This window comes from Nipponia nippon, unplaced genomic scaffold (genome assembly GCF_047370975.1).
Source record: "Nipponia nippon isolate SJK-2023a ecotype South Korea unplaced genomic scaffold, ASM4737097v1 scaffold_1, whole genome shotgun sequence".
Taxonomy (NCBI): domain Eukaryota; kingdom Metazoa; phylum Chordata; class Aves; order Pelecaniformes; family Threskiornithidae; genus Nipponia; species Nipponia nippon.
The window spans coordinates 39,049,600-39,337,957 of NW_028262290.1; the positions used below are offsets into that span (position 1 = coordinate 39,049,600).

The window sequence follows — 288,358 nt, forward strand, 5'->3', positions numbered from 1 at the left end:
AACTTTATTAAAGAGCCATCCTTATGGCAATTTTAGGTTTCATGTGTGTAGGAGGAATATTGGATCACCGTCATCTTTAACATTTTTAGCTTGGGATTTTTCTTGGTGTGTTAGTAGAAGGGCTGTGTTCCCAGCCTACTTTTGTGTCAGTGCCACAAACTAAATGCGATTTCTTAAGGGACAAGGACTTGCCAAATGCTGTCCTCATAGTGGGAGAGGCTATGTGAGTAGCTGGAACATCAGACTAACCGTGACTTGCAATGACATGTTTCTTTTTTGACTTCTGAGAGGAGAGAGGCTGTGTTGGGTTTGAGAAAACTGTAGTAGCAAGACTTGGCAGGAGTAAGGTGTTCTCTTGGGTGCATATACTGTGTGTATGGTGGCTCACCCCCGCCAGTAATGTATAAGAAGTGTCATTTTTTCCTCTGATATGAAGCAAGCATGAATTCGGCAATCTTAGCACATTTGCTTTTTAAAACTTTCTTTTTGGACAGCCCCACTTTATTAAGCTAGCTTATTTATACCAAACAGGGAGTTCTGAGGTTGACTAGGGATGGCCCTAAGATCGCCACTGCTATTATAAAGCTAAAAATCTAAAAAGATAATAAATCCTTTTTGTGTGCCAAGTAGAGCTGATTAGATTTACATATCAAATGTATTTAGATCTTTTTTTCTTCTGAGCACTTCTGAACTAAGCCTGTTCTTCGGGGCTTTTGTTAAATTATGCCACTTAGGAGCTAAAGATAGTTCCTGGGACATGGTAAAGTGTGACCAGTTATTGAGCTTTAATATAAAGTCCTATGTACTTTTTCTCAATGACAGCGTTGCTTTTTCCTCATCCCCTTACACTGTTAACCTGGTGCTTATTCCTTCCTTGTGCTTTTGCCCTTGTCCTTATGCAAGTACAACTTGTTGTGGTAGTATTTGCTGAACTGTAGGAAGAAAATGCTTGGGTTTCACAAGAGCCCTGCAAGTTATGAGTGGGTCCTCAAACAGGAAATTCTCATTGCAACTCCAGAGCTGAGAGAGCAGTGGGAGAGAGGGAGTGCACAGCTGCGAGTAGCGATGGGGAAAGTGGAAATGCCCTCACCCTGCCACTGCCAGGAAGGGAATAATATCTAGCACTGTGCTGGAGCGCACCTGGGATTGTTGGGGTGGGAATCAGGCTGCGAGGCTGGTGGTGATGGTCCTCCTCCCATGCTGCACTGGTTGTGGACTGGACCTTTTCCACAGCCCCTCCACTGTACCACTGCTGAAGCTCTTGGTCACAGAATTTATCCCATTCTTGAATTTAACACACATGCTTTTTGCAGAAAAGAAGGATAAGTGGTGGGGAGTGTTATAGGAGCACCTCTGTTTACACTCAGGGAGCCTTGTCTGAGCCTTGAGTTAAGTGAGGACACTTTGCATGGGCAAACACCAGTTTGTACCTCGCACACACACACAGACGTGTGCGTGCTTATATGCGCATAGCAGTTGTGATCAATTCGAGCAACTATTCACAATGCAATCAATGGTTACAAAACCGCAGCTGCAAACTGGAAACTGAGTTTTATGTTACTATGGGTATAATGGTTTGCCTAGAAGAGTAGGTCAAGTTTTCCAAAATAATTATTGACGTAGGATGCTCAGAGGATGACTCTTTCATTGTGAACCTGATTTTCTGAAGTGGTATGCTTCTGAAAATGAGACTCTTCAAAGCCATCTTAAGCCTCGACTACTGAAAATGTGGAGCCATCTTTCCATATCCTACTATTTGTTGTCTTAGTGGTAAAAAAAGAGAAATATGTGAAAGAATATGAGAGCAGCACTACATTGTGAAGACACATAAAATGGAATTGTTTATTAAGGAGCATTTATTAATACTACTTTAAATTATTAGGCTGATTTGAGAAGTCACTTACCTTTAAGAATGTACTTAAGTGTATGTTTAAGTGCTTTCCCAAACAGAGATATTTTTTCTAAACTGATTCAGTAACAAAGGAACTGCAGTAGAACTAAAGGTAAACACCAAGGACATCTTCAGACTTCAGTAAGTTAAATATAGTGGAAGCACTTTTAGTTAGGTGGAAGGAACAATAGAGAAAAACATAGAATGAAGTATTTTGGAAGATTTTTTTTTTTCTCTTCTTTTATAAATCCGGTATTTTAAAGGTTCTCTAGACCCCTTTGTTTTAGTAGATGTGTTATAATTCTATGTGTGTGTATATATATACACACACATATATGTACATATATGTGCATATGATGTCCAAATGTCCACACTATGTGCATATGATGTCCACACTATGTGCATAAGATGTCCAATTGCAACACATGGGAATAAATAAGCATGTAGCCTGCAGACATGATGCTGTAGCCTGAAGAGGTGGGAGCTGACAGGAATATTTGGCTATATAATAGTGCTTCCCAACAGCGTGCTTGACCAGGTTCTCTGGGTCTCCCCTTTCTGAACCACTTTCAGCCACACTAATAACAAAAAAGGGAAAAATCACAGGCTACCCAATTTATCCCAGTGCTAAAGTGGACTGTGTAGTGATAAGCATTGAATACAAATTTAATTTACATAGACTGCAGCTAAATTGGGAGAGTTCTTCACACTGAATATCCAGATTTTCTCATTATGCACATCCCAGTCCCCAGAGCCCTCCTTAGAAGTTCGTTAGCAGCTCTGATCCCTACAGAGCTCTTAAGGTCCATCTCTGCCCATACAGAATTTAGAAAACCTGTGGCTTTGGATAATTGGCCATACATTAGACTGTCCTGGTTAAGCAGTCCTTACTGTCCCTACTTTGCTGTAAACAGTTGCATCATATAAGTAGTAGAGAGCAACAGAATCACACGAATTAGATCCTGAAAATGTAATGTTTGTAATGTTGCTTCTCTGCCCTACCAGTGCTTGACCTGCAGAAATACTTGGTCCGGTTTCTTCTTAATCACTTCCAATGAGAGCTTCAATAATAACCAGTACTGCAGTGGTCACAGCTTTCTTACACCGTGAAATGAGAAACTTTGCTGGAACTTAAAGAAGCTGTACCAGTGCTTCCCAAACCCCAGCACTGGGGACACAACCTGCTGAAGGGCTGAGCGACATATATGTACATATGCTTATCCTCTCCTGCCAAGGCAGGCAGATCTCAAGAGCTTTAGGTAGGTAGTCACTGAAGCCTAGACTGAGTACCAGTACTGAAATGTGGGCTTACCAGCAAGTTACTGTCCCTGGAGTTCTCCACAGTGAGAACCAGCCATTAGATGGAAGATTATAAATATTGTTGAATGTAGATGCCAGTTGTCTGGCAATTGCTGTGTCTGAGGCTGCTGGCATGGTTCTGCTGTCTTCTCAAGCCCTCCCAGGAGCTGTCTGGAGGAAGGGTTGTCAAGCTTATTGCATTATATTTGGAAGAAAAAAAGAAAAGTGTGGAAATAAACTTCTTAAAACTACTTTTTCTTGTTTCAGTAGCTGGGCACCCCTGAGATGCTATATTGAAATAATAAATTAGGATCCTGTCCACAAAGCTGTGATCTCTTTAGAGATGCAGATTTTTCCCATAAGCGATGATGTTTTCCAAGCACCTTTTAAATAATTCATAGTCAGAAGCCAGAATATAGAAGACTTCTAAGTAAAGAGTGTCAAGTCACTTTTCCTTATTCATCTTGGTCATATTCTTAAGTTCTTCCTGTGCATTTTTCAGCGTTTTATTTTTCTGAAGCTGCTTGTTTGAGAGAGCTCAGACAATTTTAGGCCCTGTGAAGAATACCTATTGCATTAGATTTTTCTCTCACTGTTAGGCAAACTGAAGAAATAGGAAATTCAATTCTGCTAAGTCAGCTCTCCACAACCTCTCCAGCTCTCCTTAGCTTTTTTCTCCAGAACCTTCAGAAAACACGATCCATTAGTATGATGTGTGCTAATCCTTCCCTACCATTGCAATCACTGTCTAAATGCGTCAGCTCTCAGTAGGGATAGGAGGGCATGGCAAATCTGTGTGCAACTCAGGCATTTCGGCTCCAGTCCCTCTCACCTAGGGGCAGAAGGTTGATTTCATTCAACTTTACTCCTGACGCTGAACACTGTTGATGGTAAAAACCCCACCTTGTCGTTCTCAGCCAGAAGAGCAGTGGTTGCTAGTAGGACAGTTTCTAAAATTAAGGAAAATGTAGGAATCATGTGCTGTAGGATGCAAACTCTGAAACATAACAGGGAAATGCAGAATTTCAGATGGGGAACATATACAATACTGTTGTGCATTATATTGTTTTGTGTTACATTAATTAATGTGTGTATATATAACAATAATTTAATGTTTCTGTACAATTCTAGCAAACTCAAAGCCAACTTTCTAGTGCTCATTCTGTAGGGATTTTTCAGAAGAATTTTGAAAGATCAGCCATCTTTCTCTTTCATTGATAAGGCTGTTCTGATTTATCTCTGACATTTGTAATTGCTTCACAGGAGTCGTTATTGCCTTTTCCTGCCTGGATTCAGCTACTGCTCTCCTTCTTTATTGGTCTTTCTAAATTCCAGGTCTGGACATACATAAGCAGAAGGAAGGATTTGTCTTCCTGCTCCTTAGCAGCCTCTTGTATCCCCTCCTTCAGGGCAGGCTTAGGGCTGAAATTGTAGTCCCAGTGCTCAACCTTTATCCCTGCTCACGATCTCCTCTGCCCTTCATCCTACTTCGTGTGGCTCAAGGAAGAAATATGCTGCGGTCAGGAATCCAACAGACACAGCTTCCTCCGACATGCTCGGTAGATGTTGCAGTTTTCAGCAGAAAAAGGTTCTTCGAAGGCATTCCTTATTCCCTTGAGACCTGTCTGTGGTTCTTGCTTGCTGGACGGAATTGTTCTTACTTTCTGAGAGGATGAGTGCTTGAATAAATTGAACAGAAACATGTGCGTGTGGAGACATAAAAATCTGGTGATTTTTGTGTTTGCCCACAAAATATTAATCTTTGCTGGTAAGAAACTTGCTTGCACAAATGTCTTAAGCTGAACATAAAAGGATGAGCATACGCAACTGAAGAAAATGCGTTATAAATAAAAAAAAAATTGTATGTAATTTTCACAGTTCTGTTGCTCTTTGAACTCTCTGACTCCTTTCTGTGCTTCTCCATATTGCGGTATAAACTCCTGAAATTGCAGAATTATTTCTCTTCACTTAATTTTGTACAGAATCTCAGTCCCCATTTCTACTCAGGACCAGTTGCAATCTTCCTAATAAATACTCAGCATCCGTATTCCCCTAATATTCCAGGCACTTTTGCAGTTTCCATGCAGGTGAGCTTGCATAGTCTTTCATCTTTTCTCCTTCACATCCACACATGAGCCATAGAATAGCCTTCATCTTTCAGGCTCATGTGTTATATCTGGAAAGGCAGCGGTGTTTGTAGTTTAAGATGGTAAAAAGTCAGGCATTTTCAGTTCTAACCTCTTGTTTTCCTGTATTTAGGATTTCCTCAAACTTTTACATCCTTAGGTGACTTTTCTCCAATGCTTGCTTTGTCTCCAAAATTGAGGGAAAATAAAAACATTTTTATTATGTGAAGTTTATGTATTGCTGAAGCTTGTAACATGATGTAATATGCCTTTATGGACTGCTAATTGTTTGAAAATGGTTTAATGTTAATATAGTTGATACCTAGGGTGTATTTATTTATCCATATTTTTGAATCTATATGTCTGTGTGCAAATCACTGTGTGGACAAAAACCAATACATCTGAGCTCCGATGTGCATTTAATCATAAACATCCAGGAACTGCGGTTCTTTTTGATTGCCTGCAGTTAGTAGAACATAAACCTTGCTAAATGTTCTTCTGTCAGTCCACAAAATCTATAAACAAATTATCTTTGCATTTTCCTTATCTCTTTGTTTAAAATCAGTAAAATTAATAAGGAGAAAAGCTTTTGAATCCCTTGATTTAGAGAACTTATTTCCAGCGATGTTAACAAAGCCGTAACGTACTCTGACTTTCTGTTCCTGTAAGCTTACAATATTATTGACATAGTGAAGTCTACCTTATTATGCAAGTTTTGCATAATGACTGAAGGAACACTTCAAAGAAGAACAGAGGGTTATTTTATAGCAGTACATTTAGGATTTTTTAATATTTTTTTTTTAAGAAAAAATGCTGATTTCCTGAAACCAAACGGTGAGACAGTACATTTTGATAAATTACCCAACTGAAAAATACCTTGAGTGAATGGATTAAAACACCTTATTGTGAACATTTTTGTTTATTTGAAAATATTTCTCTTTCCTTCCCTTTCTCTGTTTCTCCCTGTTTCTCTTTGATTCTCCCTGTTTCTCTCTCTTCCTCTTTTTCTCTTGTTCTTGCTCTTTTGCTCTTGTTCTTTCTCTTCCTCTCTTTCTCTCAGTCACTTTTCCAAAACAACCTTTTATTTTACAATTATCATAGATTTAGAGCTCTTAAATTAATGTGAAATATTTTGCTCGATCCAGGCTGAGATCTGTTCTACTTTTTTCTTCCATTTTTTGAGATTTCAGCATGTTAGAAAAAAAAGATCAGAATAACCTTCCTAGTAAATGAATTCAGTTACTCACCCTTAAAATCAGTCCCCCCCCCACCTCCACCAGCTTATGTGGTTTCTGAATTTACTTCCCTTTATGCTTAGATTAGTTGTTTGTTTTTTTTTTTTTTTTCCAAGATAACATTAGTGCTAGCATCCTGTAGTACAATCACTTCTTTGCCTAGCCCAGTGTCATTTCTTCTTGGGTATTTGCCCAGAGCCATCACACCTCCCCTCTGACTTCACTTTGCTGAGCTGACAAATCAAGTTCTTGCAATCGCCTCATGGACCGGAGGTTCTTCATCCTCTTTGCTGTCTTGGCAGCCCTTTGTCTGGCCATGACTGATCAAACTGTGCCTAATATTCCCTGCACCTAGGGTTATAGCATAAAATAATCTCCTCTAATAACATCCCACTGGTCTTTTTTTTTCAGGTGTATATCACACACCTGGCATACAGATATTATGCAACCAAATGATAGGCCAAGTCTTTTTCCTCCCACTGCCTGCAGCCATTTGTAGTCCTAACTTATAACGTGAAACAGTTTCATTAATTCCAGAGTGTGATCTTCCATGTTCTCACATGACATTTAATTCTGTTTCTATTATTCCCAATCCTTAAAGTCGTTCTATTCTTTCTTACCTAATATTCCAAAAGTCCTACTTCTTTCATAAGTCACGAAAAGTGTTTCTGGGCCATCTCTGCTATTATTACGCATTTCTTCTCTTAATGCAGAATTAATGCTCTGTTTTGTGCGTATGTAGTATTAGGAAGCCCCTGGATGCATTTAATTGACTGCACTAAGCATATGGTGTTAACACTGGCCTTGGTCATACCCGTTACTTGTGAGAGTAGTTTGACATGTATGAACCTTCAGCTCCAGCAGATTCAACAGTCCCAAAGTGTCTGCCCTATCCTGGCAGTCAGGAGGGCTCTGAGCACACGGGGGCTCTTACCCCCGTACGGAGCTGCGGGGCCTGAGCACAGCTGGGGACTGCAGTATGTGCTGCAGCGCCATCTTAAATCAAGACTTCATGTAGGGAAGGATGGAATTCCTTTCCAAACATGTATTGCATCCTACGTACTTCAAATCTTCATCCTGTTTGTTTAAACCTTGCTTTTGGTCTTAAGAGTGCAACATCTTGCTAAAAAGTCAAGCTTACTAAAAGCAAGCTTGTGAACACAGAAGCACAGAAGATCTGTCTGAACAGGTACATACGTTGTTTCGACCATGATAAAATTAACACTTCTTCCTTCTTACCTGACAGGTTAAAAAGTCAGGATTTCTAAGTGTTCCTTAAACACTTGTGACCTGAAATCTATACTTGTTTTAATCAGTTTGACTAAGGCAGGGAATCCGACATTTTAATTGCTTGAAACTGAGCAAAAGAAATGCAAAGAAGCAAACCCCTCTCATTTTTCTGTTTTCTTTTGGGGTTTTGGCACTCTTCAAGGAAATGATTTATTCTGATTGGCCTTTAGAGTCCTGTACAGAAGAGAGATGAGGAACTACAAATCTTTAAAATAGGTCAACATCTCACTAATTATTGCTTTAATTAGTGACAGCCACATGATTATTTTTTTATTTTGTTCAACTTAATAGGAGTCAGAGATATCCCAATTTTGTTAATTTGAAAGAAGCTGTGCCCTTGATTTTTAATGGATTTCATCCAGTCTGTCAGATTACCTGGAAGTTTACACGGTAAAAATTTTAAATGCTGTACCTTTAGTTTTCCTGTCACATCTGCTCTTTTAATTTTATCCACAGGTATTAGTAGAACGAACATATATGGTCTAAAGAAAGATCAAGTAGCAAAAGATTCTTAATTAGGTTTGAAAAACAACAGTGTGAAGGTAAGAGCTTTCTACAGTGACCTGTATGCTCACTGAAAAATGTTCTCTCAGTTGATCGCCTCGTACCCTGAAAGTATAACAGTAAATCAAATCATAAATCATTAAATAGTCCAAAAATACTTTAAATACCTCTAATAGATCTAGTTAGTGAGATCTGAATGGTGTATGGGGGAAGTTTTAGGTTCAGAAAAGACCGAATGGTTCATTGATGCAGGTTATACAAAATGACATATCACAGTGGTGTGTCATAACCCTCTGAAATAGGGAAGACCTACATATGTTAGGTTTTTCCATGTTCCAAGCACTGTAAAGATGTCTTCAAAGAATTCTGTCATTCTCTGCTAGAATTGCTAAGAAATTAATGCTATTGCCTTGTTTACTATCTCTTCACCAGCTGCATTCATTAAGATCAGTTTAAATGTACACTAGTTAGTTGCTGTGAACAGAGTATTTCATCTTGTATTTTCTTGTACACAACACTTCCAAAAAATTGTTCATGACAGAGTTAACAACATTAAAATAGATATGAAGTCATTTTCTATGAGTATTAAGTGTGTATTTAAGTTAATATTATTTAACATGCAACCTGTACTTTCATTGCCTAATAAACAGAATTACTTTAATACAGCAAATTATAAACCAACCTTAGCATGAACAGTACATGAGGTTAATTTGGTCGTTTCCTGGTGCTAATCAAATTCTCCTTAAGTTACATTTTCAAATATTTTATAATAACAGTGTATTTCAAATTTTCTGTTTCTTCCCTGTTTTCTGATTGTGGGACCTCTCTAGTCAGATTTTTTTTAAGACTACTTCAGACACACAAATATTTAATATTAAGAAGTGTTGTACTTTTAATACCCACCACACTATTAAAGCAGTTTCTGATAAAGAGAGAATTAATTCATGTTAGACTGCAAATTATTGTCTCTATTACCTCACTCCTTAGTTATTGCGGTAATTTATCAGTATCAGCGGAGCTAAGTAATGCAAAAGAAATACAAGGAAGTTTGTGTAGAATGTGAAAATGAATCTCATGCCATACCTTGCTGGCTGGCTCATCCACTCTCCCACACTGTGGCAGCTGCAGTCATGCACCAGGCCTTGAAGCGCTGGACGCGGTGCTTCTCCTCTGTGTCTCTCAGTGGAGGCATCGGGGAAGATCCTGCTGCTGGGGCAGGCTCTGCAGGGTGGAGGCAGTGGGAGAGTGCTCAGTCCGCTGGAGGGCTTGCTTTGCTTCTTGCCTGACTTACCTGTGCTCTACACCTTTCTTAGTCACCGCCTTCAATACAGGAGACCAGGTGAAACAAAATGAAACGATGCTATTTAATCAGCCTGATTCATAAGCTAAATTAAAGGCTTAAGTGTAACTTTTTGAAGAGGACTGGCCTGTCTCTGTAACTGGGCAATACCTTGATTTTGCCTCTTGCTATAGTGGGAGCGTTTTTCCCTGAGTGAAACTGAAGTCCCAGACTGCCGCAACAGCTGTAGTAAGCAGGTAGTAGCCCATTTCCCTTCATATTTTCATATTGCAGCTGATATTCTACAGCGCTGAATTTACACGAGAGGCATAGCCTCGATTTCCATTGGGCAGGCACGAAAAGATAACTCTCCCCGCTCTACACTGCACAACATTTAGAATGACGTGCATTTAGCGTTTTGAAGCTGTTTTTGATTCGGAACATCGCTTCTAAATTGTTCATACCTGGAGCTCCTCGAGCTCCTCCGCGGAGGCGCGGAGGGAGCGCGGCGCTGCGCGGCCGCCAGGGGGCGCCGCGGTGGCGGCGGCGGTGGCCGGGCGCGGGCGGAGCGTCCCGCCGCGCCCCCGCAGCCCGCCCGGCCCCGCCGGGGGCAGGCCCCGCTCCCGCAGCCCCGGCCGGGCGCCGCTTCAGGGAGAGAAAGGAAAAAATAATTAGGAGAAAAGATGCGTGTGTGTGTGTGGTTTGTGTGTCTTAACGCTTCTAACTGCAGAGGGGGCTGGCAGGCAGCGCTCCCCCTCTCCTCCCCGTGGGAAGCCATGATTGAGTTAGTCTAGGAAATCAGGCTACCCCGAGGAAAAATTGCTGAGAGCAGGGTTTTCGTTCCGTTTTCAGAGCAGGAAGGAAAGTGATGAATATTAAATGCAGGTTACTTTCAGATGCCACCACCAGAACCTCAATACTCCTACGGCAGCAATATGACATCAGAAGGGGAAATCCACGGCTCTGGATGGCATGGTCCATCACCTGGGTCTTCAGACCCTGCTTACATCCATTTTTAATGTGCTACATCATCATCGCCACCGTTATTACTGCTACTGCAGTTTAGAAGGCTGCAAGGTTCCTCGTCTCTGGAAGCTTTCCAAAAGAAAGCTCCATCTATTCCAAAGAAAGTTCCATTTCTTTCCAAGCGTTAAGAAATATTTTAAAGGCTACATTGAGAGATTGGCAGTGGCAGGTTCACTTACATATTTATGTTCCTTTTGCTATGGAATAATATAATGTTTATAGCGAATCTTTAGCATCGATTTCCCAGAAGAAAAAAAGAAGTGAGTTGTGGCGGACATAATGCCTCAATGCAAGGGTGCTCAACTCATGTTTGTAATCCTGCAAACAGTTTAACTGAGTGCTTCAGGTCGTCAGGACACACTGCATTTAAAAGCCCTGCCCGCTTTCTACCTGTGTAAGGATCAATCTCGGCTGCAGCTCATCCTGGCTCACACATGAGCAGGCAAAGATGGACTTTTCTCTGTTTTCTGCATGGCTCCCCTGAGATCCTGCGAAGCTCTGGGTCTTACAAAGGAAATATAAGCAAGAAGCAATGATGAATAGAAGTTATGACAATCTGAGGCTGCACAGATAAACACACAAGATGTGCATATCTGCGTGTGGGTAGACGTATATATGTGTACAGGTATCTCAAAGCATGAAATGAAAACAGCTATGAGACATGGCAGGAGCAGGCAATGCATTGGGAGGCTCGATCCCAACTCACTGAGCTGGAGGGAAAGGACAGAGCGGCCCATGCGCTTCATCTGTCCGCTGGACCACACAAGGATGATTACAAGGGGATGAAGAAGCGAGAGGCTAGGGAAAGGGCAGGAATTGTCCCCTTTAACCCCTTGAAGAGAAGGGCGACCAGTCTGATCTGCAATCCAGTCTCTGGCAAAAAAAACCCACTGCCATCAGTGCTGTCTGCTGAGTGCAAGAGGAAAGAGCGCAAAGCCGTCCGACCACTGGGCAGATAGTATTATTATCATTATTGTCCTTGTGGTTATTACTGTTGCTTAGTTGTTTTGCCTTATTTAGTGCTTGAGAGCATCCCCTGCCCTTGCTGGCTGTGGCCGCTGTTTGATAGACGACAGAGCAGAATTAGGCCGCGGCAGATGGCCGCAGACGGAGCCTGGACGGGAGCGGGACAGAGCCCCTGCAGCACCTGCTTCAAACCCGGCGGTTTCAGACGGGGAGCGGGGGCGGACTTGCCGGGGGGGATGCGCTGGGGGACCCGCCCGGGGACGCCGTCGGGGCAGCGGCTGCGCACCGCGCACAGGTGGAGACGCAGGCCCAGCCGCTTTCCTGCCGTCTCCGCACCCCTGCCCTGCCCGCCGCTTATTTCCCCTGCGCTTCAACCCCCTTGGGCTGCTGGGCTTTTCTTCCGCCGGGGAAGCTCCCACCGCGCCGGCCACCCGGTGCCGCGGGCCGTGCCTGCCGGGACGGGGCCGGGCGGTCCCGGCGGGCCGCGGCGGGAGCTCAGTGTCGCCGGCAGCACCAGGGACAGCGCCGGCCCCGGCCCCCGCCCGGCCCCGCCGCTCCTTTGTTCCGCCGCCGGCGAGGCCCCGCGGAACAAAGGCTTCCGCCGCCGCCGGCGCGGAGGTCCCGGCCTCTCCCGCCCCCGCACCCTCCGCTCACCCCGCCGCCGTGGCCCCGCCGCCGCCTCCGCCGGAGCCGCGTCTCCGGTGCCCCGGCCGCGCATGCACCTGCCCTGCCGCCGCTGCCCCCCCGCGCCTAAGCTGCCCCGCACACCCCGCTCCGCCGCCGCCCCCGCTCCGCGCTCGTCAGCCGCCGCCTTGCGCCTGGCCCCGCCGCCCGGCCCCGCGCACAAAGCCCGCACGCCGCTCCGCTGCCTCCCCGCCGCTCCGCTGCCCTCCGGCACCGCGCTGCGCCGCTCTCCCCCCGCCGTGCCCGCACGCTGCCCCCCCCGCCCCGCGCAACCTCCGCACGCTCCTCTTCTTCGCGCATCCACTCTGTCCCTCCGCGCCTTGCTCTGCCGTAGTGGCCCCCTCCGTCCCCCCAATATCCCCCCCCCCTGTGCACCGGCGCTGCACATGGCTCTGCCGTCCCCTGCGCACCGCTCCGCTGCCCCGGGGCCCGCATTCCTCGGCTTCCAGAGGAGCCCCGCAAGAGGAGGAGTCATTACCGAGCGGGCACTCCTAGCTACCGGCTGGGCGATGCGCAAAGAACAATCCTCGCGATGATCATATTAGAAAATGTATTTATTTCCCATTAATCGACTTTACATGGTTTAGCCCAGGAAAGCGAGAGGTCGAGTCACCACTACCTTGACAAACCACCACGGCCACCGCACCGCTCCAGCACTCCCCCACGGCCCCGTTACCTGCTGCTGACAGCTGCCCCGGCGGGCGCCCATCCCGTGGCAGCGGCATCTCCTCTCCGCCGGGCTGAGCCGTGCAGTCCGCCGGTCCGGTTCAGTCTCGGTTTCCGTAGGTGAGTACAGGCTGTCGAGCTGTTTACTGTTTTGTCTCTCCTTTTTTTTTTTTTTTTATTTTTAACTTATTGCTATTGTTTTATTAGCGTTATTATTATGTTATGTTCTAGCGAGATCTTTCATGCTGCCTTGAGGACCCGCTCTTGGCATTCACCGCGTGCCTTAATTGTATGACATTAAATCAAGGTCCGCTGTGAACACGGAGAGTCAGAGCCTTGGAGCGCTCTCTCTCTCTCTCTCTCTGGAAGCAGAATAGCAACTGATCCCCGAAAAAAAAAAAAAGGTAATTTCCCTCCGCCCTAGTCCCATGCCGGCCTGGGCTGCATGTAATTCATGCTCGAGTTCTCTTACTAGCCCGTCTGTTGTTTGCAATGCCCAGGAAGCTGTTAAATATGTATTTAATGGATTAAAAAAAATAATAGAAATTAAGCGTGTGCCTATTACACGCTTCCAGGCCACTGCTTTAATTTCGCCAGCGTCTTCGCGTCATTTTAAAGGCAGGAGTTGGCTCTCCGCGACTCGACGTCTGTGATTTGGCATCCCTGGCTGGGAGGGACCGTGTCTTTCCGGCTGCCTCCGTCCGTCTGGTCCTGCGGCTCCGCTGGAGCGCGGGCGGGGGGAGCCCGCACCCCCAGAGCATCTCCGCTCCTCTCGGCCACGGGGAAGGGGGAGAGGGGGTCTTTCGGCGGTGAAAAATGAAAGGGCAGGACGTGTCATCTTTCTTTGTAAAGCGGAAAAAAATTTAACTCACTCGCACCTGCCCCTTTCCCGGGAGGGTCTGGGCAGCCCATCTGGCCTGCCTACACTGAACTGGGCGAGTGAGGAAATGAGGGGTGAAGTCATTATAGTAATAAGAAAAAAAAAATAAAAATCAGCCTAAGGTTTTTTTATTACTGTTACGCTTATTGCCGTCTGTCACCGCTCAGGACGGGGACCATTCCTCGTCGGTGCCGATGGCACGCCGGGGAGGAAGGGGGCGGCCGGGCACCGTGCATCGCCCTGCGGGCTCGACCCCGGCCGGACCCCAGGAACGGGGCGGGCTGACCTCGACTGCTGCCTCGGCGCCAGGGCCCGGGAGAGAGAGAGGAGGCGAAGCGGGATGCGCTGCGGCTGCCGGCGGCGGCGGCCGGGCTCCGGCGGCGAGCTGGGCTTCCCGGGGACTTTCCCGTAGCTTGCCGGGGCATCCGGGGGCAAGCTGGGCAGGAGGGTCCGGCCCCCCTCGGCACCGCAGCTGCGGCGTGCGGCCGCCTGGAAAACAGACAAAGCGAGAGCGTTAGAAAGGCAGGCGGGGAGGGAAGGAAAGGCAGGCGGGGAGGGAAGGGCGCCGGGAGCCCGCACGCCGCGCGGTTGCCAATGACAAAAGGGAGAGAGGGGGGAGTCAGCGCAGGGGAAGGGCGGGGAGGGAAGGGGAAGGGGAGGAAGGGAAGAGAAGGAAGGGAAGGAAGGGAATGGGGGCCACACGGACTGACGCGGAGCTGGGGCCGGCCAGACCCGAGCCTCTGGGGCTGCTCGCTCCGCGGCCGAGGAGGGACAAGGCGGAACGCCCATCAACCGCAGCGCCGGGGCGAGCGGGCACCTGGGTCTCTGCAGCGCAGTGGGAACCGGCCAGCCGCGGGGAACCGCAGAGAGCAACCTCTTTGCCCGCCGCTGCAAAAATCCCCAGAAAGCAAACACAGGGAAAAGCTTAAAATAAAAGAAGAAAAGAAAAAAAAAAAAAGAATAAAATGGAAGAGGAAGGGAACAGCAGTTCCCCCTTCTTTCTCGGCTTGAGGAGCGCATGAGAGCAAAGAGCGAAATCCATGGGGAGAAATCCAAGCATCCAAATAAAAATAAGAATTATGAACCCACTCCAAATATTAAAAGAATCGTAATAAAAAAGAAAATGGTCAAACCTGCCGAGGGCTGGCGGCTTCTCCGCCAGCCGGAGCCGCAGACCGCAGGAGAGGAGGAGAGCCCCGCTAGCTGCTTTCGGGGGGTAGGAAGCGGTCCGGTCTCTCCCCCTCGCTTGCTGCTCCAGAATTAGGGATTAATGCCTCTCCAGCCAAACAAATAAGGCATCTGCCTTCAGTACAAGAGGATTACACGGGGCTGCTGACGTCACCAGCCAGGCAGATGTTGGCTCCCAAAGTCCTGATCATCTCCCGTGTCCTTGAAACCCGGCACAATCCCAGCCCCGCGCCGCCCGGCCGGGTCCCTGCAAGGTCGAGGGGGACCTGCTCAGAGGGGACCCCGCCGAACCGCTCTCTCCCAAAACGTCCTCTCGCATCGTAGGGAGAGAAAGGTGTGAAAAGCCGAGCCCGGCAGAAAGTTCAACCCTCCCCCTTCCCTCCGGGTGCTCTCCCTCCCCCCCCCCCCGCCTTCCTCCCACCTCCCCAACCTCAATGTCACATGAATCTGTACAGTCATAGCGAGGAAGAGGAGCCTGGTCTCCGGCTCACCCAGAGGCCACCCTCCCCGCACGCCAGCCGACCCCCCCTCACTGCGGCACCGCCGCGCCCCCCGGCCCCGCACCGCCCCAGCCTCCGGCCCGTCCCACCCCGGAGCCCGGCACCGGGCCAGGCGAGCAGCGGAGCCGGGCCGGGCCGAGCCGAGCCCCCCCGCGGGCTTTGTTCCCGCTGTGCCCGTCCCGGCGGGGCAGCGGCGGGCACCGGGCTGGCCGTGCGGGGACGGCCCGCTCCCGCCGCCCCGGAGCTACGCCGTGCCTCTGCGGCAGGCAGGCCCCTTCGGGCGGGCAGCAAGCCGCGCCGGGCCCAGCCCAGCTCGGGCAGGCGGAGGGCGCGGAGGTCGCTCAAGGCCTTCTCTCGCCTTGAGGGGGTCGGCGGGAGGCACAGAAGTAGGGTTTTTTTCTTGGCTAAAAGACTTCGAGGTAGGGTTTGTGCAATCCTTAGGTGGAGGCAGAGCGGCTTGTCATTCTCGGAGCTCAGCCCTGAGTTTGCTGATAGCTGTTCGGGAGCTGCGGGGTGGGTTGGAAGTGCTGCAAAGTGCATCTGAAAGGGGAGCCCAATTAGAAGCGTGATCAAAATAAAAAAAGAAATTTGCCTGAGAGCCATGTCTGTTGCCTTTGCTGTGGCATAAAGTCCATGACTCATCATCGCTAGTCCCTTTGCATCAAACAATGGTTTCAATCATTTCGGTACCGCAGAAAGGCAAACTAAATGATGTGACATAACGGAGCGGGATGAAGAAGAAGTGATCGCCAGTACCTAGGCTCCTGTTGGGCTGATGTTGTTGTTGTTCAAAGGAGCTGTTTCATGGATCTGTTCCATATTATCCTTGTCTGTCAAACTGGCATTTAATTTTTCCAATTGTGGAACTTGGTCACTGATAAAATCAATTTAATTTACACCACTGTCATTCAGCCGATCCGAGCAGTAGATTTATTTTTGGCTCGGAGTTGAAGGGAAAAAAGCAATCGTATGCAGAATGGAAAGATCCTTTTACTTCTTTTGCGGGCAGTAAGAAGAGAAATCACTAGCATGGCATTTTAATAGAGTTTGCCCTCATGCAGGAGAATTATAAATGTGATTTCTCAAGTCTTTTGTGTGGAAACTTGAGCAGCCACAGGAAAGGGAAAACAAGAAAGTCAGACCAGCTCAGTCCCCCACCGTTTTGTGGGAGCAGGCAGCCCGATTCACCCCCTTTTTTCCCCCGGGGCGAGCACCCGCCCGGCTCCGGCCGCCGGCCCGGCCCCTGTCCATGGTGCTGACCCGCCGGCGGCAGCGCGGCGCTGCTCTCCGCGGCCGGGCAGGAGGCATTGCGCGCCCCTCCGCGCCCCTCCGCGCCCCTCCGCGCCCCTCCGCGCCCGCGCTACCAGCCGCCGCCGAGGGGCCCGGCAACCTGCGGGTTGTCCCAGGGCTTTTCTAAACCCGCCTGCGCTTTATTGCCATTAGTAATAGTAATATTTTTTTAAATTCAGCACCTTGGAAGGAGGTGCGGGGCGGCGGGGGGGGGGGGGGGAGGAATTCACCTTTCTTGGGTTTTATTTGATAGCTCGCCTCTTTCAAAGTGCTTTTAATCACTGACGGCTGGGCAAGCCCACATTATAATGAAAAGTGGTTAATATCGGACAACGGTCTTAAGCCTCGGACTCTCATTTGCTTCCTTAAACGGATTAACGTGGAAATTCGGACGCGGTTTTCGGTAAGTGGTACCTACCTACCGGCTGACCTGAAAAGAACTGACAACATTGCAAACTATTTTTTTCATTGCATGTTACAGCGGGAATAACTTGCACACGATGGTTAAATATGCTCTAAAATCTCACATTACGTATATACGACCTCTTTCCGAGCCTAGTTGTTTCTTGCGAAGTGGCTACATGCACACGCACATACATACACCCTCTCACACACTTACACGTATGTATACATAAAGTTTAAATAATTCCGTGGAAAAGTCAGACCATCGCTCAACGGTTCATGCGTCTTTTCTCAGATGATTCCCGCCCCCCCGCAGCTGGCTAACGTTGCTCCTTCTTAGCATTTTAAAGCAAGGACAGGTCTCAGATTATTATTTTTTCGGTCCTCACTCATAACCTGCTCCCCTGAGTTGAATAACGCGGGCTAAGGGCAGCTGAAATAGCCGCTCCGATGCAAGAGGCTCTGAATGCAGCAGCTTTAGAAATTGTGCACTAGCCCTGCAAGGAGAAATGTGTGGACTCTCTCAAATGTGAGGTGCTACCGGCTGGGGAAAAGGCAGAGCTGCAGCCATTCACACTTCGCGGGCTGAGAGACTTCTTTCAAAAGAGCCCTGAAGTATTTAGGATTTGGGGAAAAAACCTTGTACCGGAAGAAAATGGCCTAAACACAATAGGACTCGCCATTTTCTCCTTCCAAAGCACAAAGCAGCTCCGCGGCTTCAGCACCACACAAAGAAAGCCCGGACCCTCTGAATTCTCTTACATTTTCCCCCACGATTTCAAAAGCCTTCCCCTCCAACCGATCCGCTTTCCCAGGAGCGCTCACACAGAAATAAAGAAAGAAAGGAGGAAGGGGAGGGGGAGAAAAGCGACTAGGCTAGGCGAGAGGGAGACAGTTTTGATCTTAGTTTATTTAAATCAAATCCTGCCAGGGAAAAGTACCACTATCACATGTACACATGTACACTGGGGGGGGGGGGGGGGAATCCCAAAAAAATCAAACCAGCTGGAAAGATGTTTTGACCACCGCATTCCTTCAAGCTGGGCGGACTCACGTTGCACCAAAGAGACTCGAGCAGGACCACGCTGCCTGAGGATGTGCATCTACACACACAGGCGCACACACCCCCGCAGCAGAAAAATGCGTTTTCAGCCCAGCTAAGCCCACGAATTGATGTCGAAAACAGCCCCCTGCCCCGCGGCCGGCCGGCACCTGGCATTCCTCCGCGCCCGCGGGAGCCCCGCGCCCCCGGCCGCTGCCCTGCCTCCGCGCCGCGCCGCGCTCAGCCCAGCCCAGCCCTGCCCGCCCGCCCGCCCTCCCCCGCTGGCTTTATTTTCTTATCTAAGTAACTCGGCAGAAGACTGATAAGGAGGGGATGATACTAAAAAAAAAAAAAAAAAAAAAAAAAAGAGAAAGGGAACAACAAAGAACCAAACCCGAACAACCCAAACCTAAACCACAACAGCCTCTCTCTATCGCTCTGAAATGCAGCAAGAGATTTTGTACTTACAGCCAGCGCTAAAGTGAGTAATCCTCATCCCAGCGTGGTTGGATTTTGTTGTTGGCTTTTTTTTTTCCTCTTTTGTTTTTTTGTCTGTTTGTTTTTAAGTACTTGTTTGTTCCCATCGTCCATGGCTCGGAGTGGATGAAAGCAAAAACGGCCGGTTAGCAGGAATAAAAATAGAAGTGATTTCATTGTGCAAATGCAGCAAAGAGACAAGATGCTGTGTTTCTCCTAATACTTTCTGCTTGGGAACCAGCAGCTCTCAGCTCAGGGAAGCAGGACTCTGTGTGAGTCTCCCCCTCCTCTCTCTCCCTCTCTCTCAAACACACACACGAACACGAACACGCACACACACACATACACACTTACTTTTCTTCGTCGTCGTCGTCGTCGTCGTCGTCTTCTTCTTCTTTTTTTTTTTTTTTTTTTTTTCAAAAGAGGGCAGGTCGTTCCCTGAATCCCAATGAGTTAAGTCAGTCACTTTCCTTCGCATGCATCACAGCCTCCTTAGAGCTGCAGGCACAAAAGAGCATTTAGCTGCTTCCAATTTGTGTAGCAGGCCTGTCCTTAATTTGTTTTTTGGGGGTTGTTTTGTTTTTGTTTTTTTTTTAAAGTATAATTAAATCATGTATTTCACTCAATATAAAAATACCATGTCCCAACCTTGACGATTGAGCCACTAATTGTAACCTTTTAAATAAATTCCTGAACTTGTACACATACTTAGCTGGTCTGCAGGGGCTTCACGAGAAATTGATGCACAGTATTTCTCAGCTGTGCAGACCTGCACCCTGCTTCCTGCAAAGGTCAGAGCTGTACAATCCACAATTACTTTCCAATGAAGTCTTATATCAACAAAATCTCCTTGAAAGGATTACAGGCCTTTCAAAATAAAGCTTTAATCGTAAATATACATGGTGGCATATTCCATTTCAATCAAATATGAGGGTTTGTTTAAAAAAGTGACTGCGCACATATACATGTATTTTCATGCGGGGTTACTTTTGCAGGCGGACAGAGAAAGGCGTAAGCATGGTTGTACTCACTCCACATTTCAGTGGCTATTTTTTGTCGATTCTTTCTTCTAGCCAATACAGGAACGTCTATGCGTATGTGTGTATATACATACATATACATACGTATATACAAATTTTATTTTTGTACATATATATGTATAAATATATACATATTCGTGTATGACAGAGTGTGGCTAGCCTGGCCATGTCAAAGGCTGAAACCCGCAGGGCTGGCAGAAAGCTGTCATGAGGCAAATGAAGTGCCAAAACAAGCCAGCGGTGGCCCTTGCTGATGTGGAGCTGAAGCGGGGAGAAAGGCAGGTCCACGCCGGGGCCAGTGGGCACCGCCAGGCCCAGGGCCCCCTTCGCAGCCCAGCTCGGTGGCCCGGAGGCCCAGGGCCATGGGGGACCCTAGGGGGCTGTGGGTGAGGGGGGCCGGGCCACCCTGACATCTCAGTCACCTCGGGAGTTCTTGGCACTTTCTTAGCATCCTTGTCATCTCCTAATTCCAGCTGCACTTGCTCAAATGGGTGGTAATCCGACTCTAGAGGAGATTAAGGAACCAGAGATAGCTGCATTTAGGATTACCGAAAGGAAATGAAGGAATCTAATCCACTCCCACCCCTTATGTTACTGGGCTTCAATAAGACCTTATACCACCTTTTAGGATTTTAAACAAATGAAATCGCTTGGAGAAGGGGACAGAAAGAGACCGAGGGCTAAAGAGTGTGTTTACCCATTAAATGAACTGAATAGCAGAGGATAAGGTGAATTGCAAAAGCGGCCACGGCCGAACTGCTTTCTCCTGCATCCCAATAACCACCGCATTTGAAGGGGCCCAAGGCTCGCAGCCTCCTCAGAGCTCTCCTCAGGACCGGGGCAGGTTCAGGAAGGCCACGCTGGAGACCCACGTATGAACTGCAAAATCAATCTAGTGCTGATCTCAGCTGCAATATGCCTCCCCTCCGACAAATCCCCCCTCACAATATAATGTGGACCTGTAAGTATGCTGTTTCCAGTCAATAAGAATTATCAGTAAACCTTAGAACGTCCTTAGCTTCAGAGGGTTGTTTCTGCTCTATTCTGATTGCATAAAGCCAAGAAGAAAATAACTAGCGCTTACTACAGTGATAAAAATAAAGTCCTCTTGTTTTTTCCTAGTTTCACTCTAAACCAAGGAAACAGCATATCCTTTTGCTTCCAAAGATACAAGCAGTCCACAGAAAGAGGACAGAGCTAACCTAGTCCTAAGACCAGTTCCTCCTTCTTTGGAAAGACTGTAACATGAGTAACATGGAATTAAAACAAACAAACAAACAAACAAACAAAACAAAACCAGCAAACCAAAAAGCTGTGAAACATAAAGGTGTTTTCTTTTTGTCATTTCAAATATAACCTTCCCTTTTCCCAGATGATGTTCGTATTTGAAGTGCTAGACTGCCTGCAACAAGCCTCTCTAAGTAATATTTAATAAGAATATGCTTAATTGTATTGAGCTTCTTCATATACTGATTATCCTTGGTGCATTATCGGGGTAGTTTAAAATGCTCTTCGGCTGCAAGAAAAGAGCCTTAATATGGGGAAAAAAATGGCTAGTCATCCTTGAGTAAGATTTTGTTTTGTAGAGTGCTTGTCATGGTCCTTTGCAAGCCTGGAAGCAACGTGAATCAAACGCCTCGGAAGACCTGCGTCGACAGAGGCTCCATATATAGCAGGCGCTAATTATTAAAGCTCATTCCCTGATTTAGGACTCTCTTTTCCTTAGCAAGCCTATCATCCTGACACAACGCAGCTCAGGATGTTTGTTCAAAGCTTATGAAAATGTAACCCAACTCATTGCTAGAAGTTGTTGCTAATTAGTTGATAATAAACTTCTCCGGCCAGGACACAAAAGTCTTTCAGAAGTGCAAGGTGTTCTTTGTGATGCCCTCACAAGGCGAATTAGCATATCAATTCGGCAGGGGAACAATACATCAGGGCTTTTGCCTTCCCCCCCTCCTCTCCTTCCCTTTCTCCCTCCTTTCTCCCCTTCCTAACGTTTTAAGTGGATGTGGTGGGCATGAAAGTGAAAGGCTGGGGTCCCAAGCGCCGCGCCGCCCCGGCCCGGGGATGCGGCAGGCTCCGGGCTGAGCCCGCCGCGCTCATTGCACTTGTGGCCGCGTCCCGCTTTGGAAACAAGCCCCCGGGCGTGGGGGGCTGGCGGACCACCGGGCAGCCCACCCCTCCACACCGCTGGCTGTACGACCCCTCCTCTGTGGCGCTGACAAATGGAGATAGCTGGGGGTTTGCGAGCCCCCGCCCTGCCTCCCCCTCCCCTCGCCACCGATGAAAGGGTTTCAGCCTGAAAGCCTTTGCAAATGATGTTTTACAACGCCTCCCGCCCCCGCCGAGGTAATTCTGCTACCCAATATCCTTAATAAAGACTGTTGTTCCCCCTTCAGTTGTTAAAGGTTTCTCTGACAGACTGGTCTTTTCTCCCTCACCTCCAAAGGGTGGATTTCTAGACCTCCCTTCGCAGGTGTAAACACCGAGAGAAAGCAATGGTCTGATAAAAATGTTCAGTCAGTTATAAATTCAAATAACCGAGGGCAAAGAAATCCCATTCTTAGCAATTTAACAGGAATTTGTCCTATTGATTGCAGCCTCCTCCTGCTCTTTTTTTTTTTTTTTTTTTTACGCCTAGTAAATTCACAACAAGACACAAAACCCGCAAACACAAGGCACAACCCAAACCTCCCAGCCACTTGGTGACATGTGTAAGTGGATGCCATAGAGGAATGGAAATCCGTGTATAACAGGCCGAAGAAAGCAATTAAACAAAACTCTGCAATCCTGAGGCCTCTGATCCATCTAGCCGTGTTCCTACCCAAAGGCCTGACAGCTGCAAGAGTTATTTATCCACATGGTTAGAGTGCAAATAAATGCCTAGGTTAGAATGAGAAATGTGGTTTGGGCCCTACAGGTAAATCAGAGCAAGTCTATGGAGTGGCATTTGCCCTCCTTGGTGGCTGCGGGTGAACTCTTTGTTTGGAGCGTGGGGAAGGGGCCAGCCTGTGAGGAGATAAAAGCTAGGCTTGCCTAAGCAGGGCAGAAATAAACCAAGAGATTTCAATCTTCTACTTTTTTTTTTTTTGGAAAGGAGCATCACTCTCCACTTGGCTCCCACTCAAAAAAAGAGGATGCTTGAATACAGTTATTTTTAGGAACTGCAGCGATATGTAGTGTGCATTAAAGCATAGTGATATGCTAAGAAATAAAAGAAAAGAAACCTCATTTTTCCCCTTAAATTGCTCGGGAAGCAGTTCCCCAGGAAAAATGTGTTGTGTAATTAAAAAAAAAAAAGAAGAGAAAGTATTTATTAAGAGAAAATGTTTGTTTTCTTAGGTTTATATAGAAAGTCTTGAGCGACGAGAATAAAAGCCCAAATCCTAGGAGTTTTCATGAAATTCAGTTAAGGGAAAAAAAACAAAACTTTAAGGATGGTTGTTTCCCCAAATGCAAAACATCAGGGAGGAATCTGAAAAGAGCTTTACTTTCTGTGCAAAATCTCCATTGTTGCTTGGCAAACAATGGGAGCTCTGGGCGACTGGAAGGCTGTGAGAATGAATAGGGAATCCGCAGGATGTGTGCGGGTCAGTGCTTGGGGTCTCTGTCCTAAAGCCCCTTTCTCAGCTTGCCACAATAAAGTAGCACAAGGTTTAGTCTTTCCTGGGTCACCGGCCATCTTCTATTATTCAACACTTCACAACAAAAAACACTTATTAATCAGCGCTGACCAGAGGCCCCTTTTGAAACAAGAGAAGGGGAGAAAGAGAGGGGGGAGAGAGAGAGAAAAGAAGATTGCGAAACCCTGAACAGACCCTCCCAATACAAGAGCAACCATAGGCACTTTCTCAACTGGCCAAAGAGATTTTTTTTTTTTTTTTCTTTTTGCCACAACAAAGTTTCCAATCAGGTCAGAGAGGACTGGACTTTCCCCCTACCCCCACCCCTGTTCTCCCTCTCACTCTCTTTCCTTCTTGCTCTGAAGATGCTGGAGACTTTGTTTTGCAAGTAAGGATGGCTTTAGGTCAAATTGCCAAGGTCTGATCTTAGAGGTGTATCCTTGCTATATTGGAAGATAAGGCTGTTTCTCATCTGGGCCTCAACTCTGGAGATGGCATAGGAGAGAAGAGGTTTGCTTGTGGGGCGCTGCTCTTGTGCTTTAAGAGCTGATGGATGAGGTGTCAGGGCAGTAGTTGTGTGAGGACTTGGTTCAAAATGGTATGAGAGAGAGTCAAATGTGCCATTTATTGACTCTGCTGAGGGCAATCGTGGGCTTGTTGTTGATCCTGATTTTCTAGCACTAGATATTGCAAAGGGCTAAACGGTGAGCTTTGGAGTGAAAAGGAACTGATAGATTTAAGAGAAAAACTTTGTATTCCTCTGTGCGAACAAGGATTCAAAGGCAGCGGTGAAAAGGAATCTTAAAGGACCTAATAAGTGATAATTTAATTTGCAGAGGGGGCGGGGGGATTTTTTTTCTTTGTTGCCTTCTGATAATTTTTTAGGATGTTTAATTATTCTTAAGTCAGTTGGTGTTTCTATGTAAGGAAATATGCATAGATTGTCACACAGCCCACGTTATTATGTTCATGTCTCTTACCCCCATTAAAATGATCTGAATAACTTTGTACAGAGAAGTTTAGTTTGTTGGCTAAAAGCACTTTTCAAGTGGAGAACACAACTGAAAAATTGAGGTAGTTCAGACTTTGTTAACAGTACAGATACAGATGTACCTAAGAGAACAAAGCAATTTGTACTATTTTTTTATTTAATAAATGCATAGAGACAGCAAATACTGAATCCCCTGTGGATTACCTGAGAAAATGAAATTATTCTCTCAAGAAAAAAATTAGTCAACAAGAAAGGTAAAAACTTATCTTATTTTTTTGCTGACTAAATCATGTACGTGTGTGTGTTGTGGAGGGGTGGGTTTTTTTGTTTGTCTGAAGTCGATGTGCACATTTTAGCTAGGGTATATCACTAAATAGTATGAACCTAAGGAAAAGCTGTTCCTTAAGCCCTCTGAATATCGTACTTTGTAGCATGTAAGCTGCGACTAGTGCACGATAGATCTCCTCACTAAAGAGTTTTGTTAGTGGAAACCAGAATAAAGTGTTATTTGGGGGGTAACCTCTGTGGTGCTTTACCACAGTTTGCATTGCAAACACCAGGCTGCAGTTCACATTTTGTTTGCAGGAGATGTATTTTACTTAAGTGCTTATAGTAGAGTATTCTCCCTTTCCCCCTCAAATATTGTGTTACTCAGATTTTGCAGAGCTTGACGTTCCAGCAATGGAGTAATCAAGTGTTACCTAAATTATTTAAAGCCTGGGATTAAAGGCCTTAGCGCTGAGTTCTGACAAGCTTTCATATGTAGCCTGGGAAAAGTTTTGTATCCTTTCCTGTGTGTGTACACTTTGAAAATAATTTGGAAAAGTACAGTGAATTATTCTCAAAATGTATGCACAGAGAGAATGAATAATTCTTTTACAAGTTGCTCTCCAAAGGAACGAGTGACTATTAAAAATACAGCAGCAATGTATACACAATAATATTGTGGCACCTGCAATGTTATTTTTAACAGATCTATTCCTTTCACCGGAGCTTGTTTAAAGAGGCTCTTTTATTTTAGGACTTTGGTTTGGTCTGCAACACAGAGAATGCATTAATTCAACAAATATGACCATTTCAAATGTTAAGTTCCTTTATGTTTCGAGGCCTTCATTTCTTGCTCCTCAGGATGTTCAGTGGCTTCATGCTTCTGTGTACTGAAAATTAATGATGATAACATATGATTACCTTAAAATGTTTGACATAATACATAGAAATGCATTTTCAACCAGCTACATTTTATTTCCACCTGTACGTGGGTTTGGTGAGCAATGTGTATATTTATTTATTTGCATTCTTCTTCTTCATAGCTTTGTTTTGTGAATGGACGGATTGTTGGTATTAAACAATTATGGATAATTTATTTCTTCTTTTAGATAACGTACCATTTCTGCTATACTGTAATGTAAAAACAGTTGCATAGATCTGTTGTATTCTGAGCTTTCATCGCATCACTATAATATACTTTGGACGATATGCTTTAACACTAATGTCGTTCACAGAAATGAGGATTTTTCTAGTTTGTCAAAAAAGAAATAGCAATGGCAGTTACATTTTTGCAAAGGGTTCATCATTAGTAGGTTGTTCTGTGCCATCAGAAGACATATATTAGAAATGTTATTATATAATGTCAGCTTCTCTTTCCATTCTTACTAATGGCTGATTGTGTGAATAAGTCCCATTTAAATCAGTGGGACTATTCAAAGGCTGAGATACTACTCTACATGACAATGGGAACGACAAAATTTGGCCCACAGAGTTGAATGGGACTATTGGAATAACGAGAGAGCGCTCGGAGTGAGGAAGGATACTCAAATCTATCTTTAGTATAATGCACCATCCTTACATAGTGCTTTAAAAACACTGACATTTCTGCACATACGAGTTTGTAGCTTCAGCCAAGAGAGGCAAACACAAGCCACTGGGGATAAGCAAGGCATGTGAAGCTGGCAAGGACGGAAAGTGGAGAGTATCGATCGCAGGCAGAAGTGCGGGTTAAGGTGGTGAAGACCAGAAGGGAGAGGACACCAGCACTTTGTCCACGGAATACGTGTGCCAGGCTGAAGGGCCAGTATAGAGCTGGAGATGGCTTTGAGAGATAAAAGAAGCTTGAGGTAGCTACTGTAAAGTACTCAGTAAACAGCAGATGTTCTTCCTGTATGTTTACACAACATTGCGGTTTTAAAATAGTTTCATATTTATTTACATTGATATTTTAAGGTAGAAAGATTTTTAAAATATTGCCTTGTCTGTACAGTACATCCTGGGTTAAAAAAGACTTATTTCACAGTAACTGTTCTAGATATCTACGGGAATTTGGATGCTATTCCCACAATTTATCTCCGATCCAGTAAAGACTGTTTTACTCCTATGTGAGTTGTATCCACTCTACTTGCTCAAGGTTTTCCAGCCAACTTATTTCAGTGAAGGCTTGGTAACAATTTGATATATGTAGACCAAGGTTTTATAAAACAAGTTCCTGAAAATCTATGAAGGAAAAGCCAAATTTTAGCCTGGTACACATGTGCAAATCTGGCTGACATACCCCTGAAGAGCTACACCTTTTACATTTGTTTTCACATATGTATCACTATAGACTGATGAAAAAAAGATCTTGCATATACATATGTTGATTTTTGGGTCTGCAACTTGGATGTGTATAAACATCTGTGTGTTTATTTTAGTAAGTCTGATCCTTGATACTGAATACAAATTCATTCAGTAGAAAGTGTGCTATATATAAATATAGGGAAAAAGGACGCGTGGGTTTACCTCCTAAGGGACTTACTTATTTGTCCATTCCAGAAATTGTAGTGTTACTATGACTGAAGGTGTTTTTCGCAAAGACAGGTATAGAATAATCAGTTAAAACTGTGGCAGAGGTATATCACACTTTTTTTTGCGTGCAAATGCACTTTCAATTAAGTAAAAGTACAGAATATGCAGAGCTGTGTGGGATACAACAAAACCCGATGAACACAGGCTCAATGCACCTTCACTCTTACTCACACCTCAAGTTTTCCCACCTATTCTGTACAGCAACATTGGACCTTCATGGAGATTTTGTCCCGTGTTTTAATAAAGGCATTTATCTCAAAGGCCTGCGACATGTGGTTCCATTTAAGAGCAGGCTGAAGCCAGCCTACCTGCTGGAAGGTCTCACCTCCTTGTAGACCAGGAGTTTGGGACCTGCAATCTCAGCAGCTGATGAGCTGAAGGCCTGCTGGGAGGAAAGGCAGGGAATAAAGGGCTGAATCTGTTGGTCAGTTTGAAAGCTGTTTTTATAACTCTTTTTTTTTTTTTTAAGGTGGAATCTGAGTGGTGAAGTGTTCACCAAAAATTAGTATTATGTATCTAAAGAATTCAAAACTGATGAGTCATTCTTTCCAAGGCTTTGATTATTTTTTTAATAATACATTTAGGGTTTGTTTGCCTGTTTTTGAGCCTGGAGCCATAGTGCTTTCAGACTTTTCATCTGCAAAGGCTGGAAATTTACTTTAAAAACAAGATTTGAGCTTCCCTTGCAGATATCTTGATTGCAGCAGCTGGGGCTTTATGAAACACTGGCTCATGGAAGTGGGAGAGCTGGCAGCATTAAGAAGCTAAGGAAAGGGCCTGGAATTATTATGAAGTCTTATAGCTCAGAGAGATCAAATAACTATTCAAAAGGCTTTAAAAAGCCTCTGTAATTCTGTGTGTGTGTGTGGGTTGTTTGTGTAGGGGGGTGAGTTTGTTCACAGATCCTCACTAAAGGACTGTGGAAATGTGGGGAAAGGATGCCGGTGAGAATAAAGTTTGTGGCTGATGTGTTGGGAGCGAGGCTGTGTATCGATGGATGAGCATCACAGAGGAATGCAGGGATGGAGGTAGTAACTCCTTGCAGAGGCAGGAGCAGGGGGTTGGGAGGGAAGCTGCTGCTCATGCACCTGATGACTGGTTGCTTAAACACATCAAAATTGATAATCTATGCAGCCAAATTCAGCTTGCTGCAGGCAAGAACTGCTCCAGCTTGGCTGCAAAAGCTTGAACTCCATGCAAGGTTGAAATTGCTCACCTATGTCTTTCATGACAAAAATGTTTTTTTAATGATAGGTGTCATGGTTTGGGGAAAAAAAGTACCGGTAGATGGCGTGCAAAAATATTCATCACTGTTCATAGGTTTTATTGGACAAATGCAAGTTCTTGTTATTGCAACTGGCTTCGGGTACGAAGACATGTAAGTAGTGAGTTTAATGAGGAGGTTCCTGGTAAACAGGGAGGATGTGAATGTAAGGGAAAAAAAAAGAAAGATTAATTTAATCTATTCTTCATCTGTTTTCACAAACAGCTTTTCAACTGCTGCTGCTTCTTTTTTAACCCAGTCAAAGCATGCACACTTCAGCAAGGGTCATTTCCTCCCCTGGGCTTCACACTATGGTCTCCTCTTTTGTAATGCTGCCCAAAATACACGGCTAGACTTTAACCTGGGGAGGAAAACAGAGAAAGAGAGGAGCTTGTTTCTTTGCATTTTATTCAAATTTACAAATAAAAATAATCTGCAGGAAAGATCAAGCATTGAATACCTCATGTGAAAATATCAATGCTTTTGAAAGTTATGGGTTCATGAAATAGGGTCTGCTTGGCATTCTTAATTTTAGTCAGTGTTACTATTATTCCATGTTGATCTGTTTAGTCTTGTGTAATCTTCCTGCAGAACAGGGAATAGTCACTCTAAAGTAGTTGTTTGGGTTTTTTTGGTGTATATAAAATATCAGCAAGAATTAATTTCATCTATGATGGTGGGTTTTGATAGCTGCCAGTTGATACTACCCACCTGCAGAGGTAAAAGTAGTATTATGTGAATTTACTGCCAGTATCTCTTACTCCAATATAAAAAGGTGCTGAAACTGTTTCTAATTATAGATGATCATGGTCATGGTTGTGTGTACATGAAAATATTGTGTCTGATATGGTGTGGTGCTTGTAGGCTTTCTAGCTCTAACACAAACTGCTGCTCATGGAGGTTCAGGGTAGAAAATATGAAAATCTAGATCATTATTAGGTTCTAACCCAGTGTTTTGCAGAAGTGGAAGCGGGAGTCTGTATACACTGGAGTTCTTCACTTCCAGGAGAGCAAGACAGACAGAATTTTCTCATTCTGTAGGAGCTTTGCAGTTATAACAGATTTGTCAATTAACAAAGATATTTTGGAAAGTTTTGCTAATATTTATAACTCATGGTTTCTCTGTGTCGGTTCTGCTTGTTATTTTCATAGCTATCTTTATAAGTGGAAGGACATAAAAACAGGCCTTCTAAATATAAAATGAAATATCCTGTGATGGCTTTTTTTTCCTATTAGGTTTATATATTCTATGTCTTGCTTGTCTTTCTACAGTGTTCTGTCTTAATTAGAGCTCATTTGCAGCAGTCTGCATAAGTTGCCTGTTTCTCATGACAGTACTACCATTTAAACCAAAACCAATAAAACCTTTTCATCATGCCATTCCTTCTTGATTTCTTGCTTTTATGTGTGTGGTGGCGATTCTTAGATGAGATTACAGTTTGAAGATGAAGCATACACGTAATTCACTTAATTAATTTATATTGTATTTCAGTACATTTAAATGGTCACATCTATTTTATTTTCTTGACAACTGAGTATTCTATGTCTACTGGTGAAGTAAGGTGTCAGTGTACTATGATGAAATGGAAATGGGAGATGCTGAATTCTGCTCTGTTGTATACTTTCCCCCATTTAAAACAAAGCATGTAAGTATTCATACTAGATGAAAGGGTAAATGACAAGATTTTAATTTTTTATTACTCACTTGCCCTTTTGGCAGTGGAATTTAGTAGGAGCACATGATCTGAGGTTTCGAGTGTTGAGCTTCAGTCTGGTGCTTCTCCCTTAATCTGTAGTTTTTATTGGGATTTTTTAAAAAATTTTTAAATATTTCTGAAAGGTAAATGCTCTTTTTTGTCAAAATGTGAACTTTTTGTGGGACACAAAAGCTGATTTTAATGACTTCAGTTTATTTGAATCAAGATGTAATGTTTTTTACTGGGACACAATTCTGTGAATTGATGGGTCCCATCACTCACAGGAATGAATAAACTGTCTTTTAGGAATTAGTGCTTTGTACGATAAACATTATACTGGTTTTATGCTTATCAGGGGTCAGTATTTATAATATGCACTAAGAATTATTTTTTGTGTTTCCATTGAGAGAGACAATGTGATCTATTGCATGTCCACTAATGGCTTTACCGGGTGCCTTAAGACACTTATTTGGGAAACACCAGGTAACAGTGATGATGGTATGTATACAGGAAGATAAGCAGTGCTGTTGAAAAACATCTAATTTAATGAAATCTAGTTAACAGGAATTTGAAATTAACTGCTTTTTATTAATATCCAGCCTAGTCAACACCCCCCGAATTGTATGGACTCTTGTCCATAAAAAAAGAGACCCTCCCATCTCTTCCCTTTTAAAGGCAGCCAGTCACCTCTTTGTGCCAAATAATAGTTACCCAAAAGTTTTTTGATCTCTGAGTAAATAACTCTACGTATATACTTTACTGCATAGCAGATTTCTGTAAGTAGGCCTGGGATCACTGCTCAGGACAGTGAGTCTTAATTCCCAGAGACCAATTCAGAGGAGCCGCCAAGCCAACAACAGCAGAAGATGTAAGGTTAAAAAATTAATACTCTGTTGTGATTTAAAATAGTTTGTGAGCATAATGATATAAGTTCCTTTGTCTTTGCAAGGACACAGCTTTATTTTATCAACCCCAGAGACTTACTCTTCTCTAAAAATACTAGTTTCAGAGTTCATGTCTCTATTGTGCTTCTTCCATCCCTTGGGTTGATAACCTGACTTTGGACAAGAGGATCAAAGTGAGAGGGTGGATGGGCATTTTTTAACAATTTCCATGAATGGTTGGGATGAGTTTTAAATTTTGCTTTCAGATTAGTCAGGCTCAAAACCAGTTCTTTGTCCAAGGTCCAAACCATCACTGTTACATTTAAAAGTTACGACTATGAAAATCTCTAAAAGTTTAAGTAAAATGTGGGCTTTTGCCTGTGTTCTTGCTATAAATTCCTGATATTACTCCTACTGAAAAGTAGGGTCTCCATTCTTCAATATCCCTCTCTGGGCTAACATCCTTGACTATATCCTGTATCCAATTCATTTTTTTTCTCTGTTCTTGTCTTACTGCATGGAATATCACTCTCTGTCACATTTATGTTACCTGTATAAATTATTTCTTTCAAATTATCCTCTGTCCTCCCACGCATTCTCTTCTATAATTTTCTAGAATCTTACAAATACAAAGGTTAATTAACTAATAGTCAGATCCTGGTTTGACATGGGTAAGTGAGTGTTCGCTCTGCTTTAGCCTAATGGAGAATGTGGAAGAGAGGTTAGAAGACCTGGCTGGCAGGAGAGGAATTTGGTTCAGATGTTTGGTTCTGAGGTTCGTTTTTTTCCCCTCCTTGACCCATGTATGTCGTCTGACAACGGAAAAGCTTGGTAGAAAGAGGGGTTGCATGGTCTAACCCTCTCTACAGTTTGAAGAAATAAAGCATGCTATGAGCCACGATTTTCCCAAACTTTAACATCCAGGGTACCATGGGGTGACAGGCAAGGTCGTGTCACAGGGCAGGAGCAGGACCCTCTGTGTGAGCTGTCACAGAGGAGCATGGCTACCTGAAGGGTTTAATCTTTGACCTCAACTGTGGTATGAGCTGTAGCTTTTCGCCAATTCTGAGACCTGACAGGAGGGCTGAAAGGGGCTCGATGACGGGAAGCCCTAGCCCAGCTACAACATGTTGCTGTCGCCATGTGCATGAGGTCTGCACAAGCATCCTACCAGCAGTGGTGGGCAGGGCAACTGTCTTTCACATTGTTTTGAAGGTTTGGGGGCTCTTGCTAAAATGACTTGCAGTTGTGTGCTGACTGTTGAAAGCTGGAGAGCTGGCTTTCATCTCAATGTTACTGTCTGCACTTGCCCTGCTAGGGGACATTTAGCTGGAATTAGCATTGGTCAGCCTGGTGTTCGCTCCTATGATGCACAAAGGGAAGGGGCTACAGTCATGGTGTATAAGAGCTATATCCAGTAGAGGTGTTATATCTAGCCTAAGCTGTAGATTTGCCAGAATAAGGCTTTGCTTCTGGTTTGAGATGATGTATTCTTTAACAAGTTCAATAAATAACACTAGAAACAAGCTTGAAAACCTTACTTCAAGTGATAATAGTTACCTAGTCATTTAGTCAAAGATACATTACGTGCTGTGTAAATGGCCTGTGATCAAAAATACAGCCCTTTTGTCCCAAACCTCCAGTTTTCTTGTAATTTTTTGTTTTTTTTTTTGTTATTCAGACATATTATTTAAATCAGCTGGGTAAATTGTATCTGTTCTGCATGAAAGAAGTGGACAAGTTACAGGCCAGTGAAGAAGGAACCTGCTTGATAGTTTTGCTTTTGCAGTCATGCTGTTAGGAGTAATCATAAGTAATGATCTATAGATAGACCATTATATAGATAGATGTTTAAATACAAGCAAAAAAAAGGAAAATGTTTACTTATGTAAGACCCTACATTTCCTGAAGATGATCACATCAGTTAAAGGCATAGGTCTGGCCTAACTAGAGTGGGAGATTTCTAAACCTGATTCCGCCTTAGTTAAAAACCCTTTGCTATTGCATTAATACGTCCATTCACCACCTCTCAGAAGCAGGCTGCAAATGTGTACAGGATGTTAATATTTTTATGAGAGGAAACCATTGTAGACCACAAACTCTGTGAGGTAGGTTTCTTCTCTAATTATCTTTTCCCTGAGGTACCCATTATACTTCATGGTGGAATAAATTGTATTAATAATTTTATTCATTTAAATGGGAAATGGTTTCTCAAAAGGAGAAACTAAAAGAGACAAGATCAGAAAAGGAAATGAAGGCTCCACCTTGATACTAACAAGGTTGATTTTTGAATGTCCTGCAGTTATGTATCCCCATATGATACCTTGGGTAAATGCACTTGCTTCATTTCATACAAGAAGTCATACTGACTTTAAATGGGAGCTAATCATGTGAATAGTCCCTACAGTATTTTTAAACACCTAGTTTATTTTAAGGAAAGCTTTGGTTATAATTTGCGTTCCACTATTAAGATCTATATACCAAGTACTATTTTGTTGCATGGTCTAGGTGAGTGCTAATTACTGCATTCTGCAGTAGTAGTATTTTGAATTTCATTGTAGTCATACTAAATCAAAAAGAGGACACTGATAATCCAGCTATAGTAACTTGGTATGATTTAAGATAGTTAATATGACAATGTAAAAAGAGTCGAGGCTCCATTGTGTCCAGTGTAGGTAACAGAATGAAACCAAGCAGGGGAAACTCTCCCACCTCAAGGACTGCCTAGTGTTAAATGTGGGTAAAAGTTGAGGTTTCAAGTGACAAACACTGAATTGATAAATACAGTGTTGTTGACTAATTGAGATTAATCCCAGCTTCTGAGCAAAAGGACTGTATTCACTGTGATCAGCTGATACATCCCCAATGAGCATCGTGTGTGGGACAGTGGTGCCAGATGGTTATTGTAATGGCCTTTCATGTAGCTGGTTGTTGCTCTACGAGGCTATTACTGACTGACCAAATTAAATCTCCCTGCACCTGTATTGCTATGGAAATGGTGGTGGTTGGCAGGTGTGGCCACCTGGGGTTTTGTAGGGATGGTTAAACACAGGGTCTAAGGTTGAAGAAGGGAATTTACGATCTTCTGTCAGATCCTGGGAAGTACCATGGGAAGGCAAGCAGTGTTTGAAGGTGGAGAGAAATGAGATACTGAATGAAAGGCGCTTGTGGAAATGGCCACAGTATGAGATTGCAGGTTTTGAGCACAGGTCCAGGGCAGTTGCACTAGCCTAAAATCTGCCAAGTAATGCATGAATGAAAATCTCTTAGGAAGCAGCATCCCCTGCTTCTCCCCATCAAGGCCAGAAAATGTGAACTGAGCTCAACATGACTGCAAACAGCTTCTGCAGGAGAGGAGGTGCCAGAGACAAAACAGCATTCATTGCAGGTCCCCTCTGCTGTGCAGACTGACACAGTATGAAAGCCAGCTATATTCCTGAATTTGTGCCTGGGTGCTTCATGGTGTAAACTTGCATTAAAAATCGTACTCTTTCATGCAGAAGGCATCATTATGATCATGCTTTGGAATGTCACATGACACAGTGCAGAATCTAACCCTAAATTCCTGTATCCATCCTACAGGATGGATCCCATCTTTCAGACAGTGAGAGCTTCAGGAAGAGTTGAGTATCCATATGTGGACATATATGGAGTTGATTAGCCATATAAGTCCGTATATGGACTGTGTAGGTTAAATTATCTCTGTCACGTCACTAGATAATCTCAGTAGAGTGAGCCTCCTTCTGTGCAGTAGGTTTGTTCCCTTTCAGACATGGATACCACAGCCCAAGGTGGGTTCCAGTAATGGTCTGGTTAACAGCGTGCACCAGAAGCCTCATATTAATGCTTTGTCTGCTGCTACTGCTGTTCCCCCTCCTTATAGACCCAGGGATCCTTTCAGTCACTGTGTCACACTGAGAGCTCAAATTGAGCTGCACCAGGAGGTCCCCTTATGGCAGTAGGGAGATTTTTAAAGCATGGCTTGAGAGTAAATGGTGCAACATTGTCGCCTTTTCTGAGAATCCTCTAAAGCAATAGTTCTGAGACATGTAATTTTTTTCCCCTTTTAAGTGGGATTTAACACAGTCTTGAAGATGAAAATTCAGTTGCCAATGTAATTTTTTGATTTGTTATTTTATTTTTTATTTTTAAGCTGTTATCCAGCTCTTTCACTTATCCTAGACTCTTAAACTGTGGTCCATGACTTCCTGAGTGCACAAGTTCTCCATGTGTGTATTCACTCAAAGGTATTGCAGACCTTCTGACAAATGCAGTGAATTCAGGGGACAACATGCAAAATTTGGGTCCAGCTTCAGTGCAAAAGCATAACAACTTGATTGCGTGTGTCCTGAAAACACAAGTGATAGGCTCAGACCCACTGTCTGGTGAGCTGGGGCAGGGCTTTGAAACAAAGGCTTGAGCTTGGCTCTGTTTTGCATCTAATACTGAAATCCCAGCTGAGCATTTGGGTCCAGCAGGTGAGGATAGATTTAGTCTGGAGTTGAGGATGCTCACCTCAGAATTGAGCCTCTGTCACACTGAATGTTTAGTTATTTATGCCAAGTCGAAAAACATCACTGAGGAATAGGTCTTTCTCTGACTCCTTGCAAAATTTTGATAGCATCATGGTTAGGGCACTGTGCTGGTAGGTAGGAGAGGAAAGTGTGTATGTGAGTTTCCTGTCTCACAGGGGATGCCTGTACCACTGGAATTAAAAAGAGGTTATCATTCTTGTAGCTCTCTTCCTGAAATTTCTCAGTTCCTCAAATTTGTCCCCTAACTAAAATAATTTGGGGAGTTTTACCAAATCCAGCATAGATGAAACAACACTTTTGACCTATGGATTGTGCACTGAACAAAATTCCCCCAGCTCTGCACATAAATAATTGGCATATCCTACTCCATGGAGAACTAATCTACGGCAGCAGAGTAACATTACAGCATAAGCTGCTATTGCTGGAAGGAGTGGGAAAAGGATGGTATGATAAAGAGATTGCTCAGAGGCTGAAGCTCTTGGACTTTCAGCTATTAGACTGATCTCTTTTCACAGTGGAATATGGCAGAGGTTTTGATTTCTGAGAGGTCCATGGTCTACCTCAGAGATGGGGCCCAATATGTCTTTGAGATCTAGATGTTCTGGATGTATTATTTACATAGTTCATGGATATAAAAATGGATGTAAGCAAACATTTCTTTCTCTTCCATTCCCTGTAAAGCACATTGATGGAAAGAATTTGCATTATTATCTAGGTACATCCTTCCATGAAAAACAAGCTGTGTTGCAGGGAGAAAGACTCCTCAGAGTGGTTCACCCCTAAGTTCTTTTCAACTCCTCTGGTTTTGCATCATTTCAGTTGCAGAAAACTAAACCACCCACAGTTTCTTTATATCATTTAAAAAAAATACATCCTCTAATACTTTGACGTACCTAGAGGATGAGACTTGGATTTCTTTCACACCTTACGTCTGGACTGGGTCTGTGAAAATTTTACCACTCTCTCCTTAGACTGAAGTCAATAATAACCATCCTGAACAGAGGATTATGCTTACATTATTAAAAATGTATATGATATTACAGTAATATCAGGTACATCTTTCTCTGTGATTGCCCAATTTGACCTGAGGATGGTAATAAAACCTGGTTATCTTCTAGAAACTTATTTTCTAGCACTCAAAATAAAATAAAAAAGATTACTAGCTTTATAATAAAATGGTTACTTTATTCCTGACCATTGTTCACTTTTCCAGAATGTAACCTTCCCTCGGAAATGTACTTAAATGATTTTAAGGGCATAGAATAGACTGTTTCAGTTGGAAGGAAGCTGGAATGATCATCTAGTCCAACTGCCTGACCAATTCAGGGCTGACCAAAAGTTAAAGCATGTTGTTAAGTGCATTGTCCAAATGCCTCTTAAACACTGACAGGCTTGGGGTATTGACCATCTCTCTAGGGAGCCTATTCCAGTGTTTGACCACCTTCTTGGTAAAGAAAAGCTTCCTAACGTTCAGTCTAAACCTCCTCTGGTCCAGCTTTGAACAATACCCATGTGTCCTACCACTGGATACCAGGGAGATGACATCAACACCTCCCTCTCCACTTCCCCTCCTCAGGAAGCTGTAGAGAGCAATGAGGTCGCCCATCAGCCTCCTTTTCTCCAAACTAGACCAGCCCAAAATCCTTAGCAGTTCCTCATAGGACATGCCTTCAAGCCCTTTCATCTCTGGACACATTCAAGGACCTTCACATCCTTCTTAAATTGTGGGGTCCAGAACAACACACATTGGCAGTGACTTTTTTTTTTCATAGTGGTGGTTTTTAAAAGTTGGGTGATATCTAACCACAAGTGTATATGGAACTGCACAAAGAAATGAGACAAATCTGATTTAAAATCATTGATTTAAAAATAGTGTCCTTCTGTTTTCGAGGATTATTATTTTTCAGTTGGCAGAGGTAAGGTGAGAAAAAAGAGGATTGTAGCTATACAAAGCGTGGGGCTGAGAGGCAGGAGAGCTGGAGAGGGGACCATAGAGGCTAGCCACCATGAGAAAAGGGAGGGTGTACCCTGCTATGGGGTAAGTGGAAAGAGAGAGAGACTTGGGGTGTAAAGAAAAGAAGATTAAAAAGACTAGGAAAGTGAATGAAATAGGATAAATATTTAGAGATGTAAAAATAAAAAAATATTTTAAAGATTAGGAAACTAGCATTTAAAGAGTAAATTAAGTGAGGAGGTGTGTATACTTTGATACTAAGGTGGCTACAAGCAGTAGGCAGCGGTTCATTAGCTTTGCAGGGGCCAAGACAGGTTCACCTTGCCTCATTCTTGTTGATTTGATTTCCATGGAGGCTCAGTGCTTAATTAGTCTTTTTTTTAATACATGCCCAATGAAGTAAAAAAAACCACCCAAATTTTTGTCCCTGAGCTTCAGTCCCCTGTTCTTAGAGAGGAAAATGTATTCTGTTAAGCCTAGGAAACTCATGAAAGTGCCTTCATTAGAGTATGTATCTGATCCCCCTTGAAATTAGTGAAGTTTGGGTGTCTGACTTCCTTTGAGATCCTCATCCCAAGTAACTTGCTCAAGGTCACACAAGAAGTATGGTGGGGAGGTGAGATTTAAATTCAGTGCCTCTGGCTATTGCTTTTGTCTCCAAGACCTTTTCCTCTCTGGGACATAGTAAAGTCTAGAGGCTGTTAACCTAAGGGCTGCCTAGTTCAGGAAGCAAGAAGAAGCCGGGAAGCAGTGTACCCAGTTGACCTAGAAGGGTTATATAAATACTTATCAGATTTAAGCTAAGGAATGTTGGTGTTTCCAGCTCTTTTCCTCTTTCTTACCCCTGTCTTTTAGGCTTTGGCTGAAATAAGACATCCCAAGCTTAATATTTTACTCTCTGGTCAGGGCAGGTTGAGAAAAGCCTTGGTGTATCTGTCTGTGCCAAGACAGAGCAACATTGGAGGAGTGTGTTCAATGAAGGGGCATAGTGCAGCTTTCTGTTTCTTTTCTCCTCCTTTTCCTTTGTACTTGAGGCTATGACCCTGGAGCACACTAGTATAGAAAACTATTCTGAGGGAAAAGATGGGCATTGAAGAAAAGATGCATTAAGATATTGCAAAGGCATAAAAGATGATGGTAAGAGACTGTCATCCTGGAAAAAAATAAAAGGTTTATCTTATGAAAGTTTATACCATGCAGTGTTTCAGTGTATCATCTGGCAAGTGGTCTCCCAGTAAAATGTAAACCAGAAATTGTCCTTGGCTCATGGTGGGGTATGCTAAGAGATCCTGAGGGTCCTTGCTCCAAGACAGGGGCTACTGGAGAAGATAGTCTGAAAGTTCAGATGACAGGTAGTTAATGCTAAGTGGACAGCCATCCATCACTAAGGACTCTTGGTACCAAACTTTATCATGTCCCTTTGAAAATCATCTCTATTTTTCTGAAAAGCTGACAGCCATGTTAGCGAGTTCCTATTTGGAAAGGACATTCCTGAAGACTTTTTTTGTAACTTCAGAGAACGTCCTGTCTCTCATTATCTTTTGGTTAGTTGGTTTTGAAAGCACTGAATGCCGTCGCTTTTAAAAACAAACAAACAAGTAAAACTGGCAATTCCTTGTTGTTTTTTCCCTTAAATACATAAAATGCTTTGTTTTGTTTTGTTTCTTAATAGCTGCCTACAGCAATTCACTAGATTAAGTTGAATTCCTTTTCAAAGAAAATAATATGCAACCATTGTAAATTTGTGTATTGGTTATGGTTCCCAGTGATGACTAAACTCTTGTGTGGAATTTACTTTGTTCCTGCTGCATGAGGGATCGTGTCTCAGTGTGAAAGATATCCAGAGTGAGGAAGGATTTATTTTTCTTTCGGAGGGCAAATGAAGGTGGAGCGAGATGAGGATTAAAAACGAGTTTTGCTTTCTGACGCTGTGGCTAATTTTCAATTTTACTGTTGTAGGTTTACACAAGTCAGATGCCTCATCCAGGAGTTAGCATGTCTTTCTCGTAATTTATCTATTGTCTTGGGTTAAAATTAAAGTATGATTCAGCTGGAAATGTGACCTAAGCCATACTGCCCGAGCTTAACTAAACGGAGTAAGCAGAGTTCAAGTTACTCTTGGGAACCTGTCTCCACTGGGTATAAAGAGATTGAAACCTTACCTCAGTAATGTGGCTTAACCTAAATCTAGACTGACTAGTGGCTGCATGTTTTGAGGTGACCTGTGGCTGGTTTCCTGACCATACAAAAAAGAAACCTGCCCAGGTATGCTCTGGTTCCTCTCTGATGCTCTTTGGGCTTCTTTCTGGTGGGGCTCAGTGTGTGACGGGGAGGCAGGGGTTAGGTTTGATTCAGGGAGAAGACTTCTCTGTGGGTTCAGGCTGGTGTCACCAGCAGACTGGCCAAGCTGTGAGCCCTCCTCCCACACAACCATGCACAACATCCCACGTGACCACTCTCAGCATCCATGTGATCACACACAATGTCCCATGTGCTCACAGGGGGCTCTTCCAGGACTGGCTCTGTCTCTGCTTGCCCCAGTGCAAGAGCACAAAGGGGCTTCACTGCGACTAAAGAGAGTGCCCACATCTCACACACGCAATCCTGGCCACGTCCACCCCCTGCAGAGGATGGAGGATGGAGTGTGGAGGTTGGAGGACGCTGTACCGGTTGTGAGAGCTGGCAGGGGAGGAGAGGAGCCATGGGTCTGCTCATGAGGGGCTACGTGTCAGAGCAGCAGAATTACTTGCATCCTACTAACCTGAGATTTTTTTTTTTTATATTAAAGGAAGAGTTTCACTTTGTAAAATGAAGGTCTCTGTTTAATGTGACCAGGAGCAAATTTATCTTGTTAGCACTTATTTACAACTGACAATTCTCAATTAGCATTTGAGCCTAGATTCCCATTTCTATAAATCCCTAATTAGAGTATAAATTACTAATGAAAGAGCTAAATCTCAGGGCCAAAGTCTTACTTCATTAACACACTAATGTAAATCTGAAGTGTTTCTGTTCATCTGCGCAGAGTTACTTCACAATAACACTGGTGTAAGCGATATGGGAATGAATCCTCGAGGCTTTTGTAGTGGGCAGCATGAAGTGATATTGTTCTGTCTAATTTTCAAATTTCATTGCTGTTAGGGAAAATGTCTCAAATGTTTCTGTAGTGTTGTGCTCAAACCCATTTGTCTGATTTGTCCAACTTCAGACTATTGGATTCCTTCAAATGTCTTTTTTCTTCTTGCCCCTGCTGCTTGGTGAATAAAGGCTGTGTCAAACTCTAGAATATTCGTTGCCTTTTGGTGTAATCAGTAAGGATTTTATATTTATTTTAACTAACATTTAGTTTCTAAATGGCATGGCTCATAGGAAATAGGTAACACTTTAAATTTCAGAAATGGTAGAACTGAAGTAATTTATGATCAATTTTAAATATCTCATTGTCTTTGATTGTCTTTTGCTAATCTGTGACAGTATTAATAGGCTGCTGTAGTAAAGACCTAATAGTAAACTGACTATATCCTTGGTTTGAACACTTGTAAGAGTGCTAATACTTGGTCAGCTGAGGGTTATCTTACCTACTGTAACCACTAGAAATAGACCCTTCTTTGAAGAGTTTTTTAGGAAAGACTTTTAGAAAAGGTCTTTTAGGAAATCACCTAGGTAGTAATGTGCATCCTGTCAGTGTCAGTGATGCTGTCTTTGACGTAAATGCCAAAAAATTCAATAGGCTTACCTGGTATCACAATCTCAAAAATACATTAAAGGCACTGGCCCGGTCCCACTGGATACCGCTCGGTGTCTATTCATCACTTGCTGCATTATAGTGTCTGGCAAGGGCCTTTCTCATCCTGCACTATCCATAAAGTTGATGAGGGTCTAGAGTGAGTTAAAAACTACATGATCCAGTTTCTTGTTCGATTCACCATGTTCGATGTTCAGATTTTATAAGGGTGAATCTTACAGATAAGAGTTGTACTTGAAGGCCAAATATTAATAAAACGTGGATTATAATTTCCTATGTTAGGTTTGCAAACTCTTCCTCTTAATGAGCTGCTTTAGTTAAGCCTGTTCAAAGAGTTTCTTGAAAAGTGTATGCGGTAATTAATTAGAAATCCTAACCAGTACTATATCAATGACTAATTATAAAGCTAAAATTGTTATATTTATGAAGAAAGAAAGCTAGTATCACCATGTTGAGTGAATAACAATTTGACTATTTCTCTCAAGTTGGGAAAGTTCAAACACATTTAGTAAAGGAGAAAAGGCTACTAAATATTGAAATATTGGCACAATTACAGTAAAAATTATTCTACAGCTTGTTTTTCATGGTTTATAATATATGACTAAGTGAGTTTCTAGTATTCTTAGAGCATTAGCATTCAATCTTGTAGAATATTGTATGCTGTATATTACACATGATTGTACTGGCTTACAGGCAATAGAAACAAGCGGGAAAAATATAAACTGCAAATAGATGCTTGGACTATGCTGAAATTAACTTGGAGGAAGAACACACTCTTCTAGAACCTTACTTCTTTCTAGGAAAAATGAAAAGAAGAAAAAACTTGCTGCATGTCAGCAGAAGATGCACATGTTTAGTATACAACGTTAAGCTTTAGTATAGCAATCACAAGCTGGTTTTCTTATTCTCACAAAATACTGAGCAAGTAAAGGCTAGTAGGGGAAGTTATCCTTAGCAGCAGGTTGTCTCTCTTGTAGAAGGTCAGATCTGAGATACTTAAGATGAGATTGGTCTTGTAGTTTATAGCTGCTGAAACCATTTCTGTAGCCAGTTAGATAAGTTAGGACTGTTTGCGTAAGGGCTGTCCGTGAAGTTATGAAGTGATGCATCAGCTTTCCCTCTGAACAGCACAAAATATTTATTTCAAACCTCTCCATGCCTGAAGATAAAACATAGATTTGGTGTCACATAGTTGGCAAAGGCAGTTTCTGAATTAGACATTCTGAATCCTACGTGGCATGCTTTATAAATGGCTGTTTTTAGTCTAAAAACATAGTTGTCATCTTGCTAATATACCAATATGTAAACAGCAAAATGATGATGTGCAAAAATGGAAGAATGAATATAAAACATTTTGTAACAGCTTACTTCATTTCTTGTAAATACTTCTTGTTTGGTGACATACTAAAATAAACAATTGTAAGTAGAACTGTAACAATTTTTGTGAGCACAGTGATATCTGAATAGAAATGAGGACTGGAAGAGACTCTTAAGTCTAATGTTTGCCAAGAATTTGTCTTTTAGGGGTGTGTGTGTGGGTTTAGTTGGTTTTTTGTGTTCGGTTTTGTTTTTTTTTTCGTGTGCTATATACTCTGTTCAACCCATGATTGTTCAGACAGATGCGAAAATGAAATAAAATTGTTACACGATGCCTGAAACCTGTTTTAATTGATTAAATATAATCAAGTTTTCAAAAGAAAAAAGAATAAATGTAATTCTGACCTTTTCTAGTTAAGAAACAAAACCAATGTGAAAAATACAGAATGAAATAAAAGCAATTTTTCAAAAAACATTCAGAAGAAATATTCAGTCAATAAAACTATCTTTCTTTGTGTATACTATATTTAGGTTTTACAGGAGGCATTTTTAGAGTTAACAGTTTTGTATATACCATAAGTAAATAGCTGAGGAAGGTCTTCTGTCAGATACTATGGTGATGGGCTTTAGTTTAAATCCTTAAGACAGATAGATAGAAGTAGATTAACTGGCCTTAGTTATGTCATGTTCCCTGTCTGAGTGGAAACACGTTTCCATGTTGAGCTAGAGTGTCCTAGCACCCTAGAAGTTGTAATGTATTTACTGCTTTTTGATGCATCTTGTTTAACATTTGCTTAACATATTTATTCAAATGAAGCCGAGCATTTGTTTATCCCTTATCAAATGAAGTGGGACAGCTCTAGGACAAGAGCAAATAGACAGTATCAACAGAAGCACCTTAAGACTTCTTTTTTTTTGTGATAAGATAATACTTAGCAAAGAAAATATCAACATTAGAAGACATGCTTATGAAATCATTTGTTAGCCAAACTTCGGGTAACTTTTGCTCCATCTCTTAAAATGTAATAATCTTTAAAGGCTGAAAGAAAGCAAAAATGCAACAAACAACCTTAAACCCAAATCAAACTCCTCCCTCCCACCCCCAACCTGAAGCAAACCAACTAACCCGACTCTGGGAGCATCTAACCCAATCAAATAAATAAATAAACTTAAGGATAAGGCTTAAGGCTTCTAGATGGACTATGATTAGAGTTTAATTCAAGCACTTAAAAGATCAAGCCCAAAATAATCTATCTTGACCGGCAATTGTTTGGATTACCTTGAATAAAGAATTGTGCGTAGTGTAGCTTCTAACTTTAACATGATGGCGACACACGCATGCTCCATCCGTCGCCCATTCTCATTTTCTCTCTCCTGTTCTTTTTCATATTGATTTCTATTCTACCCTGCGCTCATCACTGTGATTTGTATAGACAAAAAGTGTACCAAATCAGTAACATTCTTAATTACAGCTGATATTTGGTTCTGGCCTCACTCTTTAGGCATCTTCTGTCCCTTTTTGTTAGCTGCTTTAAGGATTAAGTGCCCAGACTTCCCCTTAGATCTATCTAGCACAGTCCCACAACATCAGTAGGTCAGACAGGTGTGTCATGGGGATCGCTGTGGAAGGAAAATGCAGAATGCCTCTCTAGTGACCCTTGGGGAAATATCTGTCCATGTAGCCACAATAACTTCCCATGCAATCTTTGCTTAGGAGTGTTTACCACAAAATCTATGCTTAAGTGTCCCGAACATGTGAGATGTGATTTTAAATATAAGAGAGAGAGTACCCCCTCAGAAATTACCTGCTAACCCTATAGCAGTGAGTAGTCTCGCATAAACACACTAATCTCCAGAGAGCATGAGAGGAAAAGATGTCTTAAAAATTATGGTGATTTAATTTTATTTTGCCCTAGAATGACATTCTCCTGAGTATTTGTGAAAATGAAGATGAATATGCAGGGCTACATTTGGTTGATTTCGCGCCAGATGGCCAGTTGCAGAGGCTGAACTAAGCTGAACTGATTGATTCGTTTTTGCCATATTGCATGCTGGCGTTTACCAGAGTTCACATCATTCAAATACTAACATTTTTGGTGCCTTCTCTTTTTACTTATTTTTTTATTTTTCTCAGTTTCTTGGGATGACCTCTGCTTTCATAATGGATTCTCCCTCCTCTCTTTTCTGCCTCAGTCTTTAAAGGAATCAGTCTTTTCCCTACCAAAGGGTTGGTTTTTTTTTTTTTTTGTCTTAAAAAAAAAAATTAATATACTGCTCACAGAGATAGGGAAAGGAGAAAATGCAGAGGACAAACGTGAGTTATGGTATTTTTTTCCTCCAGAGATTTAACTTTGTCTTCCACTAATATATTACACGTGAACAGAAAATACAGCATCTTGTATTAAAATAGAATTCTTAAAATTCTGTGGTTTCAATCTACCTATTATTTTTAGAATCACAGAGCAAGTCATTTAAATTCCCAATGTTCTAACTTTCATGGAAATGTTCCATTAAAAGCTAACTGAGATGGTATCAATAGTTACACAGAAATTACTCCAGAAACTCATGGAAATTAATAGAAAAAAAAAATCTTTCCATTTGTTTTGAGCCATTTTATAGATAGTTATAATAAACAATACCTAGGGAGTAGGATACTGTGTGTGAATGTGCACATATGCATCCTATAATTAAGAATAAGTATATTTTAAGGGAAGTTTTAAGAGACCTAATGAATGTGGGTTTTCTTGTTAAGTTCTGTGGGTTTTGGAGAGATTTTAGTAAAACCTTATGAGAGTGCCTTTCTATGAAAGTGGCAGTATACATATTTTGATTAATTTCTATACATATGCAAAGCTTGTTGTAATATAAAAGAAAGTAAGATCTTCTCAAATGAATTTTAAATTTTGCTGTAAAAAGCAATAGTTTGATCATTTTGTAGAAGGAAAAAATATCTGAGTATATACTAGGAGATAAATATAAGCAGAGTAGTCCTTTGGCAAAAGAACATCCATGTTTGTGAGAAGAGCCTTTCTTTTCACTCGGTAACCAGCCATAAGTCTAAGTGTAACATCAGGAGCCACCTCTTTGTTAGGCCAAGTCATTTGCAAAGCACAATTCCTCACTGATTTCATACCTGAGATAGAGGGCTTTGGAGTGTCGGAGGAGAGGGAAAAAAGTGGTGAGATTTATCCCTTATGGACAGCACTACCCATTGATTAACAGGAGAAATTTGGATCAAAATGTTGGTCAGAAAAACAGCAAAAGATGGCAAAGCCCTACCTTGACAGATGCCAGTAGGGATTTTACTGTGGACCTGAAAGGTACCAGGATTTTGCAGAGAGGAGTTTGGGGCATGCTCGTTATGCAGGATTGGACCTACAGATAGAGCCATCAGCTTAATCTCTAGTATGTTGCAAAGTCTGCCTGCTGCTTTGTAGGGTAAATCCTTCGCTGGCCAGCACAGCTGACCTGTGTGATTGACACATGCTCGTGTGGCGCTGGGAATCCTTCAGATTACTTCAAAACAGGTATTTATTCTTTCTGGGTGCCATAGGCCAGGTGATTTCTTCAAGAGCTACACCTAGGGAGGGCAGGGCTATCCTCATGTCTCCAGCTCAACTTTGTTTGCAGCTCAGGCAGATACTCCCCACCAAAATTTGCTTCCTTCGCCTAGTGAAACCACACAGGTTCCTTCTATGTGCTGGGTGATGCGGCGGCAGGAGCACTGCTTGTCCTGGGTTGCACACCTCTGCTCTGAAATGCTGCCTCTTTGTGGCCCCAGAGCTCAGGCACAGGCATGCCCTGCTGTATGTACCCACTGAGGGGGTGACAAATGCGGAGGGGTTTTTGAAGTGTAGAAACCATAGAATCACAGAATGCTTTGGGATGGAAGAGACCTTTAAAGGTCATTTAGTCCATCCCCCTAAATGTACATATGCACATATATAAATGCACAAATGCACATATAAAACAATGAAAATGTTGATAGAAAGTTATTTTTAAAGTATCTAGAGCACTGTGGATTTACTCTTCAGACCCAAAATATTCTCTGAACTTTTTCATGTAGTTATTTTACCAGCTGGCAGAGTGAAAAAGGTATAACACTGAAGCAGCCAGTCCTGAAGTTTACTGTCTCCCTCACCCAAGCACCTCCTGACACTTGTGCTCAAAAATGCATGGTGGGATTGATATAAATCTCAACTTTCCTCAACAATTCTTTGCACATCTTTGTCACCTATAACAGTTCTGTGAGTCAAACAGAGCAGTCAGAAACCCAGCCTATAGGATTGAGAAGGATTAAAAAGGGTGAACCTACAGTACTTTATTGAGCTAGGTCCTCACATTAACCTGATCTGATCCTTTAATTACTATGAATAGAATAGGGCTTACAGTCCTACTTAATAACACCCCATGCTTTTTATTCTATAAAGAGCTTTCCTATTCATGTGGCCTCTTCTTTTCAGATTTACAGATTTGTAGCAAGAAGGAATGCATGTTTTTTTTCTGGCACTCCAGGGGAGAAAACTACCTAATGTGTATGTGTGGGATACTGGAAAGCATAACCACAACCTTTCTGTTTTGAAAAAAAGTTATTTGAAAATCAATCCTCATTCAAGTTATTTATAATTTGACAAGAAAAGGAGAAAATAGAAAAGGCAACCAAAACATAAGATCTTAATTTTATAAAGGTAGTAGAAAGAGTTTAACATAGTTTCTATGCTAATTGGAACTATAATCAAATAAGATGCATACTTTTCCCCCTTCCTGTGCACATTTTCCTCCTCCCCATAGGCTCAGAGAACCAGCACGTTACTGTAATCTAGTCAGACTGATATATACACATATGATCGTATATATGGGTGATATATGATACTATAATTAATAACTGGTATTTTCTCTGAATTCAGGAAAGCAGCTGCAGCCCACTGATAAGGTACTTTATGAGAATAAAATCAAAGCTGAGTATTAATGATTATAATTTGTTGTGATTGAGAATGGTGAAACAATCATTTTATTTCTTGAACTGAACTGAAATATGAGTGGGCCCCTGAGTTAAAAATGAAAAGGGGATACAGGTTGTGATTAAGAGCCTAAGACATTGTGCTAAGAGTGGTAGAAAAAGTAGGAACTGTCTCCCTAATTTTTACATGAACATATTGTCCCTAGTGTCTTGTGTGGATCCACCCAGAGGCCAGGTTGAAGGAGCAATCCAAATCTGTTTTTGAGTTAAAGATGGAATGAGTGGCAGCAAAGAAGTAGAGGGTTCAGGGATTTTTAGGGGGGAAGGAAGGGGAAACAGAGAAGGAGAAGGAAGAATCTGACCAAAAAATCGGTGGAGGCGGTGGGAAGAACCCAACCAAAATCAGCTCTTTCTCTTCCATTCATGACTTCCAGTATGATTTGTCTGAGCACACAATCCTTTGACTATTGTAATTATAAAAAGATTATAGTTGCATACTGAATTTGGAAGAGAAAGAGAGTATGCTGTAGATACTTTACCATTTGGAAGTTTTTCTGCTTATTAAGGAGCAACACATTTCAGCATTATTTTAAGGCTAAAACTTGATTAACATGCAGCAATGAAACTGGTCTAATTTTATTTTACTATAATTGCTGTAAATAACACTGTTAGTGAAATAAACACTGAAAGAATATGGTATTTTACAGCAAAGATGTACTTAAAATATTTTATCGTAATTCCTTAGCTTTCACAAGACAGGTATTGTTAGGAGCCAGTCTGATTAGTCTATCAAAGACACATCGCTGCATCCTTCTCCCCCACCCTCCACCCCCTTATTAAAGAATAATCTTTACTATGCTTTTAAGGAATAAGGATTTAAATTGAAGCAAACCGTGAAACTGCCAAAGCATGCTTATTATTGACAGGTTATATGAAAATGGTTGCTTAAAATTCCACCCCACAGACAGACAGACAGACAGACGTATATAATCCTTACTTTAGCGCTATAGTCTTTCTCTCTCTTGCTACTGTATATGGCTGTAATCTCAAAAGACCATTTATTAAATGTGAAATATTGTATGTTCCTGCAGCCTTCTTCCTTGATTGTGTTCCTAGGGCCTTGTTGGGCAATTGATTACTCTGTGCACAATCCCGCTGCTTTAGGTATTAATGGCAAAACCCCCATTGTCTTCAGGATTTAGGCCCTTTATGATTTTTTTAAAGTTCATTATATTTTACAAGCAACTGAGTTTAAAATCTGTGATTGGAAAGACTTACCCCTCACATCTTCCTGTGAAATGTTTTACCTTTAGAATGAAAAAGCATTTGGAAACTGTAGGATGGTTTTGATCTGTGGGATTAAAAGGAATCAGTACTGAAAATGGATTCACATCATTTTCTTTTTGGGTACCCAATACTTGGGGGGAGGGGGAGGAGAGAAAAAATAACAGCTGATTTAATGTAAGTGGGCTGAATTCCCTCTCCTGGTGGGTCTTTCAAACCTCCAGTTTCTGTTCTTGCCATCGCTCTGTGAATATCCCCCTCCCCTTTTTGTTAAAAGGCATTTCCTATGAAAGCCTACAAAAGCAGCTTTCAATCTGATTAAGCTTCTGCCGTAAAAATGTACAAAAATAGGGATACATTTGGGTCAGTGTCACCCCTCTATTCAGCTGCCTTAATTTGCCTAGGCTACTTATTAAGGCCACCACACATGAACACGGAAGGCTCTTGCTGTCATTAGGGGCTACCCAAAATTTCATTTATGAAATTCCAAGGGGCAACAATGACCATAACCCCAGACCAAATTGTTGAAAAGGCCTGAGCAGCTTGGCGCAGCTGTGGGCTCACCACTGGCAGGTACCAGTTTTCCAGCCTTACCTGGAGTGAGCTGTTGCTTGATGGAGGTGGAGGGAATGGCTGCCTCCTGAGATCCCCATCACTGCTGATGTCTATCTCTGGGTGCTCCCCCCTGTGCAGAGGGGCAGCATCTCACCCTCCCAGCGGTGAAGCACTGCTCTGTGGGTCCACTTCCATGCCCCACCTTACTCTACCTACCTGTAAAATGGGTACAGAATAATCTGTTTCTGATGGGTTTTGTGAAGGAGGTTCAGTACCTGAAAAACTTCTCTGGTGTTGACTTTTCTCAACATCAGCACTCGTATCTCTCACTCACTCATTTATAGAAACACGTATAATATTTGTCTCCAGCAGATTAGTATCTGTGTGAGATATTTGTGCAGCAATTTACAAAGGTGTTGTGATAACACATGTAAGCGTTTTAACAGGGTAGCGCTGAAAAATAAGCTTGAACTGGAACTGCCATTTGTTTCTGCCCTCGCAAGAGGTTTGTAACCTTTCTTAATAATTTTTTTCTGTAGTACACAGCAATGTTGAAATGTAATCTTTATTACTAAATGAATGAATGACTGGTGTTGCTTAGGGCACAGACTAAAAACTGTTTTCACGTGAAGCCCAAGTATTGTTGCTGTTGCAGTTGTCCTGTTGTTTTATTAGCTCTGAACAATGTTGGACTATTCTCGAAATCTAATAATCTCCGTAAAGTGTCTTCCCTCGGTAGCATCTTTGATAATGGAGAGTAGATTCTAAAAATACAATAAAAGCATAAAAGAGAACATTATCATAACTGCGTTCAAAAACTGGAAAAAAATGAACAAGTAAAAAAGAGGCAGACTGCATAGAAAGGAAAAAGAAGTAAAGATACTAAATGTTAGTTTTTAATCACTTTGTGTGTGTATCTATGATTTAATCTGCTAACAGCCATGTTAAGTACAGCATAGGATTTGGTGGATATTTCAGCGCCAGCTGCACCCTCTTCTTTTCTGAGGAGAAAGAAAGAAAAATAACAAAAAATGTGATATGTTTTACGCAAGTTATTAGTTGAATTATAAAAAAACATATTTTCTTTTTTTGTAATGGCCATCAATTGCCATCAAACATGTTTAAATGGAAAATGGTTGTTTTAAATATTATAACTGTTCTATGTAGTCCTTTTATTAACTAGGCATCTTATGGTCTCTGAAGAACAGAAATGGCCCTCGAGACAAAAGCATCTTTCCAGTGTGTGTGTGTGCGCGCGCATGCATGCATGCATGCATGTCTGCCTATACATCTATAGATATGCATGTGCACAAGGCAAAGAGCTTCACAGGTTTATAACTGAAGAACAAACTCCTGTGGTTTTCATTTGATTTTTAAAAGCAGAAAATATGAATTCTGCCCTGAGAATGTCAGAATGTTACAGGTCTTTTGCTATGTAAGTGGAAGATATATTTTTTTAATTATAATCTTTTATACCAGTGACTTTTACATGAAGCAACATTCAGATGTTTTATGTTTCACATTTATTTAAACAATCATTGTCTCTCTCAAAATATTTTCCCTGAAACCTTATGTACAGGTAATAAAAACCTTGTATGGGAGCAGGTTCATCTGATAATAGCAATACAAAGTTGTCTGATTATGCCAGAATGATATTGGAGAAAGGAGATTTTATTAACTGACTTAGAATGAAATCCATAACATCTATGAGTTTTCTCCCTTCCAAATGGACCAAAAGCTTCATTAGAGAACAGAAACCTTTTTTTAAGGGATACATACTAGAATATAAAATACATTTAAATTGAAGCCTAGGGAACAAATGATAACTATTAAATTTCTTTGCCAGAAAGATATTCTTTAATTTTACCTTCCCCCCCTCCATGTTAGCATCTTGATGCAGCATTTACATGCTAACACTTCAGGCAATTCACTCCCCTGTTTTAAGTAGTTTGAGAGGTAACCTCAGTTCACAGAGCATCCTAAGAGCCAGGTTCAGTGCTACTGGATGCCATACTTATAAGGTATCTTTTTTTCTTGTGTCTTTGTATAGGTCAGTAGTACCTAGGTTCTGCCATCCACATTAGGCTTTTGAAACACTACTCTTCTCAGTGCTTTTGATGTGCATTTCACCTCAGGAAAATACTTGTTCCAGAAGGGATTTTGCCTAGCATGTTTCTGTGCAGGAACAAAAAAATAAACATTGATAGATATGTTCCTGTAAAAACAAGGTTTTTCATCCCTGTGTTTGCAAAGGCAGTTGCTCACTAGCTCCGGCAGTAACTTTTCTCCCTCTTTGACTATCCGCAGACTGACATCGCAGCAGGAGCTCTTGGTAGAGAGTTGTGTGTAGTCCTCTCCTTGCCTAATGGTTGCTTTTTCTAGGAGCATTTTGCCTCAGATTGGACCCTTCTTTGGTTTTGTAAGGCAGACATTAGCAGAAAGAAGGCGCACGCTGGGAATATCCTTCAGCCTTTCTTCCTTTGGCTCTGGCACATGCCTCTTGCCACCTCCCAGAAGGGAATCCAGCTTCCCACTTAGGACCTTTACAGGACTTCCCTGTGCCCAATCTGATGAGGAATCCCGGGTATTCAGGAAGGCTTTTCTCAGGGCCGCTTCACTCCGAGCTATTTGCCATTGTGCACAGCATATTTTCCAAACAATGTTGCTTGTGGTTCTCATGTTAGAAAAGTATTTTTTTTCCCATATATTTTTAGCATAGGTACTTAATTAAATTTTTATTTCAAAAGATATTATTTGAAAAGGTGAGAATAAATGATTATGTTCTATATATGAAAGCGTATTCTGCTTGATAACAAACCCCAAAAACCTTATTACTGCTACAGAAGTTTTAATACAAGCATTTTGGTCAAAGCATTCAAACACCTAACATTCTGCACTTCATTAAACAACAGACTTGTCCCATAAAATAAGATATATAAGCCCAACATTTTAAAAAAAATTAAGTCAATAAATTAGGGGAATCCATATTTAAAAACAAATAAACAAAAGCAAACACCAAAACTTTGGTTTCAGTCTGTGGTGAATAAGGCCACTGTGGGAAGAATGTGTTGATAGATGTATTGGAAATGGTTGTGTGTTGCTAGAACAGAAAACTTTGAAAAATGCTTTATTTTCAACTTTACAGTCATTTAAATGAGATATAGCTATCTTGTAATTGACAAAAAATGAGACTGGAAGAAGAATTTTGCAAAACTGATATTTTAAATTTGAGACTTCTTTTCTTGGCAGATATGCTATTCATTTCACATGATTTCTGCTTGAATTCTGCTTAAATACTGAATTCTCAACAAATTCAACAGAACACTGGATTTTGCAGATGACATGCAATAAAATATGAATTCTGAAAGCCTGCTGCAAAGGTAATTTATTTTAGAGAATTGGATTATTTTGATAAAAATAAACCATTTTCAGCAGGAAAATAGTTGATTGTTGCTCAAAAAAAATGTATTTGCTTTAACAAAACTTATTTTCTGTTACACGATGTAATTCCTTCAATTTTGAGGTTTTTCTATGTTGCCTTGCAAATATTTTGCTCACTTCCAACTGTTAGATTTAGTACAGCCATACAGAGTTGCAGTCTTATACATTTCCCTTGCAGTCATTTCCAGGACCTTATTCTATAGCTTCTGAATATACTTTCAGCAATAAATTAAATTTCCCACCTGAGTAAGGCCTTCCAAAATGGTCCTTGTTAAAAAAATAACCTGAGAGTACGGTAAGGGAATTCATAAACTACACGGTCCGCCTAAATTTGTTTAGATACCATTGAGTCCCCACTATAAATGGAAACAGCAGAGGCCACGCTTGCTTTACCAGACAAACCTTTTTTGACACTCAGGAGCTAAGTTTGTCTTTACTGCTGCAGAGCTGCGCTATTTGAAGACAGGACTGTGGTTATCGAAGGGTTAAAGCCAGTTTTGAATTTGAGTTAATCCATATGCTAATCTATTTTAAATATCCCTGCATAACTACCAGTGTATTTTTAGCAGCGCAGTTTGTTGTTCCAGTTGCCAGCTATTTTTGATGACACAACAAAATAGGGCAGAATATAGTTATAAGGTTTATTTTGGCCTCTAACTTTAAAAAGAGCAAAACCCCACCCTTTTCCGAGGATATTTTTGATTTGAATTGTCTATACCTGTCCTCTGCAATCAGCCAATTATTGTAAGCAGTGTGATGGGCCTGAGGTATTAGCGCTCAGAACATTCCTGGTGTCCCTCGGGTTAGGGATTGTTTTGCAATGATCACCTGTCCTGATTTGAAGATTGCACGACAAGACACTATTAAAGTAAGGGCAAGGAATTCAATTTCTCGATGTCATTTTGCCTGGCCTGGTTTTGAAAATAGGTCACTGTATGCTATCTGGATTTGTATATTATAACAGCACCTGCTAGCATTTTTGTAGTGAAGGGTCTAGCCATATTTTCATTATAAACCCCTATTTTCAGGGGTTTATAGACTGTAACTTGACCATAGCAAGAAGCTTCTATCTAAATGGTGGCATGCAAGGTCTCTTTAAGGAGCATGCTTTTTACCCTGCAAATCTCAACAGATACGTGTTCAGCCATTTCTGCAGGAGTGAAAAATGAAAACATATTTTCAGCTGCAATTTGGTATTGATAGTAGATTCCTTAAGAAAAAGATACTGTGCTATGTTTATCTTTTAATTAAAATGATATCTAAAAAAGAGCTGGATTTCTCATGAAAGTCTTAATAAGAACCTGAGTAAGTATAGGTTATAAACATTGGTGACTGGGCATGTATATTTTAATTATGCAAATCCACCGTAATAAATGACCTTATGTAATAGAAGGATTTAACAGGGTCAAAACCTGGTTGTTTGAAAAGGTTGGTAAATAAATCATATGGATCTGAACGTCAAGTTTATGTTTATATACTCATTTACACTGCTTTTTCCCATAACATGGAATTGTTTCTGAGGGAGTCAGCTTCACTCTGTGGCCTAATATTTTAAATCGTGAATAGATTCTCGCTTACACAACTGAATCACCACAGCTGTGCAAATGTGTGTATTTAACACTGATTAAATGCTTCCACTTATACATTAAAAAATCCAAACCAAAGTCCCTTACTACCACTAACTGTAGGTTTTTGCAGAATAGCTGTGGAGGTGCATTTCATCACCTGCCATACACTTGCTAATGTGTCGTACTTTTTGTTTTTAATACGATCAGGAGCAGTCAGGCAGCAACAGAGCAAAATGAAACTTCTTCTAAAACAAAGATAATAAAATATATTCAAGTAACATTAAAGGATTGTCTGAAAACTGCCAATGTAAGGAAATTCAGGGTTAATGCTGCGTTACTTCATTTCGAAGTCAACCCCATTGCGCCTGTTTATTGCAGGGGTCTTCAAACAGAGTGATCGCACAACGATGTGTCGATGGAAGCTGCTGCAGCGCCAGGTGGGCTGAGCCCAGTGCGAAAATTTCAGATGGCTGAATATAAAATTTCCAAATATTTTTTGGAGGGGAGGGGTGCCAGGGAGAGGAAGAGGAGGAGGATGGTCCTGGCCAGCATCGCTGGCTGTGGCTGTGCTGTGGGGTTCAAGGCAGCACAAAAGAGAAAGGCGGATAAAACTCCAGTGCCCGGGACTGTGCGTCATTTTGGCTAGACATTAAGATTCCTAGAGGTATTATTTTTACCTGCTCCTCGAAATACCCACCGGTAAACCAAAATCCCCCATCCCCTGCAAAGCCAACAGTTTGCTACTTAAATGGGTTTAGACTTAATTTTAATGGAAGTGAAACATAGTCGATGGAGGCAAATTAAAACCATATAATTTTGTAATCTTAGTTTAGCTATAATTGCGGCAATAAAACAGTGGAAAGAATAATTGTGGAACATATGTTTGTGAGTGACATTATCTAGGTGACTTCCCTTTTACGGCAATGCGCTGCTGTCCTATTTGTCTCCCCCTCCCTATGCATTGGAATGACAAACCTGCGAGCCCGGAGTTAATGCTGATTGCGGCAGCTGCTTACACACCGAGTCTCCATGGCAACCGGGGACGTTGCCACGCAACCGTATTCTTTTAGGGACAGGGAAAATGCCCAAAGGCTTACTAAAAATACATGGAAAGGGGGGGGGTGCGGAAAAAAATTTTAAATTTTCTTACTACTGTTAATGGGTATAAGGGACCGCGCCACTGCTTGAAAGCAGAGGTCGCGCAAATAAAAACCCAGGCCTGACCTTTCAAAAATTGCTTGCCGTTGCTTGAAATCTCAAGCTTTATTGACAAAGATGACTTTTGATCGATTGTAAAATTGGTAGCTAACACGCCGCAGCCCTCGCAGACTGCAAGATGCAGAGCTGGCCCATTGCTATTCCAGAGGGGTTGAAGGTCAGCCGAGAGCCATCAATGCCGTATTGATCAGCGGAGCTGAAAAATGCCCATGTTTACAGCTCCTCGCACCGTGGGGCTGCGGCCCCAGCCTCCAGCGGGCTCCGCCACCCCGGCACACGCCGCGGCGCAAGCCGTCCTCCCAGCAAAAGTGACATCACTTCACTCAGCTCAGCTGTTTCTGCGGTTTTCTATAAATAGCTAGATAAAAAATTGAAGGCTGCTTTTGGAGAATTTAGCCAGCCAATCTTCTGATCGTCAGCAGATGAGACAAGCTGTCTTTTTTTTTTTTTCTTACACTACTAATATTGCGCTGCAAATTCTTCCTCCAAGTATTTGGAGCTTGACCCCGAATAACAAAAAATTGTGAATTGTATACATGGCTGTATTCAGGATTGTCCTGGGATGGATATTTAATTCATCATTCATCACTTCTCTAGCTGTTGAAATGTGATCAGATAGGAGTGAGGGATGGAGGGAGGAGAAAGGGTCGGCGTTGCCATACGAGACGTGCAGGCCTGGCGTTATGCTGATGCGGCATATTTGCTGAGCTCAGTATCACCCCTATCTGCAGAAAGAAACCCCCACGTGCCAGGTTCCTGGGTGCCCCCCTAAATTAAATACACCATGCACCGGAGTCAGAGTTACACTAGGGCTCTTGTTGGTTGTAATAGCGGAGACAAAGTATTTGAAGGAAGCAATTAGAAAAGCAAACAAAAGCGCTGTTAATGAGCACACTTCCTATTTTTCCTTGATTCCGATTTTGCCTCTCTATTTCTTAATTAACTGTCTAAGATAGTTGATTAAAGAAAAACATCATCTGCCTGGTCTGTAAATAGCCTCTTGCTCGATAGTATGTGTTTCTGGAAACAGGAGCCCTAAAAATCTACAAAACACAAAGTATTGAAACCATCCAGATAAAAATGTGCATTCTGCAAGTTTTATGAAGTTTTGGAGACCATGGCAGTTCTTTTGGAAAAAGGAGAGGAAAATAAACTTGTAAACATAAGAAATAACAACAGGTCCAGGTGGAGAAAAGCATGTTGTCTGCAGACTCCATCCTCAGGTAACCAGCCATGGCAAATTCCTGTTGCTTACCGTGCCTTTGCCGTCCCTGGGTTGCATTCCCAGTGGGAAAAGAGTGGGTGTCAGGGAAGGGGAGAGCCTCACATAGCCCATGAGCCTCACTCAGCTCATCAGCACTCCCCTTCCAAGCACAAGCCTGCACTCAGTATCACACCGGATCAAGCCGCAACAGTCCCCATCTTTGTTGATTTGAACGGGGAGTTGAAACTGCTTGGCAACAGAAAAGACGAAAGTACTTGTTTTTCAGAAAAGTTAATGGCACTAGAAATAGAAACCAGACAGTTCCTTGAAGGCGGGGAAGAGGGGACCAGCAGGTTTTCTTTCCCGACTGCAGTACTGATTGCGGTGCAGTGGGTATTGCAAAGTGAAATGCTGTGGCCTGCGTAGTATGAGGGACTAGTGCAGAGGACTGTAATAAGTCATGCTGGCCTCAAAATATGCATCTTTCCCTTAGCAATAGAACTGTGAATGAATTGCAAAATGTATGCAAAATTATCAATATATAGGATTTGAAAGTACCTTTGTTGTCCACAGCAGCTGATATGTAAATGATCCTGAATGTAAAATTCAGAGTCTGGTCTGGGGATGGACATCAGTGAGGGTTGTATTCTTAGATATCTTTTGAATGTCTGGGTGCACGTGATCCAAAACCAAGCTGCAGCTGTTTATTGAAATATTTCTGCTATGGTTAATATTTGGTCTTTTTGAATGGTTAATACTGATGCTCTGACTTGGGAGGGGAGAGAGAGGAAGGAAAATGGCAGAATGAGATAAATCCAATCTATCTTCTCTGCAGAGTGGGCCAAGTAGTATTTGGCCCAGGTTGAGTGGAATGAAAAAAAATAGGCTAGAAGAGACAAAATAAATGAAACTTTATAACCTGCTGAATTTCATTTGTTGCAGAGAAAACTAGCAGGTGAAAGATGGACTTTAATTTTGCCCAGAAACTTGTTAAAAATTTATCCCACTTCCAGAAGAATTACTGAAGAAGTATTACCATAGGAAAAAAAACCCCCAACAACAGCGTTAAAATTATTTATTGGAATTGTATTTAAAAAACTGAATTCCATTTTAAAATTAATTTATTAATTTTTGCATTATAACCCTTATAACTTGCTGAATTTTTCAGTAATATATTTGTTTTTCAATAATGTTCATCTTCTTCTGTTGTCATTAAATTCCATAACACATTTTAAAAATATTGCTGTTTTTCAAATATGTATCTTCCACTGTGAAATAAAGCACAGATAATTGGGATTTTTGGTGCTGAATCAAGTTAGTGGTCTTCCTATTAAAAAAATCACCCATTTGGTAAAGGCAGAATAGACAGGGCTGAAAATAAATAAGACCTTCCTACATTCCTAAGCCCAGCATCATCTTGTCTTATTAGTCAATACAGCTGGTATGTATTGAATACTGAAAAGCCGGACAACTGTTTTTATTATCTTTGCCTGATCTCAAGCCAAACCCCTTCTGGGGACAGCAGTCTTGACTCTGCATTCTGTGACCTTTTCAAAATCTCATATTGAAAATATGAGTGGATTAGCCAAATTTGTGAATCACAGGCCTGCTCACTAAGTCAACAAGAGCTCGCTTACTAATTTCAATGGAAGCAGGAGCAAACCTGAAGTTGGATTGTGCTCCAGCAAAACTCCATTTGACTTCAGGTCAGGATGAAATTCATTCCCATCATCTTTATCGTTGTTTTATGTCTTTTTACTAACAGAAGGACAAGGAACTTTACTTTTTCTGAATCCTTTCCCCAAAAAAGGAAAGGTGAGTCTATCACTTTTATCTCTGAGTATGCAAACATCACCTGTGTAGGACCGACTCTCAGTCCACTGCTGAAAGGAGGAAAAAATTGCTTATAGTCGTGGGTGAACACTGGTTGAGTGTTTGTTGGTATGATCAAACCTAGCATTTGTCTAGAGAAGAGAGGGGGAGTGCCCCAGGGAACAGTTCCTCAGACTACCCTGAACTCATGGCAAGACCCTTGGAAATACTGCTGGGCTCCGTGTTTTCTCTGTCCTTTCCTGGCAGGGAAGGAAAGGCAGTAGCCCTATAAAGAAAACGTCTGAGAAAGTGTGTCCTAAAACAGTGTATGACAACATTTGGAAGGACAAGGGGATTCCCTCTGTTGTCTGTAATCTTCTCCTTGACTTTATTCTTTAAAGTATTTATTTATTTTTACTCAGTGTGGTTTTCTCTTGCCACTCCAGTAACCAGACTTTGAGGATTTCTTCAACATTAGAGGCTGGCTGGATAGGAACAGGGTGTGCCTGTGTGCGCACAGACACACACCGGGACATCAGCAAACACGATCCTTCACAAGGCTGTTTACTAGTGGAACTATAGACAGAGCAGCCACATTACTATTAAGTGTCTGTTTAGTATCTTACAACTAAAAACAATAGCCTGTCTAAGGCTGAAGTTTTTTTTTTTTTTTTGAATGAGATGTAACCTTTCATAAAAACTCATTCTGTATCATTTTGTGTGTTTGTGTCAAAATATCTCAGGGCACAAAGCCCAGCAGAAAGCCAACTTAAAAAAAAGAAAAATCTTTGTAAGTGCTTTCATGACAGTGAACCATTAAATCTCCTGAGTAATGTAGGGAAGAGCTGGATCATGCATAGATTGCTCTTTACCCAGGATGCACCGTTGCCTGCAAGATTCTGAATAAAGAGACACACCTGCTAGCTAGCTGATAACACTCTGGGGTCATTTCATTGAAGAAACTGTCAGCCAGGAGGTATTTAAATAAAGCCACAGATTAATTCATGACCTGCACTACTGAGACTAAAAAAAGGTGTTAAAGCAGAAAGAGAATGCAGATAAATGCACATTCCTTTGTATTGCAACAAAACTTCTCCATGTAAATCAACTGAATGGGAGAGAATGGGGAAAGAATGTGTTTCTCCGTACGGTAGCGAGGAAGTGAGATGGCTCAGCTGCACATCTGGCTACTGGCCAAAGCAGTCGTGTGCCATGCTTGTTTGCCTACTAGTGCTGCTTAGATTGGCAAATGCCCATGCAGTTTGAAGAGGGCAGGCGCATGACTGGATGGCTGCCAGTAAGTGTGCGGGACTGATGCCACTGCTGGACGCCATAGCCTGGTAGGAATGAGGAATACAAAGGCATTCAATAATCTGAATGTCCCTTTGCTTCAAGAGAGTGGTGCCAGGCAGCATTTAATGAGAGATTGCTTTGTTACAAAGTCCTCGACATCAAGTGGGCTGGTGAGCTCATTAACCTGACTGCAGCAAATAAAAAAGGCACACTCAGAAGACTCCCATGATAGCATACTCAATAGCGTAAGAGTCCTTTTGCTTCCTTTATGGTGATCCATTAGCAAGCAGCAGTGTAAACACCATAAAGCAAGCCAGTTTTCTGATTGTTCAACTAAAGTCTGTTCTCCTTTGGGGATTATGCCACCAGTTGATGCAGAGACACCCCCCCGTCCTCGTTATCTATTACATAATGACCTTCTATGCAACGAAGGATTTTCCCATATTTCTTAGGAGCGCAACTGCAGCTAAGGAAACTACTGACAATTCACATCTCTGAAAGACGAAAGGCAATGATGTAGGGCACGTCAGAAAACAAATAAACCACAAAGTGATGCCAAGGGGAATGGAAAATATGATTATGCTTATGTTTATACAACTTCAGTTAGAACTTATGAAAATGGTGCATATCTTTTCTGTGTCGCCTTTGTTCCTGTTAACACAGGGCTCTGTATCCGTAGGAGAGGCAGCCCACCTTGCTTACCTAACTTGGTTCTCTGCATTTCCCATGAATGCTGTTTGCCCTCAGGAAAATGCATTATAAAGTAGTACTTCCAGAACAAGTGCCTACTGTGTCTCCATTCGAAACACAGCCCTTTGCTGATTTACTAATCAAAGGAATAAGAGGGAAGAAGCAAATCCCCAAAGAATTTCCTCTTTCAAAACAAAGGGGGAAACTCCTTGTTGTAGTTATTCCATTTAATCCACTGGAGCTACACTAGTGAAAACGTGTTTTTCAACACCTAAAAAGGTCATATTAAAATACCTGTGTTTAATCCCCAGGAACTGCAAAGGAGTATTGCTTCCCCATAAGCACCCAGCAAAGACGACTAGAAAAATAGCTAAACAAAGTCAATGATTTTTTATTTTTTGGCAGGTAGGTGATCAGCATGGATCCAGTGCACACTGGTAGTAATGATTTTTGGTTACTCAATTGCTCGGTCAAGGTCGTATTACTCATGTGTCTATCTGGCACAAAATAAAATTAAAAATCCCATTAGGCACTAATTAATACCCTTTTCAGAAGAATTACATACTAGTTACAGAGTTAAAATGTATTCTGTTCTCAGTAATAAGATTGTTTTTAATTCTTTAACAAATTGCAGAATTCTTTAATGATTTTCAAGGTGTTGCCACCAATCAGATCCCGTTATAGGATCAATTTAAAGTCCCCAAGCGGTAGTTACAGAACCACTGTTAGTATGTGAAATTGTGGAAAAAATACCAAAGGAAATAATTACGCTACCTCTTCCTACCTTTATCTACTGTATGACAAAATAGTTAGTCTGAATTGTGTTTTGTCTGCAATGCTTAGGCAGTACTTCACATTTGTAATTAAAAGATGTTTTGGTTTCTGTTTTCATATGTTGGTTCCCACCCTTTCAGTTGGCAAAATGCAGTTTAACTGGGACAAAAAATCTACAGTGAGTTGCTGCAGTAGATCAGGTGCAGCTTCTTCCAACCCCTTCAGAAACTGTGAAAAGGAAGCAAAGGAAATGATCTTATATGCTTTTTGGAGATTTTGTGCTCTAAACATTCAGAAGTGGATGAAGATGGCACGCTGGACTGAGTCCAGTGAAGACCACCAAGATGGCCAATGGGCTGGAGCACATTATGTATGAGGAGACACTGAGGGAACTGGGTTTGTTTAGTCTTAAGATAAAAAGGCTTTGGAAGGATCTTACTGCTGTCTACAACTGCCTCATGGGAGAGCGCAGAGAAGATGTAGCCAGCTTCTCTCTAAAGGTGCGCAGTGATAGCGCAGGAGGCGGCAGACACAGGCTGGAACATGGGGCAGTCCTGTTAGATATGAGGGTGGTTTTTGCATCTTTTTCACCATGTGGGTGGTTATAAATTTCAGCAGGTTGTCCAGGAAGGTGGAATTGCTATCCTTGGAGACATTAAAAGCTCAGCTAGAAAAGATCATGAGCAACTAGATCTGATTGAACCTGCTTCAAGCATAGGGTCCAGTTGGATGTCCTTCAGAGCTCTTTTTCAGCCTAAATTATTCCCTGGTTCTGTGGCTGGTCTGACGGGGAGATTGGTCAGGCACAAACTGAGATTCCAGTGAAGGACTGGCTGTTGTGCAGGACTGACCAGGAACAAAGAAAGATGGCACCACGGGGTTATCTGCAATACAGGTCCACAGAACCATAGCTCTGGGAGTATGCCGTGTTTGCACTATTTCACAGTGCGGTTCTCTCTCTGGCAGCAAGTCCTTCACACTCATAAAAAGATCACTAAATGCAGGCACCAATAGCACCTTGTCACTACAGTACCAAGCATGTGAATTTTTTATTTGAATCATGCAACGCCTGATCCAAAGGCAGTCCTTGAACTGCAAACTCCTGGTGAGAGGACATTGCCAGTGATTTAACCTGACAGTGTGCTAAGATGAAAATCACTAGATCTGTGAGCACTCATAATCAGGCCTTAAGCACAATGCTGGAAAAGAACAAAAGGAGTGGAAATGTAAGAGACTCAGGGCCACCACAGTAACTTTGAACTGAACACTGTAGCAGAACGTAGCGCTTTTTCCTTTTTATGCACAACTTGGGCTGATGTTGAGAACAGTAAGGAAAAGAGTATGGTGAAGTTGGACCGCCTGCTGACAGACTAGGAGAAGACAACAGGGAAGAAGCCAACCTATCTCAAGGAGCAGAGGGTTGCTCTGGGAACTGCTGCGTGGCACTTGATCTGCAACAAAGTTTGAAAGCTGGGGGAAGCAAGCAAGATAAGCTTTAAGAAAACCAAAACGGAATCATTACATTAAATACTACCAGTGCAACCTTTAGCCCAGCAATAGAAAACAAACAAAGTAACAGGCATTATCACTTTCCGCGAGCAGGATAAGGGCAGGTATTAAGCACAGCTAGATTAGACGCAAGATTACATGTTTTTCTCTCTGTTCTCTTGCTGCTGTTACATGAATCTCTCTCCTTCAAGCTTGAACAAGATTATGTTGCAAAGCACCCTATGCAGTTCCTCTGAAAAGTAACATGGATGTTTGACTATGCCAAGATAACAACTGCAATCATAACGGTAAAAGTCTGATTCACACATGCATTTGGGAAACTGCTTCACAGAGTCGAGGGGAAAATCCTCATTGCTGCAGTGTATACTGCTTTTAGTTCCTTTGGCTGACTTTCCTTCTGTCAAGGCACATTCAATTATTTTGACCTTGCTGAGATAGGACTAAAGATGACTGCCTGTTTGGTTTAAGGCTGGACAAAACATTTTGAGGGAAGGGAGGGAAGGATAAACAGAAAGGTTCAAGAGTCTTTCTAGTAATGTAGGGCTTGTTTTTCAAATGTTTGATGGACCAGCACTAGTGAATGTGCAACGAACTCTTTAACCCTTCCCACAAAACTTTGATTCTTTTTTCTACGCTTTGTTTACTTTGCTAACTAGCATGATCTCACAGACAGCAGTAAGACCATTGCCATCTAGGAGCATCCCACAGCATCACTTGTGATGGACCAATGGACACTGACTTTTAAGCCTTTCATTCTTCAAAAAATATTTTTAAAGGTGGCATATGACTTGGTAGAGCTTTATGATGAGATGTTCCTAGGATATCAGCTCAACTCTCAGTTCTGCTGTTGTCCAAAGAATTGCCAGACTTTGTAACCAGTGTCTACAAAGCAATTTATAATTCTCTTCATGAGAAGTGGAACTTTCCTCCACGTAAACCCTGCTGTGATGCCAGGCTGACTGCTGGGAAGAGGCAGTACAAGTTCATGGGAGATTTTCAGCTATCTTAGATTACTGGACCATATAATGTCAGCATTGAGCAGTGCAGAGGACCTATCTAAAGCTAATGGACAAGGTTCAAAAAGGGTCAGGGTATAATATCTTCATGTGCTGCCTAGACACTGTAATACGTGTGTCTCCTGCAGCTTCATCCTCAAGACTTAAGGCATCCTTGTGAATTCTGTTTGTGTGCTAGTTCCACTCTGGGAATTTAATAACAATTGCTGGCTGTTTGGTTATAAAACAATGTAGGAATAGCAGCACTCCTCTACTTTACAGTGCTGCCTATTTTGAGGTTTCTACTTGTAGCAGCAATACATGCGGAATGGTATAAGGAGTTGAGAAAGGTCATTCTCAAAGGCACCCTGAGCTCAGACTATTACAGTGAGCACAGATAGCCTCTGCCCACATTAACAGGGGGGTTTTGGAGAGGGTTTTCAGAATTCCAGGAGAGTGCTACTACAAATACAACGTGCGTTTTGTATGTGAACAGACCAACATTATTCTGATGATAGATATTTCCTCTGGCCCAGATGCACTGAATCATTGAAAGGACAGAGAGTCAGCCAGCTGTTTCAGAAGAAACTTGTCCTTGCCACAGTTGGGTTTTTTTCTTTTTTTTTTTTGTTCTTTTTGTGAGTAGAAAAAAGTGGCAGCCTTGATTTTCCTGGCCTTAAAGTGCTGGAGAAGCTAGTGTGATAGTTTATCATGTTAAGACAGATCATGATTTTTCATTTCTGTGGCTCTTCTAGCCCTCCTGATGTTTTAGCTGTTTATTCCCTTTGACCCCAAATATACAGACGCACTTCATGCTCCCAAAACTTCCAGACAGAACCTGAAGACCCTTGCACTCCAAATATCAGCAAGCTCTCCCTGTTTAACCATTTGGATTTTCCAAGTGTGATATCCTAGAGCCTCCTTCAACACGAGGGTCAATGCATATGCATCATGGAGGAAAGACGGAGTACACCATGCCTGCAAGAGCTTTTCACAGTTACTCAAGACCTTCAGTGGCAGGGGCTCTTGAAGTACAATAGATGGGTAGGATAGAGTGAGAGGCAGAATAGTGGCTATAGTAATTCTTTTTTTTGAGTAGTCAGTGATATTTTTATAATTCTATGATTATTTAAAAGATCACATGAGCTGAGAAGTTATTTAATGTATACATGACCTGTCTTGATAGTTAATTTCCAAACACATTTCACAAATTTTAACTGAATTTTTTCTTTATCTTATATAAATTTGCTTAAGATAATTAAGTTTTGGGTAGTGTAGAACAATATTCTGATAGAAGAGAATTTTTTTTTCCTCTTACATTTTGCATCTAGTAAGGTGAGCATTAGACATTTTTCTTCTGCACAGGATAAAATTCTTTCTGCAGCAGTGGCTGGTGGGGGAGACTGAACACAACATTTGCTCAATTCTAAGTAGGCACTATAGGATAGCCTTTTAAAACAGACCAAATAGGTGATGCTTATCTTTTTCTTTAACTATTATGCCATATCTTTAAAAAGGAGGGAGAGGAGGTAGGTCTCATAGTTTCCAATCACAGGAGAAGCCTAATTTTGACCTTCCTAATGCCATTTATGGAAGGAAAAGATTAAAACTCTTTGTGACCTAGGATAATTTCCTCCCAGGTCTACATGTTAGGAGTCACGAAGGTCACTAATTTCTGGCAGCACAAAGCACACGGCACATGTGAGTGTGACCCCAACATCTATGTTTTTCTGTCTTCTGTGCCTGTAGAACAGAAAGAAAAAGCAAATCTTTACTGATATGACTTCAATTTTTGTCTTTCTCTAGCTTCAGCTGGCAAAGAGAAGTGGACCTGGTGTGACTGCAGCTTCTCTCACAGCCTCCGAGGGCAGGGGGGACACTGACTACATTGACATGAGAAGGTACAGTGAGACACTGGGGCCCAGCTACCTTGGAAAACCAGGGTGGCTTTTCATATCCAAAGAAGCTAAGGTTAGTCTGTTTGCCTTACACTAGTTTGGGGTTTTTTTTTGTGACTGTGTCAAGAATCACACAATGTTCTACAGTATTTTGAATCTTGTGTGATCGCACTGATTGACAGCTGGAGACGCTGGTTCATCTCATGTCTTCAGCTGTATGTATTGACTGGAGTTGTTCCTCCATGCTGTGAAAACACATTACTGAAAATTTCTGGAAGCACTGACTTTCATCCTCAGATAGGTCGTTCTTGGCCTGTTTGAATTTTTGTCATCTGCAAGGACAAGACAAACTGCCAATATGCTCTTTGAAGTAGTAAAACTTCTTCATAGCCTTATAAGTCTGTTCAAGGTAGCCTAGAAAGTGACAATATTCACATAATTATTCTCCCAAATCTGGAGATAGTGGTCAAGGCAGGCAGAGAAGTGAATTTCTGCCTGGAAAATGTTTGCCCCCCTTTCCTAATGTCCTCAGATGACAGCAAGCCACGTATTGATGAAACAATCAGAGTGAACACCAATAACAACAGGGCACTGCATTAAAGAATTCCTATCAAATTCTGCGCCCACATCTGTCTAAATACCAGGAATGAGCTTATTGTGCCCCTCCTCCTAAATCAAAGATTGTTGTGATAAAGTTAATTTGAATCTGAATTTTGTTTTTCATCACTTGGACAAACCTTCCTTTGCCTGCAGCGGTGTATTGTTTGAATTGAGAACCGAATGCAGATAGCAAGGTTTGGTCCTCTGCTGTTAATGCAGCAGTTAAAAAAGCATAGGTTTCCCAAAAGCTGGCATGAAATACGTATGAGGTAGTATTAAAAATAGGCAGAAATGTAACTCACTATGAAATTAGCAAAAGAAGAAAATATCTGTAAATAAAAATGTACAGTGCTTAGCACTGCTAAGCAAAGTGGGGAGGTTGAAGAAGCCGCATGTATGTGTGAGTCAGGAGAAGCAGCTGTGCCCTGCAGCCGGGCTGCAGCCCCCTCTTCCCTTACATCCCACCATGCCGTGCCATCACCTGTGCCTGCCACAAGCACAGCTCCTACTTTGGCAAAGTGGGAAAATAGATTTTACTGTCCCCAAACTACTCTGCTCGCCAATTGCCACCCGATTTTGAGGCTCCTGGTTGCCTGGGAAACATAACTGGGTGTTGCTGTGGAAACTCGGCTTCGCAGACCACCGGGTTTCCCCACTGCCCAGCGAGGAGATGGGGGCCCTCCACATCTGTCTGTGCTAGCAGGTGACAGGAGATGGCTTTGCCACCGGCACTATCAATAAAGTTGCAAAACAATGTTAATAGCTTTTACTTTCACTTACTTAAGCCTCCTCTGCTGTTGACTTTTGGAGGGAGAAAAAATGAGGATAATCCATTTAGGTAATAGATTAGAGGAACGAGTTGGAGTAGGAGGCGGCATTTGTTTATTTATTTGCTTCAGAAAAGTTTCTAAGACTTTTTGTGCACAAATTACTTGGAAAAAATGAACTCGAAAGCCTCACAAAATGTACAATTTCACATTGCATTAATGTAAGCTTTCTGAAGTTAGTATAGCCATTCTTTTGCTATTAATGTTCCTGTGTACTCAGTTGGCTTAAACTGTTCATCTCATAACGAACATATGCTGTCAGTAAAAGCAATAGCTGTTGCAGCATGCATTAACCCCTTGTTTCCAAGACTCATGCCAAGTAGAAATGGCATCGACTGTGTCTAATCCTGGTTCCATATTTTGGGGCAAAAGGGGTTAAGAGATATCTGAAACAGAATGCTGTAAATTCCTTGATGGTCTCTGCTGACTTTGGAAACAGAGGGAGAATACTGTGGTGGCTAATTTTTCTTTCTCTTTTAAGTAACAAATTGAAAAAGAACTATTACATCTCACATTGACATCAAGGAAATAACAATAATAATACTTTGCACTTATACGGCAGTTTTATCCCAAGTTTTCAAAGGATTTTTCAAACATTAATGGTGTACCATTTTATTCTCTGTTGGCAAGGAGGGCACATGGTAGTGTGAGAGTTGAGGAGACATAAGGCAATTTATAGGGTGGCGGGACACTAATGTAGATTTTAGGAGGCGAGGCAACCTACTGACAACAGCTCTGTGGATAAATCATATTTAAGATAAAATAGTCTGTTGAATCTATCACTGCCACGGTTTGCTGCAGTAGAAAGGGATGAAATCTCTGTAGTCCATTGATTCTACTGCAGATGCTACAGCGAAGGAAACTAACTTTAGGCTGGTTTAGTGGTATCTCTTCATCTATTTACTTTAGCAGATGCTGGTGTTGTTTTTTTTGTTCTTCCGCAGTACTTAAAAACACATGTATTTAAAAAATCTGTAGTAGTTCTGGTATGTGTACCTATCAATAATAGAGTAAAAATGCAGAATAACATGAATAATTGCCCTGGTTTTTTTTACATTTTTAAGGCTTCCAAAATATTCTGTGCTCGAGCTTACTCAAAGAGAGAAATTTTGGCAAGTCAGGGAAAATCTGTCTCTCTCTTCCCCTCCCTTTTTTTTTTAATTGGAAAAAGTACTTTTTTCTCGCTGCAATAAATTGTCACAAATCTGATATTCAAGTGAGGAAAGGAAAAAAAGGTTGATCTTTGCTACTGGAAAGGTGACATATAAGTAGCTCCTGTTTTAAAATGCACCCGTGTCCAATTTATAAATATCCAGTGCTCTGGAGGCATCTCCTAAGTGACTTTATGGAGGCAGGGAATACTATGTTAGCCGAGGCTCACAGGAAACCCTGCCTTATCTGTAACTAATATAAATCAGAGAAGCTCTGATGAAATCTATGGAGCTACATCAATTTACACAGGCTGAAAATCGTGCTCAACTCTTCCCAGACAAACAAAGGCATGCAATTCCCCATTTGCCTCCACAAAGGCAGATGCTCTACCTCCTTACCTGCTCCATTTGCTTTAATGAGGTGTTCACAGCAAAGCGTAAATGGTACCATTTAGATGTCAACATTAAGCATGGCGCTGTTTTAAGAGTAGCACTTAAGGAAATTAAATGCGTAATCTGAGCTAATGTGAGTGGTGTATGACTGTTGTTAAATAAAGTTAAAATGGACAAAGTAAAATTCTCTCAAGTGCCTCAAACGAAGGTGTGTTGTAAGTTGTGTAAGTTATGGCATAATCTTGGTATGCTGGAAATCTATCCATTCAGATTTTTAACAAGAAAACAGACGATTAAGAAGACTATGTCTGTGCCACGGTGTTAGCTGTTACAACATTAGTATTTGATACGCAACATGCTAAAGGTATAAAAATACTGTATGTTACGGAAATGCAACTTTTAGGGAGGGATTGTGGATGTACTGTGTGTGCAAGGAGACAGGGAGGTTCTCTGTTTCATGCCTGTTTCATTCCCTCTGTCCCCACACATTACAAATCTAAGTAGCAGAGACATGATTTGGTAGATTTACCCCAGTGATGTATGCAGCGTTGTTGACTGCACTGGAATTATTCTAGATTTACTTCTGTGTGAAAGCAGAATCGGGACTAGTTAATTTAGCTTAGCATGCTGATATGAAATGCAAAGTGAAAATGTCATCATTTGTGTCTCTTCTTGTACCGAAAAACCGCTGGAGGCCTTGTAGGGATGGAAATGTTAGTAGTAACAACATAGCATTGCATATATATATATATATATATATAGTATTTTCAATATATTGGTTTTAAAACTGTTTTTAGGAACTGATAAGGCATACCTCTGGCTACTGGCTAATCATGTTTATGAGGTCCAACTTCTGATTTTTTGTGTGTATGTATATTAACCTGAGGATAAAGTAAGAGCCTTTGCTAGACTCAACAAAGCCCTGTATTCATGGGGAAAGCATTATCACAGATAAAAAAAAGTATCTGATTTAAAATCATTTTCAGACCTTTCTACTACCCTTAGGTTAAAAAAAAAAAAGAAAAAGCAATGAATAAATTAGTAGCCACATCTTCGTTCCAACAACCTAATTTCAATAGTATCGTAATAAAAGGACAAAGGTCATAGATTAAAGTATTGTAATGGAAATGCAAAATATATATCTGCTCATAGGTATAAGACTGTATTTTTAAAGGTATTACAACTTGTAATGATTATAATTTGAGCCTAGTGCCACTAATAAGAAAATAGTTCTTTTTCATTCTTATTCAAGAACCAGTATTTACAAGTGTGCATGTATATAAGTATAAATAAAGAGTTAACAACTGCACTGAGAATACCTGCATGGAGTTCTGGGTCAGCCATAGTACTGTTTGCCTTATCAAGGCTCTTATCAAGACACCTGTTACCATTTAATTTTTTTTCTCTTTTTCTTAGTAGTGGCCAAGTAATAGACTCAGGATGTGGCTAGAATAGGAAAATAGGAATATTATTTTCCTGGTTTCTGCCAATATGTTAAAATGCATCAAATTTATTATTCATAAAATGTCAAAAGTATCCACAATGCTTTGACTAAAATCACAGAGAATAATGCATCTCAGTCCTACCAAAGTATGGCATCCAGAGTCCTCCATCCTAAATAAACAATCCTGTTATACATGGTGAGACACCCCAAAGTGGCTTCTGCATCAATAAGTGCAGAAACTTAATCTTTCCCTCCACAGAGAGCAGCTGGAATAATTCCCTGTAACTTGAATATGAGCAGTTCTCTTCCTTATGCCTGCTGTCCCTCAAAGTCAGAGGCAAAAATGCATGGAGGAGGCTGTCATGAACACCAGACATATTAAACTTCTGTCTCCAGTATTTTACATGTGGTTATTTAAAGGGAGATAATAGTGACTTCCCACAGTATCCTACATCTCTCGCTCCCCCCACCCCATCAAAATTGTTTCACGCATGGTTGAGAATCCATGCAAAAAACCCTGACCTTCCCTCTACCTGATGTGATAGTACATAACGTGGAAAAAAATTTCATTTAACTTCTATCATTTCCTAACAAAATACTTAACAAGCAGTTCGTGGTGCCAAGGCAATGCTGTAGGACTCTCCCTCACCAGAGCAGACCAGCGATAAAGAAACACCTGAAGGACGCCAGAACTTTGCGTTCGGGGGATCTGTTCTGTATTGCGACAGATCCAGGTGACATGAGAACATGCTTTGGTGGGAGGACTTTTCTCGTCTTCACCTGGGAACACAAATGCTTGCAGTCCTGCTCTATTGACTGTCAGCTATCTTGCTGCCAGTTGGAGGACAGTGGAGAGAAGAGCAGTCTTGGCCCTTCCAGGTTGTTTTCATGCATAGGAGTAGAGGCCTGACTCCTGCGGTGTTGTGATGTCTTGTGGACACTCCTGGTTCTCTGCCCTGAATCTCCCTCATTGAGGTAAAGAGTTTGAAAGCAGAGATATATAAACTATGGTGTTTGGGTACCATTAGTGGCACACAGGCTGCTTCAAAGCCGTACATCTGTACTGCCTGTAGAGACAACTGGTCCTCCTGAGCACACGCAGGACATGGGAGCTGCCGCTGATGGTGGCTCCCAAAGTAGCTCAGCTTAGGCACGGCTGATCTGGTGCATAGTGGAGATGCACAACATCCGCAGGTCTTCGTCCACCTTTGTTCTTGTGCTCTCAAGTCTCCTCTGCCACTAACAGGACTGATCCCTTACTCCGAAGTGTTGCCTTTGCAAAGCAGCTCCTCATTTCTCCTGATTTGTTCGGAGAGGGAAAGTGGGCAGATCCGCTCCAGCTTCCCATTCCTGGAGGCCAAGGTGGAGGAATGGCAGTGAGCAAGGAGCAGGAAGGTGAGAGGGAGAAAGGGGCTGTTTCTCTTCCTGGCTACAAGACTGTTTTGCCTGTGTGGAACTGCCTTGCTGCTGACAAGAAAGGAGCCCTGACTTAGAGATTAAAGGTGGAAACCATAAATCAGGCTTATACAACCTTTTCCTGGGAACAAGCTGTTTCGGAGTAAGAGGCTGTTGTAAATGGATGTGTGTCGATGGCAGGGTGCGATGCCCAGACGAAGCACACGCTGCACCGATGTTCAGGCGATGTTCGTTTTAGCCTGTGTCTTTACTGGCCTCTCGTGAGCCAATCAAGCTACTTTATGAGCCACAGCTCCTCTGCCCTCCTAAATGTACCTTGGGATAAATACATTTTGAAGATTACAGAAAGTCACAAATTTGTGTGGTAGCAGCTGGATCTGTCTTTCTTGTCTTCATGCATTTCATGATTTTCAAAGCTAAGCAGATTTGAGCCTCATTAATGTTTGAATGCATAAAAAAATGGATATTGCTCATAGTACAAGTTGCAGCCAGCTATTTTCTACAATATATCAGTATGTATATCTTTGTAATCTTTAGAGAACAGTGTTTTGTATAGTGATATTTAATTTGAAAATATATAAAACTCTTCATACTCCCTCACACAGAGGGACTGGTCCTTCAAACAAAAAAATTAAAGAGATGTTTCCAAAGAGCTGCCATTTATTCTGCGTTTATGTAAGGGAAAGGGAGTTGTTTTGGGGTTTTTGTTCACAAATGTGGTTCACACTGCATGAGTTCAAACTCCTTCAGAGCAAGAGGAACGCATTGTGTTCATTTACCATTTCTTCCCACAAAGGGACCTCAGGTCAGAGGATTTCTCATGCCAGTGCAGAAGACAAAATTCTGAGTGTATGCACGTGTGTGTGTGGGCATGTTTTAAAGGAAAGGTGGATTTTTCCATAGTAACTGCTGTAGTAAACCAGTGCTGTGCTCTGTGCCCTGCTTGGCCTCATCCTTCCGTGCAATCACAGATTTCAGAGATGGAAAACAACTTGCACATCATTTTTGGTGTGTTTCTCTCCTGATGTCGTTCTGTTTTTTGCCCTGTACTGCTCACGTTTTCCAATTTGTTTTTAAATAGCTTGTGGATATGGCTTCTCCTTCTTCCCTTGGGATACTATTCCACAATCTAATGGTTCTCAAAATTAGAATTTTTCCTCCATCCCAGGTGTAAGACTTTGTTTATAAAGCGCTGAATTCACACAGTAATGTGCATGGTGCAGATGTTTCACATGGGGACATTTATGTGAAGTGCTTCCATTGAAAAATGGGGATAAAACCAAAAAAACCTTATTAAGTGAATTTACAATATGTGATGTGTAAACATGCTTTTATTTTGCAATTTCACTACAAAATTAGCGACACATACAACTGTAATACTGTATTGCTGCATAAAAATTAATTACCAAGAATCATATTTTTCCAAAGCTTAGGATCACAGCAAATTAATTAAAATTCTTCATACAAAAGAAGGAATTTCATAATAAGGTTTTACAAAATATATGTATAGTACATTTCAACCTTTTAAAATTTGTGACTGTAACGTGGGCTTTTTTTCTTTTTCTGCATTTTTAATAAGGCAGCAATTGAGATCTATCAAGTCCATAGCATATATCACTGTTTTTATTCAAGAATTCTTGTGAAAATAAAGCACTTCCTTTATTCACAAAAATCATAATTGCAACATACATAAAACCTGTCAAAGCTCCAATTTCCAATATTCTAATGAATATCAAAAGAGTCCAGCATTTCTGACTTTGACAAATTGCAAATGAGGTTTTATTCATTAAGAGGGCTGCTAATGTTTATTTAAATGCAATTTACTGTTGCATTATTGATTAGCTACTGCAAAATTATCTTACAAGGAGCATGTGTAGCAAGAAGATTTCAGGTTGAGAAAGGATTTATCTAGGGAAGGCCTGTAGGCTTGATTTAGGCCCCAGGACATGAGAGTTTTAATTTATCTGGAAAGAAAGGCCTGGTGGAAGGTTTGCTTTGTTTGCATTTAGACAGCAGATGAAAGGGGTTTTGATGTTGAGCTGGGAGAAAATGGCTGCCACTCTTGTTATTCACAGAGAGAACTGGGCAAAAGAAAAAATCTATTATAGGGGGCAAGATAAAAAAGTCTCCCCCCCAATCATTTTCAGCATCAGGCTATATGTGGCTTGTTATTCTCCGAAGGAGAAATAATAAAGAAAATGTTGCTTGTTATCTAAAATCTCTTTTAAAAAATCCATATTGCATTTATTACTGAGACCTCACTTCTTCTTTCAGTGCCATAAAACTCAAGCGAGGTTGCTGTATCTGACCTGAAAGTATGAATTAATTCTGGGCCTATATATTTTAAAGAACCTGAATGTATAATGTTTTCAGTGTTTCCCACCATAAACAGACACATTCTGGCAATGTCTCATGGAACTAATTGCTAGCAGCTCAAAGTGCTGCAGAGTGATACAGAGCCTCTTTGGCTTCTACCTTAAGGAGGGAGGCATCTGCAGTACTTGTTTTAGCACCGTTTTTGTCGACAAGAATCAATTAGTCATGTAAACCACAAGTGTGAATCTTATCCTTCCTGAGGAGTACTGCTGCAAGATTAAATAGGACTCATGTAAATGCATAGCAGTGATAGAGATTTAAGAAATTAAGGGTAGTCACCCCATTGATCTAATGAACAGAAGTCTGTGAGCATAAACAATGCCACTGGATCAGGTGGAATCCAGTGAGTGGGTGGCTTCTAGTCCTGATATAAATTATTTTAAATTTCCAACTTGGAGAAAATGTGTTCAACAGAGCAACGTGCTGCTTCAAAAGGCATAGTTCAAGTACACAGTATCAGGACCTGAATGTCCTTTTCTGGACTCATTACAACCTGACAGGGCTTTTCATTTCAAATGACAATCAGGAAAACTTGGAAAGCTCTCAGCCAATTGCAAGGAGGAAGAATGATCCTACTGAAATTAAATCTGAAACTCAAATATTACACCAAGACCTTTCAACTTGCTCATTATTCCATTAAACCAACTGTAAAGGCACCATTCTTCATCTGAAATGAGTTTAGAAAAACTTTCATTGTGTGACTTCGTCCACAAATGAGGGTGACAGGAGCAGAATGATATTTTCCTTCGGGGTTTATACCTTTAGTGACTCTGATGATGATGACTAAGTATCAGTTCTGACAAGCTGAAGGTTAATTACTTACTCTGTGTTTCAGGTCTGTCAGGGTGGAATATCAGCATCGATTTATTTACCAAAAGTCAGAAGTATTTGGTATTTACTTTGGGCATAGAGAACAGTTGTTCTAAAGACCCGTTTTCTGTCTTCTGCTGGCCCGCAAATGCTTCTCGGTTTCCCATTTTGCCTCATTTAAATTTCCCTCCTTTCCTCAACGTTCAAGGGGTCTCTTGGTATTTTTCCTCTTTACCTTTGGTTCTTAGCAAACACTAAAATACTTCACATCACATCAGTGAAGATCATGAGCAATTAGAAGGTTGAGATAGAAAGCAAAGTAGATGGTGAAATTTTTAGATGGATGAATGCATGCATGGTGGTCCATTAGAAAATACAGAAAAACTTAAATCACATCGTTAATGAAAAAGACTTCTTAAAAAATAAGTTAGGTGACAAAAGTCGTTCCCCGTGAATATGACATATTTGGATTAACTTCAAACGGTGAGGAAAACTGATTAGGTGGTGCTGCTGCTGCAAAAAGGAAAGTCTGAAATGCTGCAAGTGAAGCATTGCTTAGTAAACTAGGTCTGGCCTTCTCGGGCTTTTCTAATTTCCAATTATGTTGCAAATTACAATGAAAATGGAAAGAAAAAGTTATGGGAAAAGGTGTCTACTTACATCACGTACCTTTACAAACCTCTGGAGCCTTCCTTAGCAGCAGTGCTCACATCTTCTTTCTGATCCTGTCTTTCATGTGTCCCCAGATCCCTCTGTCTCCTCTCTTTTGCCAACACTTATGTTCCCTCTCACTCTTTTGTGGTTCTTCTTTTTACTCTTCTCAGAGATCCTCTCCCTCCCTCATACCTGTATGTAGTTTGGCTTTATTTGGCTGCAGTTAATTAAACCTGGATTTCACCTGGGTCCCACTGCAGACGTCGCAATACCACTTCCATCGTATGACTAGAGCCGCTTAAATATGGATGCAGTGTCCCATTTTTTTCTTGCAGTCTCTAGTATCCCGTTCTTGTTTGCTTACTCAGATTATATATTGAGCTGCTCTTTTGTTTCCAGAAAAAAATGTTTTTGCATGCATAAATCCTCTTCTTTGCTGTGTAGAAGCCTACAGCTACAGTTGAAGTCAAGTTATGCTGAGATCTGTGATCAAAACATGCATACTTCAGTAGAAACATCATTCATTGGGAATTTACTGTGATGTTGGCTGTGACAAACATTTAGGGACTTTTTTGTTTTCTGTATGTCTGACTTTATTTTAGAATCCAAATTTCCAGTTAGTTACTTTTATATTTAATCATTAATAATAATACTGAAAAATGGCTTTTATCCAACTACCAGGTCATAAAATTTTATTCTTTTCTTTGATATTCTCAGTACCCCCAACCTTTAACAGGAATATTCTTCTACTGCTTTAAAAGGTTGACGATTATCCCAGTATCTACTCAAGTCCAGGGCTTGAAAAAAAATTTTGTTTCTTAACTTTTTTCCCCAGCATCTTTGTTCCAAAGACAAAGGAGAACTTCTCTAATGTCATCTTCTGAGTCAAAAAGAGTGTCAAACAAAACAACATTCTGTATAAAATCAAGAAGAAACTTGACATCTATATAAGACCTTGGGGAAAAATGCTACTTGTATATGTTGAGTCTCAGTGCTTTGTTCTACTTTGAGTAATTTACCTTGAGGATTTGACATAATAGGCATATAAAAAACTTCGTAGAAGGAATATAAACAGAAGGACTCTACAATACAAGGGTACAGAAATGTAGGAAAAACAGTTGTACTGGTGGAGCATTGGTCCTGTGCATAAAGGACAGCTTAGAGTAAGATCAGATAAATAAGCCAACTACTATCACCATCTAATGCAGAATATCTATGCTAGGCCTACAGAGGAAAAGTATATCATTAAGACTATATTATTAAGTGCCTGTTCTGGATTTACTCTTAGGTGTGAAGGGGAACAGAGAGGCTCTGAGGGTAGAGACATGAGCTCTGGTACTGTTTATTTTCAAGAAGAGGGATTATATAGAAACGATGAAGTTCATTAAAAAGAAAATTAAGAGGCAGTCAAACAGTAAAACACTGCTAAAGTGCTTTTGAAGGCAACAGAGATAGTTTAAAGATACTATCATGGATTCAGCAAATATATGCTAACTATCACAACAGACTCTGGAAACACAAGCTCCTTTCCCCCTCAGACTGGTGTTTTTTAAGCAGTAGGAAATTAACAATGAGGTGAATGACATTATTAAATGTAAGAATTCTGATTTCCAAACTGAAGTTCTCTTCAAGTAAGGAAAATAGAAAAAAAAAAAAAGAAAAAAAAGAGAAAAGCTTTGGCAAGTAGGTGTTAAACACAATAAGGCAAGCCAAAAAGGGTTCTGAAGAGCAGGTTGTTAAAGACGTAAGAACTAAAAATGAATTATCTTCAAACACATCAGAGGCAGGACTTGTGAGATAGTCTGTAGGGCCAATAGATGATGGATATAGTAAAGGAAAGCTCAAAGGAAATAAAGCCATGTAGAGAAGCAAAATGAATTCTGTGCTGCTTTGTTCACAAGGAAGGGGGGAGGGAGGAAAGGTATGCCAAAAACTTTGTTTACGGGAGAAATAGCCTATCATGCTCTAATGGCCAGATAATCATACATGAAAGTCCAAAGGTAGGCATCTACCTCTGTAATGAGGCACCTGAACAAATGGTTTGCTTTTTTTATTTTTTTTTTTTATTGGTGCATCTCATAGTAAAGACAAAAACACTGTAGATGTGGGAACAAAGACAGAGAAATTCATAATATACAGGTACAAAGACTGGATGAAATACTCATGCGATCTAAGAAAAGAATAGTTTTTCCTGCTATTAACAATATCAGTACTGTTAGACTAGGAACAATGACTACATCAACAAATCCTGGCTGGCCTGGCAAAATCCAGTGTGCCAGACTCTCCCATGATCCACACCATAGGTATTCTTCCATAACACTGCCATTATTGAGAAGGTTTTATTATTCTGAGGCAAGAGAAAGTAAATTTCATTGTACAATCTGATTTCTCAGTTTCATTTTCCACTTTTTGCCTGAAAAATGCAAATCTCTATCACAATAACAAATTAGCCCCTGAAGACGCTAGGTTGACCTGAAAGCTTTCTCATTTGATACTTCTGCCGTCATTTTGGAAACAGTCTTAAAAGAAAACAACATTTGAAGCTATGGCTGTTTATTAATAGAATCTAGAGACTGCAGAGCCTGTATATTTTCAAGTTTTATAAAAAGCCTTTCTATAAAGCCATTCACACAACCAGTTATTTGGGCTGAAAAGCACTCTACATGAAAACACTGGCTTTAATGTCAAGGCCAGGAATAGCAAAGCTTTGCTAGGTTCTCTGTTTCAAATTCTGGTGTAAATTTGGTGACTTCATTGAAATTATACTGGGAATCACTCCAGGCTCTCCTAAGAACCAGGTACTCTATAAATTTAATGTTATAGCAAACCAAATTCTGTATCAGAGAGAGCATCATTTCAGCAAGCTCATCTCTTTTTTATGGAGTCTTCTTTTTGCATATGTGTAGCTCCTGTAAGATTTGTCTGAGCCTGCCAGTAAAAATAGTGGGTTTTTTGTTTGTTTGCTTTTTTTTTTTTAAATTTTATTTAGAAATTAAGAAACAAACACAATTCTGATAGCTTGTTGCAACAGTGGCTGGGAAGTGAGAGATGTGCTTTAGTGTGCTGTCAGGTAGACAGGTACAGCCACGTGCAAGTTAACAAATGCAGGGAAGCTCACTGGCTTTTCAAGACTTTTTAAATACCTATCTGAAAGATGCTGAGGGAAAAATAAAGGAACTGTAAATTGTAGCTGTAAAACTATTTCATTGGTGATTGTTTTGTAGTCTTCCGTTTTTTCTTTTCGATGTCAAGGTGTTAATTTTACATGTCCCGGGTATCTTCTAAAGAAACATGGGGATTCCTGCCAAAGAGCTGAATGGCTGGTATTTTGCCAGAAAGACCTCTGCCTGCCCCCAGGATTGACACTCTGTCCCTCCTGTCTTTGCAGAACTAATTACTTGGAGGAATTAAATTACAGTAACAAATCGTCACCTCATCGTGATTGGAATCTATTTGAAGTAGGCCTTTTTGTGACTCATTGTATTTTATAATTCCTTTTAAAATGGCCTATTGAGGAGATCTCAGTAAGATTCATGCTGGTGGGACAAAGTCTGTGGCATGCTGCCATTTTATTTTAAATGGCTCTGAAGAATGGTTGCTCTACTTTGAAAACAGACTCTAAAAACAGCCCAGAAGGAGGATGATGGCTCAGTTTTTATTGATTCCGTCTTGTCATCATGCTCAAGTGTAAAGATGACTTTCCTACTTGCAAGCCTTACAGACCCCCCCAAGCATCTGAAAGTCAACCTGGCTTCTCTCTTCTCTCTGGCAGAGACTGTTAAAAAGCCTGGCCTGATTTTGCCTCTACAGCTCCGCTGACTGAGTGCATCTCTGATAGAAGGGTAGGATTGCAAGGTAACTGCTCCCATGACCCTACCTTTTTGTCTATCTCTTTGCCTCTAGGAGATTCAAAGACATTTTTTCATAGATGGAACAAAGTTCTCAGGTATTATTATTAAAAATCACAAACAGTGATTCCATTGGAAAATGCCTATTGATCAAACCCAAAACTTCTCAGAGCAGTATGACAGTTTTAATTCTACCTTCCATCACAGAAAGTTTTCCAGGTTCAAGATGAAACAGGGTCAGAACAAGGAAAAGAATCTGACTCTACAGTTCACTGTTAATGACATTTGTGTTAGATAAGCAAAGGGAATTGAATGTTGTCTCAGAACACTGCACTGCCTACAGCTCTATATGAAAAAGGAGGAATTACAGATCTAAACCTCCCACTTTTTAGCCTGACACAGTGTTAGCATCTCCAGTGTTAAATGATTCTATCTGCATCAAGGACCTGTTATTTTGGTAGCGATTCATCTATGATCAAAAAAGATAGATATCAAATCAAGGGCTATCTCATCCTTGGCAAAATAAAGATTTCACCTTCCACATGCAAGGATGAAAGAGAGAAAATACAAAGCTTTATTGCATGAGGTAATCCAAAGCTCATCTGCCTCTGAGATATTGGTCTTACAGCTTGCTATATGGTTATGTATTGTTACAAAAGTCTGGACTAAATTTGTTCACTTTACCCACTTCAGCAAGCACCTGTCAGACAGGGTCCCTTAATAAAAGGACCATATTCTCCTACTGTGACTCCCCACATATTGGCATTTGCTCCCTAAATCATTCCACTGGAAACACTACTTCTGGAGAGATAATTCCAGGTTAACAAAGGTGGCCCTAACAGAGACATTACATACAACATTAGAGTGCAGTAATATAGTTCCTCAAAGACCTTACTACAGATTTAGGGCTTACCAAGTTGAGGGAGTGTGATAGATACAGTGCGGTCTTGCTTTAGTAGTCAACAGAGAAATTTCCTAGGAAAACTGGAGGAGCTCCAATTATGAAGAAAAAGTTTGGAAACTGGGCAATTCAAATAATTGGTCACAGCCTTGAACTGTAGTCAGATTCCTGGTTGAAATCTTCATCCTAATATTAACACTACATGTCCTTTCATAAATTGTCTACCTTCCATGTGACTTAGTTCAGGCTCCACCCAAAACCCACAGCAGCCCGGTGGTCTGGGTTTCTCCTGAATCTCTCATCGGATGCTATAGCCTTAATATATATAACTTTTCAAAACTGAGATAAGCCTGAGTTGTCTCTGAAATGCTTTCAGGTGGTAGGTTTTAGAGGCGCTAATGAAAAACATAATCATTGTTTCTAATCATGGACTGATATTAATGTTTATTCTCAGTTCATTTTAATACCTTTGTGCGACAGAAGAGTGGGGAACAGCTCATAAACACTCTTTATAGCAGGACCTAAGTTTGGAATTGTGAAGAGAGAGAAATAACAAAGCAAAATGTGTGGCTGAAGTTAGGAACACAAGCAGGAAATAGCACATTGACATAAAATTAGGAAATCTATGAGCTCAACAGCTGAAGAAAACAGCCCACTAGATGAGAAGAGAGGACCTGGAAAGCTGGAAAGGAGCTGGAAGATAAGAGTAGGTAGGACATTTGGCATAAAAGAACAATGACATTTTTCAATTTCTGAAGCAATTAATTTCCAGGGAATCAAAATGCAAAAGTGTAGATTTGTTATGTGGAAACAGCATTCTAGTTCAGGAAAACTAAAGAAAGAAACCCACTGCCATGGCTTCCACATCGCATGGGAGGCTAAGGATGAAGGAAACACATCAGGATTGCTTGAGGTGGCATCTGGCAGAACAGGAGCTGCCATACTGTGCTGGATTCATGTTCCCCACAGCCCAGGTGGCCTGGCAGGGAGCTGCAGTGGCCAAGGCCATGGCACCACTGCAAGAACCGTTTGCAAGCAGTGCCCAAAGAATTGTTACTTCTGCTTCTGTGGAGGTCAGGTCTCTCAGCTGCCAGTCTGTCTCCCTTACTTTAAAATCTAAGCACCTCAGGGGAGAGGCCTCCCCCCAGGTTATAAATGTACCCTGTCCTGAATTTCATGCATAGGCATAAATATACGTGCACTGTCTTACCCAAAGCTAAACTGCGACTGACTTCTACTGAACATGATAAAAACCACTTTTGGGAATAAATTGAAATAGATTGAGTAAAGCAGTAGAGATAGCTTTATCAGAAGAATAGATTTCAGTGACCTCTTTGGTTTTTTCCATCTGCCACTAGTAATAAAAAGCAGAGGTATAATGAACATTGCTTTCTGCAACAAAAGTGTTAATTACTCCTCCTCTCCCACAGAGTTAGCAAAATATCATTGATGACTGGCTTGCAAATTCTATAAAATATACTTTCATCCAATTTTACTATCAAAAAGAATCAAATCATTATATGGTTTAAATTATATATGTCTTTCAGATCACTCTGTTTTTTCCTCCTAGGTACAGATGGATTGTTCTTAACTTAGCATGGCTGAAAACAACAATGAATAATAAGGTAGTTTCATCATGCCATTTTGTATAGAGATAAGAGAAATTGGCTTATTGCTAACAGATATTTTTGTAGTTAAGTACAAAAAACTGTCATCTAGAGTACCCGATGACAAACTGGAAACTTCAATCTACAAAAAAATTATTAAATAATAATTAATACATAACTAGGAGATACATCTTGGAATTATAGTCAGGCAGTTATAAAGGAGACATTGCTTTTTAATTATTAGTTTCGTTGAACTACATGTATTAAGAGCACTACTTTAAATTAAAAATAGTAAAAAGGGGTCCTTAGCAGGAAGAAGAAAAACAAACATCAATTTTGTAACTCTGCTTTTCCACTTGGAAGAGAAGACCAGCGAAAACCATGAATGGAATGATATACATTATACTGCAAAATAGCATTCAATCCTACATCAATTTTTTCAGAGTTTCTTGTTTTGTAAAACACAACTGACTAGATGTAACTGCAATGTAAGAGATGTGTAGAAAAGCTTAGAGAAGATTTTGAAGTGGTTGCAAAGCAAAGGGAACGGATAATGCTTTCATACTAGATTAACAAATCTATTGTTTATTACCTCAATGATATGGCATGCTGTGAGGTGCCTATGCTCATGCAGTAATGATTAGCTAGTTGGCTAACTTCCAGCCAGTAGGGCTATTAACACTATATTGTGAAGCCTCAATGTAAGGTTGATTTTCTTGTGCCATATATTGCATGCAGAAAACTTGTATTAATCAATATAAATTATTCTCCAAACAATAAGACACAGTGGGGGCAAGCAGGAAAGGCTGGAAATGAGGTCCTAGTCCAAAAAAAGCAAAAGAATAAAGAAGGTCATGTGTTCTGTCTCTAATTAATGTTGAAGGAAAGTCTCTGAGAGGCAGAAGTCTAGTGGCTAAAACAGAAGACTGACAAACCAATGGCCTGCGCTTTGTTAAGAAGCAGGATTGGGATGTAACATGAGGCAAATCAAGTTTTTCTCATTGTGCTTCAAGTTTTACCTGCAAAATTAGGATGACACCTCCCTCCTATTAAAGAACCATTAATATATTAGAAGCGATCCGCAGGATTGAGAAAGCTTTATATTGGACACTAGGCAAATTGCAGAATTCAAGGTATGATATTGAAATAATATGAACATGTATAGATGAAGCCCAGAATATAGCTATCTTACTGACATTGTGGTTACCTTAGTTGGTTTTTATTTCCTTTATTTTTGAAGTAATAGCTTCAGGCATGTACTTCCTGAATTGCTCACCATGCCATAAATCTCAGTACTAAGTAGTGTCAATGCAGTATCTGGCACTATTAACTAGATTAGGAATTGAATAAGAGCATGTAGAGTTCAAATGGATAATTAGTGCTTATAGCCCACCAACCTTTGGACCAACAAAAAATCATTCTTCTTGTTTGAACCCATGCTGCTTCTTCTGCTGTGGTTGCATATTGGAAATCAGAAAGAAGGAAGACCAGTCAGCTTGATGGGTCAAGTCAGAAGAACTGTGCATAGCTACTGACTTCATGTTCACCTTTATGGACTATCAGGTATCCATTTCTGGCCTCAGCCAGCATGTCTGTAAGCTGGATGCGATATATATACCTCACAGGTGTGTTGTGGGTCGGATGTCTTTAGAGTGTTGGGTTAATGAAAAGTGCTATGCAAAACATTGCCTTGAATAGACACAGAACCACTGACCAAAGAGGTACTGGCATCAGCCAGATTTCTATATGGTTGGAAGACTCCTCAATACTTTTTGCTTTTGGTTTGGTTTTGTTTATATACAGCCATGAACTCTAAACTACTTCTGTGGGCTCTTAGCACTGAGCAGGTAAATTGAGATCACAGTGCTGACTGGTGGTGCCACTTGGGTTGGATTACGTGTTAGGGCCAGTTGTGGAAACCATTTCCACACATGCTTAGCACTAAGCATATGAATGAAATGATTGACGTCTATGTGACTACATAAATATTTTTAAATACTTAAGTAAAGCATGTGCTAACCCACAGGCTTAAGCTTTGATTTCATTAAGGAGTTTGCACACACTGCAGCCTTAAACAGAACAACAATTCTACCCTTGTTGGACAAAATATTTCAGTACGTGCTTAATTTTAAGCTGGACACATAGACCCACTGTGATCCATGGGACCACTCATGCACTTGTGCCTGAAGCTAAGCATATGCTTAATGAACTGCTAAAGTTGGGCCTCACAATAAACAGGGCTGCTGGTATCCTGAAGGTCCATCTGCTTCCCTGGTATCTAAACCTTGATGGAAGTGGTTTAAACTGATGTGTTTTACTTTTCAGTTGGAGTGGACTGAGGGCATACAACATGGCCAGTTATAGCCAGCATTACCATCTGTCTGGGTTTTCCTAGATGTACTCTTTTTTTCTATCTACCATTTTGGTCTGGATAGAAGATGTTTAATTTTTGTAAATCCTAGGCAGAAATATGGCAGCCGTAGGGTCAGCAGCTCAGTTAAGAAGTCACAACTTGGTGTCAACAAGTTGTAAGTTTGTATCTACAGTTGCTCTTAAAAAACTATTTTAAAATAGTTTTAAATTATATAAAAGACACATGAAGGTGTCTTTTCAGAACGGCAACCTCTTTCATTCTGTACAGCCTTAACTGAATCACAGTAAACTTTTTCTGGACCATGTTGTTTACAAGGTGTTGCAATACTTGTGTTTTGCTTCCAGTTTCCAATATTAAGGATATGAATGCTATGAAATACCTATATTTAAGCAAAAAAAAAAACTTAGAGATTTTTTTTTTCTGAAAATATGGAGGAACACCAGCAGTCAGAAAGCAGTCCTTGAAAATATAATTAGCTCTGCTGAGCAAATAACAAAGGCTTTGTTACTCTGCCACACAGCACATCTAGTAAGTGTTTACACATCCCTAAAGATGAATTACTAGTGAAGCGAATAACTTTGAAAATACAGAGATTATTATAGTTTTCTTCCATACACTATTCACATCATGTAGATAACATGAGGCTGGTGTATGAGGATAGATGTAAGTGAAATAGTTACCATGAATATACATTTAATTTGTCATATGCATATAATATATGGAATGAAATATCAGATACAAAATGAAAAAAAATAGAGAGGAAAATAATCAAAAGAAATATAATTGATGGAATGAACAGAGAAGAAAAGTGGATTTACAACTAGAAAAATGTAGAGAACAGAGATTTGAGAAAAGAAAATGGAATGATTAAAAACTAGCCATAAAACAGTTATTAGAAATACATAAGACGAAGTCAAAGCTTAGCATAAGGAATAAGTAGTCACAATTTCTAAAATGTGACAGATAATAAGAGAAAAAATTCAGAGAAAACCCAAAGGAAATTAAAAATAGAGATATGGTAAGAATCTGAATGAAAGTTTAAAAATTTGTACGTTAGCAAATACTTAGCTATTACCAATTATTTAAAATTGTTATCAATTTAAAGGATTATCAACAGAAGTTTTGAATTTTGAGGGAATATTCTGACTTGTTTGATACTATAATAATGAAGGGCATATACTTAAGGTGATTATGTCTCTAATTAAATGGGATTATTCCTGAGTTAAACTTCAGTTCCTCTTGGTTAGCCCTGTGATATCCTACTTGCCTTATTCTACTCGTAAGATGATAAAAAAGGAAAGGTCAATAAAAATAAAATGGAAACATGTGGAACTAGTGAAGACTGCAAAAAAATGTCAATGTCTAGATATTGAAAACAGCCAACTAACGGAAGAATTTACCATGGGAGCTAGCAGATTCTCCATAATTTGAAATGTTGCAACTGAATGGATGTCTTTCTGAAATGCATCATTTATTCACAAATTATGTGTCTGATGAAGAAATTGTTAAGACTTTTTTCTCTGTGGGAAGATTGGCAACCACAACTATTGTGAAGTGAAATATTCTGTTGCTGCTCTTTCAGAATAGCTGATTGCATTGACACGCTGTTGCAGTGATATCGTTTGTGTGTCAGGATAGAGTGACTATGTAGGCGAGAGCTCCTGTAAAATAGCTAAATCCCCAATGCCTATGCCTGTCTGTTTCTATTGCTAGGCAAAACCTAGCTAGGACATCCCACATTTCATGTGGCAGCGAATGGCATCAGTGGTGCCTATCTCCAATAGCATGAGGAGAAACACCTCAGTTATCTCCAACTGTATATTTTTAATCATTTTTATCTACTTGGAAATTGTTCAGATACCAAGAGAGGAACAGAAAGCTTTTCTTGCCTCTGAAATGCCTAATTTGCAGATTGCTGAAAGTGAAAGTGGGAACGTATTACTGCGTGTTCTGTTCTTAATGCCTTTCCCATGTGTTTGTTACTGGACACTAGCAAACCTTTTATCTGAACTAACACAGTAACTCTTACACCCTTTGCTCTTGTTTACCATGGTTTAGCTACCCCCAGCACAGATAGTGTTACTAGTGCTTACTTCCTGCCTGATAGCCTGTAGATCAGTTTTGTTTCAGACACTTATTACATCTAACATCCAGCTCCTCCATGCTTCAGATACCCTGAATAACACCTGGAAGTTCATTGCCTCCCTGCAAATATTGGTAAAAATGAATTTAAAATGGCAATGAGGTCCTGTTATCCTTCTATGTCTGTACTCCCCTCTCAAGAACTTCTGGACATGACAACTAAAGGCCTACCCTGTGTATTAAAATCTCTCCACATATCAAAATCTTTTAATTTATACAGGTGGTTTTACTAATGACCTAATTATAGTTTGTTGTCAGCTTCTGATGTATTGGTTTATTTGATTTTCCTGCCATGTTAAGAATACTGCCCCATCTAAAATGTTAGATATTCTTGACCTTAGTTATAAAAGTAAAATTAAACACATAAACCAAAGCTTTTTTCCACCATCTTTCCCTAAATATCACAGCAAAATTGAACCCTCTATGAAATGGAAACCATAGAACTCTCTTCTGCCATGTGTCTTCTCTTGAAGATGGACAGGCTCTAATCTCTACAGCAGGACAGTTTCTCCACTTGCTTTTCTAAGTGAAGAAGGTCATGGAACCATCTACCCATGTTTATGATGGTATGTAAGATAATGTCTTAAATAACTTCATTTTACACCATTAGATCCTTCATAGAACAAGCACATTTTGAACAAGTGCAGAAAAATCAATGACAGAGAGGAAAAGACATATCCATATGGTGTCTCCTGAAATATGACTGATTCAATCACAACTCAGAAGGGTTGCTTTAGTTATATTTTGTTGAATATTTTATTTATAAAGTAGGTCTTTTGACTTTAGTTTATCTAGAGACAATGCCTGCAAATGAGGTGCCTATGAGCTAGTGGCCCTTTTGCACTAGTGAGCCCGGGACTTAGGAATGTCTTATTCCCTTACTCTCTTCCTGCTCTCCTCGTCCCTGTTTGGTTTTTATATAGAAATATTTATGTTCCTTCATCACCAGGTGCTACCATGTGATCTCTGCTTTCTATTATGAGGCTGTTAGGTGAGTCTCAAGGTTTGTTTCTATTTTGGTAGAAAACCTGACTCTAGCTCTTTGATGGGTCCCAAGCCTTGGCCCTTTCAGTGGTGGAAGGCTCTCTGTTGGCACCAGAGCCAGAACACTTACTATTGATCTAAAAACATTTGGGATCAGGTCAGAGGTACCAGAACACAGAGCAAAGAAGAAAAAAATCCAAGAAAAGAACCCTGAGGTCCATGGATCATCCAAAGTGAATGCAGGAAGAAATAGAGAAAAAGAAATCAGCTGCTACCGTGAATCAAGTGACCAGAAGTCGGATGGGAGGTTGTGAATAATAGTTTGGAAATTACTGTTTATGAGAAAACTTTATGGAATTGCAAGGGAAGACATGGATCAGATGCATATTTTAATCTATTTTTTTCTGTAGTAAAGTGTTGGTCCTATTTATAGCTCATAATAATCAATGTACTCTTGGTGGAAGAGAATCAGGTCAGGGAATACTTAAGCAAACTGAACATATATAAGTCCACGGGTCCTGACGGGATGTACCCACAAATACTGAGGGAGCTGGCTGATGTTATTGCAAGGCTGCTCTTGATTATCTTCCAATGATCATGGTGACTGGGAGACATGCCCGAGAATTGGAGGAAAGCAAATGTCACTCTTATCTTCAAGAAGGGCAAGAGGGAGGACCCAGGGAACTATAGGCCCGTCAGCCTCATCTCAATCCCTGGGGAGGTGACAGAAAAAATCCTGGAAACCATCTCCAGGCAGATGAAGCACAAGGAAATCATCATGAGTAGTCAGCATTGATTCACCAAGATGAAGTCATGCTTGACCAACCTGATAGGCTTCTACAGTGAAATGACTGGTTTGGTAGATGAGGGGAGAACAGTAGATATTGTCTACCTGGACTTCAATAAGGCCCTTGACAATGTCTCCCATAAGATCCTCATAGAGAAGCTGTTGATGTATGGGCTGGGGGAGCAGACAGTGAGGTGGACTGAAAACTGTCTAAATGACTGGGCTCATCACTGGGTGGTGATGAATGGTGCAAAGTCTAATTGGATGCCAGTGATTAGTGGCATACCCCAGGGACCAGTACTGGGTCCAGTCCCATTTAGCACCTTCATTAATGGTCTGGATGATGGGGCAGAGTGCACCCTCAGCAAGTTTGCTGATGACACAAAACTGGCTGATATGCCAGAGGGTCATGCTGCCATCCAGAGGGACCTCGACAGGCTGGAGAAATGGGCTGACAGGAACCTCATGCAGTTCAACACGAAGTGCAAAGTCCTGCAGCTGGGGACGAACAACCCCAGGCACCAGTACATGCTGGGGATCACCCAGCTGGAAAGCATCTTGGGAGAAAAGGCCCTGGGGGTCCTGGTGGACACCAAGTTGAACATGAGCCATCAATGTGTCTTTGTGGCAAAGGCTAATGGTATCCTGGGCTGCATTATAAGTGTTGCCACCATGTCAACGGAGGTGATTCTTCTGTCATATAATCTTCCTGTGAGTTAGCATTAAAACAACAATAACAACAGAGAAACATTTTGTTGCTGACTCAGCTTTGAGGAATTTGTTTTGGTTTTGCATGTGACAATGAGAGTAGTTAAATGTGGCAGCATTATACAAAAGCTTAATTATGGGCCCCACATATCAGCAGTTTCTCTTAATTTTATAGTTTTGTTTTGTGTTGAATTCCAGCTCTGTGTAACACATATTTCTGGGTTGTTCAGTTAACAGGTCTAGATCCTTTTCAGACTACTCCCTGCCTCCTCACACACTGCAGTTGAACCCCTTCGTCCTGCAGAAGCATCCCGCCTTTAGAGGTGGTGGTGATACCTGCAGGCCTCCCCAGGTAAGGGGGGGTACATACCCCCTACGCTAGATGCTAACTCTCCCTACGCCCCACAAGCGGCTGGCCCTACTGCTATGAGCTATCTCACCTGGTAACACTGGATTATCACCCTGTAATTCCTCCCACTTTGCTGTTTACTCCCTCCAAACATTACACTCACAGATGGTGAGCATCTCTCCTTCCCCTTTCCAATCATCATTTGGCCATGCCACAGCACGCATAGTTAGTTCTTTTTAATCTTTCCCCATAATTAAATGAAAAGCCAATTTAAAAGGAGCCATAATAAAGTCTCTTCTCCTGAAATTAAATATAAAAATAGTTGCTTCTTTTTATGTATTGTAAGCGATTAATAGAGAACAGGGCCATTTCAGTAAGGGCTTCAACAAATGTGCCTTCATGCAGCGGTGCTGTTGCTGCTGGGGAGGAAGAGATCTGTTCTGCCTGCTGACGCTGGGTTTTCTCTTTCATGGCCATTTTTCGTACCTGCAAAACAGTTTGTGGACTCTTTAAGCAGAGAAGTGGGGGGAGGAGGGAGAGAGGGTTGATAGGTCTACATTAGCTCATTAAAAACTAAAAAAACCATTTCTATTTTACATAATTTAACATGGCAAACTATTAAAAAAAAATAAGGTGAAAACTGCAACCCCTAGGCATGTGTTTAAAACATCCTCATTTAGATGCTAATTTTGATTCCTAGTGTATGGCTGGTTTAAAAAAAGCCATTAACAAAGGGGCAGATTACTTAAAAGGCATTATTAGGCAAATATGTATGAGTTTTCTGATACCAAGTGGCCCTTTTATGACTGAATACAGCTGCTAAGTAGAGTGACATGGAGATATTTGTTTTAAAAGGAAAGAAAAAACCACCAGATTTAAAAAAAAATACAAAACAAAAAACAATAATTATATAGAGTGTAAATCACACAGGTGAAAAAATGTTTTAAAAGGCAAGTAATATTTTCTCCTTTAAATATTTAGAAAATGTGTGGCTCTGCAGGTGATGCATATTATCAGCTGAATTCTAGGATGTACCTAACATTTAGGTAAAAGTGAAAGAAATGTTAAAATGTTGCTATTTAATTTTAATCATATATCCTGTTTTGTGTGTTAGTAAAATAGCATTGACAGAAAAGTGAAATGAGGAAAATAACAGGCAACACAAGAGGAAAGTGCATTCTTTCCAGCTGAGACTGAACTCATGACTGGCAAAAATAAGGTTATAATGATATTAAAATGAAAACTGTTCAGACAGAAAAGATATAAGTAAATGTACTGTGCTGTATAAATTAAATGAGTAATAGAGGATGGGCAGATGGTTGCTTAACTACATCACAGTAAAAGAACAGTGAATAGGTCTTCACTGAGAGCTCTCTTTCTGAACCTGAATAAAATTTTCCTTAACAGGGGAAAGGCTAAGGGAATTTCTAACCCTGAGAAGAAGAAATGAATTTGAAAAGCAGATCTAATTTTGACTCTGTCTTGGTTGTCAGGGTATTTGAATAATTTTTGTGTTCTCTGTAAATTATCCAGTTAAGAATAAGGTGCCTAAGCCAGAAACAGCTGATCATTCAGATCATTGCAGCCCCCAGCAGCCACAGAAAAGGTATTTCTGCTCTGGAGAGTCTGTGGTGTTCTTCACAAGCCCTTCTCTTGAGAACCATGGGGCAGTTTGGATTTGTTAGCATTAACATGTTTAGACCATATAATGAAACATGTATTAGAAATGAGAGCAGCTCTTTCCCTCCCTCCCTCCCTCCCTCAGATCTTCCCTTTTACATGCAACACTAAAACTTGTCAAAGCAGGTTCTCCTTACACCACAGTTCAGGGAGTTACACTAGTGTAAATCTCGGAGTAACTGTGGAGAGAACTCAGCTCACCAGCACATCTTGTTAGCTGAAGCAGGAGGGAGAGAAAATGAATCATTTGTTATGAAAATGGGATATTACATGAATATATAAGAAGAATCAGATACCTGTGTTTATGTGTTAGTTGAGCTTTTGTATTTCCCTTCATTAATAAAAAGGTTAGGAAAAAAATATAAGGATTTAGCGAATAATGTTGCAGTTCTTTAAAATACTCCGAGGCAATCAGTATCAGTAGAGTTACATACATTATCACATTTAAGTTGCTTTATTATTGCCTGGGAGCCTGAATAAACAGGTAAATGAAGAGTGACCATGGAAGTCTTATCTGAAGTTAGTCCCAAAATACCCGTTTGACTCAAAACAATTATTTTATGAAGTGTTGTATTTGGTATTTTTAAAGCTTAGCACCATTGAGTATCTCTGAATTATTACATATGCTTACTTCTCCCTTCATTTCATTATTTTCGGATGAAGCAAAATAAATTGAGATTTCAAGAAAAGCAAAAGTATACTGGCTTAAAACAAGGATAATTCATGATTATCCATCCCAATAATGCTGCTTTGTGTACTTGCCAAACAAAATTGAAAAGTGAGTTAACAGCAAATGTAAAGCTTTTTCCTAGCACAGCTGTAATGTGGAAGTGGAAATGATTTGGCAATATCCCACACAGCTGAATCCTGGCATGAGGTGGAGTTGAGATAAAGATGGAAAAACTTACACTACTGTTTTTAGTATAGGTGTGTATTAGTTTTCTGTTGCAAGTCAATTAACTGTCAGGTAGCTAGAGGTTGCATAGCTGTATGTAAAGGATATTGTGGCTATATTGTAGGTGAATGTGATTTATTCCAGGAGAAGTTTATAGAAGAAACGTCTATTCGAACTTTCAAATGTGCTAATTATTTCAAGTTAATCAATTATAATGCAGAGGAATCCCTATGAAACAGGAGATGTTCTGCTTCAGGTACTTCTTAAACCTGAAAGAGCAATTTGAAGTGTACTGCTATGGAAGTAGAAAGACAGTGGGTTTGTCTACCAAAAGGAGTGAATGAGTAGCCTATATGCACTACTCCTAGGCAAATGCAGGATGTGAGACTTGAAAAGAGAAAGATGGTGAATGAATGTAACCTGTGGAATACAGAACAAAACTGAAAATCACAGTTTAGTGAAGAAGAACCAGTGGAAGTGTGCAACAGGAATAAGCAGGATGAACAGAACGAAGCTAGGTGTATGAAAAGAACAGAGATTTAACTTTAAATGGAGGAAAATCTGACTTTGCTTTGCATCATAATGTCTAGAGAGAAATGAGTAAGGGGCTGTAACTCTCCCCTGTATTTCTGTGAAGTTATTTCTGAACCTCCCACTGTATGGGAATGGGTAATCAGTGTTTCAGACAATCAGACAATCACAATGTTGAGTGCAGAGGAAGGAGGAGGGTTTGATACTGCAATTAAAAGAAGGAAGGCCATTTAGTAATAAAATATTGCATGCAAATTTCTTTCAGTCTTTGGGACAGACTAAAAAAAAATTAGATAAGTTTATGTTTGGTGGGAATCTATAAAGAAGAACATGCTGAATCTATGGCTGCTACAGATGGGCAGCTTGTTTGGCCTCTACATTTTGCATGAGAGCTAGAGAAAAACATCAAGCATCAAATAAAAAATGCTAAGTATATGCTGTTTTAAGAATACTGTAAAGGACTTATAGTAGTATGTGCTTGCCATCCCAGCCATCCAAAAGATTTACCATTGCTCATAATATTAGTTAAAATGGCAGTGTTCTCTTTCTTTTTGTGTTTTTCTAACTCTCTATTTACATATGCAGGTATCTTCTCTGTTTCAGGGCAACGGGAAGGTTCAGGAATCAGACAAAAGTCAAGCTTCTTTTTTGTAGATCCTTCTCCTTTCCTAACAAGTGATTTGGATGTTGTTGTTGTGACTATATGGCCTGCAGCATGTGATTTAGAAGGTGACATGGGTATTTGGAGGGGTTTGCTCTTTTGTTTCTTTTTTCTTTGGAGGTTTTTGTTTTGCGGTGTTTTTTAGGTAGATATTATTCAGCGATAGATATTATTCAGCTAGGGTCTCTTGTATTTCCTGGTTGGTGTGACATGATCAAAAAAGCCCAGTTCTCTAGAGCATGGACAAAAAAAAGTATATTTTCTATGCTTGAGGTTTGAGCGACGAGGGTAAAAGAAGCAACAACTTGACTGAGACACTACCAAATAAAGATGAATTAAACAAGAGGAGTGAAAATTGAATTTTATCAAAGCTGCCATTTCTGGCAAGTGTTTACTGCACCAGTTTACAATGCAATATTTAATAATTCTGCTTCCTTTCAGACTGCAGTTTTTATTTCACCTCTCAAATAAGGGGCAAGTCCTGGACAGGAGGTCATTAATTTTCCCCTTCAGTCACCACCTCCTTAGAGCCACTAGAGTTAATAGGGCTGCATATTAATCAGGGCCTTCAGTCCTCTTTGTAGGAGAAAGGCAGGAAGGAGGGGGTCTCTGAATTCACGCCATTAACTTTAGGTGACAAATAAAGGCTGTTCTTCCTGCTGGGCTGTCACTTAGGATGCCTGGTTACAGCTGCACAGCTGATATGTTGTATTTTTATGTGGTGGTAAAGATGAAGAAGGGTTAAGGCAGGATGCACTGTGCACAGTGTAGAGCTGAACACAAGGAATACATTCCTCGCCAGGAGCCAGTCTGAAAATGTCATTTATCCACATTGTGCAATAAACTGCTCTCATGCGGGCATCTCAGAAGCATAACCAGGAGCACCTCTGTGCTTGAAACAAAGGATGCTTTTCAAGTGTGGATAATTTAGATTTCCAGATCCCTATAGCAGTCATAGAGATTCACTTCCTGTCCTCCAAAGGTGAAAGTATCCTTTAAAACTAAAGGATAAAACTAAACTGTGCCACAGAGGGCTGGGACAGGACTGTGATGGTCCTTGGGGATGTTCCTGTTGTCAACGTTTCCCCTGCCATGATGCACCAGTCTTACGGGGCTGCGTGGAGTGAGCAGCAGTGCAGCAATAGTTCGTCCTTGTTTTTGTCCTTTTGAGTTTGACTGACTAACCCACTGTCCTGATAAGGGCACATGTGCAAGCAGAAACGACAGGTGAAAGGCAAGGTTTGGGAAATTGTGCCTGTAGGCAGCTGACTGCTACCTCCTCACACTTTCCTTGCTTCAGGGATACAAATATTAAACTAGCTATTGAAGTGGTGGCTTTGATTTCTCATGTCAAAGGGTCTCACATTTTTTCTAGAAGTGGAGAGAATGAAAGCAATTGCACATAGCTGAGCTAGGGAATATGTAGTTTCCTCCACCATTACTTAAAGAAGGCAGAGAGTATCGACCAAAAATAAGGCTGCTGGTGTAGATAGTCACAACACAGTCAGCCTGATTGAAAAAAAAAATTATATTTTTCATTTTAAACACATGAATAATGCCACCCACTTCAGTCCCAACTGTAGTCAGTGGTGCTACTTGTGCTAAGGTTAGGTAAAACTTAACTGGGGCTACTCTTACAGGAGATATGAACCCTTAATTAGGAAAAAGAAGAGAGAGAAAAATTCACAGTGTCCTTACTTAAGTGCAAGACAAAATCCTTTTACATTACTAATTTATTTACATTTAATTATTTTTCCTCAATAGTTGCCTGAAGGGGAAGTTAAAATCCTCTCACTTTGGAAACTGAAAGCCACGTTGCTAATATGTTAATAAAACTATGATTAACACTGCTGCTAACAATAACATAATCATAAGAGTATTTCCCTATTTTCTCTTTTGCAAATTCCCAGAATTTTATAAGGTTTTAATTTTTTAATGAAGATATAATTTTCAAACCATTTTTATGCAGAGTTAGGTACCTCTGATTTTTCTTTCTGCTCCCTAAAATGGAAGAGAAAAGAATGTCAGTTTTCAGAGATGTAGTGGGATAAAAAGACCCGATCTTCATCTTCTTTAATAGCTTTTCATGATTGGCTGGCATGTTTTGACTGAACTGGAATGTGGTAACTTTTCTTCGTGCTGTGAAATCTCATTAAATGGGTTTCACTGTGATTGTTACATAGAATAAGTCTTTATTTTCCTAATGATTTATTTTCCTGTGATACATTTTACATAGAAAAAGAATATTTCATATCAACAGAGGTTGAGGTTGTATTGCTTGAAAAATCCTGTATTGTTCTTGGATCCTCCTGAGGATTTATCTATGTGCATTTTCATCCACATGCATTTGATTTGTTCTAGTATAACTAGGTAAGCCTATAGCTCTAAAACATTGGTGATTCCTAATTCCAAGCTCCCCAAGGTAACTTGAAATCCAGTTGACTTAAAGGATGAAACAAAAGCTATTTATTTAAGTACAATGAAACTGCTTTAATTTGTGTGTTAGTTTACACTTTGTATTAGAGACCATTTAAAATATATTTAACTGGAGTGTTCTTTCAATAAAGTTCACACTTCTTGTAATTGCAGGAATCAGTCTTTTATTCCACATAAAAATTGATCCCCATGTGTTTTTATCTCTGCTCTTCGTTTCTCTCCTAGGAATTTTCAAAAAAATTTTTTTTAGGAAGACAATGACATGAGGTTCATACTGGCATTGTCTCTTTCTCATCCTTGGGTGATAAATTCAGGCAAGCAGAGGATGCTAACCTGTTAATAATACCTCCTGTTATTGCTACAAAGATAAGCTGGTAGATGAAAAGGAGAAAATATTGATAATTCTCCAGGGTTTGCAAATGGTGAGAGTGGAGCCAAAACTGAGACTGCCACTTGTCATGCTGACTGTTTCCATATGCTCTCCCATTTCTCTGCCTTTAGCTAGTTGTTGTCTCCTGGCTTACTCTGCAAGACTTTTGGGACAGAGATATTTTTACTGTTAAAATGGGAAGGGTCTGTTTCTGTGAGTGGGAGCCTAGGCACCGCTTCAGTTCAAATGTATAACAATAATGAATGGAGCATAAAGCTTTGACTAGGTTTTTTAGCTTCAAAACAACAGACAATGTGAATATTAGTCATTATAATTCAATAATTTTGATATTTAGGCAGTTTCAAAATCTGATTTTATTGAATAGTTTTAGTTTTGCTCAGATATATGCTCCCAATTAAAGAGAAGGTCTCCTGCTGTTGGTAAAGCTTTGAAGCTTTTTTATAGTTAGTTAGATCTGTTAATTCTTTTTGAAGTGATTTCACATGATTAAGGCTGTGAGTGGCCATAATACATCAGGACAACAGCTAATTCTGTTGTGCATTAGAAAAGAGGGTAAGCGTCTTTGATTTATCAATATTTTGGGTTTTGGTTGGTTTTTGGGTTGTTTTTAATTTCCTATCTCCTTTTGTTGGGAGTCCATGATGAGCAGAAAGTCAGTACTTTGAGCTGCGTGAGAGTGATTAACCAGCAGTATTATTTGAATTGCTTCATATTTAGTTCCAGATGGGTTTAGCATGGATTTCAGAGCTTGGAAAGCCTGGGGTTCAAATGAACCCTTTTCCCATGGTCTCCCATAACTCCCTGGCCTCAACTCTGTCACTGAATTCCCTTTCCACTGCTTGCCTAATGTTTTAATTTTGCTGAGACAGCCTGATATGTTAACTGGACCTGATGGCAAGATGCAGCCTGGCCTAACAGGCATAAGACCATCAGGACCAGTTGTTGAGTATCTGTAGGTAAAGATTAGCTGAATTTGTAGAAACAGAAGTGAGCAATGACTGTGATCCTAATGGGAACTATATCTGGGTAGTCAGATTTGTAGTTCTGAGACATGATACAAATGTGATTTAAATAAGCCTAATTACCACCCACAATTGATGCAAAGGGGGTGGAAATGGACATGCGTGAGAAGTTAGAAATGGACATGTGTGAGAAGTTTGCAATGGAAAAGTACTTCAGCAGTGAGGATGTGAAGAAGCCCAAGTCTCTTCCTGAGACATGTGAATCCCCTAAGGCCAATATTTCCTTGAAACTTGCTTTCTGTGGCTGGCTGACATGCCATGGAGTGAGCATTTTTCCAACGCAAAAGCCAGAGTCGCTTTTTGATAGATCAAGGGAGGAACCTATGGTGAGATATGGAAGTGAGCAAGGATTAGAAAGGAAATCTGGAAAACTTTAAGTGTTTTTTGGCTCAGTGAAAGGAAAAAATTGGAACATTGTGTAGTGAAACCACAGCAAAGAAGGAAATGGCAGCAAACTGCTTCTAAGCTCCTGCCCCATTTTATGCAAATAAGATCTCACTTTGATTCCTTGTTCATGTTTATGGACAAAAATGAGGAAAAATGACCTGACTGCAGTGAAAAAAATCCCAATGCTTAGGAACAGGACATTCTTCCAAACACTGGAATGCTATTTCCCATGACAGCACGGGAAGGTGGCAGGAGGGTAAAGAGGGGGGCGCGAGGCAGGGCCAGGGCAGCAGTGCAATTGCTCCTCTGGGTATGGGTACAAGGCAGTACAAATGACATGGCTACAGCCCCCTTAGTCCCCTCTTTCCTGTGAATCTACACCCAAAAAGGTTAATAACTTATTGTCTTTGGTTTATAATGGTGAGAAAAAGAGAGTAAGAGGATGAGGGAAAGGAGTTTTAGTAGCTGATCAGTGTCTGGTTTTCAATCCCACCATTCAATGATGAGTGCTTCACTGGGGAGCCACAGGGAAAAAGCCAGAGGGAAACAGCAAAAGAGGAGAGGAAGAGAAATCAGAAAGGAAGAGAAATCAGGGAGGAGGAGAATAGCAAGCGGGAGCAAGTCAGTGAGGAGTGGTCAGAGTGGCTATCCTGATGTCTGCCCCAGCAGCGATGGGTTCGGGACAAAAATAACAGCTGCAACAAGAGCACAGTATTCTGTTACGGCTCAACTCTGTTATAGAGAAGATTTCAAGAACAGCCTTTCAGCTATGGCTGTATGAATGCCTAAAAAAATAATTGAACCATACACATCCACAGAATATAAAAATCCCAGTCCAACAAAACACTTGCCCATATGTTTAGTTCTAATGACATAAGCATTCCCAGCTGCTGTGACTAATGATATTCTAGGTTCATCAATAATATTTGTGCATAAATGCATCATTTTTTGTGTTGAACATTTTTATGACTTAAAAATATATTTCAAAGGACTTTCCTAATACAATTTTTTTTAATCAGGTAAACTAAAGCATTTCTTTTTATTTTGGAACAAAGTGTTCAATATTTTTTCCAGTTCTTTCCCAGTTCTTTCTCCTTTCGCACCCAATTTATCCTATAGCGGTTTGGTGATGCTGGTATAGATTCATAAAACACTTTCAACTTCAGTAACTTTTTCTGAAAAGACTTTAACATTTTTTTAAAAATGAGTTTAAGTTCCCAATAAATGTTTAAGAATTGGATTTAAGGCAAAAGAGAGCATTTAATGGTGCGGAATAAAGGCAACAAAGGCAGATCAACAGGGATGTGGCAGCTTATCTCCTGTGGTTGCTAATAAAATGTGTCTTCTGCCCTGTACCATTACACAGACAGCATATGGAACAAATAATTCACAGGTATCTTATTTTAAAATGTTCTGGAGAGTTCTAAAATGCTTTTCAGTTCCTTCTTTTGCATTCCTATGGCTTGTAAGGTCAGTATTTCTTAATTCAGTGTTAGAAGTCCATCTTTAGAGGCCTAGGAGGGAATGAAAAACTGCAGCTGAGACATTTTAAAGACCTTTAGAAACACTTATTTTATAAACATCAAATGTTTCAGTTTTAATGTCCAGGATCATGGATAATAACCTTGGACTAGAAATGGAGTGCCTTGTAACAACAGAAAATGTAGGTCTCTCATTTTTAGCCTCAAGGAGTCTCATGGTTCATGAGATAACATACCCTTAAACCCTTCATAGACTTAAAGTTATTTGTGCTGAGCTTTGGGACAGTGTGATTCCTGTAATGAAACTCTGTGTTTGGAAAAGGGTACCATTTTTAACGGTGCATGTTCAAATCTCCTTAAAGGTTTGGATGGGACAGAGATGGATTAGTGGGCAGAGTGAAGGAGAGGCATGATTAATGCAGCTGCATTAAAAGATGCATGATAAATGCAATTTATCACATGGCTATCGCCATCACATATGTGCTATATAATTTAATATTAAATAATAGTAGGAGGTTTGTTACCAAATGGTAGGAGCGTGGGTGAGGGAGAGGGTGATTGAGGGGTTAGAGTTAGGAGTGATGTATTCATTGATAAGAGCGTAAAGGATTATAATTGTAAAGGGGCTACTGGGTAATGCAGAGTAATCAAATATTGCTTCTTGTATTAAAGTGATTTATTGCTCTTTCCTGAAATTAAAGCTGCTCAAGGCATTTTATGCTTAGGAACCAATTTTTGGAAAGGACTTATCCAGTTTTAAGGAGGAAAAACATGCAGGGATGAATAACTCCACTCTACATAATTGTTAATACTCCTGTTACGTCCCAAAATTTCATATGGGAGAGTAATAAAATAACAAGAGAATTATATTATAGTCCCTGAGCCTTTCCTCTACTTAAGTAATAAAATACTGGGACATGGATTTGTGGGATGTTACTGAAAATAAGTAGTATCTTTAAAGCTATCTTTTTTGACCAGCCATTTGCCTGTCTGACATGAGAGGGCTTGTATTTAATTCTCTCTTATGCAACTAGATGCAATTGTTTTGCCTTGTTAGAAGAATTGTTCAGACTCTGTTTCAGTGTTCTTCTGTTCACATTGTTAGGCTTTCAAGTGAAAGTCAAGGCATATATTCTTGTTTTGATTAAGAGGTGAATGCTTTATTTAATTCAGAGTGCAGCCTGGTACCATTGTGGTGGGATCTTAAAAGAGCAACAGATAATAATCTTTGGTAGCTTTATAAAAGAACGATAAAGATGCCCTATTTCACCTTCCTTTTTATTGGGAAAACTTTCTTTTGCAGTGCAAACACCTAGGAGGGGGAATACCTGGGCTTCCTGGGCAAGGTCCAGTGGTTATCATCCTCCCTTTAGAGCAGGGCATGGAGTCACCAGCTCTCAACCCACTGGTCCTGGAAAGCATCTCACAGGGAGGTGTCTGCCAGTCACCCTCCCTGTCACAGCCTGGAAGAGCAGTTTCTGTGACAGTCAGGAGGCAGGAGAGGAGTGTGGTAGCACAGAGCAGAGCAGAGCTGAAAGGGGCATGGGTTTGCTGAAAGGGAAATGCTGTCCACGGGCAGCTGCTGCAGTGTCTGATGGGAGGAGTCCAGTGCAGGATGAAGAGAGGTTGGTACAGTTTCATGGCAGGGTGTTTCCTCCGTCATGTGGTTTCTGTGTGGAAAACCTTGATAGAAATATGACACAAGCTGGGGCATGTCTTGGAACTAAAGGCAAAGAGCTACAGACTCCACTCTGCAGCTTTTCATAATATGGTTCCCTTCTCTCTTACGGTTAATCTCCTTTGCCCACCGGAAAGCAGACACTAGATGCTACATCAGATGTATCCCTCTGATGTTTCAGCACTTCCAGACAATATTTTACTCTGAGGTTTTTGCTGCTTTCTGAAGCATGTGCACACCATTAGGATGAGATTTTTCTTTTGAATGCACAAGGAAACACTTGGTTGATGCAAGGAGTGAAAGTTGCTTTGCTCTTCACTATTAACAGTATTTTTGCAATGATCTGATATCTCAAGAAAGGAGATTTCCACTGGATGCTTTTGACATCTGGACAGGGATCCACAGGATATTTTGGAATCTGGGCCCTCAAAACTCCAAACAATGTGGGAACTGCAGCCAACCTGGCAATGCTCCCTGGTAACAGGGAGAGCGATAACAACCAAACACTGCAGAAAAAGGTGGACTGTACCTGAACCTGTGCCTAGGCCCTGCTTGGTTAACTGATGTAGCCATACCTGAGAGTCTTGGATATGCTCCTTGGGCTGGATCTGTACTAAGAATAGTAAATGATGAGAAAATTTTAACCACATAGGTTCCTATAGATGTGGCTTTGTGAGGAATGGAAGTAACTCCAAAAATCCCTTTGCAACACATTTTACAAGGTTTAAAGTGATGAGGAAAAGCCCTGGTAACCTTTTTCTATCAGATCTGATGTTAAACTTCTCAAAGTTCTGCACCTTCTTTCATTTCCAGGGCTTTTATTCAGGATTTGGGTGCATGCCAACAGTTAGTTCTGTAAGGAGAAGAAATCTCATCAGTCCTACAAAGTACTGTCATGATCTTCTAGGGAGCCATCCTTATGCTCCCCTTTCTCTAAGCTGCTCTCCTAGCCTTGAGGCAAGATCTACTCCCATCTGTCCTTCCTGATGCATGTATCTACTTCTTCAACCATGCCTTGGAATTGCTCCTTTCGCCTTCTGTAAGAAAATCCATGTTTACAAAGTGTTTATGGTCCTATGGAGACAGCTTGCAATTTTTGTTTGGCGTTTTCATTTCTATTTTTATTGTTCAGAAATATTTATAGAATACTCCTGTGTGGTATGGCCAAGTTTGTTTTTACATGAACCTGAGCTTTATTACAATCTGATTTTTTAAATTATATATGTAGCATTGCCATTGTACCAACCGCAACACTCAAGTGGTATTTGATAAACATAAGCAAGTACAGGCACAAACAGTGCTTATGTGATGAACCATAACAGGTAGGTCTTAAAGACACTATATCAGCATCCAGCATTGTGCTATTATCTTAGGAATGAATGTTTCAATACACAAGTCATCCTTTCTGTAGGTTACAGGCAAGTGAGACTCCCCAAGAGTGATGAGGCAATGTTGCTCTGTAGGACAGATAATGTTTGTGCTTAAACAGTGTTTAGAAATATATATTCAGTGCTTAGAAATAAGCTCATTCTAACATCAGTACCTGAAATTATGGTTGCATACAGGGAATGTCTTCCATCTATTTAAATGCCTTTGAGGAGGTTTACCACCATTCCATATGACAGTGCAGGAAAAAAAAAATTGCTACTTAATTTCAGGAAATGTTTAAAAAAGCAATCAGAAATAATCAAAAATCACCATCTCTTTTTGTAATGCAGTTTGATATAAAAGTTAGAAATAGTAGCTAATTTCATGGAGCATTTCAGGAAGTTATAGCTCAGTTGATAGTCTTGGGTGGAAATAAGTATCAAACATTAATTTAGCAATAACAGTCCTTTAGAAAGAAAGAAAATTAAATAATTGTTATTTAATGGCATACTGAAACATTAGAATCGTCTTATTCACTGTTTACCTGGAAGAATTCTCCATTTCAGCTCTTGCCACAAATAAATGTGAACAAGTTACCATTTCTCCTGTTTAGAGAGAAGGAAATACATTTAGCAAATAAAGTATCTGTCTTTATTTGGACCAAACATGAGACAACAGAATTTGGAAGGCTTGAGAATGAAATTAAAACAAATCATTTAAATAGCTTAATTGACTGAAAGTGTGAATAACAGATTGTAAGTATTTTCATAAATTCAGCAAATACGCCATAAGTGGAATTTATCATTCAGTGGATGGAGGGAGGTTTCCAAAATCCTACAGAATTTGTTATTTTCATTCCTGCTCTGCAAAAAAAAAACCAAAAACAAAAAAACCAAACCAAACCAAACCAAACCAAAACAAAAAAGAATTAAGTACATATATGTCCTGTGTTCTCAAGTCTTTGGGGGACAAAATATTTGTATGGTTATGTGCTTTCCCAGAATGGAGCCTTTGAAGGTCCATCTATGTATCCAAGCATGTCTTATGTGTCTGCAACTGCTATCATCCGTGTCAAACACAGCTAGGACCAAACTCTACACGTCTGTCTTCTATCAGTGACCCTCTCAAGTTTGCCTTGTATATTCAGAAAGAGTGGGATTTGGCCCCTGGTCAAAATGCTGATTTGGCAATAACAACCCAAACCAATTTCCAGTGCAAAGTGCCTTTATACTTCCGTTGGAGGCAGGGCCAAGCACTACATTTTCACCTCTGACTGCTGGTTGTGAAGTCATGCATAATGTCACTAGAGGTTTTAGCTCAGATTCAAAGGTTAAATGGAAGGTCTATCCTTGCTTAAACCACAAAAGAAAATTGTTAGTCCTTGCTGAGTACTTAAGAAAGAATGGCTTGTCATAAACACTCAAATCTCTTTAGCCACAAAATTCCTAGGATTGCTGTGAAAGGCTGTGATGCAATGAAATAGTGGTGACAAATCACTGGTAAATAAAGCAACCACTTTTACAGCGCTTTATCATAGCTTCCGCCAACTTTATGTGTTTGAATCATTAAATATCTTCCATATTTCTTCAAACTCTCTTGTACTGTACTTTTCCCCTTAGCCTTCCTAACCGTACTCTTGGCTATAGATTTTATTTTATGCTTATGAAATATCTCTCTGCTATTTTTCTTCTGATCATGAAAAACAGTAGTATTTTTTGAAATTATATTACCCAGATGCCTTTTTCAGGATTTTTGTAAAAAGCTGTCTATCAAGAACTTTTAGTTCTTTAATGTCTCCATAGATTTTATATAGATATTACTGTATGATCTTTCCCATGAAATGAAGGTATGTTCTTTACCAGACAGAGGTCTAATGTCAATTAAAAAAAAATTTCCCTAAAGAGCTTTTTAAAAAAATACCGTTCATGCAGAAATAATGCAGCAGAAAAAAAATTAATTGGCAATGCAAATGAGAATGAATTACAAATTGCAAAAATCTGTTAAGTTGCAGAAAGATGTGGATACAATATTAACAAGACAATGAAAACTGCCGATTGTTTTGTGATAGTACTGTTTGTGTTTATATGCGTGAGGCAGAGGGAAAGCGATCCCTATACTTAAGTGAAAATAGTAGCCAAATCAATCATGTTATTTTTTTTAAAGCATGGAAATCACAGCTTCAGATGTCACAAACGCTAACATGATATGCCATTCCAGCACTTGTAGCCCTAGAAAGATATACTTTTTACACTTACTAATCTGAATCTTGATATATTGGCACATCATTACCTAATTTTTTTTATCAGAGTGTTGCACTAAAGTTAAATTTAACATCTCGTTTATTGGAAATTAGCTTGTAAAATCTGGCATTTTCATGTTTTTAAGGAAGCATGGAAACTCACATTTCTTAGCTTCTGTACTGTTTTAGCAGTTCACATTTTCATTTAAAAGTTCAAATTGGAAGGAATTTAAATGTTATGCCTAGGTAGCATCAATAAAAATACTTCTTGAAGCCATGGTCATACAAACACCAAATCTATGAACAAGAGAGATGACAGTAAGAGGAAACATATTTAATATATTCTAAGTTACTCTTTTTTCCCTCCAACCCCAAGTAAAAGTTTACTTTTGAAGTGCACTCTCTACTTTGGCTTAAAGGGTGCTTGCCAGATACTAGCTGTGATTTCAGAAAATGCTCATTAATATTAATTAACAAAATGTAAAGGAAAAGCTTTTTGGGACAAATGCTGCCCTTGGAAGAAAGAAGTTATTAAATCAACAATTACAGCAGATTTCTGCACACTGCAAGGACATTGACACGCCTACTAAATTATGCCTTGCTATTTTTTTATAAATTTATTTTGTTTGGATGTCAAACTTTGTATGACATGTGTATGGATTTCACATACTTTTTTCTTTACATGGCCCCTTTCCTACAAGATGAAGTTGAGATATTTGTTTTCTGAAAGCAAGGTGCCCTAGATTAGTACGTGAAGACAGAATGGGTCCCTGCTCTTCCCTGGAGACTGGGAGCACTGTTATCTAAAACATTTTGGTGTTTGGGTCTTTACCCTAGAGGTCCAAAGGGAGATATGAGAAGTTCTGCAGTGAGTTATCCTGAGAACTGTTTTCCAAGAATACTAAACCCCAGAAAGGGCAGTTGAAAGAACACCAGTCAAGGTCCCAATGTATATCTGCGACCAGTCCTTATGAAGAAGACCAAGGGGTCTGCACAGTATCAGAAGAGCAGTTTTTGACAGCTTTGTTTTGACAGCATCTCAGCCCTTCTCTCAGAATTAACATTGCTGAGCTTTTTTCACTGAGGTGGGCTGCTGGCAAACCCCGTATCACAAATAACCCTGCTTCCACTGACTCTGGAGCCTCCAGTGTTTGTCACAGAGGCTACTGGGTAGTACTATAGCAAAGAGATGTGAATGTTTCACCTACATTTTAATCACTGCTTCAATCAGCAGTTAAAGGCCCTGTCTTTCATTGCAGCTGTCTTGTAGCTCAAATGCTGAAGACTCTCTTCCAGATGCTCCAGTGGCTGCCAGCTACAGGCAAACACTGGCTATTACCAGGTGATGCTTTCAGATTTTCCCTTGCATGCAAGGAGAGATGGAAGCGATACCTGTCTTGACAGACTAGGACTCTGACTACACAGAACGTATGGATTCTGACTGATTTTATGATTTCTGTATTACTCTGTCATATATTTTCTAGCAAAGCCTGCTAACATACCGCCTAGCCTGGCCTAGCAAACACTGGTAACATACCTCCTAATCTTGCCTAGAAGCAGCTGCATGTCAATATAAGACAGGGCTGCAATTTTGGATGAAATGAAGGGCTGGTGCCTGGGAGAACTTGTTTATTTCTTCCAGCTGTGACATTTGGTCTATCGGTGTTATTATAAACTACATAAGCCTTGCTTACATGTGTACGTGGACCACTGTTGCTACAGCAATGCTTTGTCTAAAAGATCCTTAACAGTAAGTGACTCAGAGTGGCCAAGAAAAAAGAAACTACTTCTTTGTTGTTATTAACAAAAGTTAGGTTAAAACAACAGAAAATCCTTGACAGAAAAGAAATGACAAAGACAAATGAATTGGTCTCTGTTGGTGAAAACAGACAAGCTGCCAGGACAGGGGAAGCTTTTGGGTCCTCTCCTGGCTGAGGCTCAGGGAGAGAAGCAGACCTGGCCAGAGCCCAGCCCCGGCTGGAAGGAGAGTGCTGCAGGAAGAAACAACTGGGATTGATGAAACAGCTGGACAAACTCAGCAGGTTTTCACTGTGGGAACAGGAGGGGTTTCTGCAGAGAGTTTTCTATTGCTTGGTACACTCTACCCAAAAGGCAGCACAGGGACACTGCCTGGTTGTGAGCAGGGAGAGTTTAGCTGGACATATATAAGCTGTGTTGTAATATTTGCTCTCAGGCCCAGAACACAGACCTTGGCCTCTTTCATTTATTAGTAGCTTTTAAGTCTCAGTGTGACCCAACCATTAGTACCTTGAAGCCCAGCTTTCGATTTTTTGTTTTATTTCTAGAAAAGATGTCCCAGAACATAACCCATACAGTATTATTACTGAGATTCATCCAATCTGAAACAGCTCTGAACCTTTAATTCTCCCATTCTGAAACCAAGCCATGGTATAAGATTGCTGCTTTTAGTAACATATATATATATTATATATCTAAAACCCAGAAACTCCTGAATTCCTTCTGTTATTTCTTTTCACAGAATGCACTGAGAAGTAGAATCCTTTGCTTGTTAGGTTTATCATCTGGAACTGCCCCCAAATATTTACTGGAAAGCTGTAGTATCCAAGGACCTTGAAGAATTTAACTTTGACTTGGCTGGAATACATAAAGCTGTATTTATAGTTCAAAAATGTGTAAAGATGACTTGTGCATGATGAATATTATGCAGGAAAAGATGTCTGGGAACTTCCAAGTCAGAGGTGTGAGGCATATCTGTACTTGAAAGGGGGTCATCTACAGCACAGCAAAGTTGTTGAGATGAAATTTCATTTGGAAGTGTGCAACTTCTTTTATTTGTTCTCTTGTGCATGGCATGCTGTTTTGAAAAGTCAAATATATATATAAAAACCAAAACGAAACAAAAGTGCTAATTTCATACTGCAAGGGGAACCCAGTGAGAGCTTTCAGAACGCATAGTTTCACCCTAGGCATCTCCACACAGCTGCAAGCTCCATGGTAATTCTCCCTCAAAGCCTGGCTTTCAGGGGGTTTGGCTTTTGCACACCCCAACAATTTCTAATCTTGTCTCAGGGAGGAGAGAATCTATACCAGAAGAATCTTTTTCTCTGTTTCTGGGTCCTCAGCTCAGGAGAAAGCAGGAACTCAGGGATTCACAGATCACCAGGATTTTGTACTCAGTCTGTCTTGCTCATGGTTTTACAGATCCTATTTTCTGTATGGAAATTTGATTAAAAAGGTAATCCCTTCTGAACATAAGTCAGTAATAGAGCAATAAATGGCTGTTTGTTTACGGGCAGCCATGCTCAGTGGAATACAGAACAAGGAGGGGAGCTAGGAGGAATCCCTCCCATGCTTAAGTGATTCCATATTCCTGATATATTGTGGATAATGCAGGTGGGAGAGAAGTTGTGGACCTCAAGGGACTTATTTATTATTCAGAATTTAGTGTAATTCCCTTTAGCATCAGTGGAGCCTGTCTTTGCAGAGGAAAGAGTTCACTTCATTTGTAATTAAAAAGTCTGGTTTATTACTAAAATACAAAGGTGGACTGAAAAATAACAAATGTTCCCCAATTATAAGGGGAATACATCTAGATATGTACAATGCATTGTTTGAAGGCTTGCCTGTGCCTTGAATAAAGACTTGCTCCTATACATGTGAATATTGTATGTGTTGAAGATGCAAGAAAACCTAGAGGATCCTGTCAGGATCCTGTTATGATCCTGTTATGCTGACAGAAGGGATGTCCCCATCACATACTCATTCATTCTTCCCTTCATCCCTTCACTTGTTTCTAACAATGGCTGTTTCTGACAATTTTGTTAGCTGTTGGACTTCCAGGCAGACAGAGCTCTGGGATGAATGTTCTATTAGTCTTTTATTTTCCAGTCATTGAGGTAGATAACTGACAGGGTAAAAACATTTCCCAGGAGTTTATTTTTCCAACTTTCTTTCTTAATTCCTTCAGCCAATGCTGTAAGTGTGCCAGCTACAAACCTGATAGGCTGGAGAGGAACCTATTGTATGAGGAAACTGTATTTGCAAGTCTTAAGTGGTGCTTGACATCATGGTAAGAACAGTTTATCTTTGACTTCTGCTATGAGAAATGGTCCTTGTTATATGAGTGACTATACAAACAGGCTAACATGTTTTTGTCAAGCTGCAGAAAGGTGCTATTTTTTTCTTTTCTAGATTGCTGTCTGCTTTTAAATTATCCATTTAATGAAAGACTGTTAGCAACAAACCTTGACAGTGTATTAAGCATTCACAACCATCTAGATATACAGTTTAAATGAAGTGACTACGTCACTCACAAAAAGCCCCTTAGTTTAGAAAAGCAGGTTTTCACTAGCTTTCATAAAACACGGTGCTGTTAATAAAATGCCTTCAGTCTGCAATGTAGTTGTTTAGGCAGAAGAGTAACATAGAGACAGTTCTTTAGACTTATTTTCTAGATGGATGGATGATTTCTCTTTAAAAGACAGCATTGAAATGGTCACCATGTAAGAAAAAAAAGAAGTAGCAAAACACAGCCCCCCTTTCTGAAGGATTATGTGCCCAGGTCAAAATATAAACAATGCAAAAGTGCAAGGGTTTTGTTATGCATGAGGCCTATTGGCCATTTCAGAGCAGTCCTCTGTGTCACCGAAGCGAGTTGATGACAGATGGTGAGACTGTCCTTGCAAATTTTTCACCTTAACGTGACAGGCTGTATGGAAATGTCCTGTGATCACTGGGGATTCTCCAAATGTCCCTTGGTAATCAACACAAATGGGAATAATTTTTAATTTGGAGCCTGAAGCAGTTTTAAAGATTTGTCTTTATACATAAAGTCTTTATGCTATTTTGCAAGAACTATAAACGATGGATGAATACAATGGGTTTCACATTGCATTTATAATAATCAACCTGTAGTTGTTTAGTGAAGAAAGACAGTTTATAAGATAATTCCACAATGGAAGTAAAACTCCTAAAAACATCAAGAAAAGAAAACAATTAATCAAAAAGGAAACCTGGAACACTTTGTAATCTATATTCAGGAAATATATTCTGGCCCCCCTTGGCACCTCAACAAATTTTAATCAAGCATTTTTATATTCTGTTAGCTGTATTCAAAAGATAGAATTCTTCAATTTTGCATTACTTTTCAAAAGGAAAATATCATCTGTGAATCCAGGGCCAAACGCTGTTCTGCTTAACTTATGCCTGAAAACATCAGTAGGAACACTTGACGTACAAGATTCAGTCCTTTACAAACATTACTGCTGCTTAGGGCTAGAGCCACCATACAACAGAGAATGAGGCAGCTCAGCCTCCACCAAGGGAGGAAAAAAAACAGGCAACCTCTCCACCCACAGGCAAAAACCCTAGATCTCCACCCAGACCCTATTTTGTGTGATATCAGCCTTGTTCTTCCTCTGCTCTCAGCCTGTGTCCTTACAAAAACAACATTTTGGAGAAGTGCAAGTGTTCGGTGGGAGATGTGGTGGGACCCTGGGGAGGGCTGAGTACCACCATCTCACTGGGAACTCAGGTGGGGAAAAAGAGCATCTAGTGTCTGTGGTAAACTGGGCCAAAAAGGATGAAAGTTTGGGCTATGGGAAGGGCTGGGCTGAGGGGAGCGTTGCTGGGTACCATCATCTCCAGCCCGAGAGTATGCTTTGCCTACAGCAGTAGTAGGTATCACAGGCTCTGACGGCACAAGGCCTTTCTGTTTTGGTTGTTGGAATACGCATTGAGACACTATGCTGATAAAGATCAGAGTAGAGGGATATGATATTTTATGCTCTGCTTTGACCTCAGGTTTGGACCCTAACTTAGTAACTTTCAGGGGCTGATGCTGTGTGTGCTTTTATTTTTCCTTGTGGCTGCTTCAGGTAGCCACTAGTTATGTTTGAAGAAAGGCCTTGAAGACTTTTTTGCACAAAGCTTCTATTTTTAAGTGGAAAGTGTAATGATTGTATTGTGTGATTCCAGCTTAAATTTTAGGCTCTGCACAATACTCCAAGCTCAGGTTTTCATTTTGTTTTACTTTGTACTTAAGCTATCCTAATTATTGATTGAAAAGTGGTCTAAGAAAAGACTAGAGATCATGAACTGAGAGGTTTTGGTGCTCTGTTGATGACCAAACTGAACCAATCTCATATATTCAAGTCATTCTTCCTGATTTTCGCAGGCGCAGTATATTCAGACTTTGAATTGAATGAGAGTTTTCAGTTCTCAGTGACTTTGTCAACTGGGCCATTTCAGTTTTGGGTACCCAACTCATTTATGTGCTACCTGGTTTTGACAGTTTTAGCGTCTAAAACGGATTTAGGCATTTGTCTAACTCTCTAAAGCCATATACCTATGTATAGATAAATATAGATTTCTAGTCTACAGACGCAGATGGTTTAGATTCAGTACAAAATCAATCTGGGAATTTCAGGACTTGTATTTTATCAGGCTTTATATACAGAATTGATATCTGTTCGGAAATATGGTATATGAAGGAATGTTGCTTATTTGATTATTTATTTATTTTGGGGAGGGAAAAAAGTTAGTTTTGAAATTTTTTCCAGCCTAGATTTTAATGAGAAAAAGTTTGCTGTCATTTTTTCATTGTCAGCATCAGGTACTGTAATTTGCTCATGTAATACATTGTGGCCCAAAGGTATATTGCCAACCAACAGAGTGATTTCATAACAAAGGAATCAATAGCTCATTATTTTTGGACTCAGAATAGTTTGCATGTTGCTTTAGAGATTTCATGACATTTAGGAGATTATTTGCAAATTAAAACAATCTTTGGATCAATCCATTAAATTGTCAGTTAATCTTCTTAAATTACACTCTGTTTTAAGCTCTGTGTAAAAAGAATATTAATTTTCTTTTTTTTTTTTTTTTCCCCAAAACACGGGGTAGAAGTTTGAACTGGTTATCTAATTGGATGATGATGTTAGCTTCTGAGCAGTTGTTCTATTACGTCTCTCTATAAAGTACCAACAGCAAAACAGTGGTAGGTATTAAAACTCATCTTCTATATTTATTGGTCTGACAATTTAAACACATGGTGCTGCAAGTGTAGCCCCTTTGAATCATATTGCTGTAACTTCTGTTACACAAGAACTGGGCTTGAATTAGCTTCCTCCTCCAAGTTCTTTTTCAGGAGGTACACAATGCAGAAAAACAAGTTAGTAAGTCACTGAGAGAAGGAATGTGACTTTTGAGTTAAAATATACAAAAGTAACTTTTTAAACTTTTTGTATTTAGCTATTTCTGAACTATTAAATATGAGCCTATGCAAAGGCCACCTTGTCCAGCCCATCCTTCCTCCTCCCATTGAGCTCTGTGGGCTGCCTTGCTTGAAAGCTGGGGATCCAAATTTATGATGGGCCTCCACTTAAGTAGTGACTAAAGCTCCTTAGTGCACAAGGAGATTGCTGTGCTTGTGCCAGCCTCCCCTGAAGCCACTTTTCCATGGTAAGGCCACCTGTTTTCCCTGGCATACACCTGCAGCTATGCTCCAGGATGCTCATCTCCTGGGCAGACTTGTCTCCTTAGGGAGCAGAATAGCAGCTGCAGAGCTGCCTCTGCTTTTCTGGTTGCTGTATTGCCCCTTGTCAGCCAAGGAGTTGTTCTGCATCCTTGGTCCTCTCCTTCACTGCCCCCCTTCCCTTACTTCCTTCTCCAAGTCCCTGCTCTGACAGCCTTTGCTGTAGCAACCCCCGTGATGCCCAGGAACCTTCCCAGCCCTCCTGGCAGCACAGTTCCTGACTTCAGCCCTCTGCCCTTGCACGGAAGGGAGCAGGGAGATTTTCTCCTGATGAGGTTACTTCGTTTATTAGTCTGAAGATTTTGTGGCAACATATAAACCAGGGGAATACAGACAGCCACATCTGCTCATATTTCTGTTGTTCTAGCATCTTTGGGCAATAACTGGGGAAATACACTAAAGAACAAGCGCTGGAAGGATTTTTAGCCCAGATTTCCCTCTTGTTTTAGACATCCATCACTATGAGTTTCACTGGCCTGAATTTCCATGGAAAGCAAACTTAGAACTAGTAAGTGAACTTTTTTTCTTGCAGAAACCACTTTTTGCAGAAACCAGTTTCAGAGCGTGCATATGGCCATGTTTCTGCTGCGGGGGTTTCTGCCTGATTGAGCTGGAAAACAGACAGAGCACCCTTGGTTAGACTAACTGCAGCTAACCAGCATCACCTGACTAGAAACTACAGAATGCTTTTAGCCTATACAGGATTGATCCATTGAGTAAAAAATAATGGCCTGAGCGTGCCAATGAGTAATGACAAATAACAAATACATCAGAAAATATCCCAATAACACATGCATACTTTGAACAGAATAAAAAGCTACATTTGCCTGTTGTGTTTACTAGACTCTTTTGCCTTGGCTCCACATTCTTTGCCATTTATTTATGTACCTGTTTTACTAGGAGCGGTCATTTAATCCTGTGACGCCAGAGACAAAATCGTGGCTATGTGGATGTCCACGGCAAAACTTTGGCAATTTGATTTCATCTTTCTTGACCAACATGCTCAGTTTGATCCCTCAGAAAGTTTTTCATGCACTTCAGTTTTGACACTTGCTGAATTTTCTGTCAATATGATAAAGCTTGTTTCCTTCAAGTACTGAAACTGCTCAAATGCACTGTTATGTCCTAGATAACTTCTGACCACCTATGTTAGAAATGCAAATTAGATTTAGTTCACAAGAATGCTCAGGTCCCACAAAGGCTCTATAAATACAGTCTTCTCCCTCTAGATACTGCCCTAACACAAATAATTATGACATATAATAACAGAAGCAAGACTTCTGGACAAAAGCTAACATTTTGTCCTCCAAAGTCTGGGTCACTTGAAAAGACGTTATTGTGCTACTCTTTGAATGTACCTTATTGAGTCAGTGTACTGGAGTCTGTGTTTATTCTGTGTTTATCCCACTAAACTTCCAGTATTTAAAACTGTCACATTCTTTTAAGAAGACTTTTTGTTTGAAATAATTTCTAATGTATTCAGGGTTGAAAACATCTTTAAATGGGTTTGTGATAAGCACACAAGGGAATACAAATATATGAGTTCTGCTGTTAATGTTATTATTTGTAGTGTGGCAGCACTGGTGATTCACTCATGTGCTAGGAGGTGTATAAACACAGAAATGAGGCATCCCAAAGAATTTGTAACTCTCTCATTCCTCCCTTGCTTATCCTAGTATGACTTGCTGGAATGACAGTTTGCTAGATGGAATCAATATAGAATCATAGAATCATAGAATTGTTTAGGTTGGAAAAGACCCTTAAAATCATCGAGTCCAACCGTTAACCTAGCACTGCCAAGTCCACCACTAAACCATGTCCTCAAGCACTGCCAAGTCCACCACTAAACCATGTCCTCAAGCACCACGTCTACCCGTCTTTTAAATACCTCCAGGGATGGAGACTCAACCACTTCCCTGGGCAGCCTCTTCCAATGCCTGACTACCCTTTCCGTGAAGAAGTTTTTCGTAATATCCAACCTAAACTTCCCCTGGCACAGCTTGAGGCCGTTTCCTCTTGTCCTATCGCTTGTTACTAGGGAGAAGAGATTGACCCCCACCTTGCTACAACCTCCTTTCAGGTAGTTGTACAGAGCAATAAAGTCTCCCCTCAGCCTCTTCTTCTCCAGACTAAACAACCCCAGCTCCCTCAGCCTCTCCTCGTAAGACTTCTTCTCTAGACCCTTCACCAACTTTGTTGCCCTTCTTTGGACATGCTCCAGCACCTCGATGTCCTTCTTGTAGTGAGGGACCCAAAACTGAGCACAGTACTCGAGGTGCGGCCTCACCAGTGCCGAGTACAGGGGAACTATCACCTCCCTGGTCCTGCTGGCCACACTATTCCTGATACAAGCCAGGATGCCATTGGCCTGCTTGGCCACCTGAGCACACTGCTGCTCATCTTCAGATGGCTGTCAACCAACACTCCCAGGTCCTTTTCAGCCAGACAGCTCTCCAGCCACTCCTCCCCAAGCCTGTAGCATTGCATGGGGTTGTTGTGACCCAAGTGCAGGACCCGGCACTTAGCCTTGTTGAATTTCATACAGTTGGCCCCGGCCCAACGATCCAGCCTGTCCAGATCCCTCTGTAGGGCCTTCCTACCCTCCAGCAGATCAACACTTCCACCCAAGTTGGTGTCATCTGCAAACTTACTGAGGGTGCACTCAATCCCCTCATCCAGATCATCAATGAAGATATTGAACAGGACTGGCCCCAACACTGAGCCCTGGGGAACACCACTCGTGACCGGCCGCCAACTGGATTTGACTCCATTCACCACCACTCTCTGGGCTCGGCTGTCCAGCCAGTTTTTAACCCAGCGCAGAGTGCACTTATCCAAGCCATGAGCAGCCAGCTTCTCCAGGAGAATGCTGTGGGAGACAGTGTCAAAGGCCTTACTAAAGTCCAAGTAGACAACATTCACAGCCTTCCCCTCATCCACTAAGCGGGTCACCTTGTCATATCCGAAACATTGCTTTTCCTAAATTGAAGGCCTGCAGCTTTTCTGGAGGTATTAGATGTCTTAATTTCTCTATTTTAACTATGAATATATTAATTTTTAAGGGGGGGCTCTCAAAATTAGATGCTTAAAGCATGAGACTTGACTGTCTTGATTATTAATACAGAGGGACTAATCGTCTGACCTGTCCTGTGCTCGTGACCTCCGTGCAGCTGCTCCTTTATGTGACAGCCACGAATTTGTCTGACACCAACTGGACATCTTAAGAGCTAAAAGCAGAAGCCCTTCAGCCTGGGCTGAAGTTTGGGAGCAAAGCTTTTAGGAGGCTTCACTCTTTTACGGCCTGGGGTCAACACAACAGTTGTAAGATGTTAACTAGAGGGTTACTCTGTGCCTACCCAGATAATTTTTTCCTTGTGGCTACTCTCTGCTTCCACTGTGCTGCTCTGGAGGTGAAGAAAGAAAGGGAGCCAGCCTGAGAGCAGCTCTAACAGCATGCCTGTGTCACCATCTCTGCCGACTTAAGACATAGAAAAGCCTGATTTTTAACTCAAAGGTGATGTCATTTTCACCCTTGCATGCAGGCAGAATGGCAATGCAGGAAAGAGAAGGAGGTTCTTTGTCATAGAATCACAGAATGATTTGGGTTGGAAGGGACCTCTAAAAATCATTTAGTTCATCCTCCCTGCCATGGGCAGGGGCATCTTTCACTACATCACTTTGCTCAAAACTCCATCCAACCTGACCTTGAACATGACCAATGATGGAGTATCCATAACTTCTCTGGGCAACCTATTCCAGTGTCTCACCACCCTCATAATAAAAATTTCTTCCTTATGTCCAGTCTAAATCTACCCTCTTTCAGTTTAAAACTGTTGCCCCTTGTTCTGTCACAACAGGCCTTGGTAAAAAGTCTCTCTCCATCTTTCTTATAAGACCCCTTTATATATTAAAAGGCCACAGTAACGTCTCCCCGAAGCCTTCTTTTCTCCAGACTGAACAACCCCACCTCTATCAGCCTTTCTTCATAGGAGAGGTGTTCCACTCCTCTGATCATTTTTGTGGCCCTCCTCTGGACCTGCTCTAACAGGTCCATGTCTTTCTTATGCTGAGGACCCCAGAGCTTGGATGCAGTACTCCAGGTGGGGTCTCACCAGAGCAGAGTAGAAGGGCTGAATCACCTCCCTCAACCTGCTGGCCACGCTTCTTTTTATGTAGCTCAGGATTCGGTTGGCTTTCTGGGCTGCAAATGCACATTGCCAGCTCATGTCCAGTTTTTAATCCACCAGGATCCCCAGGTCCTTCTTCACAGGGCTGGCTCTCAATCAATTCACCCCTTAGTCTGTACTGGTACTGGGGATTGCCCCGGCCTAGGTGCAGGACCTTGCACTTGGCCGTGTTGAACTTCATGAGTTTTATACCAGGAAAACTCAGCCGTCAGTGAGCTGTGCTTGCTCTGCAATGTAGCTGAAGAGTTGAGTTCATTGTAGCTTGCCAGGATTTCCCCTATTCCTTCTTTCCACTTAGTATTTCTTACTGTCTTTCAAAGCTCAGGTGATCTGAGTGTCAGAGTGACAGTGTAAGCAAATTTGTGCCTGATGCTCAAAGGATGTAACCAGAAAAGTGGTGCATGTATCTCCTCCCGCAGGGAGAACGGAAGAAGAGGCTGCCCAGGCTGAACTCTCACTGCAACACTCGCAACCAGCAACTTGTATTTGTTTTTTAAATTGAAATGAAGGATGCTTATTCCTAGAACTTCTTTTAGCAGAGAAAATAGCAGAACAATGTAATTTGGGGGAGAGAGAGGTGGGAAGAGTGACAGGATGCCTACCTTGACAGTTGACCTTGGTGCTTTGATTGTCCTCTGATGAAAGCCTTTCCTTTTCTCCTGCTGCTCCTTTGCTGCTTGCTGCTGACACATCCATGTAATATGATGTGGGATGCCACAGTTGTGTCCTGAAAGAAGGGTAGGCTTCCAAAAGCTAATTGCTTTGAATGCAGTGTTGTGCAGGTATTCCTAGGGTATTTCTGGTTCTGGAGCTAGTGTAGTTAATACTACCTCTGTGTATCACAGTTTGGATATGCCCTGAATTATCAGCTTAGCACTTGTCAGAGGAAAGATTGTTGGTTGCTTTTCTTCTGCTGCAATTTCCTAGGGACAGGAGGGAAGGACTGAGGCAGTGGTGCAATCTATTGCTGTCTCCTCTTCTTGCTTATTCCTGCATAGGGCAGAACTGGTGAGTTGTGAACAAAATTTCTGATCAGTACGTACCATTCTCATAAGGCTGTCTGCAAGTACCATTTTTCACAACCTCTGTTTTCCCCAGTACCAAAATATTTCTGCTGAAATATTAAAATTATGGGAAGAAATCGTCCTCTGTTAAAAAAAAAAAAAAAAGGAAAAAAAAAATGAAAAAGCACAGAGGTCAAACAGTTCCAATGTAAACTCCCCCCTTCTCTCTTCACCCGCTGGATGTTTATGATAAATTGAGTGCATCTTATCTGTGACTTGCTTACATTATGAGGTTGGTCTTTGTTATCACATTGCTGCTCTGTCTAGAAGGAGAGAGGGCGAGCTTACGTTTTAGATCTTTTGTAATTACAGGAAAATATGCAACTAAGTCATGTTCTTCTCACAGGAGAAGCTTTTCCATTTGATCCTTCTCACTATTTTAAGAACAAAGTGTTTGAGAAATGTCTGTTTTTTATTTTATTTTTTATTGCTCTGATGCTTGAATAATGCACATTGTGCAACTGTGTTGGATGCATGATTGACGCCATCCCTACCTGCCTAGAAGGATGATGATAAAAAGTATCTTGGGGAGTATTTTCTCCAAATGATGCATACATGGAATTCCCATTAATGTTAATGTGAGTTGTGCAGATCCACCCAGTGAGGGAAGACAAGGCCAAAGATGTTAGTTATATTAGGGCTTATATCTTTCATAGGAGGCAGACTTCTAAGTGGCAGGCAGGTTTCTTTGAATTTAACAGAAAGCCATGCTAAAAAAATGCCATTTCTGTATGATATACAGATATATTGCCATTAAACTTTATGCCCAAATCTTACAGCTGTAGCTGATCTTACTAAAGAAATAGGCTTCTATTAAATATCTTGCACTAACTTGTTTCCATAATTCCAGCATGATGGCTGGAACTCAACAAAGGATTTTAATAAATTGGCATAAGCTGAAAATGAGGAAAGATGAAATTCAAAACATACCCCAAAATGATTCTTTCTGAAGGAAGAAATGAGGATGAATTGAACACCCAAGGCACTATTGAAAAGGCCCTGAATCTACATTCCTTCCCTATTTTCTTTTGCCAGCAAGAATCTAGTGTGAACATGTGTGCAGCTTGGCACGTCGGCTGAGGTCCAATGTTTGCACTTACAACATCTGGCACAAATTCTCTACAAGTGAAGAGACAGGTTTTGTCATTCTGTCACCTATTGTCCATGAGCTTCATTACCAATAGTGTGGTTGTTTGCATTGATCAGATAAAGCAAAACACACAGATTTTGAGCAATTCTGGAGAATTTCACAGTTTACAACATTAAAATGGGCATACCATTTTAGAGTCGTTATTGTTTTTCCTGAGGTGGTGTTGAACTCTTGGTCAGCATTCAGTCAAGAATGGATGAAAGTCTTGACAGGTTTTAGGAGCTATTTTTGAAAGCCTTCCATGCCTAAATGTTTATTATTAAGATATTTGATTATATTTAGAAACCTTAAAAGAATGCTTTGATTTTCATATCTGACACTCAGCTGTCCTTCAAGTTAGAAGAGCCAAAACTGGCTATTAAAATAGTCTTTTAAAATTGTTCTGGTAAAGAGGACAGAAACACTAGGGCCTCGAACATCTTTCTTACAAAAGAGCACATTATGGGAAATCCTTCCACAACCATAGCAGGTTAGATCAATGCTAAGGAAAAATGTCTGCCAATTGAGAAATATTTTGTCATAAACACTCTTATAAGCGGTGCATGTTGGATTCTGCTCTTCAAAGCTGTTGGAGAATTAAGATTTATTAATACAGAGCTCCAGGCCCTAAACTGGATATAATTGTGCTTTTGCAGACCTTGCTGCGAGGGCTGAAGGAGTTCACTGAGGCTGAGAGGACTGCAGTTATGCCTGCCCCAGCAGACAGAGCAGAGCCAGGGCGGGGGCTTGAGTGACAGACCATGAGTATCCATAGTGTTTGGTTATTAGCACTTGTCGTTGGCACAATTCAAGCTCGTGCCAAATAACATTTTCTGAGACAAAGCTTTGGCATGTTTTGGAGAATGACACAAGATAGGGGCTGCTCTCAGTAGGCAGGTTGGATTAGACCACATTGTTTTGGGGAGGAAGAAAGAGAGTTTAGCCAGATTGCCATGAGCCATTATGACATTTGCCTTTAGGGTTCCCTAGTCTGTTTTATTTATCAGGATAGACATCACCTGTAAAGTCTCATATGTTTGTAGCAGTGGGACGCCTGTTAGTAACTAAGACAAAAATATCCTGATTCCTTTGAAGCTTTTACATGGATTGACCCAAATCACTCATATTTTCAAGGACTTTGTTAAAAAAATCCAACATATGAATTAAATCAATCTATCTGATATGTCGTCTCTCAAGTGTTCAACTGATAGTCTGTCGGCTAATCTTGGTTGCTCTCTTTCCCAGGGCACCTTGGAGACGCACAGGATCTTGCTCCAGGCTAAATTAATTATTCTAGTGACGATGGCAGCTGTATGATCCCAGCTACCTTCTTTTCTGGCTACATGATAGCAGTAGGGCTCCAAGAAAAAGGGCCACATGCTCCATGTATTAATCTAGTAGTGGGGACCCACTCCTGACTGTACTTGTGCTTGAGTCCACCCTTGAACATACACAGTATGGTGCATGGGATGTCCATGCATAAGTTCCAGAAAGCACTGGGCTTACTGCACGTATGGTCTACCTACATTATGTCTGCTAATATTTGCAGAGAAGGAAGTGGCCCATTCGGCCAGAAAGCTGTGTGCCACTGCTGTACAACATGTCCTTGACTACTGTCCAAGTGTGCTTTTATTCCTTTTGAGCTCATTAACTCAAGAGCAAATATTTGACTCTAGGGTGTCTGGGTCTATCGGTCTTTCCTGTGTGACCTGTTGTTTGGACCAGAGAGATAAAGATTTGACCCTGGAAGAGTTCACGCACAGAAGTTCCTAATTTAATACATGTGTAAGCACCTAATTCCAAATCGACGCTCAGCTATTGCCTAACCCTGTTGGTGCCGTGGGAGCCTTGGCACAAGACTTCAGCTGGAGAATTCCTAGTGGCCTTCATTTCTGCTGCTTGGCATGATCCCGTTCAAGCAGGGTGCCTGAAAATGCCAAACTGCTCAGTGTTTAAACCATAGCAAGATTCACAAACCACGGGTGTGTTTTTCTGATCTTCTTGGCAAGTCCTGATATAATAAAATATTTCAGGATGTCTTTACTAGCTTGGGCCACAAACAAAATCCAATGACCCATCTCAAATGCTCAACAGCCCAGTGCATGGAGCACTCATGCATAATACAGAGGCTCATTTTCTTCTCCTGCTTGCTTTGGAGCGCAGATTTGAAGCCACATCTTACCCTCCCAACAGAAAATCTTCTACCAGATCAAGAATTCACCAGCTATCACACAATAGCATGCTCTAAGATGAATCCCTCATCCCCTCTCGGTGAAGCTAATCCACTTATATAAAATACTTAAAATATTCATAGTAAATATTCAGACTCTATAGCTTAATGACTACGGCTGTTGTCTGGAAGACTGGGTTTCTAATCACTGCCCTAATGAATAAACATCTGAGATTTATGGATAGTGGACAATGCCAAAGAGAAAGTACTCCTTTCAGAGTAGGGTGCATTATCTGTCATTATTTAGCCAAGAAATTATTACAGCTTCCTTCAGCTCCACAGGGGCAAATTTTGACTGGAGAGACCCCCGTCTCTGGGAGGAAATTATACTTGCAGTGCAGAGATACCATAGCGATAACATTCTATACAAAAATAAAAAAGAACCTAAGACAAATTCTTTAACCTGGTCTCAGTATTGTTGTAGCCTACAGGAAAGATCTTCAACTGAAATCGCAAAGTTAGACTGACAGTGGTGCTTTTGGATGATTGCTCCTATTCATCAGACTTCCAGTCCTTAGTGAAATCAGGATGAAGAGGGTTACATTGTTTTTTCTATAGTGTAGGCTTAGAAAAAAAAATAATGTTGTCCTATTCATTTATTATCAAATTTGAACAGTTTGCTTTTGAAATGCTAAGTTACCCCAGCTGAACTCTCCTTTTTAGGCAGTAACTACTTCAGATTGCCTTCCATGGGACTCTAAAATCAATACAGAGAATGAAAGATAGACGGGAAAATGTGCATTAATCCATTAATTTAATCTTCATCTTCAAGTCATTATGCTAAAAAAAAAAATCAAGATTCTGATAAATTGGACTTTTTTCTTTTCTCCTACGACCCACTTAGAAATCCAGAAGTCATAAAGTTTTGCCTTGTCGCAAGCTATAAGTTATGGTGGCACAGCAATATTTTTTACTGTCCAGATAAAAAAGGAAATTACTAACTCCATCCTTGCCTGGTGATGCAGTTAGCTGCCTGAGGTCTCAGTGGTTTCACTTCATTTAACACGAGGAAGTATAAAACTGACATATAAAAATTCCCTTGAGCGATCATTCATAATTGTAAAAAAAAAACTTTTTGTAAGGTTTTCTGATCTATCCACACATTGATTTTTATGCGAAGAGCATCTTTTTTTTTTTTTTTTTTACAAACAAAAGGTTCTTTCACATTTGTTACATAGCTTACCATTTTGGTTTTCCTTTGGTTTTATTTTGATACTGTATTTAAATTTATCCTCTATACCCATTCTTTGTAGTCTCCGAGATGACAAATGTTGAGATTTTGAGAATATTCTGGCTTCTCCAGGTATTGCTGGAGTTGTTAACTTTGGTAATGAGGCTTTCTTGATTTTTTTTCAATAAAATCATCTAGACATTTTATCCAAGTTACCAGTGCTGTTATTTTATGAATCCAGTCTCCCAAATTCAGTGAAGGAGAAGATCTTAGGGCTCTTCAGAAGGAATTGTTGTAAATAGACCACATAGATTGCCAGTCTGTAATTATGGAGCTTACAAGCCTCACGCTTTGAATATTTAATTTCTCCAGGTAAGCTATATTTACAGGAATTGTTGATCATACTATGGTGGTTGGAGTTTACATGTGGAAGGCATTTGGAGTGATTGTAAATATATTAAGACAAATGTGCAAATACTAATGATTTGTATGAAGCACTGAAGTCAATATCAGTATTTTCCATGTAGTCCTGAATGTGTCAAATTTGAATGACATCAGTGCCGGGAAGGAGAACGAGGATGTTCTTGTTAAAAAGAAAATGGATGGTTTTGAAAGATACCACTAAAGGTTTGCAGAGCTCAAACTCTTTTTTCTTCTAACTAGGTACCAGGTAATTTATACTGTGGCTACTGATCATTTTAGTCAAGGTAAAACAGTGATGAGAATGACCAAATACCAAGGAACAGTTGAAACGAACAAATGTGCTTACACGTGCATTAGATGGGGAAGTCAGTAAGGGAAGATTTGGGTTTCAAGATTTTGTGACAAGGCTATAAATAAAGGCAAGTTCTAAATAGAGCTCATTTAAAAAAAAAAAAAAAGAGAACGATAACTGTTGTTTGTTTATAATGAGGAATTAAATTAGGCTGACCAATTCATAATGTTCTCAGAGAAACTGTATATGCACTTTTAAACTTTATATTATTGCAGCAATGTGAAATCATCAAAATCTCAGCTTTTAAGTAGGAAAAAAAAATTTTCCCTTCATGGTTGTATAGAAGAAGCTGGAAAATGGGATCCCAGAAGGCTTAAGATAGAAAAGTGAGTCATGAGACATAAAAAAGTTAAAAATATAATTCTATTGATTTTTATAGTAACCTCTTAGCTCTTTGATGTCTGCCTGAAAATCTATGAACAGTTGTCACAGGCAGACCTTGCTGATGGCATCCAGTGCCTCTGAGCTCCTAAGTTTGGCGGGAAGAGCCTCTGAATTCAATATCACTGTAGCAGGTTAGTTCATCTCATCCCTTTCTCTCTGTATCTGTGGCTTCCATGGAAGAAAAATTCATCTGCACAGGACCTGAGTGAATGAACATAGCATATGCCACTGTTATCATTTAGGATATGACAGACTGTACATCTTTTTAATTTTCTAGAAGTCAAATGCTGGTTACTCGGGCAGTCAGTGAGAGACAAAGGAACCTGCCAAAGACAGTTCAACCCACCTGCACTAGACACCTGACCTACACTGGGATGAATTACCCTTGAGAATTGGCCACCTTTCCTCACTGGCTGTTACTGGAACAGGAAAGCTGTATCTCTTAGGCGCTTCATGTCAGGTGAGAGCCCTAATTACAGGCCATTAAGATTTATCTACCAGTAATCACAGTAGAAGGAAATTCCTCATGTGACTTCTGTGAAGCTAAATGCACAATGTCATCACTTGACCGCCTAATTCCAAGTCCCTGTGCCAGCATATGGGGCACAATGAGTATCAAAGGAAAGTTTTGATCCACAAAGACAAAATGGTACCTTTTTCCCTATTCAGAAACAAATGATTATTTTCACTTGAAATCTTCCAGTAAATCCTACATTGTCAGGCTGAAGTAAATACTGACTAGGAAGCTGCCAGCCCACAGGGTGAAAGTAGACCACATTATAAGCAAATGAAAGCAAAGCTTTGCAAAGAGAGGTGCCAGGCAGTCTTGGGGTGGAATGCCTGTCAGCTCCACCTGCAGATAACAAATACAAAAAGCACACAAAAGACCTACTAACATTGATTATCTGTTTCAGGTGTTTGAGTGGGTGGCTTGCAAATGCGTGATAGAACCATAACTTATATAAAAATCTCTACATACATTGTTGCAAGCATGATATGATATCCAGAGATCGTATTTAATGAAGTACCATATATTTTCTCAGGAGGCTCTTTTGTCTCAGGAGACAAAATACTCAGGGTCTTACAGATGGTTCCCATTCAGAGGAGCAATTGATAATTGAGTGCATTTGGTTATCAAGGACAATCAAAGCTATGTTTTCCTGAATTGGCAAGCACCAAACAGAAAGAGAACAGCTCTTTGCTCATAGCTTCAAGCCCCATTCACACTGGGCTTGCTGTTTCCTTGAGATTTATTTCAAGTGTTGGTTCTAGCTGTAACCTTGGCATTTCCAATGCCATCGTGAGAATGCTGGGGGTGTGTAACAGCTTGTGCCCCCTGCTGCTATTTCTTTAGCAGTAATCAGACCTCTATATTATGGATATGGGAAATATCTTTTGTGCCTGTAAATCCTTAGCACTTGCATTGGCCACAGAGGTGGGAACTGGGTTGGTTCCACACCTATTGGAACTTGCACTCACATAAATGTTTTCAGGTCTAGGATTTCACTGTCTTTATACACATAAGTTCGCATACTTCACATGTGCTTAAATTATAATATTTGAGACAATACCCCTCCAAACTTCTTCCATGTGTCTATATGCTTTCCCCACGCTAAAGATTAAGATTTTACTCCTGTTGTATAAAATGAAAAAGTTTTCACTAAATAAACTGTATCTTTAAAATCAGATTAAAGATAAAATGATCAGTGGTGGAACATAGTTGCCAGATTCTTCCTGTCAGCTACAGATTATGTGGCATAGCCTGGCGGGCAATGGGCCCTAGGAGTCTGGGTCCTGCCTGTTTCATTAAGCAGCATGAAGCTGGCTGTCAGCTATTAGCATGCAGAATATTAGCAGCACCATACCTGTCAAAGAGGAAAAAAGGGCCTCCATACAGCTATATCACTGTAATCCATTCATCAGTTTATTGAACTGAAGCTTGATAGGATGTTTCTCAAATGCATGTGATACCCCATGCTGTTAAGAGTTTTGTATTTTGATCTCAGATTATGCTGAAAGATTTGTGCTAGCTCCCTTTTGGTTATGTATCTGAAGTTGTTCAAAGGCAAAAGTTATTTCTTCCAAAGCTGAGAGTAATTTACACTCACCATGTTGCCCCAGAGACACCTGTTTCATGATTTGGGGTGTTGGAGGTGGATAGAAATTCATCCTTCTGTTTTGCTGAGTGTGCCACCAGAGGTAACCCCTTCACTCCTGTGTTTCTCCTGCTGTTGGCTTTCAAATCTGGGCCTTGGCCACTTTGTGTCTGGCTACAGTGCAGTGAAATCTGGCTACAGTGAAGCTGAGGAATGAGGCCAAAATGTGGATTAGGGAGGTTCCACTTGATGACAGGCTGCTGTAAATGCTTTACAGAGGTGAGATGGTTTTATGATAAGAAAAGTTTGCATCTGAGAATTAAATGAAATGTGCAAGAGTGAAGATATACTTTGGTATCTTTCTGAAAGCTTTGGTGTCATTCAGCTACCAATCCCCTCTCTCCAGCCCCCCTCCCTCTCTGTCCTTCATAAACTGTTGGCTGAAGATCCTAGAGCTCTCGAGAGGTCTTGGCAGAGGTTAAAGCTGCTTGAATGCCTGGTCAGATTTCCGTGTGGAAATCTGGAAGGTTGGCAAGGGGCAGTTTTGTGGATATTCTCTTTGTTCACTCCATTTAATGACCCAGAACACAGTAGCACCATAAATGCACAGAGGTCATGCAAAAGTGTCTTTATATAGCCTCAGACTTAAAATTTCTCATCTTCTACATCCATGGTTCACATCTGTGGTTCTCACCCTCTGTGTCTGAGTGCTCAAACAGTGCTCTGTCCCCTTTAAGAGACAGCAAATGTAATTATCAACCTTCTTGAACCACAGTACATAGCTGACAGCTCTCTTGCGGCCTTCATGGAGTTCATCAGAAAACATGAAATTTACTCAGGAATCCTAAAATTTGGGTCTTACATATTCTGCTAAATGATATATGCGTGGTTTTAGTGGTTGGCTTTTCATGCTTTGTTCAAAAATGCTTCAGTGTCCTTTCCCATACTGACTTAAAAGTATGTAAGATTGCCTTACTAGCAAACCAGCAAAAACTATTGCTAAAAACCAGACAGCTATCATGGAGGAGATCCTTATGTATCATGCTAGTAGAATATAGACTCAGCATTTCCTTCAGGTTCTTGAAATTGGAATGTTTACTCGTAATTGGTGGAGCTATCAGCCCTTGGTAGGATTTTGGTTGGTCTAAAAGGCTGAGCCTTATTTTATACTATAAATTGCAAGTTTGCTAGGATACAAATCTTAGCTTTTGTGTTATTAATCTACATTCTATAAACTCTATTTGCTATGTCAACATATTTTTCTACCTTAACTTTTATTTTTCTCATGTAGTTTTATTCCAAATAATTTGGAGAAGTGTATATTTAATGATATACAGAATCTATATATGTATGGTTCTATAGTCAGGGAGTTGGATTTGCTAAACGTTTCTTAAAATCTGTCATTTTTTCTTAGTAAGGTCTGGGAATTCTGTCACTTTTCTTCCCAGCAAGCATAGAGCTTGAGCAAGAAACTGTCTGAAAACCTGATATACAAGTGGGTGAAACTTGAGTCCCTCCAAAAAGTGGCCTCCAAAAATTTCCCCAAGATGTCTGGCAGGAACACTGTAATGAAAATCATCAGATTTAGCATTTGTAACATCTTACCTTTGTGGGATACCAAGGAGAGCCACTGAAACAGAATTTTTCCAAAGTAAAGTGTGCATCCACTGAAAGGCTTTTTAGAAGAAAATTTCCTTTCGTCTCTATTTTGAAACTCATTATTTTCCAGGATATGATGTTTCCTGACAAGTAGCTGAGATGCTGTGATAATATGACAACAGCAGTCCAATGTTCTGGCAAACTAGCAAAAGCAATGATGCAAAGATGTCGAAAATTAAGCCCAATTGTAAAGCAAATTTCCACATTTTTGTTCTACAATATAGACACAAAGTTTTATCAAAAGGAAGAAGGCCCATGTTGTTAAGATATAGACTAAAGAGACCAGAGTTCTCCCACAAACCAAATTATGTGTTAAAAAACTAATCTACTAACCTTTAAAAAACTATATGGTAAGCTATTTGGAGGAACAGTACTTGTTTCACTCGTACTTGGGTGTACACATCAGGTAATCAGGAAGAACAAAACTAAATACTGGAGTTTGAACTGTCTGCAAGGTGATCGCGTGGAGGACAACAAGTCAGCCGCTAGAGCCATTTGTCATCAGTCTACCTCATGTGAGATTTTGATGTTGAAACCCCCAGAACTGCAATTCTTGGTGTGAGTTCTGGCCTGAATGGAGTCAGAACCAGTCTTTGTTAAACTATAAATTTACACATTTGGAGAAGCTGTTTAGTTCTGTGAATATAAACACTTATGAAAGGGACTGTGTGGTGGGTCTGACCATTTATAATACGAGGAACTGGCAGACCTCAGCATGTTGTGCAGCTAAATATAGGGGGACATCCACCTCATTTCTAGATTCAGAAATCACATTCAGGTTCAGCTAGACAGGAAAATGCTTAGATTTGCCCATATGTAGTATAAATATTTCTGTGTAACTTTATGTACCTTGGCCTTCATCAGCATTTCTATCTATGTACATGCCTCACCTAAAGATTTTTGTTTCAAAGCAAGCCACAGCAAATCACTGCAAGGGTATCTCTATGACAATTGCAAACAAAGTCCACAAATTAACAATCTTTTTAAGAAGAAAAGTAACCTGAACATGAGTTTCTCTGCAGAGGGATTTTTTATTACTCTTAATGTCCAAAGGCAGTAGTTCACATTATGAACTAATGGCCTGTGAAATGTCATTTAAAAATAAAAGATGTGTTTGAGTCAGAGGAATAACAACATCTTTGATTGTCCTATGTTTTTTCCCCAATGTTTTGAAAGTCATTTAATTTTTTCTTCTATTTTTTTAGAAAGATACTTGATCTCAGGATAAAAAAGGACAGACTTAATTACAGCCCATAGCTTTTTTGTCTCAATTTGCACAATTTTGACAACAGTGCTTTAAATGCAGGGACACTAGCACAGCTTAATTGAAATTCTGATGATGTTTTTTGCACTAATTGATACCCATGTTGGCAGACTGAGCTCAGCGACCCAGGAATGAATGGACAGGAAGAATGAGACTATCAGCTTAGCCTTGCAGGTGGTCTTTCCTGATCAAGATTAAAGAACATTGGCAGGGCACCGCAGGAGAGCCAGCACCGTTGATACCTTATGCTATTCTCATTTCGTATTTAAGCATGGGATTTCAGTGTTCAGGCTGAGATTTTCAGTCTGACTCCATTTGCAGTAGTAATAATAATAATACCTAAAAAAGACTGAGAAATGACTTGATTACATTGTGTAAGGGGATTGGCAAGGAGAAAATAATCAGGTACAAAAGAGGCCTTTAATCTGGCAGAAAAAAGGATAGGTGAGAACTAACGATTTGGTTTGGGTTTAGCATGAATTCAGATTAGTATGAGATACAGATTAATAATAGGGCAGAAGTAGGGTGTTAATAAACTCTGGAACAAACTTCCAAGGGTATGTTAGATTCTGCGTCCTTCAAAGTCCTCAGATAGCTGTCTAACACAGGGTCTTGGGCTCAGTACAAATAAAACTGGCAGGTTATACCGTGGCCTACAATATACAGGAGATCAGACTAGTCAGTTCTGTCCCTTAAAGGCTATTAATCCTGTTAATACTTACTTCTTACATAGTGTTTTCATCAAAGAATTTAAGAAAGCAGATCAGTAGAGTATTCCCATTGTACAGATATGGGGACTGTATCTCAGGGAGATTAAATCACTTGTCATAAGACTTTTAAGAAGCCAATGGCAGAAAGAGTAATACATAGCCCATTTGTCAAATTCTGCCTTATCAACTGGACACAGTGATCTGTGGAAAAAAACCTCACAGATACAGTTAATTTCATTTCAAATTTAAAAACAAAGGAAGGGAATAATATTTGGCAACTGAAAATAAAAAATAACAGAACATTAGATTAGACTGGCATAATGATCTCTTCTCCCAGTGCCTCTGGGATGCACATAGGACTCTCTTAAGGGTACGTTAGTAAGTGAAGAAATATATCCCAAACCTTTTTTCAGTAACTTCAGAAGCCTCCCTATAGGAAGCCATTTTTGAAGGCAACCTTATCCCATTTGGCAAATGTTTGTATGAGGAACTTCTATTTATTTTTTAAATTAAAGAGCATAACAATAAGTGGCCTAGGGTTAGGGTGGCAACTGCAGCAGTTTACCTTGATAGGAAGAGGCTTTGTTGGAACTGCAGGGCTGAAAAAGCTGACAGGGCACTTAATCTGGCTTCGTGATAATTGAAAATGAGATGGCCTATTGGCCTGGGATGTGCATTTGGTTTTTACGGAGCTGCACCAAATCAGATGTTAAGGTGGAACCTATAAATGGCTTTTGTACATCTGTGCCAGACTATTTCTTGCTGCTTTTCATTTCATAAGGTAGAGCAAGTACTAGTATAAGCCCCGTCCTGAAACCTGGCAAATTTCTATTGATGGCAGACTATACAAGAACGTGTGTAAACAGAGGGGGACAAGATAATAAAAAAATATATAAGCATTTTGAAATGTTGCAACATTGTTGTTTATATTGAGTTAAATATCTCTATTGCACAGTGTAGACAACTGCCAAGATTTTGTGCTTGACAGGCTGTGCCAACATTTAAATTCAGATGCTCCAAAATCCTGGGAGGAGAAGGGAAAAAAAAGACATTTTAAATGAATAGATAGTACAGCCCGTCCTCCATAACATAGTGAAATGTTCTCTGGTAACTAAATGTGATCAGCTAGCAGTTCTGAATGCACTATCACATTCATCACTGATGTTTATTAATATTATATTTCTAGGGCAATAAATCCAGGTTATTGTTAAAATGATATTGTTCACATGAGCTAAGGTTCATTGACCTAGAATTTGGTTTAAGAATAAGCTTTTTTCCTAAGACTGAGTGTCTTGCGCACACGCAGGCTGATGTACATTTTCACAAAGGTGCATTGGTATAAATTTGAATTTAAATCTCTCTACTGTACCTGCTGATCATAGATAGCTGCACTCTTTTTAAACACAATTAAATCCCATTGTTATCAATTGTCTGCAGCTTGAAGAGCTCACAGTAAGGCACAGCACTTTCAGAGCTGAGCAGATACTACTTATGCTTAGTTCGCTTTTTCTGGTAGGTTGGGAGTGGTCACAGTGCAGGGTTTGGTTTGCTCCTGGGTCTGCACATGTCAGCAGAAGGGTGAGCTTGAGACACCATTAGAAGTGTCACTGGCAGGAGAAGAGGAAACTGGAAGCAGATTTTGACCAGCTGGAGTCCTTCCCATAGGATCTAAGGGAGGCAGAGTGAAATGAGGGCTTGTAGTTCTCCTACAGCCTTGTTTGAAGAGCCAGTTCATTCGTCTGAAGGTCTGGTCAGCTGGGCATTTGCCCATGATATAAAGCAGGGGATCAGAGAAAGAAGGAAGTTCTAGAGGAATATAGTCAGGATTTCAGAAGTTTCTTGAGTGTTCATATTCCGTAGTTTGTATGCTGCAGTTAAGCTTATCACGTAGGACAATAGCAATGTGATTAAGTCACGTGAATATTTGATTACAATTAGAATGGATTCATTCTGCTTTTCATGTTTAAAAAATGTTGCTGCCTTTCTTTCTTGTGCTGGGTGGGTGTTGTTTTCATTTAAATTTAGAAGGTGCAAGAACATGCAAATGCAGCAGCACAATCGTATCATCATTTTGATTCAAAAGTCAATGGCTCTCTGAGAACCATGCAGTAGCTCACACATCAACATGATGGCGAACAGGAATATAAAGCATGCTGGTGGGATATTACACATTCTGAGCCTGATTCTCCTCTTATTCACGCTGTTAAAACACGGGAGTAACAGCACTGAAATCAACACTTATACTGGTGCATGTGAAGGAAGAGTGAGGCTTTCTATGTGTCAAATTCTTTGATCATCTCAGTCTGGAGAGGAGAGCTTTTCCAAATGATTTGGAAGCTACATTCACCTAAAATGTTCAGCTGAGCCAGTGCTTTAAAAATGATATTTTCTTGTGTTCTTTGAAGCACTTAGTCAGCTAAATCATTTGAAATATATTATTACAGAGGCAGTCAGTGTCACTGCCAGAGCCCACGTTCCTTTAGAACATCCATTACCAACCTTGTTTTGAGTATTTTTCCTAGTAACTCAACCATTTTAATTTGCTTTGGACTGAGGCACAGCAAGTTTGCAACCTTTGTAAATTCCCACTAAAAATGCATGAAAGTCTGTTTAGCTGTGTTTGTTTGTTTCTTTCTTAAATTTAAAAAAATCAGATCAAATTTTTTTGATCTTCTAGCTGAATATGTATGTAATGACATGCAAAATGTCTTTCTTATTTTGAATGTTGAGACAGAGGCTAAAATAACTAACGCTATAATCCTACAATGAAAAAAAAAATCATTCCTTAAGTAAATACATATTTTCATCTACTATTTCCCCTGCCTAGAAATCTCACAACAACATTTTATCTACAGGTCAGCCCCAATATCCTATTCTCAGTTTTGACTTTCAAAACAAACAGCTAAAAATTGGTTTGTACCTTAACTCTGCATATGAAATCTTTTCTATAGTCTTCTGAAGACACAGTGGAATTCAACCATTCCCTTTTTACAGATGGTGAAATTGAGAGGGGATAATTTTGTAAATTTTATGAGATCTGGACATGAAAGTCTTCTTGTTCCACAGAAGAGAAAACACATCCCCTAATGATTATGACAAGAACGAAAGAAGGCCCATAGTTTGCATGAAGGATGGAAGACTTTTTCATATATCAATTTTTCATTGGGGCTTTCTTGAGAAAGTTAGTTTTCTTAAGAGGCATAACTTATTGCACTAGGTGCACAGAGGCATCAAGAAAAAAGGTATTTATGATACCAATGAAGAAAACTAGTTGCTTCTTACATTTTAAGTAAAAAGATTCAGGTACATCTTGTAGTAAGTTAGGCATTTTCTTTGTGTTTTCTGATTTATTTTATGATCTTTTTTCAAAAACAAAAAAAAAGTCTATAGAAAGCCCCTGAATATGGAAGAGACTGATAACCTTCTCTCCACTTGGTAGTCTTGTATTTTGGGTCATTGTTTTTTCTGTGTGCATTTTTTTTTTGAATCGTGCTTTTGACATGTTTGTGATGTCTGTTGTTTACATGCTAAAAATGGTCCTGGTGTTGCAGCCCCCTTTTCTAGTTCACCAGCAAACTTCCTCTCAGACTTGCATGGTAACACCTAGAATTACTCACTCGTGAGCAATGCCGCCCAGGCTGGCGGGCAGAAGAATATTGATCTGAGGAAATCCACATATTCTTGGCTGGTGTTATATTGCATAGTAAATAGGTTTGTTAAGGACTCTTTTCAACAGCTGTAGCCTCGTCTGGGGTCATGGTGATACCTCCTGCCCTGGCCCCCAAGTACTAGAGGGAGAGCCAAAGCCAAACCAGTGCTAGAGGTACCCCCTTGCCTTGAGTGCTGTTCAGTATAGATGCTGGAGTACTTAACTGTGGCATGGTCTTTCTTGGCATGCATATTATGATTGTTTGCTATTTTATATTAGGTATACTTCATATTATGAAAAGTGTTTCAGTTTGCTAAACTTTTGCTAGATGTTAAGTACGTGGGATGAAATTTTCCCTAATGGGGATTTGCTTCAGCAGCATTCTTTCCTTTTATTCTCTCTTTCTCTTGAAATTCCTTTCAAAAAAGTTCTGGTTATTTTCAGTAAGCAGGTTTGAAAAGCAGCAGAAATACTCTTTTAACCCTATACAAGAAAACAAAGGAAATTTCTGGTACTTTTCTCTCAAAAGAGAGAAAAGAGCTCAAGCATCTCTCTGCTTTGGAGCAAGGCATTTAGCAGAAAGGAGCTCTCTGTTCTCTGTTTTGTGGCTGCGCCTCTTGCCAGCGTTGTGTTTGGCCAATTCATGTGCCTTTTGAAAACTGCAGTTTGCACACTCACACGTCGTCAGTAGAGAAAGCTTAGATTTCACCAGCAATGTGGCTACCGAGGAGTCTGAGGCTCTCGTGGGGTTTGCTCCCAGTTATAGCTGTGGCCACAGTGTACTGGACTGGGAGCTCAAATGGTTTGTCCCCATGCATTCTCAGGGAGCCCTTGGTGTGCACAGGCAGCCTGGAGAAGGAAGCTGGGACTGGAACGTAGTCATTTTGGATAAGGGCTCCGGAATGGAGAGTGGGACTGGTGTCTTCAGAGAGAGATGAGCAAAGCACCAGACCGAGCACTTCCACCTGCACCAGTAGCAGAGCTGGAGCTGCCGGGACTGGCCAGGCAAATGCATAAGGGTGAGGTGAAGAAGGCATCCTGGCTTTGGATGGAAAGATCTGTAATCTTAATAAAATGTTATTTTAATGAAGTTTTTTTTACAGGGAATATTGGAAGCATTGATAAAAATTCTTGGCCTTTGTGCTCTTGACAAACAGCGCAGATGAAATCATGCCAAGTGCCAGTACTCTGCTCTTGGTCAGAGGCTTCATCACACTGAATGTCTTGTAAGAGACCTCAAAGCATTATCCTGCGCATATCTATGGAAGCAAAACAGCACTCATGAAAGAACCATAATGTGGCCTGTAAAGTCTCATGCAAAATATATCTATCTTCAGAATTGTTTGTTTGACTAATACTCCTGAAACTAATGGTTTGGTTTGGTTTGGTTTGGTTTGGTTTGGTTTGGTTTGGTTTTTAAATATTTATTTTATTTTGCATTGCTGCATATCAGCAGCAGTATTTAGTTATTTGTCTCCTCTGACTCACTTTAGGATCACCTTATAAGATAAAAAATAAATGCGTGCTACTTTTTACCATGTCAGAATTTGGATACCTTCATTACAATTGCTAATACACTATTGTACTGTCTGACTGTTAATAAAATTTTGGTTAATGTTTGAAGCAAAACCTTTGCAGAAATTTGTTGCTGAAATTTTAGATTCAGGTATCAGGGAATTAAGCCATAGGACCAAATCCTTATTTTAAAAAGTATCATCCCAACAAAAGCCACACAACTGGATTTTTTTTTTCTCCAAAGAGTTTCAGATTTATCCTGAAGTGATTTCAGAGAATGCAGCTTGTCTTGTTTGGAAACTAAGATATTTAGAAAAGATTGTTACCATTCCATTATTGATATTTCAGGTACATAAGATACTGAGATTCATTCAATAGCTAAAGAACACTAGAATCAGTCCTTCTAGTGTTCTGCTTCTTTCTACTTTAATTTCTTTGAAATTGTTGTCTGATTAGCTGCTAAATAAATAAATAAGTATTAAGTATTAGATGTTGGGAGCCAAACTCTTGCTACTTAGAACAGTGTGAACCCAGTGTACTCTACCCCAGGGGGATTACTCTAGGTACAGACTGATTTAAGTCAGAAAAAGTAAAATGGTAGTCGTGTATGAATATTTTATTTGTGAGTTGTGTGTCTGTGTTCAACATTTGTGTATATGTATATATATATATAAATATATAGCAGCACTTTTCAGTAAAATAGTGATTTATCTTTTACTAACTAATGCTATGAGTCCAAAGTATTTCTTTGATTGTGACCTTTAATACCATTTTTTTCAATTTGCTGTTTTGCAGCTGACTTTAACATATTTCCAATAGAGCTCTTTAATATAGCCCATTATAATTTTCCAACCTCATCATAATCTATTTTTCTAACAGGGTCACCTTTAACACATGATGAGATGAATGTATTTTATTAACATCTATTCTTTTTATAAGGATGTGTGATTGAAAGCTGCAATTTTTTTTTTAATCCATAAGATTTTAAAAAAGAATCATATACAAATTTGAAAAATTCAAAAATGGGTTATTCTTGGATAAAAGTATATTCTCTTCTGCCAGTCGTCTTCTGACTTGAATAATATTTTGTAATCTTCTACTGACAACTGACTCTAAAAGATGTCTAATCTGTCCTTAGACATGGCATATAGCTGCAGTTTGGTATAATATCTGTTTCTGCTGTAAAAGACATTTAAAATACTTTCTACATAATTTAAATGTACTGTGTAGTTTCTTCATTTTCAGGAGGAAAAAAAAAAAGGCAATTCAGAGTTCCACTGCTGGGGGCTGTCTGTTAATCTTCTTCCATTGTTTTATTTACACAGATTTATGAAATCCCAACAGACTTATATTTGTTTGTGTGTAGTGCTGCTACTTTGATATGAGGAGAAAGTAGTGGCTCTGCCCCTCATACACAAATTCATTAAAATGTTTATTCAATTTCAGGCTCATTTGTTTAATCTTTTAGACAACAATAGGAATATAGAAAGCTGATCAACAGGACTTTTGTTTTGACCAAACTCTAAAAATATAGATTTTTTTTTTTTTATCTGGAAGAAGGTTTATTTCTGATCTGCTCTGACAGAAGGGTGATAGGTTTCTATCTCTTAGTCTAATTAATACCTTTAATCTTTTTTAATGGTTAAACAGTCTCCCTTTGGTTGCAAGGCAGAGAAGAGATAAAGGCACATAAGGCTGGAGGTTAATCCCTGTATTTTATTCCTTAATTTCAGCTATAGGGATTCCCTTTCCATCATTTCTGTTTACTTTTAAGCACTCTTCAGATGCTGGCAGAAAGAGACAACAAAAAGTTTGATTAGGGCTATCACTCAAGATTAGCCAGACATTAAACTTTTTGCAATTTAATAAGAAATAATTGTTAGCTGAACAAATGGGCTAATCTGGTTCTACATCCATTTTTTATTATAATGTCTGAGAAGGAAACCAAAAATAATACTTTTATGTGGACGGTTTTGTTCAGCTAGTGCTTTCTGCCTTTCATTATTCCAGAACAGATTGTATGTGAAACGCAGTAACACAAACAGTTACAGATAAAAAATATTGGGTGGCTGGATTAGGAAAATACTGTATGCATTTTCGTTGATTTCTACCAGTGTCTTAGGTCACTTCTTTGTGGACAAATTCTAATGCCAATGTTATGTTAACTTAAGTATGAAATTAAAAAGGCACAGAACATTAATGGCATTTCATTTATATGCTCTCACCTTAGAAGTGTGAGGTGAGACTTTCACTTAAGTAAATTCTGAGGTGGTTTAAAGGACATTCTGAGAAAAAAAAAACTCATGTAGGTGGGAATTTTTACCACCAATAGTGGTGTGGGTCAGGTTTTTGCCTTGTTGCTTCTGAAAAAAAAAAAAAAAAATAGCCAGCCAAGCTATTCTGTCTTGATAGACTACAAAAGTGTGTCAGAGATGGATACATTGTACTTTAAAGGTTGTAAGTACTACCACAGAAAGAGTTTGGTGATAAAAATCACCTTTTCTTGACTTTTCCATTTAGAATTTTAATGTGTTTAAGTGAACTGTAGATGTGGGAGTATTCTGCAAATAAGATTAGAAGCTCTGATGTAACCCTTCCAAAGAGATTATAAGATTTAGGATTTGGGCTCAGACATGTACATGTCCTCAAAAGAGACTTGAAAAAAATTAGATTTGTTGTTTTTATTTTCCTTTCTATACAAAGAAATACTGTCTTCTTCATTAAGTGATGTTTGCATGCTAGAGAAACTTGAATAAATGCCTTTCCATTTGCCATTGAACTGATATGGACTGTATTCTGAAGAGAAATTCTTTAAGTAAAAACACAAATCCAAAGACCATGACCTAGAGATATAAAAGTTAGACAAGAGAAGATAGTACCTGTAGTTTTTATATGACTTTTTTTTTACTTTGGAAAGTGACAACAGCTTTATAAAGAGTCATCCTTCTTTGTGTGCAACACACTTGTTCGGTGCCAGCTTACAACAAAAGTAGTAAGTGCCGATATTGCCATGGTCTCTGCAATATTAGTTTTCTGCACTGCAGGGTGCAGCCTAGCTCAAACATGCTCTTGCCTGCTGGGGCCCATGTGCTCCCTGTACACCCAGCAGCCGTACGTCGCGCAGCCACGGGGCTTGCAGCAGACGAGCTTCCTCCTGCTCACCTTCTCCCCTTCTCCCCCCAGCAAAGAGCCCTTTCGGGTGATACGATAATTTCTGGTGGTGATACTTTGGGAGGCTGACATGATGTTGCTCCCATCTAGGTAGCAGCCATGCAGAATGCTCAGCAGATTAACAGAGGTGGCTGGAAAAGAGGGAATTTTGGGTTCTCCGTGTGAATTGCTAAGTGCTGCATAGATGAAACAGGCAAACATATATAGTAGTGTTGTTGTTGGTACACAGGCAAAACAAGGTTTGAAAAGACAGGTGGTGTCTTTCGGATGACATTTTGGAAAAGAATATGCAAGTTCTGAGGCACACAAGTCCTTCTTCATGTTACATTTATAAAATATCTCTGAATGGTTTATATTATGGAGATTAATGAACTAAACACTGGATATAAAGGTTAGGATTTTAGCTGAATGTCCCATAATGTTTGAGGTACGTCTATAAGGGGTTTAAAAAGTTGTTATACTTTGGACCCTTCAGCTGCTTAAAATTTAAGTACACACATAATTGCTTTCCTGAAATGGATGCAAAGTGTTCAAATCTGGCATGAACAAACCCTCAATTGTCAATTATTCTTGTTCATATGATTCACCATGACTTAAAAAATTGGAAGAATTATAATTGGTGGTGCCAAAAATTTTGCACTTCTTTGTTTGTTTGTTGATAGGATTACTGCTAGATGGAGGAAAATAGTTGAGTGACTGAAAATGTTCAGATTTTTTCCTCTGTTTCATACTATTGATTTTCAGCTCTGCTCTAAATTATTCAAGCCTAATGGCAGTCAAGCCAATGGATCGTATTTTAAAATATAACTAGGAGAATGGGTTTTCATTCCCCTCCTCTCCAATTTTTGGAAGAAGAGGTAGCATTTTAGCAGAAAAGAGCAACAGGTCTAAACAGCCCAAGGATCTGCAGTGTTAAGGGAGACTGTGTAGCTCTGGGTTAGCCCAGATTTGTGGACCGAGGAATTCCTGAGTTCCTGATTTAAAACAAACCACATAGCAGCTGTGCTAATGTCACAAATGCTGGGAGCTCTGGGACTACTGAGTCTGAGAGGATCCTGGCCTGAAAGGGACCTCAGGGGCCAGGTTTTCCCAACAGGCACCTCCATGGGCTGCAGAAATCAGGAGGACGAGGTTTGGAGCCATGTTTGGGTCTCGGGTAGCTTTGTCAATGTTGCCTGCTGAAGTGTGAATCTTCACAAGGTCTGAAATGCCATTAAAATGAAATGGGTTTGGGGGGTTTTCTAATGTGCTCTTTGTAAAATTCCAAGATGCAGTTTGTGATGAAAAAGGTGAAAAAAGCCTGAGTTGAGAAACTCATTAATTTGTAAGGCATTATTGTATTTTCCCCTGTGCTCTATCCACTTCCATTTGTTGTCGTGTCTTATACCTCAGCAATACAATCTCTACAGCAGGGAATGTTGGAATGAGGCACCTACTATAAGAAACACCTAATTTATTATTAGGGCAGCTATGTATTATAGTAATACAAATAATTAGCATTAAGTGGCCTTTAATGAGGGATTTAAAAGAGAAGAGCTTATTGCCTTTATAGACTAGTTCATTAGACATGAATGTATGTTAAAAAGTCCATTTTAATTTAGTGCTTCATAAATAAGAGTGTCTTGTCATAGAGGAAAGAGGCAATGACTCTTTTCTTATACTGGCCTCACCTCATTATCAGGAAGATATTGGCAAATACAGAAAGCAGAAGAAGAGTCATGCAATGATTTCTAACCCAACCATATCCTCAGAATTGCCTTCCCAGATATTTTTTTAAGAATGGTTTGTTGATATTTCAAATACGTACCTGGTCTCTGCTTCTCTAGGCGGAATCATGCTTAGGAGTTCTTACTTGATTTCTGCAATCGACCCTTGCAGGAAAGATTTCTCATTTTTACCTCCACAATCTTAATAGAAATAAATTAAAAATTGAAAAGGGGATGGAGAAATAGTCTCAGTTATGGTGACATGCTGGAAGACCTAAAAATGTATAATTTAACTGCAAGATGATACTGGTCTACAATATTCAGAGGGTCAGCCCTTCACAAGAAATTATTTAGTGCACTAGAATTAGGTGTAATGGCCTAAAAGATAGCGTGAATATATGTAAAACTTCCTGACTGGTAAGTCTATTAGTCTTTGGAATAGTCACAAGAGAAGTGGTAGAAGCCAATGACTTGATAATTAAATATTACACTGGAAAATTTTTTATAGGAAATGATTCTACCTCGGTTTGGGAATAAACCAGGTTACCTAATAAGACTTCTGAATCTGTGGAATACCCAGTCACAAGATAATTTTCTTTTACTATAAAGGAAATATCTTTTCTCCAGGCAGCTTTGGAACAATTGCTGGCTCTCGTTTTGTGATACTCTTGGGATCAAAGGCATCTCATGTATTACCACAACATTAACATTAGTATTTGTTAGTCTTTGTAAGTTAACTGTCAATTGTACAAAAAGACCTAATAAATATCACCTACATCACTTTATTAGGGCAGTGAATTCACAGCCAATTCTGATCTAAATTTGTAAGCTAAAAATCAAATGTTAATTAGATATGAGGAAAAGACCACTATAGAATATTTTTTGTTGATTGAAACAAACATGAAGTATCTCGATGAAAGGAAGGCAGCTAGAGCAAAATTTCCATTCATAAACATACATCCACTATTTTGCTATCTTCTTTATCTACAGGGTATTTTAAAAATGAATTAGATACTGAAGCAATTAAGCCATAATGCAGTATTTTCTGAACTACTCGTTGAGTAATCCCAGTCTTAAACAGATAATTGTCAATAACACAATAAACATTTATAGCCTGTGTATGCCCCTTATGAGAAATGCTTTCCTGTTGCTATGTTGGCTTTCCAGGGAAAGTGCGCCTTGCCCAAATCCTATTGTATAAATTGTCCTTTACTACAGATGCTTTATGCATAAAAATAAACACCGGAATTTTATCCAGAAGGGCCTTTTGAGTTCTGGAGAAGCACCATTTTTATATTTTACTCATATAAACTAATTTCTGTTTTCCTCATAGCTCAGATTCTGCTTAAAAGCTAGAAACGTTGTGATCCTGCTTCATTTTTGGAAGTATTTATTCTGAAAAATAACATACTGTAAGATAGCTCTGAGTGACACTGTTGTGCTCCCCCTGAGTCAAATTCTCTCAGATAAATCTGGTTGTCAATTTTGTTATTGTGAAAGACTCAAGTTTTTGACTGCATCTACTTGTTTATTATGGAATGTGAAAAACAATGCACAGGGATGAAGTTTTATTAAAGGAACAATTTAAAGTAGACACAGTTAGAAAAATGTAGAAGTACATGCTTTTTTAGGAATATGACCTCAGGGATTTTCTGGCTTTTCTTTCAGCTTATAACACGAACAATATCTTAGAAAAGAAAAGACCTTTTCTCAAAGTCACCAGGCCATACCATCATTTTTCACCATTGTTTTCATTTCGGCTTCCTTTCTGAAGAAAACTTCTTTCATTATAGTATCCACCAGTGTTTGTAAGGAAGGTCACAAGGCCAGCTGTAGTTACAAACCATAACAGAGACAGAAGCAGCTATGTTTGGTGCATACCAGAAGTTTTGTCATCCGTCTGTTCTTCCACCTCCCATCCAAACCATTTCTCCAATATACATGTTGTTCAAAATGTCTCACGCAAAAAGAGATGCTCTTTCTCAAAAAGCTAGTCCCTTACATCTTCAGAGTGCCACCATAATCTCTTAAATACCAAATATGTATTTATCCAATGTTCTGTACACAAAAAGTCCCCCAGTATATAAATTCTGAATGAAAGTAGAGATCTTACAGCTATAAACAACTAATTCGTAATATTAAACAGATTTTCTGCCCCTAAATTCTGTCTTATTCACCTTATCCCACATACACCCTACCCAGAGCACTGCCACTGCCATGAAGGCCAAGGCGCTGAAGGTTTGACTGCTCATGAAGGTCAGGAAAATACCTTGTCTTAGTTCACAGACATCTAGAAACTGTCAGTATGAGCATTTCAGATCTGAACAGACATGTCAGCAAAACAGGCAGAATGGTCTTCTCTTACACAATCATAGCCTGAACAGCTCTGGGCATCACAGGCCCCTTGTTACATGGTGCAGAGACATGGACAGAGCAGTTCAACCCAGGATGGAGGTGTAATGTTTCTGAGCGGCTGTCAGAGCACTGCTGAGAGGGGACTGCAATAATCCATGTGCGAGACGCTAAAGCACGGCCATGTACAGTAAAGTCCACACTGAAAGGAAAAAAAATGGCCATTATAATTGTCTAAATATAATTCACACAGTGAAGCTTATCAGAAGGCATTTGTGTCTCAGTGATGAGACTACCTTTGCCAAATGTATATATTTACTTTGTAAATTAACCAGACAATGTGTAATTTATTTCTTTTCCTACTTATTCATTAAGCCATAGTGTTGAACTGAATTATATTTGTTATAAAGCTTGTTCAGTAATTTATTTCCAAATGTAAGGAATGCATCTCTGTTTCATACTTTAAATGGATTAAGCCTGTTACTACAACTATCTGTTGTAAAAGTCCTAATTTAAAATGGAACTAAATGTGCTGTAACTTTAAAAGTTTTGCTACCTTAAAAAAAAAAAAGTGTTTCTCTAAAACTGATAAGCTCCTTTACCCAGAACTTTTGTGAATATACAAAACTGGAGAAAGATGAAGGCTCTGGCTTTATTTACATGTCATGATAGTAGAAAGACAAACTCTAAATCACCATCAGTCCAGCCACAAAGTGGCTCATTAGCTTTACCAGGGAACCAGACATCTTCTCATGTTGGACAGAAATCACATCAGAAGGGACCGGCTTCTCTCCTGTACTGGAGAGGATCGGAGGCAGAGGTTTTCCCTAACAGCTGACAGCTCTACAGCTGTGGCTGTGCCTGTCAAACATCTGTCTGGAACACCCTCTTATGGTTGGGTGAATGTGCCAGCTTCAGCAGGTGGTGGGCCTCCAGAGGCACCTCAAAATAAAAGGACAGACACTGTGATACGTTCTCTGTCTCAGCAAGCACGTGCTGCCCCACCAGAGCAAGAGCAGCTGCCCGCTGCTTCAGCTACGGGAGATCCTTCTTGTGTAACTATACTTAATATAGGTAGAGCCCATTTCCCAAATGTGTTGTTGGTGAAGTAGCCATGGTGAATGTGAGGCACTATTATTTTCTTGGTAAAAATTGGATAAAGAAGGTGGCGAATATCTGAGCTTTGTTTGTAAGGTGGAAACTGGAACTAGGAGGGACTGGGACAGGGCAAACTCCAGCCACCTCTGCTGGGGCCACACATGCATTCAGAGGAAACGCACTCCTGCGTCTCTTCTTGGGTCAAGCCACAAGGTGACCTCTGTGTTTTTGGACTATGTTCTTGGGAAAAGAAAAAAACCTAACCCATTAATAACAGCAATACATTTCCATGAAAACATCAGGATTTTCAGGTTGTGCTGTCTTCAGTATTTGACTGAGAATCATTAGAGATGTTGCTTAATTTCATCAACAATACCACTGATCACTATCAGTATCACTGATGACTATCAGTATGTTTCCACTTCTAGCTAATAATTTCCAGTTCTGGAACAAGCCATTTTTTAAAAGTCTAGCATTGTTCAGGAACTACTTTGCAAAAATGAAGCACTTCAAGAGCTCACAATTTTTCACTTTCCCCAGGAGTGTTAAAAAAGGCCTTCTCTTCCTGTGAGAAAGTATTTCTGTTTCAGAAACTTCAACCTAGTTTTTAATTCCCAGCATTGTTATTGAATTGCTGTATGGCCTTGAGCAAGTTAATGAACGTTTTCTGTGTCTTTGTTTATCTATTTAGTAGAGTGCTTACACAGCACAGTGCACACGTACTAACACTTCAGAAAAAAGCCAGCCCAGCCAGTGCCATACATCTGTTCAAGTGACGACTTTTAGGGAGGAGCAGCAGAGCTGCTGCTTATCATCCTTCTGCTTGAAGAGACAGAGGGTGAGATGTGCTTTCTTTTTCTCCTCAATCAGTATAATACACTCCTCAGGAATGTATTTTGGAAGAAAAGGGAGAGAAACAGAGGAAAACTGAGAGGTGGGCCCCCTCTCATTGGACACAATTCCACTTAATGCCTCTTCTTGGCAGAATTGTCCTACCTCTGGGCAGATGACCGCTTTCTGGAGCCATCGTCGAATGCCTATGACTATACTCCAAAACCGTTATTGAGTGCAGATCAAGGGGCATCCTTGGTAAGCCAAGAGAGGAGATTGGACTAGCAGATATCAAAGCTAGGCAGGAAGGTGGGAGACAGTTGTAAGAAAACGCAGCTTTGGAGGTAATTCTGAGCAAAGGGAGAGGAAGCAATGTCACTTACTCCTTGAAGAAGCAACTGCAGGAGATGGAAGTACAGGCAAACACAGCCACAGATACTGCCTAAGTCATGTCTTTGGGGGCTGGGGAGAATAAAAGGAGGAAAGCAGTGACTTTGGGAAAGATGCCTGTGTTGGACCCGGCTCCACCCTGGAAACACAGGGTGCTCATAGCAGCTGGCTGCTTACAACAGCATTGGCAACCTGAATGCCAGCCTTGCTGTGGTCTGAGTCCTCACCGAATCACAGCACAGTCCATAATCAGTTTTGACTTGCAAGAAGTAAAAGAAGAAATCTCAATGAGATCTGCAGATCAAACAAGACATATAATTAACTTCGACCCTGCTTATTCACACTGAACATCTCTACTGTCTCTTCTCTCCCCATTAGGCCAAATTGTAATATTTGCCACTGTAAGGCTTGAGGCGGTATAGTGCAGTGTTTAGTTTGTACTGTGGAAAAATGTCTGACCATATGTTATTACTACACTCTCTTTCCAGTGTCCTTTGGATGGACAGTACAGGGAAAATAACAGTGGTTTGGTTTACAAAGTCCCAGATGAATGAACTTTAACAGTATTAATGTCAGTCTTCCTAATATCTGTGAGGGAAAACACAGCATTGTACATTTTTTACTATTCCCTCTCTGTTCATAGGATAGGTTGTTGTGTCGTTTTCTCTTTTAAATGGCCTGTAGTACCAGTTCCTAATACTGGAACGATCCACTCTACGTGGTGGTTACTCATATGCATATCAAGAAGCAAGTGCTAACTGGGACAGGCCCACAGTGAGCACCACTGCCTCAGTAGCAAGGCTGGGAAGGGGAGGCTCAGAGGAAAAGCTTAGGGGTGATTTCTGACACAAAAGAATGTGTAACCAAAGTTTATCTTTTATTTCAAAATTTAAATTAAATATGAAGATGCAGTAGCATCTGCTGTACTGCCTGGTTCTACATGTTGAGGAGCCTTTGATGAAAACAGCATCCACGCTTTGATGAAACTATAAACAAAAATCGGCTGACTTCTTTTAGACAGGAATGTTATACCGATTAGGAATTAATTAAAAAAAAAATTTTATTCTGATATATCATGGGAAAATGAATTCCATTTCTGGCCACAGAATAGTTTGCATGTTTTAAATAATTAGGTATGTATTTTGCTTAGTTTAAAATTTTTAATTTTGTTTAAAGACACGGTTCTTCAAGGCTGAAAATAAAATGCTGCTTTTAATTTCTAATATTTTTTTTTGAATTGCATTAGTGAAAAATGTGTTTGAAACATACAGCCAACTTTGACATAAGAATACAGGTGTGGATAAAACCTCTGGATAGTTATCCTGCACTTTTACCTCCTTTTTCTTAGTAGCCCTATGATAAGAATAAAGCCAGTTTTGAAAATACAAGTGTGACATAACTGCATTTGAGATACAAAGTAACCATGTCTAATGATATGAAGTAATAACTTTATCTTTAAGCTGTAACTTAACATATTTCTCTTTATATACTATTTATTTTAGCACTAGCTGTTTCCAGAATGTATTAAATATTTAATATGACAATGCCCACATGATATTTATATGTAAAAGATTTAGATCTACTAATCCAAGTCCACATAAAGCTGTTATCCAGAGCTGCAGCTTTCTAATTTATGTACATACATGCACACCTATATGTACAAACAGGCAACTGTTTTTTATATGGAGAGATAGCTCTCAGATGTGTAAACCAGTAAAATATTCCACGCTATTGTTACAAAATTTAATAGTCAACTACTCTAAAGAATAAAAGCTCTCTAATGCAAAAAGTCATACTTTTATTAGAACAGAACTAAGTCTGCTAAAATGAAATAGTTGGGCTGTGAGAAATTAATCTAAGCAGTGGGATAAAAATTGGAGGTATTTACTCTTTTTTTTACTTCTCCAGCCTTCAGTCAGGTACATTATCACCAAAGACAAGGATTAATAAAACCAGGAAAACCTCACAAAGATTGCTCATAAAGAAGACTTGCAAGAGGATAGCTGTCTCAATCTTGCTTTTTTTAGGACATCTTTGCTAATAGTTTTAGAGGCATTTTGCTAAGGGGAGTTAAAACTGCTGTGGACCTTCCAACAGGGACCGCACCTTTGGAGATACAGATTTATATTTAGAATGTCAAGGGCCTTCAAAATGTGCCCAATTAATCATAGCCTGCAGGGCCCAACCTCCATGGTACATTTTTTGCCGCACTTTGTGCCCCCAGTCCTTCTGCCCCACCAGCCCAGGAGAAGGCATCTTCAGGAAAGGACAGCCTGTAGGGAGAAGAGCCAAGGGACAACATGTGTCTGGAGCCCAGGGCTTCTTGCTAGTTTAAACCAGGAACGGGTTGGGAAAATGGTGAGTAGAGACACCATTGTGCTCTATTAAAGCTCCTCATGTTCACTAGTGATGTATTTAAACTGCAAGAGTACTTTCCAGTTTGTGAGTCCAAATCCTGCATCCAAATACATGTTAGAGAAAGATGAATGGGTCATCTTGCTGTCTTCCCCCAAATCCTGGTTTCCAACACAGACACAAGGACCAGAAAGAAGCCATGTTTCTGAGTATGCTCCTGAATATGGACCAGGACCAGTGAATGGATCATACCTGGGAGCTGTGCAGAGGGACACATCTACCTTAGGAAGATGTATCCAAACCTACTCTTGGAATATCCAAGAGGATCAATCTACTATTATGACCCAGGGCTTATGCAACAGTTTCTAGCAAAGCTGGCTTTAGGAATAGGCAAGTGGGCAGCAAAATGTCTCTGCTGCCAGACTCCTAGACAGACAGGTTCACCTTTACTCCTGTTCCTGTTATGGAGGAAAGTATCTAAATACATGGAACAGTGGCTGCTGCACATGAGGGAAATCCACTTCTGCCCCTTGATCCTCCTCCCTTCTTTTCTGGTGGCCATTCATTATAGCAGGAGGAAAATTCAGTTTCGTTTTGCTTACAGTAGTGGAGCATGCTGCAAATATGTCCTGTTAGTGCCGGTAGGGCACATCCAGCAAGGCTTTCGTGCCCTGATAATTGATCTGCCTTATCAGTATTTACATAAAACTTTGGTTTAGTTCTGTTTCATTTGTATTAGTTGAAAAGGCAAAAGGAGGTTATAGAAAGGAAGAGAAAAGCCATTAAAAAAAGTGCAATTTAAGGGAGGGATGGGTGAGAGATGTGAAAACTGAGGGTCATGTTAAGAATATTGCTCAGTCTAAGGTAGAATTGGTTGGTGTTTAAGTTCTCATTAATGACTTCTCATAGTAATGTCTCAGCCTCAGACAACAGGGAGAGCACTGAACTGGTTCATTTTGGGGAAAGCTCCTTCTCCCTCTGCACTTCAGTTTCTTAACTGGTAAAATGAGGGGACATATTCTCAAGGCACTCTCTAAAATGTGCTGGTGCAAGGAATAAGCAAGTTATTAGTACTGGAAAGTTGGCTAAAGGTTTCCCGTTGTTCATCATTGCTCATCAATCTCTCATCCCTCTTTCATGAAGTAGCAATCATCATTCTCACATGACAGCAGTCAGCCTCTTTTGCTGTTTATCTTTCCATCTGCATGCATTTAAAAAGTAGTAAATACTGAAATTAAATACAGTGTATTAAAATAGCTGATGCATGTTGCATACGTAATGGAGGCTCAGCTGCAGCACCTAGCAAAAGAGGAAAGGTGATGAGACGGGCAGTATTGGCATCATTTGAACTTGAGGAGGGTGCTCTGATACTACAGCAATGGCCACTGTGTAAGCAGGCTGGTTGTGACCAGGCAAAAGGTATGAAGGAGCACTCACTGGAAGTGAATGTACATGCTGAGTACAATAAATCACTTTGTTCTATTGTGGACAGAAACGTATACTGCTAAAAGTCTAGCGCTATACAAACATTTAACAGCTTAACACTTGTTAATGTATATTATATACATGTAATAAATGTATGAGACCAGGATTAGTTCTTAGTGAAATGACAGGAAATTCCACTGAAATCATGAGGCTGCCAGGAGGTGAAGGTGGGATTTGTCCTGGAGATTAAACTCATATGTATATTTTTATATGTTATTATTGTTCTCTTTTTTATGTGTCTGCTTCAGCAAGGAAAAGTAGAAGAGAGGTAGAAGGAAAAAAGGTCAAAACTTTCCTAAACACTACAAGCTATTCCAAATCAACTAACCATGCAGTGGTCCTCAGGGACTATCGAGAGTTTAGTCCCCTAGCAGACTAGCTAAAAATGTGTGTGTGTGTGTGTGTGTGCAAGTGTACATGTGTATAGAAATGCTTCTCTTAAGAACGTAAGATCATTGTGGATTGTCTTTTACTGTATTTTCCACCAAGCTACTAGGTCAATGCTTTCCAATACAAGTGACAAAATATCCTTTGCACTACTTCTTCCATCAAGAACAGACTCCTGTCCTTACATAAGTGGTGCTGATCAATATCCATGTTTGTGTTTGTGTTTAATTTACAAGGAATTCAATGTTAACCTCTCTTGTTTAAGACACATAGAATAACCCACCACTTCAATACTTAATCTGACTTACTCCTTAATGTGCTGAAAGGTTCAGTTCCAGAAAGTTGCTTTAACAACTATATTAGCAGTTAAAATATCAGAAATAAAAATAGAAATCCATTCAGTTTCTTTTGAGAGGGAAGGTAGCAAAGGTGTGTGTCACACAGCATGACAACAAGACTGAGTTCAGAGTTGGGTTAATTTATTCGTTTTATATTTGTCTCATGCAAAAGGTATTTAAATATAATGCATCAGATGACAGTTATTTTTTTGTTGAAGTCGAAGGACCAGAGCAAAAGAAATCCAGGTTCTTCTTTGTATAGTTAGCACAAGGTATTTAGTACCGATCTCCGAAAAAGGTATTTTTTCAGGTGCCTAAGCCCATAATTTAGTGCACATCTACAAAACTGCTTCTCAAAACCGACCTTTGTTTTTGCCAGTAAGTCTGTGCCAAGCAATCTCCATGTTGCCACAGAGAATGAACTACTTAGAGCACTTGGCCCTAAGGTCTGAGTCAGTTTTCTCAGATTTACTTTTACTGTGCTGGATTGTGTTTGAGAGGTATGAAGGTCAAATAGAGTCTGTATCAAAGGTGCAGAAAGCCAGAAATTTTGTAGCTGTGTCCATGTTCCCCACCCCAAAAGACCGTCACTGGGAAAGTACTTCAGGAACATGACAGACCCATGTGCAAGACCTTTCTCTCAAAGAAGAGGGATCCCAAGTCCACATTTTCTTCTGTTGAAATTTGCTCTAACTTGCTGGGTCTTGATGCTTCACTGTAAGCCTTTTTCTCTCTAGCTTTTCGGCAATGGAAAAACTGGGATAAAATACCTTCAGAAGAGCATGCACTGCTACTGACCCTCTGCAGAGAAGAAGAATTACCTATCTGGGAAGAGGTAGGTGCCCAAGCTTCTCTTTGTATGATGTCTTCTAGTTCTTGCGATCCCAAGTGACTTCTCACTGAACTGGTTTCCCCAAGATGTTTAACCTTCCCTCTGCTCTAAACGGGAGCAGAAGTTCCTACTTTGGGGCTGAAGACTTCAGGGGATCACTGAATGTTTTGAGAATCTAAGCATTTTTTTTTGCTGAGGATTTTGGTGTCTCAGGCTGTTTCAAAAGGCTGTGAGGCCCTAAATCACACAGACAATTTTAAGAATGTTACCTAGAATCACTACAACTGGCTTTGGTTTAGAAACACATCTGAGATAAGTGACTGTATGCATTTGAATAGCCCTATTGAATTCAACAGGACTGTTGACATGCATCAGGTTAATTTGTATGTGCTTGCTGACCCAGACCTAAGCAAAGATATTCTACCAAGATTTTCTCTTCTCCTTAAAGCAATGGCTGTGCTACAGAATAGCATTCAGACATTTCCATTTTGCTTTTATAGAAGTCCATTGCTGCTTTGTTGTTTCTCAGTTGACAAAGCTTCCTCTGCTATTGTCATCAGTTGGCATGTTTTTTACTAACTTATTTTTCCCTTGATGTTTATAATTCATTGATATTATATAAATATGAGAGGTAATAAGATTGAAAAACCAACTAGAATTAAATTGCTGTGTTGTTCTGGGATATTATCATGGTTGTTGACTCAGCAAAAGGCTGGATTCCTCAGTGCCATTCTAGAATTTGTGTTAGGAGAGCATTTATGGCTATATATAAGTGTTTTTCTGGAACCATATGAAATATGAAAACACACTAAGAAATACATAAATAAAACTAGAAAAATATGTGAAATAAGGACTAATCTGTAGATCCTCATCTTGCCATAGTGCACCATCTTGCTGAGATTATTATGATTTCATACTAGAAATGAGAAGAAACAGCTATTTCTCGTAGCAGAGTACATTTTTTTGATACATGGAACACAAGTTGTAAAATAGTTTGCACTAATGGGATCCAGTCGTATTCTTTGTTTGTCCCAGTAATTAGGAAGAGATGTAGTATCTAGCTCTGTTTAAACCTATTTCTCCTAAAGAATGACTGAATTGGTTGCTCTGTCTTTACACTGCAGCATTATTTTGTTTTATGCTTTAGGGATGGGCACATAGGGTGGCACAGTCCAAGGGCAGAGCTGGCCTCTGGTGACACTACAGATATGAAACTGAGTATCCTCAGCTCGCACAGTAGAGTATTTCTAATGTTTATATTTCTGAATGGGTTTATTGAAAACATAAATAAAAGGAAGGTGAGTCTCACCTTCAATTTCTTCAGGATGGATAGGGCAGAGTGCAAACATGTTTAATTTTATGAAGTGAAACAGGAAGCCAGGGGTTTGTGTCTGTTTATTTCAGGTTACTGGTTAATTTCTAAAAGCAGTTTTCATAAGTTGCAATGAAAGAAAAAAATTATTATAATTACCACTGGGGGAATTATTTTTGTTTCCCATTATAGAAGATTGGTTAGAAATGTTATGACTGAAAACATAGAGACTATTTCAGGATAGGCTTCAATTTCCACATCTTAGGGAATTTTGATTTAGAAAGCTCATATTCATAAAGTGTCCTGAGGTGGAAGGGACCCATGAGGATCATGGTACACATTTATTTCCTGTCTGCTGAGGGTGGAATGTGGCTGGGTGTCTTGTGTGTGACAAATGTTTTGGGAAGAGATACACTCAAAGACTATTTCTGAACAAGGTGAGATTTTAGACCATGCTTGTCATGCAAGGGGGGTCCCTGTCCTCACAGCTCAGCTTCTGTGAAAGTTTTGTTGCTGGTAAGCATGAGCCTCTTGCAGCAATTAGCTGTTGTTGGAGAAGGTGCCCGTCATGAGAGATGATGGTCACAGGAAGAGGGCTCTGAGTAGCAGGGCAGAAACCTCAGTCCTAACTCTACATGGCAAAGAGCACGGTTAGTTCATTGGGTTGACACGTACATAAAGTTCTAGATGGAGCTTTTTCATACTAAAGAGTTTGATTCATAGATGTAATGAGGTACAATAATCAAAACTAGAATTTAAAACACTAAAGCAAAACTTGTTTGGACACTCACAAGTGGATGTTGTCTTCTAGTTCTTGCGATTTCTGTCTCGGTTCTGCAAACATCCTGCAGCAAAATCTGAAAGATCCCAGGCTGCCAACTAACTTAATGGGAAGACAGGTATCTTTCATTAAGGAAAGGTTATAAAGGAAGCAAGTTATTAAAATAAATGTCTCACTTCTTTCCATTGCCTCTTATTCATGCCAAAGTTCAGGTTTAGCCTATTGTTCAGGTAGAATATGGATGATGCTCTGAGGTGGCCAGAGATGTCTGCATTACGAGAGGTCCCTCTGAGCAGCCCTGACAGCTTAGTCCTGGCTTCCTCTCTGAATGGTTGTTGAAGAATATGACTGAGAGGACTGAGTCTTATGGGACTGTATAAGTGAAGACTTTGGCAAAGAAGACTGTATGCAAACATAATATATTCATCTTCTACATTTGTCCCGTTACGAAGTTCATCTCAGAGCAGAGAAAATGGATGTTTGTGGAGAAGCAGACAATTGTGGCCTTGCATGGCAACTGGTGCTGCAGGGAGATGTAGCTTGGGCATGGATACAGAGCTCTTGCCTTAGGAGCCGAAAAAGCCAACCTGAAAAAGCACCATGCTGAAACCTACCAAAGGCACTGAGGGCTGAGGCAGCTGACAGAGAGATCTGATGAATAAGATGTGGTGCAGCTAAATGCATTAGCAGACCATGAGGTACTTGAACACCCTGACAATGAAGGCTGCCTAAGCACTCCAGCTAAATAGATAGACACAATCTGATAGTTTGCGGGGTCTCGTGGAAATTATTTCACAGCCTGTCTATGAAATTCAGGAATGTAGGATTTTGTTGCAAATCAGGTCTGGTTTAATTTAATGAACTGATATTAACAAGCTTCACGTTCCACATCTTTCACTGTCTCTCAGCTGTGTAATATTCATTAAAAAGAATATATGCAAATTTTAGCAACATAAACAGAATGTAAAATAAGGAATAAAGAAAGCTTTCTGGTTTTCCTTCAGGATGAGTTGTCTGTTTTCTATATCCTATCCTCTAGTTTGTCCTTTAAAATGCTGCCACTGCATCGATTAGAAAGAAAAGGCCACAACTTCACCACTCCAACACTTCCACTCCTGGGAAGAATTTTCCTAGTGTTATCCCATAAACCAGACTTTGGTGAGTGGATCAAATCTCTCCTCCACTGGGATCAGAAGGAGCTCTGCCTGAAGGGCAAGGCTGCCCTCTCTGTCTGAAGCCAAATCTTTTCTCATACATCAAGAACTCTTCATGGTAAAATAGAGGAGCAGATGCCATCCCCTTTCACTGCTTCTCCAGGCAAAGTGTAAACCTCAGTGCACTCAGCAGTAAATTCCTTTAAACATTTGTGTGAGCTGAAATTGCTTCATCCGTTGACCTTTGCTCAACGTGCAACACTTCATCCAACCACAGTTGCACATATCAGATGGGCAGCACAGGTGGAGTGCCTGTGTTGTATGCCTGAGTTTTGTCTTTTTTTTCTGGATGGTGCTCTGCTTCCTCTTTCTTTCCTTTTTACCTGGTCAGTTGAGTCTCATCTGTTGTCGCTTCCATGGCCTTTGAGAGCTGTTATGGTAATGGATGCCCTTTCTCATGAGAGAATGGTAGTTCCATTGCATTTGCCTTCTTTTTGTTGGATTTATGACTTAAAAGTTTATGTACCAGTCCCCACAGCAGTCTAGGTATCTACTCTAATCACAAACTGCTGCCTTCTATGCATAGTGATAATGAGGGAAAAATACCTTCTGATTGCCAAGTCCTAAGGAAGCAAGATTTGTAGAGGATTTAACAGTAAAAACAATGCTTGTGGAAGATGCCACACTTGCAGCTGTGGAGGCTGTAGTCCTCTGATGGCATGTCAGAAAACCAGGACCAACAACCTCAAAGCACAATTACTCTGTTGGCGAGCTGCCATAAATGAACTTGTCGTCGTGACCTTGAGGACCAAAGGGTCTACAGTCCTCTATGTTTTAGGCCCTAGTCCAAATGAGCTCTGACCTTTTCCTGGACAGAGGGGAGTCAGCAACATTTTGCTGAGATGAAAAGGAGAATGTTTGAATGCATGTCTAGAAGTGCAAAATGAAATTTAACTTACTGATTGGAGGCAAGGGAAGATGGGGATGGGAAAAGAAGCTGGATGTACCAAGTTTACAGACAGCTAAAACGATGCACTGGCCTTGCTTTTTCTCAATTAAAAATGCTGGCTGTTTTAAATCTTTTATTTTGTAATTTGTGTGGAAAAAAATGAATTCATTATTGCATTTCATTAAACGGTAGATTGTACAATGTTTTATTTTACCAAATGAGAATTGGAGCAAAGTAGAAATTTAAGCTTAAAAACCATTCCTCTTGTTTAGGTGTATAATTCCTTCTCCTGCTTTGCATGCCTGGAACTAATGTGGCATTAAGTATATTCTAATTTTAAAGAATTTAATACATGCATAATCTGCTTTACAAGCAGAGATTAGATTTTTTCGTATTAAAATAAATTGGGACAACTGAGAAGCATAACTTAGGGCATATTCATTTGAACAAAATAAGTAAAATCTTTCATTTTTTTAACTTTTTAAAAAGCATTTATATACTATACTTTAAAGACTATTGTGTGAAGCTTTCATTGGAAAGGACGCACATGTTCTGTGATTTGAAAAGAAAAATTAAGGCAATACAATTGAACCTACGGGTAAGCTTTTATTTATTATATGCATTAGTCATTTCAATATTTTAAAACACAGAAACAGGTGCTTTTTTACAGTTCAGAACACCTGCCTTATTGCAGAATTATTTGCTAAAAACAAGAACAAACTCTCAGCTTAGGGAGATTTTCAGAACTATTCAGCAACTTAAGATGCCTTCATTTTGGGTTTGGGGTTGCAGCTGGATCTGACTCCCAGCAAGGGGTAGAGCACCTATCTCTGAAAATAAGTTTCCTTAGAAAGTTGTACCAAGTTCAGCATCCAAAAAATGGTGGGGGGGAGGGGGGATGTTGCATCACAAGGCATTTTCAAAAATGTTCCACAGCCTCCACGGTCCCCAACATATCCCTTTGTTCTCTCTCTCAGTAACAGAAGTCAGTATTAAAGCTTATGGGCTGAAAATGATTTTTCAGACATCAGAACTGACCTGTTCTTTTGCAGAATGTGGGTAAATCGTACCAGACTCTGGAGAGGTATGGCATTTCAAGCCTTAAATAGGAGAGTAGCATCAGGGAGCTGGCATACACTGGGACTTCTTTCTAAACCTCACAAAATTCTTGTCAAAATAAGAAACATGCTCCTTTCTATGAGTAATTTTAAACTATTTGGTTTTCAGTGTTTGAGAGAGTCTCAGGTTACTACTAAAAGGACTTTCAATCAGCGTGTGAGCCTTTTACAGTATGTACCATTTTATTTGCGCCATATCTCTTTTATCAAATTAACACATAAAAAACTGTCATAACAGTTTCACATACTTTTCACCTAAGTGACCTTCTCTAGAGTAGATCTCGGCCAAGGAATAATGTTACAGGCCTAATCCTGTTTCCACTGATGTCGTTTACAGACTTGCAAGTAAATACATTTGTTTCTGTCTCTCACAAATCATAAACAAGAACCTGACCCTACTCTCCCTCACACACACACATGCGCCTAAAGACACATCTGCATAAAGATTGCAAGTGTTTATGCCTCAGCAAAGTCATGAACAGGACACTACCTGTCCTAATTTTCTTCCCTATGAAAAGGCTATAGAGTTCATACAAGATTTGTTATGGAAACATCCTCGACTGCATTTCCTTCCCTGCTGTTTGATTGCTGTGGTGGCATACACTTGTAACACCACCTTGTTTAGGTCTAATATGGGAGAATTTTGGATGCAAAGGAGTTTTCATGCCATATCTTCTTCTTATGAATCCTCATCCCACTCCGTTTTTTTCCCTACCATTTCACAATGAAAAGGCTTTTCCTTTTTGTCGCTCAGTTAAGAAATTCACATTGACAGGCAGACAGTGGCCTCGGTCTGGCTCTCCCCAGTTTGGGCACAACAGGATCTGCGGTGTGATGGCAAGATGTGGTAGCAGGCTGAAAGAGGTGGAGGCAGCTCCTGAGCCGTGCGCCCAGCACTGCGGGGGTGCCTGGCAGCCCTCCTCCTGCCCAGGGGAGCCCCAACCTGACCCCCACAAGGCGACAGAGAGCACCCAGCAGACGTGCCCGTTGAACTCAAAAGGCAGCATGGGAGTCATTGCCAAGCAGTGTCTCTAACAGGGCTGTGCAAGACATCTTCAGGTAGTTTTCTGTCCTACATGCTGCAGTGTGGTGTACAATGCCAGATCATCACAGGCCAATAAGATATAAAATATTTTCAAAATGATGCGGCAGTGCCTCTATGATAATGACAAACAGGGAAAGTTAGCAGTGTTGACAGTCTCCAGGCCATTACCCTCAGGAATTTACTTTTGCCACACTCCAGGAGGCAATAGGAGTGAAGTGAGAGCCAGAAGTAGGCAGAGATGGTTCTTTAGTACCAGAGTCAGGCTAAATACTTGCTACACAACTCTTTTATATTTGAGGGGTACTTCAAATCCTACAGTGCATTTATTTTGCCAAATAGTCAAGGAATCACAATTATTTTCCCCTCCAAACTGGACCAGTATTTCAGTGGGAAAGTACTAGTTTCTACATATGAATAGCTCTTCTGTGCAGCAACTGGCATCAAAACTTCTGGGTTTCTGTATGTTTTTCATGCAGAAAGTGCCACATATCGTGTATCAAAAATCATAATTTGAATGCATTAAAAAAAATTATCATGGCTGAAGTGGGGACATGATTTTATTTTTGGTCTTTCACGTATAGAACATACACTTAAAAAAGAGGTCACTGCCACAGGTTGCCCTCCAGATCTCGTCTGCCAATGCATACGGTAGGTGTTTGTCTATACCGCAGATAAACGGTGCCTAGATCGCTCATGGGAGTTTTACTTTGGCCCAGAGAGCATCAATAATGGTGCACACCCCTGGCAGTGTGGTTTTTTTGGAAATGAGTAACCTCCTGGCTACATCCACTGGGCTCTGGAGTTGATATGTTTATATGTTTATAAAGAGATGTTTTTCTGAACAGAGGTGGGCATAAACCATGCATAAGGGAAAACGGGTGCTTAAGTAAGCTTTGCTGATCATAACCTTTCTAAAACAGGTCTTTCTTCCTAATTATACTTTTAATTATACTTAAGCAGAGAAGCACTTTCTTAAATAAAAAAGGGCAATTTGATACAGAAGTCCAGAGGTGGTATATCCTTTTGATAAAGACTGTTCTGTATAAATCAGGTGAGAAATTTAGGAGAGATGTTATTGGATTAGCTGTCTTACGGAAAGCTAACCCTGCTGGTATCTCAGACACATTCTTCATTCCTCCATGAAGCAGTTATCTTTAAAGCAAATTAATGAAAATTTATACATAAGTATAGTATCCATATTCCAATTCAATTATATGAGTCATCTCCACAGGTTAAACAAAAGATGCAGGTATTCCAGTCTGTTTTGTAATTCAGATCATTTGTATGCATTGGGTAATGTGATTTATAACCATATTTGCACTTTGAAATAAAAAAGGGACTCAGAAAGGAGACACTAACACCTCTTTAAATATATTGCTTTATTTCTCATGCTGAAACCACTTGACCTGTGCAATACCAGATTCTTTACCTATACAAATAAATTTAAGGCTTAATCCTTAATAACACATACTGCAAACATTCAAGAGCTGCTAAAGTTATCAAATTAGTATTAGGGAAGTCAAAAAGAATAATCTACCTCAGCAACAACAAAAATAAACCACCTGCTTTACTTTAAAGTATTCTTAGGAGGGGAGGCATTTTTATTAAGTGAAAAAAATCAGGAAGAAAAGCTTTTCAAAATAGACCAATACATTACTTTAAACTGTATTTATAAAATATTTAGCTGTCTTCTAGAATGGAAAAAAAATAACATTTTTATTAGACGTACTTATAAATCATTGTCAAAACATTAACTGAAGCTTGTGGCAAACATTATTTATAGGAACACTGAGCAAACTATTGTTGCTATAGTCATTTTTTCTATTAATAGTAAAATGGCTGTTTCCTCAAAAATCTTATTTAAATCAGAAATTTATATATTTCCTAGATATATGTAAGTAAATATTGTTCCAAATCCAGACAGTTTTCCTGTATTTGTATTTGGACTTTTTAAAACAGACTTTTTTCTGTCTAGAGCTTACTTATTTTGGGATGCAGTTTTGACAAAACAGCAACATGTAAAGGCTGCTACATGATTGTATGTTGGCAGTCTGGCATTACATTCTCTATTCTTTTAATTAGATTGGCAGATTATTACTGTAGCCAATTAAAGTTTAAAATAATTTTATAAAGTAAAATTTAGCCATCACAGGAATTAAGGTGATGGACAAGAAGTAAAATTACTGGAGTTTGAATCCATATAGTTACTTTTGAAAAAAGCTTTAACACACTGCAGCCATTCTCATGCATCCATGCATGTGTGCTTTCTGAACATACATAGCTTTTTTCATAATGCAACATGGTCATTTCCTTTTAAATACTAAATTGTTATTCTATCACTAGAACTAATTCTTTGAAACTTAACTTTTAAATTAAATAAAAGAAAGCATCGTGTCTGTATGTAGTAAAGATAATGGATTTTTCCAAAATGAGTCCCTTAAATAATATATTTCTATAATGTTGATACAGCAGTATGCTATGCAAATATATATAATAAAAATTATACACATAATGAATACTAGATGCAAAACATGTTTTTGACATGCTTTGTGCATATGAGGTACTTGAATATAGGACATTACAATGTCTGAGGAGTTTATGAAAGTTTTTCATATTACTACCGTGGTTTGACTGCAAATCTGAGAGATGATTAATCTCTACAGTGAATTGTGCTGAAAATAAATAAAACACAAAACACACAAAAGCTGTCTATCAACAAAAGTACTTTCATTGGCAAAAATCTGCCAAATAATTTCATTCAGTAATCTTTGTTTTATATCGCTTAGTGAAATATTCTATATAACAAAAATTATTATTTGTGAGCAACAGAAATCCCATTCTGTAATTAAAAATTGAACAATTTTATATCTGATGTTTTAGCTTCCAAAAAAATATTTATGATATTTCACAGAGATTAAGTGTCTGTTTTTGAATACCTATGACTTGTTTATTTTTAAACTAACTATACAATGTCTGCTTTATATTAACATCTTAATCACTACTAACCTACATATTTGCTGCATAGTCTTAACACTTGCTTTACGAAATAGTTTAAGTTCTAACTCTGTAATGAGAAAGAGTATTTTGAATATTAGGGAACACTTAGGGAAAAAAAATCCTGACTTTAGCAGGATTTATAAAGCTATGGCTAATTATTTTCAAAACAGTGATTAATAAGTGTCCATTTTCATGTCATCGTTGGTAATAGATGCAATCTCACTCAGGCACCCCGCCATTCTGTTTAATACAAGTGTATCCTAGTGTAAAAAGGAGCTCGTCATACTTATCTCTAATGGTGAATGATTTCTTTCCCTCTTCCTGAAGACACTTTGCACCCAATATTCGCAAATCCTATCATACTACAGGCTGACAAATAAGCTAACAACAATGTAGGGAGCAGGCTACATTTACGTGTAGGAGTATGTTCTCTAGAAGATATGCAGAAGATAACTGGATCTTTTTTTGCTTGTAAATCAGACAAACTACACATATGAAGAGATCTGCTTATAGGAACAGACGCAAAATTTTTACATTTTTGTACAATATCATAACCTGAGAGAGCAACATACTGCAAAAAATTATTGCATTTTCAGAAAGTGGGAGGAAAATTAAGCATTATTTTCTTGTCATTACTGCTGGAATTCTTCAAAATGCAAAAGCAGAAAGGATCTGTCATTATACCAGTGTTGCAATTAATACCTGTAACTTCTGCTGGTTTTCACATATTTCTGTACTTTCTATGTTTAATTCTATTGTTCAAGCAATTGCGCTGTATGAAACAGACAACAATTTGTCCTGATTCATGGCTTAGGAGGAGCAGCTGATTAATCCCATGTCAACAGTCTTGACCCTATGCAGAAAATAGAATCATAGAAGGCCTGCTTAACAATATATCAAGGGTATAGTTGCTTATTTTCTCTGGTTTGTAAAATCTATAAATCACCCATAAATGCAGAGTAAGTTAGGACAGTGTAGTTCAGTCACTATCACTTTTATCCCTTTTTTTCTTCTTACATGGTAAATGTGTTTTTTTCTTTAGAATATTTTGGTGTAAAATGACCAGCATGCTACCACCATGTTTTTCTGTATGCTATCAGCATATAGAAAGAACCATATATATTTATTTGTTGGTTTCGGTTCATCTTTTCATGAACGGTGAGATCTGTACAGCATAGCAGTCCCATAAAGCAGAGACACCTCAACTCCTTCCATAAAATGTTTAAATGTCACAGCTCAGTGTTGTAAGTGCTGACTCATGTGAGTAGGCTTTACTCTTCCGAGAAGACCTATTCGCTTCAGTCGGGCCATTTATCCTAATGAGAGCTTGCAGAATTTGGACCTTCCAGCAAGGTACTCAGAGATTATTTTTGGGTTTTTTTTCAGGTTGTAAGGTTTTCAGAATATCATTTTAATTGTTTAACATTGAAAGGATTCCCATTCTGCCACAAATGTGTATAAAAACATTGTTATTCCACTAATGCTTTTGCTTAAGTATGAACAGTATCTTGTTTATATTTGTCTGAAATTGCTGGGTATGCTGGATGAAATAAAACATACATAACAGCTGTTTAAAACATGGTCATGGGCAAGAGAGAATAGAATGTACGTATTTACATTTTCAGTAGCGAAGCACAGTGACTTGCCAAAACCAATCTGGAAATACTAATGAAATTTTAAATTTTAAGGTGTGCAATTCTATATGGCAGCTCCAGAAAAGAATGTGCTCTTTATTATTTTAAGGCATACACCGCTAGGTAAAAAAAAAAAAAAAACAACAACAAAAAAAACAACCAACAAAAGATGTACATAACATAACTAAATAAAGCCAAAATCTGTGGAAATCTTCTCATGTAAACTGCATAATAGCACTTCAAATGGCCCCTTTCTGTCATCCACTGTAACCATCACATTCCCATTTCTGCTGCAGTCAGGTGAACTGTCAAAGAGCTATTACGGTTGGCTGCATAGAATTCCGAGGAAAGACAAATCTGTGCAATTTTCTCCTTGGACAATAAATGGTTCTTCTGGTGCCTTTAGGTTTTCCTAAACAATTTTGGTAAAGAAAAAAAAAAGAGTTTTTAATTTTTTTCCTTATTTTTACATGTATGTGATAATGCAAGGGTCTTTATTTGGGCTGAAACCTTTACTGTGAATGTGTAGCTCATTGATGGATGCACATTAGCATTCCAGTATGTGGGTAAGATTTATATACTTTTTCCTTTTCTTTCGTAATGTAGCTTCAAGTAGATGCTTAAGATGGTATGATGGCATGTTATATTTTAGTGTGAGTTTTTGCACTATTAAAAGAATGGGTACACACTGAGTGGAACAACGAAATGTATATAGAAATGCAAAAATCAGCCAATCTATTATTAAAACCTAATAACAACCCAAAAATATTAAATGCATTTAGTCTTTCATGCCTGTTTAAAATACTGCATGCTCAGAAGTGAATACATTATTGTGATGTGTAATACCGCATCTTCTGATAAGCCTTATCTCATAAATTAAAAAGACGTATAAATGACGTGCTTCTGAAAGGTTTTTCTTTGGAGGCAAGTATTTTGTCCATTCTGGTGAGGTATGTTGTATAAGCAAAATGAGAGTTTGATTATGTCTTTCATATAGTTAATAAACACGTGGTTGTCAGAAACCACAACGAGGTTTCTTGCTGGTTGTTTTCGTCGTCTATAAAAAATTAAGGTGTTTCAGAACTGACCTTTGCTCTGTTGAGTCATCTCCCTTTTTTCAGTTCAATTTGCCTTACTGATCAGTAGCATAAGCTGGAATTTTTATGTCTGTAGAAAAAAGGCAAAAGACAACTCGTTCCTTTGATTTTTTAAGTTGGATTTTTTTGTTTCTTATGTACATGATTTTGCTAAAATTTGAGACTTTTCAAATTAAAAAAAGCAGTCCTGAATTTTAATTATAACCCTATCGCTATACCACTGAATTTCCTCATAGCCTGTTTTGCAGCTCTTCTAAGTAGTAATTTTTAAATAAGACATCCTTTATATTTAATTCAGAGCTATATTAGAGTAGAAATTGAGCTGCATTCACTGTTTTTACTCTTTTAGAAAATAAGATTTTCTGGAAATAGCTTTGTTTACTGTATTCCACATATATATAACTGCACCTCCCTATACAGTGTTAAGGGTGTAGCCCTGCAAACAAGTTTAACAAACACAGGGAATGGTCCCTGCCCCAAAGTGTTTACATTTATGATAGAAACTCATTTTGAAACACTGTCATAGCATTCCTAAAAAATAAGCCAACACAATGCAGATTAGTCGGAGAGAACCCAGCTCTTAGTCACAGAGCTTGCTTCTGCTGTTTTCAATAGATGGTGTCACAGGAGAAGAGTTTTTCTGTGCATTTGCTAATCTGATGATTCTTCCTCCTTTTATTTCCCCTGTGGAGGATGTAGCATCTAGAAAGATACTTGATTTTTTTTTAACAGATAGTACAGCTTGGAAAATGCTGTTTGCAAGCTTATTTGCTTCTGCGTTGTGTTCATAAGCAGAATATCATTCATTTCTGCATATCTGCTAGACTGGACAAATCAAGGTGACAATCCATGGTTAACTCTGTCAGGCCCTTTGTCCTGCTGCTTCTGTGGATTGAAATACAATGGAAACAAAGTGGAATATATAACCGTCCAGCTGCCTTGTTGTGACAGTGCGGTCCCATATTACAGTGCCTCAGCCCCTGTTTGCCTATCGATAGCCAGTCCATGAGATGACAATGCAAATCCTGTCAAAACTCTCCTGCAAAATAAAAAAATCATGTCAAGAGGGGGAAAAAATAATCAGACTTGTCTTGAAAAATTGAAACTAACGAAAGGCTCTGTTTTTGGTACAGTTGCTACATTCAGATGTAGGGCCTGTTTTTTAAACCATGGCGTGCTTCTAAGGGATGCAGGTAGGCTCGTGCTTTTAAATCTATCATATGGTGTCTGCTTACATGGCTCTGCATTGATGTTACTTTTAAGGCAGTTTATATTTCATTTAAGCATGCAATTAATCATCTTTACAGTGTTGATGTGACTGGCATCAGCAGCGTTATTTAATTAAATTTGAAATTATTGTACAGTAAATACAGGCTTCCAACTAGCCAGTTCAAATTAAATGCTGAGGTCTATTTCTTACCCATGGTGTTTCCAATTTAAATGTTCATCCAAAAGGTTACACTTCACGGGTTGAAATCATTTTTATGTTCTAACTGTTGCTAAACCCAAAGATCAACTGTACGTGAGTCCTGTGCATCTATTAGCTGTAGGAATGTGTACACATTATCTATATTTCTCATATTCCATTTCATATTAGTGATTTTATGACTGATGCTCCTTAAGCACCATTTTTCTCCCGATACTTTGTCTCTTCTGTCACGTCAGCCCTGAGCTGCTTTTGCAAAAAAAAAAAGTCTTTCCTCCATTTTGTTTCAGCCTGGTAATCAAGCAATTAGCCCACAAAATGGAGGTACTCCACTCTGCTTCTCATCCTGCGTCTTACTTCGGGTGGGCTTTACCTGCGTGCAAGCAGCAGGCAGAGCACTTTGCTGCCGAGCTTGTGAAATCGGCCCCTGAAGAGCGTTTTCACGATGGCCCGTAAGTGGCCACCGCTTAGGGGGACTCTGGGAGGAGGGAGACCTTCCCGGTGGGATCACCGGAGAATTACGTACGGCACGTGTGCTACCTGCAAATTCTACGCCGGCTATGTGAGAAAGCGTGAGGCTGTGCTCCTTCTCCAGCTGTACTCACTCCCTAATTTTGTAACGACCTGAAAACATGCAGTGAGCCAAACTTTAAACAGTGGGAACACTGTTGCTTTTCACCTCATCTTTTCTTTCAAAAAGGAAAGAAAAGAAAAGGAAGAAACCAAACCAAACCAGTCCAAACCAAACCAACAACACCATTTGTTTTATGTTACAGCTTTCCACAGACAATTCACAACATGTCTAGCAAGGAATCAGACCAGAAATACTGTCTCACTCCTATCATATATATAATACAGCTTTTGAATACTGGAAAATCTGTCATCCGTTAAGTGCAGCTCAGGTCTTCTGTGTGAAAGGCACAAGCCTTTTTTTTTTTTTTTTAATGCAGTGCTGCCATGTCTGCACTTTTTTGAAATTGCATATTTATCAGGTTATGAATTATTTATGAGTGGGGAAGGGAGGGGGAGGGCTGGAAGGGGAAGGAAGAGTGAGAAAACATATGCTTGGGCAAATGAATCCACTACCAAGTCTTTTGAAGGATTACTTGTAATTAATTTTTTTTTCCTTTTTGTTTTGTTTCTCTTGTGTTTCTCTTGGTCATCTCTTATTCCTATTGTGGTGTTGTTTGGGTTTATTTGGCTTTTAGGGAGCATGAAGAGATTGGGGGTAGTGCTTGCTATGTGTTGGAGGATTTTGCCGTGGAAATGAATTGAGCATTTCTTTGACTTCTAAAGTACAGCGTGTTTAATAAATATTAATCCTTCAACTGTCAGACTGAATTATTGTCAAAAAGAGGCACGTTTCATAAATTAGAAATGAACTATCAGCAGAATGTCCAAAGTAGGGATCAAGAACGGACCTGATTTGTACCTTAGACCAGTTGAACATCCCATCTATGTCAGACCTTAGCTCAGCCTTATGCAGAAAACAAAACCAACCCTCCCTCCCTCCCGCAAACACACCTTCTGCTCTTCATGCACCAGGATCTGACATCTAGGTCCTTTCTTCTTTAGGATCTGCGTGTACCGAAATAGCAAGGTTGTCTCAGACACCAGATAATTTGATTAGACAGAGTCAGATCCGTATTCTTTTTTTACAGTTTTGTTAGAGGAAAACTGGGGGAGGTGGAGTAATTTCTGTTCAAACACCTCGATGTTGTATTTTCCCACTATGAAAAATACAACATCACAGAAAGCTGAAGACGTGGCATTATAATGGTAAATTGTAAAAATGGTAGCTGCCTCTTCAAAAACACACAGAATTTTCAATATAAATTATGTATTAAAGGAAATATGTTTGCATAAAACAAGTAACAGTAATTTAATATAAGGTGACAGGATTTTTAGGAGAGGCTAATGTGTGTCAAAAAATATCATGTATAGTCTTTAATCAAACTCATGATCCTCAGCTGAATGATTGCTTGTAAAGCTGATTTTACTGTATTTTCTAATTCATTAAAAGCAAATCTCTCTCTCTCCCGCCCCTCTTTTTTCCTTTTGTGATTATTAGGGGAAAATTAAGTTTAATTTGTGTAAGACCAGATTTTTTTGGGGTAGCTGTATCAAACAAGCAGTCATTTGGGGTGCCATTCTTTCTCTCGGCACAGAGGTACACAATATGAAACTGGGCTACCAGAGTGTATAAAAATGTTTAGCTTAATCACTCCCTAATGACAGCGACTTATGTCCTTAGTGCAGTCGATTTGTTTCCTGGGTTTTAAAAGTAGATTATTTCCATGGTGCAGGCTTAGTGTAAGCTGTTGAGAAACCACAAGCACTGCACTTCAGCCTGAGTTTGGGACGTTCGCCAAGGGTAATCTGATTAAAAGGGCATTTTTTACAACACTGTGGTGCTTTGAAAATTCTGTGCAGCCAGATAGAGTAGGGCCAAAAAAAAATTGCTTTTTCAAAGCTAACAGTTTTGCCTGAGCAGAATTAAAAACGTGATAAGCAGCATCACTGGAATGATTCTCTTCGACAGTCTTGCAACTGGATAAACAAAGCATCCTTAGTAACACATCTGTTACAGACCCACAAGCAAATTCATGATCTATTTAATGCAAGGTTTTTGCTTGTTTGTTCTGCCTTTAATCACATTTGCTTGCTGCATAGGTGTGAGGTTCTGAGGCCTTGCTTTATCTATAAGAACAAAAATGTTTCCATTTTTCTGCAGTAGCTTTTCTCTTCCACGACGTGACATTTATAAATGTTCTGCTGTGAAAGTGGTTATTTGTGATGTGCTCTAAGAACCAATGTTGGGTACCATATTCCTGAGAAGTTTAGCAGCTGTATGTTGTTAAAAGATAATTATCCTATCTTGAATCTTGGATTTCTTATAAGAGATAGAATGTAATACTAATTAAATATGTCATGTTTGCACACATCAGAACATACTCAAAAGAACTGTTCTTGAATCATTTGCCTTATTGAACTACTTTCATATTCTCCTGCAGCACCTAAATAAGGAAGAAAAGATAACAGATTTCTCTCCCCTTCTTCACAGCCCTGTATTTCTCTGAATGGCAAGTTCATGCTGGTCTCCACACATGCTGATAGTACAGGACTGCTTACAGCAAGACATTTGTATACACAATATACTTCAAAGTCACTGGGTTCAGTGAGACTATACAACAGATCAGACTGGCACTAGGTTCTAGTATGACAGGCAAAATGAAATTTGTTTTCTACAAAACAGGCTATTTTAGTTTGCTTAATAAATATTGAATGACAAGACATGGTTTCTTATCTTCTACTACATCACATGGCTCTCTGGAAGGGGAAAAATATATAATGAATTAAACTGAATTAAATTTTCCAACTCTCTTGTCTTAATTGTCACTTCTTACTTGTAAGCAAAGCAAGAGTGCAATGCATCATAAACTACATTTTTTCCCAAAGAGGCCTCAGTGATAAAATTACAATTATATTTCCTTCCAAATGGAGATTTTTATTTTGTTTATATTTTTCCACATAGGTCAGAACATCTGTATCTTCCTCTGTGCATGTGGCAAAGCATGTTTTCCCTGTCTCCAGGAGTACCTTGTCATTTTTCTACCTATCAGCTTTCTAAAACTGACAACCTTATGACTACACGAGCCTTTTAGATGTATCGCTCACAGTATTAGTTGTAATGGGAGGTATAGGCAACACTGCATTTAACTTTGTTTTACCTATTAATATATACATCTCACATTCACTCATCCGTACATTCATACCTACATGTATGAACACATGTAATTATACAAAAGCCATTACTTTCAGCAACGATTTTCATGATATTCAGTGTTTCTTGCTGTGCCCCTCCCAAACGTATGTGCGCGTATGTTTGTGAGAGAAAAAAGCACGTAAACTGATTTTAAATCTGGTGGATGCGGAGCCACAGAGCAATTCAGCAGCAGTGTTTCCAGCGCGAGGCTGCGTGTCCCAGAGCCCTGGTGAGCTGAGAATAGCTTTGTCAGGGCAGCTTGGCTCAGGAGCCTTTGATGCAGTGCTAAGTTCAGTTTAGAGTATTTACTGATACGTGTCTTCAGCAACTGTCAAAACTGCTTGGAGCTATGAGATTCAGGCTTTTCCAATCCCAATGACCAGTCAGCCTCCCAAGGCACGAAAAACTGCTTCAGGGTAGCTATAGCCCACAAATTCACTTTGTGTGACCATAAAAAAAGGCTGGGGCGGGGGTGGGGGAAAGCAATTTTACTGGGAGAAAGACTGAATGAAGGTGTCTTTGTGTCACACTTTATTTGCTGTGTTGTTACCACTGTTTCTCAGATATGGAAACAAAGCACATGCAGAATTAATTGAGAAACATCTGTTTACTATCACTGTTTACACTGGATAGGTCAGCACAGTCCTGCTTTCTGGCACACTGAATGTTGCCAAGCATTTTTTTTTAATCTTCAAATTCAACGTATAGCTTTATTTAAAATTTTCCTTTTAAGACTGAATTTTGTGCCGCTTAAAATGAGATATTCATGCCAGAAAGATGACCTGCTGTTCTCAGGGAGAGAAGGGGAAACCATTAGAAAAGAAGAAGATTTCTTGATAATCAAGAACACCTGTGATTCTGTGTTGCTTTCGAGAGCACAAAGACCTATAGATCTGCGCTTTCTTCCACAGTAAAATGTCTGTGATCCATAAGAAGCTCCAATCCTTCCTTTTTCTCACCCCAAAGAGAAAAAGGGAAAGAAAGAAAATTATGCGCCATCAGATCAGCTGCTCTCTGTTTCTTCTTTAAAAAGCTGAGGATGTTGCTATTTAACATAAAACCTTGTGACCTTACTACTGCGGCTGCTTTGAAACACCAAGCTATTTAATGATGCAAATTGCAAACAGAGGGAAAACATCAGAAGAACCTGTCTGGAAATTAGTGTGTTTGACTGAAAATTAGCTAGCTTAATCGAACTTGCAGGAAGTAGATTTTCTATTCAGAAACCTGGCTCAGAGCTTTTGTCCGTCGGAGCTATTCTCAAAGTGTACAGGACATTCGGGAATGCAAGAATTAAGGCTCTGTGTAACACCCACAGTATTGTGTTTGTGTCTGATTTGCTTATATTTTAGACTAAAATTCTTCAACACAAGAGTTGTATGTCGTGCAATAATAAGCCTCAGTTCAGACAGACCAAGCGACTGCTGTGGGTTCAGGTCCCTACTTTCCTAGACCAACAAAATGATGATGTTCAGTCGGTGTAACTAAGGGCACTATGTGTGCAGGGATGATGCTTATCCATTCATCCAAGCATGGAGGGGACCCTCCACAAACAGACTTCCTTCTTTTTGCGAGGAAGAAAGACCTCAGCTGCCCATGTCACACTCCTCTATAGCACCGGGATTTGCATTGAGAGGAGCTCTATGGGCAGGCTGATTAAGATGAAGGAGTGGGAAGGCCAAGCAGCTGCTGGTGGAAGCAAAGTGCCTCTGTTAGCCTGTGCCCATCCTCGCAACTCTACAAAAGCATCTTGGTCGGAGGATTCTCACTCTACTCTTTCCGAGACCTCATTTCCAGGTCTTTTCAGGGACAGAGTGGATATAGGCCATTACCTTTTGCAAGAAAGAGCAAACTGAAGCCACTGCTCCAGGTCTTCCTGGCAAATGCATATTTTTCTGAATGCATGTATACCTCTTGTTTACCACCAGCACATATTCTGTTAGGAAATTAAAGTCCAAACAAAGTAGATAAGCCATGTCCTGAGTTTGATTCAATTTAAAAGCTCTGAGGGTGTCACATGGACAAAGATGACTGTTTTAAATATGTACTTCACTAAGTCTGTCTCCCATGTCTACACCAGTTGTGAATGGTTAACTGTAATTTATTTGGATGAATTTGTTGCTGCCCTGGCATTAAGAATGGGATACTTCAGTATGCTACCACTGGAAAAATAATTTGCCTAAGTAAAGGGTATGTTTTGAGCTAAGCTCAAAGCTAAGGACCATAGAAAAATGGTTAACTAATAAAAAGATGCAAGGAAAGATTCATGCAGAAATTGTTCAAAACATTGACATGGGAGTGCTTGAAATTAGGACTGTAAATTATCTTAAAACATATACATCTGAAGATTGTGACTTTCGTTTTCCATCCTATCAGTAGGATTTCTAGGCAGTCACAGTCTGAAAATCAAGTTGGTTTGGTTAGGTACGTATATTTGGATTTAGTAGGCTAGATTTCAGCACCTTGGTTTAGATGTTTAGTTTAATGGCACGTTCCCAATGAAGATAATGTGAGCTTTGTCTGAGTAAGGTTAAACGAAAATGAGTGTCCTGGTATTTTGTCTTTTGAAAACAGGCAGTTTTAGAAGTGTAGAGAGATTTTCTAAGTCTTACAGGAAATTGCTGCCAAATAAAGGACTAAATACTATATTTGTGGAAGCTGATTAAATTGGATAATGTTTTATACTGGAGGTATTTTCATGAATATCTCCATTTTGCTAGGTCCAGAGATTTGTATTGTTGTATCATGTAAGTGTCATTGATTTTCAGATGATATAGCAATATTTTATTCCTATTTTCATTTGGTACAGGCACTACATTACCAACTGTGTCCAAGAACAAATATATCCATAGAGGCATTCATATTTATAATAATGGCTAGAGCCCTGTTGCAGAATGCTATTAGGAAGCATACCAGTGCTAACTTTATCTGTTCTTCTGCACAGAGATATTTCTAACAAAGAAAGTCTAAGGAAAGACTTGTATTGTTACAATTCTACTGTCATGGTGAACCTATCATTCCATTCACATAAACAGCACAGATAAAATAGATATTTTTCACATTTACTTTTTTAGCACTGAAATTCCTGTGTCTCTAAACTCCATGAAGGCTTAGGGTAAAAATGGCCATTCCTGAAAACATTTCCTATTCTTCATAATTCTGCTGGCAGTGCTGTAGAATCACATCCTTTATAGGTATCTGTCACAGTGTGATAGTGTGATACCACTTCTTCGCTCACTTTAGTCCAGCATGTCATAAATTTAACTTCCAGGAAATAACTCATATTGCAAAGTGCTACACTCAGTTACAAGCTTCATGTTGAAAGGAAGTGATTCTGTCTTCCTTCTTTTATAGGTAAAAAACCTTGGGTTTTGTACTGGCAAGGAATGTTTATAGGTGTAGGTGCAGAAGACATTGCCTTTACTGAATTCGCCTTGTATTAATACTACACAAGCACCACAAAAACTAGCTCTCAACAATATCTATTTTTTTAAATTTTAAATCACAAAGCAAATAATTTCCACGTGTCTGTGCTCATACCAGATTAGCTGGTTATAAACACATCAGTTGAAAATAGGAGATTTGATTTTCAGTGAAAATATAGAAAGCCAGTGTTTTCCCTGGAAAAGTTTGGAAAAAATTAAACAATAGGGAAATAAGAAATAAGTATATTTTATAGAATATAGTTAAAGCTGGGGTTAAAGTATTTAGTTTCTCTTATATTTTGTGATTGCTCTAGTCTGCAGCTTTCTCAGTAGAGCCTCTACATGCACGACTTAATTCTGACTACTGTTGTTAGAATGAAACAATAATCAATGTATAATTCCTGTCTATAAAAGAAATTCATCTAAGCTGTCCATATGAAGCACTATGCAATTAGTCTTTTGTAAGCCAACAAACAGTATCTGTAATACATAATTACCAAAAATCACTGTAATAATTTTTAAATCATCTAACACACAGAAACAGTGAGGACAAAAAGTGCAGAAATTTAAGAAATTGATTACCAGTTGGATCTAAATTTGGAGGAAATAATGAAATTTTTATTATGCTGTTTTATCTGCTGCATGCCTTATTTATGTTTTAAAGTGTAATTCACACCACTGCAACGCAGGAGTTAATAATAATCCCTAAGCCAATGGGGAGTACTGTGCTGTTTCCCTTAAGACAAGGAAAGGCTTGTGAAATGTTTGAAAAAAATATGTTGTAATTGCTGAAATAAATGGCAAATTTTAGAGGACAAAAAAACCCCCAGAATATAGAAACTGTTGGTCTCCTAGGTAAACTTAAGTATTGACAGGTCTGAATTAATAGAGATTGTTTTTCAAAAGGTTCAGTGTCAGCTATATATTGCATTTACTCATTCAGTTCCCACACTACTCTTAAGGGGATTGCTTGATTTCTGACACTGTGTGACAGAAAGAAACTTTGCTATAGAATATAGAAATAATGTCTATTTTCTTCTCCAAAACAGAGTCTAATACCAAAATTATATCATTTTAACATTTTAAGGGGATATACACACGGGACTGTACTGGACTCAGTTCACAAAAAAACCAAGGAGTTCTTTATTTGCATCTTCATTGGGCAGATATTAGTTCCTGCTAAAGCTGGATTTTAATCCTGAACCCCTAAGTATTCAACAGAGGACAGGTTAAAAAGTGCAAACGAGCACTCACTGTGAGTTACTTCCCAAGGGAATGTATTGGAGGAGTGAGCCAAGGAGCCTGGAGACTACAGTAAGAATATATATTTTGTGTCAAAGTAACACATCCTTTGCAGTGCCCTGAAATAATCCTACAAGATATTCTCCTGAGGCAGAGTTTAGTCTCTGGACAGATAAGAGGCAGCTGCCAAGACCTAACTGAATGCAGAAATGCTTTACTATACCCACTCTGCTGGAGTTTTATCAGACAAGCAATGCAGCATTATATGTCACACATAGCGTGCTCCAATTTGACGATTGTCTTGAGCTGGAAATGACATTTATTAACTAAAGTGTCTTTGAAAGCCAAAAACTGTGCCCAGACTCTCATACAAAAATTAAAAACCCTGACTCTTCAGATACATAGTTACTGCAAACACAATTTGTTGTCCTTCAGGTATGATTCCAGAATTGTTACAGGATTTCACAGATCGGTTAATGATTTTGGTTGCAGGAAATGTTTAGAGACTGTTCAGTTATAATGTGTATAATATTCAGCTTGTTTGAGATGTCACAAGTTTTTTTTGAAAGGACATAGGGAGCCATATTTTGATCTTCTTGCCTACCTGGGGAGGTTTAAGCCATCAGATGATCATTGCATCAGAGACCACATTCTTGCATTCTTGGTTGTTTTTCTTTGGGTTTTTGTTTTGTTTTGTTTTGTTTTTTTTTAGCTGACACAACTTCTTTCACTATTCTATTTCCTTTTTTCGCATTTATATAGTTTAAATTGTAACACAACTGTGAATAGTCATGGATTTAATACAGGAAAATTTTCAAAATTACAATCCATATATTGAAATGTGAAAACAAAAATAGCTCTTCATATATAAGGCTTTAGTGTTATATTTATTTCATTTCAGACTCAATTATCACTGAAACAACAATTAATAAGATTTTTTTCTTGTCCTTTAAAAATGTATTTTAAACAGAAGACACCTGTTATTTGTCTCACCCCCTCACAACTTTAGAAAATGCCTGAGATTAGAGCTACAAAACTGGAGATTCTTAAGCATATATCTAACCTATCTATAGATAGTTGCACTAGAAGTGGATGGTCTGGTCAAATTAGTGAAATTCAATGGAGGTGGCATGTGAAACTTTCTAGCAAAACTTGTATATATTCTGTATATCCTATGTAGGAGATTCTAAGTGACAGGAAAAGATGGTTTAAACAAAATAGCCCAAGATAAAGGATCTTCAGTTTAGTCGTTATTTTTCATTTCTGTATCCCTCTGGACATTTTTTTCCCACCTCCAGACTGGTGAAGGTTCCTACATACAGACGTCATAAGTGGAACAGTTAATTTGTCTCTGCACAATTATCTCTTACAGGCAGTGGGACTGTTGCAGTGAGTCAGAGTTTGCAAGTTTGTTCTCATCATCCTTCTGGCAAGGAGTACCAACAGTTTCACAAGAAAGTCTAATTTCCCAAATCACAAACCTCAGCCCAATTTTGCTGACAAGTTTATGCTTTTTAAAGTATTTGAAAGTTGAAGGTTTGAATTTTATCAGATAAAGAAGCCCAATCCTCCAGGGTTTGCCTTTTACCTGGCTCAAGTAGATGAAACAGTGACTTTCAAATTCTTTGGACTATACTACTTCTTCATGAGCCTGTACCTTTGTTGTCTGTGCCAGACTGACCCAACACATTAAAAATGCTATGTTTGCTCTCCCACATGTGAGCAACGTGAATTTTAGCCTTGCCAATGTGCTGTTTTCAAGGATGGAGCAAATGCAGTTGGCTCTGAGCGTCTCGTTGCGGGAACAAAGTTTTGCTGTGTTTGTCACTGGTGTTTCAGGGCTGTTCTTACACACACACGCACACACACACCAGTTGTTGTTTCCTCACTTTCTTTAACAAAAGGAGAGCTGTTGTCAACATTTTTTTCTGCCCTCTTGGTTGTATTTGTCGGGCAAAGATCATCATGCTCTGATTTAGTGTTTTCAAATAAGTGTGCCCTCTGGTGCAGTGCTCTATTGAGAGACAACACAGCCCAGGCAGGAGAGTTCAGCATGGCCACTAATAAAACACAAGTGCTGCTTTGTCAGGCCACGAGTGATTACTTGAACAAGTGCCAACCAAGAAACCAAACATTAGAGCGCAGCTCTTCAGACCCTCAAGACAAAGGGCCAATTGACTTTCCTCATTAGTTTTTGTGCCAAACATGTAAACACAGTTTCCTCTCTATCTTTGATGCTCAAAACATGCCAGCTTGTTAACATCTTGGGTGGTATGGTGGTTTATGAGCCTGTAAAGACTATTATGTAGTGGTGGGTTTTGTCCTAATTGAAAAGATTGGCTTATCCTAAGGACGCCCGAAACTGGTATCTTTTTGACAATTTAGAAATTCTGTCTTTGCTCTAACAGACTGATGAAACTGCCTGAAAGAAATTTAACATGCACAGGAGCTTCTTCTATCACACATACACATTAAAATTTTGTTAGAATTAGGGTTGGTCTCCAGCTCACTGAAAAACAAAACCAAAAAAAACTCCCTTTGGCTACATAAACTGCCTGATGAAACCTCATTTGTAACTGCTGTGCAGAAAGCTTACTGAGATTTTTTGCTCGATATTCTTTGTTTTACACTGCTTTTATTTTGGGGACCTCTGACATTTTAACTTCCTCTGCATTTTACTCCAGTCTTTCTTGTTTCTAAATGCTGTGACTGTACAAGATAATGGAAGTTGGAACAATTTCAAACAACCTGAAATGTTTGTGAAAGGTGTTGAATTCTAGTGCGCAAGGAATGTTTTCTCTCCTGCAAATCCTCTTCGCATATGGTGTGACTGCTGACATGAAATTTTACCAAAGTAAAACACTGAGGGTGTCTTAAAGTGGTCACTTTAGGAATGACTGTGCAAGGTGGTGAGCTGTATGAACTGGCTTTTCTTTTCGTTTTTGCAAATGATATCTGTATCTTTTAGCTGAAAAGCTGAGTTGACTTTTTTTTCCCTTTGTACAAAAATATGATGAGGTTTTAAAAAATGAGCCTGATTATTAAGTAAAAAAAGAAAAAAATACAAAGAAACCCTGTTTAGCTCATGTTTCCAACTAAAATTGAAAGAGGTTCACTTGCCAGCCTCTGGTAAAAACCATATAACCTCCCATTCATGGGTCAAACAATAATTTTGTTATTGTCAATGAAAAAATTGTAAAAAATAGGCATGAGTAAACTATTCTGGATTTTCTTTCAAGGTACTAAAAGACAAGAAAGGAAAAGAAGAATTAAAAAGGTGTTCTGGTATTTTCTTTCACTGTCTTACACACACACACAGACAGATAAATCCGTCTTTTTAAAATAAAGTATTGAGCATGTGTGGAGTTACCTGCAGGCAGAGCAGTGATCACATTGTGCTTAGTGGGAGCCCAGCTGCTGCTGGGCTCGATGACACTGAATGAAAGAAAAGGTTAGATTTTTGGTGGAACATTGGCCGCCAGTGTAGAGGCACAAACGTGGCTCTTCTGCTCCCTTATGCTGAGATTCCAGGTGACACTAAGAAGAATGAATATTAGTTGAACCAGAAAACAAATGCATGGAATCTAATGGTATCAAATATGGTATCTGATAACAAAACTCCAAGGTTTTCCTCCTAGGCTGCCCCACAGCCAGGAGCCCCTCGTGCCATGTCCCTAGCTCTGCAACTTCTGGCTTACAGGGTCTTTAGCAGGTGGCTGAGCAGGCTCGCAGGCTCCCAGGCTCCTCACCCCTTCCCAGTGCCCACTGAAGGGTTGGCTGCCAGAGGTTTGGAGGTGCTGTCTGCAGCTTAAGATTTCTGCTTTGGCTCTGCGTGATTTAGGTCTCAGTCTGCAAGCTCTGTTTGTTTGAGGTTTCCCTGCATCATCTTGAATTAACCCTAACCCAGGAGTAACAGCAGAGGGCTGTTAATCATTTCAAGTGGACCATTTGTGGACAAACAAATGGTTTCCTCCCAGAGCAAGCCAGTTTTCTAAGGCAGGGCTGTACCAGAACGATAAGCAAGCAGGCAATCTCTGAGCTACAGATATGAGCCACCTGAGGGGGCTGATGGTGGGAATCCTGCAACAGATTAAGTTTCAGATGTTTTCAAAGAGTAGTACCTGTGCTGTTCACCTTGAGGGGAAATGAAGCAGAGAGCGACCTGCCTTCCTGAAAACAAAAACACCTTCAGTATGTCACCAGGGAAGGATGAGCACAGCTGAGGGGAGTTTGGTTTGGGGAAGGTATTAAAAACTCTGTGGAAAATTGTGTTTTCATGCCCAGGTGCACTGTCAGGTGCCTGCACAGAGTCAGAATGGAGTCCCAGAGGACCTTCTTGCCCCCAGCCTGGGGAAAGGGAAGGGTTAAGCCATAAGAAGGTCCATGGGGTCAGTACTCAATCCAGGAGAGACTGTGAAACAGGAATTTCATTTCCCAAGAAGGTTTTACTGAATTGCCTCCTCACACAAAATTGCACTGAGAGACTCCAAGCCAGGGCAGTGTCTGGACGGACTCTTCTGAGGCTCTTAAGACTTAAATTGCTCTGGGAACAGCTGCAAGTGGGACTAAACACTGCAGCCTTGTGAGTGTCCAGAATGGAAGATCTCAGCCATTTCTACACAGACTGGCAGCCAACACTCTGAAAAGCCCTCTGAAATTTCCTCAGTGTTTCAAAACTATAGCCACCTTTGATATTTAAGGAGTTTTCCCTACCAGTGGAGCTTCTCCTAGGCTTCTTGGTAGTACAGGCAAAGTTAACTTGCATGTGGTGTGAAAGCAGATTCTCAGTGCAAGGGGCAGTGACAGATCTGGATGTCTGGCGTGAGCTAAAGAGCTGGAAAGGTCCATCTGAGTAGGGTGGGCAGCTACTGGTGAAACAAAAGGGTCAGTGAGAGTTAAGGTGCTTGTAGTGGTCGTTCAGAGAAATATGGATGGGGATCTCTCCTTTTCTCTCCTCTTCCCCTCAAACCCACACTCTGTCTCTCTTGCCCATTGCCTTGGGGTAGTGGAGTCTCAGTTCCTCCCCATATTCCTCCCTCGCCTTCCTCTCCCCAGACCTCTACTTTCTCCTTCAAGCTGCTGACCTCCTTCATCCTGAACCTCCCCCAAGAAGCTCCTCTCCCATACCAATGTATACAGCATGTGCTGGGGAAGTTCAGTTATTCCAGTTCTGCCACAATCTGGATGGTGCCTTCCCTGTGGGTGTGAGGGTGCCATGGCTTACTCAGGAAGGGGTCTTCCAGGCATTCCAGGTTTTCAAGATAATTTGGGTCTGCTCTCAGAATAAGCAAAGCCAGATACTGTCTGAGGCATGTGATAACAGCTTTTGCTCAGGACTGAACTTGTATATGTGACAGTCTGGGTCAGAAAACTGCAGATATTGCAGGTCTGTCTGTGTTATTCTTTATGTTGTTCTTTTTTTCCTTCTGAATTTGATCAAAAATGTCATGCAAACAGCCTTTTCCGTAACATGGTGGATTTGAACCAGAGCTGAATTTGGCTCAATGCACTCTGTATCAAATGCTGCATTTGTAGTTTGTTTTAAAACTCCTCTTTGCCTTTTTACAAAGCTTGTCTTAAAGAAATAGTCATTTCAAAATGCGTTTCCAATAGCCATACATTTTTGATTGCCCGATGTTCGGGGTGAGTACATTAATAACGTTCAAAATGTGGTTTGCAGTTTTTCTGACATCTCAACACTCTGGAATTCCAGCAATCGAATTTGACCTACAGAACCCTGCACGCAAATCTTGAATTGATCGTGCCGCACAAAGCAAAGACTGCTGTAGTGTTGCTGCTAAAGGGAAAATTGAAGAGTATGGTATTGGTGCTCTTTTGCTACCAAGTTCATCACGGCAAAATCATGAGCTCATGATAGACCACATAAGTATTATGAAACTCTCAGCATTTTGATGTATAAGCCAAGACCAATGCCTCGACCTTTCAGGGCTAGTAAAATGGATACAGGAATTGTGGAAGAGATGTCTGTTCTTATCCTGAGTCAGGCAGTGCGTATAGCGATAGGGTCATTATGTGCAAGAAACACCATTCCAGATGTGTTAAGATGGTTTCCTACTGAAGCTCAGCATTGTACTGAAATGGTAAATTTGAGGCAAAAACGAATTTCAGATATCACTGTGACAGAATGAGCAGTGCATGGGGAGCAGGAAAGAGAGTCCATATGAGAAATCACTTTCTGTTAGTTTTGTCACCAGCTAACTCTGCAAAACAAAACGATCATCAGTAGATCAGGAAGATAAAGTTAAAAAAAGGTGTAAGCATATATGTATCTACCTTGCTTCCAGATTTAGTCTCTACCTGAGTGTTACTCATCTGATCGTCTGCAGTAGAGTTTGTTGTTAGAGATTTGTAGGTTCTCGGAGACAGAGAGATTGCTCAAGCTCTAGCAGAAACAACTGGTCAAAGTATGCATTAAATCACATTGGAAACAGGTGCAAATTACTTCTTTGATTCTTCAAGTTTTTCTCCTTCTTTGTGTATACAGCAAAGTAGCACGAAATGCCATTTATGAGGTCTACTGGTGAGAAGAAAGTACATGACTGTAGGTGTCAGGTTCTTTTCTTGGTAGGGTTCATCCTCTCTTCTTCAAATCCACAGTGATTATGTAGTGAATTATTAATGGCAAGGTAAATGCAGTTATTCTGGTGGAAAAGAAGAAGATGTGTACTGTTATTATGACTGAGAAATTGTTACATGGCAAAAGGATAGGCTGTCATTTACAAACCATTTTTATATTTAAGGTTCTCTCATTCTCTTGTTCCTCTCAAAGTAGTTCCAGACAAAAATGAGACTGGGACAAGGATGAAATTTCTTATCTAAAGGTCAGTCAGCGCAGTGGGAAGACTCTTGTAGGGCCCACCCTTGCAATTTCTGCACAGGGAAGAGCCTGTTCTGGCTCAGAGCAGGATCATGTCCAGTCCCCTTTAGGTGAGGGCAATAGGACTATGCAAAGACATTTGGAAAAGGGGAAACTCTCACACTTTTTTTTGTGAAATAAAAAGATGATGACTTTATAGAAGAAAACATTTCCAGTAAGCCTAGTTAGAGAAGTGAGAGTTTAAAAATATGATCCCAGAAAAACAGCCTATGACTACTGGTATTTAAATAATACAGGAAACGAAGAAATATCCTTTCTTTCTTCAGTCACCTCTGTGACTGTGGGGATGTTACAGGCATCTCATGATACTGACTGAACGATTTATCAATTTGAGAATATTTTCTGTCTGGTGTAGAGAAAACATTTAAAATTCTCAATTTTTTCTTCATCACTTAAAAAAAATCTGCAGAAATTAGTATTTTCCTATTTCTGAATTCTTTAGCACCTGTAGTTTATGTATGTCATGCTTTTATCCAGTTTCTCTCTTTAACAGCCTTTGTATGTCATCTGCACTCAATCTAGAACAAATAGAAATGCGGTGTGATCTCTTTTCCATACAATTACTATTTATATTATATCACTGTGCTTTCTTCTTGTACAGCACCTGGCAAAATGGGATTCCAATATGCTTTCACACTGTAAGACTACTTACTACAATGCGGTAGCGACACATTTAGTTTCTAGATGCCTGTGCGCATATATAAAGAAGTTTTGTGGGATTCAGAGTAATATGTTACTCTTCTAGAAAAATATTCTTTTTCTCTGAAGTCAAGCCTTTCAAGGAGTTGAAAACCTTATCTTTGTTCTTTGTAACACACAATTTTATTCTACTTATGGAAAATAATCTTTCTGCTTTATTAAACCCATAAAAACTTGAAAGTTACAAAACCTACTGGAGAATGTTTAAAATCAACAATGCCTTTTTCTAAGTAACAATGACAGTGGCTGCATAGTTAGAGTTCTGATCTGATCATTTATTTAGTGATCATGATCACATTTTTACATGATTGAACTTTGTTCTGGTTTGTATTCAGGCAGCTTCTCCAAATATGTTAGAGATATCATACATTGAAATTCCAAAGTGGGTGCAGGGCTCCCTACTTTTGTTCTTCTGCACTGATAGTTTTTAAAATGAAAGCTTTAATCTGTATTATATAGGATCATTAATTTCTGCATTTTACACTTGAGCAACAGCATTCTGATTATCTGCTGCAATGAAAAATAAGCAGCCCTGCTCCTGCAGACTTAATTACTTACTGCAGGGCCCATCCCTTCCTAGTTATGGCACGCAATCTGCAAATGGGGTCAAAAACATTATTAAAAACCAAATTACCCACTGGATGGAGAAAACAAACATGCAACTGTGACCTAGAGGACCTCACCAACACAGGAGGCAAGCCTAGCTGCACACATTACACAGCTCTACAGAATTTGTTAGGGAGCTCTATTCTCAGACAACAAAATGAGTTGCCAAATGAGCTCATCATACAAGATAGCCATGCATGCTATCATGGTATAAAGTGTATTCTGGATACGTATTTTATAAATGAGGCAGGTGACTGATGTAGAAATACACCAATGCGCTTTGGAAAATGTGCCCACTGGTTAGGTGCTTAGATACAGTGCGAGGCTTCTAGAAAATTTGGCTTTGGCAGCAAGGATCAGGAATGTGTCCCTAAAATCTTGCTGTGTGGCCGTCTTGAAAATTAAATTTCCAAAAGTGTGATTCAACCTTGAAGAAAATTATAAATAGCCTTTCAATAAAGTAAATATATTGTATCTACCATTCTTTAGTAATAGTGTTGGCTGCATTTAAGAACAAGCAGTAGGAGTTATGAAGGATTTGGGAGATTTTAAAAGTTAATAAAATACATTAGTGCTTACAGAAACACATGAAAATGGAAAGGCAAACATGACTAAGAATGAGTCCTTTGAAAAAATAATAACCTATTTGTTTAAACATAGTGTAGAAGAACATGGCATAATATTTATATGATTTCCTTAGTTGAATGGATGAAAAAATGGATCTGAGATAAAATTTTCCATGTCTAAAAGTCTAATGGATGGTAATAGAATTGTAAACTATAAATGAAATGCTGATCTATTTATATGAACAGAGATACAGTATTTACTTGCAATATTTATAGCAATAGTGCGCCGATCTAATTTATAAGACAATGGGCCAAGGAATCTATTGTTTTGAAATCACATAAAAGCAATAATAAAAGAAAACAATAAAATATTTAAAGTGCATACAAGGGAAATAAGTCCATAAAACACACAGTTAACATTAAAAGATCATTCAGTACCATTTGGAATTTGTCTATTTGAATACATTGTATTTAATTAATTGTAAGCACTGAAAATTGCTGAAGCTTAAAAATATGATTCAGTCCAGCACATAATAGTGTAATATTTTTTCTATGAAATAAAAACATTATAAATTATAAATAATAAAACTCTAGGAAAATGATCAAGTTACAACAAAACAGTAGTAAGTTATCAACATGCAAAAATACAAGAGATGCAGACAGTATATAATTATCTACATATCAAGAGCAATTCCATAGTAAAGTTTGTGCTGCAATTTAAACTTCAAGCAGTGTTAAAATAATTTTAAAAATTTGTATTTGCTGAATTCCATCTGCAAATCCAGCAGAATGAACCTTCATAGGGTAGGATTTTTTTTCCTTTAATCAGCTACTAATGTTTTTCTACGACCCTGCTCCACTGAGTTGCTGCTCTGCTTTCCTGACAAGTCCATCTGGACAGATACCCATGATCCAAACTCCTTGCCCACTGAATTGATATTTCAGCCAGAAGTCACACGGATATTTCCCTATTGCACACAGAAGGGCTTGTCCTCTTCATGCTGGAGGCTGTGGAGCTGTGGACCTCTTTTTTGCTTCCTGGTGCTGCACATCTGTTCCTGAGCTCACTGTCAGCGTCAGAAGTGCCAACAAGCCCCGGAGAGGATGGTGATGGTGAAGGGAAGGATAGGGGTGTGGATGAAGAGCTGGGGGAGAGTTGCAGTGCTCCAGCAATCCAAGGGGTGGCACAGGGAGGTTAGAGAAGGGAAGATGCTCCTTAAGATGGATTGTGGAAAAAAATGGGAATTTGTTCAAGGGTTGGGAGGACTCAAAGGAGTAGCAGGACCAGGGGGTGGCTTGTAGTGGAGGGCTGAGGACAGTCTTGCTGTGTACATAGACAAGGAGACCTGGCAGCAGAAGGCTGGAGCTGTGCTTAGGGGTGGAGGAGGAGAAAAGCCCAACTGCATCTGAGCAAAAAGCAAGGTAAAGACGCACTCACAGCTTCTTCTGCTCCACGGATTCAGGTGGCAGCTGGCTCCCCCAGAGTCTGGCTCAAAATCACTTAGCTGCTCTGGCCTGCCTGCACAGCCCTGTGTGCAGAACTTCAAAGTGGGCACATCTTTAGAGACTGTAACTTACTGAATGGAGACGTAGATGTCTGAGAGACCCTGCTCCAGCTGGGAAGAGCAGGGAGCTCAAAATCCCCAGCTCCTTCTGCTGCATATCACGGCTTGCAGAGCTCCCTGTGGGGATTGCTGCAGATTGGCCTGAATTAGGTATCTGCTGGCAGAAGTCTGAGAGCAGAGCCTGCACCCCAGCTGGGGTGTTGCCTTTGCTGACCCCCCCTCCCCGGCATTGCTGGGGAAAGCACGCCTCGGGTGCTGCTGCAGAGACCCTCCTCGACTAGCTCCCAAACCTCCACCTCCTTCTGCACATGAATCCCTGATATCAGAACGAAAATGCAATAGCCCTGTCAAGTTGCTGAATTGGGGATGGGGAGAAATATTTTAGAAGTACAAGATGATCAGTGCAACAACCTGGATAATTGACAGTGTGCTCTCTATTTTTATTTGCCTGATGTGATTCATTGTTGCAGGAGCAGCCTTTCAAGGAGAAAGCCTGAAGTCCTGTTCTTGCTGTTGTTACAAGCGTTACTTGCTTAAATATTTTTTAATATTTAAACCTGTCACGATCGTGTCTGGTTTTGCAGGCCAATACCTGATATTCACTTTTGTATTCTTAAGGCCAAGGAAACTGCAAAGCCATGAGGTAAAAGAAATGAATGCAACCTATCACCAATGCCTTGCTACATGCTCCAGGAGGAGTGTTAAATCAAATCACAACATTTCCTTAACATTTACACAATGTCAGTAGAGTTTTTGTTTACCCCTCCATCTCAAAACATTCCTGGAGCAAAACATACAACAGTGGTTGCAAAGCTAGGTCCTACAACAGCAATGTAAAATGGTTGTACAGAGGCCCCAGATTTTTAACTCTTTAAGGGAGGAGTGGAGGGAGAAACACACTTCAGTTTCTTTTACTTTCCCCTGGAGGGCTTTCGAGCTTACCTTGGCATGGAGGACCAAAGGCAACTTGAACTCCTCTGCACATTCCACATGTGGAAGCCAACTGTTCCTCTTCGTTTTCTTGCTTCAGCAGAACTAGGGCTCTCTCTGCTTTGCTCGAGTCCTCTAACTCTCTCACAGATCCTCTTATTGCCATTCCCTGAGATTTTTACCTCAGTCTCTAAACCAGTTTCGCTCCATTTCCATTCACCTTGCTGTGGCTTCTTTAAATACATACCAGTTTCTCCCTAAATTCCTGAGGTAGATATTAATGCCTTTCCTGAGAAATGCTGATTTTTATTGGCCAGTTAGCAGTCATTCACAGTTGAGATTTTTTTTTTTTTGTCTTGCTGTCTATGTGTCATTTCAGCTGCATAAAAAATGTTTCAGTATCTGGCAGTTTTAAATTGTGTATTGGCCCATTTTTAAAGTATGTGTAAAACAGCACTGGCTCATTTCAGATATTGACCACCCTGCAGGTGAACCACTTTAAGGAATACACTGTTTTGCAGGTAGAACTGAAATTATGTCCAGCAAGCCTCCATGTTTGTGATCACACAGCATCAAGAGACCCAATTTTTGTCACTAATCACATGGATTTTAACCTTTCTCATGAAACACCAGGTCCTGCAAATCTGAGGAGATGAGAATCTGAGCTTTTGGAAACAATTAAAAAACCCCAAACCATTATTTTCTGTGACACAGAAAGCTAGAAATTACACTGTAAAACGTAAAAACTTAAGCATTTTAAGAGAAGGATCCCAAGGAAGTGAGATGCACAAGGATGGAGGAGAGAGGGTGCTAATCTTGCAGTTTGTAATGTGAATTATGGCTTGTAAATGCTTGGAGTCAATAAGCTCTTCTTGTGTATGAAATATGATGCTGAATGCACATATACAAGGAAAAGGAAAGCTGTATGGAAGCACTGTCTGTTATGTTTTACTTAGTGGTGTGCTTTGTGTTTTATTTCACACAGATATTCTTCCTTTCTCTTTTGCTTTCTTTTTGTTCTTCTCATGGTCAGTGGTGTATGGCCCAATCTGGACTCATAAGAATTAGTTTCTTGCACCACTAATAAGATGCTTTGCAGGTACTTTGTGGGTTGTCTCTCAGTCATGCCATTTCTAGAATGAAAGCTCAGCAAACAGCACTGAGGCAGACATATCATGAGACAGGAGGTCTGAACACAGCTCCAGGGAGGAAGAAGTCGTGTTTCATTCACAGCCAGTGCTGGGTCAATGGGTTTTGCAGAGAGGAGGGTATGGGAATTGTTCCTCTCTCTGGCATGCCTGATACCATTTTCACTGACATGGCATCCCTTGCACAAATTCCTCAATAAAATAAGACATCTGTCAGCTGGACTAAACCAGGCTTGGGTTTAAAACCTGTACAAATAGTGCAAGAGGGTCATTTTGTTCTGATTTACTTTTAATTTTGCATTGAGTGATTTCTCAGCCTCTACAATGTGTACCTCTTTTGTTTAAATAATCTTAATTAGAAATTATTTCCTCTCTGGTCCATTTTCTTTATCATCCTGTGCTGTGATAACTGCTGAAGTATACTTTCAAGACTTGGGACCAGAGGGGAAGAAGAGGTGAATGAATTCTTCAGGAAGACTTTGTTTAATGCTGTGCTTATAAGCAATAGTGTTTACGACAAATCAGTTAACTGAGGTGTTTTGAAAGGCAGAAACAACGTCCAAGGTCTTAGTAAAAATTTGTTTGAGGTTTAGAAGAAAAATTACCCCTAGGAAAGCTAAAATTGCTTCATTGTAAACGCGGTGAGTTGACTCTGGCTGGATGCCAGGTGCCCACCAAAGCCGCTCTACCACTCCCTTCCTCAGGTGGACAGGGGAGAGAAAATACAGTGAAAGGCTCGTGGGTCGAGATAAGGACAGGGAGATCACTCAGCAATTACCATCACGGGCAAAACAGACTCAACTTGGGGAAATAAGTTTAATTTATTACCAATCAAAATCAGAGTAGGACAATGAGAAAATAAAAACTAAATCTTAAAACACCTTCCCATCACCCCTCCCTTCTTCCTGGGCTTAACTTTACTTCCCATTTCTCTACCTCCTCCCCTCCAGCAGCGCAGGGGGACGGGAATGGGGGTTGCGGTCAGTTCATCACACGTTGTCTCTGCCACTCCTTCCTCCTCAGGGGAAGGACTCCTCACACTCTTCCCCTGCTCCAGCGTGGGGTTCCTCCCACAGAAGACAGTCCTCCATGAACTTCTTCAATGTGGGTCCTTCCCACAGGCTGCGGTTCTTCATGAACTGCTCCAGCGTGGGTCCATTCTACGGGGCGCAGTCCTTCAGGAACAGACTGCTCCAGCGTGGGTGTCCCACAGGGTCACAAGTCCTGCCAGCAAACCTGCTCCAGCGTGGGCTCCTCTCTTCACAGGCCCACAGGTCCTGCCAGGAGCCTGCTCCTGTGTGGGCTTTCCACAGGGTCACAGCCTCGTTTGGGCATCCATTTGCTCCGGCATGGGGTCATCCACGGGCTGCAGGGGAATCTCTGCTCCAGTGCCTGGAGCACCTCCTCCCCCTCCTTGAGCACCTCCTGCCGCTTCTTCTTCACTGACCTTGGTGTCTGCAGAGTTGTTTCTCTCACATATTCTCACTCCTCTCTCTGGCTGCAGATGCGCAGGTTTTTTTTTTCCCCTTCTTAAATCTGTTATCCCAGAGGTGCTACCACCATTGCTGATTAGCTTGGCCTTGGCCAGTGGCAGGTCCGTCTTGGATCCGGCTGGCATCAGACATAGGGGAACCTTCTAGCAGCTTCTCACAGAAGCCATCCCTGTAGCCCACCTACTATCAAAACCTTGCCACGCAAACCCAATACAATAGCAATGGAGAGACACTGATCTGATTTCAGAAACCCTACTGGTATTTACATTAATGTCTTCTAACAACACAGTTTTTTTATTTTTTCTTAAGCTGTAAAGTAAAGCCAGCTCAAATGAACTTCTAAAATATATTTGTGAAGTTTATCATGGTAGACTCAAAATTAAAAAATAATGTGACCAACTTGCATAAAAGATAAATTAGGCCCATCCTAGCAATTAAGAGAATTTCTGTTATGAGTATAATATTTAAAAGTAAAAGCACTGTTAAAAGCAGTGTATATTTTAAGTTAATATTTTCAGATTTTTTTCAAATTTTTCAAGCTATTAGGCAAATATAATATGTGAAATGAGATGATGAACCTTGCAGAGTGCCTATCTATCTACTCCCATAGAACGGACCTAAATAAAATGTCAATAGATACAGAATGCAAATGGAAGCAAATACTGATAAAGACAAAACCATGCATGTCAAGAATACTGTTAAAACCAATGTACTTAATTAAAAAAGTGAAGCCAATTAAAATCAAAACAACAGTGCAGCATGTACAAATGCTGGAATAATCATTAGGCCTTGCTGAATAATGGAGGAGTATAGAATTTTTTTTTTAAGTGAAACAGCAGGGGTGATACATTACACAAAGCAACAATCTACAACAATATGACAATTGAATTACTTCAGCCCCATTAGGCAGGTGCAGAAGAATAATTAACATGAATTTTTTCAATGGAAAGGAAAAAAACATAAATTTTTGTCTAGCACAAACTGCTATTTTTTCCTTCCAAAATGATGAGAAAATATGACAATGAGCACAATGATTAAAACGAAATCTTTATGCTTATCCTTTTTGTGAGACTGGTTAATCATGGGATAAAATATGTACGCAGTGTGTTTTCTTATAGTCTGACAATGTTAAAACAGGCCGTCACAGCTCACATCAGCTTTTGGTCTTCTGCTGAGGTACAAGCATTGATCGCTCAGATTAAAAATAAAATATAAAAGGCAATAGGTTTTGAATTTTTAAATTCTTTCTGATATAAGAGGTACTCAGTCAAGCCTCAGGCTCCATTCTGTATCTGTTTTCCATTTCAAATTCAAAACAAATTTGTGACCTCCAATTTCAATCTGAGCAGCAACTGTTCTCTAAAATGACAAGAAAGAGTGAACAAACTTCATAATGTCTCAGGAACCGTAAGCTGCTTCTTAAACTCCAGTTGCTTCCCCAATGTTTTTCCCTTTGGAGTTCTACTAAAATAATTCTATTTAGTTCTTTTGAAAAAGATTGATCTGGTGACAGATAGCCATTCAGTTTACCGAGGGACATTTGATTTTCTTCCTTCAGAATTAAAGAACTGGGTAAACACTAGCACTGGTCATATTAGAAATATATTAATTACAGACATGGACAGAAGATCTTAAGAGTTAGCATATCGTAAGAAGCTGCTGCTCTACAGCCAGGGACACTGCAGAAAGATTAATGCTCATTTTATGAGCTGAGGTTGCGTGCCCTGGTAGCTATAACTAAGCCCTTTTACTTTGTCTATGCAATAGCCTGTGAGGGGCTGAAGAGCCCCAAGTCTGTCAAACAATTCATCCTATCTACACCATCACCCATCACCCTCTTTCCCCATGGTCTTTGGGCAGCTGGCGGGCTATTAGTCACATATATGCTACTGCCACCCTCCATCCTGAACTCAGATACTGTCTACTGGTATATGTCCAGGTGTCTCATGTAACTGCATATGGCTCACCTAAGGCCATGTACTCTTCCCCTCTACTAATTGACCAGATATATGACCATAACATAATTTTGCTATATTAGCCTAGAGATACAAGTGTTTCTGTTCACATGAGGCAAATTGCTAGGACCATGTATTGCTAAGACCAAATTTCCCCTTACTTTGAACTAGGAGTAAGTAGCTACCACCTCTCAGTCAAATGGGAATAATTTCCCTTTGAGAGCTGGGAGTCCCACAAGTATTCAAGGCTGCTCTATGGGCTGGTTACATAGATTTTCTCTTTTTTTTTTTTTTTTTTTTAAATTAGAAACTTTCCAAATTCAATCATCTTTCATGTTTTATTTTCCTAAAAAAGTCAAAAACTAGAGAGCTTTAGAGAGCTGGAATGCTCATTTTGAAAAGGAGTCATGCTTTGGGATGAACATAATTTTTAGAAATGGGATCAAAACACAGTAGTTACGAAAATGCCAGCAAATGTTTGGTACTTTTTCCTGATTTGTGCAACTCTCCTGCTGTTATTTGAATCATGGGGTCTTTAAACCACAGATTTCTGGAACTGAGAATGCTAATTTTGTAACTGTCCTGCACCTAATATGCTTTCCGTAAACATCCGTGTTGATAGACCTTTGTTCTATCCCTGTGCATCTCATGATAGACTCACATATTGAGTGATCTGTCTGCTTCAGTGACCTCTAATGTTCTGAGACCCTGCTGATGGCATCTCATTTTCCCATTTAAATGTTGATGCACTTGCAGATACATCCTAGTTTTGATCCCATATCCTCAAGTTGTAAAAGCTATGTTGACAGCCAGGCAGAAACTATGGAGAAACCACAGACAAAGAATGGACTGGTTCTGCTGCAATGACTGACATGGGAATGCCAGCATGGACAAGTATCTGTGAAAGCAGGTAATGCAAAGACAAAACTTCCAGAAGAGTTTCCAATGCTACAAAAAATGCTCCATCAAAGAACTGGTAGTACTGGAAGTTCTGCTATTGCTCCACAAGACCACTGCCACAACATGGATAGCACTAAAAGGTGTCACTCCAGAGAAGATAAAAGGAGAGCTAACATCCCCGTTAAACTCTGAAGCAGCCCACAAAGGACAGAAGCTGTAGACCCATGCAGATGCCCAGCCTGTAACTGAGATGGAGAAAGAGAGGGAGAGACAAGACTGACAGCGTTTTATGCCGCACTGCAAGCATAGGGGGCCATGAAAGTGTAATGCACGTTTTGCTCAAGGTAATAAATAGCTAGTGATACTTTGGACCTATGTGGACTTTTTAGTGTGCCTAAGCCTTCTTGTCTTCTATTACTGCTCTGTCTTCCAAACATAATCCATGTAGCTAGAAGTCCATTTTACACAGACTGTTTTTCTAAATGAAAATTTTAGAAATTTCCATTCCACAACTTCTGGCCAAACTAGTTTTTTCTAGATTTTCTTTCAGATTGCTGTATGACCCTTCCAGCTAACTGCACTCCCCACTCACCTCACCAAAGGCATTGAGATGTGTCCCACTCCAGGCTTTTAAAGAGCTACAGTGTTTCCTCTTCCTTCAACCACAGGTCTCCATATCTTCAAGTTGATGGTACTGTGAGAGCTGAGGAGCAAATATCCAACCACGCTTATTAAAACAGCTGATACAGAATGGAAATGCTCAACACAAAAACTGTGTTTTTTTCACAGATTGAGGAGTGCCTCGGGTTCCTAGCTACTTTTGCATTTCTGGGTGGTATGTAGGATTACAGGGTATTTGGCAAGTTTCTACCTCAGCATCATTAACGTCTTGGGTTTGAGCCATTACTGCCACAGTCGATTTCTTTTGCAGTGCACTATTTGCAGTCAACAACTCAAGGCAATAGCAGACATCTGTTTGGGCACAAGGGTTAGGCAGTAAGGCTTGTGGCTAAAAAATCCAGGATTTGTTTTGGGGGTCTCTACAGAGGAAGCTTAAGGGAAAAAACATCTACAAGCTCACCCAAGAGTAGGGAGATGTTGTGGGGGTGGTTGCCATGGTGAGTAGACTCACTATAATAACTACTTCTTACATGTTTCAGCTGCTCCATTCTGTGCAGACATCCTGTAGCCAGGAATATGGTCTGCCTGGAGAAGTCTCTGGGTCAGGAAAAGTAAAAGATAGGAGCAGAGAAGAGGTCATCTCTAGAGGAGAGAAGAAGAGGTAGCTAAAAAAAAAAAAGATAGTAATAGAGATATGAAGAAAAAACAATGAAACAAATTATTGCAGTTGATACAAAAGTAGGCAACTCTAGAGAGCTGTTTTATTCAAAGATCCTGCTCTGCACCACAGTTACAACCTTGTCATGCCATGCAACCTACTGAGAAGGATTCAGTCTGGCAGCATCATTACACTGGTCCAGGTTCCTGCTACAGACTCCCTTTCTGCATCCCAGCCTGCAGGAATGTTATTCACCTTTGTTTTCTTGAGTAGAAGTGAAAGTTGCTTCTCACAGCTTTCTGACTCTTGAATCATTGACCTATTATAGAAATATGGTGCATACCCATTTATTGGCAGACCTGAACAGGTAAGTATGCATGCAGTGTCTAGGGGTCAGGAATTGTATTTTTTCCATTCAGTTCCAGGAGGAATACATTAGTTTATTTTGTTGTTGATGTGCCACAGGAACAGACTGTCTTGCCTTGTCTTCAGCAATGACTACATAGTTCATGGGCAGTTATGTGTTTCAGACAGAGATCCACAAAAAGCAGCCCACGAGAAGAGTTTTGCTAATCCGACCTCTAAAATCCTGCCTCTTCAAAAACTTGCACACCTGCCTCAGCACTTTGGAGAGACTTTCAGCTGAACAAAGGCACAACAGACCAAGACCACTTTTATTTAAAGCCACCTCTGAAAGTAGAAGTGGTAGTTAGGGTATTTTGGTCTGGGGCTTCCTCCTTCCCTTACACATCTATAACATATTCCTGGGCAGTAAAAGGAAGAATTAGTTAGTGCTCCTTTTTGTTCCCAGTCCTCTTTGTTTGCAATGTCCATACAATCACTGAAAATTTATAGGAGCAGAGTAAGAGGCCCATAATACTATAGCCTAAGGAGACAAAGCTGATGAAGAAGTCCTGCTTAATGCATTTTGCCTTATGACCAATTTCACATAGAATATGTGAACCTTTGGGTACAGTCCTCCCTATTTCATAGACTTCCTCCTCCGAAGTGGCTGTCTTGATCACTAGATTAGAAAGTAATACTTGCTGGCTTACTTTCCAGCTTTATTTATGGCTTTCTAAGGATAAAAATTATGAAACTATCTCTCCCATGATCCTACTGTGAGGGTGAAGCTTCTGAGGTGGATGGGTTTGATTCCCATTTAATAAAGAAGGGAATCGAATCCTGGATACTCATCTCATTTCCAACCTTCTCTAGATGAGCCCTCTGAGATTAGCTTGATTACTGTGATGAAGGAGAATCAGCACCTGAGTGGGAGATAATACTTCTCTGTGGTGCTACTTTAGTTGGTTTCTGTTGGGAAGTCTCTGTCTGGAGCTGGAATAAAAAATGGAGGGTCCATATAAAATCAAATGGGCACACATTAAGCCTACTCCAGGGCTAATTCTCCCTGTGCCAAATATGTGGGTACAACTGCTGTTTATCAGGCAATGTTAGACTGACACACACAGTCTGTATTTGTCTCATCAAAAATAAATTCTAACTTGTACTAAGTGTGCAAACTCATAGCTATGGTAGCTATTTTTTGCCTTCATCATATGAGTGATCACATGGTGTTATTTGTCATGATAACCTAAGCATCATACTTGCGAGATGAACTACATTCATGTTATCTGTGAACACCATGTCCTTCCTTCCCCCATTCCCACCCCCAATATATTTGGAGAATAATAAAAAGGCTTTTAAAAACTGGTACAGAGTGAATAATCTCCTGAATATTTATTCCCATTAAAAGTAGATGCTTCTTCCTTTCTATGAATATTTTTCAAATAACAATGCTTTGAGCTGGTTTGCTTATAAAAAAGGCTGCAAACATTACTAAAGGAATTGGCAGCTTTTATTCACAAGCGAGTTTTCTCTGGAAGGGAAGGGAAGTGTTTGGTGAAACCTTTTTCTTGCTTACCCCCAGCAGTTATCACTGCATATAAAGAGGTTGGATGAGCCCTGAAGGTAGAAGGAACGTTTGTCCCTATACAAGCATGTTAGAAATGCCAAGTCAGTGTGACTAATGGATAAGACAGAAAGCAAAGCCAGTGATCTAGGATGAACAGAAGCATTAGAGGAAAAACAGGAATGCAAATCTCACATTGTTAGAAACACAGACCTTACGTCTGCTCCAGAGTTTTGTTTCATCAGCTCTTATAGCTCATGGGCTTCTTCACTGTACAGAACAATTGTAAAATCTGCAAAAACTGGGAGAGGTAGAGCCTGTAGAAGCTGATGTTTGTATTCAAAGTTGCTTGATGGAAGCTGCTAAGCAATACTGAAAATGCTGGCAGGAATCCCAGAGTTTGGAGGGAATTTCCATGTGCTGACTCAGACATGAATTTTAGCTCACTGGAGTCCTACACCCGATCCTACTGAGGTTATGAAATCTGGAAGCAAGACTGACTTCAAGGTGAACTGCTGAAATTCTTAACAGCACATGCAGAAGACACAAAAAGGAAGAGTGATGGATACAAACACAAAGTGTATAGCTCACTGTCATATAGAGTACTGCTCTGAGGAAAAATTACAAAGACATTCAGCTGAACACTGAGTCAAGTGACATCATCTGGGAATGGGGGCAGCAAAATTTTTGCTGTCCCAAATTGACAAGACAGATTAACAAATGTTTAGTCAGTCACAGAGTTCCAACTATCATCAAAATATGTTGCTGCTAGAAATACCTTAAATACAGAACAGAGTACAGATGGCCTTGAAAGGCTTGCCATTTCCTGGACTGTTCTTCATGTGCTACCTTTAGCAAAACAAACTTCTATACTTACATTTCAGTATGGAAGTTAAATCTCTTAATAAGTTTTTTAGATATGTTAGGATACAAGTCCAAAATTACTAATGAGAAATAATTTTTCTAACAATTCTAATGCAAATGGAAACTCTGCATTCCAGTGTAGATGCAGGAGTATGATGATTTTTCTGAAAGAGAAGGCCATGCAGAGCCTATCCCAGACCCTGTCAGAGCAATTTAATCGAGCTGCAGGGCAATAATAGGAAAAGGCCCTTCTTTAACTAACGCTTATGTATTCCTATGGGAAACTTGCAGACAAATTCTCACAATCCTGCTTTTTCTATTTCCCTTTTCATTGTCAAGACAAGTTCTGAAGAGCTGCTTGCTGGTTATATTTTTATTATCCAGTAATGCTTTAAAACACTTTAACATCTCTATTTGTATGGCAAACATAATCTCCTTCCTTCCAAAATCTTTGAAAACTTATCACCAACCACAACATCTACTTTTCAGACTCTGGGTGGTACTGTTCATGTCTAGAGCTAATAAAACAATTCAGAAAAATTCATTTGATAAAATAAGTCTCTGTCTACTGCGGCTCATCAAATGCATCATGGTGTTCTCAAATTTCTCATTGATTTGAAAGTTTTGTGAAAAACACCCTACACAGAGTTCTTAGTCTTTCAATCATTTCTCGGCAATCTCTTGCAAAGCACTCAGTGTTTCAAAGTCAAGCTTATGATTGGATGTAAACCAGGAAGATTGCTGAGGCTGATTAGAACCTCTTCCCAGGGCTAACACTTGCAATTACAAATTTGAAATGTTTGTGGCTGTATAGGAGCTCAGTTAAGTTCTTTTTTTCCTTTTAAAAAAAAATTCAAATGAGATCGAGGAATTTTAATAAGCAGATGATTATGGACATACAGTCATAAAATGATCTTGCTATTACAGGTAAGATTTACAGAAGCAAAGTAAAGTTTTCATCCATTGAGGTCAATGACAAAATTCTGTTTGGAGTCAGTGGGAGTGTGATTTTAAAGACTGCCAAGTACTTTCCAGAATCAATGACTTTATTTAGAAAGAGGAAGAAAGATTTAACAAGTGGCAGCTTTCAAAAAATATTAGGAAAGTGCTATTGTATGCTCTATTTTGTACACTGAAAAAGGCAAATATCTATTTTCTTTTCGGAAATTGCACTTATCTTACACATGATAATAGCTAGTTTAAAAACAAAACAAAACTACGTTGAAATATATAGCTTTTTTTTCATTTGTTTATTTCAACTTCCATGTCCTCTAGCTTCAATGTCACTTTCTTTCCATTGAGCTACCTGAATTTTATCAAGGTTTCTTTTTACTTGGTGCTAAAATATTTGTGTTAACATAATTAGATCTTATGGTCATGGGATAACACTTATTCAGCTGAATATTTAGCATTTATTCAGTACATGTCCTGTTTCATTAACAAACTTTGACTTACAGCTCTTCCTTTCCAGTGACAGAAAGCAGAGTTTATGAAATTTGTAGTAAATTTTCTGTGAATGAAAACAGTATGTTTTTTGATAACAGCTGTAGTCCCTGAAGGGAAAGGAATTTTCTGCCCAATTTTGGGTGGTAGCTTTGGGTTTTTTGCTTATAAGCAAGAAATTATTATGGTTTTTTCTTGTAAGTTAAAATTCACATCAGATTTTCTTCCCAGAAATAGAGGTACATCGCATTATTTCCACACAAGGCTGGGGTTATGTACCAGCAGATTAATGGAATTTCTAGCAAATACTTAAAAGACATCAGGTTTGTGTTTTAAACACAACGCTCTGAGGGATAAATAGTTCTGTGTGGACATGGCACTGGCGTAAGCCACAAGGAGCTGCCCCATCATGAGCAGAATGCCAGAAAACATTTCTGCAAAATAGTTCTGAGTCCCTCCTGCATGAAGCAGTTGCTTACTCATGAGTCACCTCCTCATGCGGTGTAGGCAACCTACTGTAGCAAGCTAACGTGTACCCAGACCCTTTTTTAGTTCTCTCACCTCCTTTCAATCTGCCTAACAGCCTCCAAGAGCTAGACGTGTCCCTGTGCATGTGAGGAAGTGAAAGCTACAGTTCATAGCAGCTGGGGGGGTATTTGTGGATTTTGGGAGGGGGAGGCAATAGCTGCACAGATGTAAGCGCAGGGAGAGTCCAGTCTTCAGCGGGCAACGTGTTTGAGTTCTGAAGCAGGTTTGTTCAAATTAACAGGGGACTTTGTGATTTTTGGCTCAGGGAGTTATCTCTCTAAAGGTCTGTAAAAGGAAGAAAGAGAAACTATGATACAGAATAAGCTTCTGGTTTAAAGGAGTACACTTCTCAGTGTGAAAACTCACTTTGTTCCTCGAAGATAAGCAAAACTTACAATTAATTGGGAAGGAAAAAAATAGTACAGGCAGCATAGCTTAACTTAGCTGTGAGATTGTGGTAGAGTATATCTACAGAGTATTTTTTCAGGCAGATTTGATCTCACCCTACTCATTCCCTAAGCCAACTGCAAAATCCAAATCTCTGTATTGGCAGACATGTAGCTGTAGTCCTCACAGCACTCATTCTAAACTAATAAGTCTGGCAGAGGAAGAGAGTATATTAGCTCATTCTTAGTTCCAGCAGCTACCCAGAAGGCATTACAACACACTTGAGATATATCTCATACAAACTACTGATATGCCCACACCACACAGAAGTGACTGCAGTGTGCTGTAGGGACAGCTCAGGCACCAGGAGTTGTAACAGCTCAAAGTGAGGTATTGTACCTTACATCCCAGGCAGACTATTACTGAGTTAAAGCTGGTTTAGCTGTAACTCCTGTGGTCGAACCTCTGAAAAGAGTCCAGTTTCTTCCAAAAAAAAATCAATAATCTCAGGGCGGCATGCATGTTTTCTACTCCTGAGTTCAACAAGCTCTATTTTAGCCTCGGGTACTGCTGAGCATTTCTTGGGTGTACAGTTCATGCGATGATACAACTTCTAAAAAGTGCCTTGCTTACAATCTGCCAGGTCAGGAAAAAAACCTGTAGGAGTGGGATGAGCTAGGAGAAAGTATAGCATATGGTCAGAGGAAAGAAAGTGGCACTTTGCTGTCCCTAGCATTAAGTTAAAGAAGACTGCACACTTCAGAAGCTGATAAGCGTAATTTTTTTTAGCCACCATGTAGCATGTCTGGAGCTGTCAGCTGAATTCAGGGCTGAGCTCAGGATTCCTGATTCGGAAGCAGGGTCACCAGCACTGCAACGAGGTGCTTTGTTTACTCCTTGCAGAGATACAGGCTGGGGATGCTCAGATCAGGGAGCATCTCTGCTGTGAGCCTGCTGTGTGACTGGGCAGCCAACAAGACCAACGGCATCCTGGGCTCTATCTAAGAGCAACATGGCCAGTACGTCAAGGGCTGTGATGATTCCCCTTTTCTCAGCACTCCTTAGATGGCACCTAGAGTACTGTGTCCAGTTTTGGGCCACCTGGTACAAGAAAGACATTGATTAAATGGGGCAAGTTCAGTGGAGGCCCACCAAGATGATTAGGGGCTGGAGCACTTGCCCTGCAGAGTGGAGGCTGAGGTGCCTGGACTTGTTTGTCCTGGAGAAGGTAAAGCTCTACGTGACCTAAGCAGGGCCTTCTAGTACCCGCAAGGTCACCAGGAAGACAGAGCCAGGCTGCTCACAGCAGTGTGTGGCAGGAGGAAAAATGGCAGTGAGCCTATATTTAAATAAGAGGGGTTTAGATTAGATATAAATGATCTTTTTCACCCTGAGGACAGCCCAGCAGTGGAAGAGGCAGTCTAGGGGCTCATGCAACCTCCATGCTTGGAGGTTTGCAAGAGCCAACTGGATAAAGCCCTGAGCCGTGTGGTCTAATCTCATAGCTGAGCCTGCTCTGAGCAGGAGGTTGGACTAAAGACCTCCAGAGATCCCTTCCAATCTCAATTATTCTTTGATCGTATTTCTTCAACAGTTTTTTTAAGGAGGTTACAGGCTACTTCACCAAAGCACTTACACAGCTCAGGCTGCTCCTAAAGGCAGTAACTGTAAGCAGACATATTTTGGTCAAAGTATTAGCCAAAAAACCTGACTGTTTCATTCAGGATTCACTGTGAAGTAACACTAGATCTTTGCATGAGTTTCATTCTTCCTTCCACAGCAGATGTCTTTTTTCCCAGTCCTTCATCACTGCTTAGTTCCCCAAATGCATTTTCCTTCTTTTCCCAGATTTTTTCCTTTGTTCCCAAGCTTCCATTACATGTAGATATAACTTCTTTTACTGACATTCTTTATAGTAGACTCTGATTCAAAAATACACACAAGGGCAGGAACTGGGTGGACAACCAAACACCGGTTGATTTGCAGCAACTGATTATACACTCTTAGCCCCTTGTAAACCGTGTAAGAAGCCTATTAGCTTATGCTTCTTACATTTGTGTGTGAACTGAAGTCCTGCTTCACCCTTGGTATAAACAAGAGAGTGCACACTGGTGTTCAGTTGGTAAGCATTAATGCTTTAGGGCAAAACTACTTGCTTTGTGTTTCTGGGTTCTTTTTCTCTCAGGTTACTGTAGAACACTTCAAAACAGGCCACTACAATATCTGCTCAACTGGGAATCAAGAAAGATGCTTCCTCTTGACCTTAGTGTCTTCTCGGGTATGAAATACAGTTGGTATAATCAGCCTTGTTAATTGGGATATTTATATACTTACAATGTATCTAACTTCATTTATCATGGCATGCTACTTTCATGCATAATACTCTCATGTGTATTGTACAACATCAGAATAAGCTGTGTGTCAAATCTTTGAGTATTCCATGTACAAGCTACTTTGAACATTCAACTGTATTAAAATTGTGAATAATTAAAGAAAGAAAAAGTAAGTTTGACCTGGGGCGGGTAGGGGGGAACCGACTTAAAAAATGCTAGCAGAAGCTGACTGTAAAATGGTGCCCTATTTTAAAAAATATGAGTCATGAATCTCTGCTCTCAATATCACACTGGAAAAAAAATTATAGATGCTTCAACAGGCCATCCATCTTTTTTCCTTAAGTCTACTCTAAAATTTTTTCTTGTGCTGTCTAAAATGCATCCAAGTACCTCCCCAGCACAGTTCTGGTACCCTGCAGTTGGCTACAAACGGGGCTTGATCACACCACTTTTATTCAGTATAAATCAAAACTGCCTCTAGACCTTGAAATTGGTATTTTCAAAGGAACTTAAAGGATTCAGGCATCTACAGCCCTTGGATTTTATTGGGAATAACAGCATTGGGTTTGGGGGGATTTTCTTTTGAGAATTCCAACTTGAATTCTTTACCCCTCACATCATAGTTGTGCTCAAAAATAAGATAGCTTTTTTTTTTGTTACATAAAAATGAGTCATCATTACATTTCATTCCTAAGAAATGGACATACACCATGAAATGAACTTTTCCTTTGTTCTCAATTAGACCCACAGGTACAGCCAAGATCCATTTGTCTTTAGACTGAGATGTTGGTGTATGTTATTCTGACTGCACAAATATATTTATTCATTTCTCATTCATCTTACTTATTGGCTTTAGCTAACTCGCTAAATGTCATTGAAGTCGAATTATCAGTCAACTGAAAGTCTTGACCTAGTATGCCGGCATAACTGAAAGGCTACATAATGCTAACTGTTTAGTTAGCTGGCCAAATGGTATCATCTGTTATTTCTTGTACTTTGATTTGAATGCAATGAACTGAATTTTATAAGCAGGAAATTAACTACAAAGACTATTCACAGGTCACTTGTAGAAGAGCTTAGCATACGGAGGTCACCTGGGCTGCAACTTAATTCTTGATAACATTGCTTGTGTTATATTGCATATAATTATGTGAATAGCTTGAAAATGCAGTTATAAGGTTGGAGGTGCACAGTGGTACTACTTCTGGATCACATCTTCAGTCCTTGTTTGAGCACTGGTGGTATAAAGCACTCGAGGGCAACTAAATAGGTGAACGTTTCCCTAAATAAAAGGGACTACCTTAGAAACAGTTAAAGCAATCAACAATAACTTACCTTTACTCTCAATCAGTGATAAATTTAGCCATTACCAGCTGTTGGGAGAGTTTCCTAACTGCTTACTTTTACAGATCACAATTTGGAACAAGCCCTCAGCTGTTCTAACCTGTGCCAGCCTGACTCTCTTTGGCTTCTGCTCAGCACTCCCCAGTGATTACATTAGGCAGATCCTCACTTGCCTCACAGGCTTGCATAGATCTTATTCTGAAAACCCAAATTGTTCCCACCTATAAAGGGCTAAGGTGTCTAACTTGGAGCTGTCGATGTCAAGATGCTGGTCAAGATGCATGAAGCCTAAAACTTTTCCTTTGCTAAGCCTGTGACTGAAATAACCTTGCCACTCTGTTTTCAGCTGCAGGCTATCACCCTATGGCAGGATCAGCTGAGTCCAGCCTCTAAGCACTTCTCAGTGGGTCAGTTCACAGCCAAGTGGACTCCCACATGCTTTAACTACACCCCTCAGTAGGTCAGTGCTTAGCAGGCCTCTTACCCACTTTGTCTGCTATCAGTCAGGATTTATTTTTGTCTAACGGTCTGGTGATGAGACCTGAAACACTGCATGGACAAACCAAGTGGTGGAGATAGATAGCAAAGGAATGGTCATCTGTCTTCTGCAGTGGACTTCTGCAAAATGGACACAGCAAAAATAAGTCACCATTATGAAAAACAATGAGTGAGGAGGACAGGAAGACCCTTTTTGTCAGCAGACTAAAACTTGTTTGTGAGAGGATTTAAAATTAAACAAACTCAGTCAAACTGAGGCTTACCTCACATGAATATTCAAAAAGTGAAACAAGATGTTGTGTTGTGCTGCCTTCAGACTAATGAAGCAATAAGGTATTCAGTGAGGTAAGTCTTAGAGCATCAAACAAACAAGAAGATACCTGAGTAAGCCACGGATCAGAGGTTTGATTGTTGTCGGAGAATCTGTCTTTCAAGCTGCTTATCTGTGCTAAAAATTGGTTTGAGCACTTCAAATTGCAAGTGCCCAATCTGCATAAAGTGGAAGTAATATGCTGACAAAGTCCTGTACAGGTAGCAATCAGCATCATCCTGGATGAGCTACAATATTGCTAAGATGTTTTAAGGAGGACCTGCCAGAGAAGCATTACAGTAATTAACCCTGATTGTCAGAATGCTGGGCAGGCCTAAGTCTCAGGAGCTGAAGAAATCAAATAAATAAATAAAAGATTACTTGATGTACATCACTGCTTAGGGACTGTGAGTCTGAAACCAGCATCCTGAGTCCATAAAGATAATAGCTTGCTCACAATTGATGTGAATGGATGACAACAGGAACCTTTAAAGGTGATCTGCAAAGGCAGAAAAAAAAGGGGGTTGTACCATTTTCACTTCTTTGTAGTGACTAAAGAAGGCTTGAAAGCGTCTCCCCCCCTCACATTTTACATCTTATCTGATCTGTTTTCCTGGATGATTCTACAACAGACTAGAGGGAAAGTATAATTATGATCCCACATTATACCACAGAAGTAATACTGAGTTAGGAGAGAAAAGGACTATGTTTATTTTTAAATTAAACCCACTGAACTCTTTGAGGTTTTTTTTTATGCATATTTTTGTTAGCAGCTAGTTAATTCCAAACTTCTACTTCTACAATCAAATGCAGAAAAAAATGCTAAATCCATTTCTTTGGGTACTCCACAGACATCTCCCAGAAAATAAAACTAAACCTGATATTACCAGTATGTTTAGTCAAAAAAAGAGTATAAAATAAATGTGAAGCTGCTACTCTGCGTTGTCACACAGCAAAACAAAGAATGATGTTAAGTGACATAATGCCATTCTCTCTGCCATCTTTGAATCTGTAAATGCTGCAACATTCAAAGATATGTGTTTAAGCTCCTAAATGAGATCTCATGTAAATAACATCACTATCTGACACATTAGCATGCAAAAGTTGCTGCAGCAGCCTATTTAGAGTAACTCAACAAAATTGAAAGAAACTTGGAGATCAAAAACATTTCACAGAAAAAGAAAGTACACTGCACAAAAATGTATAGAAACCAAAGGGCTGGGTTTTTCTGGCAAATTACATTCTCATCTGGTATCTCACAAATCAAGATTGGTTTGGGGAAGCTCTTTTATGACTAATGTTATTGCTCAGCAACAGCATTTATGGCCTGAGAAGGAGAAGGAATAATCAAAGCTGACCCAAACAGTATAAGCAGATACTACAGGGGTAAAAATTTGAATGATTTATGATAGCCAAAGTATCCCTTAAATCTCTCCCAAAATAAGCATAGATAGGGAAACGGTCTCAGATGGCCAAAAGATCAATCAGAAAATAACCCACAGGAAGCTTAGTGCCAAAAGTAATTGACATAGTCGCCAAATCAATTTCTGATGGTACAGACACTTTTGCATTCAGTCTGCCTCCCTGTGCTGTAGATCATTTGACATGTCATTCATATCACTATTGTCCAATATAAGCTTGTAGCAGTTATAAGAGGTTCAGGTACTTTCTGGAGTTTACTTTCCGCACATTCACAAAGATGCCAGGTAAGGACCAAGTTATTGTTTCTGGTAACTGAGCATTTGTATGATATTTACTTTTGAGATGTAGTATTTTCCCCAGATATTTTCCCTTTTGTGTACAGGAATATAGAGCCCTGGGACACTGTGGACCTTTGCACAAGATGTTCCTTCACAATGATTACAGGAAGAGAAGAAGGGCACAAACCTGGTTGCCAATGTGCTTTTTAGGCTAAGCTTCTAGGTCATTAGTCAGAGCAATAGCAGTGACTTCTTTTTCCACAGTTCAAAGATTACTGCACAAAGTAATAACGGAGAGCATTTTCCAGAAAAAAAAAATCTATTCTTTCAGCATAAGTAAGGCACTTTTCAAATCGTGAGAGATATAAAAGTAAAAAAGGAGTATACTGCCATATCTGGCAGGATAAAGGACAGAGAAAGGAATTCTACCTGGAGATACACCCACTGAGGAACTGAATCAGAAACTGAGTTTAAACACTTCTTTCAGGCAGTAGATTGCCAGCTGAGTAGGAGCATATTTTGTTTGCTGGTGTGATGAGTAGAAATCACACATTAGTAATTTCCAGCTGCCTACCTGTCTATAAAGTGCCTATCTGTGCACTATCCAGAAGTTTAAAGTTGTTCAGAAGCATGATAGTCAAAAAGTGTTTGAGGTATTGATGGGTATTTACGTCTGTTCAGCTGAGGAAATGAGTCCTCTGCTTAATCTATAGGCCTGAGCACAAAGCTATAGCATTTTTCGTGTGCTTGTGCAATATAAGAAACATGCTGAGTGTCCTAACATGTGGTACATCATTCGGAAAGATCTTGGTGATCTGGGAATCTGATACATTTTGCAACTAGTAGAAATTTCTGTCACTGTGGGGTAAGAATGGAGTTTTTGGACCAAAGAGTAATTCCTAAGTGTCATGAACACTTGCTGCTTGTTCTGGGAATTAAGGGTATGGAAGGTACAGGCAGATGCTCCTTCCAGAGGCATGCCAGGATGGGGAGAGACCTTCTGCATGAAAGAAAATAGGAGGCAGCATTACTGACAACTAAATACAGCAGAAATAGAGGGCAGATTGTCCTAACCAAGAGGATATCATTCATCCTGATACATTTACAAAGACAGAGCAGAGGGCTGAGGTCCCAGGGTCCCACCGCAGGCCTAAGCACACTTACTACACATAATCTGTGACATCAAACCTGGGTCTCTACAGCTGCTCAACAGTCACCCGTATCTGGCCCAAGGGATAGACCCAAGTATTTCCAGCCCTGCAAGTGTAGGTTCCTGAACCCTGAGCTAAAGGGAAAATGTCATTGTGTGTTGTGACACTGAAGTTTGTAATCCCATGGGATACATACATACATATATATATGTATATAGGGTGCTACAGCCTTTACATTCAAATCACCACACTCTCCTTCATAATTGTGAATGACACTCTTTCACAAGCCATTTAGGGAAGCAAAACTCAGTTCTAATGCTAGAACCAAAAACAGACTACGACTGTTAGCTGACCTGCAGATATATCAGTTTGCAATCAGGTAGCACAAGTAAACAATTTCGAATTTTATAATCAAAAGAAGAAAAATGAAACTTTTCCAAAGAAGATAAAGAGTGAAATGACATTTCAAAGTGGATTTTAAAAAGAATTATTTCTTCCTAACTTCCTCATAATACAGAACATTGAAAAAATAACAGGAAATATGGTCGAGATCCAGAGTGTCTGCTCGAAGTAGGGAAATGGCATTTGTACTAGATAAGCCTCAAGTTATTAGGGGTTAAAATGAAACATATTGATGCATATAGAGACATGAGGTGGAAAGGGCTTTGCTACAGAGTGAATGGTGATGGATTCATAGAAAAAAATAGACTTTCATAGAAAATAGAGTATCATTTGGGAATGCCTAAAGGAAGAAAGCAAGAAGTATCTGAAAAGGTTGTGGTTTTTTTTTTTCCAAATTCAGATCCATTATCAGAATAAAGAAGTACACAATGGATATGATGCATGCAGGCCAAGCAGTAATGCAGTAAATAATATATAATTCTGGCCTATATTGTGTTTTTGTGATTTCACTTTTATTTTAAGTCCGAGACGCTCAATGATGAGTACTGATTTTGGATGTACAAGATGAAATACTGTAATTATTCAGTGTCCAGAAATGCTGAGTTGATACCCTTCCCCCTACCCTCCATGCTCCAGCCACTTTTCAGATTTCTTTTTTCAAGTCAATAGTTTCTTCTCACACCTCTCTCACTGCCTATAAAGGCCTCCCTTTACATCCACCTGTAGCTGAGGAGACACTTCAGTTCACAGACTCCTGGTGCAACAGCTTAAAGCAGTTCCCTCAGAGCTACTGCAGCCTATTATTATGTCTGTATAGTTGCCCTGATGCAGTAAATAAAATTTTAAAAAAATTCTCATGAAGAATTAGACTATATGGTTTCTTTGCTAGGTTTAGTGAATGGAGGAACTCCCTCCTATATAACTGGTAATAAATAGTAAGAAACAGTAATAAACCTTTTGCTGTTATTTTAAAAAATAGTGCAAAATGCAGGTAAAACACTTCAGAATTGGTTTTGTACTTATCACACAACAAGAAATGCAATTATATTGCATATCCCCGAGGAGTATTTTCTTTTATTTAGCCCCTTTCCTCTGGCAGAATTCAGTGGTCTTCCATGGACTGCAGCAGGATTCAGCAATCCACTGCAGTTCCTGGATTTTTTTCAGCGAGGCCTGTGCTCCTTAGTGATAAGCGACTTAATATATGGTTGGACGACTGTGCTTCTCTATTTGTCCCCTGTTATTTCAGGAAAAATCCAACTGAACCCAATTTTTCTGCGGAAGTATGGGCTCTAAAGTGAATCAGCTTCTGTGTTTCCCTTCGATCTCCTTTTACAGCCTGCTGCCTTGCAGAGTCTTGTGTCACTCTGCTAGGACAGGACTAAGCAAATTTCCTCTCGTTCAGCTCTTGCCACTCATCAAGTAAGCCTCTTTTTGCTATATTTCGGACCACACGCATAGAGGAATACATCTGTGTTTTGCATTCCTATAGAAAATAATTTTGAGCTTATTCATTCTTTTAGCTGCATATTCTTCTTGGAATGAAGGGGGACACCTTTCCCCCACCACCCTTTATATGAGGTAATAAAGGACCAACAGAAAAATTGTCAGTTCCTATTGCTGCACGTAATTTCTTTGTACTCCTGAATTCTGCCCCTGTCATACTGTCAGTGGATGGTGGTAAGCAAGGCATCTTGAAGTTCAAAGCAGAGTTCTGTGCCTTTGAAATTGTGTCGGAATAGAAAGCCAAAAAATTCTTTGTCGAAATAATGGTGAGGATTTCTTGTCTGTTGGTGTCATGGTTTAACCTCAGCTGGCAACTTAGCACCACACAGCTGCTCGCTCACTACCCGCCCGTGGGATGGAGAAGAGAATTGGAAGGGTAAAAGTGAGAAAACTTGTGGGTTGAGATAAAGACAGTTTAATAGGTAAAGCAAAAGCTGAGCACAGAAGCAAAGCAAAAGCAGGAATTCATTCACTACTTCCCATGGGCAGGCAGGTGTTCAGCCATCTCCAGGAAAGCAGGGCTCCATCATGCGTAACGGTTACTCAGGAAGACAAATTTCATCACTTCGAACGTCCTCCCCCTTTCTTCTTCCCCCACCTTAATATTCTGAGCATGATGTCATATGCTATGGGATATCCTTTTGGTCAGTTGGGGTCAGCTGTCCCAGCTGTGTCCCCTCCCAACTTGTTGTGCACCCCCAGACTACTTGCTGGTGGGGTGGTGTGAGAAGCAGAAAAGGCCTTGATGCTGTGTAAGCACTGCTCAGCAGTAACAAAAGCATCTCTATATTCTCAATACTGTTTTCAGCACAAATCCAAAACATAGCCCCATACTAGTTACTATGAAGAAAATTAACTCTACCCCAGCCAAAACCAGAGCACTTGGAAATAAAGAAGTATTGCTTCTAAAACTATCTGGAAAGGTATCCATTGACCTCAGTGGGTGCTTGCTCTGGCCTGAGGAGTTTCCAAGTAAGTTTTGATGCTATCACATTTTAAATAAAAAACTCAAATGTCAACCAATCCACGATTTCAAAGCATGCAAACTATTGGAACCCAGATGTCCCTTTTAGCACTACTTTGCAGCTTCTGCAGTATCACAGAGATGGTCCAATGAGTGGAGTTTGAAAATAATAGATAATATTAGAAGTCTTAAAAAAAAAATCATTTAATTAGTTTTCATTTCTCCTACTTGCACCTGATAAATGAACACATTAAACTGTGAAGACTCTGGAGCCTCCAAAAACCTTTGATGTGTATTAGAATAATCTAATAATTAACCTCAGGATTCACCAGCATGACACACTGAGGTGAAGTGAAACAGTGCTTATGATGAAGGGAATTCCAGATCTGCCAGCCCCAACGTACCAAGCTGGCTTCATTCTCCTCTGCTTTGCCAAGGAGAACTCTGAGTTTCCCTTGATCTACCTTTTGTTGCACTTTATTCCTGTTGAGAAGTTCTTTTTTCAGTGCAGATTTTTTTAAGCAGCTGGGCGCATCATGTTTAAAAAAGGAATGCTGAGAAATAACATTTGGCTTACATAATATGTATGTAAATAGAAGGCATATTTTCTCTCTGGACTATTTTTGTCAGTACCTGATATTAGAGAGCATTGTTCAGCCCAGAGTAGCTATTAAATACTTTGTATTGGTGTGGTTACCTGATCTAAGTGCGAGTCCTCTCTTAAAAGTGAGAAAGCCTATGCTCATAACTTACCCTGCTTTGGCTAATACAGCATGGGTACTAGTCTTACCTCTGTTCTAGAGAAGGACAGTACTTCAGCTCCTACAAGTGCCATTGAAGAAGTGCCTGTTTTGTGTTAATAAATTACTTCCCTTGCCTTTAACTGCAAGCATAACAGTTCATAATAATATAACTCCATATTTGTACCAGGGCCAGAAGTGGTCACTGATTTTATGTACTCAGATTAAGTAAGTACTTTCATCCTGATTTTGTAATGTACTGAAAAGCTTCAATGCCAATTGGACCGAATGGTAACTGAGGGCATCAGCAGTTCCCTGAAAATGAACACTCAAAACCTGGAATTGATTAAGGAGTGGACATTTAAAAACCTGGGCAGCAGTTTCTGTTGTCTGTGACTCTCTGAGTGCTTTTATAATTTGTTGTTGGAGCCAAGGTAGTCTCAGACTCACTGAAGAGGGCCACAACAGCGATTGACCAGCCAGGGTCACTATATCACTTTCATTCACAATACGATTCAGGAGGGAGAAGGTTGACAGAAATGTCTACAGATTTGTGCAGCAGCAATACAAAGAACAAAATTACACAAGGTAATGCTTTAATCTACTGCTTAAAGCCTACTTCTCTGTAAGCATACCCTATCTTACAGTTGCACAGACATTTCCAGAGCCCCCTCCAGAGTAAATCAAAAGACACACGCAGCGATACCACTTACAGCGTGTTTCCACTTTTACAGATTGCAACCAAGTCTTTAGAGGGGTGTCTAGGAAAAACCAGGGCTGGGAAGGATTGCTCTTGCCGAACCAAGGAACGACTGACCAAGGAGGGAAAACCCTGTTGAGGTGTCCTAATACTGCCCCTTACCCCTGAACACCAAGTATTATTTTCTCAATGTTAACAGAGGTTGTGTTCAACCCATAGTTATAATGTTGTATTAGGAAAGGAGCAATACATGTAGCAGTATATCATGCTCCGATCTTTTCTTCTTAGTCAAGGATTCACCAACAGTGACCAACACTTTAATTTGCAAAAAACTAATGAATTTCATTGTGTCTTGAACTGAAGGTAGAAGCCTCACAGAAGCTCTAGAAAGTGCTTCTCAAGAAAGAGGAAAGCTGCTTTCTCTCTCTTTCTTGGATAGGCTACATTAAATATATCACCATTGTACACCCACTGCTTCTCAGTGCACTTCCAGATCCAGATCTTCAGTATCACTGACACACCAAATACATTCATAGTTTTTTCCAACACTTACAGTTCTCAGAGTATTTATGTCTTTTGAAAGCAATGCAGTTTATCCAGGCTAAAGATAATATGTTCCTTCTGTTGAGGTGAAGCAGCAGATTTATTCAAAATAACACTTGTATTAGGGCAACCTGAGATACAAGTGCCTGGGTGAAATTTTCTTCCATCTGTAGGGATACTAAACTGAGTCATACTGAAACCAAAGCTGTAATTTATTTATTCCTGTCAAAGGAGCTCCTTTTCCTTTCAGTATTTGAACGCAGTGAAAAGCCTCAGATGAACTGTAGTTAATAATGGTTTGTGGTCAACCTGGGAGCACACTTCAAGCAGGGATGTCTGTTTTTGACCATGTTCTGTTCAATACTGTCACTGATGATGTGACTGATGGAGCAGGGAGAGCACCTGTATTACTTAAGAAGAGCTGCAGCATTTGGAAGACTACATAGGATTCCAAAGCAAGATGAGCATCTTCAGTTTGAAAGTAGCAAAACGGAGATTCACCAAGGACAAGTGGAGCCTGGGAACTTGGGACTGAGGATTTAAAATGCGCCAGGTAGCAATAGGCCAGAAAAAGTATATAAAGTTTACAACGTGCAACAGATGTGTATGAGGCTGCTGCAAAAGAACAAGTCTCATTCTGGGATGTTTTTAAGAGCACTGTTGGATGTAAGACAGAGGAATGAAATTATTCTGCTCTACTTGCCACTGGAGAAGCCTCAGTGGAAGTAGTGTATCCAATCTGGGGCATTGCACTTAAAGACAGATGTATACCAACCGGAGATAATCCAGAAGAAAGCAGCAGGAATGATCACTTTCTAACAAACATGGCCAAGGAGGAAAGGCTGAATAAACTAGCCTTTTTTTCATTTAGTAAAAAAGAAAGGAAGAAAGAAGGGTGATAATGACCTCCCAATTTGTAAAAGTTTGTTATAAAAAGAAGGTGGTCAGTTATTGCCTGAGTCCAAGAGAGGAAGGGCCAGAAGAAATCAGCTTGCTTTGTAAAAAATGAGATTTGAATTATATATAAAGGAGAAAAATCAAGTCTCAAGATTTATTAAATCATTAGAGCAAGATAACAAGGTGCAAGTCAAATTAAAATTAGTGAAGATTTTTAAATTTAGACAGGTGTGGTGCCTTAGGTATAACTGATCCTTGTTCTCTGAAGGGGTATGAAGAAGATGACATCCTGAGGTCCCTTCCAACACTGGAAAATTTAAAAAGGGTGAATTCCACCCTCCCCCTTCTCTGTGCAAAGGTGTAGAGTAGGGGTTCAGAGGTGGTGTTGGGATGGCAAGTAAAGACAGTCATTTAACCTTAAAACTATCTTTTGCCATATGTGCTCCAAACATGCTGTCCCATATCATGGCATCATAGAGGTTGACAAAAGTTTGGACTCAAGGCAGCAAGTGCTGCAAGGTTGGGAGCTGGAAGAGATTTACAATCCATATGCTTAGAATCTGCAAGTTCGAATTCCTCCTGGTTGCCTAATGTCCATCTGAAACACTACTGAGAAACATATCCTGATGCTATAATATTTCCTTTACTGTCCTCATTGGAAAAAAAAAATAGTGTCAATTCTCTGTGAGAGGAACAGGGCAGATTGCCTGTGTAAACTGCACTAAATTTCAGACTGTGGGCTGAGATTGATTTTATTTTTCCCTAAAATCCTAATGGACTTATTGGATTTAAAAATTTTGCCTCGAGATGAAATCATGTTGTCATGCAAAGATATATCTAATCAGACCAAAACAGCCAGCTAAAATTTGCAGGATGACTTTCTACAGCAAGGATCTTCCATAAGAACATCTTTGCCTTTTGTCGGCCACAGGACCAAGTGAATACGAAAAGGCAAAGTTGAAAATATTTCCCCTCTAGTTATTCAGCAAACAAACATGGAATCTCTGAATCAGCACATTAAAGCCCTTTTCCAATCAACACATGCTAATGATTAGGAAGGCCTGGAAAGTGTTATGTAGGATTATTCTGGAAATTGCGGTCTGAGGCTGCCTTAATCTGGATATGACTGGTTTTCAATAAGGATGTGTAAGTCAGTATCAATTTTCATCAAGTTGGCCCAAGCCTGTTTATCCTTTTTCTGTATGTGATGACACGTATTGCAGCCTAGGTGAAAATGTCCCGTCCGCCTCCTAGAAGAGCTTAATAATTTATTTGTAGCCCATTTCATTCTAGACTAGTGCACACTGCTGATCCTCTGTGCTGCACAGCCGGCTCTTAAAGCAGCAGTACCGCGTGCTACAAACAGCTTTGCCTGACATCCCCCCGTTTTTCATTATATTGGTATGTAGCCAGTGTGGGCTGTTAACATTTTCAAAAACAAAACAGAATGAAGAATCGATACTGAGGGTGTTTGGGAGAAATGTCATGACCTTGATTACGACTGGTACAATTCAGCAACCAAGCTGCAAAAGCAATTTCAGCCCAGTACCACCAAGGTAAGGATGTAGAGGAAACAAGTTGCCCACTACATAACTTCTGTATAGAGTGTTAGGGCTATGAAACTAGCAGCAGCTCATTAGCTTCCTTCTCTTTCATTGTGCTGAGCCCCTCTTTGCTGCGTGATAATGCATTTGGCAAAGGAAAACAATGTTTCCCCTTTTTCTCTCTTTTAAGGAGTTTATGGCTCTGTTTTACCAGACCAGTACGTTGCTGCACTCCACTGAGAAATGTCTCACATCGCACCTGAAATCGCGGCAGGCTGAACAAGACAAAGTCACGTAGTCTCACTCCTCAGGCTTTCCGTTGTTGGCTTGCTTGCTTTTCTACCTGAGCAACCAGTCCTATATTCAGCTTCAGGCTGTAATCATCAGCTCTGCATCCAGATATTTAAGTTCTTAGGGTGCAGCTGGTCCATGATTCAGCAGTTCTGCCTGCAGTAGGTTTGTGGGATCAGGTCCCTTAACACCGTAGCTGCAGCCATCCTGTCTGTGCCGCTTCCAGTAGCAGCCAGCTGCTGTGCTGCAAGGGGATCCCATCACATTTGTTGCATTGACACCTCCTTAAGCCTGATTTACCTCTGTCTTTATCCCCACCACCACTTTTAAAGCGTATTTTTATATGATTTTGAAAAGTACCACTCTTGCTCTCTGAGCACAGCCAAAGACCCAGAATTCTGAAGCAGATGAGCATTTCTAAGCTAGGCAAGATTGTCTGGGACTGTGAAAATGAGCTACAGGGCTGCATACAGTCTCACACCCAAACTTCCCCCTTGTATCAAATTAAATTACTGAATGAAAAAAAAAAACAGACTGACAGTTTCGATGACTAGGGGGGCTATCCAGGGCTGGATAACTTTGCAATTATGCAGGCAGAAGGAGGGTTTGGCTTTTTCACGTTATTAAGTTTGCTGTGTTTGATGTCCATGAGTTTCCCATCCTCTGCCTCAGCTTCTTTGCACTAAATTGCACTTCCTCAGATAATCCGGGCATTTTTCCTTCACTGCTTCCCTCCTCTTTCAGAGGCCTTCAGTCATGGCAGCGCCCAGGTTTTCCCTTGCTATGGCACACTGTGATTTTTAAGGTTGTGATCTTCTGTACTAAAGGACCTGAAGTTCTGTAGTCTGCTTGGAAGAGTTTAGTGGCTTAGTGAACATTTTTTATGGACCTTAGGTTTTGCCTGTGATTTATGATAGTGGACTAGATTACCATTTCTGGACTCCACGAGGTTGATCCTCATCCCCCCCTCACTCCCTGCCTCAGTGTTTTGGTAACTTAATAGTTAGCAAAACCATATATTTTTGTGCTAATGTCTGGACTGATGATTGGTGTGTTCTATAATGCAAGGCTAGAGAGCAAGCAAAATGCATTTGCCATTACAGGGTAATAGGTCTTAATGTTCAGAGAAGCCAGGTTACCTTTTTTTCCCCATGAACTTGCCTATTCTTTCAGACCCAGGCCCAGGCTATGTTCCTGCTGATAAACTAAACAGAGCCAGGGCATTTTTCCTTTCCCTGAGTAGCCAGGCAAAAACATACCTATATAACTGTATTTGCATACCCTCCAAAATAGCCTCAGACTCTCAAGTAGGAATGATCTCTGGCCTGTGCTAGCTCCCAGCTGTGCCGAGGTATTACTTGTGAGAGAACCAGTTGGCCCGGACCAAAACCAGCAGCAGGAGCTGTGCCAGTGACCCAGACGTATGGCCACCCATGTGCCAGGCTGGGGGCTGTCCTCTGCTCCTGTCAGCTTTATCAGTACAGACGTAGCCTGAGGGAGCCAGGGACTGACGATCCCGAGGTGTGCATGTGTCAGGAGACCAGCAAGAGAGACAAACCGATGGATCCTGAGGAAAGGTTACACATCTACGTGAAAATGCAGATGCACATCTGTTACATAGCTTGTATGAGGAATGGCAGCAATGGCCATACAGCAGCATGGGCACTAGCTTTGCTAGCAGCAAAAGGAGACACAGAGGGACCTTGGCAACAATATGTTCTGATTTGCATTTTGTAGAGCCAGTGCTGTTGCACTCTCAGTGCTTTTTGTACCTATACCGCTCTCGACGACCTAGCAGAATTATACTATCTCATGCTCTAATTGAGCCCTCATTTTGCTGCACAGACAGCACAAATGCTGGATTGCCTACAGTGCAAGCAAGAGCTGCCTCATAAGCACATATTGGCTCAAACTAGAGGTCCCTTTAGCCCATTTCTCTGTCTCTCATAGTGGCCCATAGCAGATGCTTAGGGAGTAGCAGGGCATGCATCATATATCCCAAAGACAGCAGCTGAGCAAATCTGGGACAAGGAAGACTTGAATGAAAAAGTGTGTTTATCATTTTTAGTTTGGTTTTCATCCATGTGCTCTGGCAAAGGGAAAGAGTTTTCTGTTTACATGCATCACATCACTCCTGCCATAAAAGCAAATGGCTCTTTCTGGCCTGTTGCAATGCAACAGCAGAAGTGGTACCATCCAAAGCAAACTGTGCTGTATATATTTCCACAGTTCTGCCCCTCCACACAAGCGTGATGTAGCCCAGCTCCTCACTAAAGCCTGTTGAAGCAAGAGAGAGGCCTTGCTTTTTGGTTGTTTTGTGGAAAGATCTATAATAGGATTCAGGTCTTGAGGAACCTTCGAGTCTGGGGATTGCCTAGGAGACCAGGATCCACAAAACTATAGATGGTCCAGGTCAGGGTTGATAAAGAACATCCTCCTCTACCATCCTTTTCCTCCAGTGCAACCCAGATGAGGAGCACTCTGTGCACACAGACATCTCTTTGCTCTGGGACTGGGCCCCACACATCTCCATGTGGCCCTGGAAAGCCTTGCAGCCCTTGGCTCCTCTGCAGCAACCCTGTGAGCCAGCCCTGCTACCACCCCGCAGGCCCTAGTTTTCTCACTGCTCTGGGGTGCTGATGGCACATGTCCCATCGTGCGTGGAAGAGGGCACCTGGGAGGGTCCATCCATGCTGCAATATTCTATTCTTTCTCAGAAATCAGGAGAAAACAGAGCAGGACAAAGGGGTTTGCCTGAATATACAGGAGTTTCTACTACTACTGCCTGAGCCCACCCTCAAGAAACATGTCTAACTAACAGAGGAGAAAGCAGGCAGGAAGGGGGGTGAAGACAAGAAGAAGAAGGAAAATGCTAATGAAATAAATGAATTTCCTAGAACCTAATGACAACAGCATACTTACACAGCTAAGCAGGACCTTTGGGGATCCTCCTGTAACATATCGGCCCCCCCAAAAGACCCCCAGCAATTTAATAGATTTTACTCTTTGTCCCACTTTTTCTCTCCTTTCCAAACCAGTGATCCTCAAGCTTTGCCAATAACATGCTAAAAGACAGCCACAACCGATGCAGAGATAGCTCCTGCCCATACATGTGTATGCAGAGAGTGTTTTCATCTACTTGTGTGTTTCTGCCCTGGTTGCTCACTGGAAGATGTGAGTTAAAAACAGCACATTTCTGATCTTTATCTCAGATAAGACTTCAGTAAGTGGAATGCTGCAAACCTTCAAAAATACCATAGTTTTGAAGCTGCCTCTGCACCTAACTGATAGCTTCACTATCCCCCAACATTGCCACAGCCCACATCATACATAGCCAGTATTAATTGTCTCATTATAACAAGATGGGCAATGCTAGTGCCAAAGAAAACAGCAGAGATTACAGAAGATATCGTTACAGCCTGCCAGCTGCAGCCCTTTATTGTATTTAGCCTCTCAGAGTCCCTCCAGCTGAGAGGGTGGCCAGACTCGTGCTAGAGGCTTGTAAACCCCAAGCATGTGCCCCATCATTTTGCCCAGACTTAAAGCAGAGAGCTGTAAGCACCTGTCTGTCCTCATTGCCATTCAAAATGGGACAGTTCTATATGGCCGTGCTGCTGATGCTTTTGTGTCACAAGGCTCACCTCCTGTATGTGCCCTACAGCCTGTCTTATGTGTGTCACTGCCACCTCTGAGCATGGGCTGGGTGTGGGGAGGGAGAGACTCTTGTGTGCCATTTGGTGCCAGTCTGGCCCTACAGCACAAACTCGGGATGCCTGCAGTTGTTTTGCACCATCCCCTGGTGGGCTCAGGCTTCCTCCTCCTAGGCAAGCGTATGTCCTGGAAAAAAAGGGGGATGGACACCTGATTAGTACTGGTGCTGGGCTACGAGTGCTCCTCTGAACACTGTCAGCATCATGCGGCAAGGTTTGCCTCCCTACTGCCAGCACTTCTGTGCTCAGCTGAGACCTTAGCTCCAGTCGTCTTTGGTCTTCCCCATCCCCTGTGCTCTTTATGCTCTCAACTGCCTTGTCTTTCTTTTTTCTTTCCCTGCCTCTCCCCATTTCTTTTTCCTTTGGGACTTCTCTCTGCCTCTCCCCTTCAGGCTTCCTGTCTCCCCTCCAAGCCGGCACTTCCGACAGCAGGAATTTCGAGATATGGCACGCTCATACATTTTGTATTAGCTCTAGGGGCTCTTAAGCCTTCTGACTTCATGGGGTTACACAAACTAGCAACTGCTGTAGCCCAGGAATGCACCTGGAAGTAAGAGAAAAGGAGGAGGGGGGAAATTAAATGCTTAGCAACAGGAATGCCACACTTTTGAAGAATTAACTAGCTATTCATTCAATCTGAAAGGGTTATTGCATTAAGAACTCACATTAGAATTAAGGGGAAAAAAAGCACTTGCTGGCTAAAGGCTGAGGATAAACCCAGCATTTCTTTATCACTGCCTAGGGAAAAGAAAAACCTTAATTACAATACTTGTCTTTGAATAATATTTCAGTCATAACAGCACATTTCTCAGATTCTGCATGATAAGTGCATTAATATTTATTCATTTTCTATGACCTTTAGATAATTCCTGAGGGTCCTATTTTGTTAGCGTTGATGGTTGATCACTTTTTATGCCCCTTCTGTACACTGGTCCAAAGCTTGATCACCATATATCAGCACCCTTCTTGTCTTTGGAAGCCTATTCCTGTGAATGGGGTGAACAAAACTTGGAGCTGACTTTGTTATCAAGCCTCAAAACTGATCTTTAGGGGCAGAGATCTTCTGCCAAGGTAGGCCCTGGTGGACCTCAGGCTGAGTGCAGGGACCTATTCCTGTGGAAACTGGTGGGACTGGGAAAGACTTGCAGCCACCCTTTTTACAGTAGTTTTCCTTGCAGTCTCAAATGTTTGTCATTTATTGATATTTGATTCCCTTTGTCAACTTTAATCTGCATCCTGCTTGCCTTACACAGGGGGCTACTCTGGAGAGTACAGGAGTATGACTATCTCCCTTTGATTTCACTCTTCTTCAAAATATGTATATTTGCACCTCTAACATCTTAGAAATGTTTTTTACACTTTAAAAACTGGTTAAAATACTTAGAATTTGTCTTCTTCACCCACTGGCATTCAAACTGAAGGAGGTTTAGTGAGTTTTTGTAATTTCAGCAATGGCTAGATGAGCATTTTTTGTCAATGTTAAGGCTGCCTTCTTTTCAAAATATTGGGTTTTTTTTATGAAAATGTTAGGCTATCAAATTACAGAAATGTCTGTTGGTTTCCAGTTATAAAAATAGGGTAGAGAAGATATTGAGTATTCAGACACTGGCACCTGGCTTGACTTTACAGAACTCATTTACAAATTGTATTTTGAGCTAAAAAACTTCTGTATTTATAAGTCTGGGCTAGATAAGATCACCATCCTCCAAGTAGTTTTCAGTCAAAGACAAATCTATAGTCCTCTGCCTGATGTCTGTGTGCATGTTTGCAAAAAAACAGAGCACTCTAAATTTCCAGAAGCAAGTGCACATGAATGAGACCATGTCTCCTTCCTTCTCTTTGGTACACCAAATACTGAACTCCTAATTATATTGTTCAGTCTTTGGGGATAAAAATACAATTCTGAGGAGTGTAAATGCCCTTTATGCAAAGAAAAGTCTCTTATCTGCAGTAATTTCGTGAATAGGCTCTGTGATGATATCTGAAGTGCTGTGCTTCACCCACAGAAACTCTGCCTCCCACCTTTATTTTTTGGCTCGGTAATTTCAAGAACTTGGAGTGATAGCTAGGCAGGGAGATGCCAACATGGGACATTTATTTGTATATCAGTGGATCACAATCTCTTTTTCAACTAAACAATTTAGAAAAACAAAAGACATTATCTTTCTGGATAGTTGTATTTCTTTCATAAACAACGTCAGTAGATAAGGGCATATTTCTGTCCTCAGCCAAGGAGTATTTTATCGTGAAAAGGTATCAAACTATTATCTAGTCAAGCACTTGTCCCAGTGCAAAAAAAGCTTTTTGAAAGCTGAAAGAGAAAAATGCAACAGCTTTAGTATTCAAAAGTCTTCTACTGACAATACAGAACAATAGTGACATTTTAAAAATAAATTGTGTTTGGTTTTTTTTGTAAATACAAAAGATACAAGTCTTAGGATCCAAATTAATTTCAACTACAGTTACAAACCAGGAGGAATCCAGATAGTAGTTGCAATGATTTCAGTGAAGAATATTCAATGAGGCAAGAAGAAAGGGTTTTTACATAGAGCAGGCACTAGTTTTAAGCCTGCTTCGGAATTTGTACATGACCTTGGATTTATAATCTGATTTTCAGCTATTCTTAATATTCACAGGAGCTGGAGAATTTTCTTTAGAAACTGGAGCAGTCGCTATTCCCACATCCTAGGCACTAAATCGATCAAACCCATTTCCAAGACAGGAGTCCCAAATCCCTCCCAGAGCTCGGAGCCCAGATGCCTCAGAGCGCTGAAATGATGGATCTCTTCCCGGGAGCAGATTACTAGAGCATAAACACCGTGAACAACTATCTAGCAGCGTACCAATCGCTGATGCCGTACTGGAAATGAATTCAATATATTCGATTGTTTCAGAGCGTCTTATTTCAAAGACAAAACACAAGATTGTTCCCTCCCATACATGAGAAACAATATTCTGGCTGACAGAAATAAACATATTACATGTATCATAGCTACAAATCTCACAGTATTTGTCTCACTAGCAATAGCCATTGTCTCTTGGCTGCCAGGTAGTAATACCCTGATGAGAACCTACCTCAGTGACCAGTGAAGTATGATATAACATTTGGAGCGACTGCAGATGTGCTTCACATGTAGTTCAGCATGCAGTACAACCTTCCTTTTAATCACATGGAAATCTAAATTCACAGCCACCGTGAACATTAAAGGGAGGTGAAAATCCATCATTAACCCATGCACTGGCTTTTTCCTGGCTATATTGATGAAGGATAAACATAGCAACTTTGACTAATATTTTATTTTGAGTAAAAGTAAATTGCAATAAGAACACAACACAGGGAATTAACAGAAAATTAAACAAGCTCTATGTATAAACCTGTAAAACCACTCTGAGGCAATTTGAATTCTTCATCAGGCTGGGGACTGTACACATATTTCTTTCTTTATTTATTTTATTGAGTGCTCATGTTTCATTCCTGAGCAGGCCTGCATGTATTGATTTGATCTCATGTTCAGTGAAGTGTGTATGTGCAAGCATCTAATGGGAGTGAAGACCTGAAAGATAAAATGGTCTTTTTTTGGCCAGACCACACACCCTTGGAGATTTGCCTGGCCCAAAGAGGATGTTATTGCACAACTGGCACAACCTCTTTTTGAAGCCTAGAGGGGAACTCATGAAGCAACATTTGTGCATTGCAGCTGAGAAAAGCTCTAATTTGTACTGCTTATCTCTGATCCATGCACAACAGATTTGAGAGGAGGATTTTGCCCTTAATTTGTTCCCTGGTGTTTACACATTTTGAGTGTGTTAGATCAATGAACGATGCTACATTCCATATGTGCCACAACATGTAGACCTAGCTAGGTACACTGAAGATGAAGAGGCAGCCTCAACTTTGAACCTCCTGTTTGTAAAACAACTTTAAACATTAGGCAGATGACTTTGTAAAGTGAATTAATTAGCAATAAAGACCAAAGGCAGATTCTGTATGAATAAACAACATAGATTTAGATCTTAGTTAAAACTTAGTGAATGTCAACTCATAAGGAAGTCTGTGGAGTCTGTCAGGCTTTGCAAATCCTGCTTTTCTGAAAGGAAAAGTATTACTGCTCCTAGCAGAAAATGCCTATATAAAGTTTGAGTCTATATGGTGGAGTGAGACCTGTAGTTCCCAGATTCAGCATGTTTAGCTTTCTGCAGAAAAGATCTTTTTATAGCTGTTTTTTATTTAGCTAGGGGTTTCTCTGGGGAGGGCAGGAGGGCGTTAGCTCAAGAATTCACTTGATAGATTTCAGATCAGCAGCTAATCTGTCACTTCAAGGGGTGACAATGACAGGAGGGAAAGACTTCCTAATTTATTCATAAAATACTTTATCTGTCGATTCCATTTATTTAGTTCATTCTTCATAGGTAAAAGTATTGAAAAAAGGAAATTAATCCTGACCTTGGAGGTGAGAAGCAGAATGCTGATAACTCCAGCTCTGGGGGCATGAGTAGGCCAGGACTTTTTTCACCCAAGCGTGTGAAAAACATGATAGAGTGATATTGTCTCATGCATTTTACCCCTTGAATTCTTGTTGATACCACAGAGGCTTTACTGACCTATTAGCAACACTTACTGGAAGCTCATATTCAGTGTAGTGAATCACATACCTTGTTTGTTATTTTTGCATAACACAAAAATGCCTGTGATACATTTTGTGTGTCTTTATGCAATTGTTGCCAGTGAACAAATTACATCATGTCAGAAACACCAGAATTTTCTGAGGGAATTTTTCATGAAGTTTAAGAACTAGCATGTATTTTTCAGTGAGCTGCAGATTCTTTTTAAGTTCAACATAGCCCTGAAAGAATCATCGTATGATTTGCTGGGCAAAGACTCTGAACAGCAAGAATTCATTGGCCAAACCCCAATATCATTTTCTGTCTTTGATGAGTGTTGAAAAAGCACTTAGAATTTAATTTTATTAGGACTTTTATGTCCTTAAATCTTAGATGATGCAACATACTATTTATGGAAGACAGTATGCTTTCATGCAATTACATTTTGATTTCATAATAATAATATGGAAGAGTGTTTCGCTGCTAAAAGTTAATTCCTCATAACAGGATAGAGTCCACTTATTCAACTGCACTGAGTTACTATAACTTTTCTTTTAATTGAAAACTTTTTCACCAGCAAACCTTGGATGCAATCCTTAGCATACATTTCAGGAACACTGAATCTGTGCAAAGTAAGGTATGAAGACTTGAGAACTTGATGCCGTCTGTCAGTTAATGGAGTGAGCTTGATCAGGAACTGAATACTTTATTTGGTGATCTACACTCTTTTCTGAGGTGATGGATGCCCCATCCCTGGAAACATTCAAGGTAAGACTGGACGGGGCTCTGAGCAACCTGATCTAGTTGTAGATGGCCCTGCTCATTGCAGAGGGCTTGGACTAGATGGCTTTTAAAGGTCCGTTCCAACCCAAACTATTCTATGATTCTCTGTTTCTGTGTTTCACAAGCTCCTTGCCCACTTCAGCTGATCTTTACAGACAATCCCAGCCTTCCAGATTTCAATCTTTTCCAGATTTCAGTCTTCAAAGTTCAGATGGTTTGTGGTGATGAAGCATATATAGTTCGGATCTTATGTAGTTTTTTTTACAGCTACACCAAACCATATTAAAGGGGAAATCTTCAGAAAATGGACCTCTAAAGAGACTCTAAGGTATGCTTTTCAAAGGCATATAATTTGACCAAGTTTGAGTTTGTTTTGCTGGATCTTTTTAGCAGATCTGTAAAAAGTACAGCCTTATATGAGATTGCTTTCTTGCCAGGTGGTCACAACTTTACACCAAAGAATGGAAATGTTAACATTTCTCACAATATGGCTGTGGAAATGGACATAATCCTTTCCTTAATCTCAATCTTTCCTTAATCTCAATCTTGGAATGGCAAATACATTTTTAGCTAACCTATTTGTCAAAAAAAGGAAAAGAGGGGCAGCTAGAGGCATGTATTTGTTGTGAAAAACATTGGTTTGTCTTTTTAATATAGCAAAAGAGCATAGCACCAGCAAACAGAGAGCTACCATGAAAAGGGAAGGGTGTCACCATGTGAATTTCAGATAAATTCTTCAATTATGGAGCTCTCTGTGTATAAAGCAATCTCTCTCAAGAGATATAGGAATGGAAAGTAACAGTATGTTGCATGGCTGGTACAGCTTGGCAGCACTGGGGACAACACTAGAGTTTTCTGTGATCGGTTTACATTTTTGTTTTCTGGCTTTCAGTTTTCCTCCTACAGAAGAGCAGGACAGGGAGAATATTGCACAAATTAGACTCATCCCAATCCAGAGCTGGGATGCAGCTGAAGGACAAAGCAGGACCTGTGAGCCAGGAGCTGTTTCCTGATCCCACAGTTTAGCCAGGGGCAGAAAGTCTATATGTATTAGCCTTCATAATTAAACCTCAGAGCTCTTCAGCCTCTTGTTTGCTTTTTCTTCATCCACCATTGCTCAAATCGAGTTTTTCAACCTTGTTTCCTTGATCTAGTATTTTTCCCTAATTATTTGCCTTGAGCCTATAGTATCTGAAATTGCTACATGGCCTCCAGCTCAAATATTTTTCAGGCCCAGGACTCTGTAATATCAAAAACATATGGGAGCAAAAGTACTTGATACTGCCAGCATGACTTAGGTTCAGTAAGTTCAGTACACACTGCCAACCAAGGTAATACAAGAAGATAATATTTATACGAAGGTTTTTTTAAAAAAATATGCTGTTTTAAAGAGGATGCAAAGAAATGCATATTTAAATGTAAGTCATGATTCAGTTATTGATTTATCTACTCAGTTATGCATGAATATAATATTAGGAGTTGTTAAACCAGAATCTCAGTGAAAGCTTTGTTCTTTGAATTAGCCTAATGGTAACAGTGATTATGAATATGTAATGAGAGGGTCTTTATGTATATAAACATAAACACTTACATGCCCGTGTATGCATACTTATGTACATATGATCACAGATATGCATGTAAATACATGTACATGCATTTACAAATACATATATGGAGAGCTAATGGAAGAGAAACAAAGCAGCTGAAGTTACTTCCACATCTTCATTCACAGGTGTCTGCGTATCAGAAAGGGCCACCACTACTGGCCTCATGGCAAAAACTACTCCATGAGTGGTCAGAGCTCTAAGGGTCCTTGTATCACTGCAAACCAGAATTTTGGAGGAGCTTGCTGTGATGTTCAGGAATCTAGTTTCCATTAATCTGTGAGATGGTTAAGCAGGTAATGCCCATTGCTGTTAATGCAAGTTATGTGTGTAGGGCCCTGTGTGACTCAGTGGGAGACTGTACCATAAAATAGACTTTATTTGCAGGTATAAAGATCACACCTTAATTTAATTAAGTAATTAATTAAATTAATAAGATGGGGCATAATAACTCTGCTGCATGGAAAAAATAATGTCAAAAGCTAAAAATGAGGAAAAAATCAGCGAGTGTCTGGAGAGAGAAGGGAGAAATACAAGGGGTACAGCATGGATTTTCCACACCTCTGTAAGCAGCAAAACTCAAAGTGAAATCCCAGCAGCCGGGCTGCTCACCAGTCTTCCCTCACAGTAACAAAAATCACAGTGGGATTGCTTTTTCGCTTGTTTTGTCCTCTGGCTTTTCAGAAACAAATGGGTGTGAGTTCCAGTTATACCACCTTTCTTCTACATCCGCTCTTTGCAAAGCATATTGCAGCAGAGAGCTCCTCTGTCTGAGCAATTTGCACCTTCCCTTCCATGTGGGACATCAGGCAGAGCTGTACAAATGGTTATGATTTATCTATTTTGCAGCTATTCAACAGCACATTTTTGCATACATAACACACAGACCTAGCCACAGACCTCTCTTGACTGCTGCCAGAGATTGCCAGAGAAGAGGATCTTTTTTTCAGAGTGAAGGAAAAAACAGAGGCTTGTGGTTTCTCAGGGTTTCTAGGAAGAAACTTCTAGGAAGACATTTCTGCTCCTCTTGGGTGACTGGATCTGTGTAAAGGCCTGAGAAAAGAGGAGCACAGTTCAGAAAATGAAAACAAGGGAAAATAAGCGTAATTCGTAATTTCAGATTTACTGAAAGATATAAGGAAAAAGAAGTGCCTGATCTACTTTTTCCCTATCTACAGGTCCTTGGCCATAAGACAATTCAGAGAAGAAAGCTTCTGGGGATGATGAGAACACTCAAGCTGCATGCAGAAAATGGATGGCCCTCAGACTGTAACATGGATCCAAAATCATGGTGATTTCCAGGTACTGAAGAGCTACATTAGATGTCCCACTTTGCTTTCTAAATTTCTTTGCTCCTGCTTGCCACAGAAACTTCATTTTTAAAAAAGCAAGTTAACCCAAGTCACATATTGAGTCATAAAATAATGATAATCAATTCTTTTTATTGACTCATCCTAAGAGTTAATTCCTTTATGCTGGCTGAAGAGTCTTAATATTTGACCACTTTAGAAATATACTATTAAATGTACCTTGCTGATAAATGCAAAATACTTGCCATGATATGGGAGTGGGTCTAAGATACTGAATAATAAATTCAATAGAGGTCAAGTGAGAGATATAAGTGAGGCAGGTGCTTTGGTTAAACACAGAAAGAATGGATCATGCTGGGTTTTCATGGTCCTTGCTTTGGTACTGCAAGATTGTGCCAAAGATTTTTTTAATTTTTTAAAAACCAGTTTTTATTTTTAAATTAGATAAAGAAAACTCCATTCAGTTTTGCTTTCAAAATCAGAGTTTTTCACCACTTGTGTTTATATTCATTGAATTCCAGGGTTAAATTTCAGAAACAGTAGGATACTCACTTTGATCCTAAGATTAGAAAAACATCCACTCTCATTTTTTCCAGCACTGAATTGAACACAAAATGCTTTCTGAAAATTCAGTTGGCCTTTTTCAACCAAAATTTCTTAAGCGTGCCTGTTCATTGTAGAGTTGAGGAAATGTGGAGAGGATGAAGAGTGCTGAGGATTTTTTTTTTTCTATGTCTGAAAAGCATTTTTATCATTTTCCTTTGAAGTCTCTGCAAGTTATCTAGTGTTTGTGTTAACTTTCTATTTGAAAGGAGAAACTGATTTATCCTCCTAGGAGCAATTTTAAACATCAGAGAAAATGAAGAGCAGGAATGAAATCTACCTGACTAAACAAAGCCCAGCACAGAAAGTGCAGCCATTGTAAAGGTTTGTTTTAAATTCTGACTTGACTCCTGCAACAGAGCTATCCAAATTCAGCTCCTAAATACGTGAACACTGCAACTCCCACTCCACTGAGTGAGATTTCTCTCTGCATGCCTCCAGGTTCCTTTTGGCTTATAACCGGTAGATTTCACAGTATCATCCACGGGATAAAATAAAAAAAAATGCAGAAAATATAGGTAGGAACAGTAGTTATAACATATTTCATGATGACTGCTTAGAGACGGAAGGAATTTCACTGCCTGCTAATGGGTTTGATGAAACTACAGCAAGTTCTGCATCTGTTCCCCTGGTTGGTCCTATAAGGGAACACAATGCTCGAGGTAGTTTTGTTTCCAGTGGAAGTTAATCAGTCTCTTATTTCAGCCTGAATACAAGTTTATTTTAGGATTTCTTAGATTTGTTTGTCCCTAAAAAACAGGGGAAGAATAATTGGGTGTACAGGATTTAGTCTTTGTAACTGAAATGTCATGGAAAGTCATAAAAGTCCTGACCTTCTGTGTTTGATTTCCTGATGATATATGACACATATGCCTGCCTAATTTAGTGCTTATTAAAGGAATAATGTTAATGGTTAAGGAGTATGAAGCCTTAATTAGATTTTGCAAGCAGCTAACTACTGTAGCAAAGAGAGCCCTTTATTCTGTATTTACTGCAAACATACCAGAATGTCACCAATATAATCTGAGAAGACTGAAGTCAATCCAGCAGCTGCAACCAGTTGTTAAAAACTAACCTGTTCTATGCCATTTAAAAAATTTGGTATTTGATTTCATTCCCAGGTGGAGGTTTATTTTTCATTGAGACTCAAAAATGAATAGTTATGGGAGATTTTAGATGGAAAAGAACCAATTAAGAAGCACACTCAGGATCAATTCAGCAGTTTATTTGGAATCACTTCTCAATTTGAGCTCCTGTACCTCTGTTAAAGAGATTGCATTAGTTTATCTATCTACTTCAGAGTTAGAGTTGGTGGAATGATGCAAGAAATACATTTGCAATATAGTCACAAATGAATGACCATAGATTTGCTGTTATTCTTGCCACCATGACAGAAGATATTTCCAAATATTTGCAGCCCAGTATTCACAGTATTCAAAGCAGTGTCTGTGAATCACTATTATCCTCCAAATTTGTACCTGAAATACATTGTTCATTACTCACTGCTCATTATTTGTTAGTCATAACTCATTATCTTTTGTTAAAGTTTCAGTCAGCTAATCAAGAAACAGAAAATATACTCTATGACCAATAACATCCCACAAATAACGATTAATCAAAATGAGTAGTTCATGAACAGCACAGTGACTAAAAATCATTCAGCTGAACCAGTTATCAAAGACATACAATACTAATGTATTGACACAAATCAAGAGTGGTTTGTGAATGAGTCATCAACCAAAAGCCAATTTAATTTGGGGGTCCTAACAGCACTAGTAAATGAGTGTTTTGACATAAAATACTAAGTTTAAGTGTCACATTCCCCTTTCTTTAATTACTATTTCCGTGTGCCTTATCAAGAGTGAACTGGGCAATTGCAGTTGACTGTGGAATTGCCACTGTCTTTAATGGGAGAAGGATTAGCTCCCATATGTTTTATTAAGACCCCTTGATAGCTGATGCTTCCTTAGCTTGTTTTCTCTATACCTTCTTGTTCCCATGGATCTTGTCCTGGGTCTCACCTTTTGGCATTTTTTATACTGTTTTAACAGATACTCCATTTTGTTGACTGAATAATGCAAACAGGCATTTCTGGGACTGAGAATCTGACCCTATATTGTGGTTCTAGTCACACTTTTAAATTGACAATTTTTGTATGAATTCAAAGTAAAGAATAATTTTATTATCCTTTCACTATATTTCAAAACTGTATGTCTCAGTTTTGAAAGACCAAAATTCCCAGAGCTCATGGAGATCCATTATATGACGTATTAAGATATTGAATGGACTGTCTGCTCCAAATTAGGCTCCAGTAAGTCACAACTAAATTAGCTACTACATCTGAAAAGCAAGACACAGAGTTTACCTTGGTGGTCTCTTACACATTACCACGATCTCTAAATTACGTGACTTTTGGGGGCCCAGTTTAAATGTTATGTAATTGCGTTTATTGAAAATGACAGTGGGAAGATATGGTTTCAACCAATTATATTTAATTCTTTTTCCTGAGGAAGCTGATCATGGTGCATCGTGCTGTTCCTTTTCTAGAGCAGCTACACTGAGAAGTCCTGAGATTCTGCTTCCAACTGGTAAATCCAGAGATGACTCTTTGAATCAGCCAGGTCTAGTTAACTCAGAATTGCTGGAGTAAGAAAAGCCAAGAGCTTTTAGCATTGTCTAAACAGATTGTGCCATTATTTACCTGGAGAGAGCATTCTTATTTTTAGGTCTTCTCTAGAGATCTGTAGGGATAAGGGACCATAAACATAAAATTTAGGGCCAGAGGAGGAGAACACCTGCTGTTATCATTGCATGGTGTCTACTAATATCCTGCTGAAAAGCCTCTTGTTTTACATGTGAATATACAGCATTATTGTCATACTTTATGTGAACACACATTTTCCACAATAATTCATTAGACACATTTTTCCAGTACAATACTGATGTTTTTAAGTAGCTTCTTGGAACTTCAAAGAAAAACCAAACAGCAGCATACTTATTTATAGCTATATGCCATATATAGTGCATGTTACACTGCATTTGCAATGTAATAAGTGCTCTTTAAAGAATAAACAAGGACAGTAATACTAAGTGAAGGTATGCAAATCATAAACTTAATGCATCTGGTACCTAAAACTGAAAAAAAATATTAATCCTTGGTGTAGATGTATACTGCACTTGTGAAATCCAGTCAGAATAACTGGTCTAATGGACAGCTCTTTCCCATAGGGGCTGAAGAAGATGTTGATTCTGCAGTGTAATTCCCCTCAATTTTTCCCTCTCTCTGAGTTGTACTGCCATCATACAGAGCTATTTGTTGGAGAAATTGCCATCTTTTCCCATTAAAGGAAACTGCTTATCCTCCTAGCTTTCCTAATTTCATGTAGCAGATGATACCATGCATATAAGAGAGCTCAAAGTGACCTTTTGGGCATGATTTTGATGCTTTTATTGAGAAAAGCTTCATACACATACATCTTTTAAAGCAACACAAATGTTCCTATATATAAAGAAAAAAACTTAGAGAAGCTACAGCATGTTGGTGGTTTGAATTCTTTAATTTATATGGCAATTAGTTTTGAAGATTATCTACAAATGTCCTACTTCTGATATTTTGTATGTCTTTTGTTTTACTAAGTAAGTGCTTCTATCCATGTTTTCACATGAAAATAGTGGAACAAAACTGGAAAAAACCCCGTGAAATAGGATGAATTTTTTAACATAATATTAACAGCTTCTTAATTGTCTAACAATGGAGAGGTGAATAAAAACAGCAAGAGTGGAAATGAAAGTACACAGTTTATGATGAGAAAAGCCATCACCATGGGCTTGCAGAGGAAATAAGTACCTAATCTTCCTACATGGGGACACTTCCTCGTTATATGCTAAAACATAAATTTTAAGGATGTATAAAATCTCCCCTTCTTCAATTCTCTAACCTCATATTTATTCTCCAAGCAAAATTTGAAATGCTGTGACTACATATAGGTTAAATATGCCTGAAAAGATAAACTCAGACATTTAGAATAAGAATTTTCCTGATAGACAGTGGTACAATCTCTTGATTTCAGAGTTTGTGCTGGCTAGCTCCACATAAAAGAGAAACTCCTTTTAAATCAGTGAAATGACATCATTTACACACCATGTCACTGAGATCAGGCCAAGTAAGTCTACAAAGTCCTATTAAATGTAAATAGGCCTTTCTTGCCCTTAGTTCTGTCTTTATGATATCTATTGCTCTGTGATTTCAACTCACAAGCATGAAGAGATCTCAGCTACTGTAGAGATTCTCGTTGCTGTTGCAATGGGTTTGTTCTTTTGCTGTTTGTGCTGTATGTTAGTGGTAATACTTGAGTGTGCAAGTACTGAAGTATGGGTAGCTGTATATTCAGAGCAGCAGAGGGAGGTCATAGGTGGTTGTCTCCTTTACAGTGCCTTCAGTAGCTGGGCATGTTCCAAAAGGCCAAGGAAGTCTGCTGCTTCACCCATTCTGCATTTTTCTATGAGACACACTTACAAAGAAACATGTTTCCCTAAAATGAGAAGTAAGGAAAATCACTTTGATTGATTACATTCAAATTTTAAGGGTCTTAGCAAGAGGACACAGGCAAATGAACTGCAAAAGCATGTCTGGCATATGACAGTCTTTTCTCCATAAAAACGTGAACAGCTTCCATCCACAAGTAAAGAAATCCCTCTCGTTTGTGCAGTTAAAGAAGACTGGCTTGAGGCCTGCTGTCAGTTCTAAAGCATACATTAAAGATTTGTCACTGTGGGATCTAACTGTGACCTCCGCAGAGATTTGCAGAGACTTGCATTGGGTGTGACTGCGCAGAAGCTGACCCCTGTGAGTCTGAAGGAGTGCTAATAAAACAGATAACAGCAAGAAATACCTTTTTGGTGTTAAGATTTCCAAACATTGGTAATAAATGATAAGCCATCGTTTATGGCTCAGAATTGGAGCTGGAATCTTTTCCATTTGCATGTGACTTGTGACTTTATCCCTTTGGAATTGTTTTCTTTGCCAATTGCTCTGCAAAATATGTATACATATATAAAAGACTTTCAGTGATATTACCCCAGTGTAAACTTTGCATCTAGGATAGAATTGAGCTCACAAAAAATGGATCCAGAAGCATATATGCCTATAGCTCATACAGATACTGAGAGCAGTAATAAAATTTAGTTTTCTCAGTTTAGAAATTATGACCAACAGATATATACATACAACACTTACAGGTACGCGATAAAATATTTTTGATGCCATTAAAGAACAAGATAGCATGAGGACTGTCCTATAGCAATTCTAGTAGTGTTAACATCTACTCACTAGCTGGATTAAGTCAGTTATTACATTAATTTTTCATATTGCTTAGCACTGATCAGAATTTTCTAACTTGTTAGGGAAGCACGCTGATATTTAGTAAACCACACAGGCAGCTTGATTTTTCAGAACAGTTGATGAGAACGCATTTCAAAATCTTGGAGAATATGAGCGATTTGAGTAGCAATGGGAACCGACTGCAGGGAATTTTGGCATCACTGTATTAGAGACATCTGAGGATTTACTGTGTTATGTAGGAGAGCCTGAAGCAGGAGAAAATGGCATTTTTGTTGTACATTGATCTCGTGGGATAGTCGCAGCTAAATGCAAGTAAACAAAGTCTATCTATTTCTAATTTAGATGGTATGGAGTTCACCTATCAATCACTATTAGGTCTGTGAAACTAAACCTGTGGATTTATCCACTTAAGTGCCATGCAAGTGAATTTACCTATTATAATGATGTCAAGGACCATGACTTTCAGAAGATGTGACATTTGCACATCTAACATACCAGGTGGTATACAGAGCTATAAAAGTCAAGGTCAATGGAGTATCTAAAAAGCAAACAAATAAAATCTGTATCCACTTTCATTAGCTGGGCATTGATATTTGTTTTTTCCTCATCTTTTGGATACTGAAACAATTCATTTATAGAAATATGTATTTATAATAACATAATCCCAAATCATTGCTCTAAGAAAAAATTCTGGAAGTTTCTTAGTCTTCCATTGACACTTTGAGAGTAAAATCTGAATTTTTAACTCTGTACAGAACTTTCTGGTGATGTTGTCAGTGATAGACCAATCCTGTTAATATACAAGGGGTTTAGAACTTAATTCAAATATATTTTCCTTTTTAAAGTTATAATGACTAAGTACACCTGCTCACTTAAAAATTATCCGTTAGTTGGATAGTTTTCAATAGCTTAATCATCATTTGATTGTCTCAGTTTGTATTGCAGGCAGTTCACCTGCTCTTCGTCTAAACTTAAATGTTTCCTGTTTACACATCAGAAAATATAGAAAGATGATAATATTTAGAAAACAAAGAAAAAAACGAAAGCTGTGTTCAAACGCATTATTTATATAATTATCCTATAATTAAAGTAATTACAGTTTGTGGTGAAAAATAGTCTTTATTTTTATTTGCAGGTTTCTTGAGGGGTGTTTACTGATCATGATAGAGAAGCTACATGAAAAGTAATTGGAGATGTTCTCATTTCTGCAAAAGATTTAAGTCGCATAGGACATGTTTTTCATGAAACAACTGTGCATCTTTACAGTCCATTAATTGGCAGGCCCATATGAAAGAGAGTTAGACTGATGTTCAAAGATATTTATGAGCTTTTATAATCTTAACTACAGACACAGCTACACTGTATATGAATTTTCTGAATAAGAGAGGATTTCTAACATAAAACATTGGAAGCAGTAAAAATGGTGTAAATGAAGGATTTCTTGCCTTGTGGTATTTTTGAACTTCTAGATTCAATTTGTTCTTCTTTTTAGAACCAGAAAAGCTGGAAACTTATAATGTGAAAGTTTAGGTGCCCGTGAAACTACTTGAATCCAGGAGCAGCACTTTTGAAAAAGACTCACTGACTACCAAAAATACTGAGCCGAGACCCAAAACAGGAGGCTGTTACTCAAGAAGCCAAATTATATTTTTTCCTTTCATTGGTAGATAACCTGTCACAGGCAGCAGAATGAGGGAGAACAGGACCAGGGACCATCTCAGAGTACTTCTACCACAGAGGCATGCCCAGTCTGCAGCAGCATTACTCAGCAGCATGTATCACCTTCCCCACAAACACCTTGTGGACAGATGCTTTGGCCTACTAGGAGATGACTGAGGGCCCTACTGCTGTATGGATGTGAGTGGGGGTTTCTCACAGAGCCATTCTGGATTTTTAATCCTGGATTTATTCTTTTTCACCTCACAAGCCATGTTTTACTCCTTCACAGAACTACACAACAAAAATTGTTATGGTTAGACTAATCCGAGAAACAAGTCACATATACTTCAAATAACATATACATGGGACATATTCAGCAAGAAATACTAGTCAGCTACTACATTTGCTTGATTACATTCATGTAAATATCGATATGTGCACAATCAATATCTGCCAGGACTGTGGAAAATTAGGAAAACTATAACTCTTATAGCATGACATTTTTTTATTTTACAGCTAAAGGGAAGTGTGTATTGACTCGATCTCCAGAGAAAAGCATCTATTTATTATTTGAAATGAGCCATATCAGAGGACAAGATGGATATTTCTACAATGATAATAGGCAAAGAAGAACTTGTTTGGGAATTTTGTTCTTCTTTAAATATGATCTGCAGAAAAATATCACCAATTTTTTTTTTTTTTCTATCTGGCCTCACGAGCAGGGGCTAAGAAACAGCAAGCACATAAGGGCTTTAAAATAAAGCTTATAAAAAACTTCCTTCATCACAGCCTCCAACAACCTACTCTAATTTCCAAAGTGTAACATGCTTGCACAAGTTGTTGCCTGTCATCATCATAACCATCATACACGAGTACTTTCCATGCAGGTTGGAGAATCTCAACTGAGCACCATTTTAGGGCACACGAGAAAATGTCTGTTTCTCTGAGGGACATCTTGAAGCTCTAAAAAAATTGCAAGACTTCCATCTGTCTAAACTGTACAACATTTACTTGAATGAATTTGTTCTTTGGAGACTCATGAGCTCTAGACCTCTCTTTGGCCCTTTGGTCATGGTCCACAGGCATCTCCTGCTGTAACTTCCACAGTCCGCAAATGGAGAGAGAACTAACTGTCTGTGACTAGCCAGTGGCTTCCTACCCATCAGTTTGTAAGGCATCAATAAACAGTTTGCTTTTAACTTCTGACACAAAGCTTGTAGCCTTTAATACCCCAGAACATCTGTACAAATTACTTGGTGATTCACGTTTGCACATATCACCAGTTGTAGGTGAATTGAGTGTAGCTACTCTTCTGCAAAATACCAGATATCAAGGCCTCTGCAACTTTGAAGGCTAAAGAAGCTTTCCAAGACAACCTGTTTAGGATCTGAGGAATAAATTGAATAAAATGAGAGGTCTGGGTCAGCTGATCTTCTCAAGAAGTATTGAGGCAAGTTAAGAAGAAGTTTGGGCATACAGTGCTAAAAAGACCCTGGAGCTTAGATGGGGCTGGGTTCTTGAAAGACCCAGTGTATCACTACAGCAGTTTTACCTGCCCTACTAGTCAACTGTTCATAACGCTTGGAAAAAAAATCCATTACCAAATAATTTCTCGATTATTTATCAATAGTTTAAATAGTACAGCAATAGTTAGAGAGAATTCATAGCCTCATAGTAAAAGACTAAATGAGACCTAATGGATTTTTGTACTCAATACTCTGACATATGAGAAGACTAACTTTGCTAAGCCTGATCTCTTCCTAAAACTGTAGCCTCCTTGGGCAGTCAGTTCCGTTTATAACTAATCCTGCTCTTAAAATGTTTCCCTAGAATTGAAAATAAATCTTCCTTTCAAGTCAGGCTTAAAAAAAATCCATAAAATAAGTCAGAAAACATTCTTCCAGCATTTCGCAAGTACACTTTTACCACCATGTTGGCACTTAATAACGGTTTAAAAAAAATATTCTTAAGGATGACAGATTACTTTTGGGGCAGTGAAATTTCAGAATAGATAGTCCATCTGTCTTATTGCTTTAAAGAGTTATTTGTATGATTAAACTGATTATTAACTAGGGGAGCTCAGACTGGCAGTTGTGTCAGACTGGCAATTTACATCTTCAGCAGAGGATTTAGGAAAACTGCACTGTTTTGACATGTTTCTTTCACTTTGCCTTTTTATTTCGTTTATGGATCCTCTCCTTTGTTTTAATTTTGACATTCTGGAGGAGGTTTAAGATGCACTTTCTTAAAATGTTGATTTTGTTATTGTCACCAGGTGATATGAGAAAACACAGAAAATCTGATTACAGATGCATTATAACCTTCGTTCTATTTTAATGTTAAGAGCAGTTTAATGACAATTTGTCTTGCAGTCAGGGATCACTCTTCCACTTTTCCTAAGAGTTCACCACATAGCTGGTATCTAATATCTGTATACCCTTGAGAAAGAGAAGGCCTTCCTTCAGAGTGTACGTGGAAGTCAACAACTTGTGAGTCCAAGCCCTTTGCAGAATTGCTTTCTATAAATATGACATAACAGGTCTGGTGTCATAACAGGTACAAATATACAGAGAAACATTGACGTTGGTTTGTTCTAATTATCACTAAAATGGTAAAACCTTTTCATTTCAACTCTTTCTTAAACTAATAATATAGGAGGTTAACATCTTGAGTGCATTTGGAATATGATGAAAGAGATGAAAATAGAATAATAATAGGAGGGATGCTCTGAGGGACCTTAAAATCTAGCTGAAACTTCTGGATAAAACACAGTTTAGGAGAAGCTAAGCCCTTTGGACAGGCACAGAGAGTTTTCAGACTTAAGAAGATTCAAGAAGCAGTTACAGCCAGAATATCTGCTGGTTTTGGACTTGTCCTGGTTAATGAAGTAGCAGTCACTTTCTGTTATAACTGTTCCTTATATTAAACGAATCTGTTATCTGCATAATAAAATCATCTGTCAACGATAACTGAGTCTGCTTTTTATTCAGGTTGCGGCGGTGCCTGCACTTCATGCAACGCTTTCGAACTTTCCAGCTCACACTGCTGCGCTGTGTCCCAAATCACACCAGGCACAGTGCAGCTCCATAAATGAGGGCTTGCCCTGGGCTTTGAAATGAAGCACGTGCTGAAAGCATAGGTACTTTAGGAAGCACCAAAAAGGTGGGCTTTCAAAACAACCCATGAACACAAGCATATCTGTTGTTCTATAACCTCCAAATCAGTTTTTAGCCTTAAAAAAAAAAGGAAAAGTTTTTTCTCCAATTGTAATTACATTCAAGTTAAGTTTTTCTCAAGATATACTCAGGCTTTATTATCATTTACAAAAATTTCAAATATTCTGTTAAGAATTTGTAATCATGGAGTGTTTAGCTGCTTTCAGTTTTCTGTACAATCACTCTTTTGGTCACCACCAAAAAGTGGTTCTGGTTGTTTCTCACTCTTTACCATGGCTTCCCTTACTCCTCCAAATGAAAACTGAACTTGGGTAGATGGAGGCTGATTAAAGGGACATTTCAAAACCACTCATCTCTACTGTGTACTCTGTAATCTTTTCAGTCAGTGGCCAAATTTCCTATTTTCCAATTTTCCATGAGAAAAGAGTTTTGCCAACACAGAGCATTTTTGAATAAGTTTCAATTTTTTTCCCCCATATTTTTACTTGTATTTTATTTCCCATTTTTTTTCTCAGGCTCTTTTTGCATTATTTGGCAGTCCTGTATGACATCATCTCATAAAATTATTCTTTTATTTTTAAACACTTTTTTTATAGTGACTGATTTTCTATTAGTGCATATGTATGTCTGTCTTGGGAGATCAGATATGGTTCAGGCAAACAAACATGCTAGTTGAGACTTTCCTCTCTGAGATACTCCATGTATCAAGGAGCAGAGTCATACTGTGAAGGTAAAATTGTCTAACTGTATTGAATGCATAGATGCACTTTAATATTCAATTAATTACAAAATAAACAAGAAAAATCCAAGAACTTTAAACTGCTTGAAGACTTTAAATTGTAACCACTATGATTTTGAGCTAAATCGGAAATATTTCTCACCATTTGCAGATTGTAATTACCATATTGACATAGTATGAGATTTCCATGCTACTGCCATTGATCTCTATAGAAAAAGCACTCATACTATGTAAAAAACTTTCCCTTTTCAGCAAAGTGAGGCTTTTGCAGAATAACCACCCCATTCCCTTTTTTTCCAAAGTAAATGTGTTTAAAATTTAAATTCCTTAATCTTATTAATGTTCAGAATTTCACACACTGGGTTTTATAAACTTTGCAGCAATGGAAAATATTTTTGCGTGTTCTTTATCATCAAAGGTGTCTCAGGTTATCGTAGACCAACCGAGGTGTCCAGTGAAACAAGAATTATCCTCTCATACCACAGAAATTTTTCTTACTCATTTCTTATTTCTCACTGAACATCTGAATCCTATCATCTAAGCACAAAAAAGTACAAAAAAGTAATTTTTAGGCCCCTCCAAAGCCTTTTGGGTGGTACATAAAAGATAATCCACACTTTAAACAATGGCTCACATTATATCTCCTCTGGTGTATGCTATGGAATTTGGGTGAATGATTTGTTTCTACTTTGCACTGAGATGATTATTCAAAGACCTTGGTTCTTCAGAAGAACACTATTTTTAAACCATTATAAACTCCTTAACTGCTGTTCAGAGGAGTTACTTGTGACTGCCATAAATTTGTACCCAAAGAGGCAAAGTTCAGCCTGAAGCTTTGAAATACTGATGTCAAGGGGAACTCTGACAAGATATGCAATAGTAGTAGGTTGTCTATCTTTTTAACCATGAAACAGTCTCCGGTTATTTGGTTGAGACATCAGAACAGAACAGGACAGATCAGAAATGTTGTATACTATTTTGAACCCACTTTTCCCAATGATTTTTCTTTTCTTCTACTCGGCCTTTTTAAGAGTTTAAATGAACTCATTCTTAAGTTGAAAATCATAAGAAAATATCCAATAATTTTTTAATTTCCAAAAAATCCCTGGTTTTCTTTTTGCTTCCTTTTAGGCAATCAGCACCAACATCTGCAGCCATGTGTAATTCCAAAGCATCTTGTCACCAGACTAATAGGTCAAAACTATTGAAGCTTTCCTTTTCTTGCTGTAATTGCAAGCACAGGTTCAAGAAAGTGCTCTAAGCTGCTTGCCACCTGTTTCTTCTCTTATGTCTTCACCACCACCTCAAATCTTGGGGGAAAAAGAAGTCACCAGAGGTTAAACTACCAGCAACTATCATATTTCCATAAAGAAATGACTGAAAATATGGAGAACAATATTCACAGCAGTCATCTTATTTCATTAATTTCCTAAGAAGATACTCAGCAAGAATATAAACTTTTTTTTTTTCTTTAATTTTTTTTTCTTGAGGAATTTTGGTCTAGTCAGGATGAGCTATGGTTTGAGGATCGGGAAATCTCAAGTGGTATTACCACTGATTTGCCACATCATTCGGGAATACTCTTTTTGTCTCAGCACAATTGTTTTGCTGATGGAAAGGGAGACCTAATATTTATCAACTTGAAAAATGGGGGGTTGTGACAACTGCACACTGATTTAACCATAAGAAGTACTTCACTGCCTGAAGTACTATGGTTACAAGTTTTATGCATGATATTATCATTATCCTTTTTTGTTACTGTTAAGGAATAGGTTTTGCTTCACTGTTACTAATAAATGTATTTTCTAAAGCACAAGAAAAACACTTCTTACAAAAGCTGGCTTTAAAGTGTGTACAGTGGTGCACATGAAATTATAAATAGCTAATTTGAAAAAAAATTTCCCTATTCTATTAAAAACAAATGAAATGAAAACAATTTGCATTGTCCTTAAAAGAAGTAATTATAAATATGTGTAATTATGCAAACACTTAAAAGAAAGATATTCTGCTGTGTAGAAAAATAAGGATTTTCTGAATGTATAAACTAAACTGATTTTAACTTTAAGAGCAGGAACCTTGGTCACAGGGAAGTTTTTAGGTCTCACCTGAAAATTTAGGTTCTTCATCTGGAGTTATGAAGCAAGCCTGCCTACGCATTTTCCAAGGTATAACTGTGAGTCATTTATGTTATTGTATGTTCCCAACATGTCTTTGTCATACAACATTTTAAAATGAATAGACTGGATTTTTTTTTCTCCAATATATGTATTAGCCCACGGCAACAATTCCATCAAGGTATTACTATGACATGGTAGTTTTTCAAGAAATAAAAAAGACTGGACATTCATGTGGCAAAGGGAATATCAAGAATTAGAAGAACAAGAAACAGAAAAGCTTTAAGAATGACAATGAAGACATAAATGCTAATACTTAATTGCCTCAGCCAATATGTGACTGATACCTATGATTTTCTGTAGCATCTGCAGGAGTCGCACAAGTTGACAGATTTAATACAGAATGAAAATACCTATAGTAAACAATCAGATTAATAAAGCATGTCAGGTCTATCATGACAGTAAATATTTCAAGGCCTTGAAATGCTGTCTATTCCTTTCTACACATTTACTTTTGTTCTCCTATCCCCCCTAATTGAACAGGACTATTTGTATTCTTGGAGGGAAGCATGTATGTAAGCACATCTATGAAAAGCCTGAGTTTCTTTTCCTAGAGAAAGTAGTCAATATGATGTCATGTGTTCCACTCTCTTGAAGATGTTGATGGTGATGGATGGAAGTATCTTGTTTTCTTCTTATGGGTGAGGAATAAGAGTAGAAACAGGAAAAGGATTAGGAAACAGCACTAAATAGCTGTAAGATCAATTTAGAAATTATGGCTTTAACCTGTCAAACACAGGTCATTTGGCCAATACAGAAGGGTCTGTATTTACAAGGCATCATCTTTGAACAAATATAGATAATGAAAATTTCAAGGCTGGGTTTCTCAGTGTGGTGCACAGGAGGTGCAAAAAAATCCCATTAGCTACTAACAGGATTTGTGCCCCTGTGCCTCATGCACCACTTTGAAAATTCACTTTCAGTCATCTGGAAGCAAGGTAATATGCCAGGCATTCAAGATTACATCATTAGAATACAGACAAGAAGCTTAATAGGCTATCGTGTACAAACTATTAGAAGCATAAAGAATTGCTTATGGTTAAATATTTCATTTCAAGCTTGGATTTTTCCACTGGACCTACCTATATGTGAGTGTTTAATCCAATAAATTAGTGGATCTTTACTAATTTTTAACTCAGCTTTACAGTTAGTTGGAAATTGTTTCCAATCTCAAAACCACAAAGCTAAAGATCAAAGAATTTCAAGAAACTTTACTCATAAAATGTGAACAGTTCATAGAATCATAGAATACCAGGTTGGAAGGGACCTCAAGGATCATCTGGTCCAACCTTTCTAGCACAATCTAGACGAGATGGCCCAACACCATGTCCAACTGAGTCTTAAACATGTTCAGCGTAGCGGAGTCAACCACTTCCCTGGGGAGATTATTTAATGATTGACTGTTCTCATTGTGAAAAAGTTTCCTCTCGTGTCCAATCAGAATCTCCCTGGGAGTAACTTGTACCTGTTACCCCTTGTCCTCACCATGTGACTTTTTGTAAAAAGGGAGTCTCCATCTTCTCTGTGGCTCCCCTTTAAGTACTGGTACATGGTGATGAGATCACCTCTAAGCCTTCTTTTCTCAAGGCTGAACAAACCCAGCTCTCTCAGCCTATTCTTATATGGCAGCCTTCCCAGACCCTTGATCATCTTGGTGGCCCTTCTCTGGACCCCCTCCAGCCTGTCCACATCTTTTTTGTATAGCGGGCACCAGAACTGTACACAGTATTCCAGGTGTGGCCTGACAAGCGCTGAGTAGAGTGGGATAATGACTTCTTTATCTCTGCTGGTGATGCCCTTGTTGATGCAACCCAGCATCCTATTGGCCTTCTTGGCCGCAGCAGCACACTGTTCACTCATGTTGAGCTTCCTGTGCACCAGGACCCCTAGGTCCCTTTCCACGGAGCTGCTCTCTAGCCAGGTGGATCCCAGTCTGAGCTGCACTCCTGGATTATGTTTTCCCAGGTGCAAGACCTTACACTTGTCTTTGTTAAACTTCCTAAGGTTCTTGTTAGCCCACTCTTGCAGCCTATCCAGATCTTCCTGCAGGATGGCTCTCCCTTCCAGAGTGTCTACTTCCCCTCTCAATTTGGTGTCATCTGCAAACTTCATCAGGCTACACTTGATCCCGTTATCCAGATCACTTATGAAGATATTGAATAGCGTTGGGCCCAATATCGATCCCTGGGGGATCCCACTTGTGACAGGTTGCCAGTTTGAAAAAGAGCTATTTACCACCATCCTTTGGATGTGGCCCGCCAGCCAATTCCTCACCCACTGCACAGACCACTTATCCAGGCCATAACGCATCAGTTTCTCCAGGAGGAGGCCGTAGGGAACTGTATTGAAGGCCTTGGAGAAGTCCAAGTAGACAACATTGACTGCTCGCCCCATGTCTAACCGAGCAGGTCACTTTATCATAGAAGGCCACAAGATTTGTCAGGCATGATATGCCTTTTGTGAAGCCGTGTTGGCTTTTCCCAATCACGTGCTTCATTTGACTCGTGATGGCCCCCAGGAGGATCCGTTCCACTACTTTCCCGGGAACTGAAGTAAGACTGATGGGCCTATGATTACCTGGATCCTCCCTTGAGCCCTTCTTGTAGATAGGGGTAACATTTGCCTTCCTCCAGTCCTCTGGGACATCCCCCGATCTCCACGACTTCTCGAAGATTATAGAGAGTGGCCCCGCAATGACATCAGCAAGATCTCTCAACAACCTCGGCTGGATGGTGTCAGGGCCCATCGATTTGTAGGGGTCAAGCTCCTGTAATAATTCACATACTAACTCCTTCATCACTGATGGTGGGATTTCCACCATCAGTGATGAAGGAGTTAGTTCAGTTATATAAAAAACAAAATAAAACAAAACAAAACAAAAGACACATATCCATGTGCAAACTCTGAATTTACACATCCTATTCCAAGAGTGTGTTCTGTTGATAGTAGTTCAGATAGGTCTCCATATTTTTAAATCTGTATGATTTCATTCACATCATCAGATTTTTATTGTGGTGGAAATTCTTTGGGTTTCTCTTAGAGGATTTTGGATAAACAAGTCAGTGAAGTGCACAATTTGCACTATATTTTTTTCCTAAACTTGAGTGTACTGCTAACTGTAGTAATAGTTCTTATTTTCTGTCTCATGTCAGGAAATGAAATTGGAACATGCCGAGCAGGTCCAGAGGGGTATGATGTGTGGAGACCATCATACCACATTCAATCCATGAATTCATACCAATGACTGACTCAAGCCAAAATAGTTCATGCCATGTCTTCTACTTATATGAACTTCTACCAGGTCTTTTAGTCTAGAAAAATGTAAGCGAACAACCAGGAGTATTAGCTTAATTAACTGTATCAAAGACACTAAATATCTTGACTATAAAACTGTGAAAGAAAATGACATCCAGAAGATTCCTTAGAGCACTTTTCTGTTTTCCAGTGGCAAGCTCTTTTCCCCAGTCTTATAAAAAATGTCACATAGTTGGTGAGGCACTCAAGAGATAAGTAGCTTCTAATTGTGAAAAGATGTGTTTGAATTTATAATCATAATCCTTCACATGGTTGAGTATGAAGAGTTTATCTACATATCTTCTAGTGAGATGAAATAGTGTATTATAGTAAATGTTATAATTTCAAATAAGATCACTACATGCATGAAGTAGTGATGAGTAATACCTGAGGAAACCAAACCATTTAAATGCAAAAAATACTGGGTTTGTATCAGGATGTTTGGTGAGGCTGTCCTTGGAGTCATTGCACCCACTGCCAAAATCTTGTTCATCATACTGAAAGTCCTTTTGATAGCATTGCACTGCCTTTCCTCCAAAACAGCACCTGAAGCTGTGCTTAGCCTTGGGGAGATAAGCTGAAGCTATTATGAAAACCTCTAATGAACCCAGAAAAATTTTCTCTGGTGAAATAGTTAAGTCCTGATATGTTTGTATTGTGTTCTCTCTTTTTGCATAAATCTTTGCCCTCGGAAGTCTAGCTCTGAAAATTAGCAGCCACCTCCACAGGCCAACTCTAGCCCTGCCAGGCTGTGTGGCTAGCTAAGCAATCCTCTTCTTTTATGTGGAGATCAGGAAAGAAAAAGGAAAATCTAACAGCCTTCCAATAGTTTACACAGGAAAAAACGCAAATTTTCCAGAAGTTAGCCTTTTTAGATGGTAGGTAGATATTTTTCATAGTTCTTTAAATTTCAAGTAAAACCTAAGTATTATCCCCAACTTCTCAATTTTTCTTAAAGTACCCACTGGGTCAGCTTAGCCAGACAGTTTGGGTGTGCAGGACATCACCATCTCTGATGCTTGAAGTAATCTCATGAAGTCAGTCCTAGTGAATTCATGGGGGCTGGGATTATGCTGTGTTTTGGGGACATGGCACAAAAATGGCTCTGCCTACTAACTTGGATGATGTATCTATCTTTCCAGCATCTGGCTTCTTATGAGGTGGACAGAACCCAACAGTTAGGCATTTAAGGTCTCTAGACAATGCGTGGGAGGACACAGAGTATTAAGACAGAACCCAAACCACCACAGGAAGCTAAACAGAGAAGATACGATATCAGATACATGTGCAGACTGTGTAATGTGTGATGCTTGAAGTCTGACAGTTCAAAATTCTAAGCAAAAGGATATGTCTTCAAATTTTCCACTTCTTCAGGGCTGTGGAGAGGTACCTCCATCCACTCTCCTGAAGGTAGGGAGATACCTGTTTTCATTCAAAAACTGACTTTTGCAATTGTGATGCAGTATCAGGAGGAGGCAGGGCTGATTTAACTCTTCTTTCACAGTCCAACCTTGTGGTTCATGCCCAAGTGAATGGAAGGCAGCCAGGCTTGATCCCCTTCTTCGCCTGAAGAAGAGTCGGCCAACAGTGTTCCTGTGTTATCAGGCTAAATAGAGCTACTGCTGGGGTAATGGTGAAGAGAGGAGAGATACTGGAGGGGAACACAGTCTTCCTTTCTGTTCAACCTAATCTACTCCACAGAAAATAAGAGTTATAGCATCAGAAAGCACAGGGCCTGGAAACATGAGTTTAGCCCACGCTTCAAAGACAGTTCCTATATACTGTGTGCAACAGATGGTAAAATGCATTGGTAATCCTGAAAGGAGTTGTCAGACTCACAGTTTGACCTGCTGGGTGCTCTTGTAACTATGATACAGAGTCATGCCCCATCTTTGCAGTGCATTTGAATATTCTTATCATAAGACTAAATATGGCTATTCTTTTACATATCAAGGCCCCTTTACAGAGTTCTGGGTAGTGCAGTCTTAGTTAAATTAAAACTGCCCTCAGCTGTTAGCCTTTCCAAAAAGTTTTGCAGACCACCTGAGGTATTTTAAGTGGGAATTATGTAGTCTGAATATTTCATATTACTAATTATCTCGCACAAATCCGTACCGTGTCCTCAGATAGTTAGGTCTGTTGTAATTGCTCCACAGCAATTTACAGAAGGTGATAGAGTGAGTTCACCTTATTTCAAAATCCTTTCCCATCACAAATTACTCTTTCATTCTAATAGCAATTTAGACCATTGATGGATAAGTTTTCTTCCTTAACAGTTTGAAATAACCCAGTCATTACAGGTCAGGAGCTTATGCTGAATATAACTATGCATATTTAATGATACTCCTGGGGGACTCAAAACCAACAAATAAATGTACTTCATATAGAGTACAACAGTTCCTTACTTTCCTTCTGAGTTGTGGACACAAAATTTGTGCCCCTGATATGCACTTAATTTTAGATTTTGGTGACAGAGACTGATCCAATCTAAACCCATTTTTGCCTCTGTTCAGGATTTACAGAACATGGAATTCATAGTAAATGACCACGTTTCTACTGTCTCAACAGTGGCTTCAATAACATTGCTTTGTGCTGTTTATAAGGAGTGTGCAGAAGACATGGCACTTGTATTTGGATTCTAATTTGTGGGCTGCTTGACAGTCTTCTTTTCCCATAATGTATTCATCGCAAGATATATTGGTTATGCAATAAAGTATTTTTTAATTGCTAGCTTTAGAAATATTTAAGTACCCAATTATTTTTATCTAAAAGACTATTATGGAAAAAAAGGAGAAGTTAAAAATGGATAGGGCCATGGGTAGACAAGGATTATGAGTTGCACAGCAAGAGCACTGAGCCTTTGATGAAGTGTATAAATAATTAGTAACACACTTTAAGACATCTTTCTCTTGGTTCATAGTACCTGTGCTCATTTAATTCTAGCTGAAAATATGCTCATTCTTTCACAGTGAAGGACAGATAAATTGCTGACCAAGTCAATGAGAAAAGTGATTCATGTTGAAGCACCAAAGGCCAAATATTTTCTGCATATACACAGATCAGACACTCATTCAGAGATTAGGCACCAATACAAATTTATCCTGCCCTAGCAAAAGATCATAGGGGACATGAGATAGACTTGCATGTGGCAGTCTAGTGCCCATAAATGTAGGCATGTGTGTACATGTAATAATTTTTAACATCTAGTTCTGAATATGTGAATGATGTTTCGTTACATGGACAGGAGATTAATAAAAAAAAGTAACACTCCATAAATAGGCGGTCCCATTTTTGCTTTTTTCAAAGTTACATGAAAAGTATCCTTTTTTGTCTGTTTTCCACAAACATTAATGGAATGAATTTGGTCAGCACAAACGGATATGAGCTTCAAAATCAGTTGGTGTCTTCACTGAACTTCCCTAAACTGCATCTCAAAAACCTTCATGATAGTATTTTCACGTTTTAAGAAGTACTTTGACACTTAAAGATGCAGGCAGGCCACCTAATGTAAGTTCAATATGACTAAAGATAGATGTCTAAGTTCCATTGGGTTCTCAAATTGCTTTGAAATTCTGGTCTTGGTGTACCTATACTTCTTACAAGGAGGAACAGAAAAAGATCTCAGGAGATATGACCAGACAACTGTTTACCCACCTCAAATAGTAAATATTAAGATCATTGAAGAACTGTTGCATGCACATCAGTCCATTGGTTTGCAGAATTCCCCAAATTATTGGACAAATAACAAATAAGTACGAAACCAAGGAAGACTGCTTGCTAACTTTGCTCCCTGTTCTAGTGATTTACAGCCCACTTCTGCAAAGTGTGTCCCCTCAAAGTTGTTTACAAAACTAACACAAAATCAATTCCTCTTATCAGTGTATCCCCAGTTTGGACTCTCATATACAGGTTTTTTATATTATATTATGTAAATCAACATTGCTGTCAGCTCCATCTGTGATACTTGCCACTTAAGTGAATTATTCCAGTTGGGATGAAGTGGCTCTTTTAAGAGAAGTCTAAAAGGTATCACAGAATTACTTCAATCTCAACAGCATTTTTTTTATCCTAATAATTTTTTTGCATCAAAATATATAGTAAAAAGTACTGTATTATGGATACCATTAAAAAGGCTTACACTTTGGACATTCCTTATATTTCTGAGTTTATGCTATGCTCCTGTCTCTAAGCCAACTAGGTAACTGTACAGCTTTCTGACTTTCTACACCATCCCTTTGAAATATAGTCTTTCCTGTCCATCTGCACAGCTATAATTCTCACCAGGTTGTCTTCTGTCTTGGTTACAAAAACATTCCCTTCTTTGGCCTTGACAAAAACATGAAACAGCAACCATACCTTTCTCATATTCAAAGCCTTCTGCAGAAATGACTGTTCCTCAGAGGATAATGCTAAATGTTTGTCTTTCCTTATACTCTTCTCTAAACATCTGCTACAGAGCTGTATAGACCTGACCTAATACCATATCTTAATGTTCTTAAGTAGGTAAATAAATCTTTCCACTTTCTTTCATACTTACTTTATTATTTTTCTTGTACTTGACAGTGTTCATATGAATGTAATTAGAAGTTCCTTTGTAATATTTTAGGATGTTTTTGGAAAAGGTGTCAATACAGCAGAGCAAGGAGATGGAAGCAGCTGGAAATGCTGACTTCTTTATAAAAAGGCTCAGACAACATGTTTTTGAAGAAGACGTGCATGAAACTGACCCTCAGTCAACCATGTAGTAAAGTTCTATGAAGACTCTCACTTTTCCACACCAAGGGGAAAAAAAAAATCCCTGAAATAATTATAATTTCCCTTTTAAATGTATGTAGAGAGGCAAAGTGCTGTACCACATTAGAGCAATTAGAATGGAGACACGGTGTTTTTCATAAGTGTCTGCTTCTGTGAGAGCAACTATGATGTTACTTTTCCTTTTCCTTTTCCTTTTCCTTTTCCTTTTCCTTTTCCTTTTCCTTTTCCTTTTCCTTTTCCTTTTCCTTTTCCTTTTCCTTTTCCTTTTCCTTTTCCTTTTCCTACCAAAATCTGGTGAAAAAGACATAATGGGGGTTGAATAAACAAATTCAGAAAGGAAGTTAATTTTTAGAGAAAATATCCTCAAATCTAACAGTAATTATAAACCTAGAAATTTTTGGATAGTAAATGCAGAAAATACTATTTATCTATTCAGTTATTTGTTTCAGATTTCAGAAGTTTTTTATTATATATTAAAAACAGATTAAAACTACAGAGACTTTTCCTTATTTTATGTTCCCTCCATTTTATTAGCATTTTTATTTCATCCTGCAGAAAAAAAAATAGAAGAAATTGGGGAAAAAATATGGCAAAAACTTTTGAGACCCCCAAACCATGTATAATTGTTACTTTAATTTCTAAAAATAATACTAATGAATCCTCATCATTTTAATTTTGAGGTGAAAGAACATATATAATTTTAAAAGATTATTTTAATTAAGGATGTCAGCTGCCTTTGATTTGGTTTGCTTTTACAAATAAGGAAGAGTTGACATATTCAGTGGCTGATGTAGACTATACTAGGGCTCAAGCTATAGGACCAAACTGTATCACCTTACCACTGGCCGAAGCTCAGAGCAATGCCCAAGGTGGTAAGTGTTTGGCCCGTGAAGGCAGTGTGGTATGTGATATGACTCCATATTTTCCTTTGAGGGACCAGAAACTCTTTGGCAAAGCTGTCAAAGCTTTTGGTTGGTCATAAGCCTGGCACTGCTGGCTTCTCCATCCCACTGCTCCATACAGCCAGAGTGCGGTGTCTGTGGCTGGGTGCCTGCAGCCTCCCTTGTCCAGTGACATTGCACACTGGAGCCCAGCAGCCTGATGATACGCAGCCTGCCTGCCAGGATTGCCAGCCATGCAGAATGACAAAGTGTCAATGCAACTGTGCCTAGTGCTGCTGTCAGAGAGAGGTGACACCCCATTGATGCCTGCACTCAGTGCTGGATGTGGTCCATGGTTGCAGCATGCTGACTTGGCCTTTCCCTTCTGCATGTACTTACCAAGTAAGCTGCATGCTAAATGTGTGTTGATCGAGCTAACAGGTACAACTGGACAATTTTCTGTGGTCCACACAAAACCTTCCAGGCTGAGAGGTGATAATCTTGACCACAGGGTGACAATGCAATGTCCTCCAAACTCAAGAGAGAAGCAGCAGTTTGCACCAGACTCATTATCTGCAGCCTCCTCAATGGGAGAAATGCATTTGTAACCTCTTCTTGGCTGCATCTCCACACACTATTGCTACTCTTTCCTCCATCATATGGCATGCTGTAACATGGATTTGCAGTGAGATTTCTGGGGTTCTTTGCTGGATTTCTTTGGGCAGCAAATACTTCACAACTATTTAAAGGATTATCTTTTATGGAAGCTGTGTACTTCTACATTTGTTTCCATTTGAACATTAACATACTTACCAGTGCTTTCCATCTGAGGTCTCCAGAGATTTTGGCTATACCTAATTAATAAGTTTTCATGAGACCTATGCAGCAGTCCTGAGTCCAGCCAGTCAAATTCATTGTGAAATATTTCTGTAGTTGGGCCTCTGTGGCCCAGAGCTGGGTGATAACTTCCAAGAAATATCATTGTAACATGTCAGCTCTTTAGTGGCTCCAAATTTTCCTGTAATTTATAAATCACTAGAATGCAGACTGAGAAACTAAGTATAAATGTAGGATAATGGTTAAGGCAATGCACACAGAGAAGCTATGGATTCTAGGTGTTAATCTGAAATTCCTGTATCACTGAATATTTCAGTGTATGAACTAGTTGCTTTCAGGACCTGAGCTAGACTTTGTCCGGTTCAGGGGCAGTAGAGAGTAATTTTCATGGTTCTTACCCAGACGGGAGAGTCTGAGGGCAACATAATCAATGAAAGATGGGGAACCGGTACAATGCAGGCAGTAGAGCTTTGGTAAGGGAAGAAGATTAAGAAAGAGACTGATGGGTGCTACAGTCCTTTAAAAGTCACAAAGTATGAGACATCTGGGGAGAGAAGAGCCGACAGAATGTCTTCATGTAAAATGTAAGACTGATTGAATGTGAAGAAAGTTGACTGAAAGTCTGAAAAAAGACATAGCTCCCAGTAGAGAGATCTTAGAATTACAGGAAGACACCATCCACTTACCAAGAATAGTCAAATATTATAAGAAAAATCATAGTTACAGTCTGTCAGCTTATGTTTTAAGAGTTTCTGAGTTTATAACCATCTCAGGAGATCCTGGTCAGAGAAAGCAGCAGAGTCCAGAAAGCTCCCTAAGAGGAAGCAAGACTCTAAATCAGATGTAGAGAGTGGAAGTTTGTTTCTCAGCATGATGACTCAAAGGGAGCTTCTGGCTGTGCAATAGTAGGTATAAGTGGAGCTGGCCTGTGGCTCCTCCAGAATGTCACTCTGAGAAACATACATCAAATGTCAACACTGAATTCAAAATCCTATTTCTATTCCTTTTTAACCCAAGAAAATTTTCTGTTTTGAATTGTTCATTTAGGGCTGTTTTTTAACAGTGAGCTTTGGGAGGTACTTTCATCAAACAATAGATTTTGTACTTAACTAAAATAAGGATATATTTTTACACCTTCACCTAAAGATAACCCTTAATGTATTCTAGTGCCCTGAACACATTGTTAAGTTGAACACAGAGAAGATTTGAATTTTAAAGGGAAAAATGCTATGTATCCTGATTATTCATGAACCAATAAGGTCAAACAGCTTTACCATATGTAGAGTTTAGAAATCCTCAAGTATATAAGGCCGTTGGGATTCAATAGATCCCAAGGGTATCAAATAAAGGGCACAGCTGTTAAACAAGTATAGCACTTCTTTAAATTTCTTATATTGTTCTAAATTATCATTTTGGAGAATTTAACACTGTAGGACAAGAAAAGTGGACTTTCCTTGCTGTTACCAACAAGCCATTTATTGCTTGTATAGCCCCAGAAATAGCTAAAGGCCTTGGGTTAAAAAAATTTCGATACTTTACATTGTATACTCATGCAGGTTTTTTTCAGTGTATTTGAAGGAAAAAATGCCCGACAAAACCCATCAAGATGCATTTTATCATTGATGCACACTAAGACTATTTACTACCTCTGGCAAATTTAAAAAGACAACTTCTGAAAGGCAAGTTGTGGAAAAATTCCTATTAAAACTTACCCATAAACAATGATGATTGCATGGATCATACATGAAAAAGGAAGATTTTTTCTTGAATTCCATTTGTTGCATTTTACCTTTATAATAAGTAATCTGCTCATTTATATTTCAAGTGAAAGCAGTGTTAGCCCTACGTAAGGAAAAAGTACATTTCAATTTGGAATTTAATTTTAGCACTTTTGGATGATTTTTTTTTTCTTTGGAAATATATTTTTATTGCATAAGATAATATACAAGCATCATAAATTGCCCCTTGGTTTATATTTAAAATATTTACAATACTCCATAAATATGTCAGCTACTTTATAAGTGTTTAGTATTGAATGGATTGATTAACTAGCTAGCTAGATACATAATTAAGATTTCAAGGTCCCTTTTTAAGCTTGAGTATAAGAGCCAATGAGAAGAGACTCGTCTGCTTTCGGATGAGCAAAGCTTTTAAATGTTACCCTTCAACCCACACAGCGGTTTCCCTTTCTTCACAAAACTATGTTCTTGTCCATAATTTTAAGAGCCTTTGTAAACGGTGTAAGCAGCAGGACCTTTGGTTCAGCAGCAGTGATTTTTCCAGTTAAATGTGTAATTCACCAAACGGAAGGACAGACACCTTGGAGACATCATTATTCTTCACCTATCTGTCAGAAACTACAGAGGATCTAGCTGGTTCAGTTGCCATCCTTTTATCTTCAGTCTGATTTCTACAGTTTTTTCAAATAGATCCACAATGTATTCATCACACCATGAGCAAGAATTTCAGCCCTAGCATCACCAGTTATATAAGTTCTGAGTTGAGTAAACTAATTTCCCCTGATTTCAGTCATGTGAAGCAGTGGGTGGAAAGGTCACTCTCATTAGTGGGGAGATATGCTGCTGCCCTGGTGGCCAACAGGCTTTGCACCCTTTTAGTTATTGATCTGGGAACATACAGAAGTAGGCAATGGCTGCAGGGCAAAGCTGAGCTCTGTCTTCTCGAGGCTCTCCTAGGAAAGCTACCAAAGGCTTCCTTCTATGGTCTGGATCTCTGCTATGGGTAATTAAGGTTAGGCAGGTGAACTAAAAGTAAAACATTCAGATTACTAATTCCTCCTGGAAAAAAGCTTTCAGGACAACAAATACAGGGAAAATTTTCTTGGCATAGCAGAACCCTGACAGGTCAAAGTGACTCAACATTTAGTTTTCAGAAAGCAAAATCTTTCTGCAACCAAAGCCAATGAAAATGATTGATATCCATCATTTTCTTGTGTGTTCCCTGTTCCTGTCCTTCAGTGGCTGATTCAAAGCCAGTGTGGGATTGGGACCATACTCCCAATGAAACTGCAGAGGCAGTCACCACCATTTCTTCTAGAGGGGTCATCCTAGTCCCTGGGATCTTGCCAGTCAAAATGATTGAGGTAAATCAAAAACTAAAATAGGGGAATGTCTTCAGCATCCAAAGAAAAAACAGTTCATGACAGAAGCAAACTGTAAAGCATTATCAGTTGTGAAAACAGAGGTGCACACTAATGGTGTAGGGTTTTTTTTTAAAGCAGCATAAATATGCATTTTAGAAATGCATCTGGGTTGTTAGACTATCTAAAACAAGACCACTATAGAGTGTGAGAGAGAGAAGGGGAGAGAGGGAGAGGGAAAGCAGGTGGTACTGCTTTTTGGGGAACATTTAGTTAATTTTTGAGTTAGTTTTCTCAGATCACCTGGTCAGAGAGCCTGAATACTACATCCTAGTATAGACAGATTCAACTGCTTTCTCCTATTAGGTTGAAGAAAGATGACTGATGCTCCCCCAAGGGAAGGAAAGGAAAAAAGACAGTTGGTTGGGAAATTCTATCTTTCCTGTGTAAGTCTGCTCACAGCCTGCCTATTCCCTATTTCTGTTGATTGTCAGAGTTCACAGTACAATGCAGAAAGGAGACCCTGGCAGGAGAAACTGTGAAGTTACCCTCTCAGATAGCACATGGGTCTATGTGCAACAAGCAGCCGCAGGCAGCCATCCTCCTGCCTCAGAGATTTCCATGCCCAGTCTGGGGCAGGCACTCTTGTTTTAAGGCAGCCTTGGAAACAAACATTCTGCTTTCAAGCCAGACGCTCAGGTTAGGCTCCTGTGTGACAAAATGTGGTGTCAAATCGTCCGTGCCCATTATATACTCTGATGGCAAGAGCCATTTAAAATTAAAATGAAATAATATGGCAAGTGTCCCAACCTTCAAAATATTCTGTTGGATTCCATTCCACTCTAATTTGGGTAAAAGCACTGTCAGCAGGAAGCCAGGTACACACACAAGAAGTAGAAGAAACAGCAGTGTGGGTGTTAACCTATGACTCCTTGATCCCACAGGATGCTGGGCCATACTCACCTTGTTATCAGGTCAAATCAGTTTATTCCTCTTCCTTTGCTGATGGAGGAATAAATGCTTTCTGGTTATCTTGGAACGTATACAGGACCAAACTGAAGGCCAGACAGAAAGAAGCCATTGAAGACAAAGTCTTAAAAACACTTTGGTTAGTCTGTCAAAAAAATTACTTGTGTTTATTCTTATATGAATACTTCTAATGCTTTGTATTTTTTTAAGAATTCTTTGTTATTTCTTTATCCTTTTTTTATGTCACTTATTCCTTCCTTTTCTAATCTTTTATTTTTCACATGGTTTATAATTGTGATAGGCCAGTTTGTGGTGGGATAGTTCAAAATGGATAAGCCAATATTTTTCTTAAAGTTTTCCTTTCATTTATTAGTGAGCCAAACAGTGACTTGCACAGGAGCTTTCCGAAATAAGTGCCTTGAGCTGATTAGCACCTTATTCTGCTGTCATACAGTGATGAGGATGCATGTTACAAAGCAGAATTTCCACTTATTCATATCTGGTCTGGGTTTGACAAAAAAAGTAATTTTTTCTACAAGGAAACTTTAAGATATATAAAAGTTTGTTCCACTGAGAACTGACAATTGCTTTTGAAAGTATTTCTTAAAGGGGCTATTCTTTTTAAAGAGAAACAAATGTCAGCGTTCTGTGAATGAAAGAATGAGTTCTCCAAAATGATTGATGGTGCTGCCTTATTTCTCTTGATTGATTAGTGCTTTGGTTCTGAAACTTTGGCCCACAGACCATCTGTGTCCTGCAGAGGGCTTGCTACTAGAGTCTTTAGAGAGGAGACATCCCATGATGATGGCTTCTTTGCTTGATTCCTGCTGTTAAATCATCTTAAAAGCAGTTAAAAATTCATGAAATATTTTACTAATCGGACTTCTTCTAGGAAAGCAATTCTAAGAGGGAAGATTATTTTTGCTTCTGAAGTTGTTCCCCTTTTTCATATATGTAAATAATAATTTATAACTTATTTATAAAGCCCCATTGGCATGACTGAGGTGCTTAGGGTACTATAGAACATCATCAAAACAGAATCAAAACAAAATGAACAAAAGTTCACCCTCATTAGAGTCGAGCCAAACACAAGAAAAATTGCAGACAAGATAACAGGATCTGCTTCTCTAATCATGCAGTCTCGACATTTATATTTTTTAAATGATGCTGGGGTTTGAAATACATCAGCATAAGCTTTAAATCATGTACAAATAAGGGAGAAGTCCTTTTTTTCTTCCATAAACTTATTTTCATTTCACATATCCTTATATGTTTTCCTAGCTCACCTGTTTCAAATGTTAAGCACAAACCACCAAACCTGTAAGGTATTCTGCAGTGCCGAGGCTCTGCGTGGTGCCCCATACAGCCTTCCCCAAATACATAGGCAGAAAACCAGATGTTCCAGGAGCTGTGCAGTAAATGTTTCAACTGTGACTCACTATGTACTGGGGGAAGTTATAAAGCAAGGAATTGGGCCTTCCCTAACCTTTTGCAAATGAGGGCTGTGCAGCAAAGTTCCCTATTTGCCAGCTCTTTGGGCAGGGGAAAATCATATTGGTATAAAGATCGCTTTTACAGATAGCTGCAACCATATGAATTTCAATACCACCTGTCCCAAACCTGGTTAAAAAGACCTACAAATTAATACATAGCCATGTACATATTTAGTCACTGGAATGCACTTACAGTAGCGTTTTTAAAGTTCCATCTGATTCATACTGCAGGTAAACATCAGTTAGGTTTTTTCTGCAGTATCACCAGGTACCAGTTCCACAATACAGATTTTTAAATATGTAAGAAAGATGGCTATACAAAACAAGTGAATTTGCACTCCCTCCCCCATCAGGCACCAGCCAAACTGTCACTCTTTACAAATAGGTTAAATAGGTTATGGGAGATAAATACAGGGGGAAAAAATAATGGAAAGTATATAGTGAATGTTAGGCTGTCATTAGCAGCAGCTGTTTCTGATAAGGCTCAGCTCTTAAACTATTGAAACAGGGAAAACAGATTAAAGCTGTTGCTTTGATGCCTTAATACAGTATCTATTTAATTTGAGATTACGTAGTTCATGAGGCATAAATCCCCAAATATTTTTGTAAAATCCTTTAACAGCCTTCAAAAATATCACAGTGTAATTTGTAGAATTCACTCTCATGAGTCTGGTTTTAGAAATACACGAATGAGTAGATGATTTGAGAGAGCAAAGAGCTGAGCCTGATTTTGGATTTGTATCTCAAGGCGCAACATTTTCTCTAAGCAATAGGTTTCAAGGAAGCTCAGCTGGAACTGAGGACAAGTATTGATAGTGGAAGTTCAAAGGCATGGGTGGGAGCAGCAAGGATGGATAGGCATATGGTCCACTAACGTGCAGTGAGACTGATGAGGGGATGTGTGCTCCTGTCCCTCTGTACAGGGGCAGATTGAAAACATCTATCCCAACATATCATCTGGCTAATTAAACAGTGCTTCACTCAGAGGAGTCCACATCAGATTGGACTTGAATGTAGAGGCCAGATCCAGTGTCCATTAAAATCACATGACAAGGCACTGCAGAAGAATTTTGGCTTTTACACTGTTGCTATCACTGTTATAATGCAGATATCACATTCATCCCCAGCTACATAAATGTCAGGAGGCACAGACCCAAGGCAGGAGAGCACTGTTCTCCTGATCCACCTTCCTGAATTTCAGTTTTGTTTCCAAGAAAAAGTGATGCTGAGCATTTCACAGCATTCATGCTTTTGAAAAAAATGAAAGCCTTGTAAAAACCCCTCTTTCACTATGCTTTGTGGCTTGCATTATTGAGGTATAGTCTGACCTCTGATGCCTGGGAATACTGCAGTTCTGGCCTATATCTGAGAACATTTAGCTGTACGGGAGGAAAATAAGAAGAATTGTCTTGAATTGCTATTAGTTTGTATAACTGCTTCACAAAAGCATGAAATGAAAATGTAATATCAGCAGAATTCACATATAAGTAAGTAAAAAAACCACCAGGTAGAAAAAGTTAGTCAAGAATAGCCTAAAACTTATGGTCAAATATTTCTTTCTCCTAAAATCTGTTTTTGCCACCCTTTATTGCATATAATTTTCTCTAGAAATAAAAAAAAAAAAAGCAGCTGTTTACTTTGTTGTAATTTGTTACAATACCAACATGACATGAAACATTACAAGCTCAATTGCTAATCACCTTTTTTTTTTCCCCTGGTTGTTTTTTACCTTTCAGAACCCCTTGCCTGAGTAAAAATTGTTTGTCATTAACCTCTGACAGCTTTGAAAATTGTCTTTGGACTAACACAAAACAAAGCAATTTGCTATGTCCAGTCACCTAGCATGAGTTCAAATCTAGGAAGTCAAAGTCTGTGGTTTACATAGAGTATATTTAAACAAAGATCTAGGGTATCAACACATTGTACTGTACAATCTTTAACTCTTTCTTGTGTGAAATGAATTTATGCAAGTTTGGTTCATTGCGAAAGGATATTCAGTTTTGTTAGTCCCTTGAATTAGTTTCTAAGACAGCAAAGCAATAAGAACATTTTAAAAAAAAACAAACAAAAACCCGACCCTAAAACCTAAAAAACTACATACTTGTTATGCAGGTCTTCCTGCTCGCACATTCCTAGTTAAACACCTCCTTTGAAGAGCAGAAATGGGATTGCTGAAGGTTAAGTACATGAAAAAGAGGAAACAAGGCTAATGATTATTTTGCCCAGTGGAAAACTCTCCATGTTCTGTTATTTCAGCTCCTATAAATATCCAAATAGGATTTTCATGCTGCATTGGAAAATTCCACAACAGCATCTCACAATCTATTTTATATGTAATTCATTCCCCCCCTTTCTTTTATGCCTGGTCATGCCTAGTGTACAAACACGGTATGCAGTTTACCAAAATATTTGGTAATTGTCTAAGAGAATCAAACAGTTGTAAAGCCTGCATCACAACAAAGCTCAGGGCAACACTGAATTTTGCCCTGCTCATGATCAGTTTTAATGCTGCCTGTATATGCATAAGTCACGGACAGCCAACAGTATGTATCAGACAAATATAAAGCCATGTTTTCTTTCCACTGTACTATTGAAATCAATGGAGCATAAGGATAAGTGAAAACACAGAAAAAAGATAAGTCCTTCCCATTTCCATAGCAGCATCAGGCTACAGTTGTATGTTTGTTTTTAAAACATGCAATAAGTCTGGCTGGCTACTTTGTTTATAAGTGCATCTGTGTGCTTTTCTATGTTTAATACAATTTAGGAAAGCCCAGAGAGATTACTTAGATGCCTTCCACTTGAAGCACTAAAAGAATAACCCCCTGGCCCTAACGAGGTATCACAAAAAGACAAAACTTGGGAGATGGTCTCCCTGTGGGCTGCCTTGGCACAGTCAGCTGCACCTTCACCTTCATCCATAGTCCCCACCCCCATTTTACCAGACAGACACCTGCCACCGATGAACAGACAACAGCAGACATAGGGGTACATCTGAAACTCCTGCCTCCCTTTCAAAGTTAAATCACTTCCATCCAGTTGGGACACAGACGTTTTGTTTGTCTTCTGAGGCCAGACAACAAACTTGGCAGAACAGATCTTTTTAAAACAGTTTCCTGGGGCATAGTGATGGCTGTCTTTTGGAGTGTAGGCCACGGCTAGGACATTTCCTAAGGAACAGGAGGCTCAAAGTCTGCAGCTCCCATTGTAGAACGAATCCATCCTATTTGACATATGAGTATTGAATATCTTGGTTACCTTGCTGTTAAAAGTTTGCAAGCAATTTCTAGGCGATGCAGAACTGAAAGCTATTACTGCTTCTAAAGAGGTGCTAGGCACCAGCCTGGATTAATTTGCCATCAAATAAAACATCTTTGTCTCCTAAGGTGGAATCCTACACAAAGGATTTATGAGATGCTGAGGATTAAAACTATTGAGGATTCAAACAGATCAGTGCTAAAATTGAACCCATTTTAAAAAGAGTCCTTACCTGTCCTACTTTCAGCATGCAGCAAATAATAAAATCAAGGTGTGCCATTTAGCATTTCTATGCCTCTGTTTCCCCACAGAGGATGGCAGCCAAAATCTTCAGCCACTGTGGTACAGCACAGATTGTGCAGCCTCTCCTTGCCAGACTACAGGGGAACTTCTCAAGGTGACTGCCCTCATCCGTACAGCTGGGGTTTTCACAACCAGGCTCCTGGAATGAAAGCCAACATATTATTGCCAGTGCAATATATTAAAATGCTGATGCTGCAGAAAGAAATAAGGGTAGAAGGTTCTGGATTCATGGACTCATTCAAAAGCAATATAAAATAAGTAGGGAAAATGACTATGTGGTACCGAAGCACAGTGGTGCCCATACTGAGAAAAGAGAGAGACTGTTTCTTTGTACTGATTTAGAGGGAGGCTGCCAAGGCACATCTAGTAAATTACTATTGTTCAGAGTCATCTGAACAAGGATCTCTAAAAGCTGAGTTTGATATACAGGAGAAACACTCAACTGATTGTTATATAATAATAATTGACTGCAGAGGAATGGACTTTCTATGGAAGCTGGGACTGTATTTTGAGTTGGGGAAAGCTTTTTACACTGTGCAGTGAAGCCTCGGGCTTTGCTCTATTGGAATTTACTTTTCCAGATGGGTCAGAATGCTGCCTGTCCTCGCAGCCTGTTCTGGGGTTAGGCAACGGGCTGCAGTGCTGCAGAGATGTACAACAACTCCAAAGTTTCATAAGAAACGTGACTAGGAGGAGGAGAAGCAGAGTCTACCCAAGAGCCAAGTCTGCAAGTAGCTAAAAATGAATCTGAAGAGGGATGTTGTGCCAGTGAAAGTAAGGAGGGACCATGTGCAAAGCAGCTGAAACAATTGCATTTTTGTGCTTTGTAGTTAACTTGATGTTAAATTCAAACATACAGCATTATTTTTAGCACTTAGAAAACCTGAGCAAAATGCTCCAGGCAGCTGCACTCTCCTCTGTCTTGACTAAACATTTGTTTTTGTCAGTTTGATGTTTAATCCTCAAAATGTAGAACTTCCTTCTTTTCCTTTTCCTTTTCCTGTTCCTTTTCCTTTTCCTGTTCCTTTTCCTTTTCCTGTTTCTTTCCCTTTCCCTTTCCCTTTCCCTCGTCCTCGTCCTCGTCCTTGCCCTTGCCCTTGTCCCTGTCCTTTTCCAGCTTTCTGGAGCCTGCAGTTTTTAAGAGAAGGAGCTGCCCTTGAACCATTTCCCAGTTCAAAGCTGTCTCTTTGAGATGTCCAAATGTTTGATGATTTGCCTTCTGCAGACAAGTATTCCTCACAGAAGAAAAAAAGACGGGGAGAGGAGAGGGGAGGTCATGCATGGAGTTTTAATTTTGTTTGCCTCCTTCTCCCCACATTGAGAGCTGCTCAATTCTAATAGCTACAGCCTTTTGAAGATGCAGTAATTCATTTGCCCCTTGATGCAAAGATGAAAGAAGAGGAAACGTGACTGATTTGTATGTTGTTCACATTCATTCTCTGGTCCTCACTGGCCTATTCTAAATAATATAAAATGAGTCAGTTGATTTTAGAGCAGCCCATAGATCACAAGAACTTGTTGTGGATGGTGTCACATATCCAGCTTTCTGGGACAGAGTGTCATCCAAGGCCCATTCTGGATTGTTACCACAATCAAACACTGCCATGGGTTGACACTGAGCAAATCAAAAAAGGAATTTCCATCATTGGAACTGATGAGGACTGGTTAGAAAAACATCTACAAGGAATGGTGAGGAGAATGCAGGTGTTACATCCTATGTCCTCCTGGAGGTCAGATATGCTACTGTGTAACCTGATGGAGTTCAGGATAGATGCCATTCTAAGTACATCACTAGCTAGGTAACTCACATACAACTAGCTTTTTCATCCATTTATTTGCATGAGGTGGTGGAGTTCAGTACATATAGGATTTTTCTGATGTTTCTCACACCAGTGAGTTAGAAGCTTTGTTACATCTTGGGATGGCATATCCTGAGGGCACCCAGCACATGACTCCAAATAAAATGGGTTTTTGCAAATACTGCTTTTCCTCCTAAAAAAAAAAAAAAAAAAGAAAAGGAGGAGAGCATTCAAATGGTTGTGGTCTGGGTAAAATTTATGATCTGTCCTCCATTTTTCAATCTACTAGAGCCAGCCAGCAGTATGTTGCTGGAACAACATGTCCACAAAGGACTGCTGACCTCAGTGGTAAGTAGCAAGTTTATTAAGGTGCACATGCCTTCTTTTTCTGGGACAGTACAATGTGCCACTGACTCATATGGGATGCATCCTTGTGGCACAGTCTAACACTAAATTATTAAGAATGATCCAGATTCTGCCACTCTGGCTTCTGATTAACATCTTACTCCACAAACAATTTTGTTTAGTTACAGTGGGGCTGCATCTACAAACTAATTTTCAGTATAAGGATGAGAGAATCATGCCTTGTAACTCTAAGCATGGTTGCAATAGCTCCAGATAGGAATTATAACAAACAGCAGAAGGAATGAAAATAGACTTGATCTCAGTTCAGACTGGGCTAGTAAAAAAGGAAAAAAGAGAACGAAATCACAATTCTTGCTTATATAAATAGCACCTGTTTTGACAAATTTTGTATGCCTATATTTTCTGAATTAGCATGCTTCCAAAGTACCACTTTTCTCAGAACATAAATGACAGCATTGACAAAAAAATAATACAGGCTGTTACTATACATGTTTATAATCTTAGCTTTGCAAGCAAAGAATTGTTGAATTCATCCAGTAATTCTTAACCTAAACAAACTTGCTTGGTCTTAGCTCCAGGAGTTAACTCCTTCAGCAACAGTACAAGACACAAATATCTGCCTATTGAGTCTAATCTGTTTGTGATCAGCAGTGTGGTGGTGTACACACACTAGTGGTGTACTCCAGAGGTTGATACTGGGTCCAATACTGTAAGACCTTCATTAATGACCTGGTCAGTGGCACAGAGTGCACCTTCAGCAAGTCTGCAGACAATATAAAACCGGGAGGAGTGGCTGATATGCCAGAGGGTCATGCTGCCATCCAGAGGGACCTCTACAGGCTGGAGAAATGGGCCGACATGAACATCATGCAGTTCACAAAGGGAAGTGCAAAGTCCTGCACCTGGAGACGAACAACCTCAGCTATTGGTACAGGCTAGGGGCTTACCAGCTGGAAAGCAGCTTTGCAGAAAAGGCCCTGGGGGTCCTGGTGGACACCAAGTTGAATGCGAGCCAGGAATATGCCCTTGCTGCAAAGAAGGTGAGTGGTATCCTGGGCTGCATGAGCATTGTCAGCAGGTGGAGGGAGGTGATCCTGCCCCTCTGCTCAGCACTGGTGAGGCCAAACCTGGAGTGTTGGGTCCAGGTCTGGGCTCCCCAGTAAAAGAGAGACATGGACATACTGGAGAGAGTCCAGTGAAGTGCCATGAAGATGAATAAGGGACTGCAACATCTATCATACAAGGAGAGGCTGAGAGAGCTGGGACTGTTCAGCCTGGAGAAGAGAAGGCTCAGGGGGATATTATCACCATGTATAAATACCTGATGGTAGGGAACGAAGAAGAGTGTGAAAGACTCTTCTCAGGAGTGCCCAGTGACAGGACAAGAGGCAATGAACACAAATTGATATACAGGACATTCCACTTAAACATATGAAAACCCTTTTTTATTGTGGGGATGGTCAAACACTGGCACATGTTGCCCAGAGAGGCTGTAGAGTCTTCATCCTTGGAGCTATCCAAAACCTGACTGGACATGGTCCTGAGCAACCTGCTATAGCTGACCCTGCTTGCACAGAGGGGTTGCACTAGACAATTTCCAGAGGTCCCTTCCCACCTTGACTCTCCCATGATTGTGTGACACTTTGGCAGCTCATTTTTACACTACATCAGCAACATTGCAGCAGTATTCTTTCAGCTGATTTGCATTTCTGACATGTCTGCAAATAACAGGCATATTTATTTCTCATAGTTTTCAAGTTCATAGTTCTCTAGTGCTCTTTAGGACATGAGTAACTTTAATCACATTTAGGCATTAAGACTCTCTGGCTTTAATGACCCAGAATCAAGATGTCACCTTTTGTGCAGGACAGCACTTGAAGACTCACACGTCAAAGTGCCTCATCAGGGTGGGTTTAAGTAAGCTTTGTCCTTAGTAAGACCACCACAACTCACAAACCAAAGTGATTTGGCTGATGGTTGTCTGTCCAAGATTTTCAAAGATGTTCAGAAGATAGACATTACCCTTAGTCTCCCGTTTTTTCACAAGGCCCTAAGTAAACAAGACCATAAAGCCCATAGCAATCCTCATAGCTATGTTGATCACACACTGTTGAAAATGAACTGAGAACCATACCTGGTTAATGTTGAAGCATGAGGTACAGGAGATGGGAATTACAAGCCCATTTTTGACACCTAGCTAATTTCCTGAGCATCTAAAAGAATACGAAAATGTGGTGATGACTTACAAAGAAAAGTGAACAAACTGAGAAGAACAAATATAAGCAAAATATTTATAAAATTAGGACAAGACATACATAAGCAAAATTTGCAAAAATTCTTTGTAAAGCACCTTACAACTCATTCAAAGTTTTGCTCATCCATTCAAGTCAAGACAAGAGCATTACAGTTTACTGTCCTATTGAACCAAACCAGATGGGATTCACCCATTACTACAATTCCAACTACTGAAATGACATTTGGTTCTTCTCTCTAATCCCTCTTTCTCTGCCATTAATGCAAGAGTCATTGTAATAGGTAGACTTGTTACGGAGAACTCAATAGTAATAAAAAAATACAAAAATTGCTGTTCTTGTATTTCTCTTGTTGTCAAAGAAGAAAATTATACTGTAAATTAAATCTGATTTTATGACATTTTGCATGCATATAGATCTTCATATGAACACAGGGGAGCATACTTTATTTGAGCTCTGTAGTCCTTATACTTTTCAATTAATTTTTCTTTGTAATTCAGAATAAGTTTCTAATGGATTCATGGAACAATATGGGGTCACTTGGGGGTGATTTTAATACCTGCAATTCCCATGGTTATTAATCAAAGACTTTTTAGCCTTTTAGATAAATTATCTGCCTTCTGTTTAGAAGATTGAGATTAAGCATGTGAGAGAAATTGTCCCTACTGACACAAGGAAAAAAAGTCAAGAAAAAACAAAATACAGCATTTTGGATATCTCACAAAACCACAGAATATGCTGTAGATTTTCAATTTTCTTTCATCTAGGTTCATGAAAATAATTTATTATGAAAATAGCAATGATTCTCAAAAAGAGTGTTTTTCGTTTACTGACTATAAATCTCAGAAGCTGTCAGAACCAGTAAAACTTTTTCTAATTTGCGATTTACAGTTCACCAGTGACAGTTTTAAAAAAAACCATCAGGCTTTTTAAACACCTAAGAAATAAAAAAAAGTGTTCATTTAGCATGTTTAGTTGGGAATGTAAATTTGCATATTATCCCCTTAGACAGGGGTGGTTACATTTTCATCCACTGAATCCTGAATCATATAAACAGAGCCAGTTCCTACGCAGTTGATTTAATTCCTTTTGACTCATTGGGTTCAATAACTTGAAAAATCCTGGTAGATTCTCTGTTCACTAAAGAAACAAAAAAGGTTTGTTTTTCACACATATTTCCTTGTTTTAGAACTGCAGAACTGTAGGGTAAAGTCTCCAAGGCACACCAAAGACAAAAGACCATGCAGCTGAAGTGATACATTTACTGGGTTTCTGTGTATGTGAAAATACCTCAGAATATCCAATCTCACAGTTTTGTTCATCCTTCAACAACAGTTAATCCTATATCAATAAGCCTCAACAAAACATAGCATTTAAAGTAGCTGTGGACTTGACTCCGACTTTTCAGATGCAACCATCCTCAAAGCGTGTGGAAATTATCTGTAACTCACTTCTACCTCTCTGTCAAAGAGAAATTAATCAAATTTTACAAAAGTATTTTAAGTATTTATAACAGCTCTATCATTATAATGTCTAGGTATTTCACAATTTTTCTTCATCTGAAGAAGGGCTCGATTTATCAGTTTGCTAACCTGAGACACAGCTGCCCACAGAGCACACTGTTGTGAACTATTCATGTTACTCAGGGTGTCTGAAGCAGTTTAACTGCATTAGTGCATTGATTCAGCTGGGTGGATTAACCTGGTCCTATAACACATCCAGGTGGCTCATCAGGCTTAATTAGCTGTACTTCTTCCACTACTCCAGCTAGCTCCTTCGGCCAAAGCTGTGCAGCATGGCATTATACACTTTTAACTGCATGAAAAAAGGCTGAGTGGGTTGTTCGAAGTCACACAGAAGTCTGTTGCAAGACCTGGACGTTGCTTTCCTAAATCTGAGGCTGTTACCCATTCTGCATCCTCTCTTCTTTCTTAGCCACCAACCACACATAAGTTGGAAAGTAGCAAGGCAAGGGGAAGACAAAGCAGTAAATCAGCAAAAATTATCAACACAAAATATTCCTATAAAGAAAAGAGACCTAAGTGGGTAAACAAACCATACGTCCTCCTAATATGGCCCCAAAACAGACCTCAGAAATATTTTTCACTTTCATCCCTCAGGAGCTCTTTTCTGGAAAGGTAATTAAAAAGAAAGTCCCTTGATGAAAGCCACAGAGAGAGTCAGGGAATAAGGTCATGAGATGAACAAAACAATCAGTCCTTGAAGACAGCCCTACACATTGACGTACAATGTTCTCCATAGCAAATATTTATTTCCTATGGAGATCATTGTACACTACTGTGTAGGGCTGCATTTAAATAAATTGCAAAACATCTTCAGGAAAATACATTTATACACGTTGTAGGGTATGCAGCGCATACTTAGCTTCATCATTGTGATATTATGAATGCTGCATGCCTTTTCTTCCTAGAAGATGTCTTCAGAGGTCTCAATATTTGTTCTGCCAACAGAGTAAAAAGATTAGCATAAACACAACTTTGCTCCATGTAATGTAGAATATGTAGCACACATGTTTTGCATCTTCATGGAAGGAAACAGTGTCAAAATACATATCATATATATATGTATTTGTTTATACTGGAAAAAAGGAAGAAGAGAAGACACACAGGCTTCAGGAATGTGCATCTATCAGCAGGTTATATTAGGATGTAAGAGCATTACTTGTATTCAATACTCAGGCTTGGCATTTTGCAGAACTGTCTCATTCTTAGAGTGGAGCTAGTGCAAACCATATTCCTGCCTTCATTTGCCATGATCCTTTCATGAACTTGTGGGTAACTTTATGACATTAAACATGGCAGGAGCATATTTGTCTAGTAACTGGGATACTAAAATGGCTATTAGGAACATAATCCTAATTTTCCGTAATTCAGTCACTGGTTTTGTTCAGGAGAACAAGTGGCCAAGTGGCTCCAGTCTCAAATGTGAGAGGGGCAGCGTGAGTCAGACCAGATGGTTGTTGACCTTAAGGCAAGATAGAAATGGATGGGGAAAGCTATTTTCAGCTGTGTTTCTTCCAGACACTGCTCCAGAAACTCACCTAGTCCTGGTAATGGAAGAAGCTTTACTTTTAATATCAGATACTTTGTTTCTGATAATGTGCATATTTTTTTATTTCTTTTAAGATACATAAGTTGGTTGACAATAGGAAAAGCAGTGGAATTTACTTTCTTGAATCATAGTACTGCACAGACTGAGTGATAATTCTATAAAGCTACGAGAGCATCATCTTTTCTAAAATCACACACTGCTAATACTTATTATTGCCCTTCAGAGCCAACCATTGGACAATACTGTAAAGAAAAAGGACTTCTGTTTAAGCTGAAATGCATGCTTTAATTTTGAAACAACTTTGCAATTTGAAGGTTTTCATTCTGTACTATATGAAATGTGTTCCAATATGAAATTTTCAAAAGCTGAAACAGAACTGTGAGACAACCTGAAATTATCATTATTATTTTCATTTTTCTTTCAGAGAATTAGCGATCTACTGAATTTACTCTAGGTAAAAAGTAACCAGGTTTCTAAATTTCAAAATCCTGTGTAAAATGGACTTGTCAGTCTTTGTCAATACAAATTTGATGTCTGATTTGAGGTTTGAGTCAAAGACTTTTGAAAACAGTGGAAGCTGTTTCACTCAGCATACTCTGGATTAGACCCACAAAGGCTAAATTTGTAGGCTGTGAGATAAAGTTACAAGAAGGAGGCACCTCTCTGTAGCTGTACCTTGACCAGCTCTAATGTTTTGTTCTTATAATGGTCTATTCATGACCTAACAGATAAACCTGAATGAAACATAATCAGTAAATCACAGCTGAATCATGAAAATAAAAAAGTAACCACTTCCCCAGTTATTTTCACAAAAAGATGGAAAATTAAAATATTTCTATTTTCTTCCTGTGAATCCACTAGAAGTGTTAACTAAATGAGTTAACTCTGAATGTGGTAAGAAGGTCGGCAAAGTCTTCTTTACAATTTTGTAGTTTTCTGTGTTTTATCTCACTTTTCAGCAGTATGATACCTCTAGTATTACCAAGATATATTATTATTCCTGAGAGACTGTGTAATTATGGCATTTTGTATCCTTTTGAGTGGGTCAAATAACCTGTATACCCCATTTTTTAAGTATCAGTGATGCCTAAGTATCCTACAATATATGCTGCTGACTGGGAAATTAAATTTGTATTTAATTATGCAACGCAGTGTGAAACTGAGAATATATTACACAAAGTCGCTTTGACTGACTGTTACATACTTTCTGCTGGCATTATTGTACGCCATGCTAACATAAGTACCTTCATGTTATACAGAAATGAAATAGTACAACATTGGGCATGTTATATATTTAGAGGTTCACAACTACGTAGTTTGCTTTCCTGGTTATGCAACACCTCTCATTCAGGCAGACTATATCAGTTTGTGAAAAATCATACATACCCTGTAGAATTTGATATTTGGTAATGAAAGCCAAGTCCATCACCAGAGCTGAAAATGTTAGTATTCTGTATTCCCCAAACTGTGTTCACCTGACTTTGTGGGAGCCCTATTAAGTGGCACCAGATGAGAATCTGGCTTTGTGTTCACTGTCCCCTGGGAATGTCATGTGCTTGTTACATGAAACTCATAAATCACTTACTTTGATGTTATCTGGACCCGTATTATCATAGGAACTCGATAGGCTGGTAAAATCTGTTTCTAAATAATGTAGAATCCACTTATTACTTTTGGGCATTGAGTCTGATATTAAGACTGCACCACATTCTGTCCTGAAACACACATTATGTACAGCATAGGTGCATGTGGGGGCAGAAGTAGGCCATTATCAATGGTTTGATTACTCTTTCATTATATCCTCACACAGCTATACTGACAACTCGTCCTGTTTCTGTTTAAAAACATAAACAAAGCCAGATAGCACTTACCATGTTTTCACCCTTCAATATTTGCAGATTATATTGAATTGAGATGATAAGTAAATAGTGAGAAATACTGCTGTCCAGCATAGGAGGACTGAGAACATTTAAGTGCCTGGACTAATAGATGGCAAATATGGTTCATTGATGATATGTGCAAAATGATGAGTTTGAAACAAACAATAAAAGGGAGAAAATATCTTCTAAATGGTAAGAAACTGAACCATCCTGAACACAGAAAAGATTTGGAAATTATTGAAAAATAACATCTTTGTAGCCCTGAACCCCATGTTCAGACACAACAATGAGTTCAATCAAGATATGGGGATGTATTCTTGGATAAATACATTACAAATTAAAGCTAGAATCATGACCGCATAAAGCATTGATCCAGATGCTGAGGGCATGGCATCATACTGGCCACAGTCTTTCAGGAAAGAAAGCAAAGAATCTGAATTCTGGGCATCCCATAATAAGCACGCATGCTGGAGTGCAAAATTGGACTGCAACAAGATGGAAAATAAGTGATCAGAGAACAGAGAATAAACTAATTGCACTGAGAAGGAGCAAAAATAAGAATTCTTAATCACACCATTAGGTACCAAGAAGGTTGAAAACAAAAGCCTTGGTAAGAAAATTCACTTCAGGAATTATTTTTCTTTTAAAAACTCACTGAAGCATGAAGCGCTGCTGAACTTAAGTGGCTACATGATTTTCTAAACAAAGGAGACATAGGGAGCTACATGGGAAAAGAAAAAGTCGGGAGGGGAAAACAAAGGGATGGAAAGGAAGGAATAACTATAATAATATTTTAACACTTAAAGGCAGCAGCAGAAACTGGGCAGAGGTGAACCAGACAGGGAGCATATGCAGAGCAAGAGACAGATTTTTCAGTCAAAAAGCATACAATTTAAATCCTGCTGCAAATTTCTAAACAGGTGACTTTATATACAAAGTGCATTGTGCCCCTAGCAGGCTCAGAAGGTTCTGCTGGATGCTCACTGCTTTGGAAACTTAGCTATGAGAGCCAGATTAAAAACATTACACAGAGCCCCAGATCTGCAGATGTATCGGTGCATCTGACTTTGAGCATCTGGATGGGAATACCTCATTGATTTCAGTGGGTCTGCCTGCATACTGAAAATATAATTGCAGTGCTGGTGCCTTACTGTGGATTTCAGAACCCAAGTTCTGATTGCTGATTTTGAAAATTTTCATTCCTTACCTTGTTTACAAGAAGACAGCAATTTTTTTCACAGAGATCTGCCCCCTCACACGTACTTAATAAAAACTGCTGCCATAAAACCCCTATTTGACATATCCAAAGGGATGAATATTGTGTTTAAATCCAGTTTCAAACTACAGGAGAAGGATCTTAAATTTTAGGAAAATCCAGATGAAACCCTTTTGCTTAACTCTTTTTGCTCAGTAAGGAACAAACCAAACCTTGATGTAATTGTGCAAGGCAAATACTTCAAGTTTTCAATTCCAGATCAAAAAAAATGTAGCGTAGAGCTTGTCTTGACACAGGTGTCATCCAAAACCCATGAAAGACAATACAAGTCCTTCCAAGTGCTTTGTAAGCAGGGCTGTTACCCTTTGGGTCCAGCTGTTAAGCCTTTTTGAATAATTATTGGCTCTCTGGCCAATAAGCAATTGCACTGAAATGTAGTTAATCCTCTTATGTATTTCAGATATTTTCTTTTCAAACTCTATGTTTTCCAACACATTCTGAATTAATGAATAAGAGTACCAATTTATTGTTGTTATTACACAGAATCTGTTTCTCAGTCCTTTAAAATATTTCTCCCCTTTTGGTTACACTTTTTTGCTCTTTTTTTTTTTTAATTTTGTTCTTAGCAGGATTGTTTTTTAGTGTAATCACGGAATCACAGAAGATATCAGTCAGATAAGAGAGCCGTTTTTCAACTCATGCTGTAAACCATTTCTAACTCTGATCTACAATAATGACAATCACCCTTGTGCTTAGCTTTTGCTGTACTCATTACCACTTATCTCTTCCTCCGCTCAAGCATTTTTTACTTCGTTAAACTTTCTTTCTTTAGGCAAAACCTTCATATATCAAAACTCAGCAAGACTTCCCAGTGCTACCCAACTAATGTAACCTAATGTAAGATAGCTGCTGGAATAAGGCTGATTTGCTTCTTAGCAGGCACTCCTTTTTTTTTTTTTTAAATTTCTTTCCTTTTTTTTGTATTTTAAACATAGAAAAAAACAAACCTGCAATAGCTCTTCTTACAATGTGTATCCCAAACTGTTAATTCAAATACTGCTAAGAGGAATAAAATATGTTTATTTAGCAGGTTTGTTATAGTCATTCCACATTTTCTTCTGTGGATTCTCTCTCTCTTTATTCAGTTTCTTTAAGAAAAACAACAGTGCTTTAGTTTTCACAGAGTACAGAGATTTGAATTAGAAATCCGTTCCTGAAAATATTTCATTTGCAGTAAGCAGCACTTCATTATTGCTACCAAAATAGCAAGTGTCAAAAATGCCCTTTTCTTACACTGTCCCACAGTCTTGTCTTTTCATCATATTCTACTTTTGTTTTTCTTCTATATTATTTTGCTTTACATGAAAACTACCTTTTCACTTACCTTTAAATTTATACAGTGCCTACTCTTGGTTACCTCACACTTAGAAGTATTCATTCAATTGTGTATGGTGACAAGACCAGCAGATCAGGCAGCCTGCGCTGATCTGTTAACTAGTTTCAGTAGGAGTCTATTGGAGTCAAACAAGAGGTTAGGCAATGGAAATGACAAGAGAGCAGCGCTGCTTCTGCACTCGTTCAGGCTTGGTTCTCTCTTCTGGGACCATTAGAATATGTCCTTGTTGGTGTCACTTACAAAAAGCAAAAATTGTGTATGTTAAAACTTGTAGTGAAAGTATCAGCGTACTTTACGTGAATTACTAAGTAGCCATTGCTGGTGACGGATTTCAGTTCTTACTTAATTGAGCCAAACAAACATAGATTAGCATTCATTATTTCATTCCTAAATTCTTCAGGCATACAAAATGCCTCCTTCCCCCCAAAAAATATGCTTTCTAGAACAGTTTTTAGATTGTTTAATAGTGGTCTGAAAAGAAGGTGTCATTAGGAAAAAATATCACTATTTCTCTGTGAAAAAAGAAGTAAAAAAGAAAAGAGAATACACACAGCATCTACAATGGATTGTATCATTTGCCTGGTGTATCCTTATCTTCTCATGAAGAGAATTCATGAGCAAAAGCAGCTTCTATTGGAATGTCAGTATCAATGTCAGTTCATGGGATACAACTTCAGCAGAATCTCCTTGTGGTGTTGCTGTAAATAGCTTGTGTTGATTGGGCTTGTTGTGTTTTGAATTTTCTATTGTCTAAGCTAATTACAGGTTAGAAGCATAGCACAATGTAATGCATGTGAACTACTGATTTAACTGGAGTTTTATTCTTCCTGAGCCACAAAGCCAGAGTCTGGTTTTCTTTTCAGATGGAGGGATCCTGCAAGGAATACTTACCCCATGGTAAGCTGTAGCTCCCACTCTGGGGGTGAAGGAGGAGACATGTCTTGACACTTTTAGACACAGAGCTCACTTTGGATCACAAATGCTCTGTTGGATCATGGCCAGAAGGTTTAAGATGCAGGTTTAAGCTGCTATGTGCAAATTGAGCCAGGAAATTGCAGAACATTAAACTTCACAACTGAGAGATCAAAACACATCCTAAAAGATAACTACAGTTTTTTATTCATGCTATACGGCAGCTTTCCAGTATGAGGTATTGACATTTTGTGAAAGATACTGATTTATTCAGATATGAAAGCAAGCTGAGGGGTACTTTCATACCATGTAAGCATATAGGAATTTTTGCATTGACTTGGATGGTTGCAGGTTGAAGATCTGAATAAGTTGCTTCAGTTTAGAGATGAAACTTCTGGCAATGATGAGAATAAATTTATAAGCTCATATCCACGTTTAAAAAATGATCCTAATAATGGTTTATTAAAAAACAAACAAACAAACACTTTATGGTATAAACCATAAAGCTAAGGCTGATAATTAGTGTGAGAAGTTGCTTTAATATTTTTCTTTCTTTAGTAAACAACACTTTTGGGTCTTGTCTTTACTACACAAGGTGATGATACATCAATTTGGAATATGAAATACCTCTGTATCAACACATGTAGAGCTTTAGAATTTTTTGATCTGAGTGACCAGTTATTTCTGCCAGGAGGGAGAAAGAGTTATTTCTTTGAAACTGTGCTAGGCTCCATGTTGCTGGACATGGTAAGAACACTTTGACACAATGTTTTTCACAAATGTGGGCAGTTCTACAGCAAATGTCAGCTCTTGGAACAAGGTTAAGTATTTCAGTAAAGTTCATCCCTTTTATTACATGTTTATTTTCATTTAGCCCTTAAAGGTTCATTAGCCTCTATAAGCTATCTCATAGCCTGATAGCTCTACCCACAGAGGAAATCCAAAATGCTATTGCCAGCTAAGACCCACCACAAGCAGAAGGAGCAAAAAAAGAGCTACAAATGAGGTATGGTAACGTTTTGCTGTCAGATGTTCCTCCATCAATAAATGAAGTCATGTTGATTCCTATCTTAATCTTTTTGTGCATTCTCTCTTTCCTCTTTTTTTTTCTCTTTTGTTTCAGCTGCCCAGAAAAAGCTTATTCCAATTTGCTTCTGAGAAAAGTTCGCTGTTTCTGTAAACTCTGCTGATAGAACCTACATCTCTGTTCTGATAGAGCATTCATCTTTGTAGCAGGTCTCTTATCCTCATGTCCCACAGTTGTCATCCCACAGCTTCTGGGAGGCAACTTTTCTAAAACCATGTCTCTGTGTTGCCTCTTCAGCTGGTGCTTATGAATTGGGTCTCGGCTCTCAGCTATCTCCTATGCATCACTCAAGCCAATGTGGTATATGATTCCACCATTCATAGGCCTTATCATCTCCCTTCCTCCATCCGTGTTACTATTTAATATAAAACATTCTAAACTCTGTGTGGGACATACCTCCCTTCTTTATAAATTACAGAAGAAACCAAGACCTCTTTTTAACAAGTTTCCCCTTAGAATTTTTCTCTACGTCTAACTATTTGAGACAAAGTTATTTTACAGAGTTCAGATTTTTAGGTTCCATCTTCTGCATTACTTACTGCTTTTTCTTTTTAGTATGGTAAGTAAGAATTATTTAAATTTGGTGGAAAAATGACATTTTTGCCTCACACAGATCTCAAGTGAAACTTAATGGTCGTCTCCAAACAGTATAGCAAGGATTTGCAAGAGCTCTGGATTCACTTCCTTTCTCTGAATTCTGCTTAGGTCCTGCGTTTATTTCTTCTGACCAGTTTTATTCCTAAGGGCACCCTAATTCTTTCTTCGCTCCTTACATACCAGAGTTATCATCTCACAGCTTGCATCCTTGTTATCCATACCAGGAAAGCCATGGACCTGAAAAATGATCAGAGAGGTGGGGAACACCTCTCCTATGAAGAGAAGCTGAGAGAGGTGGGGTTGTTCAGCCTGGAGAAGAGAAGGCTCTGGGGAGACATTACTGTGGCCTTTCAATACTTAAAGGGGTCTTATAAGAAAGATGGGGAAAAAATTTTAGCAGGCCTTGTTGCAATAGGACAAGGTGTAATGGTTTTAAACTAAAAGAGGGTAGATTCAGACTAGATATAAGGAAGAAATTTTTTATGATGAGGGTGGTGAAACACTGGAACAGGTTTCCCAGAGAGGTGGTAGATGCCCCATCCCTGGAAACATTCAAGGTCAGGTTGGATGGGGTTCTGAGCAACCTGATCTAGTTGAAGATATCCCTGCTCATTGCAGGGGGGTTGGACTACATGACCTTTAAAGGTCCCTTCCAACCCAAACTATTCTATGATTCTATGATCCTTGGTTTTCTTCTTTCTGATATAATCAGTTAATTCACATTCAGGATCTTGCAACTTTTTCGTAGTCAAAGAAGAAACTATTTATGAAGGTAGATATTTCCTTTTTGGAATCCTTTTTTTGGACAAGCAATATACACAAAGTCCTGTTTCCCTGGACATGGTAGGAAGCAGAAAAGAAGATGTTTTTTCTTTGCCAAATGTTTCCAAATTCTTTTCCAGGCACTCTTTCTCTGTTTAATTTTTGCTTTTCTATCTTTGTCTTATACTACCTCTATGATATTAATGTTGGAATACTAACACAAACTTAACAAGAAAATTCAATTAGCAAGAGGTGTATTTATAGGTAATAAAAATTATTCAGCTGTAAAGAAAAAAAATTCTTGTGTTTGATTTCATCAGTTACGGTGCAGGCATAGCCTTGAAAAATACCTTAAAAATGATATATTATCTATTGTAGCGAAATATGATTTATACAGAATATATGTAAGGTGAAAGCATTTTGTTGGTGCTACAAATTCTTCATGAACCATGTGTTTTGGTTTTTTTTTTCTTTCCTGCATGTAGTCATGAATAAAAATGAACCTACAAGACAAACTCCATCAACTTTGCAGTTGCATTATCTTTATGTAGAATGGTCACATTTTAACTAACTTAACAATAGTAACTAAATGTTTGTGAGTAGAATTTCAGCTTGATCATGGACTTGTATTGTTGCAGAAATAGCTAATCAAAATGAAATCCAGCTCACACATTCCAAAATATCTTGTCTCTTCAGGAAAAAAAAAAAATTATTAAAACCTATTTGTGCTACTGGAGGAGGTTGAGAAAAATTTCAATGATCTTTGCTTTCTGTTTAGCAAGAACACAATATTTCCATAAAGTTAGTGTGAAAAAAGACCTCTGCATTAAATCCAGAATAAATAAACTAGCTGAATTTAAAAGGTTCTGCAGTAAAAGCTATTTCAATGTAATAGTTTTATGCTGGTCTCTTAGTAATCAGGGATTTAGTACTTTATAACAGAATTGGCATACAATCAGTGAAGTGAATGATGTCATTTCCCCAAAGGGCAATTCAGGTTCTCCTTTCCCAGATAGATATTGTATGCTGCAACTTCGTTCTTTATTAAACAGAGATATGTAAATCTCAAGAAGAGATTAATTTCTAACTTTCAAATAGAGTTAATACTTGAATTTCATAATTCTAATGTTAAATCTTCTCTATCAGTTTGGTCTGGTTGAGCAGAGAAGGTAAAAAAGGACAATTAAAAAACCTGAAGAAACTCCTGCCTACTCTGTCATTGTGCTTTGGCTTTATTCAGCTCTTCCCCTTCCTTTCATTTCAGTTCCTCTTCCTTTCCATTTATGTCCATTCTAGTTTCAGACAGATTCCTGGACCTTGCATCTGTTCTTTAGTTGAAGTGATATGGGAAGGTAGATTTGAAGAATTCTATTGTCAAATTTCTTGATTTTATCCCTCTATGAATCTATACGTACATTGTTGGCAAAGATGAGATTTAAGATATTAACACTAGTTGGTGACTCATCTTAGTTGAGGTCCAAGAACAGCAAAGATACTCCAGATTGTGTTGTCCTGTATGTTGAATTAAATATTAAATGTAAAAGTATATGGTCTGCATGGCCAGATTAGAAATTCAAAGAAGTATTTAACTATTTTATTTCTCTTTTGAAGGGTCTCAGAATACTCCAGACAAGATCTATGGATGGATGTTAGGTTCCACAGTATCTTTTTATGATCTGTAGATGCAGATGCAAAAATTGTGGTGAAAGGAGCTGAACAATAAAAAAGCTTCATTGTTACCATAGCACCTGTAATTGGTTTAATTTCATCAATTTCTTTGGTGCTAATTTGATTTGCTTTAGCTTATCCTCCTTGGCCTGGATCAATTCCACTTAACATTAGTCTTTGCATCCTAAGATACGCTTCCAAGAGCAGTTAAGATGAATCATTCTTTGGAGGTAACTGCTTTTTCTCCTTTAACTATTGAGATAGCCAAGACAACTCACTTAAACTAGGTGAAACTCCATTTGTTGCTATTAAAGGACCATTGCCCAGCTTTGTAATGTTATCATCTGCTGCTCAGGAAAACAAAAATGGTATGCTGGGACCAGGTCCATTTCTAAGCTGAACATTCATTTCTAGGAAAATTCCTTTCTAGGGTGAAGTCATGCATCTATGAAAATATCTGTTTGCCGTTTCCCCTGGACATGCGGTAATCACTCCAGAGACACACGTTCCCTGACAATAAATTAAAGTCTTCACTGAAGTCTGGTGAGTTCCCCCAAAAGATGAAAACCTTAGCATTTTTCCATCTTTTACTTTGAACTTGAAGAAACCACACTGAGTGGGGCACACACAAATGCACACTTGCCCATACATCCACTCGCATGGAAGGAGTGTCAGCTTTGGGTATGTTCACACTGAATGTACAGGTTGGGAATCACTACATTGAGCAAAATATTTTGCAGCTGAAATTGCTTTGCTAGTTAAAGTTATAGAATCATAGAATCCTTAAGGTTGGAAAAGACCCTTGAGATCATTGAGTCCAACTGTTAACCCAGCACTGCCAAGTCCACCACTAAACCATGTCCTCAAGCACCACGTCTACCCGTCTTTTAAATACCTCCAGGGACAGAGACTCAACCACTTCCCTGGGCAGCCTGTTCCAGTGCCTGATTACCCTTTCGGTAAAGAAGTTTTTCCTAATATCCAACCTAAACTTCCCCTGGTGCAGCTTGAGGCCATTTCTTCTCGTCGTATCCCTTGTTACTTGGGAGAAGAGACTGACCCCACCGCGCTGCAACCTCTTTTCAGGTAGTTGTAGAGAGCGATAAGGTCTCCCCTCAGCCTCCTCTTCTCCAGACTAAACAACCCCAGCTCCCTCAGCCGCTCCTCATAAGACTTGTGCTCTAGACCCTTCACCAACTTCGTTGCCCTTCTTTGGACATGCTCTAGTACCTCAATGTCCTTCTTGTAGTGAGGGGCCCAAAACTGAACCCAGTACTCGAGGTGCGGCCTCACCAGTGCCGAGTACAGGGGCACTATCACCTCCCTGGTCCTGCTGGCCACACTATTCCTGATACAAGCCAGGATGCCATTGGCCTTCTTGGCCACCTGAGCACACTGCTGGCTCATGTTCAGGTGGCTGTCAACCAACACCCCCAGGTCCTTTTCTGCCAGGCAGCTCTCCAGCCACTCCTCCCCAAGCCTGTAGCATTGCATGGGGTTGTTGTGACCCAAGTGCAGGACCCAGCACTGAGCCTTGTTGAATCTCATACAGTTGGCCCTGGCCCAGTGATCCAGCCTGTCCAGGTCCCTCTGTAGGGCCTTCCTACCCTCCAGCAGATCAACACTTCCACCCAAGTTGGTGTCATCTGCAAACTTACTGAGGGTACACTCAATCCCTTCATCCAGATCATCAATGAAGATACTGAACAGGACCAGCCCCAACACTGAGCCCTGGGGAACACCACTTGTGACCGGCCGCCAACTGGATTTGACTCCATTATTTTTATTATCTGCATTCAAATACAGAAATACAAGCATGTGGCCATTACTGGTGCCGGTTATTATTATCAAGTGTTTGGTAGCACTGTATGATTATAAAATAACCAGCGGTTGCAGGTCTCCACTCTCTGTTCATTTGCTAATTGTCATGTTAACGAATTGTTGACTGTGAGGAAAGTGTCAGTGATTACATAGCAAATAGCAGAAATTGCAACAGTGGGCATGATGAGTGATGGAAAGCAGTAGGTAGATGTCCTGGTAGCCTTTTGTAGCAGTCATTTAAATTTCAATTGCCTTTTTTTGTGCCTAGCGAGGATTGGCATATTCAGTTCATATAAACTGTTATTCTAAAATTCTAGGTTTTGACTATGAGATTATTTATTTTAGTACCAGAGTTTTCCTTTAATAATTTATCAAGTGACAAATAGCTACTTATGACGTTGAGAGCTGGGTTTTGTCTAGAGGTAAATGCAGGGAAGCAGAGAGAATTCAGAGAAATAAAGTCATGCAACAATTTAGAGTAAGAGCAGACTAGTTTTCAACTAGCCCGTCTTAATTATATATTGAGCTTAGTGTAAGCTCCCTAACCGGGTTGCTGATCCCCAGGTAGCAGTAGGTTTTGAAACACAGGGCTAGCAGACAAGGACCAGCATTTGGGACTTCAATAGCGTATGTTCAAGCTGCAGAGGTCTTCCTCCCCTAGACCTGATCCTATATAACTTCCAATCTGAACCTAAATTTCAAAGACGTGATCTCCCTTTCTCACTGTTAGTGGGAAAACACCTGACTGTAGTACCAGGGTCAGGGTGGGCTTATATGAGACCAAAGGACCAAGCCATATAAGAATATCAGCATTACCCATTTGTATCACCGTGTTTATGGAACAATGACACAAGGAAGATCTCATGTGGGCGCCATTTGACACTGCCCTTGGAAGGGGATTACAAGGCAATGGCCCAAGAGGAGGGTGAACATATCTGGCCTTTTGGCATTGAGTTGTCAGCTCAGGAATCCAACTTGACCATAGCATAGAAGCACAAAGGTCTGATGCAGAAACCTTAGAGCAACATGTCCTCTTGGCTCCAAATATGAATTGTAAACATCACTCCTGATATACTGTGTTCCGTTCCTAACATTTTTCATGTGGTTACAAATTTATGGACCATTTTGGTGGTGGTTAGAATGAGGTTAAAAATGAATAATAGTATAGGAGAGGATGTGTTACTTAGAGAGAGCTACAAATATACACAGCATTTTGCAAACATGGTGGAAAACAAATTACTATCCCAAGAAGTTTTCATCTGAAGTAGTGATCTGTTTATGGTAAAACTAATAATAATACTAAGTAATGTACTATGTATGTTCTTTATAAAATTTTGAGTATTTAGTATGTGTAAGACGATGGTAAGGTGAACATAAGTAGCTCTTAAACAAGGAAAAAAGATCTTTGTTCCTGTATTTTTAGTCATTTTCAAAAGAAAGTAAAGCAAGAGATTTATTTCACTTTAATTGAAAATAAAATTAATTTTTATTATTTATTCTTGTTCTATATAAGCATACAATACAATAAATGATAAAAACTTATTTTAAATCACACTTTAACTTTTATTTTTAATAGCTGTTCTCTGTATATTTTCCTCTCAAGAAATATTGCTGTATAATAAACCTCCAGATCTCAGCATAAAATTGCAACTGAACTATAGTTATTATAGTGAAACCACTCTAATTATTCTGTAGTTTATTAAAACTATAGTAAATCAGTCCTAATAATAGTAAGACTACAGTAATCATATTGAATAATATCTGCAAGTTATTACCTGTGTATTTACTATACTATTATAATAATTACAGTTCAACTATAGGGTTTTATTTAATACAAAGTCTAAATTTACTATGGTAATTTTATTCTAGTTTCTTCCTTTGCATAATTCCTAGAATACAATAAGTATAACTTCTGGTTCGAACTGTGAAAGCTTCATATCTGTTTTTAAAAACTGTCATTAAAAGGATTAATAATTAGACAAAATAGTTTTAAATGAATAAATTTGAGGCCTTTTTGAATGAAAAAAGAATTCCTTTTGCTGTGGTACATGGAATTTTTGCAACCTACTGAAACTAATTAGTGAGCCTGAAAGGGAAAGTAAATGATATGTTTAAAAACATTTGATAGATTAATTTTCCTAAAAATTCTCCAAAAATTTATTAAAGTTGCAGACAGGCAAAACAGCACTCTTCTACTCCACTCTCGTGATATTAATGTAGAAGTTGCAAACAGTGAAATTACACCACTTTGGTATAATCTTGAAAATGGAAAACTGGATAGGTTCTGCATGTGTCCACGTGCAAGTATACTTGAGTTTGTACAATAGCACAAGAATATTGCAATTCTTCTGCTTTAATAGGGATATAAGGGAGCAATTTCACTTACTTTGAGAGCTGGATGTATGTCTGCGTTGGCCGTTCCAGTTTCACGCATTCAGAGTCTCATGTCTCTCTGTAAGGCCATTCAGTTTTCTCATATTTAATTTGCATATTCTTACAGTTCTTGCCAAAAGCCCAGTGGCACTATTTTTGTATAACCCATTTTTTCCTGCAATATTTCCTTCAGGCCACCCATTACAGGTTATTATCCAGAACATGCTGAAGCCATCCATAATGACCTGCTCTCTGATCAGACAAAAATCACCTCTCAGTCTTTGAATAGCTCTTGAGACTTTCAGGAACAGCTATTCCGGCTGGTGTTTTAGAAAATAGTTATTTCATTGCCGTCTCACTAAGGATGATTCATAAGAGTGTCCACCAATGACCTATCTCCCACAGGCCTGGTGGTTAAGCTAGCAGGGCTGTATAGGTCTTCCCCATCTGAGCTTCTGAGTTAAGCTCACAAAAGCAAGAAAGCGTTTAAAATTCCTGGGCTAGAATCAGACTATTTATGAGCTCTTTCTTCTGAAGATGGATGGGGAAAACAAGTAGATAAAGAAGGGAGAAGTGGAGTTTCTAAATCACACAACAGCCTAAGCATGGACCATTTCATATCCTATGGGATGAAAGCAAGGCTCTTTCTTGAAGTGGGACACAAGTCAGACAGAAACCTATTTTACCTGAATGTTTTAGTTAAATCAGGAAGAATCGGGTATTTGTTAATGTCTTCTCTCTCTTCCACATATCCACATACAGAAATTACAATGTCACTCTACGCAGCCTGTCTGCTAGCCTTTCTTAGTGTAAAGAGGGAACTTATGCTACAATGAAAGGGAAAACAGTTTAAGCTTGCGCTCCACAAGAAAACAAGAGCTTTAAGGTTAACCAGTCACCCTATTCATTCAGGATTTAGCTTTTAAACTAGACTGGCAATGAGATTGTACCCTCAGTTCACATGCAACTGTAATAATTTCCAGAGAGCCTAAAGCTGACAGAAACTAAAGTACCTGAATTCATCTCATGCAGTTAGGAAGATGACGTCTCCAGTTTAGCAAAATGCAGTAAAAATAAGTTTCAGAACATCTCCCACAAACCTCTAATGTACATATCTATGTGAAAATAACTTACCCTTGAAAGAGAAATGTCTTTTTTCTATATTTTAATGAGAAAGAAAATGTATAATGTTCTAGATAGGAAACTTTTTTGCAGCTCTAGGGTTCGTGGGTGTCTGAAATTATTTGTAAACATGGGCAAATAATGAATAAAATAATCAGAACTGATAAATACATTTAACAAAAAAATTGAAATATGTGTTCATATCCTGATTTGCCTGTCATCCAAGTTCTCTTAGTTGAAATATTGAGTTGGATTTTTTTTACTTAAGACAGAAAAAGCACTTTACAGGGGAGACTTTGAAGTTTGCGTTTATCAGATTATGGAAACTTGAGTCAGTAACTATACATATGTGATAAACAGCTCCTGGTTAGAAATGCATGCTCATACAAAGGTAATCAACTTCAGCATCATGGGAAAGAAGACTATGAAGTGGAGCTATAGGGAGTTCTGACTCACAAAGAAGCAAGATGAAAATATGGCTATGAACAGTCTGAGTGAGCCTACGAGAAAGAGTTCACTCTGCCATGACAAAAGAAATCACAGGGGAACATGATGCTTGCCAGCACAAAGAAATCTAGCAACAGGCAGGAGGTGAAAGTGAAGAACTGATGTGTACAGGGGCTCTAAAATAAATTTAATTCAGAAAATAACAGGAAACTTCCCCCGAGAGGAGACCCTTGTTTTACGTTATCACAGAACAAGCAGAAACACAACTGAAGGGGATTATTGTTGTGTCTGCCAACTGCGGGCCAGTCACTGGAGCAGACTTAATCATTAAACAGGATCCTCCACCCATTGGCAGGCTCTGATGGACCAAATTCTCAAAAACGACCTCCGATTTTGTGATTGTGTTCAACCAAGGGTGCAGCTCTGCAAGATCAGCTAGCTGCAGAGGGTAATATTAGGATGAAGATGACTTATTTATTAATTAGATAGCAGTAGCAGCTGTAAACCTCCACCTAGACAAAAGCCCCTTTCTGCACAGGCCTCTAGAAGCACACAAGGACTCAGGGCTGGCCTTGAGGAGCACACAGCCTAAAAGAGGAAATCCTCTGGCTGGGTCATTAGTCATCAGGATTCGCTAGTCCACTGGACAGATACAAAAGTGCAGGCACAAAAACAGAGATTAGATGCAGCTTGGTAAAAACGGATGTTAAAAGATGGCAAAATGAGTAGCTGCCCTCCACTGTGCTGAACAAGTAGGAGTTTGTTGCCTTCTGTGTGTTTCATTTCCCTTCCACATCTGCAGCTGCACATGGGATGGGGGTTTGACACTTGGTACTGTCGGAGCACTGACACAGACTATTATTCCCCCAGGTGAGTCAAAAATATCCAGCCCCTGCCCGTGCCAGCCGTGTTAACTTGTCTGAGCTGGAAGTCGGTCCTTGCTAAAATGGCAACGCATGAGGAATGATGAAGGCTGCAATGTACATTCCTGAACACCCAAGCAGCAGGTAGAGGAGTGGCTATGCTATGGCACTGTCCTTCCAGCAGCGTAAAAACACTGTCTAAATGGCGTTTGTACCTACCTGGGCTGCTGTGCAAAGGCACTCATCATATATACTGCAGTCCTCCTTTCTGAATTTAGGGAAGGTCTTGTACACAGGTAGGTTAGTGTGCAGTAAGGCAGTGTCTACTTTATAAAGCACTTGCTACTCTGCTCTAGCTCTCTGAAAAAGGTGTTGAACTAAATGTGCAGGGCCTTAATTTACCTGTTAGTTTACTGAACATACTAAAATAAGAACACTCCACATGGTGTGAAGAATGCCAACGAAAAAGACTGGGATAACTGGAAATTCCCCTGTCACTTGAGTATTTCTGTTAGTGCTCCCCCAGCCTGGGCTCATGTTCTCCTTCCTGGGGATCCTTGACAGACAGAAGAGAGCCAGTGACCCTTCTCACAGGCCGTAGAAGGAAGGAAGAAGGAAGAAGGAAGATTTTCCAGCTTCAGAATGACTGAATGTCAGCAATAAATCACATTTCTTTTTCAAAAAAAAAAAAAAAAAGGAGAAGAAGAAACAAAAAAGATTTTACAGTGCAGTCTGGGTATCACATTTTCGAGAAAGCTTTTGAAAATGTTTTATCGCATCAGTGTTAGCAGCCAAGTCTTTTTACATGAGAATGTAACAACAGCTGTTCTCGGTTAGATGAAGGGTTTATCTAGCTCAGGTATCTTGTCTTTAACAGTGGCCAGTAACAAATGCCTAGGGAGGAATATAAGAGCAAGACACACAGTGATGCTCCCCGGGTATATGCTTTCAGCCACCAGAAATCCGCAGCTCAGGGACATCCTGACCCAGAGGTGTTATCTCTATGTTTAGTAGCCTTTGATAGATTTTCTTCCATGAATTTGTCTAATAGCTTTCTGAACCCCTGTCAGATTCTGGCATTTTAGTACTAACACAGCAGTAAGAGCAAAGGGGAAACCAAATGTGAAAAACATTTTGATAAAAGGCTCATTTTTTTAACAGAGACAAGAACCTGAAGACTGAGTAACAGAGACAGGCATCCTCATGTTCAAAACAAGAGTTTTGAACTTAACACTTTATGAGCTGCCCCCGAATCCCAGGCCACTGCATAGGATCCTGAGAAGCCAAGTCTCTGGGACTGAATCAACAGATAACATGCAACCATTATTGTAACTGAGTCGCAAGCAACAACAACGACGAAAAAACCCAAAAAATATAGGCCAAACTTATTCATTCTGAAAGCAGAGGGATTTATTAGGAAAAAGAGTTTTCCCTGAGCTTACATAGGGAACAGAATGCATTTAGGGTAAATGCACTTTTATATGGGTCCCAAGTTCAGTCCTAAGGTTTTGATGTCTGGCAATCATGTGTCTGGGTCCTTAATATTCAACAGCTGTATCACAACCCATTTTCTCCCATTCTGAAATGAACATTTTTAAACAAAGTATTCATTAGGGCAAAACTTGCCTTCTACAAAGGGACTACCTCAAGCCAAATCCATCCTTCCAGTAAAACTTGGGCCTTCAAAGAAGAGGATTAGGAAGCATTTAAGCATAGTTAAATGCTTCTGCACAGCTTCTCTGGCATGCGCAGGAATGATCAGATGAGGCCCCTGATCCACAGCGCATGTTCTAACACCACCGTCAATGCTCTATCTCCAATATAATATACCTGTAGGTCTCTCTCACCTATGAATAGCTTACCCTTTAAATGCAGTGCTGGGCATCTGATTTTTTTTTTTTTAACCAATCCAGGGCTACACACAGTTCTAAATGCCCCTGAAATGATGACCACAGAATTATAATTCCCCTTTTATCCATAAATCAAATAACAAACAAAACCAACAACAATGTTCCACGGGACATTAAGAATACAAATCCTGTAACACTGAGCAGCTGCATACAAAGTCACTAGAAATTTGCTTTGCTTTGGGAAAGCTAGAGTTAGAATTAGACCAGGAACACTGGTGAGCATATTTCTAAAATGGGAGTCAAGCAAAGAGAGAAATAAGCCAGTAAGACAAGGGGAACACAGGAAACCCGAATATCCCCATATCATATTCAAAAAATAAATAATTCAGTTGAGCACCACCATGTCATTTTCTCAGTGGGTTTAGTGATCTCCCATGCAATAACGTGCCACAGTACATTCTGATCTGCATCAAAATTAACAGTCAGCCACTTTATGAAATATTATCTTTGTTAGCTTTACCACTAACAAAAATACACTTTCAATTCTTCACATCCACATAACACGTCTATTAAAGCAATCTGGGAAATTAGTTTGAGATAAACTGTACAGCAATTTTATTCATAGCCTCCCTGTATCTCACACTGTTAATCTGCATCACAGCTCACTAAATAGTGCCTAATGTTTATTGCATTTAACTGAATGTATACGATTCTGAGGGTACGCCAGGGACCGATTATCATAATTATACATGTTTCTATGGAAACCCACAAGTCTATCAGTTTTGATTCATTATATTGTTATACCTTCTAGCACTTTCTAATTATTAGGTGCCCATAAAAAAGTCTCAGTCTTGCTGTTACTATAGAAATGAGCTATAGACAGGCCTCAATTGTTAACCCTTACAGGGCAAGAATGAAAAAAAGGAAGAAACACAGCTCTGGATAGAGGGTAGCTGTTCAGATAAGATAAATCATAAACTATTTTAATCTGTGGTCTTAACTTTCCATATTGCTCCACTGAACTTACTCATTTGTTTGAAAAAATATCCAGCTAGGAAAACTGAAAGAAACACATAGCTGCTTGCCACATGGTCTCGGACCTGTTATGTTATAGTGGCACCCTGCATACATCCCTCAGCGAGATTACAAGATTCCTTTGAAAGACAGGTGTGACTGGCTGACTGAGTGGAGGCTTGGTTTAGATGCTAGAATTACAACTGAGTTCAGTGGGAAATCACAGGAACCCAAGATTTCCTCAGGTCACTTCCATAAAGTAAGAATAAACCAGGAAACAGTGAGTTACAGTGAAAGTAATGAAAACACCTTGTTGTGATATGGTTATTTTAGTCTAAGTTAATGCTATTACTTACTTTGTCATATAATATACCCATTTTCCTCCTCTGCCTGTGACTCTTATCACAGCCCTGTGAAACCTGAAAGGGACTGAGCAGTTTCACTGTTTCCCTAACCCTCCTTCTATTACAGTTTTCAATTAGAAGTGCCTTTTAATTTAGATCAGCAAAGCTCTCCCAAAGTGACAGCTCGTCCTTCACACTGCATATCTATTTATTTCGGAAGTCAACACACCATTCAATAACCTGAGAACAGGCCTGATTGCTATGCTAATAGTATTCAAAAATATGTCGACATCAATTGAAACAAGTAAACTAGGACTAATTCATAAAGTGAATAATAAAAGAGAGGGGGAAACATTCATACTTTAACTTCTCTAGCTGAAATTTTGCCTTGCAAGCTTTTGCCTTCTCAGAGAAATGGCCACAGCATGGTTCACACAGTCAAATTAGATTTCACCTAATACTACAGTGTCCCTCTCTGGAGCTGGTTTTATTTGGTACAGTTAAAAAAAAAAAAAAGAAAAAAGAAAGCAAGCAGAGAAACAATGACCCTACATATTCATGTCTTTGTGCAATGGTCATGGTAGAGCACTCTTCAGATCAAAGTTACGTTGTTTTTTTTTTTCTGAGTGAGAGCAAAGAGCTGAGAATTTAAAATATATTCCCATATTTTAAAAGACTCACATCATGTATTTAACTACAATCTACGTATTCGGTTCTAAATCAGACTTCCGCAACTTCCAGTCAATTAGAGCTAAATCACATTACATACAACAATGAAAGAGATGTACATTTGCATTTATATGTAAGAACTATCATCAAAGAAAGTGAACAGAGTGTCATTCTATATAAAGGTCTCAGATTTATACTATATTTTCAAGGACCATTCTGTTAAACTCTTATTTTACTATTGCCATGGAGAAACTAGATTTGCTGCTAAACAAGATCTTAAGCAGCTAAAGAGAAAATTTAACCAGATAATTAAAAAAAATCCACTAATTAGTATATTAATATGTAACTTGTAATATAGAATATGCTCAGCCAGATTAAAATAAAAATCACACAGCAGAGAATATGAATATTTACACAATTTAGCATTTCCAAATAATATGACAACGTACAGGGCCAGATCCTCAGCTAAGTTAAATGGAGCTACACCAATTTATACAAGCTGAAGATCTTGCATAATATCTACCTTTTCAATTCAGTTGCTAATGGTTATGTTGTATAATTGTCACGTACTACAAGTTACAACAGCATGACAGTGTACCCAACAGTGTGCTGATGCGGGGAATGAAGATGGCTGGCAGTCTGGGCCACTCACACACCCCTTAACAGTCCAACATTTGTTAGTTGACTTGAGCATTCCTTTCCTGTTTGCTTTAGGTGAATTACAGTCCTTCACAGGAATATACAGAATATAAGAATCAGGTTCCACCTTGCAGGTGAAATCAGACCTCCCATGGTGTCCTCAGTGACATTGCCTTCGTGTCAATGGGGTACAGTATTGCTCTGGACATAGAGACACCTCCTACCTCCCTTTATTTTCAGAGCTTTAGCATGCTGGAAATGAATCCACTAAAATTAATTTAAATGAATTAATTAATAAATCAATCAATTAATTAATGATCTAATAAATTATTAGCTATTAGGTAATTCATTATTCAAGAAAATGTCATTCAACATTTATCACACACAGCGTCTAGTGCTACAGGATTATATTTCCTAGCTGATGTATACCATTTTAGCATAGCACTAAATTTTGTATTTTAACTTGCTAAATAAGCCTGTACCTAGTTATTCCTGTTCCATCTAAATATCAGATTCTTGTTAGAAACATAAAAGATTTCCTCACATTTACATGAATGAAGAACACCTAATAACCAATGCATCTGTGGCACCAAAGAGACCATTCATGTCATTGCTGCTTAAAGCAGTATTTTTCTGCCATCACAAATGAAAATAAAATGTCTAGAACCTACATAAGAACTTATGCTTTATGAGACTTTCTTGATTACAAAATATTTCCTACATATCTAATTTAAAAAACCACTATAAAATCAGGTGTATACACCTACAAGAACAAAGCAAGGGAAAAAATCAAGGGTAGAAACAAATTGGACAGATTAGTTATAAATGTTAGATTATCACAGCCACTGAGAATTATACGGAACCACTCAACTGAATACTTATTCTTTTTCAAAGGTGTTGAGTTTACAGACACAAAGCTTAAAGTTGTTTTTAGAAGTTAGCTGAGGCTAGCTAAAGCTACTCATCTGAAATTGCTTTAGCAAAGATTTTTGCCTATGAATATGTATGTTATTTTGTACAAAGTACTTTACCAACTGCAGGAATATTAGTATGAGCATACTCCAACAATTCAAGTCTTTAGCTTTGGTAGTTGGTTGAATTGGTTTTGTACTGTAAAGTCCTCAGGGCAGGAACCTTGTCTGCTGGGATGCCAGTAAAGACCATGACATGACTTTCCTTCTCCTCCCTCATCAGCTGCATTGAATAGACCTCTGAAGATGTTACAGACCTGGGTTTTTTGTCTGGGCTGTTACTCCAAAATGGATTTAGAGAAGCTAGAGTTCAAAGAACGATTTTTTTTCCTTAGCTATATGGATTCAGTTCAGCTGCTATTTTACAGTATTCATTATTTGAAAGGATTTCATAATCAAAGGAAGGAAAAGTCCAGTTAAACAGTGAAGTCTTCTCCCATGAAAAGACATTTGGATCTGATATTAAAGTTCAAAATTTCACCTTCTCTAAATCTTCTGATATGTCATTAAGTTGTTATTAATTTTTATTTTCTCTGGGCAGCTGTTGTCTTGACCTGGAGTCTCAGAATACAGAAGTTTTCCTACTATTGATCTCCTAGAGCTTGGCTGAATACCTAACTGCAACTTCAGTGTCTTTGTCAGCAAATTCTTTAGTTCTGCCAGTTTTTGGATAACTCTGAGTTCCTTTTCAAATTTATATTATGGCAATACAAAGCAAAGGAAATTCAGGCATAAACTACATAGTCTGTTAAAAGGATTTTTAAACCCATGAACACTACAAATTTCCTAAACATATCAATTATAGAAACACCAGTATTTATATAAGTTTATACTAATGGTTTTCCTGAAAAATGTGTGATTTTTCACTTAGAATCATCCAGTGCATTTGTGCTGGTGAAGTATAGCACTTGCACCAACATTGGTGGTTGGATAAAAGTGTGAAAATTCATCACTTACTGCAGTTTTATGATGAGATTCAAGGAAAAGGGAACAAAATTAAATCCCAAGATTTCACTGTTATTACAGTAACTATATAAAGAGGCGATTTACGCATGAGTCTTACATCCCACTGTAATTGGCAATTGGCAAGTCAAGTTGTAATGGCAAGGACCGTAGTTCATTTTGTGGCAGATTTGTTTGTGCATGTGGAGACCTCTGTGCGTGGAGATGTTTGCATGAGGCTAACATCATCCTCTCCTTTTGTGCAGCATGTTAAAAAAAGATGCGTAACTCTGAACCATGCCTCTTGCTTCTGCTACAGGCAAGGAGCCACAGTCTGAGGACAGCCAAAGGGAGGTGAGGGTTCAGGATGCTCAAATGTCTCACCTGTCTGTATATGTGTAGGGGGGATGGGAGGGTGTGCGCGGGTGTACGTGCACTCATGCGATGAGTGAAATTTTCAGATTTAGAGCTGTTGGATGACATTCACCCACTGACAACTACCAGGCTTCAAAAGAGGGAGACACATACGTCATACAGCCCTTGTGCTCCAGACTGGCTTTTGCCTCTGAGCCTTTAAAACTAAAAACGTAGTAAAAGTGGAAGAGAGTGTGAATAAGGATTTGTACAGCATTTGCTAAAGTTAGTAGGAGTTATGATCATTCTCTCCCTAACTTCTTGTCAAATATCCAAATAAGGTTCAAAACCCACCCTTGAACAGGATACTCTTCCTGTGAACCTAATGCTAAGGGACACGCACCTGAGAGGAAGACAAATAGTGCTCACCAAAAATTTTTTTTTAAGGGGAAGATAGAAATTCTTGCATTTTTTGCAAGGAGACCAGAGATGGGGACTACCCCTCACTGTCAGAAGCCTTTGGTAGCTCTAAACTGTGCCCGTAGGCTCATGCTGCCTTTCCAATATGCGTTGCCCTCTTTTGCGGGGGTCACCTGCAGCTGCCCCGCTGCCCCTCATCTCTTTCACCCACATCTTTACCACATGCACATTTCCTTATTTAAGTCTCTTTTTCCCTGAGCTCTTGGCACTCTTTGAGGACCCAAGGCTAACTGCTCCTTTCTAAGCCCTCTATTGTCTGCTGCATACCAAACTCCTTCTCCTACAAGCCCTACAGATCTCTTTCTGCCTTTGTTTCTAGCTGTAAGTCTACTTATCTCATTCCTCCAAGTGTCTCTCTCTCTCTCTCTCTCTCTCTCTCTCTCATGGCTTTCTTTCAGGCTGTTCTTTGCTTTAGGCCTCATTCTTGCACAGTGTGGTCTCTCTGCCTAATCAGCCGTGCTGCTCATTACATTCAGGAGCCCTTTGCTATCTGTTTGGGTTTTTATAAGGTCTCTTGTCACCATGGTATCTTAGCATATTCTCACAACTGTGTCCACTTGGTATTTTTGTATATTCATACATATGTGCATATTATAATATTTGGTACAAAAAAACAAGATAGTTTTGCTTGGAATATTCACCCGTCTAGACCCTCCTCAATTTCTTGTGGTTGTAAAGATAAACCTCCACCATTCAACCACACATTTTGAATCTTCATAATGGCATTTCTTCATTTCTATTCTTCTTGTCATCAACATTCATCTCTCCTCAGCCAGGAGTTAAAAGAGAGAGAGCATTTTAGAATGAAGGAATTGTAAAACTATTAATTATAGCAGCAGGCAGGATGTCAGCATAATTAATAAAGAGGCTCAAGCAAAATATTTAAAATAATTTTTGTTGAAAAATTTGGTCTTTGTTGTTTTGACAAAACACTCTACAGGAGTTCCACTTTACCTCGGATTATTATTATTGCTTCTCACGTGGATTTGCTTCTTCGGTACCCATCCCCTTGCCCTCCCCCCCTTGATTCCTTCCTTTTCGCTCTGCAACCATGGCAACTCTTTGCCCCTACTGAAGGTTGGACATTCGACCACTCTCAGAGATATCATTAGGGCTGCTCCATTGAATCAGCAGCTAAAGCTGAGGAAAGGGGGAAGCTAACATCTGCACGTCCTTCCCTTCTATGTGCATGTACATCTGCTTTACCAAAATCTGCTGTCCCAGGAAGAATGAAAGGGAAAGGTCTTTCCCCCTTTCCTTCACTCTGCTTCTCTTGCTCCCTGCCCAGGATCCAGAGTATTTGGCTTGTGAAAATTCTTTAAGCTGTTTCAAAATTTAGTTATGCAATGAGCGCCGGTCAAAAGAGAATTACTTCTTTGGCTCATGTCATTTCTAAGAGAAGATAAAAGACCATAGTTAGCTCAAAAAGGGTTGTGTTTCTGAAAGCATCAATACAACTTTTCACTGAAGGATCTTTAAATAATTTCTATGCAATTAACTAAGTCTCACAACACTGCCCCAGAGCTGATGTTATTGTACAGATGGAGAAACTAAAGGAGATTAAGTGACTTATACATTGTTATGTAAATCTGTACCAAAGCCAGTCACAGAACCCAACAATTTTCTTTAAAGTCATGTGACATTGTATTTACGTTGGTAAATTTAGCATTCTTCTACAGGACTGCCATTCATGAAGTTCAGTTTAAGATTTTACTGCTTTCAGTAATTGTCTTCCTATTCAGTGTGGCACCTAAGCACATGCTTGTCTTCAAGCATGAGAGTTGGCCTGGTTAAGAGATTTTTGTTCAGGTTATTCCATTAAAACATTTGGTTTAAAGAAAATTCTCTACTTTTCAGGAAAAAAAAGGTTTTGTCAAAATTTTCCAGTGAAACATTGATTTTTAACATTTAATAAATTAACATTCTCAAAGTAAAAAGCAAACAAATCTTTCAGAACATATAAGCAGACATATTGATCTTTTCTCTCAGCACATGATGGCATACCTAGTTAACTCTGTTTTTCTTACTTTGGCCTTATGAACCAATAGAGTAAACAACTCCGTTCTGTGCTAGTAGCCAATGCACTGACCAAAAGGCAACATTGTGTGCCCCTACTGTGTATGAGGTAAAAAAAAAATCAATTTCAATATGCCAAATGCTACGTCAGTAAGAACTGAAGGGGTTGAACATTTTTCAGGAAAAGTGTTCAGCACGAAGCAGAATTAGAAATAAACCATCAGATGATGCTGTGCTTGTTTGACATTTTGCACTATTTGAAGTTATCACCTAAGGTGCTTTGAATTTCATATTTAACAAATTCTTGGATGTACAGCAATGCAGCATGATACATCTATACATCCTTCTAAATATTTATTAAAAACGAATGCTCTTATTCAGCTGATTAATTATTGACTATGTTTTCCACTTAACTGTCTTTATTTTGCCACTGATATTCCTACATTGTTCAGCTGACTGAAAGAAATGTTTTGAGATGCTGAGGCAATTCCAACCAGTGCAGCAAGTTTCAGAGTAAGGCTATACATATTTAAATATATATATGTGTGTATACATCTCCATATGGATATGTCTGAACAATAAGAGAGAAAAATAGAACAATAAATATTTCCTTTTCCTCTCACTGAATCACAAAAGACCTCAGTGGGAGTAACAGAGGGAGAGAGGTCAACATATGGCTGAATCACCAACCCAGTGATGATTAAAGGATATATGTTGCTGCTTGTGTAACTTGCAGCTTTGGGGAGAAGAGTTTACTGCAGATTACTTTGATAATATATTCAAATGGACCTTAAAATCCAGTTGAACCCATTCAGTTTGAATATTTTATTTGAGACTTACTTTGACATTTTTTTCTAAAGCTCATTAAAAACTTTTTCTTAAGATAAATTAATGGAAATTCCTGTGTCTATGATGTTTGAAAATCCTTCTTTCTCATCTAGAAGCAACCAAAGATCTTTTCTTTCCCTCAGAGGTAACTCAAAAACTTTTTCTTTATTTTATGGTCCAACAGGCATCCTTTTTGTTAAAGATCTCACAAGGTAACAGGTCTATTGCTTTTATATGAGTTATGGGTCATTTTTCATGAGACTGGAAGTAAAAGATAAAGGTAAGGGCCAAGCCCCTCTCAATCAGCTAATGCTAATCTACAGTTTAAGACCACATCTGAAGTGCTGCTCTCCCCAGTACAAGAGAAACATGGACATATTGGAGGGACTCCAGCAGAGGCCCACAAAGATGATGACAGGACTGGAACATCTCTTGTATGAGGAGAAGCTGAGGGAGCTGGGGCTGTTCAGCTTAGAGAAGAAAAGGCTTACAGGGAACCTTGTCGGTATGTATGAATACCTGATGAGAGGCAGTAAAGAATACGAAGTCAGACTCTTCTCAGCAGTATCCTGTGAACAGACAAGAGGCAACAGGCATAAACTGAAATACAAGAAATTCCATTTGAACATAACAAAAAGCCTTTTTGCAGTGAGAGTGGTTGAATACTGTAAAAGATTATCTGTGAGGTTTTGGAGTCTCTATCATCAGAGGCATTCAAAACCTGAGTGGAAACAGTTCTGGGCAGCCTTGCTAGCTTGACCTACCATTGAGCAGGAGGCTGGACCGGATGATATCCCAAAGTACCTTACAACCTCAACTATTCTTTGATTCCATTGATTTCCTCTCTGGTCAGCTGCTACAGTAGAAGCTGAGGATATACATCACTTCCCAGAAAGAATTGTGGTGAACTGAGAGAGAGAGTCGTGCTAACAGTGAATGGCAAGTAGTAGCTGTAAGACATCTGTGTCTAAACTTCATTTCTGAATGCCAGGTAAGAACAAGGATGGCCAGAAAACTGAATGTGGAAAAGCTATCATGCATTTTTCATTAGCAGCACAAGATGAAAATACCTATAGGCAGCTTACCCTGCTTCCGTGCATGCACACCTACAATCCTCAATGGCTGTCTTCTTGATCTACTCCCTTACGGTGCCTACAGAATAGCAGAATAGCACTACTGGAGCAGACTCATACAATACCTGGGCTGTTCCTGTCTGTCATAACCTGCCCAATCCCAGCCAGGCTGCTTCTGCCTAAAGAGACCTGTATCTTGAAATGGCTACTTTAAGCATTTTACAAATCCTACCCTATTTGCTGCAATAGTCTTATACATAGCAAAGCCCTCTAGCAAACTCTACATCTCTGTCTCCAGAAAATCAAATCTCTAAAAGTTGAAAACATCCACTAAACGGACCAACAGGCAACAATGAGGCTAGTTTACCACATTTGCATCTCATTTCCTTCTAGTTTTCAAGGTTGAAAACATTAGATCCTGCTTTAAGAGTTCTACCAAACACAAAACAATGGCACACTCCTGCATGAATTAGCTAAAGGCTATCTTTTTTCAAACTTAATTCACTGCTTAGTGCGAGCAACTCAGATTTTGCTTCCACAGGTGCTAGAAATTTCAGCTCAGTCTTGAAAAAGCTTAGTGTCCTTGTCAAAAAGTAAAATTCCTCATATACTTAACAAAAGATTCATAGAAAAGGGTTGGA

At 39.6% G+C, this 288,358-nt stretch overlaps 1 protein-coding gene and 1 long non-coding RNA gene across 3 annotated transcripts; one reads left to right on the forward strand and one right to left on the reverse strand.

Annotated features, from left to right (window-relative positions):
• Positions 1-13,656: 13,656 nt before the first annotated feature.
• On the reverse strand, positions 13,657-18,845 carry LOC148057337 (uncharacterized). 2 transcript variants are annotated; one of them, XR_015699465.1, is made up of 2 exons: positions 14,980-15,335; positions 13,657-14,335 (listed from the first exon to the last, which is right to left on the reverse strand). XR_015699465.1 is itself a non-coding variant. In XM_087735440.1 (2 exons), exons 1-2 carry the CDS (start codon positions 18,762-18,764, stop codon positions 14,010-14,012), a joined length of 354 nt encoding a protein of 117 aa, XP_087591566.1. In that variant the 5' UTR covers positions 18,765-18,845; the 3' UTR covers positions 13,657-14,009. The 2 variants fall into 2 exon arrangements, 1 of the variants encoding a protein (XP_087591566.1); XM_087735440.1 differs by lacking the exon at positions 14,980-15,335 and adding an exon at positions 18,737-18,845.
• A 46,936-nt stretch (positions 18,846-65,781) lies between these two features.
• Positions 65,782-228,063, forward strand: LOC148057338 (uncharacterized). Its single transcript, XR_015699466.1, has 4 exons — positions 65,782-65,910; positions 148,177-148,274; positions 220,191-220,314; positions 227,934-228,063. It is a non-coding gene; the product is annotated as an uncharacterized LOC148057338 (long non-coding RNA).
• Positions 228,064-288,358: the final 60,295 nt, after the last annotated feature.

Excerpts from the sequence above, each read along its gene's own strand:
- LOC148057337 (XM_087735440.1), bottom strand. The coding sequence starts at position 18,764 with ATGAGGATTACTCACTTTAGCGCTGGCT. Across the intron at positions 14,336-18,736 it reads TACTCACTTTAGCGCTGGCT|GCGGCCGCACGCCGCAGCTG; the intron begins GTAAGTACAAAA and ends TCTGTTTTCCAG.